General features: G+C 41.3%; 2 protein-coding genes and 1 long non-coding RNA gene across 4 annotated transcripts; 1 reads left to right on the top strand and 2 right to left on the bottom strand.

The window, feature by feature from the left end:
• Positions 1-89588: 89588 nt before the first annotated feature.
• On the bottom strand, positions 89589-105159 carry LOC144617070 (uncharacterized). The gene is made up of 2 exons (XR_013557087.2): positions 104925-105159; positions 89589-89952 (listed from the first exon to the last, which is right to left on the bottom strand). It is a non-coding gene; the product is annotated as an uncharacterized LOC144617070 (long non-coding RNA).
• Positions 105160-105283: 124 nt separating this feature from the next.
• On the top strand, positions 105284-282369 carry CTNNA1 (catenin alpha 1). 2 transcript variants are annotated; one of them, XM_078450571.2, is made up of 18 exons: positions 105284-105367; positions 135742-135848; positions 137782-137977; positions 162502-162668; positions 163421-163540; positions 171696-171965; positions 174875-175078; positions 236165-236245; positions 237590-237742; positions 251076-251168; positions 263386-263542; positions 271133-271333; positions 271910-272061; positions 276492-276602; positions 277707-277888; positions 278008-278113; positions 280116-280250; positions 281128-282369. In XM_078450571.2, the coding sequence occupies exons 2-18, from the start codon at positions 135744-135746 to the stop codon at positions 281413-281415; spliced, it is 2721 nt and encodes a 906-aa protein (XP_078306697.1). In that variant the 5' UTR covers positions 105284-105367; positions 135742-135743; the 3' UTR covers positions 281416-282369. The 2 variants fall into 2 exon arrangements, with proteins under 2 accessions (XP_078306697.1, XP_078306698.1); XM_078450572.2 differs by lacking the exon at positions 105284-105367 and adding an exon at positions 105614-105748.
• LRRTM2 (leucine rich repeat transmembrane neuronal 2) lies at positions 222121-225264 on the bottom strand. Its single transcript, XM_060637828.3, has 2 exons — positions 224580-225264; positions 222121-224233 (listed from the first exon to the last, which is right to left on the bottom strand). The coding sequence occupies exons 1-2, from the start codon at positions 224581-224583 to the stop codon at positions 222687-222689; spliced, it is 1551 nt and encodes a 516-aa protein (XP_060493811.1). The 5' UTR covers positions 224584-225264; the 3' UTR covers positions 222121-222686.
• Positions 282370-283171: the final 802 nt, after the last annotated feature.

Genomic DNA, 283171 nt, shown 5'->3' with positions numbered 1-283171 from the left:
GGTGAGAGGGCTCCCCAGTGGAATGGTCTGGAGAAGCAGTAGAAAGGGCAAAGGTTTTGGAGTTAGCCAGGCATGGGGGTGAATACTGGCTCTTTCACTTGCTAGCTGCTTAATTTGGAGCATGAAAAATCCCTCAAGCTTGAGCCTTAAACTTTCTCACCTTTCTCTACAATAGCACCTTGTGGAGTTATTTGAAGTAAAATAGAATAATGGGGTACCTGGCTGGCTCTTCTGGAGAGCATGTGACTCTTGATCTCAGGATTGTGAGTTCAGGCTCCGTGATGGACATAGAGATTACTTAAAAAAAAAAAAAAAAAAAAAAAGCATAAAGTACAAGGAATAGTGTAGATGCATAATAAAGAGAAGGATTTAGGGAGGCAGGAAGGTAGTACACTTGCCTAGCAGCGGCTAGGAAGGAAGATTGGGTCCATCTTAGACTGACTCCTAGCAGTAGAACTTGTATAGACTCATTGCAAACAGTTGAGAATGTCCTTTTGATTTTCCTGATTAGGATCTTAGCCTGGCAATGTTGGGTCCTCTTTACTTCAGCCTAGATTTCAGATGCATCCCCTGTATTTCATAGGCTGGTTCTTCTGTTTTTTTTTTTTTTTTTTTTAATTTTTTTTTTTAACGTTTATTTATTTTTGAGACAGAGACAGAGCATGAGCAGGGGAGGGTCAGAGAGAGAGGGAGACACAGAATCTGAAATGGGCTCCAGGCTCTGAGCTGTCAGCACAGAGCCCGATGTGGGGCTCAAACTCACGGACCGTGAGATCATGACCTGAGCCGAAGTCGGCCGCTTAACCGACTGAGCCACCCAGGCACCCCCATAGGCTGGTTCTTCTGGAGCTTTGAGAGAGCTTTGATAGGAACTCGAATCCTTTCTCTTTTGTTCATATAGAGGGGCCTTTCCCTCAGACAAGCCCTGGACATTAGCTGAGCCTGAGGGGAGCAAGGAGGCCCAGCACACTTCCCAGGGCTTATGTCTATGTGCTTCTGGAGCCCTGGAAAGGATCCCTTGGGTGCCCTGAGTGGAGACTCTTGAGGAGAGGGTTGAGTAAGTGTAATTGAATGCATGGCCTTGCAGGCTGAGTTCCAGTTCTGGGCGAGGGGCTGGTGATTTGGGGGTGTGCACAGCTCTGTGTGTATACAGATGCTCTAGGTATGTTTGAGGTTCAGCCCTAGAGGGCGTCTAGGATTTGTCTGTAGCTCAATCCCCCGTACCCTATTCCTGGAGGGGGAGCTGTAACTCAGCCCTCAGGCTACCTAGCTTCATTCCCCTTCCCCCAACCCACCAGCCTCTCATTCTGTCACAACAAGGAGGTTTGGCAGAAAGGGAGGGAGCGTGGGTGCTGCAGAGAGAAAAACACCCAAAGTTTCAGTAAAATGGCAAGAGAGATGCCAGCACACAGGGAGAAGGAGCCTTCTGTTTCTCACAGCCTGCACTGCTGGGCTGGGGTACATATACCATGATTTCCTTTCCTTCCTTCCTCCTGCTTTCTCTTCCTTCCCTGCGTGGTATTCAGGAAAGGGAGACCTGGAGCTAGGTGGGGGAAAGGAATAAAGATACTTTTCCCAGGGATTAACATCTTCTTCTATAGCTACCAGAATAGGCAGTTCTGGGCTCCTTTTGCTTTGGGGTGTGTGTGTGTGTGTGTGTGTGTGTATGCGCGTGTGCGTGCTTGAGGAACACTAAAGATAAAGGGCAGATAAAACAGAAACAAGCAAACACAAGGTGGTTAGGTATCTGCCTTGGATAACTCACACATGAACAACTTAAAATTGACAGCTTTTGTGTAATAGTCTGGCCATTGCCCCAATTTTGCAAGATTAAAATAAAGATATATAAAAGGAAAAATCTCAAGATTGTCATTTTTTCTTGTACTTTTGAAATTAGGGCATTTCAGTGAACAATGGCTCCTTTTTTGATAGGGTAAGACCCTCATTTAATCAAGAGTTTAGGAATATAATTTTGTGATCATTTCACCTAAATAAGAGCTGGAGTTCATCTTAGTGCTATTTACTTACAAAATAGTTGAGTTTGTAAACAAGATCCTAAGGGGAATGTTTATCCCCGCTCAAGAAAACAAGTTACTTTTCACTTCTTTGAAGTATTGATTTGCATTGCAACAATATGGTACTTATAAATCACTCCTTTCTAGCAATTCATTAAAGCAACTCCTGAAGGCAATACTGAAAGAAAAAAGTGAGGCTGTATTTAAGAGTCTATAATGTGTTTGAACAGTTTATCTGACTTCTTCATGTTTATTAATGATCATAATAATTTCTAACATTTATTGCGTGGCCGTCACGTCCCAGGCACTGCATTAGATGCTTTACACACATACATATTCTTATATAGTCCTTACAATCAGGGAGGTATTACTCTTACAACTAAGGCATAGAGAAGTTAAATAGCTTAACCAAGTTCATGCAGGTAATAAGTGTCAGGGAAGAACTTAAATACGGGTTTTGACTCCAAGCGCTATGCCTTACCCCACATGCTGAATTCCATCTCTTTATATTTACTGCCCAAGGATGTCAAGGCTTGCTGACAAGAGGAATGATTACATAGGTACCTACAGAAGGTCTCTCCTCACAAAATTCTTGGCTTCTGATATAGACTCAGTCTATAGGGTGAATGCTTTGGCATTTGGGGTTAGCCCAGCTCAGAAATGATAATTCCTATTGTTGGAATGGGGGAGGATAAACCCAACTGGGTTATGGCTCATGAATGCCCTTGGGATTTTTCAGTCCACCCTGGGACAGCAGGTTTTGTAGGGCTGATAGATATATAGCCTGAGACATTGGCATGAGGAAATCAGTAAATGCAAAGCATATCATAAAGGGTGTATTTAGCATTGTGATCGCCAATGTTAAGAGTGTAGGACTTTGAGGAAGGGCAATAACCGTGAATTCCCTCTGGAAGGAGTGAGGGAGAGGAGGCAAAGGGAAAAAAGGAAGGTGATGGGAAGAGGCGAAGAGAGGGCATGAAGGCATGTGTGATGGGGAGGAAGCGTGCAACCTGATGAATGATGGAGAATAGTTTTATTACTCTGATTGTTTGGAATAAGAATTGGCCTATGAAGGTAGGGAGGGAGCAGCCTGGGAATAAATGAAATGAGAAAGGAAATTGAAGCCATCATTTCTGGCTTGCTGACGAGCAGATGTCAGCATGCTCGTAGCCTCTTGCTATATTCAGTGCTTTTCCAGAGATAGATGGCAGAGCTCAAAGAGGTTACAATGGGGCCTATACTGAAAACTCAGAGGCTCTAGGATATTTTAGTTAGGAGAAAAGAGGGCTGGAAGTTGGGGACTAGTCATCTAGACTATGAAGGATTTTTTTTACATGTCTTATTTCACTATTAGCCCTGGATTTCACTACAGAACTGAAAGGAGAGCAAATAAGAATTTATTAAAAAGGAGATCTCTACCAACATAACACAAGGGGTAGGTAGGTGTGGAGAACTACAAGGGAAAGAGTTGGAAACTTCACCAAGCCACTGAGAAGCCTAGCAGAGCAGATAATATCTGGAGCATTCCTAATTTCCCTTAGAAGAAGCCAAGCCAGAGAGCAGGGAAGAGACAGTGAAGCCACTAGCTACCTGAAGGGGACAGAGAGAGAGAGAGGCTGGATCAAGGACATAGCCTGGGGTAGTAGCCCCTTGTGTTGAAATTGATGTGGAGTTCTAGTGAAGACGCCCTCTCTGCAAGGGGAGACAAAGTGGAGACCAGGCATCCTTGTGAACAATTCTTCATTTCAATCTCCTCTGCATCCAGCCAAAGGGAATTATTTATTTTGAGTTGGGAGAAGTGGGGGAATATCATAACTCGATGAATTAGCCATTGTCTGTGGCCTCCTTTGTGGTGCATGGGCCCAGCACAGAAAACAGTTTTGCTCCTTTGTAGACCCTGCTGACTCCAAATCTACCACAGCCTGAAATCCTGCCTCTAACAGACACATTTGAGAGCCTAGGATGGAAAGAAAAATGAGACAGTGCTATGAAGGCCAGAACCAGGCCCAGGATTATGACCAACCAGACACTTGGATTCTTGAAAGCTTTGTCCATTAACAATGCTGGAATTAATAAGTATTTATTGAGCACTTTGAAGGGGGGCTATATGAGGAGTAAAAAAGTATGAGAATGCCCCTCCTCTCAAGCAAATTAGCATGTGGACAGATAGGATTGGCCCTTCTCCTCCAGCCCTTCAGCCCTTCCCCTCTTCACTGTTTTCACCTGTGTGATCCTTCCTATCTATATGTTCTCCCTCCTCTTTTTCTTGTCCTCTTTATTTTCTGGCCCTTTTGTCCCTGTCTTTGGTCATTTTCCTCTCTGAATATCTTTATTCTCAAAAGACCCACTTGGTCTTCCCTAACCCTTGTGTATTTTACCTCCTGGTGTTGTCAACTTCCTTCTTGCCCTGGGATGCTGATAAGCAGGCTTCTCTGTTGGCTTCAGCATGCTCCAGGGCTCCAGGGGAGGTTAAAATTCTGTCATCCTGCAAGTGTACCTGCACCTGGACGGCAGAGGTATCCCTGATTTCCCCAAATTTAGAAATTGTTTGAATGAACTAATCTGTTAGAGGCAGGTAGAGCCTGGGTCAGAGGAGTCTTAGCTCTGCCCAAGTTATACTAAACATATGAGTGAAGAAGTACATCCTGCCCCCACTTCTTAAGTACAATGGCTAAAAGACATGGAACAGGTTATTGTGAAATTGATGGGAGTGTGAATCACTAAAATTAAAATCATAATTAGGAACAAGCAAGAAAGACCATATAGGAAAGGGTAGTTTTGGGGGGGGGGGGTGTATTTGAGCATAATCAGCATACCCAGACTTCATTCACTCTTCAGCTACACCTTCAGTTTCAAAAAAACCTAAATTTGAAGCCCTCAACCCAGACTCACTTTTCCTTTATGGAGCATCAAGTTCCCTTAATGGGGTTTTGGGGTGATGGGGGCTATGAGGCAATGGCCAAGAAACAATTCTTGAAGACATCTTTGGTGCAAAAAAGTGATTTTATTTTATTTATTTAAAAATTTTTAAAAATATTTAATCATTTTTGTGAGACAGAGAGAGAGAGACAGAGCATGAGTAGGGAAGAGCAGAGAGAGAGGGAGACGCAGAATCTGAAGCAGGCTCCAGGCTTTGAGCTGTCAGCACAGAGCCCGACGTGGAGCTCAAACCACTGACTGCGAGATCATGACCTGAGCTGAAGTTGGACACTTAACCAACTGAGCCACCCAGGCACCCCCCAAAAAGTGACTTTATTAAAGCACAGGGACAGGACCTGTGGTCAGAAAGAGCCACCCTAGGGTTGTAAAGAGTGACTGATTGTAGACCTTCAGGTTAGGAACAGCATGAGTCTCTAAGGAATTTGGAAGCAAGGTTTCCAGGACCTTGAGGGGCTAGCTGTTGTTAGGAAAATATAATTTTCCTGTTTACTGTTTAGTAAAACCTCAGTCATGAGACTCTTCAGATGTATATCAGGGGCCATATGCTTGGAGTGTAATTGCCAACATATATTAGGGAGTTAAAGATAAAGGAGGTTTGCAAAGGAGTTTTTATGTGTTTAAGGAGATTCACAAGATCCTGGGAGGTCAGGATAATGTTAAGCCAAGATTCCCTTTTGCTCCTAGCAAAGTGTCATCATCGAGGTGGCTGAGCTCCTAGAGGAAGGTCATTTTGCCGATTTCAAGGACTTGTCAGTGGGCTGTAGGCAGTTAGGGAATTTGATTTTTCATTTGCCTTTGTTGCCCATATCACCATGGCAAGCACTTAAACCCCCTTACATCTTGATTAGGGTGAAATTAGGGCTCCAGGAAACAGAGTCTATGGGTTTCTGGAGATTAGGCTATGGATAAGATTGACTTTTTCTTGCAGTTTACTAAGTTATCTATAAACTGAAGGAGACTCCTGTCCTGCATGACTGTGATCTCTATCAGTCAACCATTTGCTTTCTTTCCTTTCCCCTGTTCTTGGGCAGCCAGGATTGTCTGGGTATTATCATATATATCCCACCTGGGCAGACGGGTGCTGTTATCCTGTACTTTGCCCTCTGCTTGCCTTATGCTCCCTTATCAACCTAATGGTTGCTCTTGGCATTAGTAACTTCAAGGGAGAGTTGAATGGGTTTGTGTAAGTGACTTTGTGGGACTTTGCTTAGCCTTAGCAATTCCTCAGGTACTAAAGGTAATGAAGGATGCATTGGGGTTTGGGTCAGGGACTGGGAATGTCTCAGATGGCTTTTCATACTCTATGAGAGAAGGAACTTGAATTTACTACCCTGATCCACAGTTGACTCTAACTCTAGACCGCCCAGCAAGAAAGGGAGGTTAGCTGGTTAGTTCATTGTTTTTTCCCCATTCATTCATTTTTTCACAAACAGTGCCAGACACTGGAGATGTGAGAATGGAAATTCATGGTCCCTGTCCTCCAAGAGGCATTCTTGTAGAGGATATAGGCATAGGAATAGAAATAATCATAATCCAGGTTGCTAATTGCTACTGTACAGGTAACATGGGATCTGGGAGGAGGGAACAGCTAACATGAAAGAGGGAGGGAAAGAAGCACTTAAACTTCATATTTTTAAAGGATGAGATGGGAGTTGGCCAATCTGAAAGGAGGGAGAAAACAGATTCCAGGCAGAGGGTACAGGAATTACAAAAGTACAAAGGAGCACAGTGAAGGGGAAGGGGGAGAATGGTGAGTTTCGTATGAGTAGAGGTAAGGGATGTTCCATGAGAGTGTCTGAAAAGAGGACTAGAATGAGAAGTTGGAGACCAACTATGAGGTGACTGGTGTACTCTCCTAAGGATGGACTGGACTTTATCACATATCAGTGGGGAGCTAGTGAAGACTTAAACAAGGGAGTGGGATAATCAGCTATTCACTCTATAAAGAGGTCACAGAGCAGAGTTGGGGTGGAGACCATTTGTTCCAGAGTCCCATGTACAATAGGTCTTAACATCTCTCTCCTGTCGTGGTGCACCAACTGGGGAATTCTTTCCTTCCTCTGTTCCTCTCTTCTTTATTCCACAGAAATGCGGTAAGCACCTATCAGAAGCCAGGCTCTGAGTTAGGTCCTGGGAAAACACAAATGAAGAAAAACCACTCTCTGCTCAGAGGAGCTCACAGTCTGGCTTAGTTTTCCCAAACACCATACTAGAGTATTCCTGAGTTCATTTCACTACCATGGTGAATTGAGGAAAAAACGAGGCCAATGTAGTGAGTCTTTAAATAAAGCTAAATATATTCCATATGATACCTTTCCTTTCTAATGGGAGGTTATATTCATATGTGCATATTTCCTTGAAAAGATGAAAAAGGGTTCCGTTTTGCTTTGTTTTATGTTTACTTGGCAAAATGGAAAGTCAGCAGTATTTTGTCGTATCTCAAAAATTGTGTACGTGAGGGAAATTTACTGGTTAAGGGTTTAGTTCCTCATTACCATGGTAGGACTAAGAGAAGGCCTTTTTCATCCAAAGGAGTAAACCTATGAAGGGAACATAGATTTACCAGAAATGACTGAGGCAAAAGTGGACTCTCCTGCCATTTCCCACCCACTGTAGAGTCAGGAATGGGGGTGGGGGTGGGGAGGGAGAGTCCCTGGTTGCAAGAGAGTCAGGATTCAGGAATTTCCTCTCTTGAGAGCAGTTGCTTTTCCTGACAGAAGAAAGAGGGTATGTCTGATGTTCCAGGAGCCTATAGGCTCAGGAGTTCCGAGTTCATCTCATCTGGCTGAGAAAAGGACAGCAATTCTATAGACAGATCCAGCAAGTTTAACAGGAAAAGCTGGTGAACTAGAAATGGGATGCCTCAGAGTAGGGGGCCTCTGGCCCTGTCTCTTATGGTATAATGGAATGGTCAAGTTTTTGTCACAATTAGCCAGGCGTTCGAGGTTTTCATGACCCAGATGTAAATAACTCATACATCAATCCCTGCAGTCATATCACCTAGCCAATCACACTGGCTAGCAATGAAGCATTAGCACCTAAGCTCAACCCACCATGCTGTAGCAAAGCCACATCATCCTGTTTATAAAACGTAAGGCTTGTCGGTTTAAACTAATTTAGGAATCAGCATAGAAAGTCTTATTTTGAGGTGGAGGGTGGTTCAGTGAATAGGATGCAATGCTTGCTTGACATCCAGAGGTTGGAGAGGCACTGCTCTCATGGGAGACTCAGACATGTGAGCAATTATTTCAGTGCAGTGTAATAAATGCATGTCCAAAGGCACAAAGAACCATGTTGTAGGAGGAGAGTGATGAGTTTAGTAGGAGTAGTAGGAAGGTGTATCTGGTGGGAGTGTCTGAAAAGGGTGTTAGAGAGGAAGGTTGGGGCCCGGTTAAGAGGAGCCAGGCCAGGAGTAGCTTCTCAGGAAGCACAGCTAAGGAAAGAGCTGCTGATCCAGGGACTAGAGAGGTGGGGGGAGGCTTTCTTAAGAAGCTGGCTCTTGGGATGGGTCTCTTGCATAGCCCTCTGCTTTAAGGCCCTCTTCTCTCTTTCCTTTCTCTCTGCCCCACATTTCCTGTGTGTGCCAGGCCCAGAACATCCTTGCAGTCTGCTGCTCTAATTACTTCATTCCATTTTAATTCTGCTGAGTTAGGAGCCTGTGAACTCAAGAGGAAATTCACGCAAAATACCCAACAAATTGAATGTGCTGGCATTTCAGAAACACATCTGACCCTATCTGCCCCTTGATGTTCCCTTCCTCTTAGCACCTGCCTCCACCAGCCTTAGATTGAAAAATCAAGGATTAGATGTGCTGGTGGGAAGAGGTGGTGGCACTATAGAGTAAGATATTAAATTTGACTTACCACTTGAGCTGTTACCTTTCCAGGGAAGAGAGAGGGACAGGGTGGGGGGTTTCTGATGGGGGGCTTTTCCTGGTCCCTTTCGAAACCTGGCAAGGCCCATCTCTGCAGCTCCAAAACATTGTGCCTATGTACGAATTGTGGTGTTTCTTCTTCCCTAGAGATATTTACGAATTAGGAGATACACCTTATTCCAAGCAGTTTGTTCATGGAGTTGTATAAAATGACCTCTTAAAATGAGGGGATTGCAGTTTGTAAGTCAGCAGTTCTCAAATTTTTTGGTCTTAAGATTCCTTCACACTCTTAAAAATTACTGAGGGTCTCCCAGAGCTTTTGTTGATGTGGGTTATATCCACTGACATTTGCTGTATTAAAAATCAAAACCCCAGGGGGGCCTGGGTGGCTCAGTTGGTTAGGTTTCCAACTCTTGATTTGGCTCAGATTATGATCTTATGGTTCATGGGGTTGATCCCCACATCTGGCTCCATGCTGACAGCATGGAGCCTGCTTGGGATTTTCTCTCTCCCTCTTTCTCTGCCCCTCCCCTGCTCACATGTGCACTCCCTCCCTCTCTCTCTGTCTCTGTCTCTGTCTCTCTCTCTGTCTCTCTGTCTCTCTCTCTCTCCAAAACAAGTAAACTTAATGGGGAGCCTGGGTGGCTCAGTTGGTTGAGTGTCCCACTTTGGCTCAGGTCATGATCTCACAGTTCGTTAGTTTGAGCCCCATATCCGGTTCGCTGCTGTCTATAAAGCCCGCTTTGGATCCTCTGTCCCCCTGTCTCTGCCCCTTTCCTACTTGCATTCTCCCCAAAATACATAAATATTAAAAAAATAATAAAGAAATAAACTTTTAAAAAGTTAAAAAAAATTAAAACCCAGAAATTAAAAGAATATTAATCCATTTAAAAATAACAATAACCCATTATATGTTAAAATAAATAACACATTTTGTTGAAAAGAACTATATTTTAAAAAAATTATTTTATTTATTTATTTTTTTTGCATTTATTTATTTTTGAGAGACAGAGAGAGACAGAGCTCAAGTGGGGGAGGGGCAGAGAGAGAAGGAAACACAGAATCTGAAGCAGGCTCCAGGATGTGAGCACAGAACCTGATGCAGGGCTCAATCTCACAAACCATGAGATCATGACCTGAGCCAAAGTCGGACACTTAACTGACTGAGCCACTTAGGTGCCCCAGAACTATAATTTTTAAAACCAAAAACATTAGTGGTAAGATTGGCATGTTTTGCATTTTTGCAAATCTTTTTAATACCTGGATTCTTATTTCTGCTTCTGCATTCTTTCAGTTTCAGTCTGTTGTTTTGGTTGAAGTATATGAAGAGTTGAAAACAGGAATATTTTAGCTTTCACATAATGGTGGATCGTTTTCTTTGATACTACACCAAAACTCAACACGTGGCAGTTTCTTAAGGGTTACTTGTGATGTGGAACCGAACCATATCAAATAATTCCTACTCTATTACAGTAAAATCCATTGGCTTATGCTTTGAGTAGATTTTTCAACATCACACATTGGTCATTTGGAAAATATAGATCCTTTGAGTTACACAGATCTTCCAAATGTCAATACATTTCATTATATAATATTTTAAAAATCATATTCATTCTACCACCATCATCTCATCAGAGAAACCTTTAAGCATTGGGAACTCTCAAGCTCCTTGTGGCAGATACAAGTGTTCCAAAATTCTAATTTTTGCTTGAAAGCCTACATTTTATCATTGGCAACAAATACTGTTGGTTGTTTTCCTTGAAGTGACAGGCTTACTTTGTTCATTTTGGGGAAACTGTCTGCCATACACTCCTATCTGAATAATCTTAGTTTGTCTTTCAGTCATTCTTTCTTTTTTTTTTTTTTTTTTTTTTTTTTTTTTTAATTTTTTTCAACGTTTTTTATTTATTTTTGGGACAGAGAGAGACAGACAGAGCATGAACGGGGGAGGGGCAGAGAGAGGGAGACACAGAATCGGAAACAGGCTCCAGGCTCTGAGCCATCAGCCCAGAGCCCGACGCGGGGCTCGAACTCACGGACCGCGAGATCGTGACCTGGCTGAAGTCGGACGCTTAACCGACTGCGCCACCCAGGCGCCCCTCAGTCATTCTTTCAAGTAAAAATGATGTTCCATGAGAAAAGAGGCTAGTTGAGCTTGAAACTGAAACAGTTGCAGAAGTGATTTCCCTGGAGACAGCCACTGTACTTGGGTTACAGCAGAAGTGGTTTATGTGTACTTGGTATTTCTGCAGCCAGAATGTTAGAAAGATATACTCAAGAGTTGAGATCTAGGGGGCACCTGGATGGCTCAGTTGGTTTAGTGTCCAACTCTTGATTTTGGCTCAGGTCATGATCTCACAGTTACTGGGTTCAAGCCCCACATTGGGCTCTGCACTCACTGACAGCTGAGCCTACTTGAGATTCTCTCTCTCTCTCCCTCTCTCTCTGCCCTTTCCCTGCTCAGGTGTGTTCATGTGCATATTCTCTCTCTCTCTCACAAAATAAATAAATAAACTTAAAAAAAAAAAAAAAGATTTGAGATTTAGGGGCCCCTGGCTAGCTTAGTCTGGAGAGCATGTAACTCTTGATCTCAGGGTTATGAAGTCAAGCCCTATGTTGAGCATAGAGCCTGCTAAGAAAAAAATGAGTTCAGATTTAGTAAAAATTAATATTTACTGTTTTATCAAGGACATTCCTAAGTGATAGTAAATTTATTTTTATTATTTTTATTTTTATTTATTTTTTTACTGCATGTGCATGGCAGTGAAGAATACAAGGACTGTTAGTACTTGTGCCATGCTTTGATTTCTGCTAAGGTATAAACTATTTTACCCCCTATTGTTTGTGTACTATCAGTGCAAATGTCAACACAGTGAAAAAGGCAAATAATGTCTTAATGGTGTTATGAAAATAGCTCTGACCTTGTGGATGCTTAGGGTCTTGAGAACCACCAAAGGGTCCATGGATTATATTTTGAGAACCACAGCTCTAAATGACATGTCTGACTTTCTTAGGATTTGCCCCTGGATCTTCTTTTCTTCTCACTCTTTACTCTCCTTGGGTGAATTCCTCTACTGTCTTTGAACTACCTCTATGCAAATGACCCACACATTTATTTTTCTAGCCCTGACTTCTCCTTAGGCTCCAGACCCATGTATCCAGCTGCCAATTTAACATTGGTATTGGACATCACAAAAGTTCCCCAAGGGCACCCTGTCTAAGAACTTGTGGTGTTCTTCCATGTTGTCTTCTATACAGTTATACAAGCTGGAATTCTCATCCTGACCACATTCGCTCTACCCCCATATCCAGTCTATCATCAAGTTCTGCTAATTTTACCTCCTAAATATCTTTTTAGTCCATAACTTCTCTCTATAGCCATCATTACCACCACTACCAAAGTCAAAGACATCATTATCTCTTGCTGGAATTACCACAATGGTCCCCCTTTATTGTAGTGAGTGATCTTTTTAAAACACAAATCTAATCATGCAAAACCCTGCTTAAACCCTTCAGTGACCTCCCATTGCTCTCAAGACAAAGATCAAGATCTTTAATATGTCTAACTCCCCAAACTAGGTCAGGTTCTTTGGTATATGCTCTACTGAAAAGATTCTTATCCTTAATAATGCTCATCATAGTTTGGTTTGTACTTATATATTCATGCAGGATTGTTTGATTAGTGTCTCTCCCTGATGAGATTGTAAGTTCGATGAGAGCAGACGTTCTGTAAATATTTGCTGAGTCCAAGATGGAATGAGGCCTAGGACAATTCCTCTGAACATAGATTAACCCCTGAAAAATTAAATCTTTTGCCCCAGGCCCCTGAGTTGGGGGAAGACCCATTTTTATTTTCATTGTCTCCTAGCATTTCAAAGAAAAATGCTGTCTTGTCCAATGCTTTCCATCAAAATGTCCTCCTAATCACAGGGGCACATTCATCTTCCTTTTGACATAGGAGCCCTTTTTGTTCTCCATCACTCATGCTGCCCATGGTTCTTGGAGAGGGTTAGCTAGCAATACTGGCCCTTCAGGAATAGAAAAGAGGATTCCTCATCTCTTCCCCAACTAGATGATTGGCTAGGAGGCCCACTTCAGCAAGAGAGAATAAAATATATCAAGTGGAGGTGCCAAGAGGAAAATAAAAAGAGAATGAGTCATGATGTTTGTCCTCAGGGAGAATTCAATCTGCTGCAGGAGACAGGACCACTTCTTGGAGTCCTTTTCAGCTGAGGTCAATATAGCACTGGAAGTGGCCTTTCCTGAAAGAAGAAAGGGAAACAAGCATTTATTGACCCATGTCAGGCACTTTGAGATTTGTTCTCTACTTTAGTCTTCGCAACAGCAATATGAGGTAAGAATTATTGTCCCATTTGTATAAATGAGGAAACAACAGAGACCCAGAGAGGTTAAGTAACTTACACACTTAATATAGTATATTAGACCTGCTTACTTACCATTCCACAGTCCTCTTTAAGAGCTTCTGTACTGGCCAAAACTTGGCTGCAGGCCATATTATATACTACATGACACCTCCCCCCAACCCCTGCTTAAACCTCCATTTACCCACCTCTACCCTCTTCTGCCCTAGGTGATTGGACCAGAGGAGGTTCTGATCCAAGGTCAGTCATTTTATGGGCTGGCCAATTGCCTCTAATTTATGGCCTGATATAAAAAAGACAATCTAGGCCAATCAGATTCAGAGTCTAAAGCATAGAGTAACCCAGGAGCATCCAGAGGCTGGAAGAGAAGCCGACCTGCCCAGTGTAGCTGAATCACATTAAGGGTGGGTAGGGTCTGACAAGGAAGAGCCAGGATCTCCAGCCAACGAGGAGTCTTGAATCTAGATTCTTTCCCAACTTCAGCATCTGCCCCTGGAGTGTTCAGAGAGGCCCCATTAGTTCCTCATACACACTGACATGAACCTTATATGCTTGAGTTAACTTGAGGGGGTCTCTTTGTCCATAAGAGTTAGACTCAAATGGTTATAGAGTAACAGAGTCAGAATCCCAATTGAAGCCCATCTGACTACACACCCTGAGCTCCTTTCATTATTTCACACTGCAGCGGGGAAGGCCCTAAAGAGTGTCAGGGGCCCAACACCCTGGAAATGAACAAAGTCAACTTTGGAGGGAGCTACCAGTTTAAAGAAGGATATGTCAGAGACCCTCTCCTGCTGGGTGCTGTGAAGTCATCAAAAGACTGATGAATAGTGCCTGGCCTTGCTTTGAGAATCCTTCTGAGAAGTACAAACCACACGGGCTAGAAGCCCTCGCACTGCCAGCCATAGTTTGGTGTGCGACATCATGTATGAAGTCACTAGTCATCAGTGACGTCATTCAGTGATGCCATTCCCATCCTGGGCAGCTCAGGTTGGGAAGCACAGAAGGCACACATTCGGACTGAGCAGACTGGGATTCAAGTCTTCTCCTTGCCTGTCTGTGCTTGGGAAAAGCAGCACTACTTTTCCTCAGTGTCCTCATGGGTAAAAATGGAGATAATTCTTATTCCACAATAAGGATTACCAGAGATAAATATGTAAGACCCTACATCAAGGGGAGTTAGTGTTTAATGGACACAGAATTTCAGTTGGGGAAGACAAAAAAGTTCTAGAGAGGAAAGGTGGTGATGGTTGCACAACATGAATGCACTTAATGCCTCAGAACTGCATGCTTAAAAATGGCAAATTTTATGTTATATGTTTTTTACATGAAAGAATAAAGACTTTATGTTGATCTCCCATGTAGCAGGGCCTTATAAATGCTAGTTTCTGTCTTTATCCTCTGTAGCAGAAGCCAAGGTCCAATTAATCCCAGTGCCCTTAATCCAAGGCAACTCATTAGCTCTCTACCAAGGCCCTGAGGCATGCTCCCCTCTGCCTGCCCAGCTCCCTGCCCTAGAGAGCCTGACGCCCTGAAATAAAGTGTCCAGACCTGGGAGATAGGACTGTTTTGAGCTGAGCACTTCCCAGGGCAAGAGGCCAGTTCTTGAGGCTGCTGGGGCAGAGCGGAGCTGGGTTGGAGATTTGAGCAGGCCCCGCCTGGGGATGCTGGGCCATGGGGCAGTGTCCAGAGCTCTGACTGCTGAGGCTCTCTCTCTAGATAGAGGAGCACTGGGGAGGGAGTCTCCTTGCCAGGAAAGAGTGAATCTCTGCTGGAAATTCCAGAGCTCTTCTGGGAGGCCTTCTTTCTCCTAGCCATCAGTTTTCTGATCACATCACTAGCGATACTCATTGTGTGCTCTGTGGAGCTGCCCCCACCCCTTCCTCACAGAAACCCCCACCCCTACCTCCCCCAAAGTCGGTGCCTGTGTTAATATGATGATGCTGTGATAATGGCCAGGAGATGGCTTCAGCTATCTGATTAAGCCCTCTGGAATGGCATCCAGGGCACTGTCTTAACTCTCCCTGATGAGCAGGCAGCCAGGGCCCAGGGCTGGAGCACAGGCTCTGGCTGGGAAATTGTATCCGGGGAAGCACTGAGGGGGAAAATTGGAAGTATCAGAATTTCCCAGGTTGCTATTCCACAGGGGCCAAACATCCTCAGCAGCAGCATTAATTATGATCCAGGAGAGTCAGGCCTGGCTGCCTAGCTTGCCCAGGCAGTCCTTGAGAGCAGCCTTGGGAGCCGGCAGGGCAGAGGCAGAGCTGAGGAAGGCCTAGGCTCCAGAACCTGGGGACTCTGGGAGATGAGAGACAGGAGGGTCATTCAGACATGTGGGGAGGGAGGGCTGGGTAGGGTTGCTAGGGGTCCTCATGTACTTCAGAATGTTTGCAACTGTGATAGGAAGCGTGGAAGTTAGGTTGCTGGGATGATTTCTACCTGCCAGGAATTCAGAGTTGTCTCACTTCCGTTCTTCCTCTCTCTCTTGTCCTCTGTGCTCCTCTGAAAATTTTCTTGTCAGTGTGACCCATGACTTCCCTGTTGCCAATTTCAGCAGTCATGGTCATCTCTTAGTCTTTCTGGCAGCCACCTTGACATGGATGGTTGCTCGTTCCTTCCTAAAACACCCTCTTCATTTGGCTTCCACGACACCTCTCCTACCTCCGTTCTCCTACCTCCATGGTCTCCTGTGCTGGCTCCATAGCATCTTCCACATCTCCACGATGACCTGGGACTGTCATCACCACCACCACCCCCTCTCCACCCTGGCACTCTCCCTTATCCACTCTCACTCCCTAAGTAATTACATCTATCTCAGGGCATTAAAGCCAGCTGTATGTTGATGAATCCCAAATGACTATCTTCAGCCCCTACTTCTCCCCTGAACTGTAGACTCATATCCAGCTGCTACTTGAAATTTCCATGTAAATGTCACTCATGGACCTCTCAGACTCACTGGTCCCCCAGTCTTCTGCCTTGTGATAAATGCAACTCTATTCTACCAGGCCCCAAACTTCAAAGTCATTCCTGGTTCTTCTCTTCCTTTAGTGCCCCCTTATCCAATTCCTCAGAAAATGGTATAAGTTCTGCCCTTTAAATTACTCCACAATCCTGTCACTAATCTCTAGATACACCACTCTTACCCTCATCAGAGCCACCATCATTACTTGCCTAGACAATTGCAATCGCTTCTGAATTGGTTTCAGTATAGATTAGGCTGTTTCAGGGTCTCTGAAACACAGGGTTTTATACAAGATAGAAGATTTCTTCTTTCTCCAGTGTGAACCTGTGCATAATAGCCAGGTTGATACAGTCCTTCCACACTCTCAGGGACCGTAGCTTCTCAGGGCTTGAGGCTCTGTCATCTTCATCATGTGACTTCTATCTTGTGGCACAAGATAGCTGGTCCACCTGGCACTATTGTGCCCATGAGGTTTCAGCCTGTGGAGAGGGGAGAGGGAAGAAGTGGAGGGCAGCCCTCTTCCTTTAAGAACATGACCCAAAAGTTGCACCTATCCCTCTGCTCACATTCCATCAACCAGCATTTTGTCATATGGCCACACTTAGCTGCATAAGGGGTTGGGAAATGTAGTTCTCTTTGTGAGAAGCCTTGTGCTCAGCTAAAATGTGGAAAGAGAATGAATTTGGGGCAAAAATGTATAGGCTCTGCCATAGCTTCCTAAGTAGTTTCCCTGCTTTTGCTCTACCCCCTGTAGGTTGTCCTCAAAACAACCAAAATAGTCCTGTACCATGAGAACAGGTCACTCCTCTGTGCAGGACTTTCTAATGACTTTTTTTCTCATAATGAAATCTAAAATCCTTATTATTATCTGCAAGGCCCTATGAAATTTGAACACCAATTTCTTTTTTTTTTTTTTATTTTTAATGTTTATTTTTGAGAGAAAGAGACAGTGCGAGCAGGGGAGGGGCAGAGAGAGAGGGAGACACAGAATCCTAAGCAGGCTCCAGGCTCTGAGCTGTCAGCACAGAGCCCGACGCGGGACTCTAACTCAGACTGCAAAATCATGACCTGAGCCGAATTTGGACGCTTAACCGCTTTACTGACTGAGCCACCCAGGTGCCCCTAGGCACCAATTTCTTTCTGATCTTATCTCCTGCCTCTCTCCCCCTTGCTCACTCCACTCCTGCCAGGCTGACTCCTTGCAAAATGCCCCCACCTCAGAGCTTTGGCAGTTGCTGTTCCCTTTGCCTGGAGCACTCTTCTCCCAGATAGCTGCCAGTGTAGCTGCTTCACTCGCTTCTGGTATCTGCTCAAATGCCGCCTCTCACAGCAGCTTTTCTTGACTCCAATTCCCACTGCCCATAGCCCCCTCACACTACTTTGTTTTTACCAAGGCAATTGACACCACCTGAAATATTATATGTTTACCTACTTTACATTTGTTTCTCCCCACTAGAACACAAGATCTAGGGTCCACATAGAGCAGGTGTGCTATACGTGCTTGTTGAATGAGTGAATGGATGAAGATAGCAGTGCCTGGGCAGAAAGGTGGCAGGACAGGGTTTCCTTCCTAATCATTTCAGAGAGGACCCATTTCTTTTTTTTTTTTTTTTTTAAATTTTTTTTTTTTTCAACGTTTTTAATTTATTTTTGGGACAGAGAGAGACAGAGCATGAATGGGGGAGGGGCAGAGAGAGAGGGAAACACAGAATCGGAAACAGGCTCCAGGCTCCGAGCCATCAGCCCAGAGCCTGACGCGGGGCTCGAACTCACGGACCGCGAGATCGTGACCTGGCTGAAGTCGGACGCTTAACCGACTGCGCCACCCAGGCGCCCCAGAGAGGACCCATTTCTTGATCTTTCTTGTATTTCTAGTGTGGCAGCAGAGACTCATTAGTGTCTTACTTCTGGGCACTTCCTTCAGTTCAATTTATCAAATATTCATTAGGCATCTCGTGTGTTAGGGTATCTAGTATGGTAGATATAAAAGGAGAATAAGCTATAGACCAGATCTGGCCCTCAGGAAACTTACAGACTGGTTAGGAGCCTAAGTTTTGTCCTTTTTTTTTTTTTTTTTTTCTTTGCAAGGTCTAAAGGTACCTATTCAGGTATGGTATAAAAAGTCATGGAAAAAGTGGCTCCTCTCTTTTTTTATGGCAGCACCATGAACTGGTGTGACCTGAATGGGGAAAGAGGAGAGGGTATGAAGAAAGGCTGCCCCCTTATAGGTTATAGTTGTAGGTTATGGTGGGCTTTTTCCTCTTACTCCCTGTGGAATAGGGCCTCACTACTCACATGCTTAAGAAACTGTTTGAACCAGTTATCATTCATTGGATGAGGAAAGAGACATGAGATGAATGGGGTGGCCAGAAGGGTAGGGAGATGGAGGGGAGGGATGAGAGTCTTGAGGAGGCCCAGCTGGATGAAAAGGTAGCTCAGAGAAGTTGAGTAGGAGATATATTACATGAGATGATTGTCCATTATCCTTTCCTGCCCTTGGCAAAATGCAAAGGATCAGGGTTAGTTATTTTCCCCAGACTCCTTCGTGCAGGGCCGCTTAGACATTGCTATGACATTTATAGCCCAAGAAGATCAGAGGAAGGTGGCCTAGGTTTGGCTTTCCACACTGGGAATTGATTTTTTTTTTCCTTTTAATGAGGCTGCTTGTTGCATCCTCTCCTAATTTTTCTTTCTCTTGACATTCCCCTTCCATTGAACTAGAGCCAAAAGCAGTGGTTCTCAAACTTAAACACACATTGCAACTACTTGGAGGGCTTGTTAAAACAATGTTGTTTTAACACAATCTTGTCGGGGTGCCTGGGTGGCTCAGTCAGTTAAGTGTCCAGCTTTGGCTCAGGTCATGATCTCGCGGTTTGTGAGTTCGAGCCCTGTGTCGGGCTCTGTGCTGACAGCTCGGAGCCTGGAGCCTGCTTTGGATTCTGTGTCTCCCTCTCTCTCTGCCCCTCCCCTGCTCATGCTCTGTCTCTCTCTGTCTCAAAAATAAATAAAACCTTAAAAAAAATTTTTTTTAACACAATCTTGTCACATCCAGAGTTTACTCATTCAGTAGATCTGGGATAGAGACTGAAAATTTATATTTATAGCAAGTTCTCAGATGATATTGATGTTGCTGGTCCCAACCATGTTGGGAGAACCACTGGACTAGAGCAACTAATTTGGGTCTCAAGGTACCTCATCCCTGATGGTCTGTTCCAGTCATTTCCCCCCATTCTCCAGCCACAGAGAGATTGGCCTTGAGTTATCACAAGATTAACTCAAGGATTTCCTGACCAATAGGGTTGTGGCCAAGTCAGACCCAGGAATCTCCCTCCCTGTAAATCTTTGAGAATTTCTTCCATTGCCATGTGTCGGGGTGAGTGAATGTCTGTTCCCCTCCTGCCATAAATTCACCCTCCTCAGACAGGGAATCCCAAGACCTGAGAATAGCAGAAACTGTTACAGGTGAAGGCTGGGAGAACAACTGATGTGGAGTAAGCAGAGGGAACTCCCCTCCCACACTTCTGTTTCTTTCAGATTAAAATATTTGTTTCTTCCTGGGCTCTGGCTCATGCCAATGTCTGGGAAACCATTTATGCTTAATGTCTCCAACCCATTAGCTGCCCGGCATGGGGTTCTGCTAATCAGGCTCCTTAATGGCAGGGCTCTGAAGAGTGACACTGTGAGTGTCTTCACCAACTTCCCAGCCTCAGCTGGAGAGGAAGTGTCTAGACAAAGATTAAGGCCCAGATAGACTCAGAGGTGTCCTGAGAATGATTCATGCCAATGTTGGGAGCCCATGTAATAGTAATCCAACCTCCTGCCTCCATTTTGGTACACATGCCATAGTATGCCCTCTGATAACGTTGGCTGAAATAGCAAGACCCCTCAGTCCTACTCCAGCCTTCTCTGTCTTCACATTCGAGGATAATAGGCTCCTTTGGAAACATATTCCTGCACCAGGGGCCTTCATTCAGCATTCATTGAGTACTCCTATGAATGAAAGTCTCTCTTCTGCATTACCCACTTCCCCCTTCAAAATCCAAAAACCCTTATTTTGTTCTGTCACCGTGTAGGTGATGAGGGCCTTTGGCCTAGAATCTAGGAGATCCCTGAGAATCATTTAACTCTAAGACTCTGTGGTTCTATATTGCTGCTTCTTCTACAGCCACTCTTGAAGAGTTTGGGTTCTGTGGCTTTGATCTACAGAGGGAATATTTGGAGTACCTTCATTTAAGGGTGACCAGATCCCAGCCAGGAGGCCATGACTTGAATCCATTCTCAAAGTATTTTTCTCTTGCTCCTCTTTGACATCTCATGATGTTTTTGGTCCTACTAGATAACTCAAACTACTGGCAGCTCCATAAAATGCTAGGAGGCAAAGATACCATCCCTGGCCCATCAACACACACCCCTTCAATGAAGCACTTGAAACAGGAGGTGGGTCTCTGTTATTTTTTTTATGTTTTATTTATTTTTGAGAGAGCACAAGTGGGAGAGGGGCAGAGAGAGAGGGGTGGAGAATCTGAAGCCGGCTCTGCCCTGACAGCAGTGAGCCTAATGTGGGGCTCAAACTCACGAACCGCGAGATCATGATCTGAGCTGAAGTTGGGCGCTCAACCTACTGGGCCGCCCAGCTGCCCCATGAGTCTCCGTTATTAAGAGGCATGAAGGGAGCCAGCAAGTGCCATTGACTACTTCATGTTCACCCTCTCCTCATTTCTCCGAACTTCAGGGGCTAAAACAGATTAAACATTTTTTTTCTTTCTTTCTTTTTTTTTTTAATGTTTATTTATTTGTGAGAGAGAGAGGGAGAGGGAGAGAGAGAGAGAGAGAGAGACAGAGTGCAAGTGGGGGAGGGGCAGAGAGAGACTGTGGCACAGAATCTGAAGCAGGCTCCAGGCTCTGAGCTGTTAGCACAGAGCCAGATGTGAGGCCTGAACTCAGAAGTTATGAGATCATGACCTGAGACCCAGTCAGACGCTTAACAGACTCAGCCACCCAGGTACCCCTGAACATTTTTAATGGGAACCCCAACACTGAGCCCCAATAGCCATCAGAATCACAGGGATAGATAATGCTGACTTTTCTCCTTCTAGGCACGGAGAGCTCATACAGGCGCCTGTATTTCAGGCCACCAGTTAACTAGCTGGTTGGCCAAGAGCTTGGGAGCCTCCTCTTTTTCGCTATTTCCATCCTGGCTCCTCAGCCTCAGGTCTGAGCCATGGGGAACCCTCTCCAATCTGCTGGAACAGAACATCACAAGCTGCTCCTGTTGTGGTCTGGGCCGCCAGCTCTCCAGCCTGCTGCTGCTGGAAGAAGACTATGATGTTAGAATCAGTCCACAGCATCCCCCTACATGCCAGTCCCTTCATCGGGGGAGGGGGGGCCCATTTGGAAAGAATCACATCTGAAGCAGGCAGTTTGGAAAGCAATGGGGAGAATGGATGAAAGAACAAGTGCTCAAGTCACCAATTGGGCAGAGCCATGTTTCTGCCAGGCCACTTGTACGTACGCTTTTCCCACAGCCCAGCCTTCCCACATGGCCTGCCCGGGCCAGTCTGCCCAGCTCTCATCCTTTCTCCTGCTCCTGGGACATGGAGAAATGCCAGCATTTCTCTTTTCTGACCCTCTGCCTTTGGGGCCCCACCTGGCCCATTCCCAAGATATGAACCTCCCAGCTGGAGGCTGGCTTGCACAAGGCAGGCATTATAAGCAGGGCAGGGGCTAGAATCGTAGGTCTGAGCCGATGATCCTGTGTTCTAGAGCCAAGGGTAGGGTAGGCACACTTAGCAACTGAAATGTCATCTGCTTCCTGGCTCCCTTTTCTACCAGGACATAATCTGCCTGAAGCTGTCTGTAGACTTGGAAGACTTGTGCTTAACTCGGATCTGTCCCTTTTTTAGCTGCTAGTTTTGGCAAATTGACCCCTCTGGGTCTCCACTTCCTTTTCTGTAAAATAAAGGCATTAAGTAGGGTAATTTGAGAATGAGTGATAAACTGGAAACTGCAGCACAGATCTTAGTTATCCTTCTCATGCCCTGTCCCTTTGGATCCCCCAGGATACTGGTCACACAGGAGATGCTCTCTTGTCTGCCTGAGGGGTCAGGATGCTCCTAGGAGGCAGCCGCATCCTGCCTAGGAGCAGCCAGAGCCCTGAAACTTCCAGGAAGGATTACTGTGAGCCCCTATCTGTTTTGTTTTTCTAAGGATGCAAGGTAGAGAGGATGGTTGGGAAGAATTTAGGTCAGGGAAGGCCTTGGGGGGGGCGGGGGTAGGGTGGGGAGCTGAGGTCTCATTTCCATTGTTTTGCCCTGGAGGCCCCAGAGTGTGTGTGTGCTAGGTTTTTCTCCTGCCTGGCTCTGGCTGGGTTTGAAGGAGGAATCCCCACTGAAGATTGATGTCACAGACTTGCCTTCCCCTACCCCAGCCTCATCCTTGGTGATTTAAAGAAATTATTTGGACATAAGAGTTAATGGAAGTAGGTTGCTAGTGTGTGGGTGAATTCATCACTGTCTCCCTGCATTCCAAGAGCAGATCTGTCTTTCTGGGCGAGGTATCCTAGAGTGACTTTCCAAGGTCTGGAGAATAAAGGCTACCTTGGGAGGGCAGGGTTGTAGCAGGCTGAGTAGGGATTTGGGGCCACAGGGATGACCACAAAGTGCAAAGTGTCTGAGGGATTGACTGGGAGTGCTTTCTTTCCCTTTTGTTCTTTAATTTATGGGGGGAAGGGAGGCAGAGAGTATTGGCATTGTGGAGAATGCTGCTACTCCAGACCCCCCCACCCCAGCCCCCAGCTGTCTCCTGCCCTGGGAAGTAGACAAACCCCTGCAGCCCACTGCTCAGGGTGAGGAGGGCTGTTTTTGCAGCTGTTGTTGGCAGTTATGAAAGAGGTGGAGAGGAGGGGAGGTAGAGGGGGAATGTTTGATGGGGTGATGCTCTGGAAGGAAGAGAACTAGCTCTCCTCCCTTCCATTCCCATCCTCCCCCTCAGCACTTCCTGGAGGTGGCATTCAGGCAGGGAGCTCTTTTGAAAGCACAAAGACCTAGTGCTGTAAAGCTTGGAGGCTGGGAGGCAGGGGGGATGAGAAGAGGTGAAGATAATTATGCAGGTGGGGCAAGAGAGGACTGCTACCCCCTCTGACCCCACACCCAGCCAGGCCTTCCTCACAATGTAAGGGTGAGTGAGTACATGAGTGAGTGTGTGTGTGAGTGTTCACATGAGTATACTTACACCTACATTTCGCATGTGCACAGAGATGCAGCTATGAAATGTTAGAGGGAGAATGACTGGACATAATGTTGAGGCTTGTTCCCCACCTCGCCAGCCTGTCACTGGTTTCTTTCAAATATTTGCTGGGTCTTACTTGGTCATCTCTCCACTCCTTAATCTTGCTTCTGCCTCTTTCGTCAGTTTCTCCAAGTCCTGTCTCTTTCCCCCATCTTTCCATCTCTGATCTTGAAAATGGGAAGTGTTGGAAGAAGCCCCTGTCTCCTGGCTGCCACTATTTAGGATGCAGCAAGATGGGTTTAAATCCGATTAAAAAAAGAACTGGGAGCAGGGAGTAGTGTGTGGTTGGGACAGAAGACAACCACTAGGGATTGGCTGTAGAATCCTATAGGCTCATAGAATGTTGGAGCTCCACAGAGACCTGAAGAATCTTCAAGTCTCTCCTGAGCTTACAGACATAGAGCCAGAGGTCTTTTGGGAAACAGCTATTGATCTGTATAATCAATAGTAAATTTGGATGTGTCACACTGGCACCTGGGGGAGTTGTTGGGGAGAACTCTCCTGTCTTCCCCAAGGCTGGCAGAGACACCCCCCCCCCCCCCCCGCCCCAGTCCAACCATACACTGACTGAGATGATTCTCTGAGTGTGGCACAGCCTTTTCTCTCTTGAGGCTCAGATGAGGCAACTGATTTTGCTCCAGAACATGAATTGTCTCTTGAAGCCAGAAACATCTGCAAACTAGACACCTTCCTCAGAGCACTGTGCATGTGCCCAGAGGCCCTAGCCTAGGCCACAGCCGGGGGGGACCCTACAGGGTCCCATTGTGTCTTTCCCCCAGGTCAACAACTCTCTGCTCATTCCTCTCCTCAGTGGCCCCTAGGGAATTCTAGCTCTGATTCAGGCTCTGGCATTGTATAGGGGAGGCAACATAAAGCATGGCCCCTTCTGTTGGGACAAGTATAATCTGCTTTAACACTCCTTCCTTCCTCTAGCCCTGAACTGGCTTCAGCCAAGTCAGACAGCAGGGGTCGCTGCTGGGTCATCCCAAGGAGAGGATTCTGGGCTGCTGTCTTTAGCCTGGACTCTGAGAACACTGGAAATTTTGTCTGTCCACTTGTCAATCTGAGGGTGAGCAGGGCAGGCCCTTTGGGAACTGGAAGCAATCTTTTTTTGGCAGACAGAGAGAGAGGCTTGAGAAAGAGGCCTTTCTAGCTTGTCCCTGAGACTCCTTGGGCTGGAAGGAAACTGCCCCTAGGTCAGCTTGTAGGGCAAATCTCCATCTAGGAACCATGGCCAAGCCCAGGTGGGTCCCAGTTTGGGAACAGTGTAATTCCTGGCCTCTTGGTAGTCCCTAGCAGTCAGTCCCTAGCAGTCCCAAGCCAGATAGTCCCTGGTTTGGCCATCTTTGGGGGGCTGAATTTTCTTCTCAATGACTTCAAGATTAATCTGTGTTGCCATTTTTTTTTTAATTAAAAAAAAATTTTTTTTAATGTTTATTTTTGAGCGAAAGAGAGAGAGAGACAGAGCACGAGTGGGAGAGGGGCAGAGAGAGAGGGAGACACAGAATCTGAAGCTGGCTCCAGGCTTTGAGCTGTGTTGGCACAGAGCCAGACGTGGGACTTGAGTTCACCAACTGCAAGACCGTGACCTGAGCCGAAGTCAGACGCTTAACCAACTGAGCCACCCAGGCACCCCTAATCTGTGTTGCTCTTGCCCATGCCCTGCCTACTAGGTTCTTCATCAAGGAAAAAAAAAAAACAGAAACAAAACAAACAACCTTTTTCTCTTTCAGATCTGTCCTCTTGGACATATCTAGGAGTCAGAGGTGGGGTGAAGCAGGGAGTGCTGAGCAGGGGTGTGGTACATTCCTGACCTGAAGGTGACATACCAGGGGCTTTCTGGGCAACCACTTTTCTCAGGGAAACCTTGGAAGGGGGCAGCTTCCCAAGGCCAAGCTCCTGCTTCTTTTCCATGTGTCCCTCAGTCTTCCTTATCCCTACTTAGTTATCCCAAAGCCACTGGCCCTGAAGAGTTCGTCCTGTCCAGTAACAGGGCCTGTGTGGGCACTGATGTATGGGCACAGGGAGGGTGACACCTGTATCATGTTACACAGCCCCAGAAGAAAAGCCTGGCCTTTAGCTTCTAGCACCTCCAAGTTTTCTCTGTTCAAATAATGAGGGGAGAGTCCAGGGCATGGTGGCTGGTGTGGAAGATAGGATCTCTGGGCTGGAAACAAAGGCTTTGTTGCCAGCAGAGCTGAGGACACAGGCCCAAATCTGTGAATTTATTCTGGGGAAGGACATGACTGAGTCATCCTCAGACCTGGTTTCTAACATCAGAACCCAGAATCACTGGTTCTCTCTAGAGTCTGGCTCTGCAGGAGCCCCACCTCATCCCACAAGGCCTCAGGGGTGCTGTGAACATTAAAGCAATAGGTCTTCCAGGATACGGAGGAAGGGGATAAGAGGAAGGGAAAGACAAAGACAGTTTTGGGGGCCCTGGCTGGGTCCAGCATGAGAAGTACTTCACTTTCCTTAATATCTTAGGGGTCCTGAGCAGCTCCACCCCACAGCTCCACCCCACCCCCATGGAGTCATTCACTCTCAAGCTCTCCAGGGCAGTTGAGATTAGGGATGGGATCTTCTTTGATTGGAAATCTGCAGAGAAGCAAAATCTGTAGTTTGCATGTAGCCTTTTCCCTATGTCTCCCAACTCTGTCAACTAGGACACTCTCTGAGATTTCACGTGAAGTTCTTCCATTTGCAGTCTTAGCCCACCCTTTAGCTTGTGGCACACCTTGGAGACCCCTGGGACACCCACCTGTGCAATTCACACTGTTGGACAAGTGAGGCACAGATGTGTGAAGCAGGCTGACAGGAAGAAGACTGCATCACAAATTATCCTTATTCATTGGTCTCAAAGGTCAGAAGTGTGACTGGCCCCCGAAGGCCATTGATATTGGTCAGGGAGGAAGATCTGAGAGTTTGGTTATCAGTCTGCAGTTGACTCAGCCATATCCAAGAACTCACGGAAGTGAGATCTCAGATGGATCAATGGACAAAAGACAGATGCCTTTAAGAGGGATTGTAGCCCCACCCACATGGTCCTCTCATCCATTCTCTGGTGTCCCCTCCCCTAGCCTGGCATCTGACCCTCTGTATGGAGATAAAACCTTTTTCCATTCTAAATGACCCTTTACCCCTTTTCTGCAGGATGCTAGGCATTAGCCGGACATCAGCCTGCTCACAGAAGCTCAGGCTCCTGAGATGGAAATGAAGGAGTGCAGAAGTCAAAGTCATTCCTGGTCCAGAAGCAAGTTGAGCATTCACTGGCATGGCCACTGGGAAGGACCACTCCAACCCTTGTGATTCCAGAAGCCTCATTTTCAAGGCCCCTACTGCTTAAGGAACTAGGAGTTTGGGCCATCTCAGTAATGGCTCCTTGATATATAATCTGAGGCTTTAGGGGAAGAGGGATACAGGAATCAAAAATAACAACTCCTGTTCATTGAGCACTTTCTATAGATAAAGTGTTGGTCTAAGCATTTCACATGCTTTGCCTTGTGTAATCTTCAAACGACTCACTGAATTGTGATCCCTCTTTTATAGATGAGTAAACTAGGCACCCAGTTAATCATAATAAAAATTAAAATAGTAATATTAATGAGAAAAATTTAACAGCTTTAATGTTTTTTACACTGATCCAGTGCCAGGCCCTGTGCAAGCATATTATATATGTATGATATCAAGTCCTGACAGTTCATCATAGTACCCCCATTTTCAGCTAAGGAAACAGACTGAGGGAAGTGACTTGCCTGAGGTCACTGGATTTCAGAAAGTGACCGAGCCAAGAGCCAAACTCGCTTCTGTTTGATTCCAAAGCAGCCTGAAGCCACAATTCCTTAGCAACCTCCCAAGGGGGCCATCATGGCAAGGACAGAAGGTTATGGAAGAGAATCCCATTGGCCTTTAAAAGCAGAGGTACCCTGGCTTATGAGCTGGGCCAGGAGCTACAAAATCTGCCATTATGGGAAGCTGTGGGAGAGACACCGCCCCTTCCCACTGGGCAGTGAGGGAAGCTTTAATGCCGTCTTCTCACCCACCTGGTAATGGGCCGTGTAAACTCACAAACTGCAGGAAAACAGTTCCTTGAACAGGGATGCAGAGGATGTTTGCTCTGGTCCAAAGCCTCTGCCTCCCTGCTCACCCTGAGATGTGGGGCTGTTGTCAGTCTCTGCTTTCTCTCCATTGTCACTGTGAATCCTGCTGGGCTGTAGTTGCCTTGGTAACTTGCTGGGAAGCTCTTGAGGCTTTCTAAAACCAGAGAGGGCTGTGGAGGGAGGAACGAGGCTCTGCTGGGCTGCCAATCATAAAAGGGAAGAAACTAGCCCCGTGTTTGCTGCCCCTACCAGCCACACAGACAGTCCTTCCTTGGGTTTTACCTCAGCCTCTTCTGTTGCCTCCACAGGAGCTTTGTAGCTTTTGAGGCCGGGCCTGAGTGGGGGGCAGGGCGGAGGGGAGCATTCACTGGCATGGCCCTGTGCTACTCTGCCCTTGGAGTTGGTTCCCACTGTTGTCAGACAGAGCTGCTTGGACTTCTGGTTGCACCCGTACCCTGGCCCTGAAATGTTAATTGGTTTATGAAGTTCACTGCCTATTTTTTATGAAACAGATAATTATGGTAAGGGGAGGTCAGGCCCTCCTCTGCTGGACTTTGCAGGGCCTCCAGTACTCCTGACTCCCCAGTCAGCACCCAGGCAGACTGATGGGATCTGGGTGGGCAGGAGCAGGCCTAGGCATTGGGGAGGGGCCTGGATATACTCACCATGGGACAAGGAGCCAAGCCTTCAGGCTTGTAGTCCCTGTGATGGGATCAAGGAGGCGAATGCACACCTGGCACATAGTTGAGGTGGGTACCTGCAGATGCTGTCCTTGGGTGAGAGAGACAGAGAGGTGTGGCTCTCCTTCCAGGGGCCTCTGGCAGCTCTCTTAGGCTTCCTAAGGGATTCCTACATGGGGCTGCCCCTGGCTGTGCCAAGAAATCCTTAATCTTGACACCATTGTCACCTGTGGAACTGTTTCTCCCCCCGCCCCCCTCTCTGTTTTGGGCTTCTTCCTTTCTTTTCTCCTATAGTCTGAGTCTGAAATATGGCCTCTTTCTTTATTTGGCCAGTCTCTATAACTGATCTCTCTTTCTCTCTTGGTCTTTCTCCCTCTGTCCTAGTCCAGGATCAATATCTCTATCTCTATCTCTGTGTGTCTCTTTATCTCTCTCTCTCTCTCTCTCTATCTCTCTCTCCCCTTCTCTCCTTCCCAGGTGGGAATAGACTTGCTGTCCACTGGAAGGCAGCTCCCTCATGGGTTTTACTTCTGGCACAGGTAGGGTCTGCGATGGGGAGTAGACAGTGCAAGAAATTCCACTGAAACTGGGATGGCTCCCCTCCAACCCTCAGGGAAAGCAAGAGCAGGGAATGAGGGGGCAGAGGTTTATGGGCTTCTCTCCAGGGTACGATCTGATGTACAGTTTTGTGACTCCCAGGTCGTCTGAGTGGCCTGGCCTGTCCCTAGACCAGGCCGAACATCTGTGTGCCCTGCATCCCTTAGCCCTCTGGGAAGGATCTCTGACAATCTACTCTGGCTCTAAGTACTGTCTGTCTGTCCTCATGCCCTGCTCCAAAGGGGGAGAAAGTGGCTGACCCATTCATGGCAGATGTATAACTGCACTTTCAGACCCAGCCGGTTGCTGGATCTGGCTGGCAGTGGGACACGATGACCTCAGGAAGACACCAACCTACTCAGTATATTGCCAAACTCCCTCCAACCTTGCTTTCTTCCTCAGTGGCCAGCTCCCCAGGAGTTGCTTCCCCTTTAAACTAAGTCCAACCTTGAAGGGAAAGAAGGAGGGAGGATGAGACTGGAGCTGCTCAGGTCAGGAGGGCCTAGAGTCCCAACTACAGAGGCCAGGCCCTCCTCCTTCTGTTCCTCCTCCATTTAATTAGCTAATGTCTGTAAAGGGCTGGGCGGCAGAAAAGCCCCATACAAATGTTGAGCACAATTTCATTTCCAAGACTCGCCAAGAATGTATTTGTAGACTTGAGTGAGAGGTCACTGGGCCTGCCTGGGACACAGGGAGGACTCCCGCAGGGGAGGACAGAGGTCCTGGGAGGCCAGGGCAGGGGAATGAGAGGCCATGATGGAGGCCAGGGTCCCAGACTCCTTGGTCTTCCAGCTGAGCATCTTGGCACCAAACCTGCTTTCCACTGGCTTCCACCCTTCCTGACTCCCAGGGTCCTAGAGGTTCAGCCTTCTCTGTAGGGACCAGCCTCAGAGACTTGCTATCTGGAAATTATGTGGCTATTCACAACGGCTAATATTTATTGAACACTTACTATGTGTCAGGCTGTGCTAAGGGGGCTCTATCTGTCCAGCTTGGGGAGAAATGGCTGCTCTTGGTGGCAGTAGAGTGTAGGATAGGAACTTTCCAGTGAAGCGGCCCCCTTTGCTCCACTTGAAACCTTTAGAAGGGGGGGGTGTCACTTTTCTGACCAATGAGAAGAGATTCTGCTTTGTAATCCAGGTCCCTCCAGTGTCGATGCTCTGCAAGTTTCTGAACTCTCCTTTCCTTTCCCCAGTGACAACTCTCCTGGTCCTAAATCCATTATTAAAGATCCTTGGGGCCAGTTAGCCTTGACAGGTTCCATGTCCAAAGGGACAGCTTTCCAGTTTTTGGTGCTCCAAGGCCTGCTTATGTGAACCTGTCCATCTCAGAATTCTGTGCATCTGATACTGAGGAGTGGCCACATTCCTCCATTTCTGGGCAGGACTTGGCTTTGCATGGGGGTCAGAGAGGCTGAGCCTGGGAGAATGGAATAGCCAGCCTCCTCTTTCACAGTTCCATTGCCAAGGTGAGTGCTTTGGGAAGGTGAGAGAGAGAGAGAGAGAGAGAGAGAGAGAGAGAGATTGAGCTTGAGCGCAAAGCAGAGAATGGAAGAAAGCAGGGTTCAGGAAGAGACATGCAGGCCAGACTGGGAATATTGATGTTTCTAACATGTCCTGGGCCTCCTTTGTCTCCAGCCCCTCATTCTCTAAAATCTGAACAGAGCTGGAGTGGGCTTTCTGAGAGACAAGATCCTTGAGCCCCCAAACCTGGCCAACCTCTCCTGTTTCCCTAGTTGTTCTTCTCTGGCTTCCCTCCAGAGCCCAGAGGCCTCCATGTGTCATCAGTTCATTATCATTCAGGTAAAAGTCATTAGTCCTTGAAAAAGTATGACTCCCCAGCTGAGGCCAGCCCCCCATCTCCACCTGAGGAGAGGAGTACACATGTTTGGAGACCTCCTTCGGAACTGTGTAGGGAGAGATATACACAGTTGCACAGACACAGACACACTGATGCTTATTCCCAAGGGTGTGTGCACACACCCTTTTATGTCCTTTTATGTACCCCCTTTACTCACAGGCACATTTTATGTGCTCAGGGGTAGTTACACCAGAGAGCCCACAGAGCTGTAGCTGCTCTCTTGCTTACCATCCCTGAGATTCACTCCTCATCTTGCAGCATCCAGCAGCCTCAGCCTCCTGCACACCCAGAAGCCAGGCTTCCCAGACTGGTGGGGGAGGGGAACAGAATGTGGAAGCTGAGGTTAGAGATCTGCAAGTTCCATTAGCCACAAGAAGCATGTCTGGAATCTAAAAGCACAGGGACAAGGGCGCTGCGGAGCAATTCCTGACAGCGTGTTCACATTTCCCACCCCCTCCCCTGCTAGGAAGCTCCTCTCGGTCAATAAAGCCATTTAGGGATTAGAGCAGCTCCCTCAATAAAAGCTGCTTATTCAAAAGGTGCTTTCAGTTAATTTGCATTTACTTTATGGATATTATAATGCGTGGAAGAGCTGCCTCCTCAGAATCCCTTCGCTGTCCCCATTTTGAGTCCCAAGCCACATACTCTCTCTTCATTCCATGCCCCTCTCCCCTGCCCCAACCAGTAGGCACTGTTGGGGCTGAGCCATGCTTCGAAGCAACCCAGGGACCCTGATGAAGAGTGGGAGGTGGTGAACGCTGGCCACTGACTCATGGTTCCTGGAGGGGCAGCCCTAGGGACAGCCAGAGGGGGCCCAGCCGAAAGAGTTTTCCCAAAAGAGAGGAAAGACCCAGGCCCTGGGGGAACTGTCCTAGTTCCTGAACTCCTGGGGAAAAACTGATCTGACTGCTGTTTGTAAGTGGAGACGCCATGGGGCTAAGCAGAATCAGCTTTAACTCCTAACACTTCCTCTGGCAGCACCTCCCGTACATTCAGTTTATTCAGAGAATATTTAATTAATGCCTATTATGTACCAGGCTTTATGCTAAGCACCTGGAATAAAGTGGTGAATATGACAATATGGCCCCTGCCCTCCAGAAATTCTGGTCTAGTGGGGAAAACCCACGAAAAATGAGCCAGTGAATATACAATTTCAAATTATATAAAATATAATCGGTACTATAAAGTGAACAAACGGTGCTGATGGGAAGAGGGACCTACTTAAGATGGGTGGTGGGAAGGGTGGTGACAAGAAACAGAGCTGGAAGAATAGGAACCGTGGGAGAAGCATTTCAGATTGTAGGAACTGCCATCTCAAAGGCCCTGTGGCAGGAGTGTTGGTGAAACAGAATGCAGTGAGGGGAGGAGTGGTATCCAGTGAGGGTACTATGGTTTAAGATGGGCAAGGTCAAGTCTCGTGAGCCATGGTAAGGAATTGGGTATTATCCTAAGGGTGGGGGCACCTGAGTGGCTCAATTAAGTGGCCGACTCTTGATCTTGGCTCGGGTCATGACCTCATGGTTCGTGAGCACAGAGCCTGCTTGGAATTCTGTCTCTCCATGCCTCTGCCCCTTCCCAGCTTGTACTTTGTCTCTCTCTCTCTCTCAAAATAAATAACTAAACTTAAAAGAAAAACAAAAAAACTATATCCTAAGGGTGGAGGGAAGCTGACAAAGAAGTTTAATCAGGGACAAAAGGCATGACTTGATGTCCATTCAGCAGGAATGTGTGTTAGAAGGGTAGTAGTGGATGCAGATCAATGAGGAAGCTCTTGCCATCATCCTAGCAAAGAGGAGCAGGAAGGGGGAAGGGACACATCCAACTTCTTTTTTTTTTTTTAATTTTTTTTAATGTTTTATTTATTTTTGAGAGAGAGAGTGGGCACAAGCAGGTGAGGGGTAGAGAGAGAGGGAGACACAGAATCCGAAGCAGGCTCCAGGCTCCGAGCTGTCAGGACAGAGCCCTATGTGGGGCTCAAATCCACCAACTGTGAGATCATGACCTGAGCCAAAGTCGGACGTTTAACCGACTGAGCCACCCAGGCGCCCCTGATTTCTTTCTTTTTTTTTCCTTTTTTTTTTTTTATGAAATTTACTGTCAAATTGGTTTCCATACAACACCCAGTGCTCATCCCAAAAGGTGCCCTTCTCAATACCCATCTCCCACTCCCCCCCACCTCCCACCCCTGATTTCTTCTAGCTTATTGATATATTCTAAATTCTCTGCAATCTCCACTATTTTTTTTAAGTTTATTTATTTGTGAGAGAGAGAGAGAGAGAGAGAACGAGAGAGAGAGAGAGCATGCACAAGCAGGGGAGGGGCAGAGACACAGACTCCCAAGCAGGCTCCAGGCTCTGAACCCACAACACAGAGCGCAACGTGGGGCTCGAACTCACAAACTGTGAGCTCATGACCTGAGCCGAAGTCGGACACTTAACCAACTGAGCCACCCAGGCACCCTAACATCGAAGTTCTTTTTAAAGGGAGAATCAAAGTCCTCAAGGTACCTGCTAGATAGAAATCAAGAAGTCCTCACTTGATATGTCCTTTTATCACCCCCAAGGTCCTTTTATGTCCTCATGTACACCATGAGATTTCCCATCCCAGGTCAGGGCAAAGTCACGGCTGGTGCCTCCTCAGCCCCACATCAGTCCATGGTAAGGGCACTGTGTTTTTGAGACTCTCCAGGAAAGGGGCCTACCTGCCTCCTTCTGGCACATCCTGCGAGACTGGGAGAAAGTTGCCATTCTGGGAGGAGGGATCAGTTTCAGTGCCTTCTTGCCCAGGTGATCTTAAGCTTTACAGTGCTACACACTGGGCATCGTCCAGCTCAGGCCTGGCTGAATCAGGACTCAGAGCCACCCACCTCCATTCCCCACGCACCCTAGAGTCAAAATCAGCTCTCCCAGTGCCTTTTCTACCATCATTTAGGGGATGGGAAGGATGTCAGAATCAGGACTGGGGGAAGGGGACTGCTCAGAACCTGAATCACCCCCCAAGGATGCAGGAATATGAGACGAGGATCCTGTGCTTGAACATTTACAGGTAGCACTCAGGATTGAAAACTGATTTATAGTCTGAAGGCAGGCAGGCAGGAGCGGGAGGAAGGTGGGGAGCTCTGTGTACAGTGCAGCCTTGTTGGGCAGCAGTAATTATATATTACATTGAACTGTCCTTGCAGCACAGTGAAGGGCAGTGGGAATGAGACTCTAAATCACACTTCTCTGATGCTCCCCATAGCTCACCTCCCTGTGATGTGGCCCCAGAGCCCAGGGCTAACGCTTCTCAACAGACACACATACACACACACACACACACAGGTATACACACACAGCCTGGAGGGACTCAGAGAAGTGGGGGGAGATCGGATGTTATCACCTCTGGCAGCTTCTGGGGGGTTGCTCATGCTACATGCCTCATTGTATATTGCACTCCATACCTCCCACATTCTTTATTCCTCTTCTTCCACTGGGGCCTGAATGTGGGCTATGTCATTTGAAGAAGACATCCCTGTCCACCCTTCATTTGTTTGCTCCTGCAGCATCTCCCTTCTCCACACCACAGTTACTACCTTAGTTCATTTGGGACCTCATCACTTCTCTCCTGGATTTCTGCAAGTGACTCCTAACTCACTCTTTACTAATCCATCATCCTTTACTTTGTTGCCATGGTGATCTTCCTCAACATACTCTGACCATAATCTTGATCTCATTTGTCAGGGAATTGCAGGAGTGGGGAGAGATGGTCAAAGACTTTGGGTTCTTGAGAGCCCAGTAAGGAAGAATTTTCCCCAGGCTCTCCTGAGGTTGGTAATTGCTGGCTTACCTCCCATCCTGACCTATCAAGTCTCTGACCTAGACTTTCCACCAGTCCCCTCATCTGTCTTTCCAGGCCCCTGGCTATAGGTGGCCGGCACTTGCTGGTTCATTAGGGTGGTGGTGGTGCTTAAGTGGTGATAAGAACAAGCTCTGGGGTCAGACAGATCTAGATTTGAATTCTGGTCTCTGACCATGCCCAAGTTATTCTAAGTAGTGAACTGATGAAGATCATGAACTCTGCAGCCAGATTCCCTGAGTCTGAATCTTGGCTTTGCTACTCTTTTTTAGTTTGGCTAGGGCAAATGATTCAACCTTCCTATGCAGTTTTCCCATTTCTAAAATGAGGATGATAATAGTACCTATCTCATGGGGTTGTGATGCAGATTAAATGAATACAATAATAGGGCGCCTGGGTGGCTCAGTCAGTTGAGTGTCCAGTTGAGTGTCTGACTTTGGCTCACGTCATGATCTCACGGTTGGTTAGATGAAGCTCCACATCGTGCTCTCTGCTGTCAGCACAGAGTCTGCTTTGGATCCTCTATCCCCCTCTCTCTCTCTGCACCTTCCCCACTTGTGCTATTTCTCTCTCTCTCAAAAATAAATAAATGTTTTTTTAAAAAATAAAAAAATAAATGAAGACAATAATATCTTGCTGGTACAATAGTGTTGTGAGTGTAAGCTATTATTATTTGTAACTTCACCTCTCTGAGCTTCAATTTCCTTGTCTATAACAATTCTTCATAATATGACTCCTCCTTGCCCCAAGGTTGTTGTGAAGATCAAGGCACATTCCCTTTAGAAACTCTCAAAGGCTCTACAAACGTATGGTATTATTATTTATTATCAGATACTTGCTCCCTGGCAGTTCTACAAATGTATGGTATTATTATTTATTATCAGGTACGTGCTCCCTAACAGTTCTCAGGGTTTGGGCAAGAGGGCCACGTTCCCTTTAATAACTAAGCAGCTACCTTCGTCCTCCTCCTGTCAGCCTCAAGGCAGACAATGGAGGAGTCCTGGAACCAGAAGCAGTCTTAGAGGTCATCCGTCCTCTTCCAACCTGAGGAAGGGGCATACAAGGTCCTGTGGACAGACTGGCATCTCTGATAGAGATGCTTTCCAAGGAGGCTGCCAATTAAGAATATAGTCTATTCTCTTCATTGCAGAGGTGGACCCAGATATTGTGGGTCCCACAGTTTATATAATTTGGGGATGCTTTCTTTAAGAAAAACGATACAAAATTACAAACATAAAATTAAGTACAGACTTTGGAAGGGGCCTGTGCAAATGAGGAGCTTAAGCTTCATTAGCTTCATGGAAAATCCACCTCTGCCACAGTGTCAGTGGGGCATTTGACAAATACTTGTCAGTTGGTTGCTTGTGGTCAAAACAAACCATTGCCACATGTCGCAAGCCAGGATCTGAGGACTGCAGTAGGCTCATCCTCCACCCAGACCCTGAAAGTTACCCCATTACATGGGCTGCGGATACTCCTGTGCCTTTACTTTGAGCTAATTGTTCATTTTCAAGACCTGCAAGCTATTTATTTTTGCTTTCAGTGCATTTGCATGTGATTACATCACATTAATATTCACATTCATACAAGGAATGCTTCCTCTGCCCCAGCTTAGCTTAATTCTTGGGAACTTAGGTAACAAGTGAGATTCAACTCTCTCTCTTCCCAGGATGTAGAGGGAAAGATACATTCAATTTAGGGGTGGATGGGAGAGAGGGATGATGATATTTGTCTTGGAGTCAGTTTCTAAAGTCTCTGGTCCTACTCAAATTGTCTTCCTCCACATATCCCCATCCCCTGCTAATCTCATCCCTTCCCAATTTCCCAGCAAGTATGATGTTAAAAATGCATATGTTCAAAGACACACATGCCGGTCCACATGCTGGGCTGACTTTGGCTCGATTTTGTGGCCCCTGAAGTCAAGAGGCACATGGCATTGAGATACCTGGAGATAAAAACACACAGGAGTTCTTCCTCAGGTCACTCGCAGAGAGAATCAGCCCCCCTAGAGTACCCTAGCACTGTTTGGAAGCCCAGTTTATTCCCCCCACTGGCAGAAGCAGATGGCAAGTGGGAGTGTGTGTGAGTATGTGAGTGTATGTGCGCACACATGCACGTAAGCTGTACACACATGTGTGAGACAGTGAATACTCATATGCACATTAGTACATCTACTAAGACAAACAGAGGAAGTGGAGGTGAGGATGTGGGAAGAAAACTCTCAGTCTAAGAAAACCACATTCTAAATGTATTTAATGTGTGGTTCTAAATGTGTTAAAGGTGAAATCTGCTTCCCCAGCCCTACCCTGTGATAGGCAAAGAGAAGCTAGAAAGTCAGGAAAAGGTCTCAGGGCAGGGATGGGGGTGCAGCTGTCAGTGTCACCACCAGCTCCAACAATGACGTCACTCTCTCAGATCCCTCCTCTGAGGTGGTGAGTCACCCAGAGCCCAATCAATACTGCATTCCGTTTGTCTATGCCATCTTTATGCTCTTGTGAGTCAATGCATGCTTTCCTCTTCCACACAGGCCAGTCCCTGTCCCCTGTGTGCCCAGAAGACCCTGAGCTACCCCAGCCCTGGGGCTTATTTCTCCTTTAAGCCTCTGTCAGAGAAGGCAGGGAACCCTGCTTGTGGGTGAGGCAATCTGAGGAGGAGAGGGAACTAGAGAAACAGAGAGACTCATAGTGTATGGAGGGAGTCTGGGAACAGAAGTTGAAAACTTGCAGGGTGCCTGGGTGGCTCATTAGGTTGAGAGTCTCTTGGTTTCGGCTCAAGTTATGATCTCACAGTTCGTGGGTTCAAGCCTCATGTCGGGCTCTGTGCTGATAGTGTGAAGCTGTTTGGGATTCTTTCTCTCTCTGCCCCTCCCCTACTCATGTGCTCTTTCTCAAAATAAATAAATAAACTTTAAAAAGTTGAAAACTTGCAAAGCCAGCCTCTGGATAAGGAGAGGAGAAAGAAGAGGCAGAGAAAAGAGAATGGAAAGGAGAGAGTCAAAAGAGAAAAAAGGAACAGGACACTGGGATTGGGGAAGAGAGATGGGGTGAGGTGAAGTTGCCAACTATGGACTTTCCCTTCTCAGGATTTTAGGATTGTGACCCATTTCTCTGGCCTTTCAATCTTAATTGGGTTCCTAGACCTAGTGGTGTATGGGAAATCCCAACACTCCAAACCACCTCCCCCAGGAGAGGAACCCCAATGTCTATCGTATCACCTACCTATCCAGTAAGGTCTCAGCTTGGTCCTACCCTCCATGTCAGAGATGGGGGCTGGGAAGCACTAGAAACCAGGGGTATGAGGGAACAGTGAGTGGCACAAAGGGGAAGAGGCGCTGGGGCAGCTCTGGTTTCTCTCTTGGGACCTCAGTTTTTTCCCAAGGCCTTGGCGCCTGACCAACCATTGTTACTTATAGCCTTACCCTTGTACTCAGCGGTGGCCTGAGCGTCATCCTTTGCCACTGACGGGAATCAGAACAGGGGCCCCTTTATCTGACAGTGAGAAGGACTGGGTTGCCCAGTTTCTGTAACTCTAAGTTCCCAAGATGCAGTTTGTTCTTGGTGTAAAGTGAGCTGCTACAAGGAAACAGAAGCCTGTGTGTGAGTCAACAAGATGGCACCAGAGGGTAAGGAGACCCTCAACTTGTTGTGGCCAAGTGTCTCTACAAACAAGAAAAGCTGTCTCCAATCCCCATTTATAATTCTCCATCAGCTACAACAATAACACAGATACTAGTAATGATAATAATAACAACAACCATTTACTGAGTGCCTAATTTATGCCAAAGGCCTTGGTAAGTGTCTTATGTACATTATTTCATTAAATCTGGCAACACCACTCTGAGATAATCACCAATGTGGAAAGCAAAAGAGGACACTTAGGATTCCAGAGGTTGCCTAAGTGTTCACAGCTTAAGGTAGAGCTGAAATTTGATCCTAGATCTGATTTTTCCTGACTCAGCTGTACAGCCTCCTTTTTGGTTTTGACTTGCAATCCAAAGCCTTTATCTCCAAAAAGCACTCATTCTCTCCTCCCTCCCTTGGTTCTCCTTCCTGCACCAGCCTCAGAAAGCCCCTGGTTTGCCCGGGCTGTCCCTCCTGCTCGTTCAGGTTAGGTTTGGAGTTCCCTCTGTGGCCCTTGGGGTTGAGGTGGTGACAAGAGAGCAGACCTGCCCTCGGCTTGCACTCCGCAGGCAGGAGGAGAGGCGGGTGAGAGTGGCTGTCATTTCAAACCAGGAACAAAAACGTGAGGTTATTGGAGAGTTTAGGGTCATGTGGTGTTTTGGGTTGCTGGTTCTCTTGAGTCCCACAAAAAAGAACAGAAGAACGTGGAAAATTACCAGGTCCTTGAGGGAGGTGGGGATGGGGGCAAAGGTGAAATGAAAAACTCTTTTCTCCACCAGAGCATGTGCCTCTAGAAGGCTGGTGCTGCTGTTTGCAGATGGGGCAGTCACAACCTCTAATGCTGTGTGAGAGGCAGCCCGCCTGCATTCCTGAGTCTGGTGTCCTCTAGTGAAAGGAACCTGTTCCAGACCTTGGAAAGCCCCAGGCGCCTCCCCATATGCTCAGTAAAAACTGAGCTGCTATAGCTTTGAGGTGGTCCTGGAGCCACCTCCAACCACACTGCCTTCTCCAGGCCTGTCTCAGAGGGGATGTTCTGGACACCGTGTGGACCAAATATTCCTATGGGAGTCTGTGAGCACATCAAGGAGAGATCTGAGGAGAGAAAAGAAGAACAGGGCAAAGACAGCGGTGGTGTTGTCACACAGGGAGGAGCAGTCACCACCTGAGGACAGAGAGACAATGGAGCAAAGTAACAGAGAACACCCATCTTTTTTCCCCCCTGGAGTCTGGGCACATGGATTGCAAGTGACTCTAGGCATGATTTAGGGCAACCCCTTTTTTTTTTTTTTTTTTTTTTTTTTTTTTTTTTTTTATTTATTTTTGGGACAGAGAGAGACAGAGCATGAACGGGGGAGGGGCAGAGAGAGAGGGAGACACAGAATCGGAAACAGGCTCCAGGCTCCGAGCCATCAGCCCAGAGCCCGACGCGGGGCTCGAACTCACGGACCGCGAGATCGTGACCTGGCTGAAGTCGGACGCTCAACCGACTGCGCCACCCAGGCGCCCCTGGCAACCCCTTTTTAAAACAATTTTTTTTAATGTTTATTTTTGAGAGAGAGAGAGAGAGAGAGAAAGAGAGTGAGTGCGAGCAGGGGAGGGCAGAGAGAGAGAGAGAGAGAGAGAGAGAGAGAAAGACACAGAATCCAAAGCAGGCTCCAGTCTCCAAGCTCTGAGCTGTCTCACCAAGCCCTACACAGGGCTCCAACCCACAAACTAGGAGTTCATGACCTAACCTGAAGTTAGACGCTTAACCGACTAAGCCACCCAGGTGCCCCAGGGCAACGCTCCCCCCGACTTTTTAAATCTAACATCCAAGTTAGTTAGCACTATATATTATATTATTATATTATTTATATTAATTTATATTAATATATATTATATTATTTTTATAATATATATAAATATATATTATTTTATTTTTATACATAAATATATAATATATAATATATAATATATAATATATAATATATAATATATAAGATATATGATATATGGTATATGATATATATTTAATATATAATATATAATATATATAATATATATTATATATAATATATAATATATTATTTTTATAATATATATTTTATAATATATATAAATTAATATATATTAATTTATATTAATTTATATTATTATTATATATCATAATATATAATATATTATTATATTATTATACAATATATATTATATATATATATAGTATTGCACTATATAGTGCAATAATGATTTCAGGAGTAGAATCCAACGATTCATCCCCTATATATAACACCCAGTGCTCATCCCAAGTGTCTTCCTACTTCCAAACGGTTCAGGAGCTGCCCTGGATCACACCACTCCTGAGTGGATCTCTCATTCAGTGTTCTGGTGGCAATGGGAAGAGGCAGCCCTGTCCCAGCTGTCTTCTCAGAGGCAAGGAGACCCGAAGGGGAAGGGATCCAACTTTGACCACCCTCACCCTGCGTGCCCTCCCCAAGGACTGCAGGGGCTTTGTCTCATCTGTAAAACACACTGGGCCCTCAGTTAAATCATTAATAAAAACAAGGACAAGAACACCTGCTTTTCTTCCTTGCAGGGCTGTTGTGAGGATCAGCTGGAAATAATGCATGGCCAAGAGCTTCACAAGCGCAGGGTGTTATTAAGTTTGTGATTAGGCCAGGTCATTGAGGGCTACAGGAATAATGGGAGAATTAATGCCGGAGCTGTGGGAAGGAAGGAGGTCTACAGTCTGCCCTGTCCTCTTCTCTCGGTCACCTGCCCTGAGAGAAAGCAGTCGGTGTTTCCAAATTGACTTAAATAAGAAATGTGCGGTGGTGGCAGCCATCCCTCACTCAGCCTTTACTTGCCCAAGGCAGAGAGATTTTAATTTTTGAGCCATAATGAGAAAAAGAAACTCAGAATTCAAGAATATTTCAGTGAAGCAGTCAAAATAGCTGTCCAGACTCTGAATGGAGGGGAGAAATGTAAATTAAAATTTCTCTTTCCCTCCCTAGCACTAAGTGGGCTTGAAGAAACAGGGCTGGGCTAGGATGAAGCTGGTCCTGATTCCCATGACCCTGCCCTGAGGTCAGATGGGCAGGCAGGCCCTGCCTCCACTGTGGGGCACTGACAGGACAAAAAGGAACAGAGACCTTCCACCTACTCCCAGGAGAGATTTACCTCCATCAGGTTTGTGGTCCTCTGGGCCATAACCCTGCTGAAAGAGGTGAGGCCCTGAATGTTGAGCTGGTGGGGAGGGTGTTGGGGGGTGGTAGGGGATGACTCCACGGCTCCCAAGTCTAGCCCTCTGAGGTACAGAGATGCTATGGCCTGCTTTTGTTTCCTTTTCTCCCAGGTGCTGGCTCACTCACACACCAAAAACCTCTCTGTGTCCCCAACAACTCAGGCCAGGCATCCTGGGGATGGCGATGGGCCGCCTGGGAAGTGGGGAGCACGTGAGCCACAGTTCACAGTCTTGTGAGCTTCAGTCTATTCTCAGGGGAACATCCTTTCAAACACAGTTGGAAATGGGGATGGTAGGAATGACGAGGGCCCCGGGAAAGGTGTGTGAATCTCAGAGCCAAAACACATCTGGCCTCATCTGCCCTGGACTTTCTCCTTTCTCCCTCTCCTTTTCTCATCTACTTATCTGAGAGACATTGACTAGGAGGCTTGCTTTGTGCCAGGATCAGGGTTCAAAGGATACATAAAGAAACCACATCTACTTCCTGTTGTCAGGTGGACAGGATTGTGATGCAGTATAGAGCATGCCTGGCAGTCAAGTATGGAGTTGCTCCAAAACTTGGGAGCAGACTTACCTTGTTCAAAAACTGCCTCCATCTCTCACTCCTTACAGTGTGACTTGAGCCAAATAGTCCTATCCTGGTAAACTTCAATTTATTCATCTGTGAAATGGGGATAACACCACATAGGGTTGTTGTGAAGATTAAATGAGATAATCCTGGTAAATTGCTTGGAACAGTGCCTGGCACATGGCAAACCTTTACCAAAGGCCACTTAGTATTATTTTAAGTATCCTAGTGATAATGCTGACATTTATTACCCTTTGTTGAGCGCTTACTGTGAGTCAGCCATGGTGCTATGAATACAGCAATGACTTAACTGTGGCCCTTGTCCTTAAGAGGTCCACAGTCTATTAGAGGTGACAGATGTGTAAACAGACCCCTGAAAAAGTGTGATCACTGCCATCATCACTCAAGAGGTGTCATTTTCTTTCTTTTCTTTTTTTTTCTGTTTCTTTTTGAGAAAGAAACAGAGCGAATGGGGAAAGGAGAGAGAAAGAGAGAGAGAGAATCCCAAACCAGCTCCACACTGTCAGTACAGACCCTGATGCAGGGCTTGAACCCATGAACTGTGAGATCATGACCTGAGCCAAAACCAAGAATCAGATAGATGCTTAACCAACTGAACCACCCAGGCACCCCAAGAGGTGGCATTTTCTGAGCCATGACCATGTGGCAAGCACAATACTAGGTTTTAAAGATACATTATCTCTAATTCCTCCCTAATCATGTAAGGGCAATATTACTCCCATTTTATAGAGGTTATGTAATAATTAGTAACTTACTCATGATCAGGCTGTTTGCAGAGTGAAGCACTGAGTTGAAGGACAGTGTTCAGATCTGCCTCAAAAGGGTTCAGGGAAGCTTCTGGAAAGAGATACTCTTCAATCAGGATTTTGAAGAATCGGTAGGGGTTTTCTAGGAGCCCAGATGGGGAAGGCATTAAATGCCACAGCACCTCTGTGAGTCTGCTGCAGGATTGGAACTGTAAGCAGGAGTTCCCTAGGCCCCAGGGGTCTTTATGCCCCACACCGGGGAATGCTAAACAGGACCATGGTTCCCTGCACCCACCCGGGTCACCATCACCTTCTGTCCCCTAAGACCATATTAGATCCTACATGAAGGGTGATTATTCATTTTTTTTAGGTTTATTTACTTATTTTGAGAGAGAAAACATGCGAACAAGCGGGGGGGGGGGGGGGGCGGGGAGAGAGAGAGAGAGAGAGAGAGAGAGAGAGAGAGAATGAGAGAGAGAATCCCAAGCAGGCTTTGCACTGTCAGCACAGAGCCTAACGCGCAGCTTGAACAAGAGTCAGACACTCAACCGGCTGAGCCACCCAGGTGCCCCAAGGGTGATTATTTTAGAGAGAATACAGTCAGCAGGCCTATAATCTCAAAGGATTTCCACTGAGGCCCAGAACTGAAATAATTATATGGAGGTGGAGTCCCTCACCCCATGTCTGTTGACCTAGCCAAGGGCACATCAAGTGAGGGGTGTGGGTTGGGATCTCCAGGGGGGCTGAGAAGCACTGACTGGACTGGAGTCAGGGAGATAGCCTCAATGACCTTGAGAAGACCCTACCAGATTTGGGGCAGATAAATGAAACCTCTTCTTTCATTACAGTAATTTCCCGTGCACTCTTTCCCTCTGCCTGTTCACTCCTCTCACACCCAACAGCAGCTGCAGAGGAGGCAGCCATCTTGGTGCAGTCACAGGTCTGGCGGACTGAGTCAGGATGTGGCATTAGGATCCATCTGGCTGGTTCCACACCCGGGGAAATCTGGACTCATCATCATTAACATTCTGTTTCTCTACGCAGATCAAGGAGAAGCAGGCATCCCGCACTAAGGACAGTGGCAAGGGGGAGACTCCTGGAGTAAAGCAGCCTTCAGAGCCCAGATCCCAAGTGTCAGGGCCACCCACACTCAGCACAGGGAGGGACTTCCAGAGAGGTGGGAGTTTTGAGGCAGATGGTGGGGAAAACTGTAGGACTGCAAGGTGGTGAGGCTTTGGTGTATGTGACACACAGGATTTCAGGTGTTCTTCAAACTCCTGCTTGAATAATGTGACTTTGGAGGAAGGAGGATGGACAAGGTACAGCCTTGAGCCCCACCAGCCTTCCACCCTCTCCTTGAAGCAGCCCCCACCAACCTCACAGGCCTAGTTCAACCCTCACATCAAGAAGCAGCCCTGGGCGAGAATGGCCCCCACAAGAAGCAAGAAGCATGTGCACATTCCAATAGAACACTCAAAGAGGCAATTATTTCTGGGCTGCCTATCCCAGCCCACAGTATCAGCAGCCAGGTTTCCAGAGCTGCTGTCATTGCCCCTGGCTGTTGGCAAAATTAAACTTACTGAGAAAAGAGACTGAGCTGGCCGGCAGCTCAAAGGGGTTGGAATCATTTGCTCGCCTGAGGCTGTCGGTGTGGGACTAGAGGCATAGGGAGTGGGGGTGGGGACATGGAGGAAATTATGGAGCAGGCCAAGTAGCATGGTAGACCCCCACCAGGGAGCACTCATCTGTACCATATATACATTGAAGTGTGCACGGAACATGTGTCAAGGCTGCATGTCATCGGCCAAGATGTGCCCTCGGTATGGGCAGAGGCCCTGGTGCTCTTGATTGCCTCTGCAGCCCCAGTGCCTGGCACATAGTAGATGCTCAATAAATAGATGCTGAGGGGCGCCTGGGTGGCTCAGTTGGTTAAGCGTCCGACTTCGGCTCAGGTCACAATCTCGCGGTCCGCGGGTTCGAGCCCCACGTCGGGCTCTGGGCTGATGGCTCAGAGCCTGGAGCCTGCTTCCGATTCTGTGTTTCCCTCTCTCTCTGCCCCTCCCCCGTTCATGCTGTGTCTCTCTCTGTCTGAAAAATAAATAAACGTTAAAAAAAAATTAAAAAAAAAAAATAGATGCTGAGTCCTGAATGAATGTGCACACTTAGACACCAGGCTGGAGTCTTGTCCTAAACACTGTGAGAATCTTCCCAGCCTTTCATCCAACACAGGTCACATGGAGGTACCTTGAGGAGTGCATCAGTGCCCTGCCTCCTTACTCTTTTCATGGAATGCTGCTGCAGGAAACTTAGTAAGTTCCCAAAAAAGTGACACGAAGGAGGGGGCAGTGGCCTGGTTGGACACCTTCCATAGAAGAGGTGCCTTCTGGGCCCTGAGACCACCGAAGTTCCCTCTTCCGTTTGCATCAGGAATATTTGCCACCCAGACCAGCTTCCACCTGTCCCTTCTGATGTGAGCAGCTCATCCCTCCTGTCTTAAGCCTCCCTCTCCAGCCTTACTTGTGTCCATTTTAATCTATGGGATTAAATGATATGGGATTAAAAATGGGCACACATCTTTAATCTATGGGATTAAATGATATGGGATTAAATATGGGCACACATCTTGTGCCCCACTTCAAATTCACTCAATCTCACCTCTTACTCTGGCCACTGGTGTGCCAAACAGCTCTACACTGGCTTCATCAGTTCATGGGGTGTGATCTGACAGCACCTCACCCTCAGACCCCTGACCTTGTCCTCTGGCTGCCCCAGGACTTCTTTGTGGCCAGCCAACTTCTTAGGGCAACTCTTGACAGAGCAGGTGGGAACCCCTGAAGAAATGTTTCCCTTTTACTTGCCCCAGGTGATGGTTCAAGATCCTTCATAAATCTTCGCAGAATGTACCTGGTTGCTTGAAGCTGTGACCAACTCAGTAATACTTTCAGACATTTTCTCCTGAGGTCTTCTTGGCTCTGTCCTCTGACCCTCACCCCTGCTTTCCAGATCAGAGCCTTTGTCCCCATGGTTGGCTTTCAGGGGAATTCTGACCTCATCACTTCCCTTTGCCTGCTGCCCTCTCTGCCCCAGCCACCCTGGTTTCCTTTCTGTTCTTCGACTCTTTGCCACCTCAGAACTTTCAAACAAGCTTTTCCCACTACTTGGAGTGCTTTTTCTCTCTGCTTGACCCCTTGGCTAAGACCTGCAGTAGGCAGCCATGAGAAGGAAGATCCAGGAAGAGAACGTACCAGGCCAAAAGAATAGGAGTCCCAAGGCAAGAATGAAGTTGGCATGTTCAGGGTATGGCAAGGTTTTTGTGGCTAGAGGAGAGTTAAAGAGAAGAGGGTCAAAATGTCCCAAATGCGTTTTGGACAGGACAGGTTCCAGACCAAGGGTGGTTTTGTGGACCATAGTAGAGAGTACACATTTTTTTAAATTAATTAATTAAGTAATTAATTAATTTTGTTTTGTTTATTTTGAGAGAGAGAGAATGAGCAGGGGAGGGGCAGAGAGAGAGGGAGAGAGAGAATCCCAAGCAGGCTCACGCTGTCAGCACAAGCCTGACATGGGTCCTGAACCCATGAACCGTGAGATTACAACCCAAACCAAAACCAAGAGTCAGACACTCAACCAACTAAGCCACCCAGACGTCCTGAGAGTGTGCATTATAAAAAAAAATTTTTAACGTTTATTTATTATTGATAGACAGAAACAAAGCATGAGCATGGGAGGGGCCGAGAGAGAGAGACACAGAATCCAAAGCAGGCTCCAGGCTCTGAGCTGTCAGCACAGAGCCAAATGCGGGGCTCGAACTCACAAACCGAGAGATCATGACCTGAGCCGAAGTCGGATGCTTAACTGACTGAGCCACCCAGGTGCCCCGAGAGTGTGCATTTTAAATGCATCAGGAGGCAAGCTCCGTGAGAACAGGGATTATGTTTTTTGATTCACTGCTGGGCCCCAGTATGAGGTAGGCATTCAACACATGTATGTGAAATGAATGCATACAATCTTTGCCTATATCCATGTCCTAACCACTCCTTGCCCCACACAGGTGACCGAGTAGTCCTCTCTTTTAAGATGACAGCTCTGGGGAGGGAGAGGGTCAGGCTGGATTTGTTTTATCCTGAGAGAATCATCTGGAAGTTCTTGCTCTGGGCACTGATTCTCCTTTCCCCCCCTCCCCTCTCTCACCTTCCCCTCTCCCTCTCTTCTCTTTTCCTACACTCAGTCCTAATGCTATTGCTCACTTATCTGCTCACACTGGGCTCTGCTCCTGACACCATTACTCACCTTCGTTGGTTCTTAGCTTCCTTAATGAGCAGCTATCTTATCTTCAGTCTGTGACAGGTCTCTTCCTGCCTGCCGCTTCCTGGGGAAGCTAAGGTCTGGGGTGGGAGGGTAAGGCTCAGAGAAGGGCCCCAGTCTTCCTCCCTGCTCCTCTCCATGGTCTGAGGTAGATGAGAGAACAGAAAAAATGATTATCTCTGGGCAAAGGGGGAGGCAAGTGGAAGACAGCTGAAGTTTAGGGGTAGATTATAAAGGGAGGACCTGGCGTTCCTGCTAGAAAGAGTCCAAGGTAATAGGCTAAGATACCAACAGGAGGAATGGAGGCAGGACTGAAGGGGATTGAACCTGTTCTGTCAGGCGACTGAGGCCAGAGAGCCTCTGCTTGGCTAATGGTGTTTCCTGGCGTGGAAGACTCTGCCCTGTTACTGTTCTCCATGTGTGAAGGCAGGGAGATGACAGCATAACCTCTCAGAGGCCCTGCCAAATACCAGAGAACACTTGATTGAGATTCCTTGGTTACCATTGGTTGATCTGAGGCACCCTGGGTAGTCACCTCCACCAAGGGGCCAGGGTGACAGGGTTTCCATGCTGCTGTGCCACTGTAAGATACTGTACCTGGCAGGGGCCCTTCAGAAAATAGATGGCACACTCAGATGGTACATTGGACAGGGGGAAATGAAAGGAATATTTCCTGAGTGGGGTTACAGGAAACAACAAAGGACCCAGAGGTACCCAGGGCCTAGCCACAGAAGAAAGAGTTTGTAAGTTCTCAGCTAGAAGAGGAATGGATAGAGGAGGGAGTGGTATTGCCAGAACCTGGTGAGAGCTATATGTGGGAGAGCCATTGCCCCACAGGAGCTGTGGCCTTTTTTTTTTTTTTTTCTTTAATATCATGAGCCAAAACCAAGAGTCAGATACTTAACCAACTGAGCCACCCAGGTGCCTTGTAGGAGGTATGGCCTTCTGTAAAGGAATTCAGCTGCTGATGGGGCGCCTGGGTGGCTCAGTCAGTTGAACATCCACTTTGGCTCACGTCATGATCTCACAGTTTGTGAGTTCGAGCCCCACATCATACTCTGTGCTGACGGCTCAGAGCCTGGAGCCTGCTTCAGATTCTGTGTCTCCCTCTCTCTCTGCCCCTTCCCCGGTCTGTCTCTGTCTCTCTGTCTCTCTCCACCCCCCTCTCTCAAAAGTAAATAAACATTAAAAAAAAAAAAACAGAAATACAGCTGCTGCCAACACCGAGGCCCAGCAGTGGGGTGGAGGGGAGGGAATAAATACCCCTACCTCTCTCTCCTTTCATCAACTTATCTCCTGCCAGGCCTCCCATTGACCAAACCCAACAAGGAGATGAGGGCAAGGAGCCAGGGAACAGAAGAGAAAAGAATGGTGAGTAAATAAAAAACCTTTTATCTTCTCCTGATACTACCCACTCATAAGCTTGCTTGGTTGCTAAAAGGCTTCCAAGTCTCTGTACCACCTATGCCCAGAACTCATTCCATCTCTTAAGCTGAGGTGGACCAAGACTGGGCCAGGTTCAGGAGAGGCTCCAACCATGTGGAGGTGGAGTTCATTTGCCACGAATCTACCTCTATTCCAGCTGTTCAACATCAGGACTCCCAGATGGCCCCATTTTCTTCATGTCAGGCTTTAGGAACAGCCAGGCTGTGTAATTATACTTTGCTAAAAAACCACTGCTGCTATTAGACTTTGTTTCAACTAGATGAAGCAGAAGGTTGCTCCCTGCTTTCCCCTGCATGGGCACTGGCCCCTTATCCTCTACAATTACTTTTTTCTTAAAAGATTTTATTTTATTTTAAATGTTTATTTTTTTATTTAGAGAGTGAGAGAGAGTGTGTGCACATGTGTGGGAGGTGGAGAGAGTGAATCCCAAGTGGGGATTCTTGATGTCTGTAAATGTAGATTTTGACACATGGCTTGATCCCACAAACCATGGGATCCTGACCTAAGCTAAAATCAAAAGTTGAACCCTTAACCAACTGAGCCACCCAGGTGCCCCATAAGATTTTTTTTTTAAGTAATCTAGGGGCACCTGGGTGGCTCATTCAGTCAAGCATCTGACTTTGGCTCAGGTCATGATCAACAGTTCGTGAGTTTGAGCCCCACATTGGCCTCTGTGCTGACAGCTCAGAGCCTGGAGCCTGTTTCAGATTCTGTGTGCCTCTCTCACTCTGCCCCTCACCTGTCTCTCTCTCTCAAGAATAAACATTAAAAAAATTTTTGTTAAAGTAATCTCTACACCTAGTGTGGGGCTCTCACTCACAACTCTGAGATCAAGAGTCGCATGCTCCACCAACTGAGCCAGCCATGTGCCCCTGAAATTCCATTTTGGTATGAGGAGACTAGGGAAAGTTGGGGAGCACCCTGACCCTCTTAGCATTTCAGAGACTGAGAAAGGGCCTGTTCCTGATTGACTTATCATTGAAATGGCAAATCCTGCCTTCCTCCCCCTTAGAACAATTAAATTATTAAATTGAATAAGTTTGTTTTTCAACACTGTCTGAGTTCCCACCCTGACCCTCAATTTGTCCCCTCCTCCACATGAGCGCATTTCTTACCTGGTCACTCTGAAGACCTCTAAGGGAGGGACTTGAGGAACTAAGCTGTGGAGTCTATGGGTCCAGTCATAAATGTATACTGTATTATTCAGGGTTCTCCGGAGAAACAGAATCAATAAGAACTACAGCCATAGATGTAAAATAGGAAATGAGATTTATTATAAGGAATTGGCTCACACAATTATGGAGACTGAGAAGTCCCAGGATCTGCCATCTACAAGATGGAGACCTAGAGAAGAAGGGGTATAATTCTCAGGCCTGAGAGCCTGAGAATTAATGGTGTAGATTCTAGTCTGGATCTAAAGGCTTCAGAAGCAGGAACTTGGAGGGAAGCAGAAGACCAATGTTCCAGATCATGCAGTCAGGCAGAGAGGGAATTCAACCTTCTTCCACCTTTTTGTTCCGTTTGGGCCTTCAACAGATTGGTTAATTCTTTTTTTTTTTTAATGTTTATTTATTTTGAGAGAGAGAGAGAGCAAGCAGGGTAGGGGGCAGAGAGAGAGGGCGAGGATCCCAAGCAGGCTCTGTGCTGTTAGAGAAGAGCCCAATGTGGGGCTCGAACCCATGAATCGTGAGTTCATGACCTGAGCCTAAATCAGGAATTGTGTACTTAACCAACTGAGCCACCCAAGTGCCCCCAGATTGGTTAATTCTATGTGACAACTTAACTGGGACACAGGACGCCCTGATACGTGGTTAAGCATTATTACCTACCTGCACTGGCCAGGGAGGAGGGTGTTAGTCAATCCACTTCACTCCATGCACCAATTCTAGTGCCAATCTACTCCATAAACACCCTCACAGACATATCCAGGTATAACATTTAACCAGATATCTGGACACCCTCTGTGCCAGTCAAGTTGACACCTAAAATTAATCATCACAAATACCTACAAGCTCAGGTAATTGCTCCATCTTCCCTCTCTCTTCACCCTCCAAGGCCAAATAGGCCCTAGGTTTTCCCAATGTTCACACCTCATAGAAAATTACTGTTATGGCCTTTCCACTATCCATTTCCCCTAGCACCAGCTTTGGGGATTTGTCTTGGGGCACTGCTTCAGCATTTATAATCTTGGTGGATTGTTAATGAAGACCCCCTCCATTGCTTAGCCAAGGGCTTGACATGTGACCCAAGCTAGGCCAATTAGATGGTCTTTTTCTTAAATCTTGCATGGGATGACATGAAAAAAGAATTCATCGATCCCCAAGGTGGTACCCTGAAGGGATTATCCCTTAGCCCCAGCTCCCTTGATTTCACTGTCTTGGTTCCTCATCTTTCTGGGATAGCCTCTTCAGTATTTTCTTTGGTTCTTTGAGCCATCCTCTTTTCTTTCTAATATAATCATTTTTTGCTTAAGTTAGCTAGCATTTTTCTGTTGCTTACAACTAAACAGTCTTACCTTAAAATTCTTTCTTAGAGGAGCTGAGTGGTCTGCTCCTCTAGTGGGCTCATATCTGGAATCTCTGGATTGGATTAAAATCTTTTTTAGTCCTGGAATGAGACAAATGTTTGTCATGTCTCCTCTCAAGAACCCATTCTTTATTGCCTGACTCATCAGGACCCACTCCCAGCCTGACTTCTAGGTCTCTACACTCAGGTCACAGCCTGAAATAGCCACAATTATCTCTCTTGACTCCATATCACAAGTCCTACAGCCAGGTCAGGCTGATCTCCTTGTTATTTCCCCAAAATAGCAAACTCATTCCTATGCTGTGCCTTTGCTCGTGATGTTCTCGGACACCCGATAAGCCATTGGCCCTCTGTTGAGTGTCTGAGCCCCTCTCAGACTTTCAAACCTTAGGCCACATCTTGCCTCTTCCTTTCCCAAGGCTGTGCACTATCAGGCCCACAGTAGCTTCTGGATCAAGCACTTCAATGGGCTCTTTTTGATGTGGGACAGAACAAGTGATTTCTCTGGTCGAGCCTTATTTCTTTGGTAGGCTTAATTCTTTGAGGACTGAGTACAGGCTCCAGGTGTTTTGGTACTTTTCTTGTATGGGCCTCAGCATTGAGCACAAGGCTGGATGTACTGTGGGTAACTCATGCTTATTTCTCCAACAGCCCTCATTTGGAAATTGCCTTGGTCCTATAACCTACATTCTTCACTCATTTATCCAACATTTATTAAGCAGCTACTAAGTGTGGGTACTAAGCTACGCTCTGGAGGTTCACAATGAATAAAACATGGTGAAGGAATTCACAGTCTATGGCCAAGATTTATTGAGAATTAGGTGTAGCAGAATGACATATTGAAAAAATAACTGTCTAGTTTTTTTCAGCTGTAGGCTCACCCCAGAGGAATGAAAGGCATTCCACCACTCCTGGGGGAGAGTCAGAAGTTGTGTCCTTGACTTTCTTGACCCCCAGCAGGATTTGTGTGTTTCTACATAGAAAGGAAAATCTGCAAGCAGTGAGTTGCCCAGAAGACAACTTCCACACAGGCTTTCTTAACAGTTTAGGATCGGAGGTTTAATGCTTCCTGGACTGAAAATGGATGAGCCCAACTCAGGTGGGTGAGTTGGAGTTCTCAAGACTAGAAAGGGGAGGAAGGTATGAATTCCATCAGAGCAGGAACCTGAGCTCACATGAATGCAGGTTCTCTGATGTGGGAGGACCTAGAGGGAAGAATATTTAGGTGAACAAATACATGATAGTAACAGTTTCTATTTTTTGCACATTTACTCTATGCCAGGCACTGTGTTAAGCACTTTATATATATTCATTTATCTCTCCCAAGAACTCTATCAAGTAAGTACTATTATTTTTTCCATTTTACAGATGAGGCAAAGAAAAATTAAATGAGTTTCCCAGGTTATGGGTCTGAGGATCAAACCCAGGCAATCATTGAGTGCCATACATGACTGTGAGGACTGAGCACAGGGACACAGTTTGGGGAGGCTTGGTTAAACTTGTCACAGACAAGATAGAGCTGCCTCAGAACCCCCACCTTCAGGAGAACCTCCACATTCCAGGAAGAAGGCATAGCTGTGGCAACTGGAACAAACCGAGGTCGAGATAATCTTGGAAAGAAGGGGCATTTATCGATCAGCTATGGCCAAAGTAATGCTGCATAACAATCACGAAATTTCAGTACACACAGCAATGAACATTTGTTTAGTGTATGTGTTTAGCAACCAGTTGGGAGCTAATTGCTTATAGGGTGGCTTTGGCTGGGATAGTTTTGCTCTGCCCCATGTGTCTTTCATCTTCCTTCCAGGATCAGTCGGCTAGTAGGGGGATGTTCATCTCACGGAGATGGAAGAAGCACAAGAATAACAGCCCCAGTGCACAAGCCTATTTTAAATCTTTGTTTATGTCAAGTCTGCTAAAATACTCCTGGTCAAAACAAGTCATGTGGCCAAGCCTAGAGTCGAGGGTTGGAGAAACACACTGCCCAAAGGAGCAACCTGCATAGTTACCTGGCAAAGAACGTAGTTGTATAATCCTGTTACCTAGGAGGCAGTGAAGAGATGGAACAATAATCTAGTGTTCCAACAGAACTTAACCTGGACTTAATTTTGATTTAGAGAGACAATGAAATCTTACATTATATCGTGGAGCAGTTCATGCCTGTTACAAAGATAAATTCTATCCTCAGGGACCACAAAACTTGCTATGTGAATATTTAAAGGTTTAGTTTTTATTTTAGTGAAAACTTTTTTTTTTTTAATGTTTATTTATTTTGAGAGAGAGAGAGCACATGCACAAGAGTGAGAGCAGAGGAAGGGCAGAGAAAGGGGGAGAGAATCGTATGCAGGCTCCATCCCACCAACCAACAAGACCATGACCTGAGCCGAAACCAAGAGTTGGACACTCAACCTACTGGGCCACTCAGGCACCCCTATTTTAGTGAAAATTGTAAAAATACCTCTTCACAAAAACATTCTTTGGATGGCCTCGTTGCCTTACAATTTTCAGAGCTCCATTGATCACCAAGAGTATCAGCATTTAACTTTTTAAATTTTTTTTTAACCTTTATGTATTTTTGAGACAGAGACAGAGCATGAACGGGGGAGGGGCAGAGAGAGAGGGAGACACAGAATCCGAAGCAGGCTCCAGGCTCCAAGCCATCAGCCCAGAGCCCGACGTGGGGCTCGAACTCACGGACCACGAGATAGTGACCTGAGTTGAAGTCGGATGCTTAACCGACTGAGCCACCCAGGCGCCCCTCAGCATTTAACTTTTTAATATAGGTTTTTCAAACTAGGGTCTGTATTCTTAGGAAGCCATGCATTTTCAAGGTTGGGAAACATTAGTGAGAATGATACAAAACAGAGAATGTATACAGGAGGCCCAGGTACTGTGCTATAGGGCAGGTCTGGGGCTCAGGACAGGATTTATGGTGCCTTGCAGGGAAGCAGTGGTGGCACTTAAATAGGTCTTGAAAAATGGCAGGGTGGCGTCCTAGGGATAATTTCCATGTTCCTTCTCTGTATGGAAATAACCAGATTCCTCATTTCTGGGACTTTTCTAGGTAGGGAGCTCTACCTTCCATATCTGCAAACGTGGAATTTGTTCTTGCATGTTTTTGCATCAGGGCTTTGTCCTTCACCTTCACAGATATGCTGCTAATTATAGCATTTGAAGAGGAGGCTGGGGAGTATAATGGCTAAGCTCCCTGGCTTTGAAGCCAGGTCAACCAGGGTTCAAATCATGAGTTTGACTATTGCTAGCTCTGCGCCCTTAGGCAAGTTGCTTGAACTCCAGGAGCTAGTTTCCTCCACTGAAGAAGCGAATCCTCATTCTCTAATGGGGTGTTTAAAGATTTACTACTCATCAATGAAGACTGGGCTTTCTTCATGGGAATATTTTTGACTTCTGATTAAATTTTGTTAATGGTTGTAGGATGATCTGGGTTTCCTATTTTAGGTTGAATCAGTATTAGTAAGTTATATGTGTCAAGCAATTTGTCTATTTCACATATATCTTCAATTTTATTGGTACAAAATTATTCATAATATTCTCTTCATTTCTTTCTAATACCTGAAGCGTCCATAACAATATCCCTCTTTTTACTTCTTTTTTTAAATTAAAAAAAAATTTAATGTTTATTTATTTTTGAGAGAAAGAGATAGAGAGAGAGACACACACACAGAGCATGCGCAGGGGAGGGGCAGTGAGAGATAGAGACAGAATCTGAAGTAGGCTCCAGGCTCTGAGTTATCAGCACAGAGCCCAACGCGGGGCTCAAACTCACAAGCTGTGAGATCATGACCTGAACTGAAATTGGACACTGAACTGATTGAGCCACTCAGGTGCCCCCATCTTTAAAAAAAAAAAAAAAAAAAAAAAAAAAATTTAAATCCCTCTTTTTCATTCTGAAATTGTTTATTTTTTTTTTCTTTCAAGTTTTTCTTGGTCACTATCATGAGAAATTCATCGGTTTTCACAGAATTGGCTTTTGGCTTGGCTGATCTTCTCTATTGCATATTTGGTTTCTGTTTCTTCAATTTCTATTTTTTATCTTGCTATTTCCTTCTTCATTATTTGAGTTTATTTTGCTGTATTTTTTTTCTAACTTATTAAGATATATCCTTAGCTCATTAATTTTCAATCATCTTGCTTTCTGACATGTGCATTTAAGGCTCTACATTTCCTTTGGAAGCTTAAATGGAAAAGATATACTCAAGTGCCTGGTCCCAAATAGGCACTCAGTAAACATCTTATCATCTCTATCATCATCACTGTCCAGGGTCAATTGTTATGAGACTCCCTAGCACAGTTTCTAGCTCTCTAAGGTGACATATGTCCCCTGAGTTTTCAACAGCAGACTCTATGAAGACTTATTTTGGGCCACAGATCTCCTCCCTTTTTGGGTTTTGGGGAGACTTCCTCTGGAGGAGAAGGTAGGGCATAGAGAGGGGCATGTGCCTTTGGCCCCATCTTTCTCAGGGAGCTCAGAAGTTCTCTTCCTAAGATGGCTGGCAAGGGCCCAGGCCCATGGAAAGTGTGAACTCTAGCCTGCAGGCCTGTGGCAGATTATATTTTCCAGAATTGGTCCAATACTATCTCCCACCCCACATGCTTTTTTAGACTTTGCTGTTCCCCCGTCAAGAGGCAGAGTATACTTCCCCTCCCTTTGAGTCCTGAGGGCTCCCTTATACATTCTAGATTACAGTGGAAGTAGTGCTGAGAAACTTCCTTGGCTTTGTGATGAGAGGAGATGAAGCTGCCACCTTGTTAGCTGAAAAACTCATGTTTAGAGCCCTGAGTCACCACATAGGAAGTCCATCTACCATGCAATCACCTTGTTGTGAGGAAGCCAGAGCACTTAGAGAGGTCATGTGTAGGCACTCTGGTCTCTAGTCCTAATCTTCAGGTCAGGGTGCCTGGGTGGCTCAGTCGGTTAAGCATCTGACTTGAGCTCAGGTCATAATCTCATGGTTCATGAATTCAAGCCCCACAGCGGACTCTTGGATCCTCTGTCTCCCTCTTTCTGCCTCTCTCTCCCTCTTTCTCTCTCTCTCTCTTTCTCTATCTCTCCCCCAAATAAATAAATAAATAAATAAATAAATAAATAAATAATAAAAATCTTAAAAAAAACCAAAACTGTACTGATCTTCAAGTCAATCCAGCCCAAGCACCAGATATGTGAGTAAATGAGCCTTTGGGGATTCTAGCCCCGAACTGTTGAGAGACCCATATCCTTTTAATCTTATCAGCTGAGGCCTCAGACATTGAGAAACAGAAACAACCATCCCCACACCGTGCCCCATCCAAATTCTTGATCCGGAGAATGATAAACGTAAAAAAAAAAAATGATTGTTTTGAGCTCTAAGCTTTTTGCTACACAGCAATAGATAACTGGAACAAGTGCTCATTATCCCTTCTGGCACCTCACTGCTCCACCACACGCCTTCAACCTCCATCATGCTCTGTTGAATGCTTTGGATTTCCCACTTCGGTCCGAGCAGAGCCTGCAGAAACAGCATAGCAGAGGTCTTTTGCGTGAGTCCTGTGGGAGAATACTGGAAATGGAGATTCTGTGATTCTATCAATTTGTCTAAACTGAGCTCTCCTAAAACCTTTGGTTCCCAACTTTTCCATGTGCTAAGATCTCCTATATCTCATTTAAAAAGCTGGGCATCTCCCATGTAATGTTGGTTGTACTTGGAGTGTGGCTTCATAACATAGCTCACGTCTATGGAGACCTTACTAAGTGCTGAGCACTATGCTGAGTATTTTACATACATTATCCTCCTGAACCTAATAACAAAGCTTGTGCTCAGGTTCTAGCTCACAGGGTTCCTAATAGCCGCCTCAGTGGTAGAGCAGTTTTATATTTGAGAGAGACAGAGACAGAGACAGAGAGAGAGAGCTAGGGAGAGGCAGAGAGAGCAGGAGACACAGAATCCGAAGCTGACTCCAGGCTCTGAGCTGTCAGTACAGAACCTGATGCGGGGCTTGAACTTAGGGATCGTGAGATCATGACCTGAGTGGAAGTCAGACGCTTAACTGACTGAGCCACCCAGGCGCCCAATTGTCCTCATTTCTGATCTTGCTCTTCTAACCTCAGGGCTGATAGTGTGATTTCCTGCAATCACTAATCTTTGGATAACCTCGTCTCCCTCTTTTTGCTCCTCTAGCCCTTCCCACATGTTTGTTACCAATTCCTCAAACTAAATTCTTCCTACTGGAAAAATCTAGAGTGATTTCTGATTTTTCCTGAGTGTCTTTTGACTGATATACTTGGCTTTACAAAACTTCGTATAACCTAAGCTTTATTCAACTCTCCAACCTCATCTCCAGTCATTCTCCATCCTGCTCATCAAGCTTCAGCCACGCCTATCTCCTTTCTCTTCCTCAAATAACTGCAGCCTTTCCTTGCCTTGGGGCCTTTGCACCTGTCATTCCTAATGCTTGGAAGGCTTTTCCTCCAGCACTTTGCAAAGCTGGCTCCTTCCCATGCCTCGAGTCTCAGCATAAATGTCAGCTTTGCCGAGCATCCCTCTCTGACTAGAACTTAGTGTGAGCTTACCCCTCACCTAAGTACTCTTATCACATCCCTCTTTTATTGTCTCCACAGCACTTATTACTAGCTGACCTTATCATGCTGATCTATTCCTTAACTTGTTTATTGTCTGCTGATTTATGCCTTAACTTGTTTATTATCTTTTTTGCAGACTAAAATGAAACTCTGAAGGGGCAGAGAGCTTGTCTGTCTTGTTTGTTACTGTATCCAGGGGCTGGCACGGAGTTGATACTTAATATATATTTTTGAGTGAATGAATGATGGAGTGAGTGATGTGCAAGCCTCTACTCAGGCCTGAGATATGCCTGGCCCCTGCTGATATGTTTAACATTGGAGGTTACCCAAGGGAGAGGTCTCCCTGCCTCCCTTGAGGCAGGACCACCAAGGTTTCTGCCCAGCAACAGGGCCCTGAGCTCCACTTGTGCCTTCATGCAGGCACCTCCTGGGCAGTGGGAGGCTTCCCTGTGGCTTTGCCTCTGTCTTCTGGCATGTTCTAGTCAGCCTGTTTCTTTCCATGCTTCCAGCAGGCTGCAGGGCATTAATGATTAAAAGTGCAAACCTGCCCAGGGCCAGTATCAATTAGACCACATGCCCACAATGTAGGCAGCTCATTAATTCCAATAAGCTAGGACCCCCTCTCAGAAAGCTTTTGCATCCGTGTACCACAGGTGATAACTATAAAGAAAAAACAAGATTGTTGAAAATTAATTTCACTGATCATCACATTCTTATCAAACAATAAGAAGCAGAAAGTTTCTGTTACATAAACATGTAACTGAAACCACTGCTATAATAACAAGCTGAATCCAAAAAAATACAATGGAATTCACACTGTAATACAACTCTAAAGAGCCATTATATTTTTCTTTGAAGAAATTATGACCAAATAAATTATGGTATCTTACTCTGTACAAAACAAAACAAAAACTCATTTTACTGCTATTGTGGAATAGAGTAGCCAGCAGGATGAAGCTTTCTTTGCAAGGTTGGATTTTCCACCAGGTCATCTTGTCCATCTCCCTGCCTCTGGGGAGACCTCTTTTTTTGTTTTAAAATCTTTAGTTTGGGGGTATCCTCTGGATACCAGGCTAGCTGATGCAGGCAGAGGAAACACACAGAAGTGACATAGAAACCTTTATAAGAACATTGGGAGTACAATTTCCAACAAAGTTTGAAAAAGGCATTGGGAGAAGCTGAGTCTGGGATAGGACCTGGGTTTGACCAAGCCAAGAAGGGCAGAAGAGTCTAGCCAAAGGCTGGCCTGCCCTGGACTCATTTACCAGCAATTGCATGCCCTTCCCCAGTCCAGGAACCCCTGGCTGGGCAGGTGGATGGGGTGGGGATGAGAGCCTCTGAACGCTCCCGGAGGCCGGCAGGCATAGTCACTTTGCCATCTTTCTATTATTTGTTCCCAATTCCTCTACATTAGGTTAACTAAACCATTCACCATTCCTTGTCTAAGTTTCCCACTTTCCCTCTTCTGTGGCTTTCTCATGCTGTTCCTCTGCTAGAATGCCCTCTCTTCTTCTATACCCATCTAGATCCTCTGGTATTGTTCAAGACTCAGCCGTAAAGCCACTTCCTCCAAGATGCCTTCTCTGATCTCTCCCCTTTGAACTCCTAATGCCTTCATCAAGGACTCTGATCACTTTCTCTTGTATAATGAGCATTTATGTGCTTGTACCCCTTTGTAATGATTATATTATCTTCCCCAATTGTTCACTTCTCTCTATAAAAGTACTGTGAATCACCATGCATAGCGATGTTAGTTTCAAGTCCTCCCCATGGAAGCAGGATACTTACCTTGTTGCAATCAGATTTGGTCATGTGACTTGCTGGCCAATCAAATGGCAATAGAAGTGATCAGAGCAGAAGCTTTAGGAGCCATCACAGTATCCTCTTTATCCTGTGCCACAGAATGGCATGTCCTATCCTAGAGTGAAAAAGACTCTTGGAGCTGAGCCAAAGCTCACCTGAAGCTGAGGAGCAAGAACTAAAGCACTGCTGTTTATAAACCACAAAGATTTTGTATTGTTTGTTACCACAACAAAGCTAACCTGAACTAACAAAGCTTTCCTGAACTTCAAGCTCCTTGGGGCAGATCACATCTTATTCATGATTTGTCTCCTCTCCTTCGTAAACCTGGCACAGAGCTAGGGTCACTTAGAGGCTTAAGTAACTGTTTACTGAGTGAGCAAATAAGTAAACAAACCTATCATTTACTGAGCGCCCCTGTAAGAATCCCTGACCTGGTATAGTGCTCTGCAGTTCACAATGTGGTTTTACAGACACTGTTTCAGTGGGTCTCAGAACAGCCCTGTGAGAGCAGTGAGGGAGAGTGGACATCTGCTACTTTTTGTCTGCCTCATATCCCAGTTAGTGTCTGTCCAATATCTCCTATTCCGCTTGACTCTGCTGGGACTTCTAGGGGTATAAGAGTAGTCCCTCTAGTCCCAGGGGTAGGCATGTGACCCAGGTCTGCCCAATCCCAGGATCTCATCCTCTGGATACAGTGACTGGACCAGAGATAGGCATATGCCCTGAATAGGGCCAATCAGAACCCTTTCCTGAGAGGAGGTGCAGACCCAGAAGAAAGGTGTCTAGAGAGAGTTCCATGGGAAATCTCAAGAGGACACTCACTGTTCTGTAATCTTCCCATATTTATTCGACATGATCAAAGCTTCTACCTCATAACTTCTGTCTCTTCAAACATCTTTCACTCTCTTCATCCCTCACTTTCAGCTGATGACCTTGCCTCATCCCTCATGGAGAAAAGAAAAGCAATTTGAAGTGCCTCCTCATTTTCCTGGCACCAGCTCTACTTCCCTACCTGTATGTGTCCTCCATGATTTGCCTTCCCTCTTTATACAGTGGATTGAGTGTCTCTGCTTCCATCACTAGAAGAACATGTTCAATATCATACAAACATTCTCTAATATATTCCAGCTTTACAACATAAACAACTCTCCCATTACCCACATTTCCCTCTGTTGTCACCCAGTTTTTCTATGTGTCATGGCAAAACTTTTTGAATTTGAAAGAGTTGTGTATAGCTGCTGTCTGACTTTCTCCCTCAACATCCTCTCTTCAGCCCCTCCGGGTGAGCTTCCATCCCCACTGCTCCACTGAAATTAATCATGTTGGCATCACCACTGGTCTGCATGCTGCTGGGTCTGAGAGCCACGTCTCAGCAAGGTTGACCGCTACTTCCATCTTGAAACTTCTCTCCTCTTGGTTTCTTGGACACCACATTCTCCTGGTTTTCTACCTCACTGACCACTTCTTCTCATTCTTCTATGCCGGCTCCTTCTCTTCCACAAACCACTAAATATTGGACAGCCCCAGAGCTCAACCTAGTACCCTTTCTATTCTCTATCTACATCTAGTCCCTAGGCTGGTTTTCTATGACTGCCAAATTAATATCTCCAAAGCAGACCTCTCCTCTGAACGTCATCCTTATATATCTATCAGCCCACTTAACATCCCCTTTCATGAGACTTTATAGGTTGAATTGTCTCCCCAAAATATATGTTGAAGTCCTAACCTCTTGTACCTATGAATATGGCCTTTTTTGGAAATAAGGTCTTTGCAGATATAATCAAGTTAAGATTAGGTCATAAGGGGTTAGGGTGGCCCTACGGTCAGTATGACTGGTATCCTTATAAGAAGAGGAGAAGACATAAAGACAAGAGACACACAGGGAGAATGCTTTGTGAATACAGAGGCAGATATTGGAATTATGTATCCATAGGCCATGGATTGCTGGCAATGCCAAGATCTAGGAGGGAGACATGGAACAGATTCTTCCTCAGAGCAGCCAGAAGGAACCAACCTTACTGACGCCTTGGTTTCAGACTTCAGACCTCCAGAACTGTGAGAGGATACATTTCTGTTGTTTTAAACCACCCAATTTGTGGTCATTTATTACAGCAACCCTAAGAAACTGCTACTACATCTAATCAGCATCTCAAATTTAATGTGATCAGAATAGAACTCTTATCCCCACCCCTGCCCTAATCCATTCCTCCCCTAGCCTTTCCCCTAAACCCTCCTTCCACCCTGACCCCTGGCCTCCTTTCCATATAGTAACCAGAGTTTTCTTGTTTTTTTGTTTCAAGTTTTTATCTAAATTCTAGTTAGTTAGCATATAGTGTAATAATGATTTCAGGAATAGAATGTGATTCATCATTTTCATATAACACCCCAGTACTCATCCCAACAAGTGTCCTCCTTAATGCCCATCATAAATCTAGCCCTTCCCCCCACCCACCTCCCGCCATCAACCCTGTTTATTCTCTATAGTTGAGAGTCTCTTATGATTTGCTTCCCTTTCTTTTTCCCCTTCCCCTATGTTCATCTGGTTTGTTTCTTAAATTCTTCATATGAGTAAAATCATATGGTGTTTGTATTTCTCTGACTGATTTGTTTTGCTTAGCATAATACACTCTAGCTCCATCCACGCCGTTACAAATGGCAAGATTTCATTCATTTTTTTACATTTTTTTTTAAACTTTAGAGACCACATCCACATGAATAGGGGAAAGGGGCAGAGAGAGAGAGAGAGAGAGAGAGAGAGAGAGAGAAACTTAAGCAAGCTCTGTGCTCAGTGTAAAGCCAGACACAGGGCTTGATCCCATGACCCTGGGATCCTGACCTGAGCCAAAATTAAGAGTTGGCTGCTCAATCGACTGAGCCACTCAGGTGCCCCAAGATTTCATTCTTTTTGATCCCTGAGTAATATTCTACTGTCTATATGAACCACATCTTCTTTATCCATTCATCAGTCAATGGACATTTGGGCTCTTTCCTTACTTTGGCTTTGTTGACAATGCTACTATAAACATCGGGGTGCATGTGTCCCCTCAAATCAGTATTTTTGTATCCTTTGGGTAAATACCTAGTAGTACAGCTACTGGGTTATAGGATAGTTTTGTTTTTAACTTTTTGAGGAACCTCCACACTGTTCTCCAAAGTAGCTGCACCTGTTGGTGTGCATTCCCAGCAACAGTGTAAGAGGTTCCCCTTTCTCTACATCCTGGCCAACAGCTGTTGTTTCCTGTGTTGTTAATTTTAGCTATTCTGACTGGTTCGACGTGGTACTTTTGATTTGTATTTCCCTAATGATGAGTAATGTTGAGCATTTTTCGTGTGTCCGTCAGCCACCTGGATGTTCTCTTTGGAAAAAAGTCTATTCATGTCTTCTGCCCATTTCTTCACTGTATTATTTGTTTTTTGGGTGTTGAGTTTTGTTAAGTTCTTTATAGATTTTGGATACTAACCCTTCATCAGGTATGTCATTTGCAAATATCTTCTCCCATTTTGTAGATTGCCTTTTAGTTTTGTTGATTGTTTCCTTTGCTGTGCAGAAGCTTTTTATCTTGATGAAGTCCCAATAGTTCATTTTTGCTTTTGTTTTCCTTGTCTCCAGAGGCGACCAGTGTTCTTTTTAAAACATAAGTTAGATGATCTCTGTTGTTTCAAACCCTTCAAAGGCTTCCCACAGTCCTTTGAAAGTAATAAAAGTTCCATATCTTGGCCTACAAGATCCTTTGTGATCTGGCCCCTGCATCCTCTTGGTTGTCATCTCTTATTGTTCTTTTCTTGGCTCACTGCTCTCCACCCACACTGGCTCCCTTCTGTTTCTTGAACAAACTCATTCCTCACTTGGGACCTTTGCACTGAGTATTTGCTCTGTCTGGAGCATAGATGTGTCCAAAATGACCTTTCCTGACCACCTAACATAAAGAGGACCCAGTCTCTAAGTGTTAGTTCCTTCATGGGAGAGCATGTTCCTGTGTGTTGAGTCCATGGCTCCAGTCCCTGTAACCTTGGTTCTGGGCTTCCTTTGACCCTCTGATTAGAATTCTCCCAAGTCTGTGAATCAGTGCATTCAGTTTTTGTTTAAGAATTTGAGAGAGGGGCACCTGGATGGCTCAGTCGGTTGAGCGTCCGACTTCGGCTCAGGTCATGATCTCGTGGTTTGTGAGTTTGAGTCCCGTGTTGAGCTCTGTGCTGTGACAGTTCGGAGCCTGGAGCCCAATTCGGATTTTGTGTCTCCCTCTCTCTCTCTGCCCCTTCCCTGCTCGTGCTCTCTCAAAAATGAATAAGCGTTAAAAAAATTAAAAAAAAAAGAATTTGAGAGAGATTTCTGACACTTTCAGTAGAAAGTCCTACCTAATCAAAAGCTAAGCCTAGTCTCTACAAAGGACCCCATCCCGAAGAATGTTGTTTGTTTGTCCAGGCCCTTCCTGTGCAAGAAGCCCTGCTGGCTTTAGATTAGCATCTTCAAACTTTCTTTTTTCTCTTTTTTAAAAAACATTGTTTTTGCCATCTTCCAACTTTCTATCCTGTGATAGGAAAAGGCCGTTTCCAGCTTCTACCAAGAGAAGAGGGAAGCTGAGCTCACAGTTATCTACTAAATGTCTTCACCCCACCAACCAGCTGTCAGAGTTTCCCTGACCCTTGTCTCCTTGCAGACTGAGGAGGAAGCAGAGCAAGATGGAAGAATGTAGAGAGAAAGGAGCCTCGGGGATGTGTCCGTGTGATCTGCAGTTTGCTACCAACCCCAAAGTGTTGAAAAGAGCTCTGTAGCACCTTGTGATGATGATCACAATTGCATTTACTGGGCACATTCTGGATGCCAAGCACCATGTTAGGACTTTAATAATAATAGCTCATCAACTGCTACCGTTAGGGGAGTGCAGTCTCTGGACCAGGCACAGTGCTAGGCGCTCTAGAAACTGTAGAACACCTATTTCTCACAACATTTTTCTGAGGTAGATATTGCTATCCCCACCCAACAGATGTAGAAACAGATACAGTGAGCAGAAGGGACTTGCCAGGTAGTTTCTACTGCAAAGCTGTGATCTTCCTTCTGCATGGCATTGCCTCTTTGCTAAACCTCCTGCCACCTGATTCCCAGAGTAAGAACAACCTGTGACTCAATGCAGGTACTAGGACCTGCAACTCTCCTGTTTCAGCCAGTGAGTCACCAGAATGAGGACCTGCACCCCAGGAATCTGACCCCAAGGAAGCTGTCTCCAGCCCTTTTTCGGCAGTGCTTTGGAGGAAGATATTAAAGCCTGAGTCACTTCCCTGGGAACTTCCTTGCAGAGACGGTCCCCAGAGGAAGATATTGCAGGATTCTGAGCTGGACTGTGCAGGGGGCTGATTCCTGCCAACTGCCAAAGGTGATTTGCCTCTGCCTGTTCACGTCACTGCAGCAAGGGTAGGCTTGGAGCAGTGTCCCAGCAGGAGCTTCTCCAGATGCGGACAGGCCTGGTCAGGAGCTGCCGGGGTGAGACAAGTACTATGTATAGTAGGCCCCTGGGGGTGGAGGTCTGGGAAGGGGATGGAGTGGGCATATGACACCAAGAAAATGATTCTTAAGGCCTCCTCCTAGGGGCCTACACAGAATGGCAACCTGAGATTCTGTGGGTCAGGGTTGAGGCCATATTAGTGAAAGGCCTTCAGCCTGACCCCCCTGTAGAGGACAGTGAGGCCACTGGTGTGAGCACATGCCGTGGCCAAGAACTCAGCAGGGATTTGGCAGGCAAGTATCAGGAGCCACAGGCTGGATATTGGCACAGACCTGAGGGTCCAGAGAGAGCCCTACATGGCATGTTGGTGATGGAAGACTTTTAGGGACCTGGATTCCAGCCTCCTTATTGAACAGATGTAGAAACCACAGCCCTGGTAGGGGAGGTGAGCTGCTTCAGGTCCCATAGCAAATGAGTAATAGAGCTGGCACCTCCCACATCCTGTACCTCCAGGTGAGAAAGTCCCCATCTCTTCCTTGCTCTAACACTAAAAATAGGACAGGAAATACAGGAGGGGAGCAGTATTTAGCATGGCTGCTTTGGGAGGGCCCCTGTGTTTGAGCCCATGTGATGTCCCCTGAGTATCCCTGGAAAGCCAAGTTGGCATTCCGAGTTGTGTGGGTGTGGTTCACTCTTGTGCCAGTCACACACCAGCCCACCTCTAAACACAGAAGGGTGTTCCCCAAACCCTCTGGGCACAGCGTCTTTGCCTGTGATTTTCCTCTGATGATATCTTGTTTTGCCAACTAAATTAAGACTATGACAGAGAACAGAGACTACCTCTAGCAGTTTAGTTCAATTAAGATTTCACATCAACAAATTAAAATGCATTCTCACCGTCTGCAAAGTAAATCTGCCTGCATTTAGAAGGAGGCTCTGACATTTGCTGTTCAGACACCTTAGCCAATGTGAGCTGCATGTCAAAGAGGACCACCCACTCCTTCTGGGACTGGTTTGGGGGTGTAGGGCCAGGGCTTGTCTCCAGGGACCTACTGCTCTGGGCCAGGGCTTCCCAGTCATGAGTGTGAGGACTAGGCTAAAACTCCAGTAAACTTTTCACTGGTTCTCTGTAAAATGATAAAAACGAGAAGAATGTAGTCACATTTACCATAAATCTAAACCAGTGCCAACTAAAGGACTATCAACAAATACTTCTTTTTTTTTTAATGTTTTAATTTTATTTTTGAGAGAGAGACAGAGAGATAGAATGTGAGCAGGGGAGGGGCAGAGAGAGAGGGAGACACAGAATCTGAAGCATGATCCAGGCTGTGAGCCATCAGCACAGAGCCCGATGTGGGGCTTGAACTCTCAAACTGCAAGATCATGACCTGAGCCAAAGTTGTCACTTAACTGACTGAGCCACCCAGGCATCCCAACAAATACTTCTTGAGTGTGTAATTCATTGGTAACTCTTCAAGGGACCGAGGATACACCAATGAACAAAACAGACCAAAATCCTGGCTCTTCTAGAGCTTTCTTCTGTGGGGGAAAGACAGACAATAGACAATACAAATGGATGAAATGCACAATCAGTTTGAGAGTGAGAAGAGCTATGGGGAAAAAATAAAAGTAGGACAGAGGATAGAGAGTACAGAGGGCAAAAGGATTTGTAATTTTATTTTATTTTTTAAATATTTTATTTTTTTTAATGTTTAATTATTTTTGAGAAAGTGAGAGAGTGAGCAGAGGAATGAGGTGGGAGGTGGGGTGCAGAAGATTTGAAGCGGGCTCTGTGCCGACAGCAGAAAGACCGATGTGGGGCTTGAACTCATGAATTATGATATCATGACCTGAGCTGAAGTCAGATGCTTAACCAACTAAGCCATCCACATGCCCCAGGATTTATAATTTTATTTTATTTTATTTTCAGGATTTATAATTTTAAATAGGGAATTTGGGAAGGTCTCTATGAGAAGGTGACAATTGAGTCAAGTCCTGGAAATGTGGGGAGTGATTGATGTAGATTTGGGAGGTGTGGGAGGCAGCACTCGGGGCAGGGAGTGCAAAGGCTACTGGGGGATTGGTGGGTGTGTGTATGGCGAATGCTGAATGAGCAGGAGCCAGGAAGAGGAGAGGATGTTGGAGCAACAGGGCTGGAGGCCTGGAGGCCATTGTACAGCCTTCAGATGATTCTCTTACTGAACAGGAAGCCAGCACAGGGTTGGAGCAGAGAAGAGGCTTTGTTTTCAAAATGAACAGGATGGCTGTGGCTGCTCTGTGGAGCACAGACAGAAGGAAGGCAAGGCTGGGACCAGGGAGAAGACCCAACAGGAGACTATTGTGTTACCTGAAGTGAGTTATGGTGATGGCCAGAGTGACAGCTGAGGAACTGAGGGGCACATCGGCTCAAAATACTTGATACCAGTAAGCATTTAAGGGCAGCAGCCCCTTGAGATCTTTGCCAAGTGCCGAATCTGTGCCACTATTAAAGCTCTCAAGTCCTTAGTAGTGGCACATAGACTGTCCACAATGTGGTCTCCAAAAAGTGGATGTTTTCCTCTGTAAAATTAGATGGATGATATTTTCTTTCTATACAAGGCAGGTAAAGAGTGTTTTCTCCATGAATATTGGAACAGAATTAGAATGGAAGTCCCATGAGGGCAGGTACTGTGCCCACATCCTGTTCTCAGATCTTCCCCAGCACCTATTTCAAGGGCCAGGACATGAGTACCCCCCAAATACTTGTTGAATGAGTGAATAAGCACCCTTTCTCCCACATTTTAGGTAGGAATTAAAACAGATTAAATAAACTCGGAAAATGTTACCTTAAAAAAAATAACTCAGAGGGCTTTTTAAAAATGTTTATGTATTTATTTTGAGAAAGAGAGAGGAAGAGAGAGAGACAGACAGACAGAGACAGCGTGAGTGGGGGATGGGCAATGAGAGAGGGAGAGAGAGAATCCCAAGCAGGCTCTGAGCTGTCAGTGCAGAGCCGGTTGTGGGGCTTGATCCCACAAACCATAAGATCATGACCTGAGCAAAAATCAAGAGTCAGACACTTAATGCCCAGGTACCCCCAGAGGGCTATTTGTAGGTAGAGTTTTTCATTTTTGTTTTGTTTTCTCTAAATATAAAGAGTTGTGGGGGCACCTGGTTGGCTCAGTTGGTGGAGCATGCAACTCTTGATCTCAGGGTTGTGAGTTCGAGTCCCACATTGGGTACAGAGATTACTTAAAAAAAAAAAATCTTAAAAAAAAAAAAAGAATTGTCATTACATAGGTTAGGTTTTTGCTTCTAAAGGATTTGGGTAACTTAGGGGTTGTTTCTTGGTTTATCCCTTCCTCTTCTTTTCTGTTTCCGTTCTCCCACTTCCTCTGTAATCTGAATTGGCCGTCATGTAAAACCAAGTAGAGTTTTATGCTTCCTGTTTCTACTATTTAAAGTGGGTAAGTGGAATGTTTTTGATTTCTATCTCTTAGAAAAACCCAAGAAGTAAATTAAATTCTTTTTTACTTGTGTAACTTTCAATTGATTTTTCTCTCACTGTGTGTCAGCATTTCCACTTTCTGAGGCTCAGAAGTTGATACCACTTCCTGGTGAGAAGGAAAACACACCCAACATGCTACTCTGAACTGCCTACCACTTCAGACTTCTCCCCTATTTAACTTGCATCGTAATTTGCATAGATCTACATATGTTATGCAATCATCCTACTCTCTTACATTTATGCCTAAAATAATTTTTGCTTTTATGGTGTTTTTCTTCTCTGCTGCCTTCTTCATTTCTTACTGGTCTTGAGATTGAGATTTTTGTGAGAGGAATCAATGAAAGGTCAAAGAGACAGATATACTACCCAAACAGCCATAGAGGAGAGAAAGACTAGGGAGCAGCATGGTGAAATTGTCTCTTATTAATTCCCAAAATGTTCACTGTGCACCTACTATGTACTAGGCTATGTGCCAGGTGCTAGGAATACAGCAGTGAGCAAGCCAGGCACAGTTCTTACTCACATGGAGCTCATGTTCTATTGAGGAAAAGAGACAATAAACAAGTAAACACATAAATAAACACATAATCTTTAATACTAATACGTGCTGAAATGAAAACATAGTGACTGGAAAACTAGATTGGGTAGTTCATAGAAAGTCATTCTGGAAGTGACATTTGAGCTGAGGCCTGAAGTAATAAGGAGGGTGGAACAGTTTCCCAGACAGTGGGAACAGCCTTGAAATGAGAATGAGCTTGGAGAGCGTGAGGAGCAGAAAGGAATTTTATCATTTAGCATTCTTTTAATGGGAATAAAGAGAAGTAGCCACAATTCAAAATGGCACAATAAGAAGAAATTTTATTACCTCACGTAAAGAAGCCTGGGAGCAGGATGGGTAGGGTTCCTAAGGATGTTTTTTTTTTTTCTTTTAATGTTGATTTTTGAGAGAGAGAGAATACCTATGCACAAGTGGGGGAAGGACAGAAAGAGGGAGACAGAGGATCCAAAGCAGGCTCCATGTTGACAGCAAAGAGCACTCTGTGGGTGGGGCTCGAACCCATGGAACTGCGAGATCATGACCTGAGCCAAAGTCAGATTCTTAATGGACTGAGCCACCCAGGCACCCCTAAGGGTGGTTAATTTAGGAAATGAACATCACTTAGGGCCAAAATACTGCCTTCTTTCTGCTCAGCCATCCTCTTGTGCTGACTTTTTCTAGATGCCAAGATGGCTGCCAAAATTCCAACTCTGTACAACTTCCTCATCCTCAGTGAACAGAGGCAGAGAGAAGAGGGCTAACCTTTCCCTTTTCAGAACAGGGAAGCTCTTCCCCTGTCTCTATGCAGATTTCCCTTCACATGTCATAACAGCAAAATTTCACCACATGGCCATTCCCAAACTGGTCATTTTAGGGGATGAATGACTCAGATTTGTTGAGAGTTGGGCAGGAGAACAACATACCTTCTAATGAACTTCATTGAAGGACCAATGCTCCCAATTTCTGACAAAAACCAGGCTTCTGAGAGTGAAACTAGGCTTATGTGAGCAAGGAAGAAGTGGGGAATGGTTGACTGTAAGTTGGTGCTCAAGAATATACGCCTCAGGAGGCCGGTGTGGCCAGAGCGCTCGTATAGAGGTGATGTAGATGGGATTGAGGAAATGCAGAGTCTGTTTTAGGTTCTTCAAATGTAATTTTTCAGAACCATGTTAGTCTCTATAGGCCTTACCCCATTTTGCACCAATTACCCCCTCCAGCATGGTCCCTACCCCTGGCCCTCAGGTATCAGACACTGACTCTAATGCTAGTTGATGATACTGGGTAAGTCAGTTCTTTTTCTTAAGTCTTAGTTTCATTATCTACAGACATGACACGACAATATTTGTCCTGCTGGTGTGTCAGGGAGGTTGTAAAGATCAAATGGCAGAATATCTGCATGTCCTTTGACATGTGCCATAGTTATTATTATTGCTATTAGTGTCATTCATCTTCCAAGAGAAACAAAGGGGTTTTAAATTCTGAACAGTCACATCCTCCAGCTTCCTGGGAAGGGACAGCTGTCATTTTGGAAAGCTGTGCACTCTAAGAAGGTATGGGGGACAGCCTTGGGCACCCTTTTGCTCTTTGTTCCCCTTGATCTTTCCTCTACATCACCAACACCCTCTTCCCCACCAACAGCTTTTTGTGCTTCACCTCAGAGATGTCCTTAGAAATAAGCTGGGCTGATGTCTGATGTCCAATACAATGCAAGCTAAAGCTGGCTGAGTTATTATCTTTTTTCCTTGATAAAAAGAGTGAATGTATTTTCATTACTGGCAGAGTGCTTTTAGCCGGTGCGGACAATTAAGCCTTGGAAATGTAGCAATCCATTTCACACTGAGAAGAGATTTGAGGGATGACTTTCAGCAAACACCCAGGCCCTGGAGGGACCAAAAATGTGGCCACTGTGCCCAACAATAAAAAGCTATAGAGTCTTTGTGGTAATAAAGTAAAGCAACTCCCCACTGTCCCCAGGCAATTTGCCCCATAGAGATATGCTGCTGTTGGTCGTGCTGTGGGCATGAGAGCTGTGAACCTGACACTTTCCACACATACCTCCAGACCCTTCTCAGCCATCCTCCTCCTGGTTCTTCCTGGGGGAAGGAAGGAAGGAGTTCCATATTATGGGCAGTGGCTTCTACCAAATGTTACCTTTTAGGTTCAGACATTCCGCATGACTTTTCTTCATGATCTTTTGATCATCTCCCTCACCTCTCAAGTTAGAACCAATGTCCAAAGCACCAGATCTCTGAGACCAACAGGTTGTCCATTCCAAAGCTACTGGATCAGTGGAGCTGCTCTCCTCCAGGGCATGACAACTCTCCTCCCTCCTTCCCACACTTCTTTCTTTTTTCTGCTGTTTGGTTCCTTCTTTCTTAAATGATCAATTAGCAACTCTCATTTCCAACCCCTAGAAGCAGAGGTGAGATGACCACTTCCCATCTTCCCTGTCCCAACCCAAAGTGAAGGAAAGGGTCTTAAGCTGCAGATTCTTGGAAGCAACAAATTTGCTTGTAGTATGGCTTATCTGGCTACACATCTGTCTCCTCACTTATACTTAGATCAACTGGGGCCACCTCCATCTCTGCCTCTTCTGCAACCAGCCCAGTGCCTGGGATAGGCAGCTCTCCTGATGTTTGACAAATGAGTCAATGAATGAACAAAACCACCTATGGGTTTGTTTATTTCTCATGGCTTTATCTTTTTGTTCTGTCCAACACCCACAGCTCCCCCCATTATAACTTTATAATTAGAAATTACTTCTGAGATGCAGGGACTGAGTATCAGTGGAATGATAGCAATCTGGTCTATTATTACAATTTTTTTCTTAAACCACTTAAGCTCTAGTTTCCCTCCTGTTTACCGTTAGAAGGGAGATCCCTAATCAGTTGTGAACTTTTGCCTGCCTGGAGGAAGTAAGAGGAGAGGGATGAGGTGGTTGTCCAAGCTTATTATCTTCTCCATTACTCAGGCGTGTTCCCCGGAGCTTTTGCATGATTTTATTTTAATGCTGTTATTTGTATTAGGCGGGTCTCCAGCTCAGCCAGGCCAAAAAAGGAGGTGGGGAAACCAGGGAGTTGCTGATGGAAAAATAAATACCCTGAAGGTTCATGATGATCTGACCATGGCTTTAATATGAAGCAAATTTTCTCTAACCTACTTTCCTACACTCAGCATTTCTGCTAGAAATAATTTGTAATTATCAAACTCCAGTTAGGCTAGAAGGCTCCTTGCAAAAGACTTTGATGTGATTAGGGAAAGGCTTGGAAATATAATTTGCATGCTTCTGTCCTTTCTGCATATGACATTCCTGGAGAAGGCACCTTGTCCATCCTGGCAGGAGAAATTCCAAGGGGAGATAGGAGCTGGGAACCAGAATTCAGGGTCAGAACACCTGCTGCTCCAAGACTGGCCAAAGAATAAGATGCTTTCCTGGAATATAATGAGCCTGAGAGATTTCACATCTCAGTATTTGAGAATTGAGAGTTAATGAGTGGCCCAAAGTGAGACAATGGTATGTGCATGGTGACCAACAGCTGTGCCTAGCACTTCAGCATGAAGGCACTTTGGTAATTGCCCAGCACCCAGCATGGGTCATTCTAGAGGAGTCCTGGTCTTGCTCCTGGTTGAGAAATAGTGATAATTCCCACTATCCCCTCTCACATCTTAATCCTTCAGCAATGCAACAACTGAGTCAAGGAAGGACACAAGTTAAGCAAGATATGGTGAAAAATACAAAATATTGTTGAAAGAAATTAAAGAAAACCCAAATAAGTGGAAAGACATCCCATGTTCATGGAAGACTCAACATTGTTAAGATGACAGTACTCTCCAAAATAATCTACAGATTCAACTCAATTCCTAGCAAAATCCTAACTGCCTCACACCAAGATAAAACTTGAACAAACTGAAAATCAACAATTTTTCTTAGATACCACAGAAACTGAAGTCACAGGACAAACCATCACCCTGAAAATTGGAGAGACAGATGAATACAAATACAGTTTACCTGAAGCAGAAGATATTGGAGCCAGGAACCAAGAAGAATGAAGTACTGATGCATGCTACAGTATCAATGAACCTTGGAAATAATATGCTATGTGAAAGAAGCCAGTCACAAGACCACACATTATATGATTCCCTTGATATGAAATATCCAGAGAATGCAAATCCACAGAGACAGAAACTAGATTAATGGTGACCAGGGCTATGGTGAGTGGGAAATGAGAAGTGACTGCTAATGGATACAGGTTTCTTTTTGGGGTGATGAAAATGTTCTAGTGTTAGATTGTGATGATGGTTGCACTGTTTTGTGACTATATTAAAAATTATTGAATTGTACATTTTAAAATAATAGTATGCCGTGTTGAATTAAGCTAAGCAAAGATGATTTGAGATAGGAAGCCCAAATTTCCCATCAGATTCAACTTGTAGACCATCTTTGAGAACCAGAGCCTTTGTAGATCCCATCCTTTTACCTGCTGTCACTTCTCCACAAGGCACTCCCTGTGTTTTGCTGATTTGATAGGAAGAAGTCTGGAGAATGGAAAAAGAGTGAGGAAGGGGGCTGAAGCGAGGTATCTGGGGTGCCTGTCTGGCTCAGCAGGTAGAGCATGTGACTCATGATTTCAGGGTTGTGAGTTCAAGCCCCAAGTTCGGTGTAGAGATTACTTAAAAAATAAAATCTTTGAAAGAAAGAGAAGGAAGGAAGGAAGGAAGGAAGGAAGGAAGGAAGGAAGGAAGGAAAGGAAAGGAAAGGAAAGGAAAGGAAGAAGGGAGGGAAGAAGAAAGGGGTCTAAGACTGGGAAATGCTTAAAACAAGGCTCCAGACCCTTGTGATCCCAGCCTGCACAAAGCCATCTCCTCTGTGAAGTCTCCCTGTTTTTTCCCCCTAAAGCTTTTTATCCAACAACATGTTTTTGACCCAAAGATCTCACACTGGATCCTTTACTGCCTTATATAGAATCTCTGACTGTTCCATAAAGAGCTGTTTTACTTTTTCCAGACATGTGTCCCCTCCATAGTGACACCACAACCACCTGCACGGAAGGATCCCTGTTTTAGTCTCACAGATCCTTTTTTTTTTTTTTTTGAATAATTTCTATGCTCAGGGCACCTGGGTGGCTCAGTCACTTGGGCATCTGACTTTGGCTCAAGTCATGATCTCACAGTTCATGGGTTTGAACCCCTCATTGGGCCCTGTGCTGACAGCTCAGAGCTTGGAGCCTGCTTTCAATTCTGTGTCTCCCTCTCTCTCTGTCCTTCACCTACTCACACTCTGTCTTTCTCTCTCAAAAATAAGTAAAACATTAAAAAAAAAAAAAGTAATCTCTATGCCCAATGTGGGGCTTGAACTCACGACCCTGAGATCTAGAGTTGCATGCTCTACCAACTGAAGACAGCCAGGTACCCCTCTCACAGACCCTTAATGCAGGAAAGAACTTTGGTCAATTCCTGGCTTTCCTTGCCTAATTTAAATGTAGCCCAACTGTCAGACCCTTGGGTTTATCCAAGTCTCCCAGCCTCCTGGAGTTATCCTTCCCTCCATGTTCAGTCACGCTGCCCTCCACCCTTATGTAAAATCTTATGTAAAATAGGAAACCTCATGCTCTCAACTGTAGGTCTTTGAGAATTCTTGAGGGCTGGTTGTGGGTAGCGTTTAAGAAAACGGCTTTGGAGTATGGGTTCACATTCCAGCTCTGCCACTTAGTTTTGGTAGACCTTGGAAAACTCATTTAGCTTCTCTGTGCCTCAATTTTCTTATATATGAAATGGGGACAGTCAGAGCTCCTCCTTCATAGAGTTGATATGTACATTAAATGAGTTACTAGTAATATATGGATATAAAGCACTGAGAATTATAGGGGTGCTTGGGTGGTTCAGTCGGTTAAGCGTCCGACTTCGGCTCAGTTCATGATTACATGGCTCATGAGTTCAAGCCCCACGTCAGTCTTCTGCTGACAGCTCATAGCCTGGAGTTTCTGATTCTATGTCTCCCTCTCTCTCTCTGCCCCTCCCCCTCTCACACTCTGTCTGTCTCTCTCTCTCTCTCTCAAAAATAATAAATAAACCTTAAAAAAAAGAACTATATCTGCCACTCCACAAGTGCTGGAAGTGTATTTGCTCTTGCTATCTGTATCTGTTGAATTCTTGACCTACTCTGCACTCCATCCCTTTCTCCTCTCATGCTGCCAATATCTCTTCACTCTCCAAAGTATCCCTAATTAAAGACTAAGTGTGGTAATCCTACTAAAAGCTTGAGCAAAACAAAAGGGGCCACATACCACACAGCCATCAACTTACAAACGTGTCTTTGGCATCATTGTTATTTAAAGTCCCTGGTTATTCCTGCCACTAGATATCTCTCAACCACTGTCTAACCCTTCTTCTCTAATGCTAGCCTCCTGTCTTTTTGTGTACACCCACTTTCCATCAACACTTTCTCACATGTCCTCCCTCTTTCCCTCAGCCCCTTGCCCGGAAACTCAATTTCATAAGGGAGAAATTCACCTGTCTTGCTAAGCCTCACTGCATGAGGTGGGCAGAGGGGTGTGGGGACTGGCAGGGATATGTATCTTTTATATCCAAAGAGTCCTTTCTACTAAACATGGCTCTCTTATTACCAAGACTTAAAGAGGCCCAGCCCCAGTGTTCACCTAGGCAGGAAGAAGTTACCATCTCCCTAAGGAAAGCACTGCACATGCAGTAGAAGCTACGTAAAGCCCACACTGCACAAAGCACTAGCCAAAATACAGCATAAATAAAAGCAGCTTCTTTGTGCCACTTGGCTGACATAATTTGTTAGTAGGCCCAGATGATTGGGGAGTTATTGTTTTCAAGGCAGGGTCGGAGGTGATATTTCAGCCTATTAAGGCTTCTGCTTCCCAAGGCCTGATTTTCCTCTGGCACAGCATTGAACTTTTTCTTGAGCTGCCAAGGAAGGCAGGATTTCAGCCGAAGGTAATTTATGTTAATTTTTTCCCTTTCTGGTCCATTAAATTTTGTGATGTTAATATATATTACCTGGGGCCTCCTTGCTGCTTGAGCTGCAGTATCCATTGGGTGCTGCAGGGTCCCCGCAGGGGGCTGCCTGCCCGCACAACTTCCAGGGCCCCGTGCCTGCCCTTCCTGTACTGCGGGTGGCAGGGGGAGGGGACTTTCCACTGTTGGAGGCTTTCCTGAAGGGAGGTTGGCTCCCCTCTGCTTAGATGAAAGTTAATGATCCCCTGTAGTGGGACTACTGGAAACTCTGGGAGGGTAATGCTGCTGATGAAGACCTTCTCTGGGCGTTTGTTTGGAGTTCCTTTTGGCCACCCTCGTTCTAAGCTCAGTTTGATAGAATGCTAATGGAGGATCTCCTGAAAGAGGCTAGGGAGGAATAAATTGAGCAACACACATTTTTTTTAAAGTTTATTTATTTTGAGAGAGAGAGAGAGAGAGGGACTGTGAGCAGGGGAGGGGCAGAGAGAGGAGAGAGAGAATCCCAAGCAGGCTCCAAGCTGTCAGCACAGAGCCCCACGAGAGGCTGCATCCCATAAACCATGATCTCACGATCATGACCTGAGCTAAAATCAAGAGTCAGACGCTTAACCAACTGAGCCACCCAGGTTCCCTCCCCGCCCACACACACTTTTTAAGTGAGCAACACACATTTCATGAGCATCTATTACATGTGCTTTCTTGAGGGGTTTGGCTTGGAGGATTACAACAGGAATTAAAAAATAAATAAAATAGTAATAAAAAAACACTCCCCGTCCTGCAGGTGTTTTCTTTCTTGATCGTTGGAGGATGAGGAAAAGGAAAGATGTACACAAGTACAGTCAGTTCTGTTACAAGGTGATGTGGAGTTGTGCAAAATCCCTTAGGGCTTAAGGGAAAAAAGGGGTTGGGGGCACAACAGTGACAAGTCCACCAATGACACATTAAAAAAAAATAGGAACTTAATAAAAATGGTAGCACAGCTTTATGGGTGTTAAGTGGTTAAGAAAAACATAAATACTTTGGTAGATATGGCACTTTGAAGTGAAAAAGTGAAGTCGGCCTGTGGAAGTGGATGTTGGGAAAGTTGCAGCTTGGGACTGGTTGTGAAGTGGTGGAGCAAGGGTTCTCTGAAATTTGACAGACTGTTGTGACAGTAGGTGTGGATGGCTCCCCACATGCTCTGTGTGTGCCATTTGAGTGTGTTTTGTAATTTCTATGTGGGTTGGTTCAGGTGGGGGCATTTGTTACGTGGTCACCTAGTATTTCCTGTGGATGAAGTGGCCCCAGAGCAAATGAGAAATTTCCATTTTTACTCCGATGAACAGCAAGTTTCCATGTTGGGTTGTGTTGTTTTTTTCCCCCCAAGCCTGGTCTCACTAATGGGACTATTCTGGAGTGGGTGGGAGACAGGAGGGTGTCCTGGAGGGCAGCCAGATTGGCAAGAAATCTAGAGTCAGGGATCGTCTGAACCGTGTAGACCTGAATCCCGCTTGTTGGCTGTACTCCTGAGGGAGTGCACTGGAGAGGCTGGACCCCCAACAGCCCCCTGCCTCAAGTCTGGCCTCCACATAGCAGTACTTCCTGATCCAAAGGGACCAGTGGGCTGGGATTATAGATGTGTCTGTCAGGGGTGTCCTATGTGGCTGACATGTGGAAGAACCTCCCTGATCCTGCCTGAGACACTGAGCTCTGTGGGGATGGGCAGAATGGCTGGGCTTCAGTGTTCCACCACCCTCAAGAGATGAGTATTTGCAGTCATCTGTAAGTGAGTTTGAGGAAGAGAAAGAAATGTAGTTACTTGAGAAGCATTGTGGATGGGCTGGTGTTTGGACTTGAATATGAGGGAGACTAGAAAGATTAGGAGGTGGGGTTGGGAATGGTGAGTGCTTCTACGACATAGATTCCACATTCTGAGTCCAATAGCCAACTTCAGAGTATCTTCTGGGACCTTATCAAGGGGTGTAAAGGATCCTCTCAGGGACGCCTGGGTGGCTCAGTCTGTTGAGCATCCCAGTCTTGATTTCAGCACCGGTCATGATCCCAGAGTCATGGGAACAAGCCCCGTGCTGAGCCTTGAGCCTGCTTAAGATTCTCTCTCTCTCTCTCTCTCTCTCTCTCTCTCTCTCTCTTTCTGTCTCTCTTTCTCTAAAATACATACATAAATAAAGAGATACTTTCATTCAGGTAATTCAATAAACATTGGTAAAGAACAACTTTTAATCTTTTTTCATTTTGAGGAGGGTGGGTATTACATACTCGGATATCTGTGCCAAGACAAAGATAATAAATACCTCTCTCCAGCAGGTGAAATAAAGGATGCAGGGCAAAAAAATCTGGGTTTGAATCCCAGGTTCCTGTCAGGCTAGCTGTGTGAAGCTCAGTTAATTAACTACTTTCTTCAGAGCCTCAGTTTACCCATAAAATGGGGCCCTCATAGATTTGAAATGAGGAATACATAATATATATAAAATTATCTTGAAAGAGCCCAGTAAATGCTAATTCCCCTTTTCCATAGAACTAGCCAAAGCTGCTGCTAGTAGCTTTGGCCCCAGAATCTTCTTGCGGTATGCTGCCTGATGTCTCCACTGTTTGACCTGGATTCTCCATGGCTTGCTCAGATCCCTTCATGGCTTTTTCTCGCCTGCATTAATTCTAAGCACCTGCTTGTTATTAAAGCAAAATTCTCTCCTTGCCTGGTGCCTTATGATCTGAAAGAGCAGCTGTAAATAGAAAGTGTGCTCCCTATGATGCAGCACTATTGGCATTTTGCTCTTTAAAGGTTAATGGCCAGGGCTGTACCTTTAGAAAACTCGGGCTACAGTACTCACCAGAAATTATTGCACAGGGAGGCAGGGCTGAGAGGGGGAGGGTGTTGGAGTTCTGCGGAGTGGCATGGTGATTTCTGTAGGAAGAAGGGTACATTCTGGAAGAAAAGATGGGTCATTGGAAGCCCCCAGCCATGAGAGGTAGCAGGACTGTGGCTTCCTTCTCGCCTCTTTCCTGGACTGACTTATTGCCTGTCCCTTGCTGGAGAGAGAGACAGCGAGCGAGCGCTCCTGGGAGGATTTGTGGTGATAATTCAGAGCCTGATCATGCTTCAGTTGCAATTTATTTAAAGTTGACAATAGGGTTCCTGCCTTTTATAAGCAGATTCCCAGCACTTGAATCTCTGAGCCTGGATTTTTTTTTGTCATGATGAGAAAGTAGTTAAATTTCACACTTATTATAGCACCTGGCACTTGACACCCTCCAGAGACTTTAAAAACAAATGAAATAAAACCCTCAGCACCACTGTAAACAGGGAAGAGGGAAGAGAGACCAGATCCCATATCCCCTCTCCACAGGAGACAAACTCGCCTCACCTCCACCTCATTTTTTTTAGGCCAGTCTTCAAAGGGCTTTTGATTGGTCATCAGACAGGTGCTAGCTCAGAGCATCTCCTGGAGGTCAGGATCTGCCTGAAAAGTGGGTCAATCTGGCACCAGCATACAAGCCTAACCTACTGGAGATAAGACTTCCAGACCCAGGAATCCTGCTCCAGCTTCCTGATCTCAGTATCAGATAATAATAACCAGTTAGAGAAGCTAGATGAATCTTTGTCAAATGTGTCCAGTTGTTGAAGTAGGTGGGCATATCTGCCCAGGGATGAAAAGGTGAATGCAGGATGGGCAGTGTGATTCAGCTGAGGGAAAAAAAAAGTACAACCATATGATTTCTCCCCAACCCTACAATCCAGTGAGTCCTGATATCCCATCCCTGATTGGGTCCCTATTGAAAAAACAGTGGCCTTTAGAGTCAGAAACCTGAGTTGACATTGTCCTTCTGCTGCTTAATAGCCTTAAAACTTAATTTCTCCAAGTCTCAGTTTCCACATCTGTGCAACAGGAATACAATACTGTTATGGTTTTCTATTGCTGTGTATCTAACAATCCCAAACTTAGTGGTATAAAAAAAACAACCCATTTGTCATGCTCACAGAATCTGTGGGTCACTAATTTGGACAAGGCACGATGAGAATGGGTTGTTTCTGCTGCATGATATCTGGGGTTCATCTGGGATGACCCGAAACTGGGGTCACTTGGGACTCTTGACCTTAGTATATATTCATGGCCTCTCCACGTGGTTTGGGCTTCCTCTCAGCACCAAGCATAGTGCCCCTGGGCTCTGGGACTTCTTACATGATGACTCATGGTTCTGACAATGAGTATCCCAGCCAATGGGGCAGGAACTTCATGGCCTTTGATGATAATGGCAGTGAAAGCATAGCACTATTTCTATCTTACTCTGCAGTCAAAGAAGTCACCAGTCTGGCCAGATTCAAGGGAAGAGTACATAGAGTTGACACCATCTCTCAGAAACGGGGGATCAAAGAGTTTGAAGCCATGTTCTAAACCTACCACCAAAACCTCTCTCTCTCTTGGATCCTGTTACTAATGAAATAATAATACTATACATAGTAGAGCTTCAATAAATACTATCCTGTATCTCCCTATCTCCTTTATGCCTTCCAGAACAATTTGCCCTCACTCCAAAGGAGAAGATCACAACCATATTGCCAAAATAACTAAAATTGCTTTGGTCTTTTCTGTCTTATGTCCCTTTCTAGACTATTACAAAGCCTGGGGAAATGGTCCCTCCCTGCCAAATCTTAGGGTGATGACCTGGGCCAGGCAGATGGTTTAATGACCCTTGGGTATTTTCAGATCTACTTGTCACAGCAAATTAAAAGAGGGAAAACTAAGTCCAGAGCTTGAACCCTCTGCTGATAGGGAAGCCAGCCATGTGATTCAGTTCTAAGCGTGTCCACACCTTGTGCTACAGCTTTAAGATAATTCTTTATTTGAGTGTGTACTTCCTTCATGCCCTCTAAGGAAACAATCCAGGGAGGTGTTTACATCTTGGAAAGAGCAGTCCAATGAGGCAAATAGACTGAATCAGAGGAGGGCTTCCAGGTTTGGAGCCCACACAGAGAACACAAATTCCAGTTATAAAATCCATCTCCAACCTTTCTTGAGGTCCAAGTTTTGTTTACTCTTGCAAGTTCGCTTCTTTTGTTCACAGAGAGAGTAGAAGCTTTGAGGGGCTTAGAGAAAGACCTCTTACACCAAATCATTCTCACAAGACCACAAGGAAGAGGTGAGTGTAAAGGAATCAGGAACATAAGGCTTCTTTCCCTCCTGAGATTGTATAAAGGAGCGTAAATTAAGGGAATAAACTACTATGGGAAAGAAAAGTGTGAAGTGTTCTAGCCAACTTTGAGGTTTTTTTTTTTTTTTAAGTTTTTTTAAATGTTTATTTTTGAGAGGGAGAGAGACAGAGCTTGAGCAGGGTAGGGTCAGAGAGAGGGTGACAGAGAATCCAAAGTAGGCTCCAGGCTCCAAGCTTTCAGCACAGAGCCTGACGTGGGGCTCAAACCCATGAACTGTGAGATCATGACCTGAGCCAAAGTTGGACGCTGAACAAACTGTGCCACCCAGGTGCCCCTGAGGCTTGGCAAGCACCTTTGGAATCGGGTTGTACTGCTTTCTGTTGGGGCTACCAAGTGATGCTGGTGAGCAGATAGACAATGGGAACCATATGGGACAAGCAGAAAGGCTCTGGTTATCAAGGGTAACGTTAAAGCATGAAAGGTGGTATATTATTTATTGCTCTGTAACAAATTACCCCCAAAATATAGTGGCTTAAAAAGATGTATTATATCACACAGTTTCTGAGGGTCAGAAATCAGGGAGCAGCTTAGCGAGGTGGTTCTCTCTCAGGAGGTTGCATCACCTGGGGCTCAACTGGAGCTGGAGGATCTGCTTCTCAGATGAGTCACCCACGTAGCTGTCTGCTGGAAGTCTCAGTTTCTCCGCAGAGATATTTGTGATATGGCAGCTGAATTTCAGAGCAAATGATCTGAGAGAGAGCCCAAGACAGAAGCTGGGGGCGCCTGGGTGACTCAGTGGGTTAAGTGTCTGACTCTTGATTTCAGCTCAGGTCATGATCTCATGGTTCTTAAGATGGAGCCCCATGTCGGGCTCCACGCCGACAGCACAGATCCTGCTTGGGATTCTGACTCCCCCAACGCCCCTTTCTGCCCCTTCCCCTGCTTGCGCGCACACATGTGTGTTCTCTTTCTCTCAAAATAAATAAATAAACTTAAAAAAAAAAATCTGCAGTGTCTTTTATACCCTAATCTCAGAAATTACAATTACGTTATGTCTGCAGGGTTTTTTTTTTTTTTTTTTTAGATTTTATTTTTTATTTTTAAGTAATCTCTACACCTGACGCAGGGCTTGAACTAACAACCCCAAGATCAAGAGTTGCATGCTCTACTAAGGCGCCCCACTTCTGCTGTTTTATTTTGGTCATATACACTGACTCTGTCACAGTGTTGGAAGGAATTAGGCCAGCTGTATGTATCAGGAGGTAAGGATTACTGGAGGCTGGATACAGATGGGTGGGGGCCCAGAGCCCAGGAGGGCAAGCGGTCTGGGCTCTTCCCCTGAGGCTTTTTGGTTCAGAGAAGGGCAACCTTTCTATGATCTCCACCCCATTTCTGTCTTCTCCACCCCTAATGAGCTGTAAACTCTGAGGACAGGGACTGTGTAACTGTGTCTATCTTATTCATTGCTCCTCCTAGTGCCTGGCACATCTGGTACATAGTAAAGACCTTGATAAATGTTTGTTGATTAACGAGACACATAGGAAAAGACCAAAGTAGATTAGGCTAAAAACAAAAAAAACCCATGGTAAATTGGATTAAGGTATTGAATTCCAGGCTCAGGAATGTGGACTTTGTATCATGGGTGATGGGAAGCTACTGGGCCAGGCACCTTTAGGCCCAGTTTGTATGCAGGCTCTGGCTGCTTCTGCTGCCTAGAACACTCGTCACAACTCCTGCCCAGCATTAAAGAAGGGTAACTAATAACAGAACAAAGTGTTGGAGAAAACAGGGTGTGTGTGTGTGTGTGTGTGTGTGTGTGTGTGTGTGTGTGTGTGTACAAAAGCTCCAGTAGAAGAAAAATATTCCAAGCCCAAAGCAAAGGAAAAAGGAATGGATGGAGATTCAAAGACATTTTGAGGTGGGGAAGAGAGACCTTTCCAGGCCACAGGGATCAGAGAAAGGAGGCAGAGTGAGGGACTTTGCACTGCCTTGCCTGGCTACTGGGAGTGATGAGGGAAAGGGAGGGGCTGTTTAGTTTCAAGGGATAGAAACCCCAAACTGGCTCAAGGTCAGGGCTGTTGATTAGAAGGCTCCTGCGGCTGCTGTTGCCCTGTCCGAGTCCTCTCGGTGCTCATCTCTGTACCAGAGCCTGCTTACAGCAGCACCTGGGACCCTGCCTGAGGGCTTCATTCTGGCCAAGGGAACACTTGGCCTCTGCACAGGATAAATGGGAAGTGCCAGGGAGTTCATGGGTCACCTCCAGAAGCAGCTCTCAGCTCTCAACCAATGACAGAAGTGTGTGTGTAGCCCAGCTTCCTCATTCCTAAGCAGGGCCCGCCCTGAGGCACCTCCCACATTGTCCGGTAGAGTTCCCGCAGTTCTGAGCTCCAGTTGTCCGAGTAGTAATTTAACACCTTACAGCACACCCTCTTATGGCTTCCTTCCCTTCTTTGTCTCACTTTCTCACTCCCTACCAGTGCTTCCTGGAGTCACCTCCTAAATAGAGTATTTGTGCTTGAACCCCTGTTTCAGGGTTTGTTTTGGAGGAACCCAAACCAAGACAGACATCTCACAAAACACAAGCATAGATGTCAGTCTTTAGGTCTAACTTGGAGGACATGAAAGGCAGGGCCTGCTTTTCCAAAGCCCAGTGTCAAGATCAAGTGCTTACAAGATGCTTCTCCCTCTTATAGTCTAGCTCAGGTGGTTATTACGCTAACAAGAGTCCCTGTCTTTTGTCTCCATCTTTTCAAAACCTGCCTTCTAATTGCCTCGTTTGGTATGTGCCACTGAGCTCATCTTATGTCTGATGTATCTGAAAGAGCTTCATAAATGGAAAAGCCTTGAGCAAACGGAACAGGTGGAGAAGGGGGGAGAAGAAGAAAGAGGAGGAGGAAGAAGAACAAGAGGCAGGAAGATGGAGGGGCTAGAAAGTAGCACACATAATGCATAATGCAGCGTCAGACACAGGAGGCAAGGGCAGGGCAAGGGGAGGCAGGTCACAGAAAGCGGCCAGAGCTGGGGGCTGAGCTTTTGTAAGAAGCTGAAATAAAGCCTGTGAATAGCATACATGGGCCTCTGCTTGCAGCTAGTTTTTCAACTCTCCTTGGCTTCTTTTTAAGTTCCAGCAGGCTGACATGTGGTAGACTGGAGCTGCATTGGCGATGCTGGGCTGCTCACAGCTGTGCGGCATTTCTTTGTTTTCCTCTCTCGTGTCTGTCTGTATCCACTGGCAACTAGCAGGGTGGGTCCCGGGAGGGGTGCCTCAGAGGACCTGCAGAACTGAGGCATAGGCTCTCCTGGGCTGTGTGGTACTCCGAGCACAAGGATCCCTCCCTGGAGCTGACCTGCAGACCACCGGGCACACAGTATGGGCTTTCTTCAAAGCTGAAATCCCGGGGTGGGGCAAGGGTGAGAGTGGACCCTGAGGAGCGGGGGAGGAGGGGCTTGGGTCAAATGTCAGCTAGGCCAACCCAGACCTCTGGGCTTTCTGGGGGAGATCAGGCAAGGACTGCAAATGTGATGGACAAAGAATGTGGGGGTGGCTGGGATGAAAGCTCCCTTTGCCCTTTTCCCCAGAGGAGACTCTGCTTGTTGCCTTCCTGGAATCCTCCTGCCAGGAGAGCTGGAGTGAGGAAAAAGGCTGGGTTTGCTACTCCTGGGGCTGGGAGGTGGAGAATTGTTGAGAGCTGAGGCAACAGGCCTGGGGAGGGTGAGGTAATGGCTCAAACCGGGGTGAGGCCGATTTGGGGTGGGTAAAGTCTTTGTTGTGTTCATTCATTCATGCATGCATTCATTCACACATTCATCTACTTGCAGACTTTTATTAGATTCCTGCTGAGCGCTGAAGCTGCTCAGGTGCACAAAGCTTCCTGATTTGCGTGTCAGGTTGCTGCCCTGGGGATGGCTCACCTGCTGTGGTGGAACCGATGTTTTTCTGTTCTCTGAGGAGCAAATTACAATCGTTCAGGCACAGGGGGTAGGTATGACTTTCAGACTGCTGCCTGTGGAGGGGATGAGCTTACAGGGGTAGGAGGTCTGGCAGGATTGGTGTGTCTCACTTTCCTGCCCTTCCCCCACATTCCTCTGGGCTCTGAGGGTAGGTACACTCCTGTCTTTCGAAGCATGTCCTTTTTACTTGGGCAATCTGCCCTTTTGCTTCTGCAGTTTTCCACTCCAGTCCACAGATTGGAAGGAACTTGCAAGATGATATATTTTCCCTTCCTTCCATCCCTTCTCTTTCCTTTCCTTCTAGTATTTACTGGCCATCTACCAAGAGCCTGGCACTGTACCAGGTACCTTCCTTAAGGCTGTTGAGAAGAAATGGTGCTTTCCCTGACAAGAAGTATTCTGTTGTCATTCCTCTCTCTCTGGCCACAGGGAACTACATAGAGGGGGCTTTTCTCCCTCTCTCTTTTTCTCTGCCTCAGTTCATTTCTCTGAAGTCCCAAAAGCTAGCCCTTGGCTCCCTTCTTGTGGACAGTCCATTACAGCCTCCCTTCCTTTCCCCATTTTCTGTGACATCTAGGGGCCAGATGAGGCCAAGGTACCCTGGGTCCTGTTCTCTCTGCCTGTGTCCATCTGTGAGCACTGTGGCCACATTAGGGCCTCTGGGATCAAGCTCTTGGGAGCCAGGACATTTTCTCACAAACCCTGAGGAGACCTAAACTACTACAGCTTTCTGGATGCCAAAGGTTCCTTCCCATGTGGCTCTTGCCTCAATAACCTATTCGCATTTGTGTGTGTGTGTGTGTGTGTGTGTGTGTGTTTTGGGGTTGGGTGGTTTTTTTTGGGATTTGTTTCTGCCTCAGGCACATTTTCTCTGTAATTTTTGGAACCCAAATATAAGGGAAATCTCATTTGCTCTGTTCTGACTCATTTACAATTAAATACACTTGTTCCCATCTGTGTCTGTATACATCTGCATACATTTGCTATAGCATCGCCCTTAATTTTGGAAAATGATGCGGCTAGTGTTATTTTTACCCTGATTCCCAAACTGGCTGAGAAGACCAGTGGGTGTTCACCCACCCAGTGACAACCCCCACCCAGGCCTGTCCCTGAGGGAGGTAGTGACATTTCTTCCATGGGCAGGGCATGCAGACCCCTGGTGGGTACTGCTTTTTGTGCTTGCCTGTCTTAGGGCTCCAGCTACAAGGACTGAGGGTGTTCCTGTCCATTTCAGTGCCAAGGCCTCATTGACCACAGACACTGGCCTTGACTCCCTAGGCCACTGCTGGCAGCTGCTTCACCATGCACTGAACTTGGATGTGGGAGTGGAAGGCTTTCTGACTTTCAAGGAAGATAACATTAAGGAAGTACTGCCAGGTCATCTTAGCCCATCCCTCCCAGCCTGGGAGAAGTGAGGAGCTGTCTTCACTGTTCAGAGGGATGTGGTGGCATGTGTGGGTGCTGCCTCACCTACATACCTAAAAATACCACACTGTGGTTTTCTACTGCTTTTTTCCCCCAAAAAACCTAAGTTACTTCATAAAGATATTCACATTTAATGAGATGGTGGTGCCTGTCAGCACACTTCGAGCCTTTTTGATATTTTCTCATTAAATACTTTTATTTATACTCATATGCTAAAATAGAACATGGCTGGGTGCCTGGGTGGCATAGTCCGTTAAACATCTAACTTTGGCTCGGGTCATGATCTCATGATTGGTGAGGTTCGAGCCCCACGTAGGATGAGCTAGGGTCCTGATTTGGACTCCACACTCTGTCTCCATCTCTGTCTCTCTTCTCTTTCTGCCCCTCGTGGGATTCTCTCTTTGGCCCTCTCTCTCTGCCCCTCACTCACGCTATCTCTCTCTCTCTCTCAGGAAAATAATAAATAAAATAAAATAAAATAGAAGGTGGCCAAGAAAAATTATAGGATGCAGAAAATAAGATGTCAATTGCTGTTAATCAAAAGAAAAATGACTCTTGATTTTGACTCAGGTCATGATCTCAAAGTGCATGAGTTCGAGTCCTACGATGGGCTCTGTGCTGACAGTGCAGAGCCTGCTCGGGATTCTCTCTCTCCCTCTCTCTCTGCCCCTCCCACCCTCACGTTCTCTCTCTCTCAAAATAAATAAAACTTTTATTAAAAATATCAAAACGATACTTGAAACAATACTTACTATCTCCTTATCTCTAACCTATGATGGAAATTCTGTGATGGGCAGTGCTGCTGCTGTTGTTGATTAATAATTGAGATCTACTCAGGGAAAGGCCAAGCTTTCATATTTTTTCTACATCACTTCCAAGACCCTAGACTCCTTTCTTCATGTTGAACCAACTGCACTCTTAAGAGGTGTCATGAGATGATGTAGCATCATCCAGGGTGTCTTCCTCTTGCCTAACGCAGCTTTAGGCTGAGAAACACCGATCCATGGGCACCAGTTATAACCGAGGGTCCTCTTTGTGTCTGGCTTTACCTTGGTCCTATAACTCCACGGAGATGGAGACGCTGTCATCTCTGTCCTCAGAGAGCTGAATGGTTGGCCAATATTTCTAGTCTGAGGCTAGGGATCAGTTAGCTTCACTCCTCCGGTAGGTTCCTGAGTATCTACTTTTTGAAAGCCTTTACCCAGCCAAGACCTCGACTGGGTGAGGTCTTATCGCCTGCACAGTCTGAGTTGCTGCTGCTACACACACACGCACACCCACATGTACACATATACACACACGCACATCTTCCTTCATCATTTTTGACAGTTGTGGGCAGAGTCAGCTGCTCCTTAGACAATCAAGCCTATTATAGGTATCCCCCTTTGCCTAGGTTCTAGTCCTATAATGCCTCTTAAAATGTCTTCTCTTTTGCCTGGTTAACTTCTTACCATTCCTCGGGTCTTGACTTAGATACTCCTTTCTCCAAGAAGCCAGGTTGGTCTTGGAGGCCCCACACTGACCCACACAGCAGTGTATTGTAATTGCTTGGTGATGTGTCTGGTTCCACTAGCCTGTATACTTTCTGGAGTCAAGTGCTGTGTCTGTCTTATACCCCTTGTGCCTGGACAGGGCCTGGTATTTGGTAGCTGTTTAATAAATATGTATTAAATGAACGGATGAATGAATGCATTCCTGAACTAAGTCACTTTATAGAAACCAAGCTCCTTAAAGTTATTTCCATCCAATTCATCCTGTGGGAGAAACCAGTTTCTTTAAAGAGAAACTAATATGCAGAGATAAACATCTAGAGAGATCTACCTCATAATGAAACTAAGATGGCAATAGTTGAAAACGATCTGGGGTAGTAGAATAACAGGGGAATTTATTTATTTTTATTAAAAAATTTTTTTTAATGTTTGTTTCTTTTAGAGAGAGAGAGAGACAGAGCACGAGCAGGGGAGGGGCAGACAGAGAGGGAGATACAGAATCTGAAGCAGGCTCCAGGCTCTGAGCTGTCAGCACAGAGCCCGATGCAGGTCTCAAACTCATGAACTTGACCCAAGTGAGATCATGACTTGACCCAAAGTGGGACACAACCGACTGAGCCACCCAGGCACCCTGAATAACAGGTGAATTTAATTTTCTTCTTTTTACTGGCATGTGATTCTATAATGAGATATATAACAAAAGAAGTTTTGAAAAGAATATACTATGTAAACTGAGGAGTTAATTTTTTTAAAAAAATTTTAATGTTTGTTTGAGAGAGAGAGAGAGAGAGAGAGCTGGGGAGGGGCAGAGAGAGAGGGAGACACAGAATCTGAAGCAGGCTCCAGGCTCTGAGCTGTCAGCACAGAGTCCAATGTGGGGCTTGAACTCATGAACTGTGAGATCATGACCTGAGCCAAAGTCAGCTGCTTGATCAACTGAGCCACCCAGGTGCCCCAATTTTTTTTTAAGAGAGAGAGAGTACGGGAGAGGGGCAGAAAGAAAGGGAGAGAGAGAATCTTAAACAGGCTTCATGTCCAGTGCTAAGCCTGATGTGGGCTTGATCTCATGAAGGTGAGATCATGACCTGAGCCAAAATCAAGAGTTGGATACTCAGCCGACTGGCACCCAGGCACCCTGAGGAGTTAATGTTTAATGGGTATGAGGTTTCAGTTTGGGAAGATGAAAAGGTTCTGAAGATGAATGACAATGATGGTTGCACAACAATGTGAATGTACGTAATGCCACTGATCTGTATATTTAAAAATAGCTAAAATGATAAACTTGGAAAATTTCATGTTATGTATATTTTACCACATGCACACAAAAGTTGCCCATCAGAGGAGTCTCATGTTGGGCAGGAATGGCCCGGCTCTGGCACCCCTGCTGTGGGTCAGAGGCTGAGAGTGGCCCAGAACAAGCAAGGCCTTGGTGTGGATGCTGTGATGAGTCTCAAGGTGGCCCAACTCTGTCCACCGCAACAGTTCTTTCAAAGGGAGATCTGAGCAGTGCGTCTCCATGGTCACCACGGCTGTGTGATGCCTCTGGACTCACACCTGGTCCAACACGCAGGTCTGGCACTTTCTGGCTCTGTGATCATCATCAAATTATTCTACTTCCCGGTGTATGCCTTAGTTTCTCTATTAAACAGAGGTGATGATGTTCATTCCTACCTTATAGTGTGTTACATAAATGAGCTAATATATATAAAGTGCTTAGAACATTACCTGTCCTAAAGTATGCTGTTTGTAAGAATTTGCTAGTATAACCACAAAGCATTTACTGTGATAAAGGCTCGGTGATAATAAGCCTGTTTGATTACTTCCAAAGAGCCTCCCGACAACCATGAGAGTCAGGTAATCTTTCCATTTAGAGGTGAGGAAATTGACACTTGGTGAGGCCACACAAACAATTAGAATGGAGCCCTGAGGAGGTCACAGGTGGCCTAACTCCAGTTCAGATCACATGCTAGGCAGTGCTGCATCCTGATCAGCCCTTTGCCCGTGGTGCTGGCTCTGGCTCCATTCTGAGAGAAGGGCTCCCTCCTGGTACTTGTCTTCAAGGATAGCATCTTCATCGTCATCATTATCAAAAATTGCCATCATCTTCAGCTTCATCAGCATCAGCATCTGCATCATCCAAAAGGGCTTTATTAAAAGCACCTAATTACACATTCTGCTGTTCTGTATTTTAGACAACAATAATTACACACACGTTCTAGGAGCTTAGCAACTAAATCTTGGATGAGCACGTTAAGAGCTCCCAAATAGCAGAATAAAGGCACTGCTAATAGAGCAACTCACTCCTTGGGCAGGCTGCTGGACCTCTGTGAGTCTCACTGATAGGATAAAAATTACTTCCCTTCCCCATAGACCATAGTGAGATAAAGTTTGAGGACATGCTTGGAGGGGTGGGAAGCACTGTGCAAACTTTAGCTGTCACTTTTCTGGGCCTCTTTGTTTAATCCTGCAAGAGTTGATAGTGAGCATTCTCCTGTACTCCTATCCATGGCAGTCCATGAATGACGAGAGGCAGGGTCTTTTGGGATATACCCACCCCCTTTTGCTCTGCATTATCACAATTTAATGTGGTATTATTCTCCTGGTTTGGTCCATAGGGAAGAGGGTGCCTCTCTGCTGGAGGTCTAGATTTGTGACAACCCCTCCTACCATGGCTTCCTTATCCATGTTTCTCTGAACCACATTTTCCTACGTAGTCAGTCAACAAACATTCGTGAAGTGCCTACTGTGTGCTGATTACTGTCTTGTGTACTAGAGAGAAGGAGGTAAATGAATGCCTGCCTTTAGGAGTTCACAAACGTGGGCACGTGGGGCAAATAGAGGTAAATGTCTCATTGCAATACAGTAACAGTGCCTTGACAAAGGTGTGTACCAGGCTTGAATATCTAGGAGGATTTCAGCATTTGGAAGAAAAGAGAAAATGAGTGTGGAAGTGAGGAGGTTGGTGGCCAGGAAGGGAGGAAAGTCGTTCCAGGTTGTAGGCATTAGGGGCTATCATTAGCAAGGTAGGTCTGAAGACCTCCACCCACCTCCATCCCTCCAAAGCTTAGGGAACATTGCAGGGATGGAGTAGGATGAAGATAGGCCAGGACTGTTCATTCATTCAGCACCACCATGTGCCAGACATTGTTCTAGATACTGGGGATGAAACAGTGAACAAGAACCAAGCAGCAGACAAGAGCCAAGCTGTCAGGCCACATCCTAGAGGGAGAAGACCAACAATCAGCAAGTAGATAAACAACTAATTTTAGATGGTGACATATGCTATGAAGAAAATACAGTGGGATGATGAGATAGAGAGTGACTCTCCAGCTATCTTAGAGTGGGTTGTCAGGGAGGCCAAATTGAGAAAGTACCATTTAATTTGAGACTCGAATGATAAGAAGGTACCACCACAGGGATATCTGGGGAAAGGGCCCTCTAGGCAGGGGGACAGCTGGTGGAAGGGGGTGTTCCCAAGGGCCCTGTAGGCTGGGCTAAATTGTTTAGATTTTATCCTGTAACAATGGGAAGCCATCTGAGGCAGGAAGGATGCACCTAGGCAACATTTTGGAAATCTCACCCTGGTGTCCTGGGCCTTAGTCTCAAGGAGACACAGGACACCTTCTCCCCACCCCTGAATCTAAAGACCCCTTGGAGGGCAGACCAATCAGAAGACATTGCCCACTACCAGGCTAAAATGGCTTTGGTCTAGAGAGCTAGATGTTTGGCTGGAAGTTCAAGATGAAAGCAAAATGCTGAGTGCAAATGATACTAGTCTGGGTGTGTGTGTGGCGGGGAGAGGGTTGTCCATAACCTCACCTTAAGCAAATTAATGAAAGGAATAAACCATTGATATCTGAAGGGCCCTTGCTCTGTCCACCACATTATGGCCCATGAGGCTAGAGGAAACTGGGTTCCCTGGTGTGCCCAGTTATGGAGACCCAGATAAGTTGTTGCTCAGCACAACCAGCAGATGTCTTTTGAATTAATTAATCCTGCTGGTCCTGTGCTGGGCTGTGGACAGTGGGAAGAGGCAGTAATAGAGTGGCCAAATAGGGTGGCCAAACTCATTTGCTAAACTAGCCCTCCCTCAGCTCAGAAAGCCTGAAGAGGGATTTCCATGAAAGCCTAACACCTATTTTCAGTAAGATCTCTTCTAGATAAAGTATGGCAGGTTGTGAGGGCACAGCCAGTTTTCTCTGTGTGTCCAGAGAAGTTCCTAATACTTCAATCGGCCTGGTCTTTCTCCTGCGTAAAGTCCTTCAGCAGTTTCCTGCTGCCCTCAGAATGAAGTTCAAAAGATTCTAATCCTGCTTTACCTCTCCATTCTCTTTAATCTTGCTGTGCCTTGCTACTATACAGCCCAGCCATATTGAACACTTGGCTTTTTTCCAGAATCCGGTGTGTTTTCTGTTGCCTCCATGTCTTTGCATAGGCCGTTCTATCATCCTGGAATGCCTTCTCTTCCCCCCTGTAACTCACCTCACCTGGCTAACTTCTACTTATCCTTCAGGACTCAGCTTAGATGTCAGACAGTGTTTCCCAGTCCACCTAGCTGGGGCTGGCCCACAGTACTCTCTCCCTACTCTTTCCCCAGCTTTATTGAGGTATAATTGACAATCTTCCTCTCCTTTTCTACCTAAAATTTCTACTTAAAATACATAGCTGCAGCTCATGCTTCAGGGCTCCTGAGCCCTCCCGGACTATACCAGGCTCCCCTCCTATCCAGTCACATCATTTGTCTTCCATAGGTCATATCACAATGGGTAATGATAGGTCTGTGTGTTTAATTGATGTATCTCCTCCACTAATCTGTAAACACCATGGGGATACGTGCCTTGTCTGTTTAGTTCACCATTGTATCTTAAGACCTGGGCACATAAGTATTTACTAAATGAATGAATGAATGAATTCTTCTGGGTTCCCATGTCACATGGAGATTATTCCCAGCACAGCACTTAGCTCATTATAAGAGACTATGTACTCCTGTGTCTCTCCAATGGTCTTGTAAGCTCCTTGAGGGGAGGAATAATGCTTTTGTCACCATGATTTCCAGTGCTTGGCACATTGCCTGGCAATTAGGCACCCAAAAAATATTCTGAATAGATGAATAGATGAATGAATGATGATAGGCATTCACTTATGTTCTCTTACACTCCATTCTTAATACAACAAAGTGACTATTTACTTATTTATTTACTATTTATTTAAAAAAAATTTTTTGTTTAACGTTTTTATTTATTTTTGAGAGAGAGAGAGAGAGACAGAGCATGAACGGGGGAGGGTCAGAGAGAGAGGGAGACACAGAATCTGAAACAGGCTCCAGGCTCTGAGCAGTCAGCACAGAGCCCGACGCGGGGGTCGAACCCACATACCGTGAGATCGTGACCTGAGCCGAAGTCGGACGCTTAACCGACTGAGCCACCCAGGTGGCCCTATTTACTATTTATTTTTAATGATATAGGCTCCACTCCCAATGTGGGGCTTGAACTCATGATCCTAGATCAAGAGTTGTAGTCTCTATTGGCTGAGCCAGCCAGGCACCTCAAAGTGACCTTTTAAAAATGCAAATCAGGGGCACCTGGGTGGCTCACTTGGTTGAGCTTCTGACTCTTGGGCTCAGGTCATGATTTCACATTTTGTGGGATCAAGCTCCCCACTGGTGCGGAGTCTGCGTGGGATTCTCTCTCTCCCTCTGTATCTTCCCCTTCTCTCTCTCTCTCTTGCTCTCGCTCTCTCTCGCACTCTCTCTCACTCAAAATAAATAAATAAACTTAAAAAAATAATTAAAAATACAAATCAGATCATTTTCACTCCAATTCTTAATCCCCTGGGAGCCTCCTGCTGCTTTTAAAGGATAATCCAAACTCCTTATTGTCACCTACAGAGCCTTCCACTGATTTGGCTCCTGCCTACTTTTGTGGCCTTATCTAGTGCTACTCTTTTCCTCATTTACTACCCCTCAGTACAATGGCCTTCTTTTTCTTCCTTGAATATGCCATGCTTATTCCCATCCTGGGGCTTTTGCACATGCAGTTTCCTCCTCTGGGACATTTGGCTCCATCACCATGCTCTTCTGGTCATTCAAGTCTCAGCTCAAACACCATCTTTTTAGTGAGGCCTTTCCTGACCTATCTAAATGAGCATGCTTCTTCCACATCACTCTTAATATTTACTGTATTTGAAATCATATTGTCCATTTAATTGTTACCTTACTGTCTTTCTCCTTTTCTAGAATGTAAATTTCATGAGGGCTGCTCACTACTGTATCTCCAGGGTCTAGTACAATGTGTGTCATATAATAGGTGCTCTGAAATATTTGTTGATTGAACAAATGAATGGACAAATGAATATGATAATTGTCTTCAGTGATAGAGGGGCAGGTTTCTGCCAGGCTCCTAGGCAGATGGAAGAGTGATTTATTGTGATTAAAGAAATAAAGAAGCCAGACCGGTAAGAACCAGTCCAGATTGTAGGTTTGCCATGCTCCACTGGGAGCTCCTGTAGTCCGGGAATCCCAGGGCCTACTCAGCCCAGTAGAGTCCAGTCAACCCAGAATCAGATTCATTCTGGGTAAACAAAAAGCAAAGGCTGACTTGGCTTCCATTTTAAGTTCTCTTGTATGCAGAATGCTTGTATGCAGACCTACAGGAGCATGTAAAGATTCCTGGCAGATGTATCTCTCTGCTTTGTTCCAGTGGATTTTATTTTCCTCAAAGTTTCTTAGAATCTAGAAAAATTGTTGTCAGGCAACAGAAGCAATGAATGGAGACACATGACTCATTCACCAATACATCTGAGATCTAAAGTGTAATAGTTTAATTCCATTTATGCTACAGTGCAACAATTCTTATTTTGATCACACTTTTCATACTCCTATGAAAATCTAAAAATGCCAGACAAAAAAAGAATTTTTAGAATAGTGAATACAAAGAACCAGGTTTTCATAATAAAGCCCACTGATACTCTTCAAGAGAAGAATAAAGCCCATCCCCACTCCTCCATTCCCTCCCCTTTTTAAAAGACTTATTTTTAGATAAAATTTTGCTTCGTTGTCACAGTCTTTAACTTTTTTCCTTTCAAGTTCCCTTTTCCATTGTCATCAACAAAAATATGAGCACGAAAGGGGAGGGAAGTGTTTGTTTTTGTGTACACATCTTTGATCATATCAGAGAGGAGAGAATCATGAACACCCGCTGCTGACTGATTTTAAGAACTAAATCTTGATTTTGCTTTCTGCAGGGAAGATGAATAGTATGAATAAAGAGAACCTTACACATGTGTTATAAGTGTCAAGGGCCTTAGTTTGATGTTTTTATTTTATTTATTAAAATTTTTTTTCATGTTTACTTTTTAGAGAGAGAGAGAGAGAGAGACAGAGCATGCGTGGGAGGGGTAGAGAGAGAGTGAGACACAGAATCCAAAGCAGGCTTCAAGCCGTCAGCACAGAGCCCGAACTCGTGGGGCTCAAACTCATGAACCGTTAGATCATGGCCTGAGCTGAAGTTGGACACTTAACCAACTGAGCCACCCAGGCGCCCTGATTTTTTTATTTAAAACCTAACCCAGTGGAGGCACCTGGATGGCTCAGATGGTTGAGAGTGTGACTTTGGCTCAGGTCACGATCTCCTAGTTTGTGGGTTCAAGCCTCACATCAGCCTCTCTCCTGTCGGCACAGAGCCCGCTTCTGATCCTCTGCCCCCTCTGTCTGTCCCTTCTCCACCTGTCTTCATATGCATGCGTGCGGTGCTCTCTCTCTCTCTCTCTCAAAAATAAGAACATTAAAAAAAAATAAACCTAAGAGAGACAAGTGAGCCCTTGGCCTCCCCCCACCCCCAAGACCCCAGCCAGCCCCATTTGTCAAATTGGAGCTATGCAAAAAGACAAAATGCATACAGCTTAAGAATCTGGAATTTAAATTATTTCCATCATGATGTAGTCTTGACATGAAAACTGTTTGAATTTGGGTTTTCAACAAAAAGTTTTTACAAGGCATTGATATTCAGAGGCTAAGTGGGGGTCGTTAAGAGTCTGATTCTGGATTCTGGGGGATTTGGGTCCTAGCACTGCCACATATTCCCAGTGTGACCTGAATCTATGTTTTCTCATCCATAGAATGAGGAAAACAGTAGTAACTGTTTCAGGATTGTTGAGAGGCTTGGGTGACACATGAAGTTCTTAGTACAAAGCTTGGCATATACCAAAGACTTGTTAGCTATGAGCTATTATTATTTTCAGTTATGGAGTCTTAAAATAATTTTTTTACGTTTTATTTATTTAAGTAATCTCTATGCTCCATGTGGGGCTTGAACTGACGACCCTGAGATCAAGAGTTGCATGCTCTACTAACCGAGCCAGTCAGGTGCCCCTAAAGTAATTATTATTGTATGAGCAAATGAATTAATGAGTGAGTTGTAAGTATACTTGACTTGACTTTGTTTTCTGTCTGGGCTTAGAATAGTTATCAGTGTTTTCTCAACTCTGGCTGCATATTAGAATCAATTTGGGAGATTTAAAAATTGCTTAGTCCCTACCTAGGAAGAGTTGAATCCCTGCTTCTGGTGGTGGTGCCTGGGTATGATATATTTTCTTTAATAACGCTTTTTTTTAGTTTATTTTAATTTTTAAAAGAAAGTTTTATTTATTTATTTTGAGACAGAGAATGCAAGCAGGGTAGGGGCAGAGAGAGGAGAGAGAGAATCTCAAGCAGGCTCCACGGTGTCAGCATAAAGCCTGATGCGGGGCTTGAACTCATGAACTGTGACACCATGACCTAAGCCAAAGACAGACACTTAACCGACTGAGCCACCCAGGTACCCTATTTGAGAGAGAGAGAGAAAGAAAGAGAGAGAGAGAGATTGTGTGAACACTAGTGGGGCAAGGGCAGAGAGAACGAGAGAGAATCCCAAGCAGGCTTCACGCCGTCACCCAGAGCCTGACGTAGGGCTCAATCTCAGGAACTGTGAGCTCACGAGCTGAAATCAAGAGTCAGATGCTCAACTGACTGAGCCACCCAGGCACCCCCTAGGTATCATATTTTAAAAAGATTTCCAGGGGCGTCTGGGTGGCTCAGTGGGTTAAGCGGCCGACTTCAGCTCAGGTCATGATCTCGGGGTCCATGGGTTCAAGCCTCGCGTCGGGCTCTGTGCTGACAGCTCAGAGACTGGAGCCTGTTTCAGATTCTGTGTCTCCCTCTCTCTGACCCTCCCCCGTTCATGCTCTGTCTCTCTCTGTCTCAAAAATAAATAAACATTAAAAAAAAAATTAAAAAAAAAAAAAAGATTTCCAGTGGCGCCTGGGTGGCTCAGTTGGTTAAGTGTCCAACCCTTAGTTTCAACTCAGGTCATGATCCCAGGGCCATGGGATTGAGTCCTGTGTCAGGCTCCGCGCGGAGCTTAGGATTCTCTCCCTCTGCCCCTCTCCCCAACTTGGTGCTTGTGCTCTCTTAAAAAAACAAACAAAAACTCTCCAGGTGATTCTGATGTGCAGCCTGAGTTGTGAATTACTGAGCTATACAGAATGAGGACAAACCTTCCAGGGTGGCAGGGCTTTACTGCTTTCCCCCCACCTGTCTGGAGAGAAATAGGCAATCAGGGCCATCAGGCATTCATTTGTCTTTGACCCTCACGTGGTCCTACACAGTGGTTTTACCTTTAGTTTTTATTGACTCTTGTCCAAATCTGACCCTCTTTGTTAGCTTTCTTCAGGTTAAGCTAAGAGTCACTTTGATCTCTTCTATGGGACTTAATATTGGTGGTGGTCGTGTGTGTGTGTGTGTGTGTGTGTGTGTGTGTTCATTATTTCATGGCCACAACAAGGTAAAGATTTTCCAACTTTTCATTCCAAGGCTGCCAAGCCAGTTCTCATCTTCATCAGTTTTGGAACTTCACTCATTTGGTTTTACCTTCCTTAAGGGTTGTGAAGTGCCTCCCATGAGATAATATCCTGGAAAAGTGCTTTGCAAACTGTGAAGATATTTAACCAGTCCAATGTAGATAAATAATAACAAAACTGTCATAATGTAGAGTCTCCAAAATGATCTCTGATAGTTCATCTTTATTGACATGTTGACATTATTTTGTGTAACTTTTTAGAACATTCCATAAAGCCTTGCTGATTCTTTTCATTGTTTTTCTATTACATTCTTAGTGTAGTTTAACCCTCATGATTATGTGCTCTATGTTCAGCAACCTGAAGTAAGTTGAAACCTTAATGCAAGGTTAACTAAATGCAAGCCTCAACCCAAATGTCATCAATTGACATTAGTGAACAATTTCTTGGCTTCACTGCCACTTGGTTTTCCTCCCATATCTATGGCCACTCATTCTTTCTGCCAATATATTTTATAAAGTTTTATTTATTTAAATAATCTCTGTATCCAACAAGGGGCTCAAACTCATGACCATGAGATCAAGAGTTACATGCTTTATTGACTGAGCCAGCCAGGCGACCCTGCAAATATTTTTAAAGTGCATTTTATGTTCCAGGTACTATGCAGAAGCAGAGAAGTGGAAAAAGTCAGAAAGATTCCTGTCCTCATGAAACTTAGAATCTAATGGAGGATACAGAAAATAAACCAGTAGACAAACAAGGCAATTCTAGAGAGGGATGAGTGCTATAGAGAGTAGAAATAAGGTAATGTGGTAGAGAGTGGCTGGGGTGTGGGGGTGTGGTCAGGGAAGGCCTCTCTGACCAGGCGATGTCAAAATTGGTCCTTAAGAATGAGAAGCAGAGGCAGGGATGGATAGGCAAAGCGTAGCAGATTTTCAGGACAGTGAAAATACTTTGTACAGTATTATAATGACAGATGCATGTTACTACACGTTTGTCCAAACCTGTAGAATATACACCAAGAGTCAAATGTAATGTAAACTGTGGCTTTGGGTGAATATGATGGGTCAATATAGGCTCATCAGTTTTAACAAATGTACTACTCTGGTGGGGAACACTGATAATGGGGGAGGCTATGAATGTGTGGATACAAGGTCTATATTGGGGCGCCTGGGTGGCGCAGTCGGTTAAGCGTCCGACTTCAGCCAGGTCACGATCTCGCGGTCCGTGAGTTCGAGCCCCGCGTCAGGCTCTGGGCTGATGGCTCGGAGCCTGGAGCCTGTTTCCGATTCTGTGTCTCCCTCTCTCTCTGCCCCTCCCCCGTTCATGCTCTGTCTCTCTCTCTGTCCCAAAAATAAATAAAAAACGTTGAAAAAAAAAAATTAAAAAAAAAAAAACAAGGTCTATATGGGAAATCACTACCTCTCTCAATTTTGTCATGAACCTAAAACTGTTCCAAAAAGAATAAAATACTTTAAAAATGGCTGAAAAGATTGGGGAAAAAACAGTGTAAGTGATCTAAAAAATCCAGCATACAGACAGACACTAAATAAAATATTTAATTAAAAAATAAAAGAAAAAGAAGGAGGCAAGATGAAGAGTTAGGGCAAAGAGATTTCCAAGTAGAGGGCGCAGGAAATTGACAAGATCATGATGTAGGAAAGGAAAAGGAGGGCTCTGGGGCTGCAGAAGGGAACTCGGTCTCCCGTTCTAGCTCTTCTTTCTCTTAAAAGTTGATCTTGGGCCTCCATCTTTTCTTTCTGCACGTTCTCCAGGTGCAGATGAGTCCCATACCTCTATCTCCACTCGGCCTTTCCTGAGTTCAAGATTTGGATATACTGCCGTCTACAGGATATCTCTTCTTAGATGTCTGGTAGGTACTAAAACTAAGCATGACAGAAAACAGCTCTTTGTCTGCATTGTTTTCCACGCTATCTGTACCTCCTTTACCTCCAGAGCTCTCCATCTGGGTCAGTGGCACCATAATTTCTTCAGCTGATCAAGTCAGAAAGCTCCATATCCAATCTATTGGCAAGACTAAGGATCTTCTGTCCTTTTGCATAGGTCCCAAATCTATCCACTTTTTTCCATGCACCACCCTTATATACTATTCTATATACAGAAAACCTAAAAGTGCTCTTAACTCCTCTCCCAGCATGTAATCACAAAACTTTGCTGTGTATTGTTACACACTTGTAACCATTCATTCAACTGAGTACCTCTTATCTGCCAGGCACAGTTCTAGGTGCTGGAACCACAACAATGAACAGAAAAATTTACCTGCTTTAACAACACTTATATTCTAATGGAGAAGACAGATAGTAAGTAAATAAGTGCTCATATAATGTATTAGGTGGTGACTAGTGCTATGAAGTACAGTAGGATAAAGAAATAAAATGGAAGGACACATGGCTGGTTCAGTGGTGGGGTGTCCAAATCTCAATTTCAGTTCAGGTCATGATCCCAGGGTCACGGAACTGAGCCCCTCATCTGGCTCCACACTGATCAAGGAGCCTGCTTAAGATTCTCTCTTTTTCTCCCTTTGCCCCTCTCCCCCACTCATGTGCTCTCTCTCTCTCTCTCAAAAAAAAAAAAATAAATTAAAATTTAAAAATATCTTTAAAAAATACGAAATATAATGGAGAGGGTAGGGGAGGGAAGTGGGTGCTAGTGGTATTTTATGAAGGGCAGTTAGTGAATGCCGCTTGAACAAGGAGACCTTTGAGATCTGAATGAAGCCATGGGGTGAAATAAAATGCTATGGGGGGAAGACCATTCCAAGCATAAGGAACTGGAAATGCAAAGGCCATGAGGCAGGAAAGTGCCTGATGTGTTATGGAAAAGTACAGGGCAGTAGGGAAAGATGTAGGGGAAAAGCCAAAGATGGGTCTGAGGTTGCTAGGCAAGATCTTGTAGATTTTATTCTGAGTGAGATAGGACAAACTGGAGGGTTCTGAACAGATGATATGTTTTAAATGGCTTAGCAGCTATGAGAAAAGAGCATTAAAATGGATATGTATATGTTGTTCAAACATAAATAGGGTATTATGTGCACTGCTTTACAATCTGCTTTCTTCCAAAGTAAAATTTTTAAAAACAAAATATGATCATATTATCTCTTTGTGTAAAATCCTTTGTAGTGTCCCCTTCCCCTCGTAGTAAAGTGTGAAGCCTTAAAAAGCCCTCTCCAGTCTGGCCTCTGCTTACCTCACCAGCTCCTAAATCAGAGAACTTCTTTTCCTGTAATGGGACTCAGGGCCTTCAAAGTTCCTTGTCCCTTGGTCTAGAATCAAACTCTTTCCTTCCCTCCCTATCCATTTTGTCATTGTCTTTTTTTAAGGTCCCACTTATTCATTCTTTCATTCATTCAACAAATATTTATTGAGGGATCTGCTATGTACCAGGCACTATTCTAGGCATCAAAGACATAGCACTGAATAAAATAGACAACCATTCTCACTCTCATGAGGCTTAAATTCTGGTGGAAAACAGGAGAAAACAATAAGTTAAAAAATAAATATATAAATATAAATATAAGTATGACTTTATATGTCAGATGGTGATATACTCTAAGGAGAAATAAAAAGCAAGGAAAGAGGGATGGGGATGTTGGAGGAAATGGTTGCAATTTTAAATAGGGTGGCCAAGAGTCCCTCAAAAAGTGTCAGCTGAGCCTAGACCTGGGGGAGGTGAGAGAGTGGGAGTCAGGCAGTTATTTGAAGGAGAGCATTCCAGGCAGAAAGCAAAGGCCCTAAGGGGAGAGCCTGCCTGATGGGTTCCAGGAATAGTAAAGAGGCCAGTGTGTCAGAGAAATGTGTAGGAGCAGGTAAGGTCTGCAGGCCCTTATAAGGACCTTGCCTTTTCCTCTGGGTGGGATAGGAGCCATTGGAGGATTCTGGGCAGAGTAGGAGTGACATGTATGGACTTATATTTTAACAGAATCACTCCAGCTGCTGAAATAAGAGTAGACTGTGGGAGGCAAGGGCAAAAGTAAGGAGACCAGTTAGGAGGCTTCTGTGAAATTCAAGTAAGTGATAATGATGGCTTGATTCAGGATGTTAACAGTGGAAATGGTATAAAATACACACACACACACACACACACACACACACACACACACACACACACACTACATTTTGAAGGTAGAGGCACAGGATTGGTTGAGTAATCAGATATAAAATGTGTGAGGAAAAGATCATGGTCAAGGATGAATCCAAGGTTTTTGGCCTAAACAACTAGAAGAACGGAGTTGCCATTTAATGAAAGGAAGAAAACTGTGGGATCAGCAGGTTTGGACAGTTGTCAGGAAATCAGTTTTAGACATATAGACATATAAAGTGAAATGTCTAGATGCCTACTAGGTATCCAAATGGAGGTATCAAGTAGGGAAATGAATATGGGAGTTAGAATTCAAGGGAAAGGTTCAGGTTGCAACATAAACCTGGAATTGTCAGCATATTTAATGCCAAAAGATTGGATGAGGTCGCCAATGGGTTTATGGCAGACAAAGGGGTCTGAGGATGGATCCTGGGACACTGTAACATCAGTTCTTAAACTTTTGGATCTCAAGAATCTTCTACACTCTTAAAACTTTTTGAGGATCTCAAAGAGCTTTTGTTTATGTGAGTTTTGTCTGTCAATGTTTACTGTATTATTACATTATCATCAAAACATCTTTTAAAGCAAAATGACAATGTTGTCCAAAACAAAAGGAAATTTAGGGAGAAGTGTCATTATTATTTGCATTTTTGCAAATCTCTTTAACTGTCCGGTTTAATAAAAGGTAACTGGATTCTCCATCTGCTTCTGCGTTCTGTGTGATGCCATATGATACATCATGTCGTCTGGAACACTATAGTGTACACCATGAGAGACTGGGAGTGAAAAAGGCAAATGATATTCTAATATTATTATGAAAATAGTTTTCACCTTACTACCCGCCCCCCCCCCCCCCCCAAAAAAAAAAAGGGACTCAGGAGTCCTTGGAGTGCACTTTGAGAACTGCTGCTCTAACATTTAAAGGTTGGGAGGATTTAGAAGGAATCTCCAAAGGAGAATAAGAAGTTGCAGCTAGGGATGCTGAAGAAACTCAGAAGAACCTAGTGTCCTGGAGGCCCAATGAAGATCGTGTGTCAAGAAGGAGAGTGATCAAGCACTGATGATGGTAAAAGTCATCTGTGCACGAGACTGACCACTGGATTTGGCATCATGGAGGTTATCAGAGACCTTGATGAAAGCAATTTTGGTAGAGAGGCGAGTGCTAAAGTATGACCGGCGTGAGTCATAACATAAAGGTCACTTCCTCAGGTCGCTGAACCCAGCCTAGGTTAATTTCCCCCTCATATCTACTTCTATCTCTCTTCTATCTTCACACTTGACTTTCTTTTTATAGTTTTACCTGTTTTAATAGCTGTCTCTTCCATTATATTTTAAGTTGTGTGAGAAGAGCATCAGGGTAGTTTTATTCTCTATCGTGTCATGGTTCCCCCACCACCTGGCACAAAGGAAGTGCCTGGGACATGGTGAAAGCTCAAGTCTTCCTGGTAAGCTTTTCAAGGTTTCTCAGAGGTAGAAAGCTGACTCCCCTAGTTTACAGGGCATACTGCAAGTCCCTTAGCATATCCTTTTTGTCACCTGACCCTTCTCTTCTCAAAACAACCCTTGCGCTTTCATCTTTAAGGCCTTTGCACTGCTATAACAAAATACCACAGACTGAGAAATTTATTTCTCATAGTTCTGGGGACTGGAAAGTCCAAGATCAAGGTATCAGCATGGTAACATTCTGGTGAGAGTTCTCTTCCTCTCTTTGTGGTTCATAGAGCCTTCTTGCTGTGTCCTCACATGGCAGAAGGGGCAAGGGATGTCTCTGGGGCCTCTTTTATAAGGGCACTAATCCCATTCCAGAGGGCTCCACCCTTATGACCTAGTCATCTCCCCAAAGTCCCTCTCCTAATACCATGAGTTTTGGCACTAGGTTTTCAAAATATGAACTTTTGGGGACATAAATATTAAACCTATAGTAGGGCCTTATGCTTAGAATGGCTTCATGAATACTCTGCTGTCTTGAAATTGTTAATAATTTTTGAACAAGGGGCCTCACAAGTTAAGTAGCTGCTCCTGAGTGAAGTGATGGATATACAAAGGTATGGAGTATAATCCCTTAACTGTCTCTTGTTGGTTCAAACAGATATTTATTGATTAATTACTATGTTCTGAGGTAGCCAAGTGTGGTAGTGGGGGGAAGCCATGGCATTCCAGGCAAGGGAGACTACAGGAGCAAAGACTCTGAAGACAGAAAGAGAATGGGGTGTATTGGGGCAAGAATGGCTTGTTAAGGTCTCTCTCTTTGAAGTTTGTTCTCTCCCTTCATGGTCCTCTATTGTGCCTTGTCCACATCTCTTACCTAGCAGAAACCCAGAGTGCTTTGAATTACCGTGGGCACATTCACCTGTAGATGTTAACTTCGCACTGTCTAGGGGATGAGCATTGAGCTGGGGTGTTGGAGGAAATACAGGTTTTGTTTTCCAGGAGTTTGTATTCCCTGGGGGAGAAGGAGATGTGAGTAGTAAAGGGTAAACATGTTGTGGGCAGTCTCCCTAGTACCCTACTCAGTGCTCAGCACCAAGATTGCAGTGGGTACTGGGTCTTGCATTATTTTGGATTTCTAGGCCAATACTGAAATCAACCTTGTTCATCACCTCAGGATGAAGGAGTTGAAACTTTTAGGTTTTTTTTTTTTTTTAAATCAGGCTGACAGTGAATATGTAATTGTTTTGTTTGTTTTTTGTTTTGTTTGTTTTTAAGTTATTTTAGAGCATTCACCAGGAAGATAAGGAAGGGTGGGGATAAACATTCCCTAAATGGCTTGAGGGGTAGGGATAAAAGCCAGGTCCATCAAGTGTGTGTCTGTGTGGGCAGGGGGCAATCACAAGAGGGGTTCCTGCTGTGACATGTTCCTTGTCCTTCAACCGGAGGTATCTTGGCTTCCGGATCTGTCAAGTGAGGGGATGAGTTAGGTGATTTCAAGGAGGCCTTCCACCTCACATTGTAAGGTCCCTGGATTCTAGTTCCACTCCGCCTCAAGCTGTGAGGCCAGTTTCCTTCCGTAAAATCAGTGTGTGGGCCTAGACTACTTTTCTGGAAGACTGTTACTCGGGAGCACCTGTGGCACTCCTCAGAGGAGCGTCCACAGGACTGCGTCGCCGCGCCCAGTCCCTGAGCCACCGGCTGGGGGGTGGGGCCAGCGCAGGCAGCGCCGGGAGACTCACCTGTGCGCGGAGCGGTGACTCACCTGCCCTCCCCCGCTCGCGGGCTGTTCCAGGAGTCACCGCTCCTCCTACTTCTCGGAGCGGGGATGGGTGTCACTCCCGGCCCGAAAGCCCACTGGGGCCTTGGGATGAAGTAACTCAGGGGTGAAGGGCGGAGAGCAAGAGGTCCTCCTGGGGGTCCCGCCTCGGCGTCGCCAACGTCTCTCCGTCGGGACCTCACCCCCAAGGCGAGGGCCTGGAAAGCGGGGCGACGGCGGGAGGCGCCGGGAAGAGCGCGCCGGAGGGAGGTGCCGGGAAGGGCGGGCGGGGCCGGGGCCGCGGGCGGGGGGCGGGGGCGCCGCGCTGCCCATTTCCTCTTCGGAGCCGGACTGGAGGGAGACAAAGCGGCGACCGTCGGCTTCGGGCCTCGGGAATTCTTCCTGCGCTCGCCCCACTCGCCGCAGGTAACTCTTCAGGCGGACGCGGGCTCCGCACCCGGGCTGAGGGGCTCCTCTTGTGGGCGGGCCGGCCACGGTCTTCTCCGCGACGCCGCCCTGAATCGGGCTTCTGAAAGGCTGCGGTGCGGCGCCCGACCGGTTTCTCTTGCGGGGCCCTCGGCCTGCGCCCTGGAGGGGCGAGCGGGCGGGGCCGCCTCTTCCTGGCGTTGGGGAAGTTGAGGGGCCGCAGTGGCTGGAGCGGAGCGAGCTGCAGCCCCCGCGCGGACGCGCCATTTCCTCTCGGGAAAGTTTCTCCCGGTTTCTAAACTTTGTCGCGGCCGACTCGGCGCGCGCGCCCGACCCCCTCGGCCGCCTTCCTTGTGGAGCGGAGGCTGCGCGCTGTTTCCGGTACGGGAGTGGCGGAGAGTTGAGCTTTCCTGTGAAGTGATTGTGGTTTGTGGTTTCCGTGGTCGCACCCTCCTCCCCCGCCTCCGAAACTTGGCTGGCGGGTGGACGTGAGGATTGCGGAGCCCCAGCTCCCGCACGCGCGGCCGGGGCGAATGTGAGGGTGCAGTGCTGTCTTCCTCGGACCGGGTCTGGCTGGGAAGGTGCGCCACACCCGAGTGGACTTTTGGCGTGTACCAAGTTAACCTTTGTTGTGCAATTACTCAGTCTATTCGTGCTGGTTAATAGGACGTACTTCCCTCTGGTTAGTTCTGGTATTCACGGGTGGCGTTGGAGTCTTTCTTGTGGACTTTTAAAGGAGTGTGCGTGTGTGAAGCACTTGTTGGAACAAATGTGGACCGAATGCCTGACCCTGGCTTGAAGGCAGGAATGGCTTCCCAACAATGCAGGCGGCAGTTGGCTCAAACCAGGATTGGCAGACACCCTCATGTCCTCCTGCCTCTCTAACATTTTTTTGGTGTTTGTTTTGTACAGAATCTACAGTTTAGAAGATTATGTTAAGATATGGTAAGTCTCCAAATAAATTTAGGGCATATCGTATATATGTTGAAGGAAACGGTTACATCATTGTATTGTTGCCACAGGACAAGCATTTCCATGAGACGATATTTTTTTTTTTTTTTGGCACTGACTTTTTAAAGGACACTACAGGTATATGTTACTTTAAGAAAATGTAAGTTAAATTACTGTTATTAATTAAATAAATTAAAATAATTTATACAAATTTAATTGTTATTTTGTTTCATAAGATGTTAAAAGTGGAGAAATTACCGATAGCCTCTCGCCAGTTATTTATCCTTCTTAACTTTTAAAAAATAACTGTTTTATCCACTTTTCTTTCAGACCCACAGATGATTTAAGATGTCGTCTGTGCCCCCCCAAGAGTTGACAGTGTAATGTAGGGAAGGTATATAGCCTAGATGTCTTGCAGGGCAGACCCTAACAGTACTTGTGGATGGGTCAAATTTTATACACTACTAACGATAAAAGAAACTTGAGGACGCATGGAGAGGGGGCTAATAAGTTTTGTTTGGAGAAGTCCAGAAAGGCTTCTGGAAGAGAATGGCATTTGAACTGGATGAAACATAAGTAGGGTTTTGTCAGTGGAGGAAACATAAAAGAGAAGAGGAGTTTGTGGAATTGTGACATAACTCTTCTGGTTTTCCTTAAATTTTTGGCTCTTTTCAGTTGGGGTTTTTTTTTTTTTTTTTTTTTTTTTTTTTTTTTTTTTTTTTCAGTCTACTCATGCCCGACATTATTCTATCCAACATGTCTCAGTTTTTCACACCATTGACGTGGCATCACCTTCATTCCCATCATCAACATTTCATTCCAGACAGTGATTGAGAGATCAGGGGTGCCTTTTCCACGGTGAGAATCTCTTCTCACAGTCTCCCTGTCTTCAAACTTAGATACTAAAGTCCAAGCTTCTCTTCTTGTCGTGGATGTCTCACCTGACCTACATGGTCACCTGTACACCAGAGAGCTGAGTGTCCTAGGGGCTTCTCAGCCTCAGCATGCCCAGAATGAGACACTTTTCTGGAAACCTAAACCACATGTGGAGATCAGCAGTAACTGGTAGGGTCCTGGAATTTTTTTTGAGAAAGTAATAGCCTGAGACATGATGGACAGACTGGTTGTTGCAGGTGGTGGTGTGTAGTGCTAGTGAAGATCTGGACAAGGGAACACTGTCCTCTGCTTGTGTTGAAGGTCCTGAGATAGGAATGAACTTCATGTGGTTTGAGACCTAAGAGAAGACCTGTATATCTTGAAAACTTTTGGGGTGGGGAGAAGGCCTCACATGAGATTGCAGAATGCCAGGTCACATGTTTGAATTTTATGCTAAGAGCTGTAAGCAGCTATTGTGGGGAGTTTCATGATCTGGTTTTTTTGTTTTTTTGGTTTTTTTTTAAAGTTTATTTATTTACTTAAAAAATTTTTTTAATGTTTATTTTTGAGGGAGAGGCAGAGTACGAGTAGGGAGGGGCTGAGCGAGAGGGAGACACAGGATCCAAAGCAAGCTCTAGGCTCTGTCCGTGATGTCAGCATGGAGCCCTGTCAGCATGGAGCCTGACGCGGGGCTTAAACTCATGAACTGTGAGATCATGATCTGAGCCAAAGTAGGACGCCCAACCGACTGAGCCACCCAAGCGCCCGAGGTTCACTTATTTATTTTTGAGAGAGAGAGGGAAGTGTGAGTGGGGGAGGGGCAGAGAGCAGGAAGGAGAGAGAATCCCAAGCAGGCTCCACACTGTCAGTGCGGAGCCCAGCACAGGCCGAAGCCATGAATGGCGAGATTGTGATGCGAGCGGAAGTCCAAGGCTCAACCCACTGAGCCACCCAGGCGCCTTTCATGACCTGATTTTTTAAAGGAAGAGCACTCCTGCTTGTGCTTCGAAGCCTTGTGTACAAATGAAAATAGGGAGTTAAGCAAGGAAGATGGTGGGAATGCAGTGGTGGGGATAAAGGGAGCTGTATTTTGGGGAAATGAGACAGGACTTAAATATGGATTGGATGTAGGGGTGTAGGCTTATCTGTAACTATTTCCTCAATGATACCCCTGCTCCCATTGTATTTTGTCCCTTTCACGATGAGCTTTTAGTCATATCTCATGACTCAAGTTAGCCCTTTCCTTTCTGGTAGCAAACCTTCTCACCAGGAGGTGTCCTGCATTGTATTGTACCTTATTACTGATGTCCCTGCTTGCTTTTTCCTCCAGGAAGTGGGCTTCTGAGCCCCTTGATAACCTTAGCATTTGACTTGGTACCTTGCCTGGAGGGCAAATTAGATACTTGTTGAATGAATGAGGAAAAAGTGGCTTCTCAGCTTGGAGTCTAGCTTGTGGGTGGAACTGTGATGGATGAGGCAGTAGTCTGATTATGGCAAACTGAAAACCATCTCCATTCCATTCTTCTTCCTTTTCTACCCGTATCTAATCAGAGATGAAATCTTCTCCATCCAGTGTTCATCTTACATTAATTACTTTTTTCTGTTTTCTCTACTTCCACCGTAGTTTAGATTATCTTATCTTTGAACTATCAAAACTACTTGTTCTCGGGATAAATTGTTCTATTATTGTTTGCTTTGGTGCCTTTTTCATATTTTTTCCTTTGCCTGGAGCACTGTTCTCTTTTTCATCCATCTGACAAACTCATTTACTCTTTAAAACCCACCTTAGATGTCACTGCCTCTGGTTTTCTCTTAGAACTCAGTGCTTCTTGGGTCGTTTGTACATATTCTGTGGTTGCATCTTTTATACTGTTTGGTAAATATTTTTATGTATGCCTTCCTCCCAGCTGGGGGTTTCTTAGAAGTGAGGTCTAGGCTTTTATTTTTGACAAAACTTAAAGTATGATATACATGTAGAAGAGCGCTCAAATCATAAGAGTACCTGCTTATTGAAGTAGTTGAGCGAAGACCATCACATCCACTATCCAGACCAAGAAACAGTAAATTACCAGCCAGTACTCTGGAAATCCCTTCTTATCAGTTTGAAGTCACTACCTGTCTGTGCTCATTTCAGTTTTTAATCTGATATTTGGGAACATTATAGTTGCCATAGTTAGTTGAGTGTCATAGTGTTAATTAGTGTTTGCCATAGTTAGTTGAGTGTCTTCCTGTCTTCCCCTCCAGCTTTTCAGTCTTTATACCTAAGCAGAACTCACATTCATTTGAGAAACTTATTACTATCGCCTTGCTGAACTGGTCAGACTCTGGTTGGCATTCAAGGGCTTCTGAATTCTGGCCCTAACTTAACTTGTTCAAGTTTATTTTCTACTGTAAATTCAAATTAATTTTCTACTTACAGTAGACGTATGTGTTCTCTGCACCTGCCAGCCATTCATACTAGAGTGCCTCATCCTTCTCTGACACAAATGCCATCCATTTATGAAGGCTTATTAACATGTTTTACCATTGAGACATTTTTCATCATTGCTGAAATGATCTTTAATTGATGAGAAATCTAAAATTTGCCCCTGATTATGACATTCTCACTATCCTGTTTTTTGGTATTTTTTTTTTTTGTGTTTTTTGGTGGTTAAATATATGTAACAAAATGTACCGTTTAATTATTTTTATGTATACTGGTGGCATTGAGTATATTCACGTTTTTGTGAACTTACCACTGCGATCCATATCTGGAATTTTTTTCATTTTCCCAAACTGAGACTTCATATTCGTTAAACAGTAACTCCCCATTTTGCCTCTCTTCAGTCCCCTGACAACCACCATTGTACTTTTCTTCTCTTAAATTTGATTACTGTAGGCACCTTACGTAGGTGGAATACTACAGTCTTTGTTCTTTTGTGACTGGTTTATTTTACTTAGCATAATACCTTCAGGGTTCACCTGTGTTGTAGCATGTGTCAGAATTTCCTTTCTTTTTTAGGCAGAATGATACTCCATTATCTCTTCATCTGTTGATGGATACTTCGGTTGCTAGCACTTTTTGGCTGTTAATAACACATCTTCACCAACACTTGTTATTTTCTTTCTTTTTAAAAATTTTATTATTAATGAGAGAGAGACAGAGTGAGTGCATGTGCACGCGAGCTGGGGAGCAACAGAGAGCAGAGGAGGGAGAGAGAACTCCAAGCAGGCTCTGCCCTGTCAGCGGGGAGCCTGTCGCAGGGCTTCATCTCAAGAACTATGAGATAATGACATGAGCCAAAATCAAGAGTCAGTGCTTCAAAACCACAGTGAGATACCACCTTACACCTGTCAGGCTGGCTAACATTAACAACTCAGGCAACAACAGACGTTGGTGAGGATGCGGAGACAGAGGATGTCTTTTGCATTGCTGGTGGGAATGCAAGCTGAAGAAGCCACTCTGGAGGAGGTTCCTCAAAACATTAAAAATAGAACTACCCTACGACCCAGCTAATTGCACTACTAGGTATTTATTGAAGCGATACAGGTGTTCTGTTTTGAAGGGATACATGCACCCCAATTTTATAGCAGCACTGTCAACAACAGCCAAAGTATGGAAAGAGCCCAATGTCCATGAATGGATGAATGAATAAGGAAGATATGGTGTGTGTGTACACAGACACACCCCCCCCCCCACAGTGGAGTATTACTCGGCAATCAAAAAGAATGACATCTTGCCATTTGCAACTAAGTGGATGGAACTAGAGGGTATTACGCTAAGTGAAATTAATCAGAGAAAGGCAAATATCATAGGACTTCACACATATGACGACTTTAAGGGATAAAACAAATGAACATAAGGGAAGGGAAACAAAAATAATATAAAAACGGAGAGGGACGAAACATAAGAGACTCTTAAATATGGAGAACAAACAGAGGGTTACTGGAGGGGTTTTGGGGGTGTGGGCTAAATGGGTAAGGGGCATTAGGGAATCTACTCCTGAAATCATTGTTGCACTATATGCTAACTAATTTGGATGTAAATTAAAAAAAATAAATTAAAAAATGTCAATAACCCATTGAGCCACCCAGGCGCCTTTCTTTTCTTTCTTTCTTTCTTTCTTTCTTTCTTTCTTTCTTTCTTTCTTTCTTTCTTTCTTCCTTTCTTCCTTTCTTCCTTTCTTCCTTAATAGCCATCCTAATGGAAGTGAGGTGGTATTTCTTTGCAGTTTTGATTTGCATTTCTCTGATAAGTGATGTTGAGTATCTTTTCATGTGCTTATGATCCATTTGTATATTTTCTTTGAGGAAATCTCTGTGCAAGAGTTTTAATTGGGTTGTTAGCTCCCTACCCCCCTTTTGAGTTATAGGAGTTTTTTATGTGTTCTGGATTTTAAAAAAATTCCAGCATAGTTAACATACAGTGTTACAGTTTCAGGTATATGGTGTAGTGATTCAACAATTCTGTGCATTACTTAATGCTCATCATAATAAGTGTATCCTTAATTCACCTATTTCACTCACCCCCACCCACCTCCCCTCTGGTAGCCATCATTTATAGTTAAGTGTCTGTTTTTTGGTTGTCTTTTTTTTCTTTGTTTTGTTAAATTGTACATATGAGTCAAATCATATGGTATTTGTCTTTCTCTGATTCATTTCACTTAGCATTATATTTTCTGGATCCATCCATGTAGCAAATGGCAAGATTTCATTCTTTTTTTATGGCCGAGTAATATTCCAGTGTGTGTGTGTGTGTGTGTGTGTGTGTGTGTGTGTGTGTGTGTGTGTGTGTTTTGTAACACACACCCCACATCTACTCCATCCATTCATCAATCGATGGGCACTTGGGCTGCTTCCATAATTTGGCTATTGTAAATAATATTGCAATAAACATAAGGATGCATGTATCTTTTTGAATTAGTGTTTTCATATTCTCTGGGTAAATATCCAATAGTGGGTGTACATTCTGGATATTTATTACTTTTCAGTATATGATTTGTAAATATTTTTTCTAAGTTTATGGGCTGATAATGTCCTTTGATTCATGAAACTTTTACATTTTGATCAAGGTCAGCTTACCTGGTTTTTCTTTTGTTGTTTGTGCTTTTGGTGTCATGTATAAATCATTGCCAAATCCCATAGCATGGAGCTTTTTATGCTTTTTTTCTCCCCTCAACTACACTGTGGACATCTTGAGGGAAGGAACTAAGTTACTATTGTAGCTGCTTTACCCTTCAGCACAGTGAGCACATGGTGAACAAGGAGAAAGTAGGGAAACATTTTTTTTAATGTAATTTTTAAATGGTCATAACGAACACTCAAGATTTATGTGTAGGGTGGGGTGTTTCCTGCTCTTGGTGATTTGTCATTGATTATGTCTGTCTCATGAATTAGGATGATGACGTGTTTTTAAGCGTTAGACAGTGTGTGAGCACAGGAGGGGCAGAGAGAGAGGGAGACAGAATCCAAAAGCAGGCTCCAGGCTCTGAGCTGTGAACAGTGAGATCATGACCTGAGCCACCCAGGTGCCCCAGGGAGGAGTTTTGGGTTTTTTTTAATGTTTATTTATTTATTTTTTTATTTTGAGAGAGAAAGGACGGGAGGGGCAGAGAGAAAGGAAGAGAGAATCACAATTAGGCTGTGTGCTGCCAGTGCAGAGCTGGATGCAGGGCTTTGAAGTCAGGAACCATGAGATCAGGACCTGAGAAATCAGGAGTTGGACACTCAACCAGCTGAGCTACCTAGCCTGCCTTAGGAGTTTTTAATCTTTTAAGTCCCAGCTGGAGAGCTTAGAGTTTGAACTTTGCTATCTGTGTAATGAATAAGAGAATTTATGAAGTATATTTATTTAAACTTCTAATGTGATAAAATGATAAAATTTAATTCCTGAACAGGAAATTTTTTTATTCATATTAAGTGGGTTGTCTTGCAAGTAAAACTAGTGAGCTAGTTCAGTACTTAAATAGCATTAAATTGCAGGTTTACCTTCCTTAAGACTCTTCTAGACCTTAAAATCTTTTGGTAGATGCCGAGCTCCTTCAGGGTAATTACATCCTTCTGAATCTTTGACTCCTATGATACCTGACTCATTTTTTTTAATTAAAAATTTTTTTAAATGTTTATTTACTTTTGAGAGAGAGAGACAATGAGACAGTATGAGCGGGGGAGGGGCAGAGAAAGGGAGATGCAGAATGCAAAGGAGGCTCCAGGCTCTGAGCTGTCAGCATAGAATCAAGCTCATGACCTGAGCCGAAGATGGTTGAAGATGGATGCTTAACCGACTGAGCCACCCAGGTGGCCCAATTCATTTATAAAGCCATATCAGATACTCTTCAGTAAATACTGAATTAGTTATAGTAGGTATACATATGCTATATATAGGATTGTGCCAAGGGGTGGAGGCATGGTTTTACATCCAGTTTATTAAAGTTAAAAAAAATTTTTTTTTTAATGTTTATTCATTTTTGAGAAACAGAGACAGAGCATGAGTGAGGGAGGGGCAGAGAGAGAGGGAGACAGCCAGTCAAAGCAGGCTCCAGGCTCTGAGCTGTCAGCACAGAGCCCGAAGCTGGGCTTGAACTCATGGACCACGAGATCATGACCTAAGTTGAAGTCGGACGCTTAACTGGCTGAGCCACCCAGGCGCCCCTTATTAAAAAAGTTTTTTGTAATAAAACTCATAGCACCTAAAGATAGACACTGGTAATGTTTTGGTGTACATCCTCTAATCTTTGTTTTTGGGTATGTATATTGACAATAACTTTTATAAAAATTAGTTTTTACTTTGTCTTCTTTTGTAATCTACTGTTCATTTGTCATAATTTGAACATTTCCCCTATTAGTAGGATAAGATTAACCTTTATTTTATGTATCCCTTTGAAAAAGGAAACACCACCAAATATACTAGACAATAACATCAATTGTAAGACCCATCCAGATGTTAGAGGCTTAAAAATGTGAAATATGTATGCTTTAGAACTGATGATATATGATTAATTGCACAGTACTGATATAGCATATTAATGATCGCCGACTATTCCATTTTGTAGGTTCTTTTTGATCAGCCCTTTTAGACATTTAGTTTGCTTGTAGAGCCGTGTTAGTGTAGCTCAATCTTCTCCCCATCTTTGATTATTTCTTGAGGTTAACTTGGAAAAGGTTTCCTACTCTTAAAGTATTTTTTAAATTATAGTTAAACATACATAAGATAAAACTTCCCATTTTAATAGTTGTTAAGTGTACACTTCAGTGGCCTTAAATACATTTATGATGTTGTGCAACCATCATCACTATCTATTTTTGGAACTTTTTTTGTCATCCGAAACAGAAACTTTGTATGTATTTGACAGTGACTTCCCATCCTCCCCTCTACCCAGCCTCTGATAACCTCTCTTCTACTTACTGTCTTTATGAATTTGCCTATTTTAGGTACTTCATATAAGTGGAACCATACAATATTTGTCCTTTTGTGTCTGGCTTATTTCACTTATTGATACAATGTTTTTAAGGTTCATTCATGTTGTAGCATGTGTCAGAATTTCCTTTTTTTTTCCCTTAAAATTTTTATTGTGGCGAAATAAACATAAAATGTACTATCAATGGGGTGCCTGGTTGGCTCAGTCGATTAAGCATCTGACCTTGGCTCAGGTCTTGATGTCGCAGTGAGTTAGAGCCCTGTGTTGGGCTCTGTGCTGACAGCTCAGAGCCTGGAGCTTGCTTCGGATTTTGTGTCTTCTTCCTCTCTCTCTACCCCTCCCCTGGCTCTCACTCTCTCTCAAAAGTAAACATTAAAAAATTCAATAAAATTTGCTACCATTGATTAATGATATAGTTTAAATATTTATTTTGAGAGTGAGAATCCCAGGCAGGCTGTGTGCTGACAGGGGAGAGAGAGACTGATGTGGGCTCATTTGTGACCTGAGCTGAAATCAAGAGTTGGTCGCTCAACGGATTGAGCCACCCAGGTGCCCTTTTGTGTTTTTTTTGAGAGATAAAGAGAGATTGTGTGCACGTGTGTGTAAGAGAGCGAGCGTGGGGGAGGGCCAAGGGAGAGACAAAATCTCAAGCAGGCTCCATGCCAAGTGGGGAGCCCCATGCAGGACTCAATCTCAGAACCCTGAGCTAAAATCAAGAGTTGGGATGCTTAACTGACTGAGCCACCCATTTGTCCCTAAAATTTACTCTTACTTGTTTTAAGCCTACAGTTCTGTGATATTAATTACATTTATGTTGCAGTGCAACCTTACCACCATACATTTCTAGAAATCTTTTTATCTTGTAAAAGTAAAACAACTCCCCATTTTTATTAAACAACATTATGAACTCCCCATTTCTTTCTTACTCCAGTTCTGGCAGCCACTATTCTACTTTGTCTCTTTGACTGCTCTTGGTACTTCATAAAAGAATCATGTAGCATTTGTCTTTATGTCTTGTTTTACTTATTAACTATTTACTTATTAACTAATTCACTTATTAACATATACTATGTCTGTATGTCTTGTTTTACTTATTAACATAATATCCTCAAGATTCATTCATGTGGTAGCATATGAAAATTTCCTTCCTTTTTAAGGCTGAATAATGTTTTATCATATGTATGTATATATACACACACCACATTATGCTTATTCATTCATTTCTTGATGAATGATTACTTCCATATTTTAGCTACTGTGAATGCTGCTATGAACATGAATGTACAAATATCTCTTGGAGACCCTGCTTTCACTTTTGGATATACCCAGAAGTGGAATTGCTGGATTATAGGGTACATTTATTTTTAATTTTTTGAGGAACTGTCAAACTTACTACTTTACATTCCTACCAGCAGTGCCCAAGGGCTCTAATTTCTCTATATCTTTGCCAATACTTGATATTTTCTTTTTTTCTTTTTTTTTTATGGTAGCCATCCTAATGTATTTGAGGTGGTATTACATTGTAGTTTGTTTTTTTTTTTAATTTTTTAACGTTTATTTATTTTTGAGAGACAGAACATCAGCAAGGGAGGGGCAGAGAGAGAGGGAGACACAGAATCCAAACCAGGCTCCAGGCTCTGAGCTGTCAGCACAGAGCCTGAAGCAGGGCTCGAACTTAACAAACTGTGAGATCATGACTTGAGCCGAGGTCGGATGCTTAACCAAGCGACCCACACGCCCTCATTGTAGTTTTGATTTGCGTTTCCTAATGATTGGTGATGTTGAATATCTTTCATGTGTTTTTTAGACATCCCTATATCTCTGGAGAAATGTCTATTCAAATCCTTTGCACATCATTGGGTTGTTGTTTGGTTTTTAGTTTTAGGAGTTTTCTCTATTTTCTGAGTATTAATCCCTTATCACATATGACTTGAAAATACTTTCTTCCATTCTCTGGGTTGCCTTTTGATTCTGGTAATAGTATCCGTTGATACACAAAAGTTTTCATTTTGATGAAGTTCAATTTATCTATTTTTTTCTTTTGTTACCTGTGTCTTTGGTGCCATATACAGGAAGTCATTGCCAAATCCAGTGTCATGAAACTTTTACCCTGTGTTTTCTTGTAAGTTTTATGGTTTTAGCTCCTACATTTAGGTCTTTGATTCATTTTGAGTTTATTTTTCTTTATGATGTTAGGTAATGGTTCAACATCATTCATTTGCAGGTGGTTACGCAAGTTTACTCAAGACCATTTGTTGAAAAGACTGTCTTTTTCTCATTGACTGATTTTGACACCTTTGTCAAAAATCATTTGACAGTAAATGTCAAATTTGACTGTAAATGTCATTTCTTTCTGGACTGTCTGTTCTGTTCTGTTGGTCTATATGTCTGTCTTTATGCCAGTACCACACTGTTTTGATTACTGTAGCTTTGTGTTAAGCTGATGTCAAAATAGCTCTTGAAGCTAACAATATTTTGTATTATTCTGTGGTTTAGTTGTATGTATATGCTGTTGTGAAAATCAAATGAATCCATTTAACTTTCCTGTGTTTTGATTGTTGAAGTGTTTACACAATTGTTTGAGTTTGTTAAAACTCAAGGAATAGTATAACAGAGTGAATTTTAGTGCATATGAAAAGTGATACAATAGGTAAAAATAGGTTTTTTTCAAGTTTGATTACTTCCTCAGCCCAAATCATTTTTTCCTCATGAGTGACTGTGAAGCCACACCATTAAAAGTAAAAGTATTCTGGGGCGCCTGGGTGGCTTAGTCGGTTAAGCGTCCAACTTCGGCTCAGGTCATGATCTCACGGTCCGTGAGTTCGAGCCCTGCGTCGGGCTCTCTGCTGACAGCTCAGAGCCTGGAGCCTGTTTCCGATTCTGTGTCTCCCTCTCTCTCTGACCCTCCCCCGTTCATGCTCTGTCTCAAAAATAAATAAACATTAAAAAAAAAAAAAGTAAAAGTATTCAAGGGATTTTCATTATAATGTCCATGTTAGCAGATTTAAGTCTTTTTTTTTTTTTTTTTTTTAATGTTTACTAACTTTGAGAGAAAGAGAGAGCATGTGTGTGAGTATGAGTGGGGGAGGGACAGAGAGTGAGGGAGAGAGAGAATCCCAAGCAGGCTCCCCACAATTCTGTCAGTGCAGAGACAGGACTTGACATGCTCAATCTCAGGAACTGTGAGAGATCATGACCTGAGCCGAAATTATGAGTCAGAAACTCATGAGTCAGATGCTCCAGGTGCCCCTGGAGGATTTAAGTCATATTAGTACCTTCTATTTTCTTTTAAGAAAAAAAGTTAAATACATCAGGCATCTGTGAGCACTTCATGGAACAACAGTTCCTAAAATTTGCCCAGATCGTGAGTGTGCTAGCTTCCAGACCTTAAGGGTGTTTGTACAGTGTGTTGATCAGCTCAGCCCCTCACATGGTGGGCTGGCTTGAACGTGCTGAACAGTGTGGGGAAGTGGACAGTCTGGCTTGACTTGCCCTGTCTCATGCTGTTTGCTCACTTGCAAGAGCACTATACTAAATTTATGTGTTATTGAAAGTTCAAAATGTGCAGAAATAACCATGCTTCAAAATAAAACTTCAACATTGCTCTTTCTCTGTTGGAGCTGCTAAATGTTCATTATTTTCTTCTTTAGTTTTTTTCATAGCTATCAAACTTCTCTATGTGACAGTGTGCCCCTAGCCCCATTTCTAATGGAGCTTGAAATTAACATGATTTCTGTTTACTTGTTGATGGACTGTCATCTATCAACCCCAGTTTTTGATAGTGATTTAATTTGTGCTTTTTCAGTGGCTCAAGTTTGGAGTAATGCATATAATGTAAATATGATTTGAAAGGCAACTTTGAGTGTTCCTTAAAAAAAATTTTTTTTTTAATGTTTATTTATTTTTGAGAGAGACAGAGACAGAATGCGAGTTGGTTAGGGGCAGAGAGAGAGGGAGACACAATCCGAAGCAGACTCCAGGCTCCAAGCCGTCAGCACAGAGCCTGACCTGGGGCTCGAACTCACGTGCTGTGAAATCATGACCTGAGCAGCAGTCGGCTGCTGAACTGACTGAGCCACCCAGGCGCCCCTTGAGTGTTATTTTAAATGTTTGTAATATAGATTGGTCATTTGGAACAAGTATTACATGAATAGTGTGATTTGCTTTAAAAACATTTTTTTTTAATTTGAATTTGTTTTTTTAATGTTTATTTATGTATTTTGAGAGGAAGAAGAGAGAGAGCGGGCTCACAAGCAGGGGAAGGGCAGAGAGGGAGAGGTGGAATACCAAACAGGCTCTGTCAGCACAGAGCCTGATGTGCTGTCACAAACTGAGATCATGACCTGAGCCAGGACCCAGAGTTGGATGCTTGGTGCGCCTGGGTGGCTCAGTTGGTTAAGAGTCTGACTCTTGATCTTGGCCCAGGTCATGATCTCATGGTTCTTCGTGGGTTTGAGCCCTGTGTCTTTGCTGACAAGTGCAGAGCCCACTTGGAATTTTCTCTCCTTCTCTCCGCCTCTATCCTACTCGTGCTTGTTCTCTCTCTCTCTCTCTAAAATAAATAAATAAACTTGGAAAAATTAAAAAAAAAAAAAAAAAAAAAAGATGCTTAACCGGCTGAGCTGCCCAGGTGCCCTGGGTTTTAAAATTTGTTGTCAGCTGGGGGCGCCTGGGTGGCTCACTGGGTTAAGCATTGGACTCTTGATTTGGGTTCAGGTCATGATCTCATGGTACTTGGAATACAGCCCCAAGTCAGGCTCCATGCTGACAGAGCAGAGCCTGCTTGGAATTCTCTCTGCCTCTTTATCTCTGTCTTTCTTTCTCTCTGTCCCTCCCCCTCCCCCTTGCACTCTCACTCTGTCTCAAAAATAAAGTAAATATACTTAAAAATTTTTGTCGTCTGTCCCATGTTCCAATTATAGTAGAAGAGCAGGAATTACACTGTGGAAGTTGTTATAATTTTAAGCTGTAAAGTTTTTTTAAAAGAGACTTCCAGGGCTTTAGAGAAGAAACAAACTATCATTTGCCTTAAAATATTGTAATGAATAATTTATTATTATTTTTAAAAAATATTTATTTTGAGAGAGCGTGTGTGGGTGCATGCAAGCAGGGGAGGAGCAGAGAGAGGAAAGAGAATCCCAAGCACGCTCCTCCATTTACTGACTGAGCCACCCAGGTGCCCCTGTAATGAATAATTTGATCCAGTTTAATCTCAGTGTTAAATAACTGGTCTTATTCCTTAATTGCTGATTTAAAGACTAGTTCTATCCTGGATTGCTTAATTTTGGCTATTGCATTTAATTGTATTGAGCTGTGGATTTCCCTCATTTTCTTATTCTGAGATTTCATTATTAAATATTGTCATAAATAAGTGGACCATCATTTACATTTTCAAAATGTTTTATTGTATCATTTTTGTTTTGTTTTGTTTTTGTTAATATTTGACATGAATTGAAGATGTGAATTGGAAGCCTGTTTAATTATTAGGTTACATAATCCTCTACTGGTTTATTAACCAGGTATAACTGCAGACTGTTCTGAAAACTGAAAGTGCTATCATAACTCAGGAAATGCATTCAGTGTGGCCCATTTCAAGTGACATGAAGGATAGGAGCCTTTGCTAATAGTCTGTTTACCCTGTGCAGCTCTGATACATGCTTTTCTTTGCAAGCAAAGATGCATTGTTAACTATTCTCTCATGGTATGATGAATATTTCATTATGTTAAATATTTCAATATTAATCTAGACTCTTAATCATGGTTTGTGAAAAATGATAGTGCAGTGAATAAGGCAGAAGCTGAAAGGGTAAGTCAGTGTTCATGGGGTTTTCTGTTTGTGGGGATCTCTGAATTGGTAAAGGTTTCTTACAGTCATCTTTTATCATTTTCTTGCTTCCTTGGACCTAAGGGTCATCATATTCTTAGAAAAGCTGTAGTCTGACTTTGAAGTGTATCTTTAGAAACCTGTCATTTTGCAGAGAAGTGGCTAAGTGAAATGTGAGCTTGATCTCTTGGGAGGAGGAGGGAAAACCAGGGAAATGGCAATACTTGAGAGAAATTTAAGCTTCTTTGGGGTCATTAAGACCAGTGAAAGACATAATGTTTTCTAGGTATCTTTATTGAGTCAGGGTCAGAGGCAGCATTTAGTTTGCTTTATCTCTACTTCAGTGGGAAGGGTTCAGTTAAATACAATAAGTCTGCCTTTCAAAGCACATGCTGGGAGATGTTAAGAATGTGTAAGTCACCTTTGCTAACCTCAAGAAGTTTACAAACTAATGGGATTATTAGTCTTGCTATATCAGTCTATACTTACTTTTGCTAATCTTAAGAAGAGACATTTCTTATTTCTTTCCACAAGTGCTAATGTTGCTAAATGAAACCTAAAACAGTCAAGGCTGGTATTAATCATTTATAGATTGTTACTAGGTGAAAGTTATCATGCTCAAAAAAGCCATGGTCCCTGTGTTCAAAGGGGAGTTCCCAGTTTCCTGGGAGACAAATGCACTGACAGTGCTGTGTGGCAAGTACTATAATAGAGATACTTGTGAAGTGCTGGGGGAACCCAGAAAAGAGGCAACAGCTCTTTCTGTGGGAGCAGAGGATATTTGTGTGAGTCTTGAAGGAAGATGGAAAAGTCTGGAAAGTTGCTTTGGGCAGAGGAAAGGGCTTTTATAAAGGCCTGAAGACATGAATGTGCATTGGAGAAGAATTTCATGGAGTGGATGTAGGTGACTAGTCTGTTAGGCTAGTTGCAGTCAGGTTTGTAGACAGGAGTTTGGGTTTCACCCTGTTTGTGGTGGGGAAGTAGTCCCTTAGCCTTTGAGGAGTGGATTCTATGATAATGATAAATTAGGCTGTCTGGATAATGATTGGAAATGAGAAGACTTCTAGATATTTTAAACCAGAATGTAGGCCAGAGCCCAGAGATAGGAAGGGTTAGTAGAGTCAGGTATTTACTGATGTACAGAGGAGGGGTAGGGAAGAGGATGAGAGGCCTAGAGTCTCCTTCTAGGGTAGCTGGTTGGGTGCATCTTTGGTCAGCAGAAATGGAGAAAGCCAAAGAGGGAGAAGATTTGGAGGAAAAAGCTTGGCTTATGGCCTATGGAGTTTGAATAACTTAGCTCTTCAGTTGCTTGTTGGGAAAAGTCCTTTAGATTGGGGAAATGCTGCTCTGGCCACTTCTGACATTCACTGTGGTAGCTGTGAAAAGGTGGAGTTTGCTTCTTTGTTTTTTGGAGGGTGGATGGGTAGAGGGGTTGGTTTTAGGGTTTCTTAAGTAGTATTATAAACTATAAGAATAGAATGGGTCCAGTGTATTTAAAAAATATATATGTGTATATATTAAATATATATAATTAAAAAATATATATTTTAAATATGTTTAAGTAATCTCTACACCCAGTGTGGGGCTTGAACTCAAAACCCTGAGATCAAGAATCAACGTGCTCTTCTGACTGAGCCAGCCAGGTGCCCAGGGCCCAAAGTATTTTTAAATTGGGAAAGATAAAGACCAAACCTCTAATGCCTTTGATTTCTTTGCTTATCTTCAAACCTTATTTTTTGTCATTTAAATATTTATCTTCTATTTTTCACTCATGTTTGTTCTTGGAAGTCATCAAGGTTCTTTGTTGCCACTGTCTCCTCTTATAGCCTGAAACAGTATCCTTCCCCTCCTCTCCTTCAAGAGATCCTCAGTGAGGACTCCCTGACCTTTTGGGGACTCCCTCCTGGATATTCCTCTTGTATACTGATGTATTATAACTATTTTCTGTTGTATTGTAACTGTTTTCCTGTCTAGACTGAGCGCTTTCCCCCACTTTTTTTTTTTTTTTTTTTTGAAAATCTTCAAATGTATAGAAAAGTTGAAAGTAATAGAGTGAGCACTTGATTCATCAATTCACTTAGATTCACCAGTTGTTAACATTTTTCATGTTTGCTCAGTTGCTTTATATAAGCTTTTTTTGAGGCATTTGATAGTGAACTGTTGATACCAGGGAACTTCACCCTTAAATTCTTCAGCATATAATTCCTAAGAATAAGACACTGCCTTTACCTAACTACAGTATCACATGAGAAATTCTATGTCACAGGAGAAATTTTACATTGATATAGTAACATAATTCCATTTAAAGAGAGGTCCAAAAATCTTGTTGGTTCTCCCTGGGAACTTAGGAACTTGGGAGAAATGCAGACTCTTACATCCTACCCTAGACCTACTAAATCACAATTTGCCTTTTAGTAAGATTCCCAGAAGTACTTACTGATCTCATGGTATAGTCCATAGTCCTATTAAATTCAAACCGTTGTCCCAGTGATGTTTTTTATAGTTTTTTTTTTTTTTTTTTTTTTTTAATGCAGGAATCAATAAAAGATCACATAGTGCATTTAGTTGTCATGTCTCTGTAAAGTATTTCTGTCTCCCTCGTCAAATTGGCACTTTGGAAGAGTTTAGGCCCGTTTTGTAGATGCTGTACGGTTTGGATTGGTCTGATTGTTTTAATTTTTGGCAGTACTATGTATATGATGATGTATCTTTCTGAGGGCATCACAACAATTGTCACATTGTTCTGGTGGTGATGCCAAGTTTAAACACGTGATTAATTAGCATCTGCCAGATTTCTCCCTTGTAAAGATACCTATTTCCTTTTGTACTGTTGGGGAGGAAGAATTTCCTTTACCCTTAAGATCCTTCTAGCTGGACTAAGAACCAAATAGACATTAGAGTGATTAATAGGAGAAAATCGAATTTAATAATGCACGTAAGGTGGGGCACCTGGGTGGCTCAGTTGGAAGACCATGCAACTCTTGATACCGGGTTTGTGAGTTCAAGCCCCATGTTGGGTGTAGAGATTACTTAAAAATAAAATAATAAAAAAAAAAAAGTGTATGCAAGGGGAATCTAAGCAAACATGGAAATTCCAGACAGGCAACAAAATGCTTATATGAGCTAAGGAGAAAGATAGGGGCCTAAGGATATGAAGGAGAGAAAGACCATTAGAAGGAAGGTGAAAGGAGACATTTGGAAAACAAAGGTTGCCCTATTAGTAGATAATTTTCTTAGGTAAAGATAATTTGTTAATAGCTGTCTTCCTAATACAAGCAGGCAGTTGAGGGGGAGGTAGAGAGCTTTTACTGAATCTGCTGGGTTTTGATTGCTTTTAATTCAAAATGTTCATGCCAAAGCGGCCCATTTGGAGGAGGCCTGCCCCTGGTCCTCACAGTACTTAATAATTAATTGCCGTGATGATCTGATAGGGAATTCTTTAAGAAAAAAAAAATTTTAATGTTTATTTATTTTTGAGAGGGAGAGAGAACAAGCAGGGGAGGGGCAGAGAGAAAGGAAGACATAGGATCCGAAGCGGGTTCTGTGCTGACAGCAGAGAGCCTGATGTGGGGCTCAGACTCACAAACCTTGAGATCATGACCTGAGCTGAGTTGGCCACTTAACCGACTGAGCCACCCAGGTACCCCTTTTTTATTGTTTTTTTTTTTTTAATGTTTATTTATTTTTGAGAGAGAGGGAGACACATGGAACGTGAGCAGGGGAGGGGCAGAGAGAGAGGGAGACAGAATTTGAAGCAGGCTCAAGGCTCTGAGCTAGCAGCACAGAGCTGAACATGGGGCCCAAACTCAAAAACCCTGAGATCATGACCTGAACCAAAGTCAGAAGCTTAACCAACTGAGCCACCCAGGTGCCCCTAAGAGGGATTTCTAATTAGTCTTTTTGTCCCTTGCATGTAGCAGGATCCTAGGATGTGGTAGATGGTCAGTGAATGGCAAAATAGATTATCACTAATGACAAAATTAGTTTCACCAGTATTAGAGACAATTCTTATTTTCACATTCAGTCTGGGTAACTTCCTAGACTCATTCCAAGTTCAGGCATCTTTTCTCCTGGCTCTCCAAGAGTACAGTCCTCTTCCTGTGGGCTTCTCCTCAGCTGTGTGAAAAATTTCTCTGCCTTTTAGTCTCATTGTTCTAAAACAAAAACCTCTTTTCCCTTTTGTCTCTCATTTCTTTTGTGTGAGTCCAGATGCTGGTTTCATCTTACTTGCTTTTTTGACCAGAGTCATTCCAGTTTCTTATGGAAACAGGGACTTCCTGTGCGTCTATAATCAGTTGTCTGTTACAGTGACTTAGTGCAGCTTTCTGAGGAACACTCTTCTGTTGTTCATGGTCTCAGCCATATGGGGTAGAAGGTGAATACAGGAATAGAGATATTCAGTTCATACTGTATAAACACTCACTTCAGCAGCTTTGGAGCTTTTTGTTTTTTCCTTCCCTTGATCTTATGTGTTTTCTTGTTGTGTGTTCCAGACACATAGGCCTTCTCTTTCTCTAAGTCCCGGGAGATGTACTTTGTTACCTCAGCCTGAACGCTTTTCCCCCAGAAACTTACTTGCTTGACTCTTCCCTTGACTTTCAAATTTAATTTAAAAAGTTATCAAGATAGAAAGGTCCTTGAAGGACCCCATCTAATTCCATTACCATTGTCCTGGTTAATTTTCTTCCTAACGCTAATATAGTCTAGTTTACTTATTTATCCTATTACTATACTGTTGTTTCATGAAGGCAGGGTTTTTTGGTTTTGTACCATGCTGTTAGGAATAGTGCATACATGGAGAAAGCACTCAAATATGTGCTGTTGGAGTTGCTGAATGGTTGACTGAATATTGTTTCTTTAGTTTTACCTTTTGTCCTTTGCTTAGTGCTTTTGCTAATCATTGTGTCTCCTGATGATTGTGGAATGACAGTGTTTTCATTCAGCTGTTCTTGTGTTTCCTTACTGTTTTTGGTGCTCTCAAGAAAACAAGAAAAGGAACATAATAAGTGATTAAAAGTTTTATTACAAAAATAATTATAATTTTTATAAAATAATCATTATCATCACAATCGTTAAAAATTAATAAATATCTAGCCAAGTGTCCTTTTTCTCATAGATTTGTATACCTGAAAGGAAAGGGACAGCTTCTACTATGTGCCATATAAGTGCCTGATATAAAATGTATTTGGGTATGATGATCACATAGAAGTCATTGTTTAATGTAATGCAGTAGATGGGAGACTTTTTACTCTTTTTTTTTTTAATTAAAAAAAATTTTTTTTTAACTTTTATTTTTGAGAGAGCGAGTGAGCATGCACGCAGGTGAGGGGCAGAGAGAGAGACACACACACACACAGAATCCGAAGCAGACTCTAGGCTCTGAGCTGTCAGCACAGAGCCCCCCACCTGGGGCTTGACCTCACAGACCATGAGATCATGACCTGAGCTGAAGTCGGATGTCCCACCGACTGAGCCACCCAGGCACCCTGGGAGACTTTTTACTCTGATGATGTTTTGGCTCTTATTTATTTATTTATTTAGCTATTTAGTCATTAATTTATTCATTTATGAGAGAGAGACAAAGTGAGCAGGGGAGAGGCAGAGAGAGAGAGAGGATCCCAAAGCAGGCTCTGCACCATCAGCAGTGCAGAGCCCCTTGAGGGGCTTGAACTCACCATGAAATCTTGACCTGAGCTGAAATCAAGAGTTGCTTGCTTAACTGACTGAGCCAGGCAGTTATTTGTTTATTTTATTTATTTATTTATCTATTTATTTATTTATTTAATAAAGTTTATTTACTTAGCTGAAACCAAGACTTGGGATGCTTAACCCACTGAGCCACTAAGGCACCCCTGTGTTTTCATACCTTTTATTTTCTTATCCCTTCTTCTTCCTTCTGCCTCTATTCCCAACCTGTTTACATTTTAGAAGAAAGTGACAGGCTTGGTGGGAGGGAATTTAGTAAAATTGGCATATGTCAGAGTGAGTCTTAATTATAAGGGTTACCTTGTAGGGTTTTTTGTGTTTTTTTTTTTTTGACAGTTACTGGAAGATTGGAGAGTTGAGATTCCAACATCGTGTTAACTCTGTTTAATGCAGATGCAACTTGGCTTCCCTGTTACTGCATTGAGGAATCCACAATCCTATATCTTGTGCAATGTGACAGTTAACCATTACTGTGGGTACTTTTAATTTTAAAATTTCCTGATTTGCATTTAAATGAATCATCCTAACATTGCATCAACTTAACCTTGCTGGTAAAAAAAAAATGGCATGGAGTAGCATGGTAAGGATATTCTAAAGCCTTGGATTGGACAGGTTTTAAGAATGATGTGGCCATTCTGTTGTAAATGAACATTTAATGTATTTAGAGAAGGTATGTAAGCTCTTCTCACCAGTGAGGCAGTTTGCCAACAATCAGCCTCCTTGGTTCTGATGGAACTATCCTTTTATTTTCTGCTTATTGCTTCTCCATTCCTCTTTCTATCGTAAAGATTGCTAGTCATACGCCTACATCTCTACCCCTTTCTGAATTTATAGTGAACTTTTGTGTAATAGCCAGGATTGCTATTTATAAGGTAATGAAGACTGAATAACTACAGTTTAACTTTTTATTTAGTTCCACTAAGCATGATCCCTCCTGGAAAAACCTAAAGTTGCTGTAATTCATTAAGGTTGGCTAGCTCTAGTAGGTTTTGTAATAGATCTTGTGAAGGAGTGCTCTGTAAGCTAATTGGAAAACTAGAAACTGCCAACAGTTTAAAAGTTATTTGTTTAGCTACTCTAAATAATACCATTAGTTGTAGAGAAGCAGAAGATATGACAAAGATTAAGGCAGGAGCTTTGTCTTGGTAGGCTTGTAAATATTTTAAAATCAGTTTGCATAAATTCATTTCAACTAATACTGTGTCTGCTCTGCATAAAGCAGCTTGCCAGCAACTTAGGAGATATAAAGAAGCATAAGCATAGTTATCATCCTTAAACTTAAAATATAGCTAGGAAAGCCATAGGTTAAACTTGGGAAAAATTAATTACATTTAATAAAATAATTCACAAGCTGTTGAGAGAATGCAAATGAAACAAATACTAGAATTTCAGTGCTGGAAGGACTTGGAGCCTGGGATTCAACCCCCTTTATTTTATAGGTGAGAAAACTGAGGAGCCAGTAAGGTAACTGGACTTGCCCAAGTCAGAGAGTAAGTTAGTGACAAAGCTAGTACCAGAAGCCATGTTCTTTCCAGAGAACATAGTCTCATTAGATTTAAATGCTCTACTTGTACTTTCTGAAATCCTTTTTGGGTTGGGGTCACCAGAAGCATAACTTGGCTCTGTAGTATAGTTTAATAATGTTCGGCATCACTTTTGGCAGGGTCTTTGATTAAAGGTGCTGCACAAGGCACTCTGCTTCCATCACGGTTATTGAAAGACTTGAAAACACCCTGAATGGATTCTCAATTTTCTTTTTTTTCTTTTTTTAATTTTTTTTTTAACGTTTATTTATTTTTGAGACAGAGAGAGACAGAGCATGAACGGGGGAGGGTCAGAGAGAGGGGGACACAGAATCTGAAACAGGCTCCAGGCTCTGAGCTGTCAACACAGAGCCTGACGCGGGGCTCGAACCCACGGACCGCGAGATCGTGACCTGAGCCGAAGTCGGCCGCTTAACCGACTGAGCTACCCAGGCACCCCTGGATTCTCAATTTTCAAGTGTCAGTATATTTCAAGTTTTTCAACGTGAGTGAGTGATTGAGTCCTTTACGTTAACACTTTTAGCAGCCAGAGTCTGGTGAATTTTTATTGGGAGGTTGGAGACCTCCTCAGAGACATTACTTAATAGAAAGTGGAGTTCTGGAATATAGAACTGGAAGGGACTTCAGGGGAGAATCTTGTTCACTGTTTGCAAAGTCTGGACCAACAGAGCAAGCATACTACTAAGACATGTTTGTCTCACACTGTGGCAAAATATTTTTGAGTGAGTTGCTGACACTAGTGAGACTTCACATAAATATGTGCATCTCTGGGTCTTTTGAAAAAATTCGTATGATCTGCCAACCCTACATCTGCGTGATAAAGAGTGCCTGGATTTACCTCTCCTGGCTTCTGTCTCCTGGAGAGGTCAGGTATCTTTTGCAATTTATTATTGTGCTTATACTCTACCTTTTTTTCAAGTTAAGAAGAAAGTGGAATTATTTTGTATCCCAAAGTATCAAAATTAGAAACAGAAAAGACCAAGAGGACTTTTTTTTTTTTTTTTTTTTGAGAATGTTTTTATTACTAACGAGTGTGCAGATTTTTGGGGTACTCTTGTTTTTTCTCTAAGCTAAAGCTAGCTCTTTTCATGTGTCAGAGAAGCCTTTGTGTGTGTGTGTGTGTGTGTGTGTGTGTGTTTTGTCCTGACTTGGTCGGTCTGAACTTCACAGGCTTACCTTGGGCAGCTTCCTCTTTGTGGTTTCTCTGGAACAGCCTTCCTTCTCTTTGGCAACTTCCTGGTGGCCTGAGACCCTCTTTCTCAGCTCAGGGCTCTCATCTTCGTCCCCTCTTTTGCTCATGAAGGCCCGAGTTGTGGATTCTAAAGCTTTAGGAGTGCATTTGTGCTGTTTGGACCTTGATTTGCTGGTTTTCAAAAGTTACCAAGTCCTCAGGCCTAGTGGCTTTCCCCAGTAGGGGTTTGACTAATTGCCCTTCCCTGGGTGCCTTCTTTTCAAGACTTTTTATTTCAAGAAAAAATGGAGGGGGTGCCTGGGTGACTCAGTCAGTTAAGTGTCCAACTTTGGCTCAGGTCATGATCTTGAGGTTCACCAGTTCAAGCCCCGCGCTGGGCTCTCTGCTGACAGCTCAGAAGCTCAGAGCCTGGAGCCTACTTTGGATTCTGTTTCTCCCTTTCTCTCTCCTTCTCCCCTGCTCTCTCTCAAAAATAAATAAACATTAAACAATTAAAATATATATATAACGTTAAAAACAAAAAAATGGGGCTGTTATTTCTTTGGGAAAGTGAATTGTTATATTGTTGTACTTGTTTAATAATTAAAACACAAATGTGACCACCTGTCTACTTGAAAACTAGCTTCACTTAACTTACTTCTTGGCACCTTCCCTGTACTACCCTTACCCTTGAAAGGTTTTCTGTTTCATTTGTGTTGTTGCAGTGGCTGTGGAATGCTAGGATACAGGAATGCAGAGTCTACGGGGCAAATCATTCTTTCTGAAATGTCTTATCTGTGACATTTGATGACATTTGCTTTAGCTGTTGTCAGCCCTTTAGCAATCTAGAGCACTCCATCTCCTAAGGTTTACTGACTTGGGCTGATCAGTTTTGTGGGCAGATAACCTTTAAAAACCAAAGTGTAGGCCTGACATAAGTGTGTAGAGCAAATTTGCCCACTTGCATTGAAACAAATTTCCTGGAAACTGGCGTTCTGTGTTACCAGATTAAACAAATCCAGATTCCTTCTGGCATCCAATCTCCAGTGATTCTAGGATGTTTTGATGCTTATATAAATCTGTGAAATGTTAGATGATGCTTGCATTAATGTTTTCAAAAATTTCTAAAATGTCTACCTGTTGTGCCTCAAGCATGCATTTATGGGAGAGGACACAAACATTTTTATATTAAAGTTGTCAAGAGTGGGCTTGTCACAGACAGGTGCAGTTCTGTCATGTCCTGGTCATCATTTTAATGTATAGAATTTAGGTGTTGATGTTGCTTTCCATAGAGTCTAGAACTGTGCTGTTTGATGAGGTAGTCACTAGTGGTTGTTTGAATTAATTAAAATGAAATAAAATTAAATCAATTCCTCAGCCATAGTAGCCACATTTCAAGAGATCCTTCTCCCTCTTCTCTCTGTCTTCCTCTCTTATCCTCTCCTACTTCTCTCCTCTCCTCTTACCTCACCTTCTTCCCCTTCCCTTCCTCTCTACTCCTCCCTTCTCCCCTCTATTCCTACCCCTCCCTCTGTTTCCATCTCTTCTCCCTTCATTTCTCTCTTCCTTGTGTCTCCTCTTTCTTCTTTCTTCCTTCTTCCCATTCTCCCACTTTCCATTCCTCTCTATGTATGTAACTTACATTTAGTGTATTATATTTTTCTGAACCAAGTGAGATGAGAGTAAGTTGTAGACATCATGCCCATTATATGTGACAAGGACATAACTACAGTATAATTGATGAAAATATGAAAATTTGACACTGATACACTATTACCTAATTTAGAACTTACTCAGATTTTATCATTTGTCTCAATTTTTTTTTCCTTCAAGTACAGTTTCATTCCAGAGTTACTACATTTAGTTGTCATGTCTCTTTAGCCGCCTTTAACCTGGAAGAATTTCTCAGTCTATCTTTGTTTTTTTCTGACCATGACATTTTTGAAGACTGTAGCCAATTAATTTGTAGAGTATCCCTCACTTTGAGTTTGATGTTTCCTCATGACAAGATTGGGGCTAGTTTTGCTAGGAAGGAAATAGCAAAGTAATGTGTCCTTCTTTAGTGCATTCTGTCAGGAGGTATGTGTTGTCAATTTGTCCTATTGGAGATGTTGATTTTGATCACTTGGTTAGGTGGTATCTGCCAGGTTTTTCCATTTTATTTATTTATTTATTTTAAAAATTTTTTTTTTCAACGTTTTTTATTTATTTTTGGGACAGAGAGAGACAGAGCATGAACGGGGGAGGGGCAGAGAGAGAGGGAGACACAGAATCGGAAACAGGCTCCAGGCTCCGAGCCATCAGCCCAGAGCCTGACGCGGGGCTCGAACTCACGGACCGCGAGATCGTGACCTGGCTGAAGTCGGACGCTTAACCGACTGCGCCACCCAGGCGCCCCGGTTTTTCCATTTTAAAGTTATTCTGTCCCTCTCCCCCTTTGTGATCAGTAAATAATCTGTTGGGAATTAGCATGAGACTATGTAAATATTCAATTTCTTAGAAAACTTTCAGCCACTTGGTTTAGCATTCTCTGATGATTCTTCCCTGAATCAATTATTATTATGATGGTTTGTAAATGGTGATTTTTTTTCTGAATACATTATTTCTTCTACATTTATTAGTTTCTTATTGTATGGAAGAACTTTTCCTTCTCCTTTATTCATATTAACCTGGTCTCTCAGATCATAATCTGTTTAATCTTCACAAAAAATCCTCTGAAGGTAATGATTGTCTTATTTTACAAATGAGGAAGGAAGTTCAAAGTGGTTAAGTGATGAGTAAATATACCTCTTGATGGTATTGTCCTTACATAAAGATGTAAAGATTACAAAATAAAGATCCTGCTTTTTTTTATTATAAAAGTAGCTTTTTTAAATGCCTGTATAATTTTATAGTATCAGAAAATACAGTTAAGCACAGAGAATGTTAAAACTACCCATTATCTCCAACTCTTAGAGATAACACCATTGTTAATATTTTGGTTTATATATCTAGATATTTTTATTCCTTTCTGCAGTTATACATTACATAGTTTTGAAATCTCTTTATCATCTTCAATCATATATATTTTGAACATTTTCTCATAAACTTCTGTAACATTTCCCCCATTTTTTTAGATGAGAAATTTCAGGTGTACAAAGATACATATATCTTATAAAATAATAATAAATAAAATAATAAATCTGAAAACACCTATCCTCTACCTAGGTTTAATAGTTATGAGTGTCTTTTCATAATTCCTTGATCTCTCTATGTATATATTTTAACTTTTGCTGAACTATTTGAAAGTTGCAGACATCTTTATATTTCACCCCCTAAATATTGTAGCATGCATCTCCTAGAAAGTCAGTTTTCTACAGAGCTACAGTTTCATTATCATACCTGTGAAATTGAGGAGTAATTCTGTAATAACATCTAATATTTAATAAGTGTTAAACATTTACCACTTTCCTTACAAATGTCTTAATAGCTGTTTGTTTCAAACTGTTGTCCAGACAGGATACATGTATTGCATGAGATTCTTATGTCTCTTGAATCTATTTGTCTAGAATAGTCTTCTCACCTTCTCCCTCCAAGTACTGACTTTCTGAAGAATTAAGGGCCTTTTATCTTATAAAATATGCTACATTCTGAATTCATTTGTTTTCTTATGGTGTTGCTTAATATGCTTCTGTATCCTCTAGAAACTTGTTTCTTATGAACTTGAAATAGGATAGATTAGGGTTTTTTAACCTGCAGTGCATTTGGATTGGAAAAATTTTGTCTTTGTTTTCACTATTAACAGGAATTTAACATTTCCTTCTGTTATTAATGTAGATAACAAACTACTTTTCATTTGAACCTGTAACTTTATCACCAGTAGGAATCTCAGTGCTTTTCATATCTGTAGTAATTATAACATGATACCATGAAAACAAGTGCATGTTCATTATTACTTTGAAGTAGTCATCAGACTTCTTGCCAGGTTTTATTTAATGTTAATAGAGAAGCACATATATTACTGTTTCATTCATTTGTTTGTAAAGTATCTTGATAACCAAATTTCAGTACGTATGTTTCCTTTGTAATCCTTTGAATTGTGTTTTAGGCATTTGAAAAAACATTCTAAGAAAGGGCCTTATAGTTGAACTACCTAATACAGAATCCAATACTAGCTACAGGTGGGTCTTGAACAGGTGAAGTGTGTCTTGTTTGACTTTAAGTGTGCCCTGACTGTAAAACACATCCCATATTTGGCCACTTAGTACTTATGTAAAATATAACTTAAAAAATACTGAATATATGCTGAAATATTTTTTGGATATGTTGTGTATAGTCACACATTTCTTTTTAGGCCCCCCCCCTTTTTTTTTTTTATTTTAGAGAGCGAGAGTGGGGGAGAGGGGCAGAGGGAGAGAGGGAGGAGAAGAGAGAGAGAAAATCCCAAGCAGGCTTCACATTCAGCACGGAGCCTGATGCGGGGCTCCATCCCACAACCCTGGGATCATGACTTGAGCTGAAATCAAGACTCGGCTGCTCAACTGACTGAGCCATCCAGGCACCCCTCTTTTTAGTCTTTTAATATTGTTACTAAAAAATTGAATATTACCAGGTGGCTTACATTGTTTTTCTATTGGATAACGTTGGTCTTTAGGTTTTACTAGACTGCCAGAAGGATTGATGGCATTGAAAAAGGTTTTGAGTTCCTACATAGAGGCTTCATTAGACTCTGGTTAAACATTTTTGCAGTAACACTGCAGCTCAGTCACACTGAGGCTCTTGAGAAACATTTAAAGCTTTTTTTTTTTTTTTTCCATCAAGAGTACTTAATAGGAAATACAGAGTACTTTAAACATCTTCATATTGGGAAGCATATAATATTAAGTGTTTCATTATCAACGATGCTAAGTTTAGTTATTTGTTTAAGAGGGTGCCCATTAGATCTCAAATTTGTAAAGGTATGTCTTGGCCCCTTGTAATTGGTAACCTGTTAAGTTATACTTTGGCACCTTACAAGTATCCTGTTCCCCCAGTAGCCTTTCACTTAATGGTGTTAATATCCATTGATAATCTTTGCCTGAATCAGTTACTACATTGGGGTTTGCAAAATGGTCATTTTCTAATTCTATTCTACCTTCATGGTAAAGAAATTCCCTTGCCACTGTCTTTTTCTTAAGAGGATCTTTATGGTCATAGGATATCTTTTTATGTACCTTCCTGCCTGCCTGCCTATCAGTCAGGCAGTTGTAGTCATTATATTTTTTGATACTCAACTTGTCAGAAATTTGCCAATGGAACCTTTGTTTCCTCTGTGTTTTGATAGGTGAGTCTTTGTACCCTTCTTTGCTTTCTGCAGAATAGGATAACTCAGAGCTGGAATAACTTCCCTCCCTGCTTTTTTTTGGAGGAGTCTTGGTTCCCTTTAATGGAAAGTGGCATTTAATAGAAATAAAGACCTGAGCAGCGAGAACAGTGTTTTTGTTTTTTTCCCTCTAAATTTTGTAAACATTGTTTTTAAGAGTGGGACAGTATTGTGTGATCGGTTGTGTGCTTTATTCAGGGATCTCTTTGAAATTTGTACTTTATTATGATTGTATGCAGTGCTGTTGTGAACATCATTGTATCCAGCTTTTTCCATGCACCTTAATTTTTTCTTTAGAATAAAATTCGGGAAATGGAATTTCTGGATCATAAAACACCCTCTTCTAGGGTTTTAAATATCTATCAAGTTGGTTGTCTGAAAGTTTGTATTTGTGTTTACCTCAGTTATGTACCTCACCTTTTTTCCTTTTGTCTTTAAGGCACTACTTAAAAAAAATTTTTTTAACATTTATTCATTTTTTGAGAGACAGACAGAACGTGAGGGGAGGGGCAGAGAGAGGAAGTCACAGAATCCAAAGCAAGCTCCAGGCTCTGAACTGACATCACAGAGCCTGACGTGAGGCTCAAACCCACAGACCACAAGATCATGACATGAGCTGAAGTCGGACGCTCAACTGACTGAGCCACCCAGGCGTCCTTTTTTTTTTTTTTTTTTTTTTTTTTCAACTTTTTTTTTTTTTTTTTTTATTTTTTATTTTTGGGACAGAGAGAGACAGAGCATGAACGGGGGAGGGGCAGAGAGAGAGGGAGACACAGAATCGGAAACAGGCTCCAGGCTCCGAGCCATCAGCCCAGAGCCTGACGCGGGGCTCGAACTCACGGACCGCGAGATCGTGACCTGGCTGAAGTCGGACGCTTAACCGACTGCGCCACCCAGGCGCCCCCACCCAGGCGTCCTTTAAGTCACTACTTATACAGGCAGTCACTAACTGTTGGGTGTTTTCATTGAAGTCTTCCCCTAGACTTAAAGCCTCTAATGGAAGTTTACCTTGACACTGATACATTGATATTTGACTAAGTGCGACTCGAAATTTCTTCTGGCTATGAGTGATAATAGCTGTAGGTGCAGAGGGCAGCAGACTTAAGCATTATGTTTTAATAGAGTAAGACAAGATGTTCTTTAAGAATCCATCAAAAAATGAAGGAGTTATACCTTTTAGGTAATACTGCACTAGAAGTGTTATGGAGTATGAAAAATCAGAATCAGGCCTTCATTCACTTTAGCTTTTCATCCTGCTTCTAAGTTGTTATGGAAAGACTAGAAATAGACCTGGCTTGGTGCCAGAGAAGCCCAAAAGGAAAAGCTCTATGTGTTTGGAAGTGCTTCTTGTGGTACCTCTACTGTTTATAAACTTGGCATCTGAAAGTGTAAGAGGTCAAGAGTTACTGGGCCCTCTTGTACAGGCTAATAAGAATTTTTCCCCCTCTTGTGGTGAATGTAGCTTTGTTGTTATAAAACTCCTTTATAAAAGTAGAAGATTTGTTATATATTTCATGTTTGTGTTTGATGTTTGCCTCACTTTGGCCTTTTGTTTCTTTTTCAGAAATGACTGCTGTCCATGCAGGCAACATAAACTTCAAATGGGACCCCAAAAGTCTAGAGATCAGGACTCTGGCAGTTGAGAGACTGTTGGAGCCTCTTGTTACACAGGTAAAAATCTGCAAACAAATACATAGGTGTAACATGGTTCCATAGTAGTAGTCCTGGGAAACAAACACAGAGCGTGGTTACTTAATTCAAAGCCTTATTTTGAGTGGTTGAGTTTAAGTTGGTAGTATTTAGATGATTTGGCACCACTAATTATTTAAATATTGATGCATGGATTCTTTTAACCCTATAGGAGCATAGTTACTGCCATTTTATTGAGGCTTATTGGCATTAATCGGGGATTAGTGGTATGTAATGTAACTTACCAAATGTTTGTATTTTGTAGACATTTTCTTGGCATCACTCTTTCCTTGTAAAGTTACAGGTTATATTCAAGAAAGATGGCCTATAGACCCTTGACTGTGAAGTCTCTTCCCCATGCTTAGGGTGCCTGGGTGGCTCAATTGGTTAAGTGTATGACTCTTGGTTTTGGCTCAGGTCATGATCTCATGGCTCATGAGTTTGAGCCTCAAGTCGGGCTCTGTGCTAACAGTGCAGAGCCTTCTTGGGATACTCTCTTCCTCTCTTTCTGTTTCTGTCCCCCCCCCCCCCCCGCCCCCCAAATAAATAAATAACAAACTTCTCTTTGTCTAGGATCAATTAGTTGGTAATTTGAGGGTGTAGGTTTGGTTATGTTCTGTTAGAAATACGAATATCACTGTGTGATGATCTTTCATTAATTGTTAGCAATTAGTATAAAAAATACATATACACACACGTATATATACATATGTATTTATGTATTTTAATATACATGTAGGAGAAGTGTATGGTAAGACTCAGGAATAGGTACTTTCTTGGAGCCCATCCACTGTAGCTCTCAGCAGTTCTTTTGTGTGGCAATCTACACTAATAACAAATGTTTAGTCATCTTCAACCTACAGATCAGCTGGTATTTTATATATATATATGTATGTATATATTTATTTATTTATTAACATTTATTTATTTTTGAGACAGAGAGAGACAGAGCATGAACAGGGGAGGGTCAGAGAGAGAGGGGGACACAGAATCTGAAACAGGCTCCAGGCTCTGAGCTGTCAGCACGGAGCCCGATGCGGGGCTCAAAACCACAGACTGTGAGATCATGACCTGAGCCAAAGTCAGACGCTCAACTGACTGAGCCACCCAGGCGCCCCTGGTATTATATATATTAATGATGGTTAATATTCTGGGACTTAAACCATCATCGCAGTAGGCTACTTTGGACAGTCCTTCCTTTCTTTCTTAAGAGCTTTTACTAATTAATTGCTGAGAGTTTTATGAATAAAATGTGAAACAATTCAGAAGCAAGTTACCTTAAAACATTTTGCACAGGTTGAAAACTGGAAAATGTGACTTCCATGTAAAGCTAGTAAGTTCATTGTTAATCTCTTTCTGGAACTACTACTAGTACTTCTTTTTTAAATGTTTATTTTATTTTTGAGAGAGAGAATGTGCATGCCCTGGGGGAAGGTAGAAGAGCGAGAATCCCAAGCAGGCTCTGCACAGATAGTGAGGCTTGCTCCCATGAACCCTGAGATCATGATCTGAGCCAAAATCAAGAGTTGGACCCTCAACTTACTGAGCCACCTAGGCACGCCTCTTCCTGGAGCTTCTTGATGACATGTAGAGATGTCTAACATGTTTCTAATCAGTTTTTAATTTGTAAAATGAAAGTAAAAACCTAGTTGTCATGTTTGAAAAATTAAAATATTATTTTTTATCTTGCACATTGAGGTAGCTAAATTATTTTAGGACCTAAATTTAGTGTCATTTCAGTATTTCTTAAATACGGAGAGAGTATGTGTTATTTGTTAATGCTTAGTGGAATTCATAAATGTGATGTTTCATTTTGTAATGAATAATTTATTTTCCCTGTCTTTAAAGATGGTAGTCTTTCTGTTGTTTTCATTTTAAATGACTGCAGTTTAATTTGTAAAAATGAAACTTTTAGGTTACAACTCTGGTAAACACCAATAGTAAAGGGCCCTCAAATAAGAAGAGAGGCCGTTCTAAGAAGGCCCATGTTTTGGCTGCATCTGTTGAACAAGCAACTGAGAATTTTTTGGAGAAGGGGGATAAAATTGCAAAGGAGAGTCAATTTCTCAAGGAGGAGCTTGTGGCTGCTGTAGAAGATGTTCGAAAACAAGGTAGGTCAATATTGCTTTTAATATAGAGAGAGGCAGACTTTTTTAGGAAATTAATCCTTGAAAGTGACCTTTTGTGGTCAGTATTCTCATTGTTATGCTTGTGAATTCCTCAGTAACTTATAATATTAAATTATTGGAGATGTATTAAGTTGTACTGCCTTTATTTTTAATCAGGAAAGATGCTAACAGAGGAACAGTTTATTTGGAGTATCTGAATTGACTTCTCTTGGGTTTCCCAAGTAATTGTTGAGTCTTAAGAAATGTTCTAACAACAGTTTAATAGGAAATAAATGGGGTAGAAGCTTACCTTTAATCCTATGTAATACCTGTTTTTAGTTCATGCTGAAGATACAAAGGTGCTAAAATGGAAAAATGTGCAACCATTCTGAAAATACCCTAGAAGTTGCCTCATTCTTTCAGGCTGGTGTGTTAAATTAGCCATGCGTACTGGAAGTGGTTTGAGTTTGAAATAAAAACAAATCTTGGCTTAAAGGAATCCTCTTTTGGGAAACTTAGAATTAATAAAAAGTGAAATTTGTAACCCACAGCTTACCAGTAGTGCCTACTAGAAAAACTTGTCTTTATGACAAGTATGACTTGTCTTTATGCTGTAAGTATGATAAGACTTCATATCTGGAGCCTTAAATTCTTGAACCTTGTAGTTGTGTGATAAACTGCTGGTCCAGCAGGAGGACTTAAACAAAGACAGTTTTTTGTAGAGCAATTGTATATCATCTAAGGTGACTTGAGACCCTACTCTGTGCAGTTGTTTTACTGGCCTTTGGGAGAACCTTACTGGATCTCACTGGTGGCTGACAGTGGACACATTCATCCCTGTGACAGTACCCAGAAAAGGGCAGTGCATTAAAAGAAGATGCTATCTCCAATTGTTCTGAAATTGTAAACTAAAAACCTTGGATGTTAAATGTTTTTTTAATTTTCAGGCTGAAGATAAATGTTTCTAATATTGCCAATGATGAGATTATTTAAATTCCATATTACTAACTGGGTGGATGTATTAGTTATCTACAGCTGTCATAACATAAATTACTATAAACTTGGTGGCCGAGAACAACAGAAATTTACTCGTTCACAGTTCTGGAGGCCAGGTACCTGAAATCAAGGTGTCAGCAGGGGTGACTCTTTCTTGGGGGCTCAGTGGAAGGCTCTTTTGCATGTTTTCTCCTAGCTTCTTGGAGAAGCAGCAATGCTTGGCATTCCTTGGCTTGTTGGCTTGTCACTCCAACCTCTTCCTTCCATGTCACATGGCATTCTCCCTGTGTGTTTCTGGGTGTAAGTTTTCCTCTTTATAAGGATATCAAACACTGAATTAGGATCCCCCCTAAATCTGTTTTGCTCTCATCTTAACTTGGTTATATCTGCAAATATCCTATTTGCAAATAAGGCCACATTCATATGTTATGGGTGAACATGAGTTTTGGGGGGACACTATTCAATCCATTAGAGTGGGCTTTGAATGAATTTATTTTAAAGCAGTTGAATTGTCTAGTTCAGGATGATTTTTGAGCTTCTTGTTCAGGAAATCAGGATGGCTGTTACTTCATTGTCCTCTGTGAGAAGGTTTTGTTCTTCAGTCCTTTTTGCCTCAAAATAATATTATCAGATGAATTTTACCAAATATTGATTGAGTCTAGTAACTAAGACATTTATTTTCAAAATACATTTAATTGTTACAGATGACTTGTAATTTCGTTCTATATGTGTTCCTTGTTTCAGAAGTTTCTCTGATGTAAATTTGTAGCAATCATGGTATAATACATGCCCCCTGCCCCCCAAATACCCCACAGTTTTGAATGTATATCTAAATTTCTGTTTTCTTGTTTTTATTTATACCTGAGAAAAATTTTTATGTTGTTCTGAATTATAAGTACTTGTCTTTTCTAGTCCAACTTTGCAATTATTTATCATCATGATCTATTCACCACAATTTGCCTTCTCTCCTTGCCTTTTCTCCTTGCCAAAAAAAAAAAAAAAGCTAAAACTAAAACAAAAATATAACTGTCTCCCATCATCATTACTGCATCAGTTATGAAAAGCTGAAGTGCCTTGCTTTTATCTGTTGACTTACTTTTTTTTTTTAATTTTTTTTAAGAATCTTAAGTAGTATGAAACCTCTCTCCTGTCATAAATAGAACAAAGTACATGTTATGACAATGGTTAAGTGCAGATTTTTAATCAACCAAACCTTTCTGGTTATGTTGTCGAAGCTGTTTGCTCATCATTTGAAACCATGTAGTGGCATTAATATGTTTGCACATTCTTTGACAGCCCTCCCTTAAGTAAGTGGAGCCTGACTTTGATACTCTTGAATGTATGTTGGATTTAAATACTTTCACCTCTGTAAAGGATAGAATATGGTAGAAGTGATACTGTATACTTTCAAAACTAAGTCATAAAGAGAGTATAGTATCTGTGTGGCTCTTCCTCATGGATTATTCAGTCTAGGGGGAAATTGTTAGTATCAGTTTGCCAAGCATGTGAGTAAGCAGCCTTGGGAGCAGATCCTCCAGCATTAGTCAGGTTTTAAAAGATGGCAGCCCTGACCAACTCCAAATTCTTGACCCTCAGAAGACTCAGCATAATAAATATTTATTTTAAGCTATCAAATTTTGGGGGTATTTGTTAGACAGCAAAAGATAATACAAACACCTTTCCCAGGTGGTCCTGAGCACTTACACAAAACTCTAACCTAACTACTCTTTTACTGCTAATAGAAAACACAGTAATTATGATTTATCTAGAACTTCATAGCAGATTGACTAACAGTTAGAATATAATTCTTTGCATTTTGAGTTTGTTGCTTATCCACTGGAACACTTGATTGTGAAAGGTTGTATAAGAAGATTTCTTTGTTGTGAATCAATGTGAATTACATTAGTTTAGTACAAGTTGGCAAATTTTTTTTGTAAAGAGCTAAGGTAGTAAATATTTTAGACTTTACTGGCTATAAGGTCTCTGTTAACACAATCACTTCTACATTTGTGTTGGGAAAGTGGCTGTTGGTAATATATAAACAAATGGGCATGGCTGTGTTCCAATAAAACTTACTTAGAAAAAGAGAGGGTGAGCTAGATTTAACCCATAGGCTCTGGTTAGCTGACCTCATATCTAAGGTTTTCACAGACTGTTAAAGATAGGACCTTACTGTTTTTAAATTACTTACGTATTTATTTATAACACTTTGGAGCCCAAAGCTAAACTTACTATAGTTTTGAGTTTATATAAGCCCTTTGCTTTCTCTGCAATCATCATTAATAACTAGAGGCTTGAATGTATACAGTTTTTCAGCATAACCTAATTTTCTTCTTGTATTTGCCCCTGATTACATGAATAATAAACACAAACATTTGTGAGTACATGAAAACCTTACCATAATAACACTGTCAGTAGGTAAAATATTCACATACATACCCAGGGCCACTTTACCTCAAGGCTAATGCAGTGGACATGTGAGCCTCCTGTGGTAGATGGGAGCCAATTATCAATTGCATACCATACAAATTCTTGTGATCTAGGGGTTTCATTTTACTGCCAGTCACCTTGAGCTAGTTGTTGAGTAACTAACTACCTTATGTGGGCTGAGGCATGTGTACCTCTTCAATGTGCTCTTTTCTTTTTTTGGGACCCTTTCCACCCCTACATGCACCATGCTGATTATATCATTCTTATCTTATACTTTTTCTTCCTAGCTCTTATCACAGTGGTAATTAGATAATTGGTTGTCTTCCCTCTCCAGGTTCCAGTAGGACAGATAATTGACTATATTCTCCAAGAAGTGTGTGAGAAAAGGCTCTTGTCTCAAAAATTACAGTGCCAAATGCTTCCTAGTGCCAAATGTAAACACAGGGTTAGGGTTGGAGAATCTTACCTTTGAAAAAATTGAGATATGATTCACATAACATAAAATTCATCCTTTTAAAGTACATGCATCTGTGGTTTTAGGATATTCACAGACTTGTACAGCCATTACCATTATCTAATTACAGAATATTTTCAGCTCCCCAAAAGGAAATCTCATATTAGCAGTCAGTCTTCATACATACGTATACATATATATTTAACAATACCTAAAAAAGAGTATCTAAATGTATTTTATGAATCCTTGAATAGTGCTCTGACAAGAAAAAGAGGGCTCTTATCTGGGTAGGTGATATCCAAGGGACAGAGATGGAAAGGCCTAAATGCAACTTGTTTGAAAAGGGCAGACAGGGGCGCCTGGGTGGCTTGGCCAGTTAAGCATCCGACTTCAGCTCATGTCATGATCTCGCAGTTCATAAGTTTGAGCCCTGCTTCAGGCTCTATGCTGACAGCTGGGAGCCTGGAGCTTCAGATTCTGTGTCTCCTTCTCTCTCTCTGACCCTCCCCTGCTCAAGATCTATCTCTCTCAAAAATAAACATAAAAAAAAAAAAAAGGACAGACATTTAAAAAAAGGACAAGTGATGGTAGGTTGGAAGTAGAGTGATGAGGAATAGCTTCTACTAGAAGAGTTTTTAAAAATCCTTTAGTTACAATTCACGGTTGGATCTCAAAGGCCAAGATCAGAGACTTACTGTTGCATCTTGGACGTTTCTTTGTGGTCAAAGGAGAAGGCTCAAAGAAGCTGAGGTACTGCTTCTGATGATAATGTGCTCAGGAAAGGGGCCAAATAGATAAATGATTAGTGTACTGGGCATTAGTGTATTTCCTGAGAAAAATCTTGTACAGCCAATCAGAGAAACCAGAGTGGGGTAAGGGCTGGGTGGTTTCTGATGAAGAGAGAGTGTCTGCTAGCACACGGGAGACTGGTTTTCCTGTTTTGTCCCAGAGCTTATAATCAGGACACTTGGACATAAAAAGTAAATTAATAGCATTAGTGGTATGCAAGGAATGGAGTGGAATTGGTAGGGTAAGCATGGGATTAGAAAATCTTGCTGAAGGTGCACTGGATCTTGAAAGGTGAAAGGAGGAAGGGGAAAAAGTCATCTAGTTAAGAAAACCAGTAGACTAAGCAAGATGTGCATGGGGGAACAGTTAGAGCCCTGACTGGAGAGGGGTGCTTCTAGGAAAGATTAGAAGAAAAGAGCCTGCAGCTAGATTTTAGAGGGTGGTTTAGAATGCCAGGTGAAGGAGGGAGAATTCTCAGGGAAATGATATGGAATCAAACTCTAGGGTTGGAATAGGGCTCACAGGTTCAGGTTCCAGTTCCAGTATACTTGAATATATCTAATGATATGGGACTTGCTACCTCTGGAAGTAGCTTTTTCCAGCATTGCTTTGTGTTTATTTTTATAGCTCTTTTTCTTCTTAAATTAAACTAAAATATGTCTCTTTAGCTTTCTTCCTGTTATAAGAAGTTCTGCCATCTGGGCAACACAGAATATGAGGAAAAGTGGTGTTTTCGGGAGATGAGTCTCTCAGCTATGTTCAAGAAGAGTTAAATGGTTGAGAGAGAGCCTGGAGGCAGGACCAATAATCAGGAGATCATCACAGTGGTGAGGGGTGAGATGGAACTGTTAAAGAAGGGACTGCTATTGCATACAGTCCAAAGGAAGAATGGGCCAGTTGTTAACTGCCAGGTTGGCCTGAGCAGATGGCTGGTCTTCTTTATAGATAAAAATGAGGGACCTAGTATGTGAAAAATTGTTATACTTTATTTTCCTGTAGCTTGAATCATTTAAGGCACTGTATGCTTCTAAAAACTCCACGGGAATTACCTAATATTAGTATATTCTCTTAGAGCCATTAAGATTTTGCTACACCAGTTTTCAGTCAAATTAAAAAGATCTGTTACACCGTTTGCTTTATTTACGCTAATAAAAAGTCAATTAACAGGTTAATTTTATTTTTCTTAACTTTTAATTTTGAATCACAGGAATTTTCGAAGATAGTACAGTGGTTCAGTGGATCCTTTTTTGAGTTCCCCCAGTGGTTGTATCTTATGGAACTATGGTACAATATCAACATAAGGAAATTAACAATGGCATAATATATGTGTGTAACTCTCTGATTTTATCACGTGTACATTTGTGCAGTCACCACTGCAATCATACAGAACTATTCCATCACCATCACCATGATAAAGTTCTCCCTCATGCTTACCCCCATATAGTCACACCCATTTTGTTTACACTACCCACCACCTCTGATCCTTGGTAACTTGCCTGTCTCCATTTCTAATTCTGTCATTTCAAGAATATGGTGTGAATGGAATCAGACAGTATATGACCTTTTGAGATTGGCTTCTTTTAGTCAACATGATGGCCTTGAGAGCCATCCAAGTTGGTATATCAGTTTGTAACTTTCTGTTGTTAGGTAGTATTCTATGAATACTCCATGGTGTATATATAGTTTGTTGCATAGTAAAAGCTTTTAATTTGAGGAAGTCCACATTTTTTTTACCCCCCCCCCCCCCCCCACCTTGTGAGTCAAGTTTTTGGTGTCTAAGAATTCTTCACCAGGGTTTAGCTTATGAATATTTTCCCTGTTTTCTTTTAAAAGTTATTTTTAGTTTTATGTTTTACATTTAAATCTTTGACCCCTTTTGGGTTAATTTTTGTATAATATGTGAAGTTTAGGGTGAGTTCATTTTTGCCCCCTATGGACTTCCCCAACCAGTATCATTTGTTGAAAAGATTCTCTTGCTTTTGCACCCTTGTCAAAAATTGGTCAACTGTGCTTGTATGGGATTATTTCTGAGTTCTCTATTTTGTTCCATTGATGTCTGTGTCTTTTCCTCCACCAGTACCCACACAGTCTTTATTGCTATTGCTGTATGAGTCTTAGAGTTGGGTAAAATGTTTCTTCCCACCTAGTTTTTTCCTGAATCGTTTTAGTTATTCTCTTTTGTTTTTCCGTATAAATATTAGATAAGCTTATCTGTATCTACAAAAAATCTGGGACTTTGATAGAATTACGTTAAACTTGTAATTAATTTGGAGAATATCGACATTCTTACTCTATTGACCAGTATAGTTATGATCAAACTATATTTCCATCTATTTAGATTTTAATTTCTTTCATCAGTGTTTACATATAAGCCTTCTACATGTTATTTTAGATTTACATTACTTCATTTTTTAAAATGTTTATAAATAGTATTTTATGTATATGTGGTTTTGTGTTTCCTTTCAAGTCCATGGCTAAATGCATATGCATTTTACCCTAGTATTAATTGTAACTTTGATACCATTTTATTTTTTTTTAAAGAATGTAACAGTCATTATAGGCATTTTGTTTGTTAGTATAACCTTGGAATTTGTAATGTTTAAAACTGTATTTTTTATTCCATAATTTCCCTATTGGACTTAAAAGTTTTTATGTTTTTGATATAAATAATGCTCGAGTGAGTAAGCACGTACATATAGTGTCTCCCCCCTTTATTTTATTTATTTATTTATTTAACGTATATTTATTTTTGAGACAGAGAGAGACAGAGCATGAATGGGGGAGGGGCAGAGAGAGAGGGAGACACAGAATCGGAAGCAGGCTCCAGGCTCTGAGCCATCAGCCCAGAGACTGACGCGGGGCTTGAACTCACGGACCGCGACATCATGACCTGAGCCGAAGTCAGACGCTTAACCGACTGAGCCACCCAGGCGCCCCTCTCCCCCTCCCCTTTTAAAAATTACATCATTAAGATACATTTCCAGGAGTAGAAATAATAGGGACACAGATCTTTTTTATAAACAGAATAATTATATACAACAAAATACACAAATCTGTGTACAGTTTGATGAAGTTTTACACACACAGGGGCATACATTGGTTATAGGGCTTTTAAAATGTATTCCTAGGGGTGCCTGGGTGGCTCAGTTGGTTGAGTGTTTAACTCTTCATTTCCACTCAGGTCATGATCTCATGGTTCCTGGGTTTGAACCCTGCTTTGGGCTCTGCGTTGACAGTGTGGAGCCTGCTTGTAATCCTCTCTCTTCGTCTCTGCTCCTCCTCTGCTCACATATTCTCTCTCTCTCTCTCTCTCTCTCTCTCTCTCTCCCCCTCTCAAAAATAAATAAACTTAAAAAAAAATGTATTCCTAACTGGTTATCCAGTATGGTTATATCATCAGTTTTCTAATATTCTTACAGCCTCACCAGTTACAAGGGACAGTAATTCAGTTCAGAGCTGTTGAAGCAAAAGGGAGTTTATGGGCCTTTGTAATTGAGAATTCTAGAAGTAGATTGTGATTTCAGGGATAGATGTGACTGACTCGAAGGGTGTGAGGCTTTTTTCATCACTTGGCTCCACGTATTTCATTTTACCCTATTTCCTTCGTTCGTTAGTTCCTTCCTTCCTTATTTGAATGTAGTTGACACACAATGTTACATTAGTTTTAGATGTACTACATAGTGATTGGACAGGTTTATACATTATGCTATGTTCACCACAGATATAGCTACCATCTGTCACCATCCATTGCTATTACAGTATCATTGACTATATTCCTTATGCTGTGCCTTTTATTCTCGTGACTTTTTTATTCCATAACTGGTAGCCTGTATCTCCCATTCCCCTTCACCTATTTTGCTTGTCCTCCTTCCCCTCTGACCATCAGTTTGCTCTCTGTAGGTCTTATTCTCTTTTTTGTTTGTTTATTTTTTTATTTTTTTATTTTTTAAGATTCCACCTTTAGTTTGAGGTGGTCATCTTAGCCAAAAAAGAACTTTTCTTCCTCTGTGTCTATATTTTAGTCATAGAAGGGACTGGGTAGCTTTGCTTGGGTCATGCTCAGCACTGAACCAGTTTCTAGTCAGCCTAGATCACATGTTTGCCCTAGAACAGGAGAAATGGGGGAGAGTTCTCCAAAGGAATACAGGATATAATAAATTGGCATTGAGTGGAAACAAATAATCCTTTTTGACAAATATTGGGATAGTCTTAAAATTTTTTGCTCTCTTTATAGGTGTAAAATGCTACTTCCTTATTTTTTTTTTTCTTGTTTTTCCTTTTTATTTTTGAGAGTGAGCAATAGAGCACTAGTGGGGCAGAGGGAGAGGGAGAGAGAGAGAGAGAGAGAGAGAAAGAAAGAAAGAATGAATGTTCAGCAGGCCCATGCCCAATGTGGAGCCCGTTGGGCTCTATCCTATGACCTTGGGATCATGACCTGAACCCAAAATCAAGAGTTGGATGCCCAACGAGCTGAGCCACGTAGGTGCCCCGCAACTTCATTTAAAAAAATGTGCATTATTTGGGGGCAGGGAGGATTGATGTTGACATGCATGTGTTTATTTATGCATATATTTGGAACATAAGGGTGTTTTTGGGAGTTCCTACGGCATTGGTAGGTATCTGTAAACATTCATTCTTTGTAGTTGATTGGTTGAATCCTGTTACTTTTCTTATCAGTTGGAATTTTACAAGATTCTGGAAGATTGAGACATGTCTTACTGGGCTAGAGGTGCTAATCTTTTAGATATCCCATCACTAATGTATTGCAGAGGTAGAATTAACTTAGAGTTGAAAGTCAATACGTAAATTTGTGTGTGTCTATAATTTTTTTAAATGTTTATTTATTTTGAGAGAGATAGATCGATAATGAGCAGGGGAGGGGCAGAGAGAGAGGGAGACAGAATCCCAAGCTGGCTCCACTTTGCCAACGTGGAGCCCAATGCGTGGCTCGAACTCAAAAACTGTGAGATCATGACCTGACCCAAAATCAAGAGTTGGATGCTTAACCCACTGAGTTACTCAAGTGCCCCTATGTCTCTAATCTTTTTAATGATGAGACAAAATCTGGTAGTCCTGGAAAAGGTGGTTGAGTTCTGTTGAATAGAGCAAGGATTGTAGCTAAAGTCATGACTTTTACTGCATACCAAACAATTTGGTTTGAATTTCGTTCCATGACTGCCATACCATTTATAACAACTTCTCATATATATGCTGTTGTTCACATGGTGGACAACATGAAAATATCAAGATAATTCACTGTACCCACTTCTCCAATACTGAGAAAACACTTAATAGTGAAACCAGATGGCCCTTCTCCCCACATGGCAGGAAAGTGAAAACAGAGTAAATTCTTTTACTGAATATTCTTGTCCAATAAATAGGAAGTACACACTTTAATGTTTGGCTTATGGTTTCCTCCCTTTCATGTTCATTTGTATTTAGGCAGTATTTGTTTTAAAATTTCTTTGGAGTCTTTTTAAGTTCTGGCTTTTGGATCGGTATTCCATTTCAGGTAAGCTTTGATTATAGTGCAAGCGCATCGTCTTTGAGTGGAAGTACAACTTCAATTTACTGAGAGCAATAATGTTGTTCAGTACTAAGTCTCAATCACTACAAGAGCCATCTTTTCTGTAGAAAATGTCTTGTCAGTTTTAGAGCCAAAAAGCAGTATGTATTGGTCTACTGAAACAGTAGAGTGAAAAGTTGTCTAGTACCTACGTGATCTTAGTAGCTGTAGTTGATTGGTGAGCATTCTCTAATGGTCTTGTTGGATAGATAACTTCTTAGCTTTTTTTTTTTTTTTAATATTTATTTAGTTTTGAAGGAGAGAGAGAGAGAGCATGAGGTGGGGAGGAACAGAGAGAGAGGGAGACACAGAATCTGAAACAGTCTCCAGGCTCTGAGCTGTCACAACAGAGTCTGAGGCGGGGCTTGAACTCTGGTTATGTGAGATCATAACCAGAGCTGAAGTTGGATGGTTAACCCAGGTACCCCCATTCTCAGCTTTTTTAAATTTTGAAAGCACTGAATTACCCAGATAAAACATATGGTCTCTTAGGACATTGTCTTAAAGAAGGGATGGGTAATGAGGGTTTTTAATTGATGTTAATTAAGAGACTTTTATTTTTATTTTATTTTATTTTATTATTTTATTTTATTTTTATTTTCTTAAGAGATACTCTTCTGTTTACCTCAGTAATTGTGTAGTAAAATTGAGGATATAGATGCCATTTTCCTTGGTGCAGCTTGAATGATTTGTATATAGGGAGAAAAATAAATATACACACATGGAGAGTATTTATGTACATATATATGTGTATGTGTGTATATATATATGTATGCATGTGCATACACATTTATCATATATATATATTTAACATTGTGAATCTCAGCAAGGCAATTTTAAGGAAAATAATGATTTATTTTGTTCTTGACAAAAGGATATTGAGCACAAGCTGTCAGGCTCTTGAGGCACAATTTTCTCCCTGGCAATGCCTAGAGTCAGATTGAAGGAGGTGAAAATTGGTCTCCTGTCCAGTGCAGATGTTGACAGCCTCAGACTGATATACCCACATTTGATATAGGCAGCCTGGAAGATAGATGTTAAAAGGCAGATATGATCAAGACAGAGCAACTGTCAGTGACTTTTTTGAGTAGGGTTTGAGAGGTAGACGGGAGACAGTGGAATCTGGGTTTGCAAAGTTCATGATGTGAAGACTTGAAACATAGCTTTGTGTGGGTATGTGAGAGATTGCATTTTGATTTGGTCTTGTTAGTGTGGTTTTAATCAGGTTGGGATCATGAGCTTGATCTTCTAAATGGGCTCTTTGATTTTTCACAGGAGAAATTTGACAAGTATTCCTACCCTGCAATGTTGAGTGGGTTTCAAAAAGTGTTAATAATGATACTGTGGAAGAGCAATAGCAGAGAAACATTTAACATTTTGAAAAAGATAAAAGTTAAGTTAATTAGGTTTTCAGATTAGTGTAATGACTTTCTTCATCAAAGCTGCTAAAAAATCAGCTGATTTTTCTCATACTCTTCTTTGAGTTCTTGCTTCCTATTGTTACCTTGACTTTTACCTTTGTCACCTTCGTATATTTTTCATCCTGTTTTCTCCTCTTATTGTGGATGTCTCTTTTCATGTGATCCCCTGATGGCTGGGTCTGTTGTTGGAAGTGCTCTCACTCCAGTTCCTACCCTTCCTATGTTCCTGAAGACTGTGATTAATTTAAAACTTGTTCATTATTGACCTCCATTCCTCCACTCCCACCATTTAATTCATTTTCTGTTGCTATGCATTTAACTTGAGCAGGAAAAGCAAAATGTAAAGTCCAAAAAAAATCATTAACTAGTTGTCATCTGGGTGTTTTATGTCTTAAAGTTGTCTTTCTGACTTAAACTCTAAGTCTCTAGGGTGGAGGCTATATTTTCTTTACTTGGGATGTGTCAAGCATGCTGTCTGCTTCTGGATCATTACCCTTATGTGAGCATATGCTGCTTTGCAGAGACTTGGTTTCTGGCTGGCTATGGAAGTGAGGAAAGGAGAAAGAAGTTATTAAATTCTAATGTTTCCTTTCATTTTGAAATTGCTCCTCTTTTTTTTTTTTAAGTCTGTTTCATTAAACGTTTAATAAATAACACTAACAGCACAATAATACTTTTAAGTTACAGTGGGTAATAGTATTGCCTGAATATATTTGTACAGCGTAGCTGAGGAAGTTATCTTAGGTATTAAAATTTTGACTTTGGCATGACTTCAACCATGATGTTGCAATAACGTGGTTTCTACTAGTTAATTTCTTAAGAAAGTGATTCCAAGTTGAAATGCATGTTATGCATTTATTTGAATGTGTAATCAGGAAGTAAGTGCCTCTCTTTGAAGTGTTTCTGAATAGCAGCAGGGCACACTTGAATTAGTAAGGAAAATGAGAACATGAATATGTGTGGTACTCTATTTTAACTTTTTTAAAAAATCCATTTTGTCAACTGGAAAAAGAAATTTCAAAGCTTCCTTTACTTACATCCCCAGGGGATGAGAAAGGGCGTAGGTTGGAAGTTTTTCTGGGCACTCTCTGAGCTGATTCAGATGGCTTATAGTAGTTAAATAACATATTAAATGTTTATTTCCTGGGTTGATTTTCAAAAGATGAACAGTTTTGTGGATTAAAAATGGCACACCAGGAAAGTTCTCTTAAAGCCTCTGTTAGGAATTGAGTCATTGTCCGCTTTCCTCTAATTATGGAGGTACTATCTGGAGATCTGTGGTTGTTGCCAGATATCCCCACAGATGAATGGAAAGGTGAAAGTAGGGAGGATTAATTGTTCATCCCCATGTCACAGGCCATGAACGTTATGTCCGATATATACCATCATTTGGTTCATTCCTGCAAGGACTATGTAATGGAATCTATTACCCTTTGCCAATAGTATTGCATTTATCTTCATTTACAAGTGAGGAAAAGGTCTTATTTTATTACCAGATCATGGAAAATGAATTTAAAAATTTGGGGGTGAGGAGTGGGGCAGATTGAGAAATGGGTGTTAATTCTTGATTACCTTGAATCTAGCAAATAATTTTATGAAGACTTGGTCCTGTCTATTATTTAGTAAAAATGAAGTTGATAGAATAACAAAGAAGTAAGAAAAGTTATATCCGTTTTTGGTGAGATCTATTAATCAGATGTATTTAAGAGAATTTGGTATGAAGTAGGCTTGTCACTGAACCTAAAGTATTAAAATGTAACTTTGAAGAATTAGGAATCCCATGGTAGGGAAGTTTTAAGTGTTCAAATTCAGGGTTGGATTTTTTTTTTTTACTTTTCTGTGTAAAAAGATGCCATTGTTAAGTACATGGTGATTTATAACAGATTTACTTGTGATACTGGTTGCTTGCTGTTTTGTTGTTGTTGGTGGTTTGTTGTTTTCTTTTCTCCTCCTCTGGCTATTCCTTGGGTAGAATTAACTTTTTAAAAATAAAAGCTAATTTTCTGCAGTGAGTGTTTTTGATAGTAAGAACAAAAAAAAAAAAAAAAGAAAGAAAGAAAATAAAAATCAGCTCTAATTTTGTTACCCAGAGATAAAACCAATGGTTAACATTTTGTTTCTAGATCCTTAAAGTTTGTTTTCTATGAATATACTCACATGTGTAGAAATAGGTTTTGCTTGATGTGTCATTTACTTTTTTTACTTAACGGATCTTGAACATTGTTCAGTATCACTAAGTACTTTCCTATAACATAATATTTAGTGACAGTATTATTCTCTCTATATAAAGTAATATGATTTAAGGGGGTCATTTTGAGTCAGAGATCTAAATACTTGTCTTTAATATTTTTATGGCCAGAGTTTTATTTTCTTTTCACAAGTTTAAATAGGACAGTTTTTTATTTTGAAGACTGAAGTCTACCATTATTGACTAGTATGAGATAGTTGACTGAAAAGAAAACAAATTGAGGTATTTAAAATCATTTTTAAGATAAAGAGATCAAAATGAATTGAGCAAGACCATTTGGGAAATCACTGTGAGAGGAGGGATCAGAATTTGACATATGGCCCTGAAATTGATCCTGAAATGAATAAGGAATTTGAACATGTTTATGATGGTAAATGATTTTTAGCTATTCTCCTGAAAGCTTCTGTCATTTTGACACAGGGATGTGTTTGCAGTCCTCAAAAGCATATTCAGGTGGATGTCTTAAAATCTTTCTCTTTAAGATTTGGCAGTTGCTAACAGTGTGCTCTCATAAAAAGTTGTCTATAAGAAATACCTACTTAAGGTCTGTATAATAATTGAACTTCTCCTGCAGCAACTAAACAAAAAATGATGATAATGAGATTGGGGCTGCAGATGGCTCCTTATTTTACCACTTCGTTTACCCATATTTGGATAAGCTTCTCGAGACAGCTGATTTCACAAAGCTTTTATATTTCCTACTGTATGCTAATTTTATTTTTTCCTTATGTAGCAACACTAGTAGTCACGGGGTTTTTTATACCTTAGGAAAAGAAATTTTGTATATAGACTTTTTTGAGTGCTTTAGGTTATTCTTTTCTTGGAAACCCTGAGTTTTATGTATCACAGACATGAATTAAAGATACTTTCAATTTTTTTTTTTTTTTTATCATTTAAAACCTTTTTTTTTTTCAAAGTATGTATGTTCAGGGTGCCTGGCTGCCTTAGTCAGAAGAGCATGAGACTCTTGATCTTGGGGTCATGGGTTTAAGACCCACATTGGGTGTAGAGATTACTTAAAAAACAAAAACAAAAACAAACAAAAACCTTAAAAAATAAAAGTACATATGTTCATTATAGAAAGTTTAAAAAAAAACACAAATCGAAAATAATCTACCATCATGCTGTACCATCTTGTGATATGCCACCTCTGTTAATATTTTCGTATATGTTGATGTACTCTGTCCTATCCTGTCTCTGTGATGTAAGCACATTGTGATTTCCATTTTCATTAAAAAATTTTTTTCCATTAGTAAAGGAACCTGAAGCCACTGGTTTATGTAATTGTTTATTTTTTAAAATGTTTATATATTTGAAATAGAAAGAGTGGAGGAGGGGCAGAGAGGGAGAGAGAGAATCCCAGGCAGGCTTCATGCTGGCAGAGTCTGTTGTGGCACAGAGTCCGATGAGCTCCATCCCAGGAACTGGGAGATCACCACCTGAGTCGAAATCAAGACACTTAATTGACTGAGACACCCAGGCGCCCCTAGTGGTTTATGTAATTTATAGGAGGTAAGCTTTACTCGTCCGGTGGGCTGGCAGAGTTCTTATCTTTTTCTGGACTTAAAGGTAGAAAAGGTTCTGGCTGAGGAGCATATTAGAATTATCTCCATTGCTATTTTAGAGAAGGTACAACTTGGCTCCTTATCTGTTAGGTGTCTTGTAGGACTATTAAAGGCTGTTGACATGTTTATATACCTGTATTTTTGAGGACCTGAGACCTTCTGCTATGGCGTTGTGGTTGGGAGTCGTTCTTGTAGTATGGCGTGGGCTTTGTGGGATGTGAAGTCATAAATGGGATAGGTAAGGGAGATTACCAGTTCCTAAAAACTGGAAGAAACCTCATATTGGCTTAATTCCTTTTTTTTTTTTTTTTAACAGATGGAAAAACTCCCAATAAGGGGAACAGAGGCAAACTTCGTAGCTGTTACCACAAAAGGACAGTTTATTTTTTATTTTTATTTGAACAAATTTTACTTTATTTATTTTGAGAGAGACAGAGACAGTGCAAGTGGTGGAGGGGCAGAGAGTGAGAGAGAGAGAGACAGAGAGAGAGAGAGGCAAGCAGACTCCATGCTGCCAGTGCAGAGCCTTATGCAGGGCTCAAACCCATGAAACCGTGAGATCATGACCCAAGCCAAAACCAAGAGTCAGACGCTTAACCGACTGAGCTGCCCAGATGCTTTGATGTGTTTTTTTTTAAAGTTTATTTATTTATTTTGAGAGAGAGAGAGGGTGCATGCAGGGGAGGGGCAGAGAGAGAGAATTTCAAGCAGACTCTGTGCTATCAGCACAGAGCCTGATGCAGCATAGAACCTGATGTGGGGCTTGAACTCAGGAACCATGAGGTCATGACCTGAGCCACAGTTGGATGCTTAACTGACTGAGCCAACCAGATACCCCCACATTCTTAGTTTTAAAGAAGAGCAGCATAACAGAATGTCTCATTTCCTAGGCTCCAGAGAAGAAAAACCAATCCTTTTTTCTATTTTTTATCTTTCTCATATATCCCTGACCCCATACTCTTTTCAAGCCTTTTCTTTTCCTGTAGTTTTATTTAAAAATTGAATTGCATTGAAGGGAGTTTACTTAAGATATTTGATGCTTCAGAACAGCTTTGATCTTGTCCTGTTCTAATGTAGAACTGGGTTTTTGGTTTATATCTTTTACAGTTGCCCTTTGTCCTTGTTTTGAACTCCATAGTAACTTAATTTTTATCCTCAGCTTAGTTGGGGGAAAAACATCAGGGGATGGGCATGTTGACAGTTCTGATTTCATGGCAGATAGAACAGTAATAGGGGTTCTCTTAAATTTCATCTCCTTTGTATCATAGTGAATACCAGATGCAGTGTGTAGTTAACTGGAGACAACTTGAACAAGGCCAGAAGACCCAGTTATATTTTCAGCCTTTACTGCTGACCGTGTGACTTCGGACAGATTGCCTTTCTGCTGCAGTTTTCCCAGTTTGCCTTTTTGTGTTTGGGAAGAGTGCTTTTGATAACTTTTCAAAGTAAACTAATTGAGAGTTCTATTTTTTTTTTTTTTAATGTTTTAAAAAATTTTTTTGAGAGAGAGAGAGCAGGGTCATGGGGAGGGACAGAGAGTGAAGCAGATAGAATCCCAAGCAGACTCCATGCTGTTACCACAGAGGCTGGCTTGGGGCTCAAACCCACAAACCACTAGATCATGACCTGAGCCAAAGTCAGCTGCTTAACTGACTGAGCCACCCAGGCACCCTTACCCTGCTCAGTTTTTAGGATAGCCTCACTTACTGCTTCTGAGAAAATGAGATTCTCTAACAACGCTGAGCTTCATACTGCCTGGAAGCCAACCTCTTGCTATCTCTGCTTTCTATTCTCATCTGAGGGTCCAAGAACCTCCTTTTCACACTCTCATGGCTCTCACTTCCTCCTGTGGTCCTGATTATATGTGTTCCTGTCTGTGATCTAGAGTCTTGCTTCCTCACTTAGGTGTCATTAGTGTCTTTTTGCCTTCCTGTCCCCCTCCATCTATCTATAACTAAATTCCAGTAGTGATAATAGATAGTATGGGAGTGCAGGCACCGTTCTAAGCACTTTACTGAACGTTTGGTTTCATCTCTGCGGCAGCCGTAGGAGGTAGATACAGGCAATCCTCACTTTGCATGGGTCCAGTATACACAAATTTCATGAGCCACAGTTTAGTGAAATAAAACTTGTCCCTAACCAACATGGTTCAAGTTTCAGTTAACATGATAGATTGTGGGTAAATTCATGAAGTACAGACTTCATTGCTAGCTCTTACATGTACATATCACTACATGAATAACAGATGTGCATTAGGATTATTGACCTATCATGTTCCTTCTCTCTGGGTGACTGGTCACTGTGCAACTGTTCAGTTCATTCTGTGTGTGGTTGTGTTGCCTCCTTGTCTCCTGGTGATAAACTCAATATGAACCCTTTTACAAAATGGGGTCATTGTGGGGTTCCTAGGTGGCTTAGTTTGGTTGAGTATCCGACTTTGGCTCAGGTCATGATTTCCTGTTTTGTGGGTTCATGCCACATGTCAGGCTCTGTGCTGGCAGTGTGGAGTCTGCTTTGGATTCTCTGTCCCCTCCTCTCTCTGCCCCTTTGCTGTTTGCTTGCTCTCTCTCTCAAAAGTAAACTTTAAAAGAATTTTAAAAAAGTGTTGAAAGAATGAATTTACTAACAAAGATGGAAGTGCAGCAAAGAAACAAAAAGTGATAAACCTGGAATTTAAATTTGAATAGAATATAAATTAAGTTATAGGATAAATAGCTGCCCGGGAATGTTGACACTGCTGCTGTTAAAGAGACTCTAGGTAAGCAGTCAGAAGAACTTAGTGAAGGCAAAGTTATTGACATAAATGAGGAAAATGATTGTGCAGAAAAGGATGATGATGTCCCAGAGGAAGTGATGTCATCAAAACCTTTACACTAAAAGAACTTTTGGAGATATTTCATGACATTGAAAGTGCAAAGGATAAAATGTTGGAAGCTGATCCAAATTTAGAAGGAAATAGGACAGTTTGCCAAGGGATAGAAGAGATGCATTGTCTGTATCCTAAGTTAAATGTTGAAGAAGGCAAGTGTTGTTCAAAAACTACTTTTGAGTATTCTCTTACAAAGAAAACACTAATTTTCACTGTACATAATGTTTTAAGTTACAGTGTACTAAATCTACAATTTTTTTCATTTCCCTGTGCATTTATAATTAGTAGTAAAGGAGCTTTTAATCTTTTGTCAAAAAATGTTAAAGGTCACACAGGATAATCATAATTTTTCGCATTGATTAAAGATTACTTTGCACTGTTACAACTTGCATGGTTATTTTCATGGACCTGGACTACTGTGCAAAGTGAGGATTATCTATATTATTATCTCTGTTGTACATTTGTGGAAACAGAGACCTGTTTAGTGGTGACGCTGCAGTTTCTATGTGACTTCCAATTTTATCCTTTTCTCTCCCATAATACTGCTACCTGTCTACACACACACACATCCACACACACACGCGCGCGCGCGCGCACACACGTGGAAAAATTTTCTTTAGTAGCCCTTGACTTTTCCTCTTGGTAGCAGCTCAGATTCTTGAAAGAGCAGTCTTGTTCTGTTACCCTTGAATTGAAATCTGCCTTTTGCACCTCCCACAAAGCTGCTCCTCCTCATTGCCTCCTTACCAGCTGCACTGGCTTCCTTGGTTTTCCAGGATCATTTTAGTGTGCATCTGCCCTAGGTCCTTTGAGTTGGTGTTCCCTCTGCTTGAAATGTTTTCTCAAGATAGCCACATTGCTCCTGTGCTTCCTTTTTTAAGGCTCTCCTCAAGTGGTGCTTTTTCACTGAGGCCTGCCTTGATCTCTCTGTGTTAAACTTTTTTTTTTTTTTAACGTTTATTTATTTTTGAGACAGAGAGAGAACATGAACGGGGGAGGGTCAGAGAGAGGGAGACACAGAATCTGAAACAGGCTCCAGGCTCCGAGCTGTCAGCACAGAGCCTGACTCGGGGCTCGAACTCACGAACCGCGAGATCATGACCTGAGCTGAAGTCGGCCACTCAACCGACTGAGCCACCCAGGCGCCCCTTGATCTCTCTGTTTTAAATTGTATCTTTTATCCCCTCTTTGTCATTTCTGCCACTGCCCCTCCCTCTCATAAGTACTTTTGTTTAACAACTATATAATTGACTTTATTACGTTTATCATCTTCCCCTCACATTAGAATATAAACTCTCAGGAGCCAGGGATTTTTGTCTGGTTTGTTAATTTTTATCTGAGTGTTAGATTGCTGCCTGGCTCATAGAAGGTGTTCGGTAAACATTTGTTGAAAGAAGGCATGTATTAATGCTCTTAAAAGTGGTTGTTGAATAGATGAATGCTCATGAAACACCATACAGACCCTTTCTGCTGTCTTCTCATTTTGTTTTACTTAATAATTTCTACCAACCCTGTATTGTCTCCAAGTGCAAGGCAATGAACTAGACATACATATGTTATCTTAGTTGTCCCGCCCAGCGAAGTATTCTCTGTATTTTACAGAAGAGGAAACAGGCGGTGGAGTCCAGTCACATAGCTGGTAAGAGAGAAAGCTAAAACTCAGGCTTATCTGTAACTCCAAGGCCTGTGCTCTTTCAGGTCACTGCCTTTGATATTCTTTGTCTCTTTATTGAGCCATAATTCACATACCATAATATTCACTCTTTTAAAGTGTACAGTTCAGTGGTTTTCAGTGTATTTACAAGGTTGTACAGCCATCACTACTTTGTAATTCTAGAACACTTTGATTACTCCAGAAGGAAACCCCATACCTATTAGCAGTTAGTCCTCACTCTTTCTGCGCCAGCTGCTGGCAGCCACTAATCTGGCTTCTGTGTCTGGATTTATCTGTTGTGGACATTTCACATAAATGGAACAATACAATATATGGCCTTTTATGACTGGCTTCTTTCACATGGCATATGCTTAGATGATTCATTCATATTGCAGCATGTATCCATTCATTGTAGCATGTATGAGGGTTCCAGTTTCTCCACATTCCTCACCAACATTTATTATTTTCTGTCTTTTTGATTATAGCCATCCTAGTAGATATGAAGTGGTATCTCATGATTTTGTTATGCATTGCCTTTATAGCTAATGAGGCTGAATGTCTTTTCCTGTGCTTATTAGCTGTTTATTTTGTTTTAATTGGAGAATGTATATGTAATTTCATTGCCTATTTTTGAATTTGTTGTCTTTTTATTAAGTCATAAGAGTTCTTTTTATATTGTGTTTACTAGATCCTTCTTACATATATGGTTTTCAGAAATTTTCTCCTGTTCTGTGGATCTTTTCACTTTCTTGATAGTATCCTTTGACCAAAGCACTAAAATTTCAAATTTGATGATGCCATTTAATCTATGTTTTCTTCTTATTTGTTCTTTTGGTGTCATAGCTAAGAAACCATTGGCTGATCAGAGGCCATGAAGACTTATGGTAGTGTTTTCTTCTAAGTTCTGTTTTGAAAGTATATGGTAAGAGGTAGAGGTTCATGTTCCTTCTTTCTGCATGTGGATATCCCGTCCCAGTACTGTTTGTTGAAAAGACTATTTTTCCCCATTGAATGATCTTGGCAGCCTTGTTGAAAATTAATTGACTCTATTTCTGGATTCTTAATTCATTTCCATTGATCCTGTATGTATGCATTTGAGTTTTCATCACTTTGGTTCTCATTGTTTCTCTTGTCAGAAAGTTGTCTTCCTCCCTACTCCTAAATACACAGTCTCAGGGGCCACCTTTTTTTTTTTTTTTTTTTCTTTTAAATCATCATACAGTGCTGTGGCCCCAGCTTGAAACCTTTAAGTCAGAGTGAGGAAATTTCTTTTTCCTCACTGTTTATAATCAAAGGTTATTATATCATTTAACCCTTGCCTTTATCATTTATTAAGATTCTTTTCTTGGGCTCTCACTGTGCCTTTCTGACCCATCTCTGGGGTCAGGTTTATTTTATATACTTTTGTTAGGTTAATTCTGTGGATCTATGACTTTGACTTCCTGCTTTGGCTCAGGAATTCTTTGTACTATGTCTGTGGACTTTCCATCCCTATCTTCTGCTTCTTCTGTACACATCCTTCAATTCCCAGTTAAACTGGAGGACTCAGCCTCTAAATACACCTTCTTACTGTGTGTCTCAACTTAAAAAATTTTTTTTTTCACGTTTATTTATTTTTACAAGAGATAAGAGAGGGAGACAGAGCACGAGCTGGGGAGGGGCAGAGAGAGAGAGGGAGAGAGAGAGAGAGGGAGAGAGAGAGAGAGGGAGAGAGAGAGAGAGAGAGAGGATCCCATGCAGGCATTGCACTGTCAGCATGGGGCCTGACGTGGGGCTCCAACTGAAGAACTGCAATATCATGACCTGAGCCAAAATCAAGTGTCAGGCGCTTAACTGACTGAGCCACCCAGGCACCACAAATGTTGCTGTTCCTTTTGCTTGAGATGCTGACTCCCTCAATTTTAACATCAAAAATCCTTCCAGTCCTTTGAGAGAAGAGTCCATTTCACAGTACCATGTTTCCCATAAAACTGTTGCTGGCATTTTACTTCTTCCTCAACACTGGTTGTTAGTGCTTTTTCCGTTGAAACTGTGTGTACTTTTATGTTTTTCTTAAAGCTTGTATGTTAAAATGCCACATAATTTATGTCCATGGCCATGATCACATTCTTTTTTTTCTGGATTGTAAACCACTTGAAAGCAGAGATAGTCTTGTTCAGCTTTGTATCCCTAGTGGTTGATTTGTTTTAGTGTTAGCAAGTTCTCAATAAATAAGTGAAGTTCTACTTATTGTATAAGCCAATATCTCTTGTTTAATATTAATATTGTTTAAGGTAAATACCTTTTTCTGCAAGGCTTTTGAGATAGCTTCTTCATGAATAAATAGCTTTTCCTACCATCTCTCCATAGCACCTTGTCCACGGGGCTATTGTAATTCTGATTGTATTGTATTACTCCCTGATTTGTGAGCCCGTTGCATCTAGGTATATTGTCTTAATCTACCTTTAATTGTTTGCTTGTCTGTCTTCCTCCCTCTTTAGAGTTCCATGAGGACATGGGCTGTTTCTTGGGTGCTGTATCACTGGCACTTAAGTCAGACTTTGATGTATAGTGGGTGCTCATATTTGTTGAATAAATGAATGAATGAATGAGCTCACTAGTTTTAGTTATCATAAGGTAACAGTTTTAATGTTACGTATCCACATCATTGCCATATGTCACTATCTTTCTGTGTCTGTGTCTTAGGTTCAGGAAAGTTTTTTTACTATGAAATTCTTCATTGTGATTATTTCTTACCTGACATATTTGCAGAGCTTGTCTTTACTCTTAATACTATACTGTGCTCTAAGCCCAATTACTATATGAATCTGACGGTGAATTTAACTTTTTCCCCTCTAAGGTCCTATTCTACAGCTAAATTTGATAGGAGAAATTTGGTAAGACTCTTTAGATAGAACTAGGCTTCTTGAGAATGCACTTTTTTATATTACTGGAAGAGATGTGAGAATGAATGGCCTTTAGGCTTTAATCTGGAGTGGACACATTCAGCCAAGGGAGGAAGTAATTGCTTTCTCAGGAATCCACAGATAGTCCCCATACAGGCACTGTCCGAATAACTGATGGAACAGACACAGTCCTGGCCCTCCATTTGCTTAGAGCTGTAAGAAAAGAGGGACAATAGACACTTTAAATGATTATTAATAGAAACATGATGAAAATGTAAGTTATTTTACAAGTTTCTAGGAAACATTATAAATAAATTATTAGTATTGTTGAATTTAGGATTGGATACTATAACCAACCATGGGTAGTCCTAGAAACTCTGGTAAAATATATTGCATATATTTTTAGCTCAATTTTTTAATTATGGATATTAATACCTGTTCGTTATAGAAAATGTTTTTATAAGTACAGCATAATGTAAAGAGCCAGATTGTAACCTAGTATAACTATTATTTGCCTTTTGATTCCTGTCTTTTCTCTCATTTTTTTTAAACAGGCTACATATATCTATCATTTTCTTTTCTTTATGCTTATGGTTTCATTATATACATTAACATTTTTTCATATATATGTTAATATTTGCATAATAGTCAATTGTAGAATGTACCATAATTGACTTAACTAGATGCTTATTGTTGAGTATTTGAGTTGTTGTCAAGGTTTTAGTATGAGGAAAATGAATAAGTCATTGACTCCGCTCTGACTTTTCATATACCGGTGAGATGGTTAATGAAGTGTGGTGGTCATACATAATAGTTGCTGTATTTCTGTACCATTCTGTAGACGTGAGGGTGGATCACATTAGATCCTTTTTTTTTTTTCTCACATCTTTTTTATTTTTTCTCCTTAGGATACTTATAATGCTCCTTTCTGAAAAGGAGCTGTTTTGTTTTTTAAAGATCCCCCCCCCTTTTAATGTTTATTCATTTTGAGGGAGAGAGAGAGAGAGAGAGTGAGCGCCCGTGCGAGAGCCCATGTGCATGTAGGGGAGGGACAGAGATAGGAGACTGAGAAACCCAAGCAGACTGTGCTGTCGGCGTATAGCCTAATGTGGGGCTCTATCCCACAAACTGTGAGATCATGACCTGAGCTGAAATCTATAGTTGGATGCTTAACTGAGTCACTCAGATGACCTGGAAAGGAGTGTTTTTAAGGCTTTTTTTTTTTTAAATTTTTTTTTAATGTTTATTTATTTTTGAGACAGAGAGAGACAGAGCATGAACGGGGGAGGGTCAGAGAGAGGGAGACACAGAATCTGAAACAGGCTCCAGGCTCTGAGCTGTCAGCACAGAGCCCGACGCGGGGCTCGAACTCACGGACCACGAGATCATGACCTGAGCCGAAGTCGGCCGCTTAACCGACTGAGCCACCCAGGCGCCCCCAGAGAGTGTGTTTTTACCAACAGTATGCAAGGGTGTTTTTCTTAGTGACTGCTGTAAAACAAACAAAAGAAAACAAAACAATAAAAACGGGAGCCCTTAAACTCTGTGCATGGACTGTGTAAGGTTTGAACTATTTTTATTGTAATTTTTTTAAATATAGACCAGTTATTTGGTTCATTTCTGATGAGTTTTTTTCATGATGTAAAACAGGTGATTTGATGAAGACTGCTGCGGGAGAGTTTGCAGATGATCCTTGTTCTTCTGTGAAGCGTGGCAACATGGTTCGGGCAGCTCGAGCTTTGCTCTCTGCTGTTACCCGGCTGCTTATTTTGGCTGACATGGCAGATGTCTACAAATTACTTGTTCAGCTGAAAGTTGTAAGTACAGGCCTGTGCCTGTAATTTGTTCTCTCCATCACAGTGAGGCTGCTGCTGGCCATGCTTAATTCAGCATTCCTTAGAATTTGGTTTGGTTTTGACCTTCGTTTACCCAAGTGCACCAGGAATGTTTTCCTTTCGTTTCCATTTCCTTCTCTACTCTAGGTGTATCTCATACCGATAGTGCTGTGATTCTGTTTAGTCTTCATTCTGATGCAGAACATGTAGCAAAGATAATGTTTTGACTCCTTCTCTCTGCAGTAGTGATTAAGCATTTCCTTGTACCAGTAGAGTTCCAGAGTTGAGAAACCAAGATAGTTTAAATTGTATTGTTTTATTTTTATTTATTTATTTGTTTATTTATTTATTTATTTATTTATGTTTATTTTTGAGAGAGAGAGCGCAGACAGAATCCAAAGCAGTCTCCAGGTTCTGAGCTGTCAGCACAGAGCCTGATGTGGGGCTCGAACTCACAAACCATGAGATCATGACTTGAGCTGAAGTGAGATGCCTTGAGCGCCACCCACATGCCCCTAAATTGTATTGTTTTAGATAGCACGGTATATTGCTCCTCTTCCCACTTCCCATAAAATTCCCATGTAATAACTGCTCAAATGTTTGAGGGTCATGTAAACTGAAGAGGGAGTTTGGATTGCTGAGGAACTGTTAAAAGGAATAAAATGTTATAGATCTTTTTTATATACATATTTGTATTGTTTAGAATTTTTCTTATTTAGGAGTGTGTTTTGTAGGTGGAAGATGGTATCTTGAAACTGAGGAATGCTGGCACTGAACAAGACTTAGGAATACAGTATAAAGCCCTGAAACCTGAAGTGGATAAGCTGAACATTATGGCAGCCAAAAGGCAACAGGTATAGTCATGATTTGGGTGCATATTAAAATTGTTTATATTATTATCTTGTGGGAAAAAGTGATTTTAACCTGAGTTTTCTGAAGGTACAATTACCACCCTCTGACAGTATAGTTCCATTAAAACATTTAATTTGTGAAGTGTCCTGTCACTATTGTGTTGTTAAGTTGCATTCATGTTAGGCTTCTATTTTAATTCTTGTGAAAATTGTGCTTTAAACTTTTTTAAAGTTTATTTGAGAGAGAGAGTGGGGGAGGATCTGAGAGAGAAGGGGAGAGAGAGAGAGAGAGAGAAGGGGAGAGAGAGAGAGAGAGAGAGAGAGAAAGAAACCCATTGCAGGGCTTGAACCCACAAACTGTGAGATCATGAGTTGAGCTGAAACCAAGAGTTGGATGCTTAACTGACTGAGCCACCCAAGGGCCCCTTAAAATTGTGCTTTAAATAACTTGGTGTCTGGACAGATGATAAGGGCTTTGTTATGTGCCTTCAAGGATTAACTTCAGTTGGCATTGGAGTGTAATTCAGATTTTTAAAAACCATAAGCCAGTTGAAACGTATTGGAATTACTGGCATATCAGAAACTATCACTGCTCTCCCCCCATGTTTGGTCACTTTTCAAGTTATTTCTTATAAATCGTTCTTAATAGTTTCCTTAGTGTTATGAATTTGTGTTGTGTGGCATGTGGATCAGTGTTCTTCTTCTTCTTCTTCTTTTTTTTAAGTTTATTTCTTTTTGAGGTGCAGAAGAGGAAGGTTCAGAGAGAGAGAGGGAGAGAGAGAATCCCATGCAGTCTATGCTCTCAGTTCAGAGCCCATCATGATCTCACCAACTGTGAGATCATATCCTGAGCCAAAATCACAAGTCGGACGCTTAACTGACTCAGCCACCTGTGTGCTCCTGGATCATTGTTCTTATTTTTCCAAGCTTTGCTATCCTTTTGGTGTTTTGGCTTTTAGGGTGCTTTAAGTCTTCTCTGTGGTCTTCCTGTCGGATGCAGTATGTGCTCTAGGGGAGATGCACATGTCACCATTCAGTTTCTTAAAATTTCCATAGTTCTGATCAGGCTTGTGCTTTTTCATAAAGCCCTGAAAAGATAAATTCTTGTTATCATTTGCTAATACTTGTATCAGTTAGGATATTTCATGCTGCAGTTCAGAAAACCCAGCTCCAAAACTGCTTGAACAATGGGGGATTTATTTTCTTACTAATCAGAAGTCCCAAATTAGGTGTGATTTTCAGGTAGCTAAGATAAAAGGTTTTGCAAGTATCATCATGGATCCAGGTTCTTGACCTTTTCCAGCACTGCAGTGTTCACTGTCCCTGGTACTGGATGGCTGTAGAAGCTCTGGGCATGATATTTGTACAGATCACTATGTCCAGCAAGCAAAAAAAAAAAAAAAAACCCAAAAAAACAACAACAACAAAAAAAACTGTTTCTTCCATAGGTCTTTTTTAGAAGCAAATGATGTAGAAGCTCCTAACAGATTTGCCCTAAATCTGAATTTTGTAACATACCCATTCTTCACTGATTATGAGTGAGAAGAAATCAGTTGTTATGTCTGACTCTGTGACGAAGATCTCCCCTCTGGTCTGGGATGAGAGTATCTTTCTTCAGGACAGGGACACCCAAAAAGGGCTCTGACACGCGTGAGGAAAATGGAGTCAGTACTGTAAATGTCCAATATATGCCAGTCTCAGCTTTGCATACTTCTTAGTAACTTTCAGTAGTATAATAGTATAAAATCTGTACCCCATAGGATTGAAAAGATTAAATTAAGTAATGTATGTAAAGTATTTAATATGATTATGGACCATATTTCAAGCTTAGATTATGATCAGACTGAATTTGCACATATGAGATCCTGGTTTTACATTTCCATTACTTAATATTAGACATTATAATATACCTAGATTTGGTGTATTGCCTAAGTAATTTAGTTTATGTAGACATAGTTTGTTTTTATCATTTATTCCTGTGTTGGCTTATGTCTCCATCAAATAAATCACAAATAAGTTTTTTTGTTTTTGTTGGGCCTCATCGATTATAAAAACTTGTTTTGTGGTATGGTAATTCCATAAATATTCATGCTGGACCAATTATGTTTACAATTTATTTAATGTTTTTGATGTAAATTCTCATTTGTTTTTTTGTTTTTTGTTTCGTTTTATTTAAAAAAATGTTTGAACATTTTAAATTTATTATGTATTTTGAGAGAGAGAAAGAGAAAGAGAAGGAAGTGGGGAGAGGATTAAGGAGAGAGAGAATCCTAAGCAGGCTCTGCACTGTCAGCACAGAGCCTGACGTGGGGCTCGATCTCATGAACCATGAAATCATGACTTGGGCTGAAATGAAAAGTTGGATGCTCAACCGACTGAGCCACCCAGGTGCCCCTAAATTCTCATTTAAATACATGAAATAAATGTTAGCTATACTTAAAAAATAAAGTTTGGTGAATAGTCCCACAGTCATAATGCCTAGTCTGATTTTAGTTTATGAAGGCTTATTATTTGAGGAAAGTGAGAAAATTTAGACTGACACTATATTGCCTATCTTTGCAAAATGGTAGAATAGGTAAATTGATGTTGTTCTTGAGATAGAGCACACTGATAGTCCAGACCTTTGTATGCTATTGGAAAAACTTACTGAAGAGTAATGCTGCCTGACTTTTTTTCTTTTTAATGGTTATTTATTTTGAGAGAGAGAGAATACATGCTCATGAGCAGGGGAGGGGCAGAGAGAGAGAGAGAATCCCAAGCAGGCTATGCGCTGCCAGCACAGAGCCCAACACAGGGCTTGATCCCACAACCATGGGATCATGACCTGAGCTGAAATCCAGAGTTGGACGCTCAACCTACCCAGCCACCCAGGTGTCCCAATGCTGCTTGACTTTTTAATTCTCTGTGCCATGAATACATGAAGAGTTCCTTAAACATAATCCCTGATGTATTAAAAAAAAAAAAAAAGTAGTAAATTTCAAATACTTCTGAAATAAGATGTAATTAAAATCTTGAAGTTATTATTTAACATGCTGAATGGTTTTCTGTTTGCCTCTCCATATCTGTTTTCTACCCTTGTTCATCCTGTTCTTTGCCCCAGGATCTGACCTGTCTGGACAGCCTCCAGGCTGGGTTTGACCAGTGGTAGCATCAGTAGGAGATCAGAGGAGATAGGAGATAGAGGCTGGGGTTTTATTCCCCTGGCTCCCACCCTGCTTGTTGCTCTGGGTGGCTAAAGTCATAGCCCCTGTTGGGTGGTATTCTCTACACACCTTGCTCCCTGGATTCTGGTAACTGTTGCCTCCTTGTTTCTTCAGGCCTAAGTGACCTAACAGCCTTGTGGTTTCCCTGTACTTTCCTTATACCTTTGTAGCAGAGACCCTAAAACGTCTTTGAGTTAGTTAGTTTGATTATACCAGCTGTTTTCTGTTGTACCTTGATTGATACATGTTTCCATTTTAAAGTTTGTCTTGGGTTTTGTAGTATGTCCTGGTCATTTGTAGTTTTAATTGGGCCTAATTCTTAAACCTTCACCTGTGGCTTTCTGCAGTAGAATCCATTGAGTAAGTTGGCCATGGGCTTCTTTGTGCCTCCTGTTGATAAAATAGTCTTTTGTAGGACCTGGGTCTTGGTGGTGTATATTCCTATAAACTAGTGCTTTTCTTGGGAATTAAATTGCTACTCATTTTATCCTAAGGTCCCAGCCTGGTAGAAACTTCATTCTTCCTTTTGGATGTTGCCCAGTGTTCTCCTTCGGTAACTGGTAACAGTTTTTCACACTGTGTGTTTTCTGGCAGAATTCCTCTCCTGCTATATGCGTAGCCCCTAGACTATTTTCACCTTTAACGTCTTCTCTGCTCAGGCAAGATATGTAATAATTAAGCTTCTCATTGAACCTCTTATCTTTGCAGACAGCCTGAGTCCAGAAAAGGGGTATTTCCTCAAGAGCAATATTTGGGTGTGATGTATATACTAGCTCCTTTAGTGTCCCTTATATCATTTAAGCAGCAACCCCCCACCAAGGAAATGCTAAACCTCGTAAGGTCTGGAGGCTCTTTGGAGTTTACCTTTTTCTCCTTAATGTTTTTCTGGAGCATGGTGTGGTGGTGGTAAGGATGTTGCTGAAAATAATAATGAGTAACTCTAAAAAGGTGTTTACTATGTGCTACACACTGTTACAAACCCTTTATAAACACACATTCATTTAATCTTCACAGAATAGTATAAGGTAGATGCTGTAATTGATAGATACTCATTTAAAAAGATGTCCATTCACTTATTTTTGAGAGAGAGCACACAAGCATGAGTGTGTGGGAGGCAGTGAGAGAGGTAGAGAGAGAATCCACAGCAGGTTCCGCTATCACTCAGAGCCAGATGAGTGGCTTGATCTCTTGACATGAGATCGTGACCTGAGCCAAAATCAAGAGTTGAACACTTAACCAACTATACTCATCTTTATAGATCAAAGAGCTGGAGTACAGGGAGGTTAAATAATGTGGCAAGGTCATTCATCTAGTCAGAATTGGAGCCAGGTTTTTAATCCAGGCTGTCTGCCTCCAGGGGCAGAGATTTTGTCTGTTCAAATGGCTTTTACAATCCCTGGTGCTCAGAATATTGCTTGGATATGGTAGTGTTTACTAAATATTTAATGAACAAGTGAATAAGCCACTTTGCTGTACTGCACATCCATCCTGGAATGGGATTCTAAATGTGGTGCTAATCTGTTATTTTCTTGGGCTGGAATATAATTTGCTCACTATAAGTGTTGAATTTCCTTTAGACTGCAGGCTCTTCTTTTACTGTAAAATAGATGGCAGAGGTGGGGATGGGCCAGCACTGACCTTAGTCCCTGTGAGGAGAATTGCATGTGCCTCCTGTGGTCAGTTCTGTCTCTTAGTCTGATAGAGATGGAGTACCTGTATGGTTACCAAGTACTGGGTGGTGGATGTTCCACCCACCCAGGTACTAGAGCTTATTGAGGCATTTGGTAAAAACATAATGCTTCTTACCTAGTCTCTGAACTCTGACTTTAATGATTTTTTTCCTGAAAACTTGAACAGACACAGTGGTAATGGATAGTAATGAATTTTTTGTGTAAATGAATATGGACTAGCTGGGTTTGCCTATGGACCTTTTCTTTAAGTGTAGTTGTTTGAATTCAAGAGAAGATGTCTGATCACATGTGTCTATGGGTACAATTTTATATTAACAGTATAAAGAGGGAAATGAGAGGAAACTTTCACTTGAATTTCCAGCTCTTGGGTAGAAGGAGTGCTATAGATTACTTAGAAGTAAGCTTTTATTTTTTGGTCACTGCATGTGATGCATGTGATGCATGTGATGGTTAGTTGAAATCACATTGAAAGCCGTTATTTCTTCTTCATGTTTTCTGTTTGCTCCTGAGTGTGCTTGAAACACAATTGGATTGATAAAGTTTGGGAAAAATTGGCTAAAGTAGACCAAGGGACTCTGATTTCATAGGTAATCTATTATTTTCCTTAATAGCTCATTTTTTTTCACCAATCCAGATTACTTATCACTGTTACATATTTTGAAAATAATACTTAAGATTGATTATTATTCTTATAATAGTAAATAGTGCTGCCTTGTGGTAGTGCCCATTTTCCTATGTTTACTTAACAAAATCTAGTTTCTTTGTACTAAGACAAAAGTAGTTCTTGAGAGAAAGCTGAACACTTTAGCAGTTAGGACAAATGATGATATATAGTTGTCATTTTCATCATAGGTTAAAATATATCCCCCTTACTTGGTAAATAGAAACCTCTCAGGCATAAACTGTGATGAGGACAAGATGTGTAGAAAATGCCACACACAACATGTGCATCAGCTGCTTAAGCATAATGGTTAGCCCTTGCCCCTTGTCATAGCTTGAATCTTGAGGTGATCATCAGTTCTCTAAATCCATGGGGTCCTGTTTCTGAATATTGTACCTACTCTAGTCTTTAGAAAGGTAGAAGTTCTCATACCAGGCCAGGCAGGGGCTTTAGGAAAGTCAAGTGTTGAATAGTAATTCTGGCATCTATTAACTTTGGTCACCACAAGTGTCTTTGGTAACCTTTGTAAGAGACTGTACTGATCTAGGTTATAGATACTTAGGGAAGAATTCCAAAGCTAATTGCAAAGCATTTTATGAAACAGAGGACGATATAAGTACTTAGATGCAAATGCCTCCCTAGAAGACTTCACAGTCTCTGAGGTTGTGGTGATGGCCAGGCATTTAGAAAATGCCACACAGAATGTACCCACCATCTGTTTTAACTTAATGGTTAGCCTTAGCCCCCTGTCATTGCTTGAATCTTGAAATGATCACTGATTCTCTAATAAATCCATAGGGTCCTGTTTCTGAGTATGTAGCCTAATGTACTATGCTACAGGGCATTTGGAGTGCTGTGAGCTATTACTTGCAATTCAGATTCCAAATGAGAAAAGAACTCTAGGAAGAAAAGTAAGCTGTCATATTATACAAGGTTTGAGTAAAGATGCAAACCTAAAATATATAGTGAAATGAAGTTATCAGAAAAAAGAAACCACTTAGATGTCTCTAATGCTTAATTAGGAACTCATCTAAAAAGATGAGCCATTAAATGGCTAAGTCAGACTTCAAATTGAGTTATTGACTTTGGCATTTCTTAGTTAATTTTCTCTTACTGTTTACACATGTAATACTCTTTTAAAACATTTAAATTTGTACTGTAGGGTTTAGTTGGTGTAATTAACATTAGAATTCTATTCACAGGTAAAATAGAACAGATCAGGTGGTCAGTTAGTGTTATCACTTCTAATTCTCTTTTGTGGTGGTAATACATACTTACTAAAGACTTAAGTCTCTCCCTCTCCTCCTGAGCACTTTGAGTAATAATGGGATACCAGAAATATCCTCTTCCTATCTTGGTTATTTGTCACTTATTTGGTATCACTTATTTGTCACTTAGTATATCCACTCAGTCTAATAGATGTCAGTAGTAAGATCCATGCTAGGAATCTCAAGTTTTTTTAAACTGTGGATTATAATTATGGTGTAGAGGAAATTGAAAAGGACAGTTTCACTTAAGACTGCATGTATATAAAGTATTACAATAAAATGGAAACCTTTTGAGAAAAAGAGTGTGTGAGTAGAGGAGAGGGGCAGAGTGAGAAAGAGAATCTCAAGCAAGTTGCACACTCAGTACAGAATCTGATGCGGGTCTGAATCCCAGGACTCTGGGATCATGACCTGAGCTGAAATCAAGAGTAGAATGTTCTCAAATGACTGAGCCACCCAGATGCCCCAGACAATCAAATAAAAACCTTTCGGATTAAAGTCATGGAGCACATGAATCTCAACTTTATGCCTTAATGACCTATGTCCTAAGGCCATCTTTGGGATGGGGAGTGGGGTGGGGGAGTTGTGTACTTAAGAGAACAGCTTGGCGCATCCTCACCTAGTTGGTTTGCATAGTTCATGTACATCTGTGGTGTCCCAGCCCAAATTAACAAAACTCTTATAATGAACTTTTGTGACTTAATGACAAGTACTCAAACTAAATCTTACCCTATTTAAATGTGTATTTGAATGATTTTTCTAATTTGGTTGGAATAGGTACATACAACTTTATGTAGTTGTGATGAAAGTGCCTAGTCAATTTTGTGCTTTGATTTTTAGTTAGTGCTATGCTAGGTGGCTTACATGCATTATCCCATTTGATCCTCAGGACAGTTAGAAGACAAATATATTATGTTCCTGTTTTACAGAAGGTGAAACTGAGTATGGGGATTTTATTTTATTCTATTTTTAAAGATTTTTATTTTTAAGTAATCTCTACACCCACCATGGGGCTTGAACTTAGAACCTAGAGATCAAGAGAGTCTCATGTTCTAATGACAGAGCCAGGCAGGTGCCCTGAGGATGGGAGTTTTAAATAAGATCACAATAGCCAGGTAAAAGAGCTGGAGATTCAAATTCAGAAGTGTCTGGTTTGGAAAAGTTTGAACTCTATGTACTGACCCAGGCTGCCTCCTTTGTTATGAAGCTAAACTGTTAATGAAAGTATTGTGTCTAATTAGTAGAAATTCTTAACTTTTCAGCATTTACTGACAAGTTTTTTTATGATTACAACCCATATAAAGACTGCTCCAATTTCTTGTTTTCCTCTTATAGGAACTGAAAGATGTGGGCCATCGTGATCAGATGGCTGCAGCCAGAGGAATCCTGCAGAAAAATGTTCCGATCCTTTATACTGCGTCCCAGGCATGCCTCCAGCACCCTGATGTTGCAGCCTATAAGGCTAACAGAGACCTGATATATAAGCAGCTGCAGCAGGCGGTCACAGGCATTTCCAATGCAGCCCAGGCCACTGCATCAGACGATGCTTCCCAGCACCAGGGTGGAGGAGGAGGAGAACTGGCTTATGCGCTCAATAACTTTGATGTAAGTTACACTTGGGAAGAAACATCAGGTTCTCGACCATCCACCCAAAGTTAAGAGACTTCTAGGGAAATGTGATCAAGGTTTCTGATGAAAGTTCAATTTCTACTTAGATTTGTAATCTGTGTCAAAAGAAATTTTAGAAATCTTCAGTCAGTTTGATCTGACTTGGCCTACAACGTTTTTCTTGTTCTTTTTCTTTTGTGTTAAACTTATGAATTCTTTTATGTAACTTATGTGTCCTATCCGATCATTCTCTGTTGAAGATATGAGTTTGGTTGATTTCACCCAAGATTTTAACCTTTTGGTAGATGAAAGCTCTCTGAGATATAGAGGCAAAGTGTATGTAGACTCTCCTGCCTGGAGCCCACAGACACATCATAAGTGATTACCACAGAGTATCTTCAATGTTGTCCTTACTTGTGTGCCTAGATGATATACTTCTCAATAATCACAAAATTTAATCAAGTGGAAGGAAATTTGGGCCTAAAATACTTTCTTAGCATAATTCCATATAATTATCTTTTATGGTTGATGCCATGGGTCTGTTCTTTATATGCATTCTGTGTGCACACTGTTCTGTGTATCAACTCTAACCTTAATTCTTTTGGTGGTTTTTGTGTTTTTTTCAAAAACTTCTACCCACAATGCCTCATGGCTTCCAGTAGATGGCAGCAGTTTAAGATTTCTTTTTAAGGTTTTTTTTTTTTTTTTAAGCCAACTGGTTGGGTTACATTAAAAAAATTTGTTTTTTTAAACATCTATTTTTTTATTTTTGAGAGAGACTGAGCACAAGCAAGGGAGGGACAGAGAATGAGGGAGACACAGAATCCGAAGCAGGCTCCAGGCTCTGAGCTGTCAGCACAGATTATGACGTGGGGCTTGAAGTCACCAACCATGACATCATGACCTGAGCCAAAGTTGGACACTTAACCGGCTGAACCACCCAAGCACCCCTACATTTTTATAAACAAACAAATAAGTTTAATAAATATTTAATAATTACAAATATTTAACAAATATAATAAAAATTAATTAATTAATTGATTGATTTAGGGAGATTATGAGTGGGAGAGGGGCAGAGAGAGAGGAGAGAGAGAGAATCCCAAGCAGGCTCCACACTGTCAATGCAGAGACCGATGCAGGGCTTGAACTCACAACTGACATCATGATCTTGAGCCGTAATTAAGAGTCAGGATGCTTGACTGACCTAGCCACCCAGGTGCCTCTATTTTTTTAATTAACATAGAAAATTGACTAGCCTGTGGCTAGCATCTTTTCATAAGTAGGAATACTTTGAAATATAGAGTCTATATAATGGAGTGCATTTTGTTTTAAAGTTTTTCCTTGCCTTTAACTTTTCTTACTTTGTCTCACCTTTTACTTTGGCTTGGGCAACTGATCCTTGCTGATGTACATGGCTGATTTAAGACTTCATAAATCGTAAAGACAGTGTTAATTCTACAGATCATGGTGTTAGAACTGACTTTTTACTCTGGAGCCTTAAACATTAAATGACATTATAGCAAACATTTACCATGCATCTTATAATTTATTGGCACTTTTTTCCATCCCCCTCAAATTTGGCAGTTTTAGGTATTGGCCTCTTTGAAGGCACTAAGGATTACATTTTGCCCTAACTTGAGTAGTAACTGCCAGAGCCCACTTAACCTCTTAGGGCTAGAGTGAAACTTCATATAATGAGGGGGTTGGACGAAATGATCATAAGCCTGTTGCAGCTCAGTGACTCTATTAAAATTCAATCACGATTCATTCTTCATTCCTGTTGGTCAGAAGGCATTGTGTATTCAGTTTTGAATACACAGTAAAAAAGAAAAATATCCGTTAAAACGTAGGTTAATAATGAACTTGAGGTATTGCATTTTCAGTTTTGAAACTGATGATTCTTGGGAAGGGAAAGAAGAAATAGATGTATACTTACTGGCAAAGGGCAAGCTTTTTTAAAGAAAAAACTTGGCATTTAACTTGAAATGAGTGCGTAAGAATAGTCCCTATAAAAAAAAGTTAAATGCAAAATATTTGCACAGACATTTACCAGTGTCAGAATAAATTGTATCAAGTGGAAAAGTTGGAGGGAGGCCAGTAGCTGCTGTCCTTGGGGTATTGATGTTTGACCTTGTACTTAAAGCTTGCTTGTGACCTCACCTCATGCATCACTGGTAAAGTTGGATTTAAGTGGAGTTGGGGGGGAGTGAAGAGGAGACAGTGAGGATTTCTTCTTACTGGGGCAGTTATACTTCACAGGGTGGCTTTGTCGGGATGGATTGTTATCATCTCTCACAGATAGCTGGAAGCCTTTAGGTAAAGAAAGCCTCTAATTTAGACATAACAGGGTAAATTTGACTGCATTATTTATACAGTTAGATGAGATGTGTAAGATGAGGAAAATAGATTGGAATTGATTGTAAATGCATCTTTCTCAAACTTTGAGGATAGAGTCGTTCTGTTTTTATTGTTTTTTTGCTGTGAAATAGTTTGGCTAATGTCATGGAGCAGTTTTATACTCTACGTAGAAAAGGAAAAGAGAGCTAACTTATTTTCCTTGCAGTTCTCATTTGGTAACTTCACTAATAATGTGTAAGCTGACATGTAGATGTTCAGATTCAGTAGCATGAACATGATTTTTATGCTGGCATAATTTATATTTGCATTTGTGGTAGATCTTACCTAGGCCCCATTCAGTTGGAAGTATTGCTTCCAGTTCCTTTGAGAACAGTATCTACCATAGGGCAACTTGTATGTCTCTCATCTACCAAGAAGTATAACTTGCTTTTAGGCATTGGAGTTTTTGTATTAAATCTTGATGTTTCTGATCAATACTTTCCTCACCTTCTTGAATAATGGAGGGAACAGAAATGAGCACTAAGATTCAATAACACTTTTCTCTGCAGAAACAAATCATTGTGGATCCCTTGAGCTTCAGTGAGGAGCGCTTTAGGCCTTCCCTGGAGGAGCGCCTAGAGAGCATCATCAGTGGGGCTGCCCTGATGGCTGACTCGTCTTGCACGCGTGATGACCGGCGTGAGAGAATTGTGGCAGAGTGTAATGCTGTCCGCCAGGCCCTGCAAGACTTGCTCTCAGAGTACATGGGTAATGTGAGTATTCGAATTTTTCTTTGAAGTAAGAGGTGTTTTTCATAACAGATGCTGGATCTCAGATGTTTAAAAAAATTTTTTTTTTTAATGTCTATTTTTGAGAGACAGAGAGGGGTGGGAGCAGAGAGAGAAAGAGGAAGACACAGAATATGAAGGAAGCTCCAGGCTCTGACCTGTCAGCACAGAGCCCGATGTGGGGCTTGAACTGTGAGATCATGACCAGAGCCAAAGTCAGATGCTTGACCAACTGAGCCAACCAGGCACCCCTGGATCTGAGATGTTTTAACTAAAAATGACAAGTATGTTCTTGGCTCTGTGACCCTTTACAGTGGGGCAGAATTTTCAAGGAATGCATAAATAAACGGGGTTCTATGTTCCCCATCTTTTTAAAAAAATATTTATTTTTGAGAGAGAGACACACACACACACACACACACGCACGCACGCACGCACACAGAATCTCAGGCAGCCTCCAGACTCCGATCTGTCAGCACAGAGCCTGACGTGGGGCTTGAACCCATGAACTGTGAGGTCAGGACCTGAGCTGAAGTCAGACACCCAACTGACTGAGCCATCCAGGCGCCTCTCCCAACTTTTCATATTGAAAAATTTTTAACTTGTGAAAATCATAGAGTGAACACCTATTTTTTATCTAGATTCATTAGTTATTATTTAGATACATGTGTATGTTTGTGTATATAAATGTATGGTGTATTTCTATAGATATATACATACATATAACATTTTTTTCTATTAAACATTTGGAAGTAAATTGCTGACATTGTGTTGCTTAAACACTAAATATTTCAGCCCCCATGTCCTAAGGATAATGGCCTTCAGTATCCTCAAAATTTCCATCATCACATCTAGGTGGCCATCTAATTTTGGGCAAAAAAGAATGGTGAAAATATTTATAGTTGGGAATTTTTTTCATGAACCGTATAGAATGTCATAAGACTAGGTAATTACCAACTAGAGCTGTATTAGGCAAACTGAGTAGTAATTTTGAATTTTTAAGGTTTGTGTTTAAAAACTGGTGCTGATGGGGCGCCTGGGTGGCTCAGTCGGTTAAGCGTCCGACTTCAGCTCAGGTCACGATCTCGCGGTCCGTGAGTTCGAGCCCCGCGTCGGGCTCTGGGCTGATGGCTCAGAGCCTAGAGCCTGCTTCCAATTCTGTGTCTCCCTCTCTCTCTGCCCCTCCCCCGTTCATGCTCTGTCTGTCTCTCTCTGTCTCAAAAATAAATAAACGTTAAAAAAATAAAATAAAAACTGGTGCTGTTAAAAAATAGAAAAAGAAAAGCAGTGCTATAAAAAATTTTTTCCTTTAGGTAACACTGTATCTACTAATTTTTATTTCTGTTGTCATTATCTTCCTATTTCCTTTAATACTTCAATTCCAGTTGTTTAACGCTTGGAGTTATTGTAATTTATACCTTGTACCCAATATTTACTGTTGCAGGAAAGGAATAAATTAAATAAAATTTATATAAAATCATTTTAAAGGGAAAAGGAACAATACAAACTGGTTCTTACTAGTGATTTTTGCCTGTTTAATGCTTTTCAGGGAAAGGTCTTGATACTTTCTCATTTATTCATTTGCTGTACATCTTATTTGTTCACTTATATGCCTATTTAAGTGAACGTATAATAGTGGGTCATGATGGAGTTCCTAGGGGGAGGATGAATGCCTTAGTGTGTTTATCTTGTTTCTACCATATTGTGAAATTAGTGAAGCATATTGAATTTTTTAAGCCATTGCCATGTTTTGATCATATGCAGTCTACCTCAGAAAAATGAGATTAGAGGCTTAGTTAAATCAAATGGAAAAAGCAGCTGATAAGTCATAGTGAAAATGTGGTGCACATTTAAAAAACCTTATCTAAGTTTGAAAATCAGAAAATATAAAAAAATGGATAATTTGAAGAATGGTTCGTGATAGTAAGAGTTTTAAACGGGGGCGCCTGGGTGGCTCAGTCGGTCAAGTGTCCCACTGTTGATTTCAGCTCAGGTCATGATCTCACGGTATGTCAGTTCCAGCCTGCATTGGGCTCTGTGCTGACAGTATGACTTGGGATTCTGTCTCTCTCTCTATCTGTGCCCCTCCACCTCCCCTGTTTGCTCGCTCTCTCTCTCTCTCTCTCTCAAAATAAACAAATAAACTTAAAAAAAATTTAAAAAAAGTTTTAAACAGGGAAACAACGGACTCCGGGTATGTGTGTGGATCAGTTATCTGCTATCACATGTAGTACAGTAGTGGTAAAAAAAAAAAAAAAAAAATCTAATGCAGTTATGATTAGGAAAACGCTTTGAAAACAGTCTTTGGGGGGGGAAGAATATGTGGTAAGTTTGTTCTTATTGCTCCATATGAGAGCTTCCTAACCATTCTGCATATGAGAGCTTCCTAATGATCCCTTGAGTCTTGGGTTTGGTTGGATCTTGGGCTAGTTGTCTCTGGTCGTGAGTAACCTTCTAGTTTCTCTCCAGAGTGTCATACAAGGAATATTTTCAGTTTGTGCTGTGGATGTAAGTAAACGTAGGAAACGCTCATTTATACTTGAAGACCTGAAGACTATAACATCACTCTTACATAATAACATTTTATTATGTACGGAAAACTAGATCTTTGTACGGATCTATGTACGGAAGAATGATCTTTGTTTGGCTTAAATTTAAAGATCATGGTGGATATTTAGAAAGATATTATCTTGAGATTCAGATTATACTTTATTTTTTATTTTTTAAATTTTTTAAATGTTTATTTATTTTTGAGAGACAGAGAATGAGCAAGGGAGGGGCAGAGAGAAAGACACAGAATTTGAAGCAGGCTTCAGGCTCTGAGCTGTCAGCACCAAGACTCAAGCAGGGCTGAAACTCACAAGCTGTGAGATCATGACCTGAGCCAAAGTCAGATGCCCAACAAACTGAGCCACTCAGTCACCCTGAGATTCAGATTATATTTTAGAAGATTGTCTCTGGGCATATTTTTCTTAAAGATAAAATATTTAGTTCCTTTGTATTGACTCATGTAACCTTGAGCAGGCTAGGTGCTGTCAAAAGTGATGGAGTGAAGATAAAGTGGAGGTGGGGGGCTTAGGGGAGAGGGCAGTGAAGCACATTTGAAAGCTTAGTAAGTAATAGGGTCTGCAAGAAGCAGAAGCAACTGGGATTATAATTTTGCTTATTTATGAAGCTTTCAAAAACATATAGAACCTTTGGTAACAATCAACTGGCAGTGTCTGCCTATCACTCTGTTCATACTGAGTATGTGTCACATGCAAAGTCGAGTGCTGGGCACTGTGTAAAAGGAGGAATGATGCACTGATCGTTTCCTTTTGAGAGGGTCTCTGTAGAGCATGTATAATAATGACAATTTTTACTAGTCACTATTTTTATAGATAAAATAAAATCTTGCTATAGTCTCTAGTCTTGCTTCTTCATCCTGTGTTGCCACTTAGTAAGTTCCATTGGTTTTCCAAACTCTGTGGCAGTGATTCTGAATTTTAGATGCACATTAGAATCCCTGAGGAACTCTAAAAGAAATCTTGATGTGTAGGTTATACCCCATTTAAATCAGAGTCACTGAATTGAGGTCCAGGTGACAGTATTTTTAAAAGTTCCTCAGGTGGTTCCAATGGCAGAGAAACTCCTCTGGTGGTTTATTGCATGTGTCCTTTACTGTCTTCACTGCCTTTGCTTTATTCTAGGCTTTACTCAGTTTCTCTGTTTTCTAGTCTGTTCTACTTGCTCAGGCCAGCCTGAGCTTATGCCTTCAGTAGGACATAGTTCATTATGTGTTTGAAATTCTTTTCCCACTTCTTTAAAACCTAACCTGCTCTTGGTTCAGGGCCCACATTTCCCCCATCCCTTTGCTGAAGGCTATTTCAAACTGCACTATTCTGCATTATTTCTTTGTTGGTTGAAGTTTTGTACCCAATTGTTGACTTCCCTGAATTGTTGCTTAGTTGTATTTTCTTTATCCATGTAATTTCTGTAACTGTGTTTTAAGCTTTTAAAAGACAGGAAATATTTTTAAAATACTCTTTCAGGAACTAGTGTAATACTAGAGGAGGTACTTAGTAAGTGATTGCTTTATAAACTCATGCTGACTTGGGAGAATGAATAAAACGAACAATTTTGGATATTCATGGTGCTAGGGATACATTAGTGACTAAAATAAAAAAAGATCCTTCCCCTTATGGGCCTTACATTCTAGAAAGTTACAGGAAAGGAGGCCATGGGTGGTTTACCTCTACTTCCTGTAGATCTGTCAGTATACAGATGACATTAGTAGAAAAAATTAAACCGTGTGCTCTGAAACAAGCAGTGAGGCAAAGTGGTATCCTGGGTCATAGTAGAGTTAAATTTAATTCATCAGGTGAGAGCCAGACTCCCTCTTAAAGGCTCCAAGGGCCAGGAGGCCAACAGCCTTAATGTTCCTACATGCATTGTGGTTTAAAGTGTTGGAAGTTACTTTTGCCTGTATTGCTAACTTAACTGTAGAGAGCTAAGAGATATTGATGTTAAAAGTAATGCATTTGACCCTTACTTACTTAACATTATGGAAATGCCTCAGATGGATGACAGTAGAGGTCTTTTGACATTGAATGGATCTTGGTGGTTCCACAAATGATTTCCAGGTTTCCTTGAAATGAAATGTGGTTATTGTGGTTAAGTTTAATTTGTTCCTGCTCTGTCAGCTTAAGGTTACTCCTGGGAGGGTTCTAGAGAAAGAAAAACAGCTTGGATGGGTGTTATAACCTTAAAAGGTTTAAAAGTAAATGGATTGAAATAAAATGAAATATAATTGAATTTAAAAAATTATCACTCTATTTTTTCATAATTGAAAGTTATGCATATGCAGTAAATTACTGAACCACCACTACCATATGTAGGAATATGCATTCTAATTTTTTCTCCTTTTTTGTATGGAGGTTTAAAAAATTTTTTTTTTAAATTTTAAAATAGTTTTAACCCTCTTTTTTTTTTTCCATGTTTTATTTAATTTGAGAGAGAGAGAGAGAGCGAGAGCACACGTGTGTTCCCGTGCGCTTGGGGTTCAGAGAGAGAGGGAAGGAGAATCCCAAGCAGGCTCTGTTGTCAGCTCAGACATGGGCTCTGTTGAGGGATATGCTGGTTGTCAATATGTTGCTTTCACCCTTTATTAGGGCATCTGCTTTGAGTTGTTTTCCCAGTAGTAGAATTTACTGTAACCACGCTTATTTGTCTTTGTTACCACACCCATCTTCAAACCCCCAGACCTTTTCAAAAAATAAACAAAACTCTTCTTCCCCACTCCCTCACCCCCAGCTGCTAGAAAATTTAAAATTGTGTAAGTAGTTTTTATTACTTGTTCACATTATATCTCTCTTGGGTAGTTGTAACTACTGGGTAACCAGCCAGTTAAGGTGAGTAGATAAGAGTTTAGCATCACCCTCCTCATTGAATGTCCAAAATGGTACAGTATCCATATACAGTAGCTATCATAGCTTGTATTTTTCATACCTAAAACTTTAGTTTTAGACAAAAAAAATGGGTAGAACTTAGGACCTGGTGAGGATGATGTTGCTTAAGGATAAGTTTTATCTTTGTTCTTGCCCAAAAACATTGGCTACAGTGGTATTAGGATCCTAAAAGGGGAATTCAGTAACTGGGCATTTTTTGGTATTGTACTGGGCGTATATTTGAGAGCTTTGACTATGTTAATACAGCAGGTATAAAATTTTTATTTGATTTGGATAATAATTTGATAAGGAATGTATGAAGAGGATGCAGTTAATAGTCACTTTCAAAGATATATTGTTACTGTAGTGAAGGGAAGCACTTAATTTAGATGCTAATCTCTTCTCAGTTTTGCAAATGCCTTCCTGGAATCATATTAGCAAAGCCAGAGCTTCCCAGCCTTTGAAGGAGTCTTCGAAGAGCTTGTTACTATATCATTTTGTGCTGCATTTCTTATTTTCAAAATTAGAGTAGCTTACTTTTTTTCTGATTATAATTCTATGTTCGTTATATATCACGTGTACTCCTACCACCTATTTTTGGTGTCCAGCATTCCAGCCTCCATTGTGCATAATGTGTAGATGTACATACATATCTGTTCTTACCATGTCTTCTTTTTTTCTTTAAAAATAAAAAGTAAGGATTATCTGCATACCATATGCCACTGTGCTAAAACACATACATTATTACCTATTTTACTGCCATAATAACCCTTGGTGGTTATTTGCTTAAAAATGAATATACATACAGCTGAGATCTCTGACCTGAAAGTCTGAACTCTTAATACTTTTATCATTGTGCATCTTCACAGCAGCAAATACGATTTTACATCATCATCTTTAATGGCTGTGGAGTTTTCCACTGTTACCGCTTTATAGATGACTGTTATGAAATTAGATACTCCACCCTAAATAAGGTAAACCCAGGTGTGGTATAGCTGCTTGAAGTGAGTGGAACACAAAGATTTTTATAGTGTCCTCTCAAGCTAGGCTAGGCTGTCTGGTGTTACTTGAGTGTTACAGATGTTTCAGTTGGCTCCCGTGTGCAGCCACCCAGGCTGAGTTTTGTTATACATTATGCTATGATTTCCATCTTTGTTTGAACCTTTGGGTTTCCTGCAGTAAACTCTCACCTGCATTGCTAGTTCATAGTTCTATAGCTGTGCTTTCATATGATTTTATTGATTTGTTAGTGTAAGCTTTTCTGTGAGCTGCCTGGCATATTTGGGAGAATTTAGGCATAAATAGATGCTGCATTGAATGCAAAATTTGAGCATGTGTCGGACTTGTTTCTATTGATGGAGCAGCATTTATTTAATTTGGAAATCTTAGTTGTCAAAAATTGTGTGATTTTTCTCATGGTGGGAGTTGAGAGTGAACATTTTGTGTTGCTTTCTAAGAGGTTCAAGGTACTTGCTATGGGTGCTACTCTGGAGTTATGAATTGCAGTATTTATTAATGGCAAGTTTTTAACCTTTTATGTTCAGAAAGATGCATGTTTATGTGTTAAATGAAATGGTACTGGCCTAACGGAGCAGTAGTGGAATGGTCTCTTGAGATTAGGAAGATGGAGTAGACATGGAAGCCTGCCCAGTGTCAGGCTGCAGATGGATTAGGTTTTAGGCTCTGTGAGATTGCTGTTAGACTATCCTTGATATTACCTTATGCTCTTAGGATATCGACAGACTTGAAAAGATTTTATATAAAAAAAATGTTTGGGATTAAAGGGTTAAGCCTCTAAACACATCAATATTAGTAAATTTTGCTATGTGGTGGGATAATAGGCAGTATAAATTTTCTTTTGTGTTTTTCTCCACATTTTTTGATGTTGTTTGTTATGGTCATAATGACAGAAGTAAACTTAGACCCTTATTTTATTATGCATCTTGAATTTTTAGGTGTGTGTGTGTGTGTGTGTGTGTGTGTGTGTGTGTGTGTGTGTTTAAAGATTCCATGTTTACATAATCTGTGAAACTAGCATGGGGCTTTTACCCATAGCCCCAAGACCAAGAGTCACAAGTGCCATTGACTGAGCCAGCCAGGTACCCCTTAGGCTTTGTTGATAATCCTGTACTGTGTTTATTTTCAAGGGATTATTAACATGGGAAAATTGAGGATTTTTCACTTTAATAAGGCCTTGATTCATCTTTTTAAGATAATAATTCATTCATGACTAGTTTGAAGTGATCCGTTACGTGGTTTTTTGTTTTACTATAATATACATTTCTGACAGGTGTTGGTCAAAATATAGTCTGTTATCAATGTGTGATAGTGATTGCTTCATCCTTTTCTTGAACTATTTATCCAAATGATTTTTATTATTATTTTTTTATGTTTATTTATTTTTGAGAGAGAGAGCGTGGGTGAGAGTTGGGGAGGGGCAGAGAGAGACACACATACATAGAATCTGAAACAGGCTCCAGGCTCTGAGCTGTTAGCATAGGGCCCGATGCGGTGCATGAACTCAGGAATGACGAGATCATGACCTAGGCCGAAGTCAGATGCTTAACCAGCTGAGCCATCCAGGCACCCCTATCCATGTGATTTTTGACCATGGAAGTATAGAATTGTAAAGTTTAGAATTTGAAAGTGCCATTAGTTATCCAGGGCAAGAGTTGACAAATTATAGTTCTCAGGTCATGTCTGTCTTGCTTCCTATTTTTGTAAATAAGATTTTATTGGAACACAGCTCTGTCCATTTGTGTACTTATCATCTATGGCTGCTTTTCCACTACAGTGGCATAGTTGAGTAGTTGTGATCTAGAATGTCTATATGTGACATACATCTAAAACTAAAAGTAAATGGCCTCTAAAGCCTAAAATATTTGCTCTCTGGCCATTTATAAAAGTTTGCTGAGACTTAATTTAGTCCAGACAACTAAGTCTTTTGAAGGTTCTAAATTACAAAATCAGTTTCTTTAATAGATATAAGACTATTTAGGTTATCTGTTTCTTCTTGGATAAATTTTTGAAGTTTGTGAGTTTAAAGGAATTGGTCCATTTTATCCAATTAGTGAGAAATTTTATATGCAAGGAGTTGTTTGTAGCATTCTCATAGTATGTTTTTAGTGTTTATGGGGAGCCTGTAGCCATATTCACTAATTCTTTTTATAAATTTTTTTTTATGTTTATTTTTAAGAGCTAGAGACAGTGTGAGCAGGGAAGGGGCAGAGAGAGGGAGACACAAAATGTGAAGCAGGCTCCATGCTCTGAGCTGTCAGCACAGAGCCTGATGCAGGGCTCAAACTCACAAGCCAAGAGTACTTTTCACATGTGATGCTATAGACCGTGTGCAGTAAGCTTATGCTTCCATAGAATAGGACTTACTAAAGCTTGATCAAGTAACTTCTCCAGAGCTGCTTTCTCAACTATAAAACAGGGCCATTAATGTCTGCTCTTCCATGTGATCTTATTAAAAGGCACAGAGAACCAATCAAACACGGCTAGGTAAAATGATGAAGGTGGGATAATGGGTAGTAGTATTACAAAACATATCAAAGTGCTTTGAAACAAAAGAGCAATAAATGAAGTATAGCTAAGAACAAGGTAAACAGGGATCTGCATAGACTGAGACTGAAGGTGTTGTCTCTTTTTTATTTTAGTTTTTTTAATGTTTATTTATTTTTGAGAGATAGAGATAGAGATAGAGCACCAGCGGGGAAGGGGACAGAGAGAGGGAGATAGAGAATCCGAAGCAGGCTCCAGGCTCTGAGCTGTCAGCATAGAGTCTGATGCAGGGCTTGAACCCACAGACCGTGAGATCATGACCTGAGGTGAAGTCGAATGCTCAACTGACTGAGCCACCCAGGCTCCCCAGGGCTGTTCCCTCTTAAAGAGTGGCACGTCCTTCCTGGCTTTGGGTGACAACTCCTATTCCTTGGTGCTCTCTTCGTGGAGCAAAGAGCCAAAGTGGTAGTCCACACCCCCAGTCCGCATGATCTTCAGTTCAAGCATTTAAATCACAACTGACAAGAAGTGTCTTTTTCCCTCCTCCCTTGGTGGGGGGGAGTGGTAGAGAATAGATAACTTACTTGATATGAACATAAAACTATAAAGTGCTATACAGTTGAAAATTGGCATTGTTTTAGAAAGTTGTAATATATTTCCTTTTTCCTCATTTATTCTCTTTGGCCCAAAGAGTAGGCTTTACTTTGGGCAAAGTTGTCATCTGTTGATAATAAGAAATTAATTCATTTAGAATATTGTAATTGTTTAAATGGGCAAACTAGGTGTTTTGGGAGGCTACCTGTTTATTTTATCTAGAATGTCCATATGTGACATACATGTAAAATTAAAGTTTATCAGTCATAACTTTCTTCATTAATATTTTCTGTCCATTGATCTTTGTGTTTTAATGTTTATTTATTTTAAGAGCAAACAAGCAAGTGGGGGAGGGGCAGGGAGAGAGAGGGGGAGAGAGAGTCCCAAGCAGGTTCTGTGTGGCCACCACAGAGCCCCATGCCAGGCTTAATTCCCTGAACTATGAGATCGTGACCTGAGCCGAAATTGAGTTGGATGCTCAACCAATTGACCCACCCAGGCGCCTCTGTCCATTGATCTCAAATTTTTTTGTAATTACGTGTTCTAGAAGACTCATGGTAGTTAATAAAAACTCTTGAGTTTCCAAACTGTCCTTGCCAGAGACAGGTATAGTCTGCTGTGCTAGGAAATTTCTTTTTCTCTCATTTCAGTCCTGCTTTCTTGAAAGTTAGTTTGGTTTTCATATTTCTTAGTCATAATATAAAATTAGAAGGGTGAAAGTCTGTGGAATGTGATGTTTTCTTCTCTAAGTGAATGTCCTTATTCTTTCTGTTTATTTTGGGTTGAATCTGTGTTCAACATCTGATGACTGCTAAGTAAGTGCTTGACAGTCACTAAATAGCTTATTTATTTTAAAGTGGAATATGGATATTTAGAACCAAAATCAGTTCTGAGACTGCTGAGAACTGATTTTGTTTGGTCATTCTCTGGAAATGGCACCGGGACCTTTTCATAATGGCATGATTTGGAGACATAGTATAAGAAAAATACTTTCTTGCAGTGATTTATGCTAAAACATCTGGACAGTAAATTGTCTTACAAGTGTTATTTTCAGATGTGTTGAAATGATTGGCCTCCTGTTCTGGTTTTATTCCAGTTGCAGATTGTCTGACTTTCGGTTTAGTAAAAAATTTGCATTTTGTAATTGTCTACCAAATAGAATGCAGTGTAGCATCTTATTTCAAGGCTTCCTTGCTAATTGTCCTTTAAATTTAATGTCAGAGCTTACTTGTCCTGAATTACTTCTTTCTACTTTGAGGCAGAATTATTGGTTTTGTAGATTTAAATACGAAACTCCTCTTCTAGGAATGAAAAGATTTATGTTTTGGCTTGCCTTTGTTTTGTGTCTGTATGAACATTGATTATTATTCCTTAGTATAAAGAACTTTGAAATACGGTGTAAGAAAAGTTGTAAATATTTGACCAGTGATATCCAGTTATCATCTTTAAAGCTCATAATCATAAGTATACTTGTTGCCGGGAAGCAGAACTTACTTCTCTTGCTGCTGCTTTTTTTTTTTTTTTTTTGATGATTATGTACTGTGAAAAATATATAAAATCATTATATGTGGGAAAATTGGTTTTTAAAAGTTGGTTGTTCATATAAATACCCTTAGTGACTTCTCTTGTGATAAAGGATCCCCTTGCCCCTTGACTTTTTCGAAGTGACTATTAAAATTTCTTAATTGAGGAAATGGACTCAAAAGTGTTAGGAGGACATTTGTTGGTTTCTCTTTCTCTTTCTCTTTCTTTCAAGTTTGTTTACGCAGAGAGAGAGAGCGAGAGAGAGAGAGAGAGCGCACACATGTGTGGTCTGGTGAGAAGCAGAGAGGCGGGTAGAGAGAATCCGAAGCAGGCTCCATGCTGTCAGTGCAGAGCCTGACTTGGGGCTCCATCTCAGGAACTGTGAGATCATGACCTGAGCCAAAATCACGAGTCCAGATGCTTAACTGACTGAGCCACCCAGGTGCCCCTGGTTTTTCTTTTTTAAAGCAGTGTTAAATTTTATAGCATTCAGAAAAAAAAAAAAATCCAGTTTTAAATACTGGAAATTTCTAATCAGTGTTTTTTAATTTTTATTTTATTTTTAATGTTTTTATTTATTTTTGAGAGAGAGAGAGAGAGAGAGAGAGAGATATTGATTGAGTGCAAGCAGGGGAGGGGCAGAGAGAGAGAGGGAGACACGGAATCTGAAGCAGGCTCCTGGGTCTGAGCGGTTAGCACAGAGCCCGACGTGGGGCTTGAGCTTGTGAACTACAAGATCATGATCTGAGCCGGAGTTGCACGCTCGACCGACTGAGCCACCCAGGCACCCTGTCTAATCATTGTTTTTTTAAAGCTGACTCTATTGGCTAGCTCTTCTTTGCTATATCCACAGCTCTTTCATTTTCGCAAACTCTAGAAGCTAAAATCAAAAATTTTTTTCTCTTGACTAGGGTTTCCTAGCAAGTACAAAATTAGCTGTTAATTTAAAGCTACCCTGAATCAAGAATTACATTAATTTTAGGTTATAATGATGAATGTCAGTAACTGTATGGTTGTTTGTTTATTTATTATTTGAGGCTTTGGTCAAGTGCTGGTTCTTTCAACTCTCAAGAGTTGACATGATTTTAATATTTAAATATGAACATAGATTTATGGAGAATGGTACATATAGGAGGACCCCTTATTAAATGACACAGTGTTGTGGATGTGTTTAAAAATATTCCAGCAACAAAATAATATCACAAATGAAACAGGAAAGCAGAAGGTTGATGGTGGTTAAAGCTTGGTGACATTGCATAAGGAATTTGATTTACTGTTCCTAATTCTTTTGGACATGTTTGGAAAATCCCATAGTAAGTTTAAAAAAAAAGATATCTCATCATCACTATGGTTATTTGAGTAGTAGGATATTAGATGTCTAAGGACATAGTTCTTGCCATCTTTACTGCCTTTCTGAGGGCATTTGTCTGTCTTGCAACCTCTGGAAGACCATCCAGCCCCCTTCTCCATACCCCAGTTCATAGGCTGGCCTGTGTTGTCTCTTAGGCCAATTAGATTCTCTTGAGGATTTGTAAGGGAAAATAATGAGAAAATGATACAATTAGTAAATGGGAACTAAAGCAGGAAATTATGACATTAGTTAGAGTCATGAGGGGTCATGGTAGAGTGAATTTGTGATTGAGCAGCAGCTATGAATTAGATGGGCAGCATAGAGGGTAAGAATGGGTCGGGTATTTGAGACTGGAGAAGGATGCAACCAGCTAAGAGGATCTGAGGCTGCCTGTATTGGTACTTGTAAGGCTACTTGCTGAGCTATGCTTGGGTTCTTGTATACTTGTGTCCTTTATCACTAGATTTGGTCTCTTTTTTCTCCAAAAAGAAGCAAAACTAGTGTATTTATTGGATAATACCGTTTTTTTTGGCTAAATTCTTAGTAAGCACTTTTTTAGAAGGTAGAAAATGGTTATTGCTTAATCATTTAGGCATTCCATGATCTAGTTCCTCAAGCATTAGCAGAGCCATTGCCCTCCCCTGAGTAATTTCTTTCCTTTTTTTTTTTTTTTTTTAAAGTTTATTTAGTTGTTTTTGAGAAAGAGACAGAGAGAGAGTGAGCAGGACAGGGCTAGAGAGAGAGGGAGATACAGAATCTGAAGCAGGCTCCAGGCTCTGAGCTATCAGCACAGTGCCTTACGTGGGGCTCAAACTCATGAACCGCAAGATCATGACCTGAGCTGAAGTTGGACACTCAACCGACTGAGCCACCCAGGCTCAGAGCCACCAGGCTCTGAAAGTTAATTTATTTATTTTGAGAGAAATAGTGTGAGCGGGGGAGAGGGAGAGACTCCCAAGCAGGCTCCATGCTGTCAGCTATCAGTGTGGAGCCCCACATGGGGACCCCACCAAGCTTGAGACCATGACCTGAGTTGAAATCAAGCCACTGAGCCACCCAAGTGCCCCTTCCCTGAGTCATTTCTTAAAGCTCTATTATGTATAGTGCGAAACTTTTAGTTTGTTTTCAACTTGACTGTTACATAGTTTAGTAGTAATGTTTACCTTGTTATTCACTAGACTTTGATTGAATAGAATTGAATAAATGGTCGTAGTCAGGGCTTAATGCGGGGAGAATAATTTGTGTTCGTGAGATTTCCTACTAATTGAGAAGATGCCTCAGTAGTTATTGGTGGCTTAAACACTATTTTGTTGTTCAAATGATTTTTGAGTCCTTGCTTTTGCTGTTGATTATGAAGGCATGGCCTATAGCTAGAGAAAGCCTTGCTTGAATATGAACATCCTGTCTACTGTTAACTATCTTGTTTTTCCTTTTTCCTTTTTTTTTGTGTGTGTGTGGGGAGAGGGGTGGGGGGACAGCGAAAGAGACAATCTTAAGCAGGTCCTATCCCCAGCACAGAGCTTGATGTAGAGCTCCATCTCATGACTGTGAGGTCATCACCTGAGCCAAAATCAAGAGTCAGCCACTTAACTGACTCAGCCACTCAGGTGCCCCATGTTTTTCCTTTTTTAGTATTCTTTCTTTGGGCAAAAACAAGAATGAAGAGATCTGGCACAGAAGAGATAATACTGATACAATGGAGTTTAAAAAAAAAGTACAAATGAAATTCTTTTATTATTGTAAAGCACTGGAGCAAGCATGAAACTATATTAAATAGGATATACAGAGACAAAACGACAAGGTTGACATTGATTGGCATTGAGGAGTGGGTGAAGGGAGAAACAACAATAGATTTAGAATTAGATATAAATTAGTAGGCAGGGGATGGTAAACCTCTTGGCTTGGTGGGAATGAAGACACATTAAAGAACTGTTTTATAAGCAAAGCTGGCTGGAAACAGTCCTCCTTCCCCCTGTTAGTGGGTGGCTCACTGACATTATCAGAGGTCTTGGGAAATATTTGCCTTTTCCCCTTTAATTTGATCCTGTGTATAAAGTTCCTGCTCAGACTCTAGATTAGGGACTTGTGGAGAGAGGTGTTTTGATCATATTGTTATTTTCATATTATAATATCTTCATTTGGCAGCTTTTTTTGTAGGGTGGATTTAGTCTTTGATATGTTTCCTCAGGCCCAAGAAAATTATCTGCTAAAGTAGAAAGGAAACTATTCCATTTAGCCTCTAGACAGTGACACATTAAGGACTAATGACTGCCAAAAGGAAATGTCAAACACTAAGCTAGTCTACTTTCTTTGGCAGCTGAGAATCCGGTGAATCAACAGTTTTAGGGGGTGTATATTTGATGTGGGTGGAAGAAGAGAGTGTCTAACATTCTTTAAGGCCCTGTTAAGTTCAGCGCTCTTGGACTTGGTGCCAGCTTCTACTTTTGTAAACTCAAGCAAGAAAGACACATGCTATAGAATACTTTTCATGTAGGTAATACTAGATAGAAACATTGTGAAATTTGTTTATGGGCTTTGTTTTTATGTATTTTTACTTAATTGTTGATAGCTGGCTTAAATGTGTTGCATTTGTATGCAGGAGCATACTTTAGAGTTTCGATTGCTTTTTGTACCCTTTACCCCAAATAGGAGTTATCTGAAGAGTCTTTTTTTAATTTTTTTAAATTTTTTATTTTTGAAATGTGTATTTAGGTTTGAGAGAGAGAAAGAGAGAGAGAATCCAAAGCAGGCTCCAGGCTCTGAGCTGTCAGCACAGAGCCCAATGTGGGGCTCGAACCCACAAACCGCAAGATCATGACCTGAGCCAAAGTCAGATGCTCAACCGACTGAGCCACTCAGGCATTCTTCTGAAGAGTCTTTTGAAAGAGAATGGATTGTGATTCTGGAGGTTTAAGGAGCAAATTTAGACTGAATACTAAAAATTACTTTTAAGGGAAGGACAACACATTTATAACTTGAAACTTAAAATCAAGTGTGGTCACCATGTCATGGATATTGAAAATTTAGTCCTTAAAAATTCACATGCAAGAATGTGGGTGGATAGCTAAAGGATACAAGTGATGAAAATGTTCTAATGGTAATGGTTGCACATATCAATATACTAAAAAACATGGAATTGTACACTTAAAAATTTTTTTTAATGTTTATTTCTGAGAGAGAGAGAGAAAGAGAGAGTGAGAGTGCACACAAGCAGGGGTGGCGCAGAGAGAGGAGACAGGATCTAAAGCCGGCTCTGTGCTGACAGCAGACAGCCCCATGTGGGGCTCGAACTAACCGACTGAGCCACCCAGGTGCCCCTGGAATTGTACTTTTTTTTTTAATGTTTACTTTTTTATTTTTGAGAGAGAGAGAGAGAGAGAGAGAGAGAGAGCAAGCAGGGCAGGGGCAGAGAGAGAGGGAGACACAGAATCCAAAGCAGGCCCCAGGCTCGTGAGCACAGGGCCCGACGTGGGGCTTGAACCCACAAACTATGAGATCATGACCTGAGCCAAAGTCGGATGCTCAACCAGCTGAGCCACCCAGGTGCCCCTGGAATTGTACATTTTAATTGAGTGATTTATATATTAATTATATCTTAATATACATTCTAATCAGTATACATCGTAAAGCTGTTTAAAAACATTCACATCTTTTTCCATACATGTCTATATGCGTTTATACACATATATCTGTGCTAATGATGTGATGAGTGTTTTATATTTCTTATAGGAGATAGGAGCCAAGGCAATTGTTGTATCCTATTTGAAGTAAAGAATGTTTTTCCCAGTTTGAAATGGGGTCCATGTTTGCTATTGCCCTCAGAATGATACTGGTTACATTAAAAGCCTACATTGTCTCAAAGTTGGCCTCTTTAATCTGGCTTTGTATTGAACAGACTAATGGCCTCCAGTTTTGTGTGGCTATTTCATTTAAATTATGAATATGTTGAGTTAAAGGTTTTTGAACCAAAAGTAGTTTAAAAACTCAGAAATCAGATTGAACATGTATCATTTCAATTCTTCATTTTTATTTTGTCTCTGTGAAAAGTGATACATCTGTGCAATGTGCATCTTGTTGGTCCTTAAATCATCACGTTTTAAAGATTTTGGATTTTTCTCTTGACAGTTTTGCATATAATCACCTAGAATTTGATTATACAACTCTAAGTACTATGGAAATGAATCAGCCTTTTTTATTAATGACATAATCTTTTGAGATTTAAAAAGAATTTTTTTACTGTTTATTTTTGAGAGAGAGAATGAGAGAGTGTGTACGAGCGAGCACAAGATGGGGAGAGAGAGAGGGAGACACAGAATCTGAAGCAGGCTCAGGCTCTGAGCTGTCAGCACAGAACCTGATGTAGGGCTTCAACCCACAAACTGTGAGATCATGATCTGAGACAAAGTCTGATGCTTAAACTGACTGAGCCACCCAGGCACCCCTTTTTAGATTTTTTTGTGTGATGAGAGGAATACAATGGATTTGGGGAAGGATTTTGGTTGAAACAGTGGTGCTCATAAATATATAGTAGTATCTCATAGCTATAGTCTAGAATCACATGAACTTGAAGGAATAGCAAAAAAGTTGTAGCAGAGGTTGTCAGTGAAGTGGCCTGTTTGAACCAATATTCGTTAATTTGTTTATCTATAATAGATGTTTGCTCTTACTGCTTTTTGGGGTAGTGCTTGTAGCTGAACAGGATGTGTTTTCAGTTTACTTGATGCAGACTTTTCCTGACTTTTGTGGTGTACCTACCAAACCTGTAGGTGCTTATCCTATAGGGTTGCTGCTTCCCAGTATAGGCCAAAATTAGCAGTCTCCTTACGGGTTTCAGTGATCCTAAGGCTTAATCACAGAAGTTTGCTGAGGTTTTTTTTTTTTTTTTAGTGTTTGTTTATTTTGAGAGAAAGAGTATGCATGCAAGAATGGGGGAGGAGCAGAGGGGGAGAAGAAGAGAGAGAATCCCAAGCAGGCTATGCACTATCAGCGCAGAGCCCAATGCAGGGTTTGATCCCATGAACCGTGAGATCATGTCCTGGGCTGAAATCAAGAGTGGGATGCTTAACCAACTGAACTACCCACATGCCCCATAAGTTTGTTGAGTTTTATCATAGAAATTGCCAGCAGCAATTTTACAAGCAGAAAGTAGGTCTTACTTCACTCTGTGTACATAGTACAAAATTATAGCAACTAACAAGAGGTCAAATTAACCATAATGAACTCTTTCCAGGGTTTTTCCATTCACGTTAATTTGCTGTGTACTTCATTTCTTTTATCTACTGGTGCTTGCTACCAGACCAGGCTGAAACAGGCAACAAAAACAAATTAATATGATGGAAAGAATTTAATTCTTCTTAAGCATTTTCTACAACTAGGGAAAAAACTGAAGACATTTACTTTTTAGCTGTCATAATTTCTTAATTAAAATGTTAGTTGAAAAAAAAACCAAATATGACACCCTTTCCTCAATTTTCACTATTGCTTTATTTGAGGATGTTTGCATTCTCCTCCTTGCTTCCTTCTTTTCCTTACTCTTCTCTCCTCTCCCCTCCCCTCTTCTCACCTTCTCATTTTTCCTTTCCTTTTTTCTTTCCTTCCCTCCCTCCCTTCCTTCTGTCCTTCCTTTTATTTAAGTAACCTCTATACCCAACCTGGGCTTGAACTCACAACCCCTAGATCAAGAGTTACACGCTCCACTTACTGAGCCAGCCAGGTGTCCCCCCTTTCTTTCTTTCTTAGTAAATTCTCAAAGCAAAACCTGATGGTGGAATTTCAGGCACTGAAATGAAAAAAAAAAAATGTAAGTAGCCAAATTACAACGACAAAAAAAAAAAAAAGTTAAGAAGCACAAAAGCAGTAAAAGTAAGTATATCTGTAAAAATCAGTGATGGGACTCACAGAATAAAAGGATATAAAGTATGACACCATATATCTGGGCAGGAGAGGAGTAAAGAATTATTTCAAACTTAAGAGACCATCAACTTAAGATAGACTGGTGTATGCATAAGATGTTACAGACAAACCTAAGGTAACTAAAAATCAAAAACTGGAAATATATATGCAAAAATTAAAGAGAAAGGAATCCAAGTATATCACTAAAGAAAGCCAACAAACTGTGAGGGAAGAGAGAAAGAGAAGAAAGGATTAGAGAAGTCTCCAAAAACAACCACATAACAAGTAGCAAATTGGCAATAAAGAAATAAACTTATCAGTAATTGCTGTGAATGTAAATGGATTAAGCACTCCAATCAAAAGACATAGTGTGACAGAATGGATAAAATACAAAAATAAGACCCATCTGAATGCTCCCTGTAAGAGACTCACTTCACACCTTAAGACACATGCAGATTGAAAGTGAGGGGATGGAGAAACATTTATCATACAAATGGGTGTTAAAAGAAAGGCGGGGTAACAATACTTACACTGGTCAAAATAGACTTTTTTTTTTAAGTTTTTATTTATTTTGAGAGAGAGAGAAAGCACAAGCAGGGGAGGGACAGAGAGGAGAGAGTGAGAATCATGAGCAGGCTCTGCACTGTTAGTGTGGACCGTGACATGGGGCTCCAACTCACAGACTGTGATATCATGACCTGAGCCAGAGTTGGACGCTTAATCGACCAAACCACCTAGGTGCCCCTGGTCAAAATAGGCTTTAAGACAAAGACTGTAATATAAAAGACAATGATACTACATAATAATAAAGGGGAGAATCCAACAAGAAGATAAAGCAGTTGTAAATATTTATGCACCCAACTTGGGAGCACCCAAATACATAAGAGAGTTAAGAACAAAAATTATGGAACTAATTGATAGTAATGAAATAATAGTAGGGAACTTTAACACTCCACTTCCATCACTGGACCGATTATCAAAACAGAAAAATAAGGAAACAGTGACGTTGAGTGACACACTAGACCAGATCAGTTTAACAGATATATTTAAAACATTCCATCCTAAGACAGCAAAATATACATATTTTCAAGTGCACAGGGAACATTCTTCAGAATAGATCACATATTAGGCCACAAAACAAATCTCAACAAATTAAAAAAGATCCAAGTCATATCACGCATCTTTTCTGACTACAATGCTATGAAACTGGAAATCAACCACATGAAAAAAAACTGGCGAGAAAGGACGAATATATGTGGAGGTTAAATAACATGCTACTATGCAATGAATGGGTCAACCAAAAAGTCAAAGAAGTCCTAAAAATACATAGAGAAAAAAGGAAACGAAAACAACAGTGGTACAGAATCTTTGAGTCACAGCAAAAACAGTTCTTAGAGAGAAGTTTATAGCAATACAGGCCTACCTCAAGAAGCGAGAAAGATTTGAAATAAACAATCTAACCTTACACCTAAAGGAGCCAGAAGAAGAAAAAACCCAAAACCAGCCGAAGGAAGGAAATAATAAAGATTATTATTAGCAGAAATAAATGATATAGAAACCCCCAAAAAAGCCAATAAAACAGATCAGTGAAACCAGGAGCTGGTTCTTTGAAAAAAATCAACAAAATTGATAAACCTGTTGCCAGACTCATCAAAAAATAAAACAAAAAAGAGAGGACTCAAATAACATCACAAATGAAAGAGTAAATATAGCATTTGACACCACAGAAATACAAAAGAGTATGAGAGTATTATGAAAAATTCTATGCTAACAAATTGGACAACCTAAAAGAAATGGATAAATTCCTAAAAACATATAAGCTTCCAAAACTGAATCAAGAAGAAATAGGAAATATGAACAGACTGATTACCAGCAATGAAATTGAATCAGTAATAAAAAACTCCCAACAAACAAAAAGTCCAGTATCAGATGGCTTCATACGTAAATTCTACCAAACATTTAAGGAAGAGTTCATACCCATTCCACTCAAACTTTTCTGCAAAATAGAAGAGGAAGAAAAACTTCCAAATTCATTCTATGAGGTTGGTATCACCTGGTAACCAAAACCAGGTAAAAATAGAAGAACTATAGGCCAGTATCTCTCATCAATACAGATGCAAAAATGCTCAACAAAATCTTAGCAAACTGAATCCAGCAATACATTAGAAAGTCATACACCACCATCAAGTGGAATTTATTCCCAGGATGCAAAAGTGGAATAGTATTTGCAAAACAGCATGATATGTCACATCAGTAAAAGAAAGGATAAAAACCATATGACCATTTCAATAGATGCAAGAAAAGCATTCAACAAAGTACAACATCCATTCATGATAAAAACTCTCTGCAAAGTAGGTCTGCAGTGAACATAACATAAAAGCCTTATGAAAACCCACAGCCAGCACCATACCCAATGGTGAAAAACTGTGAGCTTTTCCCATAAGGTCAGGGAAAACACAAGGATGTCCATTCTCACCACTTTTATTCAACATAGTACTGGAAGTCCTAACCACAGCATCAGATAGCCAAAAGAAATAAAAGACACCCAAATTGGGAAGAAGGAAGTAAAACTATTACTGTTTGCAGATGACATGACACTAAATGTAGAAAATCCTAGACTACCCCAGAAAACTACTAGAACTGATAAATGAATTCAGTAAAGTTGCAGGATACAAAATCAGTATAATAGCTGAGAAAGAGAAATTAAGAAAACGATCCTGTTTACAGTGGCACAAAAAATAATAAAATGCCCAGGAGTAAACTTAACCAAAGAGATAAAAGACCTGTACTCTGAAAACTATAGAACTTTGATGAAAGAAATTGAAGATGACACAAAGAAAGGGAAAGACGTTCCATGCTCAAGGATTGGAAGAACAAATATTGTTAAAATGCCTATATTACCCAAAGCAATCTACATATCTCCATCAAGATACCAACAGCATTTTGCACAGAACTAGAACAAATAATTCTAAAATTTGTTTAGAACCACAAAAGACCCCATGTAGCCACAGCAGCCTTCAAAAAGAAAAGCAAAGCTGGAGGTATCACAATTCCGGACTTTAGGTTATATTACAAATCTGTAATAATCAAAATAGTATGGTATGGGCACAAAAATAGGCAACATTGATCAATGAAACAGAATAGAAAGGCCAGAAGTAAACCCACAATTATATGGTCAATTAATCTTTGACAGAGGAGGCAAGAATATCCAATGAGAAAAAGTCTCTTCAACAAATGGTGCTGGGAAAACTGGACAGCTACATGCAAAAGAATGAAACATGACTACTTTCTTGTATCACACACAAAAATAAACTTAAAATGGGGCACCTGGGTTGCTTAGTTGGTTAAGTGTCTGATTTCAGCTCAGGTCATGATTTCAGCTCAGGTCATGATTTCATCATGGTCCATGGGTTCAAGCCCTGCATTGGACTCTGTGCTGACAGCTCAGAGCCTGGAGCTTGCTTCAGATTCTTTATCTCCCTCTTTCTGCCCCTCCCCCACTTGCATTCTCTCTCTCTCTCTCTCTCTCTCTCTCTCTCTCTCTCTCTCTGTCTGTTTGTTTCTCTCTGTCCCTCCCCCCCTCCAAATAAACATAAAAAAAAAAAAACCCTCAAAATGCATTAAGGATCTAAATTTGAGACCTGAAACCATCAATATCTCAGGAGAGAGGACAGACAGTAATTTCTCTGTCTGTAGCAACATCTTCCTAGATCTGTCTCCTGAAGCAAGGGAAACAAAAGCCAAAATACTATTGGGACTAACCTCAAATTAAAAAGCTTCTGCACAGCAAAGGAAACCACTAGCAAAACTAAAGGACAGCTTTATGTAAGATATTTGCAAATGAAATATCTGCTAAACAGTATCCAAAATACATAAAAAACTTAGACAACACACCAAAAATGATTAATCCAATTTAAAAATGGGCAGAAGACACCAAATAGATATTTCTCCAAAGAAGACAATACAGATGACCAAGAGACACATGAAAAGATGCTCAACATTACTCATCAGGGAAATGCAAATCAAAACCACAGTGAAATAGTGCCTCACACCTGTTAGAATGGCTAAGATTAACAACACAAGAAACAACAGGTGTTGGTGAGGATGTGGAGAAGAAGAAACTCTTGGTGCCCTGTTGGTGGGAATGCAGACTGGTGCAGTCACTGTAGAAGACAGTATGGAAGTCCCTCAAGAAGGTAAAAATAGAACTACTTACCCCACCATCCAACAGTCACACTATTGGGTATTTACCCAAAGAAGAGAGAAATATTAATTCGAAGGGGGTACATGCACCCCTATGTACATAGCAGTATTATTTATAATAGCCAAATTTTGGTAACAGCTCAAGTGTCCATTAATTGATGAATGGATATAGAAGTGGCATGTATATGCAGTGAAATATTATTCAGTCACAAAAAAACATCTTGCCATTTGCAAAACATGGATGGATCTAGAGAGTACAGTGCTAAGCAACATAAGTCAGAGAAAGGCAAATACCTTATAATTTTACTCATGTATAATTTAAGGAACTAGTGAACGAAGAAAAGAAAAAAAAGCCTCAAACCAAAAATCTTAGAGAACAATCTTAGAGAGCAATCACTTGGTTACCAGAGGGAAGATGGGTGGGGGCATGGTTGAAATAGATGAAGGGATTAATAGTACACTTATCTTGACGAGCACTGAGTACTATATGGAACTGTCGAATCAGTGTATTGTACACCTGAAATAATAGAACACTATATGTTAACTACACTGCAGTTAAAATCAAATGGTTCCTCTGTATCTTTAAAAATTCTTTTAGTTGAGGTTTAGTGGTCCTGCTACTGGTTTGATGAAATCTACCTAATGTGAACGTTTATTTTTCCTCTAGAGATGTTTGTATTACTTGTTTACTAATATGTATTAGTTATGGCATGAGGACGTTTTTTATTGAAGGGATTTTCTGTAGAGTGACACTGTTGTAGTTCTTGACAGCTGCAGTGAGTGAAGAGTTACCTAAATTCTTCAAGTGTTTGTGGCCTCAACCCTGAGTTGGGGATGATGATCGTGCCTACACACAGCATGGTTGAGAAGGGTGTAAAATAGTCTCTGCTGTTAATACTATCGCTACTGTTAACACTGTTATTACTAATAGATTTTAGTATTTTGAGTAGTTTAAAACTTCAGGTTCTTTATTTTTTACTTTTACCTGTTCTGCTTTACTCCTTTATGGTGATTTCTTAGAGTAGTTGTATTTCTCTTTCTGCTGAGTGAAAGAGCTAATTCCTTTCTTCCCTCTCTCTGCCTTCTCCCCTCTTCTCTTTCAGCAGTGGTCAAACACGTTTGGAGAATTATCCCTTTTTTATGTGCATTCTGGTAATATCTAAAGACTGCATTAATTTTTCGCCAAATGTGTTCCTGCTGATTGTGTTGCAGAGGTCATTTTATTGCTCTCAGTTTGTCTTAGCTGTCTTGCCTGAAGTTGGTGGCCTTATTCCCAGATTCATAATATGTTCTCTGTGCTATTAAAATGTATATTTTGCTTGGGTCTGGCATACTTCTTTATAGTTAATTCTGAGTTATCTGGCATGGGGAAGCGAGGCTCTGATCATCAGTGTTCATTCTGTGAATTGAGTTTTGTATAGGCTTTTCTGTATAAAATCTCTTCATTATTCTTTCCCACTCAATTTTGGATTTATTTGGTGATTGCATTTGAAATAGATTTTTATTTGAATACTATAACTATTCATATGGTTTCTTGTTCATTTTCTATAAGTTGTGTTTGTATTTCCGCTGTACTTTATTAAACCAACTTTCTAGCACTAGAGAAAAATGGTGTTATGAATAAGACTTTCTCTGGTTTTATTAGTAAATCCAGTAGCTAATTGTTTCAGAAAATTTACATACTGTAGAGCTGGTTAAATAATTAACCAGAAACAATAATTTTGGGCCTTCCCTGTATAGTATAAAAAGACACTGGAACAGGTAGTGTGAGGTCTAGAAGGTTCCTTTTCCTTTATGTTATATCTTTCTCTAGAGCTCTAAAATGGCTGAACAGAAAAATCGTATTAGGAAAAATCTTTGTGTTTAAACTGGGCTGACTTAGAAGTGAAGCATGTGGGCTGGTTGACATCATCACCCTTCACTTAAGATATGAATGGTTGCCTTCAGATGTTATTTGTGAACTTGTTCCTTAGATTAATGGTTAGTTGCTTTAGAACTGATGCTAAAACTAGGAGCGATGGGAAGATGATGGTTCATTTGCTAGCTCTCCTAGGTTCCTTTTGAAAAAGGTAGATCTTTTGTTAGAGCTGACATTCTTATGGCTGCATTATGTCTTCATAGCCAATAAAAAGTTGTTTTTCTAATTCTTTTTTTTTAATTTTATTTTTTTTAATTTACATCCAAATTAGCATATAGTGCAACAATGATTATAGGAGTAGATTCCTTCCTTTAATGCCCCTTACCCATTTAGCCCATCCCCCCCCACACACCCCTTCCAGTAACCCTCTGTTTGTTCTCCATATTTACGAGTCTTTTATGCTTTGTTTTCTCCCTGTTTTTATTTTATTTTTGTTTCCCTTCCATTATGTTCATCTGTTTTGTCTCTTAAAGTCCTCATATGACTGAAGTCATAGGATTTTTGTCTTTCTCTGACTGACCAATTTCACTTAGCATAATACCCTCCAGTTCCATCCACGTAGTTGCAAATGGCAAGATTTCATTCCTTTTGATTGCCGAGTAATACTCCATTGTATATGTATACCATATCTTCTTTATCCATTCATCCATTGATGGGACATTTGGGCTCTTTCCATACTTTGGCTATTGTTGGTGCTGCTATAAACATTGGGGTGCATGTGTCCCTTCGAAACAGCACATCTGCATCCCTTAGATAAATACCTAGTAGTGCAATTGCTGGGTTGTAGGGTAGTTTTATTTTTAGTTTTTTGAGGAACCTCCATACTGTTTTCCAGAGTGGCTGCACCAGCTTGCATTTCCATAATTCTTTTTTTTTTTTTTATGTTTAGTTAGTTTTTGCGGGTGAGAGAGTGTGGGGGAGGAGCAGAGAGAGAGAGAGGGAAACAGAGGATCCAAAGCAGGCTCCCCGCTGGCAGCAGAGAGCCTGATGCAAGGCTTGAACTCACGAACCGTGAGGTCATGACCTGAGCCCAAGTCAGACACTTAACCGACTAAGCCACACAGGTGCCCCTATTTTTCTAATTCTTTTTTTTTTAATTTTTTTTTAATGTTTGTTTATTTCTGTGACAGAGAGGGACAGACCATGAGTGGGGGAGGAACAGAGAGAGAGGGAGACACAAAATCAGAAGCAGGCTCCAGGCTCCAAGCTGTCAGCACAGAGCCCGACGCAGGGCTTGAACTCACAGACTGTGAGATCATGACCTGAGCCGAAGTCAGGCGCTCAACCAACTGAGCCATCCAGGCGCCCCTTTTCTAATTCTTAAAATAGGTCAGATATGTACATGGTTCAAAACTGAAAGGGCGTAAGAGTGTCAGATATGTACATGGTTCAAAACTGAAAGGGCGTAAGAGTGTTGAGTGAGTGTGTGTGTATAAAGTCCCCTCTCATTCCTCCACCAACTACTTTTTCTTACAGTTTCTTTGCTCTCCTTCCAGGAATCTTTTATGTAATGCAGTAAAATACACAAATAAGGAAACACATATACACGTGAGCTAAGGATTGTAGATGTGTCAGTATTGAGAGTTATATTATTTGATTATAAAATAGGCTTTCCTATAATAATTTGCTGATATCTACTTATTTTGTTTTTCCTTTTAAAAATATTTTCCTAGGAGTGCATGGGTGGCTCAGTCGGTTGGGCGTCCGACTTCAGCTCAGGTCATGATCTCACAGTCCGTGGATTTGAGCCCCGTGTCGGTCTCTGTGCTGACAGCTCAAAGCCTGGAGCCTGCTTCGGATTCTGTGACGCCTTCTCTCTCTGCCCTTCTGCCTCTCACGCTCTGTCTCTCTCAAAAATAAACATTAATTTCATATATTGCAAAAAAAAATTAAACATTAGAAAAACATTAAAAAAATAAAATAAAAATATTTTCCTAAGTATTATATATTTTGCTGTTACAGCCACTGAATTTTATTCCACATCCCTCCCTTTTGGCCCAAACCTTCTGTATTCTTTTTTTAATTCTAAATAAGCTATTTCCTGTTTGTTTGTCCCCCCCCCCCCCCGTGTCTTTCTTAGATCTTTAAACTTAGAGGCCTCTGTTCCTGTTCTTTCTACTGTGGCATCAGCTCACACTCCCTTATTGGAGTGAAGTCTATAAACCTTAACTGCCTGGAATGTATTCATTGTGTCTTGTTTCATGTCTGAATTGTTTTTTACTCAAGTCAGATTGAGTGGCTTTAGGCTATATGTTCTGTTATTGACTGTTCTGTGTAATATTGAGGATACTTTTATTTAACAAAGAATCACTGCTAAAGATAGCATATTTTAGCTTATTATCTATATAGTCAATAGGTGTTTGCTGTCTTCTTTGAAATGTTTATTCCAAAATGTCAGTTCTTTTTACACTTTATAATTCATTACCTTTTCTCATCATAGATGGTTTAAAGTAGTCTTCATTCACTATAAAAACTTTGGAGGTTTTGTCATTCCACTATAGTCCCTTTCAGTTTTGCATATTTGACAGTTCCTTTGGTTTGTAACTACTACCCTGGCTTTTGTCCAGAAAACCTTCATTTGTTTTTTTCCTAACTTTGAGTGATGGTTTTGGAGCCTAAAATATGCGTATTAATGCTACAAAAAATTAAAAACAAAACACACCCTGTCTAATAAATACCTTTTGGCTGACTGATAGTAGTTTCTCCTTACTAATATTGGCCCTTAAACTTTAGCCATGCACAGAGTTTTCACATTCATTTTAGGGATATTGAATGTTTCCTAAAGCCATATGGTAAAAATTGGTATGCTGTGCTCTGGGATGAAAGAAGACTGTTCAATAAATAAACAAACAGGGGTGCCTGGGAGTCTTGATCTCTGCTCAGGGTCATGCTCTCAGGGTTGTGAGTTCAAGCTCTGCTTTGGACTCTGCCCTGGGTGTAGAGCCTGGTTAAGATACTGTCTCTCCCTCTGCCCTTCTTTCCTGCTTGTGCTTTCTCTCTCTTTCTCTCTCTCTCTCTCTAAATAAACAAACACAGAAAGTACTCTTTCTCTTATGCCAGTAGAAAACGTGTAATGTTACCATTGATACATGCTTAGAAAGTTCAGATTCCAGAAGGTTCACAGAATGTTCTGTCCAGAGCATGTGATGGATAATCAGCAGAGGAGAGCCCATAATCCCTTTTTTGTTTTCTTTATTGGGCTTCTATCTCTTTGAGCCTCTTTTCCTGCTCTGCTGTTCACTATTGTGCCTGATCTCTGACCCCAGAGCTTCTGGGGCCCTTGGCCATACATCATCCAGAGGTTATCCAGTTGATTATGGCAGCTGGTCATCATGGGAGGTGATGCTATATTTCTTGTGGGTAGAGATGGACCATGATCACATTATTGAGGAGATGGATGATTTCTTCTTCTAAACAGGACAGATATTCAGTATATGTATATCTGTTTAACATGGGTGCTCCCCAATCATTAGTGCTCCAGTGCTGGAACAGGATTCTAGAGAACACTTCTGGGCCATTAACCTTTTGAGTAATGGAGTGTGTGTGTGTGTGTGTGTGTGTGTGTGTGTGTGTGTGTGTGTAAAGGTTTCTAATATTTCGGTAGTTTTACATTTTTTTTTTTTTTACATTTATTGATTTTTGAGAGACCGAGTGAGACAGAGCACAAGCCAGGGAGGGCAGAGAGAGAAGGAGACACAGAATCTAAAGCAGGCTCCAGGCTCTGAGCGAGCTGTCGGCACAGAGCCTGACTTGGGGCTCAAACCCACGAACCTCAAGATCATGACCTGAGCTGAAGTCAGATGCTCAGCTGACTGAGCCACCCAGGTGCCCCATTATTTCAGTAATTTTAATAGTGCCTCAGTGTATTCCCGTGAATATGCACCTTGCCTGTGAGGTTGTGGGTCAGTAGCCAAATCCCCTCAGCCCAGATCAACATTTCCTGCTTCCATGCTCAGCCTAGCTCAGGTAGGTACTTTCTTTCACCTTTTTCTCAGGTGGTGTTCCAGGACAATGATTCTATCCTCTTCTTCACTGTATATCTTTTTTTTTCTATTAGCTTCATTCTTTCATTTTCTGCTGTTTTTCTTTTTTGCATGGTTGTCATTTACTTTCTAAGATCCAGTGAATCTGATGATTACTATAGTTCACTTATAGTTCCTTGTTAAAGTGTATATTGCCTTTTAAAATATTATAATCGTAAGAAATCAGACTTCGCTTTTAACAGTGAAACTACATGATACAAAAATGTATAAATGCAGAGGTAATCTTTTTAAATATTTTATACACACTCATTTTCTCTCTTTTTTTAATTATTCTGAGAGAGAGAGAGAGAAAGAACCAGCAGGGAAGGGGCAGAGAGAGAGGGGGACAGAGGATCCGAAGCAGGCTCCATGTTGACAGCAGAGAGCCCGATGTGGGGCTCGAACCCATGAACCATGAGATCATGATCTGAATCAAAGTCAGATGCTTAACCTACTGATCCACCCAGGCGCTCCTCTTTTTAATGTTTGTTTATTTTTGAGAGAGAGAGCGTGAGTGCGCGCAAGTGGGGTCAGGGGCAGAAAGGGGGACAGAGGATCCCAAGTGGACTCTGTGCTGATAGCGGAGAGCCTGATGTGGGGCTCAAACTCATGAACCAGGAGATATGACCTGAGCTGAAATTGGACACTCAACCAACGGAGACACTCAGGTGTCTCCCCTACTCCCCCCACAGAGCTTTTCCTTAAATGGGAACTATATACCTGTGGTGGCTCCTCTTAACTCCCCTTTTTCCTCTCACATCCTTCCTTCCACTCAGATTTCTCCCCCATCCTACATCTTTCTCTCACACAGAACCAGTGTTAGCAATCTGGTGTGATTATCTCCATACCTTTCTTTGCTTATGTAATAGATGTCCATTTTCCACACCCCCAACCCCCAGTCTAGATTTTTTTTTTTTTTTTTTTTTTGGCATAGGTATTTACTTGTTCAAAGTTGAGATCATTGTTTATAAACTGCTGTGTTACTGTTCAGTAATACCTCATGGAAATCCTTTCAGTTCTTCTGGTTTACCTCTAATTTATTCTTTTAATTGCTGAGTAATATTTCATGGTATGGATAGACCATAAATCATTTGACAACATCCCTCTTCTTGTGAGCATTTGGTTAAATTTTTTAAAGCACCATGAACAGTGTTGCAGTGCTTTGTGTTTGCTGCTTTACTTCTATGAAATAAATTGATTTGCTGGGTTTCATGGTGTATATATATATATATATATATATATATATATATATATATATTTTTTTTTTTTTTTAATGAATGCTGGTGGATTATTTTTTTTCTTGTTTTTTTTTTTTTTTTTTTTTTTTTTTTTTTTTTTTAATGTTTATTTATTTTTGAGACAGAGAGAGAGAGCGTGAACAGGGGAGGGTCAGAGAAAGAGGGAGACACAGAATCTGAAACAGGCTCCAGGCTCTGAGCTTGTCAGCACAGAGCCCGATGCGGGGCTCGAACCCATGGACCGCGAGATCATGACCTGAGCCGAAGTCAGACGCCTAACCGACTGAGCCACCCAGGAAGCCCTGGTGGATTATTTTCTAAAACCTAAACTATTTGCAGGTCTACCACCAATGTATGAAAATAGCCTTTTCTTCACATCCTTTAATAGTAGGTGTTGTTTTAACATTTCTAATTTCATGAAGTCAAAGCTCACTATTACTTTAATTTACATTTCCCTGACCACTTTTGGATTGAAATAGTCTTTTTATATACTTTTAGGTCATTAGATTTGCTTTTCTCTGAATTGCCTGTTGGTATCCTGTGCTCATTTTTCAAATGACTTCTGTGTCTTTTTCTTTGCTAAAGTTATTTGTATATTATGGGTATTAACTTAATTTCTCCCCATCTGCATTGTGTGTATTTTTAAAAATCTGTCATTTGTCTTTTGCTGTTGCATATGGCTTTCTTCTCTTTTTTTTTCTTTTCACCATATCAGAGTTTTGTTTTTATTTTCATTTATGGGTGTTTATTTTTTGTTTTATGTCTAGATGAGTTTGTAGGGTACAGATGCCTTCCCTACCTTATATTATTTAAACACACACACACACACACACACACACACACACACACACACACACCCCTTTGTGTCACTTAGGGTTCAGTCACAGAAGTAGAGCGACTATGAGAGGAATATATTATAGGGATTTGACATTATGCAATCATTGGAGCAGATTAAATAGTCTGTGTAAGGCTTTGCTTGTGTATCTGGTGCTGGAGCCAGAAGTGAGCAGGCATGCTGTCAGTAAGAAAAGGTGGTACATGTGAAACAGGGTCACTGGAACACGAGCTAGGCTCCATGAAGGACAGCCTGGAATTAATATTGGCTTCTTGCTACATCTTTGCTTCCAACTCTTGATGATAGAGCTTTCTTGAATAAGATGGTTCCCTTTATCACAGATCTAGAAGTCAAAAAAAGCTGAAGGAGAAAATCCTGTAGAAGTTGTGGTTTTGATTGTTGCCCCATGCTAACAAAATGAGTCAGCAGAAAAGCTGTAATGTATAGGACCCACATTAGTGCCTTGTACCTGCACCAATCTTACCAGCATTAAACAAATGGTTGCTGTTTCATTTCTGCCTTCCAAATCTCATGCAAGGATGTCTTATGTGGTCCAGGCTAAGGCAGCATTATGTAAGGAAGGGACTTCTGGGAAATGTAGTTCCAGATTAGCTAAATTGGCACAGTACAAATAATGTCATAATCTTTCATATGCCTGGTATGAATTAAGTACTTCAACTTAATACTCCAATTGGATAGTGACTTATGTTTTATGCTATTTATTAAATAAACTGTCTTTTTTCCCCTAGTGAATTGGAATACTACTTTGTCACATACTCAGTTACACTAACAAATAGGTACTTTAGTTTAAATTGAGAAATTGGTCTAAACTTAGTTGTGTTTCAGCATTAAAAGATTTTATTTTTCGGTCTTTGAAATACTTACAGGTAAATGATCAAACTTTTCCTCCATTTACTAACTGTGTGCTCAATTAGTTTTTTTAGGTGAGAAATTACAGTAATAGCTACTGCTTGAGATTTAAAGCCTTCATTAATGGTTACTCTTCTTTTTTTGTTGGTTTTAAGTAGACTTTATGCCCAACTTGGAGCCCAGCACAGTGCTTGAACTCATGACCCTGAGATCAAGGCCTGACCTGAGACCAAGAGTCAGATGCTCAACCAACTGAGCCACGCAGGCACCCCCAGAAGAGAAATCTTCATTCCATATTTGTGTAACACACCTTTATAGCAAAGGCATATTTCCAGTTCTTGCTTAAGAATGGAACAAAAATATCCAAAAGGAATATGCTGTGGCTATGCGTATATATGAAACACATGCAGAAATAGTACAAAAAAAGGAGAAAGGGCTGTTTCACCCTGGTTCTGGGAAATAATTTTCACATTTGAAATAGAGTTTCATATAAACTGACATACCATAAATACAAACCCCTTTGTAAAAGTTTCATGGTTGAGTATAGGCTAGTAATTAATTGTCTGCCTTTGTGTTTTTAGGCTTTATAAAAATTCTTTTCACACAGGCCATTTTAATTGTTTACGATCAAAATTCATTTGACCTGGATGTATAGTGCCAGACTCCCAGTCAGGGGGCTAATTTAGTGATGGTTTTCAGAGCCTTTCCTTCTATACCAAAATATGGTAAACCTGCCTTTCATTTCTCACTGACATCACATCTGCAGGATTTTTATACTTGTAAATAGTTTTAAGAATATTTATTTTGTTTTTATTTTTACCCACATATGCAAAATTTGTGTGGATATCTGCAGTTTATTTATAGATAGACAAGTTTCCGAATGCAAGCATTGAATGTGACTCTGCACATATTCAAGTGAGAGGTTCTTTTTCTAATCAAGTAAAAATGGCTGGTATAAGACTCGAATTTAGGGGGAGGAGCCAAAGTTAAAAAAGAAAATCTTTGACAAGAAATGAGCTAAATAATGACTTTGTAAAATAAATAGAGGCTGTTTTGTCTTGACGTAGAGTCTTTTTGCTTCCATTTTCCCTCCAACTGAACACATGTGCTTGTGTCTATACACACACTCTCGTACATAGACATAAGTGAGAAATGTAATTGCTTGAGAGCTCCCAAGTAAGGAAAGACAATGAAAGGATGAGTGAGTGGGCTGCTGAGCACCACTGGAGAGAAGCCTAAGTGGAAGAGAAGAGAAAGAAAGAACGTTTTGACAAACCCCTCCTACTGCAGTAGTGTGAAATGTAGATATTTCGGGGGTACAGTGAAAATAGAGTAAATGATTTTAATGGAAGAATTGATTTGACCCACTACATCCCTCTATTAGGAAAAAAGAACCCTCTGAACCTTTCTGTAGAATTTTTTCCAGTTTTCTTGTTTGTTTTTGTCTAATTTATTGCATGTCATCTTACTCTTCCTTATACTGTATAGACACTAATCATTAAAAGAAGTAGTGACTTTTTAATAATGTCTTCCTATATGGAACGGGATTTCTTACCCTGTGGGACATAAACTGAGTGATTTCTCCACAGGACTGGCATTACATTTTCACTGATCCTCAGAGAGTTTTGAGTACCAGTTGTAACCCTTGACATACTTTCATTTTCGTAGAGAAAAAACATTGGGGTTTAGAATATGAAGACCAAAACTGGTCCCTACAAAGAACATACCTAGGCCTAGTTTTTTCACCTTTATTTTTAATCAAGCAGGCTAACAGGGCAGCTCCTATATATATATATATAGTTCTCGTATATAAGTATTATTGTGGATACAGGAAATTGCAGATCTACCAGTGGATACCTTTTTAATACCAGCGACAGATCTAACATTTACTGGGTAAAACATTTTTTTCTGTCTCCTAAATTATGTACATTGTTGAGTTTTTTTCTTTCTTTCTTTCTTTCTTTCTTTCTTTCTTTCTTCTCTCTCTCTCTCTCTCTCTCTCTCTCTCTCTCTCTCAGCTTAGAATGCTGTTTTACCAGTGGTTATTAGTTGTGGATACTTCCCTAGAGGTATGTGGAGGACCCACACTTCATACAGTGTTTGGTGGATGAGACAGGGTCTCCACTCTGTCACTCTTAGCAGAGAGGACAGCATGTCCCTTTTCTTATAAGAAGGAAGAGTTGGGGAAAAAGCAACAAGAGTTGATTTTCGGTAGGTTCTCCCCATTTGGGTTTTCCTCTACTTCCATTAATTCAAAATTAATCTAGAATTGTTAAGTTTTGGAAAAAGTCTGGATATCTGATAATTTTCATGGTTTGACTAAGTGGCGAAATTTATTAGCTAGTCTTGATTGTAATGAAAATGGAGAAAAAAGAAATGTCTGTTCTTATTTGAGACATTGAAGAGTTTTCATAGTTGTGATTTGTGAAAGGGTATTTCTAAAGAAGGAGAAAGTATTTGATTATGGGGAGGGAACTAAAGATTACGATAGAGTTAAATTTGAGTAGGGAATGAAGGGATTCTGAAATACTGAAACTTGTTTATTGTGAAGTGTAACCCTTAAAGATGTCATGTTTCATCTTCAATTTCTGTTATTAAGATGGGAGGTAGATGATGGTTTGGGCTTTTATTAAGATTGTATTGGCAGCCATGCCACATGGTTTTTAACAAAAACAGCAGTTCCACTGAGGTTTCTAACAGTGAAGCCATTAACGAACTTCTTATATATGAAAGTAACAAATTAAACCTTATAATAAGATTCTATTGTAGTATGTGAGGGAGTAAAATTAACAGGTTGTCACTACACTGTGCTCCTGCATTTCTTTTTAATATTTGCACCACATTGGGGAGTCAGAAATTATTGTTCTAAAAGTTTAAAACTTTATCTTGTAAAAATGTTATCATTATATGATTAAGAGTGGAGAAAGGGGTAGGTTTTACTAGACTGAATGGGACCCTAGTAAGAGCTTTGCTTCATATTTTTCAAGGTGGGAACCAGTCCTGCCTTTTCTGTGCCTAATTCATAAGAGGAAGTTGTTATTGACCCTGGCCGGCGGGGGGTGGGGGGAAAGCTGCAAAATGAAAACATGGAGCAACTATGTATGTTTTTAGAAAATTGTTGTAGATTGGAGATGTATAGTGAGATTTAACATGGCAACTTGGACACTCTTTTTTATTGCATCCTGGTGAATGAATGATTTCTTACATATTTTTCCCTTATACCCTAATCTTCTACCCATTTCTCTTGAACAGGGCTCTTGTAGAGAGCCATTTGTTCTTTCTTTCTCAGCTGACTGCTGGTTCTTACCTTTGCCTGTCCTTTAAATAAATCTCTTTCCCTTATCCTTCTTCCTTAGCAGCCATTTCTGATAGTCGAAATTCTGGGTTTTGTCTTTCTCAGCAAAGCAAGAAAAATTGCCAGAATATGTTTTTTTTCTAAATCATTGCTTTGATCATCATATCACAGCCATCTCCAGAGATCTGGAATGGCTGCTCTTGCTGACCACGTTAAATCTACACACCCTTTCTGGTCCCAGAGTCCCTTTGTCACTTGGCTCATTTTAGCTGCACTTACTGGTAGCATCTGTCACATGGGTGGTTCTGGCTGCCCTTATACCCAGTGTATTGAAATCTTGCTGGTACTTTTTGAAGCAAGGTTAAAGCTCTTTCTCTTTAACATTCTTGAGTGCCTCCCTGTTCTCTGAGTATTAGTAATCTAAGTAGGACTGTCCAATTCACATTTTTGGGCTGATTTCTCTTTTATTAGTTTTTAATGAGTATTGTTTTATCTCATATAGTAGGAGTTGAAGTAGTACTTGTTGAATAATTTAAAAATGTTTAGTCGTCATCATAGTCATCATCATAACACACTTTAGCACTTACCGTGTGCCAGAAAGTGTTCCAAGTGTTTTACGTGTAGTCCCATTTAATCTTCAGAGCATGAGTTTTGTACTGTTAAGGCTTAAATGGCTCAGGGTGTCACAGGTACTAAAGTGGATGTACTATATTTTGAACCTAGTCTGGCTCCATAGTCTAAGCTCTTAACCACTGTGTAACACTGTAGGTCTCATTGAAAGGAATAGTACATTAGATTGTCAATACTATAAACTACAATTGTAGTTATATTTTTCCTTTCCCCCTAACATTTTATTAAGGAGATTTTCATACATACAGAGAAGCTGGAAGAAATATACAATGAACACCCAGATATATATATACATACCTATTTCCTAGATTTTGTGGTTAACATTTTGTTAGATGCTTTATCACATATTTATATCCCTGTATCATCTTATTGTTTGGATGCATTTAAAAGTCAGTTGCAGACACTTGTATACTTCACCTCTAAACAGTGCAGCATGCATACATATCATTAACTGGAGTTTGGTTTTTTTATGAAAATGTACACAGTGAAATGTACAGATTTTAAGTGTACTGTTTGATGAGTTTTGATCAACACACACACTTTGTAATCCATACCACTGTCAAAGATAGATAAGACTAGACTGTTAACCTTTTTGCCGAATATTTGACTATTCCAAGTACATGAGCTGTACATATGCCCCCCAAATTGAACCTGCTTTTCTGATTGTCCCATGATCTTTCATTGGTCCTTTAGTTGATTACACTGACCTCATTGAGGGCAGGTCCATCTCTAGTACCTGCTTGGTATAGAGAATATACTCAGATGTTCTGTGAGTGATGGACTTGTTATATAGTAATCATTTTTCCTAAAGCAGTGTATGTGCAGACCTTTAATTGGCAACAGTTTATTTGATAGGTAATGTTTTAAGATCATTTTCCTGAATTAATCTGACCTTATTCTCATTAATTTTCCAATAGAACATGCTTTGTTCAAGTGGCTTTGATGTTGAGGGGCTCTTGCCCTTGAAACTCATCCTTTTGTTGTTGTAGTTGTTGTTGACTGCCATTTGGTAGATACTGTGTAAATTCCACAGACTCGTGTAGGAAGAAAGTGTGTTTCTGTAGGTCTCTTCTCCACCTACACTCATTCCCTTGGTAATCTCATTGAGTCTTGTGACTTTAAATACCTGTGTTTACTGATGATGACTTCAAAATTTACATTTCTAGATCTCTACCCTGAACTTGTTGTCTCTACTTGAATGGCTAATAAACATTTCGATTTTAACATGTCAAAAAATTAATAAATCTTTCCCAGGTTTCCCCTTCCCAAATTGTGTCATACATAATGGTCTCAATTCCATTTGATATCAAGACTTGGAATTCAATTAGCGTAAATGCTAGTTGATATCGTAATAAAGCGGGTAGCCTTTCATAGTTTTTATTTCATTCCGAGGCCATACCTCCTTTAATTTAAACCCAGTGGTGTGTATGTTTAAAAATTGACATAAAATATTTAAAAGGTGAGCTCCTCAAAATATTGTTTATATGTTTTGGGAGACTAGTAGATTTGTGTTTTTTACAGAAATATGTTTAATAGTTTTTGTAATTTATGATGATGCATTTGGTGGGGATGTCAACTAGCTAGACTTCACGTAAAGTCTTTATGGTTGTTCAGTTCTTCCCATTTGATCTGTAATTCATATCACATCTAATTCTAAGCACAAAACGGGTGATATCACTTATGCACTGTGGTATTTTTTGACACTTCAGGAATGCTGCTTTAAATTTTTTTTTTTTTTCAACATTTTTTATTTATTTTTGGGACAGAGAGAGACAGAGCATGAACGGGGGAGGGGCAGAGAGAGAGGGAGACACAGAATCGGAAACAGGCTCCAGGCTCCGAGCCATCAGCCCAGAGCCTGACGCGGGGCTCGAACTCACGGACCGCGAGATCGTGACCTGGCTGAAGTCGGACGCTTAACCGACTGCGCCACCCAGGCGCCCCAAGGAATGCTGCTTTAAAACAGAGAGAATTCCTGACCACCTGCTGTTAGGTTTTCATGGAGAGTAATAGATAAATGTTAGACTGGCAGTTTTAACACAATAGCAAAATGGGGTCTCATTGTTGGAAGTTGACGGCAAGTGTCAGAGAGCAGTTTTTCACATATTGGCCTGAAGGGATTGTCAGGATAGAAGAGGGAGATGGTGATGTAGCGCTGTTTGAGATGCCTAGAAGAGTGTGCCTAAGATTGGTAAATTCTTTTCCCTTTCTTTTTCACTGCCATTATTTTTTTTTTCCTGGTAAATTTCCAGGGAAAATTAGGGAGGTTGATCAGAGAGAAATAGCACTTCATGGTCACTTCTCAACAGAGTTCTTAGTGTCTGCCATATGCAGCAGTCCTGCCTAGTAGTGTTAATCAGGGCCTGGTGGTCATGTTTTCTTTCCTCTTGGGAACAAAACCTGTCAGAAAATACTTTCACATGAAAGATCAATGTTTTTGTGTCCAGTTCTATGGAATCCTGACAAAACTGGTATAAAATTTTAGAGGATAGATGAGGGAAGTAAGGATTACAGTCTGTCATTACCCCAAGAATTGTATATTTCCAGGGGCGCCTGGGTGGCTCAGTCGGTTAAGCGGCCGACTTCGGCTCAGGTCATGATTTCATGGTCCGTGAGTTCAAGTCCCGCGTCGGGCTCTGTGCTGACGGCTCAGAGCCTGGAGCCTGTTTCAGATTCTGTGTCTCCCTCTCTCTGACCCTCCCCCGTTCATGCTCTGTCTCTCTCTGTCTCAAAAATAAACGTTAAAGAAAAAAATTAAAAAAAAAAAAAAAAGAATTGTATATTTCTGAAATTTTCACAACCATGTCCTCCCGTATACCCATGTCCTCTTTGCCTCAAGGCACATTCCTCACTCTAAAATAAAAAACCAGGAGAATAACTATTCATATTAATGATGTGAAAGGTCTTGGGGATTTTATTTGATCAGAGAGCTTGAGTGAATGCTAATTATTAAAGCAAAAAGGGTACTGTTCTTAAATGGCTGGTGTTTCTGACCTTTTGAAAGTAAAAACAAAGTGAATAAACTATTTGATATTTGAATTTGTACAAAGGGAAAGGTAGACTGTGAAGACAATGTGGATGAGGGATTGTGTTTCTAATGGTGTCTCCCAAATTATGTGGATCATTTTGCATCTGATAGTTACTTAGTTTTGTGGAGTCAAGGAGCATCTTTAAAATTACAGATATTTTTTAGAACGTTGGTGCTCAGCATTGGATATACTATAACTGAATGGTCTCTGCTCAGTAAGGTGGTTTTCCTTGGAATTTTGGGAGCTGTGAGGAGAAGCAGGTATCTGAAAAGCTTGTATATGTGGTGGTAAGTGAGGATCTAAGAGCAAGCCCAGTATCAAGAGATGTGAGAAAATGGAGAAAAGTTGTGGAGGATGGAGGAGATAAAGTGATCTTCCTTGTTGGATAAACTGGATCATGATCTTAGAAAGACAATCCATGAAAAAAGTTCTTTGTCTTAAAAAATTGGAGCCATAAGGTCTGCAGTTTCTGAAAAAGACTGAATGTATTCATTCAGACGGGTTAATTCTGAGCAAGCTTTATATTTAATATTTTGGTAATATGGGGGATCAGCAGTAATCACGAAACATACCTTTCTGTGTGCATTGAACTCAGGTTATCTTTGTGTTTAAAAAAAAAATTTTTAATGTTCTATATTTTTGAGAGAGAGACAGAGTATGAGGAGGGGAGGGGCAAAGAGAAAGAGAGACACATAATGTGAAGCAGGCTCCAGGGTCTGAGCTGTCAGCACAGAGCCCAACACCGGGGCTCAAACTCCCAAACCACAAGATCATGACTTGAACTGAAGTTGTACACTTAACTGACTGAGCCACCCAGGCACCCCTCTTTGTGTTTTTAAATTCTCATACCTCTCCTCATATCAGTAATTCTGGCAAATCTGCCTAGGAACCAAATCTGCCATAATTGGTTGGGCTACTTCCTAGATCAGATGTGGTAGACTTGAAGTACATTTTCTTCTAAGCAAAAGAAATAAACATAATAGTGATCCTTCATTCTTAGCTGTGTATTTTGTCCTAAAATAAAATAGAAGCTGAGATATCATTGGGATTATTTCTTATTTCTTTTGAAAAATCGTATCTGTTTATAATAATGAATAAATAGTAGAGTTGTCTTATATAGTTTTATTGAACAAGGGAAAGAGATTATCACTGGATTTTGAGTGACTACCTTAGACAGAAGGAATTTTGGAATTAGGGAATCTATCTTTTGAAATTTAGCCTTGATTCATAAAGCCAAACCAGAGTATTGTCATACATGATATTACAATACATTTTATAAAGCACATTACTTGACTGTGGGATAATGTGGTCAATTTTTATATCAATTCTAGATATGAAATGTGTATGTAGGCTATTGACTTATTAAAAGTTGTCGCTAATCTTCATTTTAGATACGATATATTAATTTAGTGAGTTAAGTAAGACTAGAAAGTAAGGAGTTTCTTGGAGTAACACAGAAGTCGGATATGTTTTTATATGATTATATTCTCTGCTTGATGGATCTGTGGCATCGAGTTCTCCACATATGACTATTAAAATAGGAAGCATTTATTTAACTTTTATTCTGTTCCAGCCTGTTCTCAGTACTTTACATGGATTAAATTCCCCTTTGGTTGTTACTACTATTAATTCCATGGTAGGGATGAGAGGCCTAAGGCATAGTGAGGTTAAAGGACTTGTCCAGGGTCACAGGCCCAAGTGTGGAGGCTCTTAATCAGTGTGCTCTTTACTCCTGTTGAAATCTAGGTAGTTCTAATAATGTACAGACTGAGTTAAATTTTAAAGGGACAGTTAATTTTCTGACAGCTATCAGACCAGTGAATGGTTTATCTTTTTAAATCTGTTCTTTCTTAGAAAATTTTAGTTAACATCTTAGAGACATCTTATCCAAGTAGAACATTTATGATTATCATTGGCACAACTAGAGATGATGCATGAAATGTATTTCTTTCATGATGTGGTAGAAGAATTTTAAATTTTACATTGTACTCCTCATCTATAAGTCTTATAATGGAGCATATACTTACTGGGTGTCCCTTAGGTGATGGAACACTGTAGTTTGGATCCTAGGGATTTGATAAGGAGGAAACGTGAACTATTCTCCCAAGTAGGTGCATGTTCGATCTTGCTGACTTTATAGGCACCATGCTTATGTAGACTTCCTTACCCTTAGCTTTTTCAAGGGTTGACAAGCTTGCCTGTTCTTCAGAACCTCTTTGGAGATACTGTCTGACATTTTTCCTTATTGATACTACAGCTGGTTCTATTTTATAAGTAATTAACAGGGTTTTGCATGTAAGTGTCTCTCCCCTCAAATAAAGTAGTGTGCTCCTTTTATCAGATGAAAGCTTTTGGTTTTGCTCTTTGCCTTAGCCACCAGGAGGATCAAGGCCAAAGTAGTGTAACTCAGGGGCACCTGGGTGGCTCAGTGGGTTGAGTGTCTCACTTTGGCTCAGGTCATGATCTCACTGTTTGTGAGTTCTAGCCCCACATCAGGCTCTGTGCTGACAGCCTGGAGCCTGCTTCGGATTCTGTGTTTCCCTCTCTTTCTGTTCCTCCCCACCTTGCACTCTCTCTCTCAAAACTAAATAAAGATTAAAACAAAATTATATATAAAAAAACAACAAAGTAGTGTAACTCAAAAGAACTATTTCATTGCTCTACTAGGGCTTTTTTGTAAGTTACCAACACCCTTTAGAATCTGGGGAGATATTTAGACATACATACAATATTTGCATTATAATTACATTATATAATATATATATAATTATATATATATTATATATAATTATAATATATATTGTATAATATATAATAATAATATATAATATATTATAATTACATTATAATTACAAGAGGTTCTTGCATTCCGTGAAACATATCCTGGGCCCTTAGAATTAAGAATCCCTGCTTCTGATGTTTTCGCATCCTTATTTCAACCGTTTTGTACATAGGAGTGTATTTTCCTAAGTTTCCTTGACTTCATAGAATTAAGTTATATGTAAGTGATAAATAAATAGTTGTCAAAGGTTTAAAGTGCTGAGCAGTTTGCCTCTATGTGTTTGGCAGCTAGGCTATGGGAAATGTTTTAGTCTATCTCAAGAGGAGCTTTTTGCTTCTCATGATGATGAACATGTAGGCTAATATAAATGGCTGTAGAGTTTTTGTCTGATTTTTCAAAGAAGTAACCTAGAGGTTATTTAAATATATGTATATATAATACTATATATTTAAGTTATACACATATGTATGTATGTGTGCACGTATATGTATATATATGTGCGTGCGTGCGTGTGTGTGTATTTTTTTTTTTTAATACAAATATGGAGCCTAACGATGGAGTTCTTGTTCTCTGGACACAATTTTGAAAGGATATTCAGTGAAGTTATGACATTTTTACATCTTTTTACCATGGTTCTTGGTAAAGGGGCTTGATGAAAGTTGTAAAAAGACTTTGGGTATTGTCTCTGAGACTACAGTTTTAAAATCTAGTTCTCAGGTGAGAGGAGAGTCTTCTCTCTTAGGGTGGTGGTAGAGTCATTGGCCCTGCCTTCAGGGTGATTGTTCGCAGATGCTCCTTTATGTTGGGTTTCTGGTGGGAGGTCCTGAGTTGGAGGCCATGTGCTAGGCTTTACTCTTAGGCCTCCATGTATAAAGGGATGGTGTATGTTAAGTTTCCAAACTTTGCATGATAGGATGCCTCATGGTACTTTCCTTTGGAAATTTCTTCCTCTTTAGTGTGTCCTCTTTGGATAGAGGAAAGGAGGCTCAACATCTGTCTCTAAAGAGTGTTTCCAAAACTTTGGCTAGTGTGGAGGAACTCATGCTAAGGAGGAGAAATGTTAGGAATAGCTGTGATTTTTCACCTCTCTTTCCCTTGGCTCTTTGTGAAAGACAATTTGTAGTACATTCTGTCTAAGGGAGATTTGAGTACCCAGCTGGTTAGATATATTTAAAGAAAGGAAAAAAATCACTTGAAACAGACCTTGAAGAAATCTATTATAAATTTGAGTGGGAACCTGAGAATGCTGTGGCATACAGGCAAAACTAATTAAAATAACTGATAAAGAAATGAGATGTAGCTTTACAAGGGATTTTCAAGATTTAAATGTATGACAATTAGGTTAATAAGCTTTTTTAACTCCATAAAGTATAGGAATTCAGTCCTTTGTGCAGTTTGAAACCACTATCACCTGTGCCCTCTAGTGCATAGTGGATGAGTTTGACAATAAAATTTTGTGCTGTGGTTCCTTCCTGCCTCTGCCCTCATTGCTGCTGAGATTCCTGGTGTGATCACTGTCCTAGCTTCTCTGATTCTCTGATCCCCTCATCTCTGGATGAAAGGGGTGGCCTTATTTCTTCTTGCCTGTCTGATCCTACTGCACTGCTCTGGACCTGGAGAAGTAATAAGTGTATCCTGACAAGTATGGCAGCTCCTGGCAGTCAGTTCCTTGAGACCAGGGCCCTTTCTGCCCCCAGTGCTGCCCAGGCATAGCATCCTGTTCTGGGGGGTATTTATGCCAAGCAAGGGACACTAGTTGAAAATCTTGCCTTCCTTTTCCATATCCATATTTACTGAGCTGGTGTCTGGGATAGAATGGGTCATGTAGGGATCCTAGAGATCCCAGCATGGTCAACTCCTGTGGACATCCCTCCCGGGAGTGGTGTGCAAGGTGCTGCTGGGATCTGTCTCCCACCAGTGGACCCCCAAGGTAAAGGCCAAGTTGCCATTTGCTGGGTAGAGGCAACCTTTTTGAAGCTGCCCAGGCTGTGGTGTGGTAGCAGTCTACTTTTGGGGAGAATGGGAGATGGCAGCCAACCTTAGGCCCTGTGATTCTCAAGGATAGCTGTTTGTCTATTTGCTAAGGCTTGTGACAGAGTACTTTGTTAATGTGTAACTGTTAGGTATTGTCACGGTAGCTTTTTAACTAGGCCTCCCACTCTCCACCCCCCGACAATTCCCCACCTGCCCACACCCCACACCCGTTACTTTCTTCTTAGCTTAGTTTAACCTGTCTCTTAACGAAGACAGTCAATTAGCTGCCCTTTACTCAACTGGCACATTTGGCATTGTAGAGAACATGGTACAAAACAGATGTTCATTTAAGGTTTCTGTGTCTGTCACAAATGGCTTTTTCAAGTTTCACGTGTCAAAATTACTTGCCTACCAAGGGAAAGCTTAAAAAAAAAGACATTCACTTTGTACAGTATACACAATTTTAATAACAAAACTTTCCTGTACACTGCACTTTGTTACCACCCCCACCCCAGCCCCCAATATAATAGTATTTTCTTCCCAACCCAGTTGCCCACCTCCCAGCCAAAAAAAAAACAAAAAAAAAAAACAAAAAAGGTTCTTAAGGTAATTGAACACAATGTGTTTGGACTTTTAGTGTCCAGTCTCAGTGTTGATAAGAAGGTTCATCAAACATTCCATATATCAGACTTGTTTTTAGTTTATCAAGGAAGAAGAATAGGTTAGTTGAAGGAGTAGCAGATGTTTCTAAATGTTTGTAATAGCTGGATGAAAGCTTAACAGCCATTTTCTATTTGTTTTTGGCCATATTCAAGCACTATGAGTTTGCCCTAGGTTAAGAACAGAAATATTTAATTATCTATGAATGACTTTATCATCCTTAGTTTTTTTCTAGTTGAAGCTCTTTAGCCAATAAGATCGGAAAATCATGGCCTAAAACAGACTTTTGAGACAGGTCTGTCACTGTATATCTCTGTTAGGAGCTAAGCTTCTAAAAATATTCTTTTAAAATTTCATATAGATATCCACATTTTAGGGAGAGAATGGGGCATTATACAGCCTTTTATTCCCTGATAACCTGTGTAGGAAGTATGCATTAAGAAAATGATATGCCTGTTTTGAATTTTAGGTTTTGGACCTAGCGATACAGAGGGCTCATTTTTATTGGAAAGATGGAGTCTAGCTCTTGGTGACTAGCATTAGAATAAGCAGATGGATTTTAATAATTAGTGGAGTTGGAAAGTTCAATCAATTCCATTCATTGAATCGGTATAGAAATTAACTTAGGCACATTAAGAAATTACATGTGTTAGTGCAGATTTTTGGCTTAAAAAATTAGTATCTTTGCTATTTGATGTTGGCAGTGGGTATTCTCTGAGTTGTGTGTGGATTTGCAAATTTATCGGCCCACTCTCATTTCAGAAGAGTGATTGAAATCGCTGGCAAGCTACAGAAATGAATATAAACGATTCCAAACAAGCTCTGGGGTACTAGGTGGGTACAGTATCATAGCCTTCTTAGCTTTTCTTTGTCCAGAGAGATTTAATTATTTTTCTGGTTCTTGATTAAATGATCATTTTCCTCTAACCTTGAAAGTGAAAAAAGGCCGGGGTTGGTGGGGGAGGAGGAGGTGCTGAAGAAGATAAGACTACACTGAAAAACAAAAGCCCTAACACTGTATTACCAGGATCTGCAGTGTAGCTGTGATGCTCTTCTGCCCTAGCCAGTTGGTAAAGAGAGCACAGATGACTAACAGTCTCATCTTCAAACCTGTGCTGATACTGAAACACAAATAGGCCAAAATTAAATGGAATCCTGCCTTCTACAGGCAATTGAAAAGGGAAGTTTGCACTTTAAATGGAAAAAGGAAAATGCTATCTGGCACTGTTACTTTTCTCTGAGAGCATTACCAAAAAAATGGAGGGCAAGAAATTTTACAGTTTTCAACTGGAAAATATTCCTTTGTGGCTTTGCTATGCTGTTCGCCAGAATTAATGAATGGCTTGCTTTTCCAATTTACTTTTCTATATACATTAAGGATTTTGTCAATTGGTGGTCCATTTTACTAAGTATAATCTTTAAGATTACTGTGGGAATTCTCAGCCAGTATTTTTCATTCTTCATAATTTCAATTAATATTGGTTGTGGATGCAATGATGGAAAATACTCCATTGCTATCCTTCAGGGCTGGTGGAGTCTGTGTTCCGGGCCCAGTTGTATTGTGACAAAGCTGTGCCGAGACAAATGGCCATGGTTACCCTGATAAATGGGTTGGTAAATTTTAGCTCGTGGAGCTCTCATTTGTAATGGGGCTTCTGATCCAGCCCCTCCATGGGGAAGTAGTGAGTTGTGCTCTATGTTGTAAAATCAGCTTCTGTGTCTGCCCAGGCAGGCCCAGGCTGGTTTAACAAGAAATGAAATGCTCACCGCTCAAGATCAGCTGAACACAGCTGGGCTGAGACTTTGCCAAACTAATCTATCCACCTTAAAAAATAGAGCACATTTTTACCTTAATAATTTGTGATCTCATCTGCTTTTTTACAAGACATGTTTTCTTTGAAATGTATTAAAGAAGACCCCTTTCTCTTAGTATTAAAGAAGAAAAAAATTATAATTAAATCTTGTGGGTTAAACTGTAGTCTTAGCATGTTTTCATTTCAATCCTGAGAGAAAAATATGCTCTGAATGATGGATATCATGTTAATGGTCATCTTAAGGAAAAGATAACCTGTTGTTTTTTTTTAATGGTTGTGGTTTTCTCTAAGGATACATGCCTTTTTTCACATACATTAAATGTCAGTTGTAGAAATGCTCATTTTTTCACAATTAAGTCAGTGGTCTAATTTAATGGGTTTTGCTACTGCATACATGGAGCCTCGTTTATGGAAAAATTATGTATGGATTGGTGACTTTCATCTAAATCCCAAATATGTCATAGTTTCTTTGTAGAAATCATAATCAAAGAAACAAAATACTTACGGCAGTTTTCTGCATGAAAAGTGTGGCATCGTTATCATTTGTTAATTATGGAATGTATCTATTAACACTTTCTTTTTCAGCTGCAGGACCCAGGGCCTTGCCCTGTTTGATGCAGATTGTGTAGTTAACCTTTGCCTCTCTCTTGGTTGCCTTTTTAACTTAAGCTAAACTGTTTCTGTGGGTCACATTTCAAAATGCTGCCTTTCTGTTTCATCCCTTCACATCCTTGCCACCTTCAGGTTACCACTGTGTGGCTGCACAGGCATGTAGGGTATTCTCCCACGAGAAAGCTTGCCTCAGTAATGTTATTCCCTTCACTTAGAAGGAACTGCTCTTACAGTATGGATATGTATCTTTATTAAACAGTCAAATTTTAGCATATCATATTTAGAAAGTGATTTTTTTCTTGGTTCCATTGTACTGTATTCTAGTATATTCTGTTGCTAGCCGATTATTTTTAATTTGGCTTTTTGAGGTTTGAAGATTAGGAAAAGGCAGAAGAAAGAGGTTTAAACCCCTTTGTCAAGGCATCTTTGATCGTAGAGGGAGGGAGAGAATTGGTGTGTGTGCTTTCATACTACAGGGAACAGGTCACAGGATTGTTAAATGGACTCAGTTTATCTCTTTTCTCTCCGAAATAATTTCTAAATCTTTTTTCACATATAAATGTAAATATAGGATTTAGTAAACTAATTAGTAAAATGATGATTTTTAGATTAGTTTAAAAATTGTCTAAGTGCCACAAAAATCAACATTTCCATTATAAGTCAAATTAGAGTTGTATAATGTGAAGTCAGTGTGATTATTTACTATTGATTTCATTGTAATGAGACCTTTTCACAATCACTTGGATTCATTGTTTAAATATATTAAAGAGAGTCACTCAGCTTATTAGAATTACATAAAGGGTTCTGATTTCATAATGTGGACTTCGATAGTATCTACTAACCCAGGCAAAAACTCTGGAAGAAGAGTGTTTAATATTTACCAGTCTTCAGCATACATGAAATTCTACTTCCCACACTGGCAATAAATTGTAGATTTGAGTAAATACCAAATTGTCATAGACGAAAACTTTGCTAAGCCTCCTTTTAAGCAGCAAGCCAGTTGTGGTTCTTGGGATGGAGAGCAGTGATCTAACAAGTATTGATCCATATCTTTTTCTGCTCAGTAGCTTCTTTCCAAACTGTTTTCAGTAGAAAAAAATAGCATATGGAGACCTTAGTGTAAATGTTTACACATGATAGTATATAATAATTACATACATGAAATGTCTTATTTTGAAATAAGCATTTTTAGACTTTGCAACAAGAGTGCAAATTAATATGAGCTTTGCTTCATATAACACTTAAAATATGGGTTCATTAAAAAAAATTAAAAATACTTCAACACTTCAAAAACTTAAGTCTCCACTTGGTTTGGAAAATTAGGCTTAATGTCACCATTGGTAAAAATTAGGTATGTATTTATCCCCTACTATGTAAAATAGGTTACTTATCTGATGTAATTTTTGATGACGGGTAGATATTATACTTCACATTCTTTGTATGGCAGCTGCTGACACTTGCACTGTCCATAACCATTAATGATGATGAAGGGTCCTTCATGGGTGGGTTCATATTCATTATACGGTCCTTGGTCTGACATGTTTGACATATGGAGTCGTGTTTGGGATCGGAGCTGCCTGTGGTTCTGAATCATTGAGCACTGCCTAATTCTTCTTAAAGTGGGAGGGCAGCACTTCCTGGAGATGAACACTATAAAAATAATAAAAAAGAAAGAAAACAATAAAGCCATTGTTCCTGTAATTACCCGCTGAGTGAAGATGGCATTGTCTGGTTCGGGAAAGTGTTCCTCAGTAGTAACTGCTATGCCTGCAGTAGTTGGGATTTCTTTGTCTCCCACATGGTAACTTGATGAGCTTATTCTTTTTGTATATTCAGTGGTTGGATCCCTATAAGTTGTAGCCATGGCAGTGACAGTGGTTGATAAATTCCAGCAGAGCTGAAATCCATGGACTGCATCTAGTATATCCTCTCCTTGGGTGTGGTCAGGACTGTGACATAGGATGGAATGTTCCCACCGACCTTGGAAACTGCCCAGCCAGGAGGCCAAAGCACATATTCGAGGGCTGCATTCCCACAGATTGCCAGAGAGGCCAACAGTTGTGAGGGATCTCAGGGAGTTTAAGATCTTGGAATCAAGGCTATTTAACTTGTTGTTATCCATGAGGAGAATTTTAAGATTAGGCATCGTGTCAAACACTGTCAGGTCGATGGCTTTGATTTCATTTCCAGTCAGGTCTAGCTTTTCTAAAGTGCCCCAGGTCCACTCCATCCCACATGTCAAGTTGCTAATTTTGTTCCATTGTAAGAAGAGTGTGTGCAGACTGCTTAGCCGTAGGAAATGAGCAAAATTAATCTTCGTCAGCTGGTTGTGCTCTAGGTGAAGCTCTCTCAGTTTGATTAATCCTGCAAATCCATTGCGAGCCAAACTTCGCAAACGGTTTGTGCTCAAATCCAGAAACTCCAGACTACGACAGTCCCAGAATAGGCGTACTGGGATAGTCCGCAGGGAGTTGGACCGTAAATGCAAGGTCTGCAGTTTCCGAAGGCCATAGAAGAGCTCTGGGTGCAGAGATGACAGCTGATTAAAAGACAGGTCCAAATTTTGCAGGTTAATCAGTTGAGTAAAAGTTGTGTTTGGTAAATAAAATATTTTGTTGGAACTTAAGATTAATTCCTTAAGTTTATATAGTCCTTGAAAAGCATCTTCTTTTACTGTTGAAATTTGATTGTGGTCTAAGTGGAGCCAGGTAAGTTGACTGAAGCTGGCAAATTGATCCCTTTCGAGCTCTGTGATGTGATTGTGCCTCAGGGACAGGCCCAGAGAGCCCTTGTCTGTGGCGTTTGGCACTGAGCGGAAGCCCTGAGAGTCGCAGTAGAAGAGCAGCTTCTCGCAGCGGCATTTGGGTGGACACGCCATACCCAGGGCAGGCAGCATTTTTAAAACCATACTCATTGCATATATTGCTGCCAGCATAGGGGCCCCTAATGGCCACTTGAAATGTAAGCCTGCAGAATATAATTTAAGGAAAACAAGAAGATAGGATATTTTTCAGCAGAATGTATGAGCTCTTAAAAAAAACAACATAACATTATGGCGAAAGATATCACTGCATATAACTTATTTTTCATTTGCTGCAGAAAAACTAACCTTGTTAGTATGACTAGAACACAACTTAAACCATTAAGAAAAAAGATAAAGAATATTCTGTCATTAGCAGTATAGGCTTTTACCTAAACCTCAAAACCCAGAAATTTGACAGTGATCTCCCTCATAAAATGTGAATTTGGTGGCTTATTTTAAAAAGCATGATACCTTGCTGACTGTATAAGACACATAAATGCATGGACTTACCCATTCTTCTGAGCACATTGGAGGCTGCATTCAGTCGCGGTTGTTAGACTCAACGCAGTGAGTCTGTAAAAGGCTCTAACATGCAGGAGCCTTTGACCAGTTTCCTGTTTTCTGTGTCCCAGGCTTTCTGAGTAAAATCATCCAGCAGGGTGAGTTATTTTTTCCTTAGGATATTCCTCTCGAAAGCATTGGTTTCATTTTCTCTGTCTTCTCTGATTCCTCAATCAGTTTTGAATGTAAGTTATTAAATTTCGTCCTCCTTTAACTGCTCAGCTGGTTAATCAAAGCTTCAGTCTCTCCTTTCCGCAGCCGTTAGTTCTCTCGGTCTTAACTTGTTGATGGCAGATGGGCGGCTTGTTGCAGAGAAGAGCTCCTGGAGCAGCATGAGTGCATTTACTGAAAAGCTTTTCCGAGAAACGGCACAAGAATGGAATTGCTTATGTGCTGCGACCACACAGAACTGTATATAGGCTGACGTCACCGGGTGACGTGTCTTTTGTTTGGGTTTTCCAGAAGCTTTACTGTTATAAAGCACTGTGCTTTTTAACAGTATCAGGGTCGTTGTAAGACCCCTTGATTATAATAAAGCGAGAAAGAGAGCTCCTGACTTAAAAACATGGTATTCCTGCAGTGTATGAAGCAGCAGTGAGGTTGTAATAAAGGCTGCATTCAGGAAGACCCATCTGAACAGTGAGTTGGGATAGCAGAGTGATGATTTTTAATGCTTGGAAGAACCAGTGTTAGACTGCCGATTCTGCAGAGAAGAGATCATCTAAATGGGCAGGAGCCTGCACGATTTATGAAGTGCAGATTTAACGCCAGCCTATGCAAGGTAGTGCCTGCTGCTCTGGTAGTTTGGAAAGCTACTCAGTCACCTTGTTGTCATGCTTGGTTAAAATGGAAGTATGACTGTGATTTGCTTTACGTGTGTTGGAAAACTACCCAGGTGGGCTTGGCTTCTTTGTCATTAAGAGCTTAACATCATAAACTAAGAATAAAGGGGGAAGGGAAGAGAAAAAGCTTATAAAACTAAGTATTTGGTTAGTTTGCTGGTTGAGAATTTAAGGGGAACTTGAATTAAAAAGATGGTCCTTCTCTGTCTCGTGTTACAACGTTTTAATCACAGTGCTGATTGAAAAATAATGCTGATTTGATCCTTACATGTCTTACTAGGAGAAAAGGTTAGGGTGATACTGTCATTTAATACTGTGTGCCCTAAACATTAACAATGGAACAGAAGTGATTTAGGACAAGTGATAGAGCCTGGTTGGATTCTGGTACAATCCAATCTCAGAATCTCACCTACTCCTTCACCTGAAAGCCTCAGCTAATGCTGAGCATGATTGGGGCATTGTGGCACCCAGATAACAGAGCATTTGCATACTTAAGAGCTTCTGCTGGCACACCTAAGAACTGACTTTGAGTTGCACACTAACTGTTGGAATCTCTGGTGAATACAGAAGGTCACTCATACTTTGGACTAGGGTTTTTGCTTTGGCTGTTATTACTTGACCTGATGGTGTCTTCTCCCCGTTGAATAGTGTCATCACTGTTCAGAACTTGGTTTTGAAAATTAAAGAACCATGATTAGTATAAATGTGAAGGATTTTTCTAGCATTAGTGAGAGTCCTATATTCAGGCCTGACAAACGTAATGCCTTTTACACATCGGACCTTATTAATTTGGCCTTCCATGGCAATTTCTGTCATAACCATTGGTGCTTAACCTTCGTGGGTCTTGTCTTAGAACTGGAGGCAAAAATCTCAAAACTACCCTTGGTGTCTGTGAAACCAGAACATCACTGACCTGTGGGCTTCCAGGGGCTTCATCCCATTGGGCAAGAAGTCATTGTCTTAAGAGGCATAGTTTCTATGTAGAAGGGTGCTACTGGAGTGAGGATTGGAAGAATCCAAGGTCCTTTATTCTGAGCGCTGTGTAAAGGTGCTGTGAAAACAGCAGCACATGCTGGTGGATAGTCTGAATTCTCCTAGAAGCAGACCCCAAGAAGGATTAGAATTATTAGAGTTTTGGGATGCCTGGGTGGCTCAGTTGGTTGAGCCTCCGACTCTTGGTTTCAGCTCAGGTCATGATTTCATGGTTCATGGGTTCAAGTTTTGTGTTGGGCTTTGCGCTGACAGTGTGGAGTCTGTTTAGGATTCTCTTTCTACCCCCCACGCTCTCTCTCTCAAAAACAAAAAAACTCTTAAAACCTTAATATTTCTTCGTCTCCATCTCCTTTTTTTTTTTTTTTTTTTTTAATTTGTAAAGTTCCTGGGAAGTACAAAAGGAAAGAGAAGACCATATGAATACTCTGAAGGCCAGTGGCGTCTTCAGACCACAGGGCAAGTCTGACACCTCTGAAAGGAGAGAGGAAGGAAAGATTTGACAGATAGTCTTAGACTGCAGTGCATCCCTAGGCCAGAGAGAAGCTTCCAAGCCAAAGTTGCCCATGAATGGAACCCCACATTCCTTGGAACAGGCCTGCACTAGTACTCCCACCTTTTTCCTACATGCTGGTTAAGGAATGAAGGGAGGGAGAGGTCCTCAAGGATGCCACTTGCCACATTGACCATCTTTTCCATAGTCTTGTCTGTCTATAGGCTACTAATTCTTTACCTGGTTCTGTAGACTGATTTGCAGAATTCTGTTGCTTGTGCATTTTTCTGTGAATAAGATTTAGCCAGACTCTTAAAGGGTCTGTGATCCTAGGTTACAGAATTTCTGTTCCATAGGAACTTTGTTCCAAAACACCTAAGGAGGGGAGTCTGATAAGAGTAGTCTCTTAATTTCTTTTTAAAGGAAAACAAGCCCTTGGATATTATAAATGCCTTACTGAAGTCAGCTACTCTCTGATGGAAAACAAAAACAAAAACCTTTGCCAGGCCGGAGGAACTGGATTAAATTCTTCCGTGGAGCAACCACAATTGGGATTGAGTTGCATATGATAATTTAGAAGGAAAAGCATGTCCTTCCCCTTAGACTCTTGGTTCCTTTCTCCTCTCTAGTCTGCTTGCCTACCTCTTATATGTTAACAAATGGAAAATGCTTAAATTACATTATCCCAGCACTATTATACCAGATTTGTGGGCAAGGAAAATTGCTCAGAGAAGGACCTGTGCAATCAAGAGTAATTATTTTTTGATGCATCTGGAGAAGTGCGCAGTATTGCACCGCAGAAGTAAGCAGTAATACAGTATCACAGGACCCAGAGAATTTGTTCTGGGTTACAGGTCATCTTGCTCACTTGCCTTCTCTTTGGATTCAGAAGGTTCAGTCTTTGGAACCAAAGAAGATAGTGTGTTTGTCTTAAAAGTTGGTGGAGTACATAGTTCCCATTGGTGGAATTTTGTATCATTTTTTAAAATCTTTATCTTTCTTTAGCTAAAAGGACTAAACAGAGACCCATGTTCTTTCTGAATTAAACGTTGTTTGTTTGTTTTTGGTTTCATTTTAGAACAGTTTTACTCTCTACACATAGGCCTTTGACTTAATTAAAGTGGCAGTACAACCTCTGCAAAGTACTAACCATAGCTGTTTAAATTTTCACTGCTTTAGTTATTGTTCATGACAAGGCAAAGGAGAAGTAAAATCTAACTTGTCTCTTCTCTTTGTGAATGGTTTTAAGCAAATTGAATGAGTCAAGTGGTAGGGCTTAGGTGCTGTAGTTACATGCATGAAAGCTACTCTACATGAAAGTTTGTTTTTAATATGAATTACTGATTAGATAGAATTATTTCTCAGCTTGGAGAGGCAGATGTACAGATATATACATGGAGTTTTCTGTTCTTTTGTAGGAGAGTGGAAGCTTAATTTTACATTATGCTAGAAAGTGAAATGTTTTTTAAATCATGCCCAAATCCAAAAATTGTAATAACTCTAGCACACGTGGTGTTGCACAAAAGGTGCCCTGGAGAAGTAATGTTAAAATAAATCTTCTTGCTACCAGTCTTGATTGATAACTTGGAGAAACTCTTCATGTTTATCAAAAAGTAATAGTCATTTTTAGGGTGGAGGTCCTGGATTTTGTGGGTCTCAGTATGTCCCCTTGTAAGAACCTTTCAGGGTTCTTATTTGGCTGCCTCATATTTGGGCCTACCTTAGAGTAAGTGGGTTTTACTAGCCTTCTTTTGGAGGGAGGGAGGAAGGAAGATGAGAGAAGACTATGGTAAATCCTAGAGTTTTTCACTGCTTTCAAACCATGTATATTTGAAGGCAAATATGTGACTGTTGATTCGCTGTTTAAAAAAGAAAAGAAAAGAAAAAGAAAAATCATTGAGGTTGATGCTGAACATTAGCTTGTTATCTTCCCAAGAAACAAAGCATACCTGACAGAGGCAGATAGAGTTTGTAATGTAAGAATTGATGGCTTTACCAATCTATTGTATTGGATATTGTCTAAAGAGTAGTTGATAGTCACAGGTGGAGCCAGAGGATCTGAGAGCATTCAGAACACTAGGCTCCTACAGTGTTGGCGCTCACTAGACCACTGTTGCATGTAAATAAACATGTGGGTGGTTGGGCATCTTCCTTTAAAAAAAAAAAAAAAAAAAAAAAAGGCATTTTTAAAAATAAGTTGTCCACATAAGGCCTCCAGAATCCCCCCCCCCTTTTTTTTTTACTAGATCTTTGTCCCTATCCCTGCCCTCCATTGATTTTGATTTTTAAAAGTCCTTTTGTTCTCTTAGTAAACATGATTGAGAAAGTAGTAAGAAGTAGTGGTGGCTTTGCTAGGGATGGTGAACTGTGTTCCTTTTGATGCTATAACTTAAAAAGTTCAGGATTTCTTCTAGCTTTGGAGGCATGTACTTTTTGGTAGTTGTTGCTGTTGGGGGTGGCAGGGCTAGGATCATGTGACAGCCTAATTTTGTTGTGCTAGAGTTATGTTCTGTGCCCAGGGCTAGGTAATTCAGCTATAGATCTTTGGGTGATACACCTATGTTGGACGTTAGGTGAGGGAAAATCTTCCGTAGAAGTTTGGGCACAGGTACATTTCAGCCATGAAGATCTTTTATTTTCTCTACCATAGACCTCAGACCAAATAGAGCTGATCTTAAAATCTTTTTTTCTAAAGTTTACTTATTCATTTTGTGTGTGTGTGTGTGTGTGTGTGAGAGAGAGAGAGAGAGAGGGAGAGGGAGAGGGAGAGGGAGGAAGGGGCAGAAAAAGAGGGAGAATCTTAGTCAGGCTCTGTGCTGTTTGCACAGAGTCCATGCGGGCCTAGAACTCACAAAACCATGAGATCATTACCGGAGCCAAAATCAAGAGTTGGATGCTTAACCAACTGAGCCACCCACGTGCCCCTTAAAGTCTTGGTTAATGCACAGACTGATTGAAATTTGTATTGCCAAACCCTTTTCTTATTCTTGTTCTGCCAGTGGCTACCTCGTGTTCATGTTTCCCCCTCCCTCTGTACGTGGCAGGCTTCATTTTTAAATTCTGAAATATGGCTAAGTTTGGATTTGTTCTTCCTGCTTCTCCCTCTGCATTTACAAGTAGTTTTCTGTTTAGATATGTTTCTCATCCTACCCACATAGGTGGCCCACAGGTATACAAAAAGCCATTTGCATAGAGTAGAATTAAGAGTTAAGATATCCATTCATATTTTCTTGAAGAATCCCTTCCAATTTTAGAGGCTTTTTGACCCCATTGGGTAAATTTAAAAGGGTGAATTTGCATGTATATTGACTAGATGTTGGCAGTCTTCATTGCTGAACCTGGGAAATGTCATTCCCTTTAGAAGTCTGGAGTAGAAGGACAGCAACATGTGCTGAGACCAGCAAAAAATAAAAATAAAAAAAATAAAAAATTGAACATATGATGTCATCAATGCAAAGAAAATCAGTAACAAAAATTTGGTCCGAAGAGAACAAGATGATTTCTTACTCTGAAAGTCTTACAGTATGGCAACATTATAGCTGCGGTTGAGATTAACCCATATTACTGAAATGGTTCTGCTAAGGCTTGACATCCTGTGGGAGTTGATTCTCTACTGCTGCTTCTTTGTATGTGTGTGTGTGTGAGAGAGAGAGAGACAGAGAGGGAGAGTGTGAGATATGGGGTGTCTAATGGCTTCATAGTTTCCCCTTGTATGGCTCTTCTATAATATATGGACATGTAGTTTGTTTTGAGCCTTTTGGCTTTTGCAGACAGTGTAAAATGAATACCCTTTTAATATCTTTGCATCCTTAGGCAAGATTTTATATAAATTCTGAACCAAAAAATCACTAGGTTATAGAGTGTGTCTATTTAAAATTGATAGTAGTGCCTGGGTGGCTCAGTTGGTTGAGCGTCTGACTTCGGCTCAGGTCATGATCTCACAGTTAGTGGGTTCGTGCCCCGCATCAGGCTCTGTGCTGACAGCTCAGAGCCTGGAGCCTGCTTCAGATTCTGTGTCTCCCTCTCTCTGTGCCCGTCCCTGCTCATGCTCTGTCTCTCTGTCAAAAATAAATAAACATTAAAAAAATTTTTTTAAATAAATAAACATTAAAAAAATTGTTTTTAATTTGATAGACATTACCACATTGCCTTCCGAAAAGTTTTAAACCATTTCATACTTCCCCTAGAAGTCTGTAAGTGTTCAGTAACCACCCCACCAACTCCTTCCCCACCCCCACAACATATTGTAAAATACCTGTGAATCTAATAGGTAAAAAAAGCTTTCTTTTCTTTGTTTCTCTTATGAGTAACATTGGGTACCATGTTGTATATAGGTGTATTGTCATTTTGTTCCTTCATGTGGACTGTGTATTTCATTTGCTCATTCCCACTTGAAATTGGTCATTTTCTTAAAGATTTGTAAACTGTTCTTTTATTAAAGAAATTATTTTTTTCCCAGATATTTTATAAGTATTTCTTCCACTTATTGCCTTTTAAAGGTCTTTGCTTTATATAGGTAATTTTATTTTTATGTATGTATGTATGTATGTATGTTTTATTTATTTTTGAGACAGAGAGAGACAGAGCATGAACGGGGGAGGATCAGAGAGAGAGGGAGACACAGAATCTGAAGCAGGCTCCAAGCTCTGAGCTGTCAGCACAGAGCCCGATGAGGGGATCGAACTCACGGACTGTGAGATCATGACCTGAGCCCAAGTCGGACGCTTAACCGACTGATCCACCCAGGCGCCCCTATAGGTAATTTTAATGAATGGCAAAACTGATGAGAATCTTCCTTATATTAAATAAAGCAAACATACCCTTGACATATTATGTTCAAGATCCAGTACCTGTTGGATGAGCATGAGATGTTGTAAAATTTTCAGTAAACAAAGATTCCCTGTTAACACATTATCTTAATTAAGTAGAGCAAAGAAGATCAGAGCCGTTTAGAAAGTTTTTTAATTGTTGTTAATCAACATAGAAATCAGAAGAGTTCCATGATTTATCAACAGTTCTTAGCCTGATATTCCCAGATAATGAGCATTTTAAAATCCTTCTGAAATATCCACACAGTTGGGTCATCTTATTCTTTTTTCTGGGTTATTAATAGTTTCAAAATTAAGGCCTTATTTTACGACTTTCATATACTTACTTTTTGTATCTGTTTACTTTAAATACTTGTTTGTACTTCTGTTAACTTTCTAACTTACAGCAGCTATTTAATGTGTAAGTATTAGCATCTGTTTTAAGAAAAAGATTAGAATATCTCAGCTACATGCATCAGTTTGTGCCGGGACTGTTTTCGTATTGGCTCTCTAACTTTTCCCCATCCTGGATTTTGTCATATTTTTCTCCAGAAAGATAAAGGAATAGTTCACATTTGGTTCTGATCTCCCAGGATTTGGTGGAATGGTGCCATAGATTGATTCACTGGAAGCACTGTAAAAGTTTTCACTCTGTTTTTCCCTGGAAGTGCTGTTTATTTTGTACTGTTACTTTTTAGGTCGAGTAGGCTTTTGTAGGCTCACCTGGGAACATTTGTCACATTATTTCTAGGGATTAAAATGTACCTTGAGATGCCGCCAGCTGTGCCAGGGACACATTTCATGCCTTCCCGAATGGGAAGAGTTGGGCTAGAGCCCAACTAGAACTAGAGTTGAGAGGTTGTAGGGTATGGGTGAGTAATTGTCGACATATGCACCAGTCACAACAGTGCGACAGTGTCATCTTTGACAAAGGTAGGAGTGGTTTGGGGGGAGTTGTAAATTTGTTATAGGAGAAAAGATTACTCTTTGTGAAGCAAGGGTCTGGTCTTTGGAAGAAAAAAAAATGCTTGTTTTTTCACAGGTTACCACCAAAAATGGGGTAAAATCCTCCTGAAAAGTTCAGTTATTAATAATTAAAAAAAAAAAAATTCAGTGCCTGACTCAAATGTAATCTTGTGCATAACTTCCCCTTATTACTCTGACCCACTGTTAATTCATTTAGAAGTCCTATCAGGCCCAGCACAATACAGAGTATTGCTGAATTATATGTTGTTCTGAATTATTTTAGCTCAGATTGTAAACTCTCTGAAAGAAGGATTGTGGCTAGTCCTGCCTACTCCAGTGGATGCAAAGTAGGTGCTCTGTAAAAAGTGTGTCTAAATAAATAGAATTTATTATTTGGCCACGCAAAAGGCAGGTGGAGTGGCTTCTTTATGCTTCTGTTGAAGATGGATTTTGAAAGCCCTTTTGCTGTCCCAGCTAGAACTATGTTGCTAGAAGCCATCTAGCTAAGAAGTTTCCCTCCTCATTTCAGCTGCTATTAACTTGCTGAGGAGAACCTATATGTTGAAACCCCAAATATGCCTAATATTTTTTTCAGAAAGCCCTTTTGTCACTGGTTAGCAGGACAAATATGTCAAATATGAATGAACCTAGGTAGCCTCTCTGTTTAGATGGAATAGAGTCTCTCAATTAGGTAGGAGTTGAGAATCATTTACTTTAAAGGTTAAATGAGCACCTTTACTTTGACATAGCTAAAACTAGAATTAAAAGATCCTAAGACTTTTAATTTCAAAGAGAAGTAAAATCTTGTTTTACAAATAAGCAACGTTTCCAATTTCATCAAGCTCATTTTTAAGGTTGTAAGTGTGTAGATGCATGTGTACTTACCCCTATTTTAAATGATTGGAATTCTAAAGTTGCGCGCGCGTACAAGTGTGTGTGTTAGAGGGGTTTTGATTTAAAAGGTGGTCTGTCTAGTATAAGCTAAAAGCTTCAGTAAATAACTGCTTCTGAACTGTCCCTTCCTGATCAATGAGGCATAAACTTTTATTTCCTACAGTAACAAGAAAGACAAATTGATTTTTAAGGTAGTTTGACAAGTACAGATTTAACAGATTCATAGTCTGGGTTGCATCTTAAAGTAAATTTTGCTGTTGGCTGTAATTCCCCTCAAATCAAGTTTGAGGATTTGCTTTATGTAACTTGCAGAGTAAATCCTTCTGCACAAATTGAGGAAATTTCTGGGGATTCGAGGTTACAAGGGGTTGGAGTTTTCATGAGGTCATTTAGCCCATCCTTTGGGTTTTAGATAGCCAATGTTTTCTGGAATAAATGATCTACTAGAAACATCCTAAAATGTGGCTAGGAAAAACGACAAACATGACTTGGAGAAGTTTTCTTGAAGTGTGCACTTGTGTGTCTAAGGAATGTACTGAGACTTTCCTCATTAAGGCATTAGTTATGAGGTCAATTTGATTTTTAAAAAATTCAGTTTTAGTCACCTTTGCCTTAGATCCTGCTCTTTTGATCTTTGAGATTGTAACTAACTATATTTGTCAAGTTATTTTCTGACTGAAGGCTGTGAGTAAATCACAGTTTATTCCTGCAGGTAGAAATTCTCATACTTCAATCAGTTTTGTTGAGATTCCCCCCCCCCTTTTTTTTTTTACTTATTAATATTACTGAACTACTTAACTTTATTGGCAATACAGAACTATTGGGGGAAAAGATAATGGATATGACCCTAACCAGATTTGATAGTGAACGTACTAATTTAGCACTTGTATTTCAACTCTCTGTATTCCTAAAATCCCGTCTTGTCATCTTTTTGTCCTCTGCTAAATAGCCTATATTTCTTAACATTTCTTCTGTTTTCTCTTCTTACAACCAATGGAGATAGGGGCAGAGGGACAAGTGTCATTGTCCCCATTTAATAGATGTGGGATAAGAGAGAAAATGAGTTAGAAATGTACATAAAAGGCACTGAGAAAATATGAAACCACATCTCTCCATCCCAACTATTCACCTGCTGTGCTGGCTTGTGTACTGATGGCATATCTATACCAGAATGCCTTGAGGACACCCAAAAGTAGAACGTTGGGTTAGATTCCTTTGTCCATTTGTATCTATCTTGTGATTACTACATGTTTTATTTCACATTTGTTGGCTGGGTATTTAGTAAGGAAAAACTTTTAATATACTTTATAGTCTGACTCACCTGATGTCTTACCAAGATATTTCCAAGCACGTGGCTAGTCCTCCCTGGGGTAACTTAACTTTATTTCCTTTTCTTCCAGCTACTATCTATTTTGGTACTGCTTAAAATGTTCCCGGATGCAAATCTCAACCTCCTGAACCCTGGAGCAATGCCCATTTACATAACTGTCTCAGAGTGACTAATACATTCTTTCTGTGCAATACAATTGGATTAAGCTTAGCCTAGAACTTAAAAATACATGGCTGAAGAAATCTTACAAAGCATTCTTATTCGAGCTACATAATATACATTATTTACTCTGACCCATCATGGTACATCTTAACTTTAAAATTCATTGTTTCACATTGTTTTGGTCCCAGGTGCCATTTTTCACATTTTAACATTGTTCAAATCTCAGAGTTCATCAAAATCAGGTGTAATCTCTTCTTGCTTGCAGTTCAAGGAGAGCTGGTTCTTTAATGAAATTGATGTATGCTGAACCTTGAATTAAAATATTAAGTTTAATTTTTCAAGCAGAAGCATTTAAGTGAAAGTCATATCTCCTGGATTATTTTATTTTGGTTAAAACTCCATCAATTCTCACCATCAGATAATGTGGAGCCTAAGAATTGTAAGGTTAGGTTTTTATGAACAAAGTCACATGGTTCTCCCCTGCCCTGCCCACGTTTATTTCCCAACTTTGGGCTAAAAGAAATTGCCTTTTTATTTACTTTTTATTGTATTTCTAAAAAAAATTTTTTTAGTGTTTATTTTTGAGAGAGAGAGAGAGCATGAGTGGGAGAGGAGCAGAGAGAGAGGGAGACACAGAATCTGAAGCAGGCTCCAGGCTCCGAGCTATCAGCACAGAGCCCGACGTGGGGCTTGAACTCACGGACCACGAGATCATGACCCCAGCCGAAGTCAGATGCTCAACCGAAGAACCACCCAGGCGCCCCAAGAAATTGCCTTTAAAAAAAAAGTTGGTTTGGGGCACCTGGGTGCCTCAGTCGGTTGAGCGTCTGACTTCGGGTCAGGTCGTGATCTCATGGTTTGTGGGTTTGAGCCCCGCGTCGGGCTCTGTGCTGACAGCTCAGAGCCTGGAGCCTGCTTAGGATTCTGTGTCTCCCTCTCTCTCTCCCCCTCCCCTGCTCGCGCTGTCTCTCAAAAATAAATAAATGTTAAACAAAAAAATGTTGATTTGAGCAAGAATAGCTATCAGCTGTAATTTTCTCATTTTGCAGGCTGGACGTAAAGAAAGAAGTGATGCACTCAATTCTGCCATAGATAAAATGACCAAGAAGACTAGAGACTTGCGTAGACAGGTAAGCTGGGAAAAAATGTGTCAATTGCTTTCCTAAGTTCTCAGTTTTGTAGTTTTGGTTAAAATTCTAGGAAGTATTTGGCCCATATATTTTACTGGGGTAAAAGGATGGTTTGTCACAGGAAACTGCCTATCTCTATTTGGTAGCTAATAAGGTTCTAACTAGCTAATAAAATCTCTTGGGGACCTGGAATAATGGAGTCCCACTGGGATGGACTGAATCAGTTAGCTTTAGTGTGAAAAGGATGTACAGGTAAGAAAATGAATTTCAAACGACTTGGGGACCTGTGAAAATACCCTGAAGGATCTTGTGGTACTAGATTACATACAGGAGAGACAGAAATTGCTGTTATTTGACTTGCCCCGCTCTGATTACACACTTGAAGTTCCCTTAGATCCTTGGTGAAGATGTGCTTCCAGTATGAATAGGTGGTGATAAAGATGTTTGGGTTGCTCAATTTTCCAAGTTAGTAAATACAGAGGAAAGAATCTCTTCGTTTGTTAAATCAAATGTATTATGTATGTGATAAATGTATTATTTGTATGCATAATGTAGTGTGATAAAATTAGTAATTTTATTACTAATGTGATCAAATTAGTATTAAGACTTAAAAAGAAGTTGCAATGGGGTGCCTAGGTGGCTTAGTCGGTTAAGTGTTCGACTCTTGATCTCATCTCAGGTCTTGATCTCAGGGTCATGAATTCAACTCCCTCATTGGGATCCACGCTGGGCATGAAGCCTACTTTAAAAAAAAAAAAGAAAAAAAAATTGTAGTAATAATAGTTTCCAGACTTAATAGACATTTTATTGTTCATGTCTGATAAAAAGCAAAGATGGAATGTGTCTTTATTTGTTTTTCTTCTAATGAAGTCATATCTTAAACGGTTATAAAGAAAACCGTTAATAGGTTTAAGGTTCATAGTGTGCTAACCCTGTTCAGATAAGCCAGAAAGTACTTAATCCTCTCTTTTCACTTTTAGTTAGGAATATAATTGCATATTCCAAGGCTATATGTATCAATTCAATCCAGAGCTGTTTTCTGTTCAGCTTTTTACTATTCCTTTAAGAAAAAAGTTTTAGTTTTGTAATTCTCCCCAAAAGGGGGATATTATCTTGAAACTTAAGATTTTGTTGTTAAAATACTATAACTATAGTATAAGCATTATCTTTAGGATCATGTTTCCTCTGTCCCATATTATATAACTTCATGGCTTACGTGAGGGATCCTCATATAAGTGCAGCCAGGCTATCATGAGCTTCCTCTAAGATTTAAAAGTACCAGAGAAAAAAGCAGTCTAGTTTCTTAGTAGAAATAAAATCAAATTTTTACAATTTAATTATTAGCTACGCAAAGCCGTCATGGACCATGTTTCAGATTCATTCCTGGAAACCAACGTTCCACTTTTAGTATTGATTGAAGCTGCAAAGAATGGAAATGAGAAAGAAGTTAAGGAATATGCTCAAGTTTTCCGTGAACATGCCAACAAATTGATTGAGGTAAGTGTATTATCAGTTTCATTAACTGTGTAACTTGGTGAAGTGTAGTGATTTTTAATCACATTATTTACTCAGCTAAAAATTTTAGGAAGCTCATGTAATATACAATCTGTATAAAATGAAAGTCTTTTATTACTACTTAACATCCATCCCAAACTACCATTTTGGTCAGTTTACATTAATTCTGTACATTGTTAAATATAGATAGTCCCTATCCTAGAAACTTAACATCTCCACTTAATGTTAATGCAAATAAAGATAATTACCTACCTGAACTCAAAAGACCCTATAAGAAGGACGTCGTGTCTAGAAGTTGGAGAAATTTCATGGCTTACATCCTAGGCTGCATCCTGGCAAATTACCTAACCTTTTTCAGTTCCCATTTCTTTTCTGTAAGATGAGGTTACTATTGATAACTCTCTTGGGATTATTTTGAGGTCTAAATCTAATAGAGATGATGTATGTCAAGTGCTTAATTTTTTGCCTGAGACATGGACTCAGTCCATTCATCTTATTTTAAAATTGAAGAAACATGCTGTTAATTAGATATGGTTGAACAGTAAAAATCTTCATATAAGTGCTTGTTTTGTAAGGTGACAAGAAAAAAGAGAGGTGAATTGCTATTTAATTTCCAGGTAAGTTAGACTTGTTCCTGCCTTTTAATAAGTGAAATTATATTATTGTTCAACTTATTCATTATTACTTTATCTTTAAAAATTGACATATATAGTAAACACACACTGAAGTTATTTGATTTTGTAACCTTAACGTAAAATATCTAATATTTGGAAAAGATATTCCGTAGACCATTTGGTAATTTGGTTACTACGTAAGAACAGAAAATGGGCCTTTTATGTAAAATGTGTTTCTTGTGCATTTGGATTTATAGTGACATTAGGCCAGGTTAATACCGTAAAAACGTTCCAAGGAAAACATCAGTAATAACATTAAATGCATTACGAATTTTACATCTAGTTTTCTTTGACTATTAAATGTTATTTTGACCTGAATTAATTATGTACAGAACACATAGGTCAGTCTTCTATTCAAGTTAATGATTCTCTCATTTGGAGTTAAGAGCAGAAGAATATCATTTTGTGTCTCCATTAAGCATTATCTTTTTCACAAGAGTCACATGATAGCATGGGGTGTACCTCCAAATACACAAAGATTGTCTTTAGGAAGCCAACCTCCTATAAGTAGCCTACATGTTAGAAAATGTGCCTGCAAGAGCAAATGCAGGGACACTGGCAGCCCAAGGCATGGGGTAACAAGTACCAGTACTGGAATGGGAAAGGGCTCAGTGTGGTCCCGAACCTCAGAGGGCAGCCTTTGTCAGTACTGCAGCTGGAGGACTCTTTATTTGGGCCTGCATTATCATCCTCATCCAACACAACTGATGCTTGCTGAGCACCTACTGTGCACCAGGTATATGCAAATACAATGTATTTTCCATAATACCTTTCTCAGGTAAGGAAATTGAGGCTTAGAGAGGTTAAGTAACTTGCTTTAGGTCCTCCAGCAGTGAGGACTGTGCCTTTTGAGCTTGCTGATTTAGTGAACACTGAGAAGCATTTGGTGGACCTGATGGCCCTGGAGACCTTGCTTCAGGAGCTTTGTCCATGCTTCTACTTTTTATTTAATTCCAAACATCTCTAACCAAGGGCCCCTTAGAGTTTAGAGTTTGGTGTTCCCTATCACGACTCAGTTCTGACCACTTTCTCACCTCTTTCCTCTCTGTGCCCTCCCCCCCACATCACCCTCCATACTTCTTATATATGTATTAAATGACACAGCCTTTTTATTGCTTGAGGCACAAGTAAAGGCTTTGTAGTACCACTCTCCAAACAGTTAAATTACATTTATGGTAATAGAGATACTAGGATATATAATTGCATATGTGCTTGAAAAGGAAATGAGTTTTTAAAGTGTCGTAGAAGGCTCCAATACTTGACTCATGGCAGAACTTTATTCTTCAGTGACACGGCTTCTCTTCCCCACATGACTTTTGTGATTTAAGTATTACTATGAACACTGAAAAGGTGAGGGACTTTTTTTGAACAAAAGTGAGGCGCTTCATTGTGATTGTTTTGTTACTTCCTTTCTCTTCATTCCTGTTCCCTCTTAAATTGGAATAAATGTCAGCTGACGTTGATTTTTGTGGTCATTTATAGTTTTTCCTGGGGTTTAGGAGAAGAGTTTGTGGGAAAGTTGAGTAGAGCTAGTGGTGTTAGGCCACTAGCAGAAAAGGAGGGGGCTCTGATTCTGCAGCCATTAAGAGTTCTGCCAGGTATGTTTGTCTTTCTAAAATACTGCATTAAAATTCTTTGCTAACCATCTGCAGTTAGCACAGGCCCCACAGCAAAAGGGCATGATCCCCAACAAGATTGCCCTCACTGTAGATGTCAGCTGCCTCCTGTACTAATGACTCAAAACACTATAAATTCGGGAGTTTCCATGATCCCCCTACAAGACTGCCCTCACTTCAAATGCTGGCCACAAGTTTGGAGGGTCCCCAGGCTACCCATACTCTGACCCACTGGCTACAAATATGGGGCTTCCCATGGCCCACTTCAGGTGTGATAATGTGCTAGAACAACTCCTAGAACTCAATAGAATGCTTAGCATTACTTATCTAGGGGCCCACCAGGAGTTACTTCATTAACATAAACCATCAGGGCCAATGATGAATAACAGAGACACTCCTATCATGATTGAAATCTCATGGATATGGAAGAAGTTTCCTCCCAGGAAACCAGGACAAAAACCAGACATTCTTTATTATAGGACACCTCCCCATCTTGAAGGAATGTGAAATGCCTGGTTTTTAGGTCAATTGCTATACAGTCATAAAGCTACATGGAAGAGGTAAGCCCATGCTGGTATTTGTTTCCTGTAGCTTTATGTTTGGCCATTTACCCGGTGACTTACCATTTCTCTTACCTGGTTCTTCTTCCATTGTTCTTTTCCTTGGAGGTTCTCCCCCTTGGGAGCTAGGTTTTCTGCTCTCTCTCAGGAAATTGGGTCCATCTCTTCACACCCCAGTGAGTGTTTTTTCCTCATAGAATCATAGATTCTCATTCTGGTACGTAAAACCGCTTCTGTGTAACATCCATGAATCGTTACTTCTCTTTTCTTGGACTGCTTCTGTAGGGGGAAACTCCCAGGCCTCACATTGCATTGGTGGGTTCTCTGGTTGTTAGCAACAGGGAGCCACACTCTCCTTCTCTGCAGCTACTTCTGTTCATCTTTTTACTGGTGTACACAGTGAATTGAGAGGAACCATAAGTGTAAATACACACCTGATTTCGAAGATATGGTATGGATAAAAAAAGAATATACAAAACTCATTAGCTTTTTATATTGATTACATGTTGATATGTAATATCTTGGGATTAGAAACACCAAATTATTTTTGCTAATTTCACCCTTTTTAATGTGGCTACTGAAAAAATTTTAAATACCTAGAACCTTTCAGCCTGCCACTAGAAATCATTCTCGACTGAACATTTCTTAGTATATAGTTGGCCGTTTAGCCCATTTAGAATCCCTTTATTTTTATCTTACTCTAAATTACCTAGGTAAAACATATCTATATTATTTCCAATATCCCTTTTGGTAACTTCCATCATTACTCTATTAATATCTGGATAACCGTAGGAAGCATAGTTTATATTCTAGCAGGTTCTTTGTGGATTCCAGCTGCCTTTCACCTTCCCACAGATTTCTTTTTTTCTTTTTCTTTTTTCGCCCCAGTTTTCCCGTGAGTATTTGAGTGGTCCCATGTATCAGATAGCTGCTCTGTGGGGTTAGATGCACTCCTCTCATGTCTGATCCCTCAACTGGGTAGTCTGATTTATTGCGTGTTAGAAAATGTGTTCTTTAGCATTGAAGTGAAGCCAAACATGTCACCACCTTATGTCCTCTGCACTGCTTGGGCCCTCTGCCTGGAATGTTCTGTCCACTTCTCACCCCTCATCCCACAGGCTTTTGCTCAGATGTACCCCTGCAGAGAGGCTCTCCTGGATCCCTCATCCCCTCCATTCTACCTTCCACCATTTTTTTTAACCCTGTCATCTGTTTTATAGCCACCATAACATTTTTCACTATCTAAAATTACTGGGATTGTTTTGTTTTCTTATGTTTTCTGTTTCCCACCCCATACTCTAACAGAATGTAAATTCTTTGGGAACATGGGCCTAGAACAGTGCCTGGAACAAGTATGTGCTCAGTAACTACCAGATGAGTGAGTGTACTAGTTCTCAGGTAATAAACATTTAAGTCACTGAGGTGCTCAACCTTCAGATCCCTGGACTACCATCCCTGAGGATTCACACTTACTGGTCTCAGAACCACACTTTGAGAAATTCAGAATTCTGTGTTATGACTGAACACCATTGTTATTAAACTTGATATTCTTCTCATTCTGTATCATGTGTATATGAGGGAATGAAATGTACAGTCTTTTGGGATGTGAAGATGAATGGGGAAATTTGGAAACTTTTTAAAAATTCGGTGACGTTGATTTGAGCAGTATTTTCATTTGCTAGCACCAAGCTTTCAACAACCAATAGCAGATTTTCTAGAGTTGTGGGAGAAAAAAAATTATGATGGAGTCTCACAACAAATATTTACAGTGTTCCTGATATGTCCCAGTCACTGTTCTAGGCACTAGGGAGATGGTAGCGAATGAAACAAAAATCTCTACCCCCATGAAGGTGATGTTCTACTAGAGAGAGGGAAGCAATTAAAATACATTTATATAGTATGTGTATTTTGTACAGTGTGGTATAAATGGTGCTGAGATGATATGTGAAAAAAGTTAACCGTTTTATCAATGTTTTAAATGGAAGCAGAACTAAAACTGTTATTTAAGTAGCATTTTAATACATGACCAAAATAAAATTGGAGCAGATGTGTTGGCACTTGCTAACTTGGTTTTTGGAAGTCTTATTTATTGCGTTAATAGAAATACTTTCTTCCCAGACCAAGTAAAATAGTATAAAAGGGTTATGCTTTAATTTGGGGTGTCATGTAAAGTTGCTTCAAATATATTCATAGTTTCTGAGTGGTATTAGGGAATAACACCCACTTAGAAATGGAAACCTTTTATGGTACCTTCCTTGTATATCACATGATGAAAATACAAGATGAATTTCAAGACTAAAAACCACATACTGACTCTTAAGTTTTTAGAACAGAAGCAAATTCCTCCAGTCCCTCTGTGTGCACAGTTAGTGTCAGGAAGGCTGTGTGAGGCTGGCTGCCGATTCAATCCTTAGTAAATGACTTTTGTGATTTTATTTGAAAAGGCAATTAACAGTATTTGCCATGAAGTTGTTCTTATTTTCTTGGGTTCTGGCTGGGACCTCTGCGTGTCTCATACCACATTTGTCAGTGCAATCCATTCCCACATCATACTGAAGCCCATATTCTTGTGTGAAGGGTGCATATAGGTTGTGTGTCCCCAAGGCCCGTGAGTAAGGGAGCAAGAGCTGAGGGTCATTACTGGTGAGCGGCATGACGCTTCTTTTCACCATTTTCTTTTGTTCTGGAGTATAGCACTGAGGGCTTTTCTTTCATCTTTTTATGAAAGATCATGGCTGTGCTTCAGGGTAACTGTAATACCTTTTATACTTGACTCTTTCTCCCATATCAAGTTAATGATTTCTTTATGTTGCTCTTCATTTTTAAGCATATTGAGGTAAAATATTTATTTTGTCAGAAAGAAGCAATACCCATGTGTCCTTTTTAATTGCTTCATTCTTAGCCTACCTCCTTTGGCTGTGAGCAGCTTAATAGCTAAAGAGCAGTCAGTTTTTCCTTTTAATTTTGCTTTCTTCTGAGTCCTTTTTCACGAATTGAGAGTGAAATAGGAAAAATGCCATTCATGAAATCTTGCCTCTAAAAACATATATCATTTAGTATTCCTTTCCTCTCAGACCCAGACATTGCATTAAAATAGGCCTTTTATCATTATGAACTTGCTACAATAAGATAGTATCTCATTCATTGCTTTGTGTATTAAGAATCAGAAGGTAAATGTAACTGGTATGCCTTTATTTTTTAAAGTTTTTATTTATTTATTTTGAGAGAGAACGCAAGCGGAGTAGGGGCAGAGAGATAGGGAGAGAGAATATCCCGAGCAGGCTCCCAGCTGATGCGGGGTTCCAACTCACAAACCATGAGATCATGACCTGAGCGGAAACCAAACATTGGATGCTCGACACCCGAGCCACCCAGGTACCCCTAACTGGTATGCTTTGGAGTTGGATTATCATTGTTGAGTTGCCACATGCCCACCCCTCACTCCAAAGTATTTCCCATTATCCAGGACTTCATACGGTATGACATTATTGGCTTAAAGTGTGTATTTTTACTGCAAATTGAACGATCTGCATTATAACTTATATTCTGTGGTTTGCCCATAATGTACAGGAAAGTGGCCTTGAAGAAGGCTCTGTAAGGAGCATTTGAATTGAACACTGACCTTATGTGATCCACCTGTGACAGCTTCAGTATTTTTCTCAGTGCCTCTGTATAATACTATAGGCTGAAATTCCTGCAAATAGCAAATTAAATGAACCTTCCATTTTCTATGACTGTAGTATGTTTAAAGCAGTCAGTATCATTGGGGGGGATGCTGACCTTGGATTCCAAAAGAATTTATTAAACCTATTGAGCTTGGTCTTTCCACATTTTTTAAAGGTCTGTAAGTTCACATGCTTGAGTCTCCGCCAAACAAAAGTGTCTTGTGTGTACTATTTTAACATCTCATACCCAAACAAGTGTTTTTGGTCGAACTTAACTACCTACTCAGATTTTGGGATGGTCTAGTGAAGGCAGTAGATGAACCTTGTTCTCAGGGAACATCAAGATTCTTTTCTCTTGGAGCATTGGTAAGAGTAATCAGAGAAACCCTGCCCAGTCTTTACCCTGCTCCAGAAGAGCCCTCCTGTTACCTCATCAGTAGAGCTGATGAACTGATGTTTAGATAGGCACACTTTCTAGGTGTACTGACATTATTCAGGCAGTTAGATAGAAATAGAGAACTTTTGAAATGGTCTATGCGATACCAAGTAAATAGAAATGATTCCTTGGGTGATGATTTACAATGAAAGCCTTTTAAAAAGCCTTTAAAAAATACCAAATATCAAAGCCATTTAAAATAATTTATGATGTTTTAATAAAGTCACAGTTTCCAAATCTGTTACTAGAGATGCTTATATTTGTATCCCGCCTCTTCCTAAAATTAGATTTGATATAGTTTATTTCAAATAAAGAGAGACATGATAACATAAGGTAGATGTAGAAAATCAGGAACTAGGAAAAGAATAATAGACAATCTTGAACTATAATTGCCATGCCTGAGTTTGGATTTGGCACTGAACTTCCTGGTAGCAAGAAGGAAAGGATGAAACACAGTTGTGTAGTTCTTGTCCTTAGAATGGAGGGAGAATGCCCCCCCCCCCCTTTTCTTTCATGGGAAATAAGCCTATGCTAAAGATGTGAAAAGAATCCTTACATGGGGTTTTTATGTATTTATACTTAAGGGTCAGTGAATGATTAAATATATAGGGTTGCTCAACATTTTAATACAGTATACTGACAGATACCACATTATTTTCCTTTTAAAAAATTTGTTTTTAATTTTTGTGGTTTGTCTCTTAAAAGACAAGGTCATATCATTCTTCAGGTGCGAACAGCTGTGATCTGGTGAGGAGCCTACCTGGCATGTGGCCTTCAGCCTCCCAGTGACATAATTGGGGAGGACAGAGGGCTGTGAGTCAAGTGCTTCCTTCCGATCATCCAGTATAGCTTTATCCTTTCTTTTTAAAGACAGTGTACAACTTTTGTTTATGTTTTAAATGTATTTTATAAAGAGTAATGTTTACTTATTTTTACTCACTTTAGTAAAGTTTTTTTTCCTGTTAGAGAATTTTGTTCATATACATTCATTATGGTTGTGACATGTGGATTCATTTTAACTGCTGCATTTTGTTCTCTTTCTCCTTAACCCTCTGCTTCCATCCCTCCTCTGTTTTTAACTGTCTTGACTCCTTTGCATGGGATTGAGTCCTCTCGCCTCCTCTTCTCCACCCCCCACTCCCCCCCACCTCTCCCTCCACCCCCCTTGTTTGGAAGTGGTAAACTCTGTTTTATTAGTAGTGGTTCTGGATATTTTAGCATGCATGTTTAACTGAGTGGTTGAGGGTTAATCAGTATCTTTTCCTCCTTCTGAAACTATGTCAGAATCTTAAAATGCTTTGACTTCAGTCATTCTCCAACTTAAATGTTACTGTTGTCCAGTACTTTGGTTCTTGTAAGTTTTAGTCCCATGAGTTAGGTACTATTGGTATTGCTGAATTCATTTTTTCCACTTTGCTTAAATTGTACTTGATACATTATTTTCACTGCTTCTCATTTCTTCTTTCATGTTGTTAAGCCTTCTGTCTGGAATTATCTCTTCTTCCTAAAGCATCTTTGTTACAAACTTAGTAGGGGGAGGGAAGATCTGTCTGGAGTAAATGATCTTGGGTTGTTTTTAGTCTTTATTGTGCCCCAAATCTTAGAGAAACAGTTTTGTTGAATATATAGTCCTAGGATTATCCCCCTGCCAGGTCCCCAACTCCAGTGATTTGAAGATACTATTTCCCTATCTCTGGCATCCGTCATTGCTGTTAAGTCATCAGTCAGTCTTACTGAGCTTACTTTGTGGATAATTTGTATTTACTTTCTGTTTTTAAGACCTTGTTTTAAAACTAGAGTATTTGTTGTTGTAAAGATTCACTGCAGTATGTCTGGTTATGGATTTCTTTTTATTCCCCTATTTAGACTTTGTGTTCCCAAATATGAAATTTATATTTCATCCACTCTGAAAATTTTTCAGTCATTCTCTCTTTCACTATTGCCACTCCCTCTTTCTCTGTCTTTGCTTCTGAATCCCTCATGGTTGAATAATAGATACTTTCAGTGTAATTGCATGTCTCTTAATTTTGTGCATTGTCTCCATATTGTGAAAATTTCTTAGTTTTCCTGAATAAGTTCTTAAGTTTGATTTTACAGGTTAGTACGTCTCTTTTTAACAGTACGTGATATATACTAAATTTCTAGGAGGTATAGAAGTTACAGATTTTCTCTGGAAGTTCTACTTTGATCCTTCTTAAATATGGCTAGTCATTTTTTACTGTATTTTAACTTTGTATGCTTGCTTTTCTTTCATTTCTGTTAACATAATATATTTTTTAATACTCTAGTTTTGATCATTTGAGTATCTGTAGTCATTATGAATCTGATTACACAATTGTTTTGCTTACTCCTGCCCAAGATAGCTTATTTCCTTGTATACTTCCTGCATTTTTTATTGTAAATTTACCTTCCTGGAATTTTGTATATGAGAATTCTTTGAGGCCTGGGTTTGGATGACCTTCTATCAGAGAAAATTTCCATTTATATTTGCTTCTGCCAGTTGCTTAGGGACACCTCCCCTTGTGAGGGCCAAGGTGTATTGGTCCATTAAAAACCCAGATTCTAATCACAGAATGGAACATACCCATTTCTCTATTCCCACCCCTGTGCAAGCACTGTTTTCAGTGGTTTCTTTTATAAAACTCTTTGAATTTCTGCTTTCTTATGTCTAGCCTCTGATAATTTCCCTCAATTACCTGGTTAGCCCTGCATCAAGAAACAAAAAAGAGTTGGAAGGTATAAATTGCAGAGTATAAAATTCACATCTACCCCTTTTAAGTATACAACTCTGATTTTTACTAAATTTGTAGAAGTATGCATCCATTACCACATTTCATTTTTTGGTAAGATATTTTGTTACTCCTAATAAGGTAGCCAACACCCTTTCCTCAAATTGGAAAGTTGGAGGCTTATCCTCTGTTCCATCATCATTTCTCTTGTGGATTTGGGAATAACTGGTAGAAGTTTCTTGAGTGGTTGTGAAATTTATATGATGTGTAGTTGGGACTTCTCACTTGATGCATGTCAAGTTTACAAAGTTGAGTTACTGTAATTTTGGACTTGTTGAGAGCTCAGACTCAACCATTTTAAAGAGGAAAACTTAAGTGGTAGCATGACCCAGAGCCACAATGGCAAGTAATGCAGGTTTTGAGCTTCAACCTCTTGAGCTTTATGGTTATGGTTGTGGACTTGAGCTCCCTTTTCCAAAGTTCTTTTCACTTGTTTTACTCCCCACAATGGGCATAGGCTGTTAGGTTATTAATTTACCACCAAGAACAAAAAGAAATCTCACTTCCTGCAGAGGTTCCAGAGTAAGGGGCAGTGGAGCCCCTCAGCCAAATATGAAGGAGAAGCAGTTACTGAGGGCCGTGGGAAGAAACTTGTGCTGACCTTACACAAATTTAACCTTCATTTAAAAGTCATCAACACATGTATAATAGAGGAGAAATTGTCATAATGGGGTTTTTTTCCCATTATGGAACTTCATAAATTTTATTTAAGAAGAGAAAATCTAGTATAAAGGTAGAGTTTTCCTAAATGTCTGAAAAGTTGTCTTTTTTGTAGTGTGCAGATGTCATATTTGTTGATATGACACAGCCTGGCTGTGACATTTCTTTTTTCCTCCACAGCATAAATTGTTACTGTGCTACTCCTAAAACCAGCAAAAATCCAGGGCTTTTTTTTTTTTTTTTTTTTTTTTTTTAAATCAGGGAGTTGCTGGTTTTCTGAAATGTTCTCCTCTTCTCTAAGGTCCAAACTTCCACAGTGTAGGCATAGATAGTGCAAGAGGCCTTAATGATTTCAAAGCTTATGATTTCATAGGTCATAGTGTCAGTCTTAGGCCACCTCTTGAATTAGCAAGAATCAAAGACATTTAAACTGTTAATACACAAGTTACCATGATAGCAGAGATACAATTATTTATTCCCAGAGAAAATCTAGAGGTAACTGCACAGTGTTCTGCCAGGTTCTCTGGAAGTTTGGTCTATGTATTTTTAATTTAAACTTGAGTCTCTTCTTCAGTCTCAGTATGAACTGCTCTCCCAAATTTCTAGAGCCCCAGAAGGAGACATTTAGGAAACCCCTCCTCTCAGCCTCCCCTTTCACTGTTGTCAAACGTGGCACTAGTATATGAGGTTAGCATCTCAGAGAGCTACGGTTGAGATGTTGCATTTGCACATTTGTCATTGTTGGAAGTGAGTAGCCCTGTCCCTGGAGGGTGAATAGAAGCTCATTCATCTGAAGAAGACTGTCAGTGACAGGCGCTCTCTCCCTCCTCCCAGGCCAGGCAGGGCGGCCTCCTGAAACAGGCAGTGTACTCTTGTGGAACATTACTGCTTCAGCAATACATCAGAAACCATTTAAGTAACGTTTTAAAATAAAGAACAAGTCTTGCATAGCCTTTATTTTGTTAGGAATTGTATCAGGAAACAGAAAAGATGGTTTACAGAGGTCAGCCATTTCAGCCTTAGCCACCCACACTCTCATGTATCTGATCTATAATATATAATAGTTTACATAATCTTTGCTTCTTACTTTTCTGGATCTTACAGATTCATAAAATTGGGTGAGTGTAAATTGAAATAAAATGATGCTAGTAGTGACTAGAGAGTAAGGATAGAAACAGAGTGACAGACCTTCCTGAATTTTACACTTGGCTGGCCTCCCAAATAGTGGGAGTGGGGCGGGAGTGCTGGGTATTAGTATGCTCACCTCACCAGGAATCTTTGTTAGTCTCAAATTACTAATGTAGTGATGAGCCCCAAATTTTATATTTGTTTTTCAAAATGCCTTCTTAAGGAATTGAAACAGTGGGAGTTGCAGATTCATGAACATATCTAAGTTAAGCTTTCTCCTGCACTGTAGCATCATTGAGGGATAATGTTTTTTAAACATTTTATATTTTACAAAATAGAGTTTTGGTTATGTTTTGCAGTAATTTTTAAACAAAAAAAATCTGCATAATCAACTGTATTATCGTGAAGACTAGTGCCTGTTTGCTCAGGTCCAGTTGATACTAGAAAGTGGAATTGTAATCTTTAGGGGAAATATGTTACTTCTGTATATGATTTTGAAGACCCCTAAACATTAAAGATCTGACTTAATTTTTTATTTCTTTACATTTTATATTTAAATTGCATGTTAGTTCTGTTGTTTCTCCTTATGATTAGGCATTGCAGGATTCTGATAGTTAGCAGTCTTCCAGAAAGCTGATAATCCCTAACCATAATACTGCAAACAACAGTCATAATAGTACGTAATTTTTCTTTTGCCTGTATGTGCTTAAGTTGGGTGGAGGAGTGAAAATCAAAGGTTATCACCATTGCCCTTGTTTACTCTGGCATTTAAATTCCCAGAAAGTGCCTTTGATATTAAACTGCCTACGCATCTGTCATTCATAACTCAATTTGCAACCGGGGGGGGGGGGGGGCGGGGGAAGATGTGTCTTAGCACAATGTATTCATTTGGTCCTTGGTATTACCATTGGGGTTGGCAAGCCTGTTTATGTAGAAACATGGGTAAGTGATCACAGTGCTCACAGTTGCTACAGAGCAAGGTTCTCACCACGGCCAGGGCTTCAGCTGAGGAAGTCTGACACAACTTGGAAAGATTGTTTCTGGCTACTGGAGCAGTGTCGTTAAGATACTTTGGACAGAAAGGTAAAGAGTTCAGTTCAAATAAAGCAGTACCATTCAGAAAGGAGTTCAGCTTTCAGTGCTTTTGAGAACCTAGTTGAAGGATAGTTTTCTTCTAACTGTGGGACATCATCCCTGTTTATTTTTCCATTTCTGATGAAGATGGCCTTGGGTATATGTTGATGTTATCTTAATACTATTTTTTTTTTAATTTGAAAAATATCTTTGTGTTTAAATAAACCTCTTGGCTTAGTAAGCAGCCATTCACCTGTAAAATGAGAATAGCATCTTAGAATTTCTATTTCTTTTCTTCAAGAACCAGCTACATGGTATATTTGTAATTGAGGACACCAGCTTTTCTTTCTGAATGCCCTTGATTCCTTAGCTTTTCTCATGTTGTTGTCCACACCATGAGAACTGCCTTTCTACTGTTCAGGCAGGTAAGAGAGCATGGTAAAGCCTATGAGTTACATGCCCTGGAATCTCATTCTGCCAACAGTGTGACCTGTGTTACAAGTCGACATAGTCTCCTTAGCACAGAGATTTAAAAAAAAAAAAAAAAAAAATTGTCCTCCTAGGTAGGTAATTAATTTGAGAAATAAAATACCATTTGTGCTCTTGGCATGTGTTCTATAAAAGATCAGAGGTGGGAGTGGGTATACATTTGTTTTCCTTAGGGATCAAAAGAAAAATCTTCTAAGAACTTTTTATGGTGTTCCTTCTTCTAGGTTGCCAACTTGGCCTGTTCCATCTCAAACAATGAAGAAGGTGTAAAGCTTGTTCGAATGTCAGCAAGTCAGCTAGAAGCTCTCTGTCCTCAGGTAAGGTATGACCAAAAATGTTTATGGTACCACTGAATTGGAGTTTGGTTACATTGGAGATCAGGTTTATTTTTTTAATTTTGTTTTTAGAATTTTACATAGAAGTCTTGAGGACAAAACACTGATCCAGAGTTCACAAAGCTTGTAGAAATTTATGTTCAGCTTCAAGTGACATTTCCTTGGGGCATCACATATTACTATCCTTTGCCTTTCATTAAAAATGGATAGTGTCTTTCATTGCTGGCAAGTGGAGGGTGTGTAGTGACCTCACTACTCAGTCTGTAACCTCCTTGAGAGAGGGCCATCTGCAACATTTGACAGTCCTGGATTTAGGGTAGTTATCTGACAAACCTGAAGGAGTAACAGTTACCCACCTATGCTCCTTAATGCCTGGGATTTGGATCTTTGTGATGGAGGGAACAAGATCCAAGAGCTAGAACCATTACTCTGTAATGTCCTGAAGTAGCATTTTGGTACATATGTTAGCAACGTAATCCAGCTAGCTACTGAATTAAAAGCTTGAGAACTTTTCTCCATTTATGATGGCATATTGGAAGACTAGTGATTATGGCAGTCTGGGACTCTCGAAAGACTCTGAAGTACATAGAAGAACAGTTGCTTTGTTAAATGACCAACGTGTTGGCCTGCCTCCTATGAGGGGAACTGACCCTGTCTGTGGGGTCCCCTGCTCCTTGACAGTCACAGGTGTTTTTAAGCGGTATAAGTGCTGTTTTCAGTGGAAGAGGCTGCCCTTCTGATTTCCCAAGCAGAGACTGCTCATGGGCCTACTCTGAGGGTTTACATTTACTTTCTCTAAATGTCCTGTCAGATGGCAGTGGCCACAGATAAAGGGAAATAAAGCAGAGGAACGGGAGTAACAGAAGAGAGGTCATAGGAATGAAATTTCTATGTTGTGTGTGCAACCAGCTTTAAAATATATTGAGACCAATACTTTGGCCCTTTCATATAAATAATTCCTGACCCTCAAGATAGGCAACCAAAAGAAGTAAAGCCTGATTATTAATCTGGGATCTTAACTGGTGCACAGGTTAGTTAAGGCATTTGTTCTAATCGTCATTCATGTGTATCTCGCTTGCCAGTGAGAGTTGGTTTGTGTAAACACTACTATGATAGGCCATTGTGAATCCACATTATATGATGAACATCTTTTCAGCTTTCATACAGTCATGAAATCCAGTAGAAATTAGTAGCGGTAAAGATAATAAGCACAATGGATTGAATGACTTGTAGAAAGTTCATGGATGACTAAGTTGTAAGAAGTAAATTCAGAGTAAATTTCTAAAGATGGGGCATTCTTTCCCCAAGTTTATCATTTTTACCCTATCAGCACTTTGTTTTTAATGTCTTTGGTTCTCCGTTTGATTTTGAAATGCTTGAAAAGCCACAATGCTTTCACATATCAGCTGAAACAGATGGTAACATACGCTGATCACACCTACCAAGAGTATTTATATAAATGATCTTAAGCCTAGGAGAAAAAATCACATGGAGAGTCTAGTAGATCCTAATGAAATGGTGGTGTGCACAAATCATGTGTGGCTGGGCCATGTTGTGCCGGTTTGAGTTTGCCCTCAGCATTGTTTCTCTCTTGGGTATTTGATTTCTTCTAGTAGAACAGACCTTCAGGAGGAGTGGGTTTAGACCGTGCCTAGACCACCCTTAGTATTAGGTGTGTGTCCTGGATAAAAAGGTGTTTTCCCAAGTGTGCTTCTTGTCTTCCAGACTCTTGCCTAGGTTCATTTTTGCCCCTGCTCAAAGCAGGGCTGGGCAGACTCAGTGATGGCAAATACAGCAGACATTTGCAGCCATGATAGTGACAAACTTGAGTAGTATGTGCCGTTTCTACATGAGGAAGCTGCGATTCCACTCCAGGCCAGTATTGCCAGGTCCTTTCATTATTTTTAAAGAGAAGTCAGCAATTCAGGTTTTTCTGTCAAGTCTCAATTTTAAACGATAGGTAACTAATCAAAAGTTTAGAAAGTCTTTGAAGAGGGTAAACCAAACTCCTCTGAGACTGCATCTGGCTTACCCTGGCCCGTGCACTGCATTCTCAAAGCGCTTCTTCTTCAAACTGGCTGGTGGCCATCCCTGTGAGGAAGAGGGCTTTCCCTGGAGCTCTCTCTCTCCTTACTCTTCATTCTGATGTGGGCAGTGACCTCTACCACCAGGGCCCTGAACTAGAGGTGTTCCCTTCCACAGACACTGGCTTGTGTGATAAACAGACTAGGCTGGTTAGTTCCCCAGGAGTTTAGGAAGGGGTTTAATATGCTGCAGCCTATATGGCACAAAAACAGACACTCAGATCCATGGAATAGAATAGAGAACCCAGAAATGGATCCACAAATGTATGGCCAACTAAACTTCGACAAAGCAGGAAAGAATATCCAATGGAATAAAGACTGTCTCTTCAGCAAGTGGTGCTGGGAAAACTGGACAGTGACATGCAGAAAAATGAACCTGGACTACTTTCTTACACCATACACAAAAATAAACTCAAAATGGATGAAAGACCTAAATGTAAGACATTTGTAATGATGTAAGACATCAAAATTCTCAGGGAGAAAGCAGGCAAAAACCTCTTTGACCTTGGCCACAGCAACTTCTTACTCAACACGTCTCTGGAGGCAAGGGAAACAAAAGTACCAATGAACTATAGGGACCTCATCAAAATGAAAAGCTTCTGCACAGCGAAGGAAACAATCACCAAAACTAAAAGGCAACCAACAGAATGGAAGAAGAGATTTGCAAATGACATATCAGATAAAGGGTTAGTATCCAAAATCTATAAAGAACTTCTCAAACTCAACACCCAAAAAACAAATAATCCAGTGAAGAAATGGGCAGAAGACATGAATAGACACTTCTCCAAAGAAGACATCCAGATGGCCAACTGACACATGAAAAAATGCTCAACCTCACTCATCAGGGAAATACAGATCAAAACCACAATGAGATAGCACCTGTCAGAATGGCTAACATTAACAACTCAGGTAACAATGGATGTTGGAGAGGATGCGGAGAAAGAGGATCTCTTTTGCACTGCTGGTGGGAAAGCAAACTGGCACAGCCTCTCTGGAAAATAGTACGGAGGTTCCTCAAAAAATTAAAAATAGAACTACTGTGCAACCCAGCAATTGCACTACTAGGGTATTTATCCAGGGGATACAGGGATGCTGTTTTGAAGGGCCACATGCACCCCAAGTTTATAGTAGCACTATCAACAACAGCCAAAGTATGGAAAGAGCTCAAATGTCCATCAATGGAGAAGGAAGATGTGGCATGTGTACACACACACACACACACACACACTGGAGTATTACTTGGCAATCAAAAAGAATGAAATCTTGCCATTTGCAAGTATGTGGATGGAACTAGAGGGTATTATGCTAAGCAAAATTAGAGAAAGATATCATATGACTCACTTATGAAGACTTTAAGATACGAACAGATGAACAAAAGGAAGGGAAGCAAAAATAATATAAAAACAGGAAGGAGGACAAAACGTAAGAGACTTAAATACGGAGAACAGAGGGTTACTGGAGGGGTTGTGGGATGGGGGATGGGCTAAAGGGTAAGGGGCACTAAGGAATCTACTCCTGAAATCATTGTTGCACTATATGCTAACTAATTTGGATGTAAATTTAAAAATATAAAAATTAATTTATTAACAAAAATGCTGTAGCCTATAGACAGTTATTAGAGTGCATCTTTATTGTGAGGCTGCTGGCAATATCTGACCACAGGATGAAGTACGTGTTCGATTTTTCCATGCTGGTTTTTGTGCCTCACACCCACACTCTTGCATGTAGGAAGCCCGGGCCCCTGTGTTGGAGATGTTCTCCTTATGTAACTCTTCTGTGGCCCCACCTACATTTTGGAGTTGGCTCCTAGACCTTATTGTTGAAGGGGAGAGATGACAGATGGAACCTCCAGAGGAGCTTTTCCCCCATTTTGTCAGTTCACTCAGTAGCAAATTAACTTTGGAAATGAGAACTGTTGTGAAGTACTAACTTTGTAGCAGTTAAGTGACTTTAACTTCAAATATTTGAGATTAATTAAAGTTGAGGAGGAAGTAACCTGAAAGTGGCTTTGTTTTGTTGCTTGGGGGAACAAAAGCACCCACATTTTTTTGTGATTTGCTGTTGCAAGAAAGGAAGTAGGTCAGCTGTCTCTGCCTGCATTGCCTGCTACTCTGTGGCTGCACTGTCTCTGTTCATCTGGAGGGGGACCTGCTTCCATTTGAGCAGAGAGCCCTAGTCTCACATGCCTTTATAAGGGAAAAACCCAACTGTTATGGGGATAAATATGAATCTGTACCCCACATATCCCTGACATGCCTTGTTTGTAGATGTGCCCAAGTCTTAGTCTGTGGTAGCTGCTTAAAATATTTCACTTTTTTAGTTCATTTGGTGCTGGGCAGCGAAAAAAAGGAAAAAGAAGGTTTCTGACAATTGAATCTTTAAAATTGTGGGAGGGCATTTTGGAGATGATCTCACTTAATATTTTATTTTTCTTAGTTCATTTGTGAGAATGAGCATTGTACATTTAGGTTAATACAGATCTGGCACTTTAATAATTCATATAGCCTGGTTTAATGCATGGCCTTTCTTGGAAATCTACACAAAGGTGAATTAAGTATTTGAAGCCACAGCTTATCTGCATTTCTTTCTTTCTTTCTTTTTTTTTTTTTTTTTGTCCTTCTCACTAACTAGAGAAACAACTTACGAAATTGCCCATTCTTCTTGTGCCTCCTTAGATTTATCTTCCATATTGCTTCTTTTCCCTTTGTGCTTTTGGGAACACTGATCATTTTTGTGGCTGACAGGCTTAACAAGCATCAAATAAACACAAACCCAGACAGGCCTGGACTATAGGTGGTGAGAAAATATGTAGCTCTTATTGGAGCATCTAAGGCATACAGGCCAGGGTACCCTGTGACCTCAGCTCTCACGCATCTATTATTTCACAATCATAGGACCATCTAACTTTGAACCACCTCACTTTTCCACTTCGGATATTCTCTAATCTTTTATTTCAAAGCAGCTTAACAGAAGAGCTCGAAGGAGATGCTTCTGACTAAAGGTTTCAGTACCTTGCCCCCTGCCCCTTCCACTCCTTCTGACAGAGATCTGCTGGTAACATGCTGCCAGAGACATTGCAGTCTCCCTGTAAGGCTTGCATATTGATACCGGTCAGTTGTTTTCTTTTCTGGTACAGTCTGATTTCCATAGCCTAACAGTTGGAAAGTGTTTACTTCTCTTCTGTTTTCTTGAAAAATCTGTATAATTGATATTAGTCCTTTAAATGTTTGGGATAATTTACCACTGAAGACATTTGGCCTGGAGTTTCCTTTGTGGGAAGGTTTTTAACAATTCAGTTTCTTTAATCGATAAAAGGATATTCACATTAGCTGTTTATTCTTGAGTGTCTTTGGTAATTTATATTTCATCAGTTACTACTATGTTACTTTATTCCTTCTGCCAGATTTGGTGTTTAATTTGTCCTTTTTCTAGTTCTAAAGTTAGAAGTTTTTAGATCATTGATTTGAGACTTTCTTTTCTGATGTCACAGTTAAACATTTAATGGTATAAATTTCTCTTAAAGCACTGCTTTAGCTACATCCTACAAATTGTAATGTGTGTGTTAAATAGTATGGGAATGTCAGCAAAGATGCCATTGGGAAAATGATTTAGAAGCAAAGACCCAGAGGAGATGATAGAACAAGCCATGGAGGTATGGCACTCCAGGCAGAGAGAACAGCAAATGCAGAGGCTTTCAAAAAGAGGGTCAAATTTCTAACAGATGTTTGGGTGGTTTGGGGCTTTTTAGGGCCATGGTAAGGCCTTTGGCTTTTTACTCTGAGTGACATGGGAAGCCAATGAAGGATTTTGAATAGAGGATTGACATGATTTAATTTAGGTTTGAACAAGGCCTCCCTGACTTCTGTCAGGAGGGATGGAAGCAGAGATATCTCTTAGGAGGCTGTGCTAATAAGCAGGAAAACACCCCTCACCCCCCACAAAGATGTTCATTTCCTAATTCCGAAACCTATAAATGCATTACTTTAAGTAGCAAAAGGGCTTTGTAAAGGTTAAAAAAAAAAGAGAGAGAGAGAGAACTAAGGGTAGATTATCAGGTAGGGACCCCAGTATAATCAAAGTATCGTAACAGGGAGACATAGGTGTCAGAGTCTGAGAAGACACTGTGATCGCAGAAGCAGGCATTGGAGCCATATGGCCACAAGCCGAGGAATGTGGGCAGCCTCTAGGAGTCAGACTGGATTCTCCTCTAGAGCCTCTAGAATGAATAGGTCTGCTGACACTTTGACTTCTGATGTCCAGAACTATAAGATAATACATTTGTGTTGTTTTAAGTAAAATTACTTCAGTAATAATATGTTACAGCAGCATTAGGAAACCAAAACAGAGGCTTTGGTACTAATCCAGGAAAGAGTACAGTGGATGTGGTAAGCACTGATTAGACTCTGGATATATGATGATAGAATTTACTGAAGGATTAAATATGAGGTGGAGGGGAAAGAGAGGAGTGAAGGAGAATTCCAGGGTTTTGAATATAAGTAGCTGGAAGGATGGAGGTGTCATTTATTTTGATAGGGAAGCGTGGTTTGGGGGAACAGCTAAGGAGCTCTGTTTTAGACACGGTAATTAGATATGCAAGATGCTAAGTGAAATTCAAGGAACAGATCTAGACAGGTTGTATAAATGTGAGACTCATCAGCACACATAGGATACCATGAGCCTGGATGTGCTCACCAATAGAATGAGTATACCTAGAGTAAAAAAGTCTAGGTACTAAAACTGGGGTTCTCTAACATTTAAAGTTTGGGGAGATGAGCAAAGAAGACTGTGGAAGGGTTAGTAAGACCAGAAGAACACGAGAAGCTGGCTCTACCTTGGAAACCAAGTGAAAAAGAGTGTTTCTAGGAATGATGTTTATTCCTGTCAATTGGTTGTTGAACGTGAACTGAGAATTAGTCCTTGGATTCAACAATATGTAGAGATGACAAATGACCTTGGACAAAGGAGTTTAGGTAGAGTTTAGGAGACATAAGCTTGACTAGAATGGGTTCAAGAGAGGAGAGAGGGATTGGGTATAACAAGTTGGCAGCTCTTTCAGATTTTATGTAAGGTTTATAGAGACATGGGGTGGTAGTATGAGCTAGATACGGGATTGAGACTGTTACTTGTTTTTTATTTTTAGTTGGGACCCATACTAGCATGTTTTTTATGTTTACCTGTTGAAAATAATCCAGTAGATGAGAAATATTTACAGTATAGAAAGAGGGGAAATATCGATAATACATAATTAGGAAATAGTCCAGTAAAGGGGAAATATTGATAATATAGAATAATATCAGTATAAATATTGATAATACAGAATAGATAATCTATATAACCAATAGAATTTATAATAGACAATATCGATATAGATACTATAGAATGGATGAAGAATTGCTAGAGCAATGTCCTGGAGTAGGGGAGAGGAAATAAGATGCAGTGGACAGGTAGAAAGGTTGGTCTGAGATGGGAACATAGATTGAACACCTATATTTTTAAAAAGGTAAGACAGTACCTGGTACAGATGCAGGTAAGTGGGTAGATGTGGTGATAGGAACTATGGACATTGTCTTTTGATCGCATTCATCTCACTCAAGTAGGAAGCAGCAGGCTTTGAAGCTGAGACTGAGGATGCTGGCTGAGGTAGGTGAGAAAAGAAGGTGTGAAACAAATACTCATTATACTCATTTAGAGTCCAGGCTTGAGAGGAGGAGATTTACTAGACTAAGGAAGTATAGTTCCCTTGCTGTCTCCAACATTATGTGTCTTGAGTGATCAAGAATTTTAAAGCAAGACCACTCCGCATTCTTGGGACAGGAAATTGTGAGACATCTGAGTGGAGCTGTTTCGTATAGAGCAAGCGATATGAGTTGGGAGCTAGAATAAATGGTCTGGATAGGAGATGTGGGAGTAGTTGGCACCTAAGTGGTATGTAAAATCATGAAACTAGATGAAATTGCTCACTGTGAGGAGAGGAGTGTAGAAAGGAGAAAGGGCAGCATAGAAATAAACCTTGAGGAACTCTGAAATTCTTTGATGTCGAAGAAGACAAGGCAGCAAAGAAGACAGAAGAAATAGCCAGAGCAGTAGAAATTAAACAAAAAGTCTTCGAGAAAATCTAACCTCTAGGCCTGACAAAAAACACTTTGTAAACCAGGAACATAAGAGAATTTGCTCAGCCTGGTAACATCATACCAGGTGAAACGTAATATTAACGGGAACAGGCTGAGTCCTTTCACCAGACAATCAAAAACAAGACAAGGATGTCCTATTCAACGTTGTTCTAGAGGTTTTCAACATGGTGATAGTGCCTCATGTGGGGCTTTTTGCTAATTTAATGAGAAAAAATATTAACTCCCATTAATTTTTATTTCTTTTGATTTGTGAGAGTAAATTTTTTCCCCTAGAACATAATTTTCCCCCTAAAAACATAAATAGATGTTTTTAAATGTTTTAGATGTTTATTCATTTTTGAGAGAAAGAGAGCGTGAGCGGGGGCGGGGCAGAGAGAAAGGGAGACACAGAATCCAAGCAGGCTCCAGGCTCTGAGCTGTCAGCACAGAGCCCGATGTGGGGCTTGAACTCGCAAACCATGAGATCATGACCTCAGCCGAAGTCAGAGGCTTAACTGACTGAGCCACCCAGGTGCCCCCATAAATAGATTCTTTAGCTTTGTTAGCTTTTAAATATAAGCATGAAGTGAGGGTTTAACTTTATTTTTCTCCAGATAGACCATCAAATACAAAACCAATGTACTGTTAATCCCTCCTTGTATGTGATGTTAACTTTTTTCATTCACTATGACAGCGTCTATTTTTAGATGATTCTATTGTAATTACTTTAGCTTTGTATTACATTTTAATTACCTCTCTTCCATTACTCTTGCTCTCTTTCTCCAAGGTTTTTTAGCTATTCCTAGCTGTTTATTGTTCCAGATTAATTTGTGAGTAAGTAGGTCAGTCTTCCTATGCCTAAACATGGAATATGTTTGTTTATTTAAGTTTTTGTAATATTCCTCAGAAAAGTTAAATCACTTACTGTTACTTTAATACTGTGGGTTTCTTCAGAGATCTAGTCCCCTTTATTTCCCGTTAATTGCTTTCATAAAGATTTGACATTCCTTTCATTTTACTTTCTTTTTTCTAGTATATAAAAAATTGATTTTTTAATATATATTTATATTGTCTGTAGCTTCCTTAATGAACTCTTTATAATACTAAATTTTTTGGGGGTGACTCTCTTCAGTTTCCTAGATAAACAGATCATCTGTATTGAAAAGTCATTTGGTGGTCTCCTTTCTAACAGCTTTTTCTTTTATTTCTATTTCCCATTTGATTTCATTGGCTAGAAAGATCATTATATTATTGTTTAACTAATGGTAACAGTAAGTATAACATTAATAACATCTATTTTTTAAGGTAAATGATTCTAGTTTTCACCACAAAGTATAATGTTTGATGATTATTTAAAGTAGTATGTTCAGAATCTTTCTAATTTACTCAGAGTCAGAGTCATCAGAAATGAGTATTTAATTTATCAAGTGTCCTTTGTAAATAGTTTGTAATGAAAATGAGAAAGTTAACCTTAGGTAAGGTGCTTTTTCTCCATTATACTGTATGAGATAAGATATATTATAGAACAAAGAGAGCAATTTTCTTTTTGTAATAGAGGAATTATCTTCGTATTTAAAACATATAATTAATTCCCTGCCCGTGTTTACTTGGCTATCTTAGGAAACATTTTTTTCAGCCAAGTATTCTTATACAGTCTAGCTCTGCTCTGATTCATTGGTGCATTGGTGAATCAGTGAGTTAAGTAGTGAAGAGAGTAGTCCACAGTGGTGAATCACCTGGTGGGAAGTGAATGGCAAGAAGGAAGAGAGGCAAAGAACAAGTCTTGAAATGATGAAAATATGGAAGACCACAGTATAACACATGGAAAGATGGTGGGATAGCTCTTCTTACAATAATTGATTGTCCAAACCCATATGCTTTTATAAACGGGCTGTTAATAATAAGCTGGCCCAGTCCCTTATGCCTATGAGTCTGTAGTTTATAATCTTGTTGGTCTGTCAGTTCGAGTTGTTTAGGAGGGAAGAGGAACAGCTGCGTCAGTCTAGTAGGTGTGATTCTTCAGTTTGTTTACAAGTCTTTGTTGACTGCATTGAATAAAATTCTTGAATACTGCTGCAGTATATTGGGAATTAAGACCTATAGGCATGTGGTCCCTGTGTCACCTAAAAAAAATGTGTCCCAAATCCTGTCTTCAGCTTTGCATGCCAAATGCTTCTGTGGTAAGTATTTTTCTGCTTCATCCAGACCTCGATTCCATCACCACCAGTTTTCTCTTGTCGTTGCTTCCCTTCCAAGTTGCATTATCATAAGTATATTTATTTTTGATAACCCATAAGGATGGTGGACCTAGAAATGTTAGTAATTATCCTCTCAGTTCGATTTCATTATTTACTCATTGAGTGAAAACAGCAAAGGATTGAGTAGGTATTTCTCCAAAGAATCTGTGCTAATGGTCAATAAGCATAGGAAAAGATGTGTAATATCATGCACCATCAGAGAAAAGCAAATTAAACCACAATGAGATAGCACTTCGCACCCACTAGGATGGCTATCATTAAAAAGAAAAGAGAGAAAAAAAAAGAAAAGAACAAGTGTTAGTGAAGATTGGAACCTTCATACATTCTGGTGAAAATGTAAAATTGTGCAACTGCTTTGGAAAACAAGTCTGGCAGTTTGTCTAAAGTTAAACATACGACCCAGCTATTCCACTCCTGCTGATGGACCCAAAAATAATGAAAACACAGAAACATGTATGTGAATGTTCATAACAGCTTTTTTCATAATGGTCAAACAAGTGGAAATGGTTCATTGATGTATGGATAAATAAACTGATCACCTGATGTATGGATAAATAAAATCTTGTGTATCTGTATAATAGCATATTATTTATCAGTAGAAAGGAATGAAATACTGACTGACATATTTTCCAGCGTGGAAGAACCTCCAAAACATCAAGTGAAAGAAGCTAGTTACAAAACCCACATATTAATATGATTCCATTTATGTGAATTACCCAGGATAGACAAATCTACAGAAAAAGAAAGTAAAGTTAGTGGTTGCCAGTAGGTAGTTTTTTTTAAAAAAAATTTTTTTTCAACGTTTTTTATTTATTTTTGGGACAGAGAGAGACAGAGCATGAACGGGGGAGGGGCAGAGAGAGAGGGAGACACAGAATCGGAAACAGGCTCCAGGCTCCGAGCCATCAGCCCAGAGCCTGACGCGGGGCTCGAACTCACGGACCACGAGATCGTGACCTGGCTGAAGTCGGACGCTTAACCGACTGCGCCACCCAGGCGCCCCCCCAGTAGGTAGTTTTAAGGAATGAGCAAAATGGGGAATGGCTGCTGATGTATATGGGGTTTGTTTTGGAGTGATGAAAGTGGTCTTGTGGTAATGGTTGCACAACTGTGAATATACTAAAAATTACTGAATTGTAAGGTTTAAATTGGTGAATTTTTTGGTATGTGAATTATATCTCAAGCCAGGTGCTTTTTGTACAGATTACTTTTTAAACTTCAGAACCTGAAATAGCAAACATTCGTCATCAAATTATTAAGAATAGTGGGTAACTCTATGAAACCTAGAAATCGTGTAATAGGAAAATAACAGTGTAAATCCAGAAGATGGGATAAGAAACAGTTAATGTTGAAGAAGAAACAAGATAGTCTTATGTAGCATGGAATTTTATATTTTTGTCATGGGATGTACTTGTGTATGGGTATTGTGTATAGCATAAAGGCTGGAATATAATGTCAAAAATTTTCAAAAGTTGCTGTCACAGAGTGGAGAGGTTGGAGATATTTTCATTTGTTTGTCTTACTGTGTATCTGCATTTCCAATGTATTTTCTTTTACCCTCACATCTGCTACTTATTGTTTAACACTTCTTCATCTTCGTAAGTGTTGTGGTGGAACACGTGGTATCATGGATCCTTGTGAAATGTCTATGAGACAAAGCCATCACCAGTGTATTGACCAGAGTGTCCCACCTATCTTCTTTTCATGCCTCTGGAAGAGTAAAAAATGAACTTCAATATCTTTGCAGGTTATCAATGCTGCATTGGCTTTAGCAGCAAAACCACAGAGTAAACTGGCCCAAGAGAACATGGATCTTTTTAAAGAACAGTGGGAAAAACAAGTCCGTGTTCTCACAGATGCTGTCGATGACATTACTTCCATTGATGACTTCTTGGCTGTCTCAGGTAATGAGCTGGTTCCCCAGAGAAGCCTGTGAGAATGTGCATAATAACTTCTAAGTCACAGTAATGGACAATCAAAACACCCCCAAGTCTGGGCAAGTAAATTATTCTAGCAATAATATTGTGCTGGTTTTGATTTTAATTAAAAAAAACAACAACAAACTACCACTGGCTCCTAAATAGTGGGAGGTGGGTTGCAGTTGTTTCCCTTGTGGTGGGGCTGGTCTAGATCTTAGAAGCATGAATTTGAAATCTGGCTGGCAGTTTTCTCCCATTTGTATAGAGTAATATTTTGCATCTGTTGACCTGTACAGCACCGTGACCATCCACCTCTCTTGAAGCTATTGTATTTAGAAAAAACATTGACCTGTGTCCTGTGAGAGGCTGTGGTTATTTATTGTAAGCCTGTGAAACTTTAGAGGAGAGGTTTCCAGCACCATCATCTTTAGTTCATTTTTTAAAATAAATTTTCCCCCTTCCTGGAAAGCTTCTTCCTCTCTCCCTCGGAAATGATCATAGTTTAACTGCCTACTTTTTAAAGGACTCTGTCTGCATGGTGCACGGATAGAAAACAGAGAGGAAATATTTAAGTGCCATTTAATTATGAACTTGCAAAAAGTAAATCTGGGTAATTCACCTCACAAAAACAGTTGATTTCATTATATAAACATAAACTGGTAATGACATAGTAAATTGCATTCATATAGAAAATGTCTGTCAACTGCAATTCACTGTTTATCACACAGATAAATTTCAATCCATCTCCTTCACATTGAGCAAGTATAAATGCATTCTTCATTTAACAGGGCTTCTGCTGCCCTTAGCTACATGCTTGCTCTCTGGAGGTGCCAGGCCTCCTGAGGCCAGTGGCTGTGGGCAGACTCAGCGGCTGGGTACTTGTAGGGCTAAAACTACCTGTCACCCTAGGGAACCACAGGCTGGAATGTGGGAGATGTGTCTGTCAATGGAGCTTGAAAGAGAAGTGGGGCTTAAGTACATGCACAGCGCAGTCCTCCAGCAATGACCTATACATATAAGGTTACAGTGTGTTCTGCATACCAATGTCCTCCTGTCTCTGCCTGTTCTCCTTGGGGTTGGTAGCTTTGGATGTAGTTGAGAGAGTGGGGAACAGGCAATCCATAAACTGCAAAAAGAGGGGATAAACCATGCTGCTGCAGGACTGCCAAATTGCAGGTGCCGGTACTTTAAAATGAAAACCCCATTTGCAAGCACATCTTTGCTGGTGCCAAAAATGCAGCAATGGCTTTTTTGGGAAATCTTGGCCTTCTGTTGTTTTTCCCAATGAAGTACTGAGTTATTCTTTTTCATAGGTTTAGAGAAAAACATTCCACCTTCACAGCACACTTTTAAGCAAACAAATTCTGAAACCTAAATGTAAAGCCCCCCTCCGGAGATAGATACTACATTCCTAAACTTGCTTCTTGTGATGAGGTTGGGTATATATCTCACGCTTGGTCTCAAGGGATTTTCAGTCCTTACAGCAAAATAAAATGTAATAGAATCAAATGTCCCTCATGCAACATTTTTCAAATTGGAGAACAAAGAGGCTTCTGCAGTAGCATTTAGTGGCATCCAGGCAGTATCTTTAGGGTATATGACATAAAATAGAAGAATGGTAAAGAGAAATTAAATTCTTTAACAGATACACTCTTATCTGGTGAGCATGTTCAATTTTTATGCAAATGTGGGAAAGTATAAGGGCTGACTTGATGGAAAGGAGTCTAGACTGTTGCTATTTAGGAAATAAAAATACAGAACAGTTCTCTGAGTCAGGAAGTGTTGGTGTTTTCAGAGTGTGTGAATTCAGAGGTCTACAGGTTTTGTCACAGGTTTGCTTAGTATCAAATGATTAATATTCATAATTCTTCTGTGCTTTATAGGGGCATGGGATGAAGGGGAGGATACAAGCAGATTTCTGTGCAGAGTTCTCCTCAACTGACTAGTTAGTTGTTGGCATTCACACTCTTTTATACCTTCACACACCCACCTCACCCATGGAAATTTGAGCATCTTTTCATGGTAGGATGGGGAACTAGAGATGTCTAACCATCTCACCTGACACAGTCTTGCTAGGGAAGTGACTGGCTGTCATCACAAGGAATGCCACTTTGAACTAGGCAGGCCCCTACTGGTCTCCAGTCCTTAGCCCTTGTACAGTTCACAGCATCTCTAATTGTGCACCGTGGATTGGAGAGGAGGTGTCAGTCTGCAGCATTCATGGATAGTCTTTAGACAGTAAGTCGTGTCTTGTCCTCATCCTGATCTTCCCCCTCTGCGGGTTTCTCCTTGCCCTCTGGCATGCCGGTGCTTCAGTAGTCCTGTCTGTGAAGTAGGCATGGCTTTGAGTAGACGAGCTGCCAGGCAAGTGCCCAGCACAGAGTCTAGCTTTGGGTGGTGGGTTTCATAAATCTATACTAAATGCAAAGTAAGGATTGTGCTTGACTCCTTGGAGTGGTTGTTTTCTACTGTATTCTGATACCTCTGGCAGTGTGATAGTTTTTAAGGAATATTTCCAATAAGGATTTTCTACCATGAAATCCTTCTTGGAACTCATGGGGCCTAGAAATTTGCTGAAGCCTGCCCACTAGCCAAGAACCCCCTCTAAGGGAAAGTTATTTAGGGAATAGGACTGAGAGGACTTTTTGTTGCTTTATCTCTATTGTTGCTGGATATTCTGTCCTGTTGGTTCCAGAAGTTCCCTCATACCTGCCACAAGCCCTGTCTAAATTTGTGACTCAAAAACTAATGGTAACTTTGTGTATAATTTGGTGAAGCCCCCAAACATTTCATGAGGCTGCAGGGCAAGGGAAACTTGACAAAACTCTGTGTTACGATCAAATCGGAGACAATGGCATTTGAAAGTAGGGGGACATGCCTGCCATCCCAGGGAAGAGGGAGTGGAGCTCCTTTTCACCAAGCTTTTTTCACAATGTGCCTTGTAAATATTGGAGATGTTAAGATGCTAGAGCGCATTCAGCAGACCACAAGTATATTTATATTGACTGATCCCTTAAGGACAGGAGTTTGAAATTTATCAAAGTGATAAAGACTGTTTGAATTTCATTTGAATTGTATTTGATAAACGTTTTCCATGGAAGTGCAATTTACTTTCTTGTGCATTTATTCTGCTTACATGTGGAAGCTTTAGTGTCTTCTTTTTTTTCTTTTAATTCAAGTGTTTGGTTAGAGTGGTTCCAATTGGGTTTATTACATTTTTTACCACGTGCTCTTGGAAACAAATAGTATATTGCATTAGATACATTAGGGCAACACGTAAGAGTGGTAATTTGTACTTTTTCTTCTTCATTAAGGGTCGCCATGCCCAATTTGGTCTTATTGGAAGGCCATTAAATAAAAGGATTACAATATCTAATTTTTTGTTTTTGTGTTGAAGAGCAAAAAAAACTTTGAAGATAAGGTAGTGAAGATAGGTTTGATTTCTGACTCCCCTGCCCACTAGCTGTGTGACCTTGGAGAAGTCCCTGCCCTGGCTTGCTCATTATTTAATGGTGATTTTTTTTTTTTTTTTAATGGCTACTATGTAAAGAGTTAAATGTCAAGCCCTCAGTATTTCCTGTTATAGATTAAGTCCTCTATATAAAGTATTAAAATATTATCATTTCATATGTGTGCATAAGGTTAATACCAATAAAGATATCCAGAACAAAGGGTACACAGAATGGGCCCTGTTACATATCATGAATTGAAGTATGAGTTGATGCAGCATTCTGGAGAATTCCAGTTGGCTTGGTTCCTGGAGGCCAATTAGGCACTGCATATCTACTTTAAACATATATATGCCTTTTGAGTTAGTAATCCTATTGCTAGAAATTTTTTTCAGGGATATGTACACAAATGTTTGCCAAAATACCTGTACAAAGTTGTTCATGTCAACCAAAATGTTGAAGAGAAGACTGGATAAGTAAATTATGGCCCCTCCATCTATTCAGTAAGGTACTTTGCAGCCATTAACATGAATGAGGCAAATGGGTGGATGCAGGCCTAGAAAGGTTTTCAAATGAAAAACATAATAGTGTCCATAATATGGTCCCTTGTTAGATAGACTGTTGTATATGTGACTTTTTTTCCTGTTAGAGGCATCTCCCAGTGATGACTGTTTAACAATTGAGAGTCTTTAACGGGGTATAGATTGGTGTGTCTAACCATAAGGGACCCATGCTGAGGTTCCTTGGAAATTCAATTAAAGCTGAAGTAACTTAAGATTTTAGTTAGCCTGGGTACCTCCAACCCTCTCGTGTTTGTGCACATTCACTGGAACCTCGCTTCTCCCTTAAGGCTCAAGTGCAGAGAACAGGATTGATGTTGTGTCCTGGGTATGTGGTAGCCTCAGCTGGATGGGGCTTTCCTAGAGACAGCTGTTCAGTGACGGTAGACACTATTACTTTAGTCAGCTTCCTGAAATAGAAGGCTTCCTTTGTTGCTAAAGAATAGCAAGCCCTTCCCTGGTTTAGGTTCACTGGAAGAAAGCCAGTGTGAATTCAAGAAAGTCTAAATTGATTTTTAAAAACATAGGTGTCTAGATGAAGGTTAACAAATCACTGGTGAAAGTTTGGGCTATTTTGCTTAATGAACAAAAAAGAACGTCATGCTTCATTGATTCTAAGATGGGCTTCCTCCCCCATACTAACAATCCTGAAACAAGGATGAGTTTTAAAATCAGTGATACAAGAAAACATTGGTTCATAGTTTAGTTAGTGATACTTTTTCTTTCCCTTCCTGCTGCTTTCCTTTCCTTAAACAAAATACAGTGTAAAATGTTTTAGGTTCAGCAAAAGCAGCAGTTCTTTTTTTTTTTTTTTTAAATGTTTGTTTATATTTGACACAGAGAGAGAGACAGAGCATGAGTTGGGGAGGGGCAGAGAGAGAGGGAGACACAGAATCCGAAGCAGGTCCAGGCTCTGAGCTGTCAGCACAGAGCCTGACGTGGGGCTCGAACTCACGGACTGCGAGATCATGACCTGGGCCAAAGTCGGACACTCAACCGACTGAGCCACCCAGGCACCCCTAAAAGCAGCAGTTCGTAACCCACAGGTTGGTATGGTGTGCAGGCCCAGTACCACTGTGTTTAGTTTAATTATATAGAAAGTTTGTATATAAAAGATGCTTCCAATGGGCTCCCCATCCATTCATTCTTATGAATGGTTCAAATAAATATCCTTCCTAAAATTTGTTTATGTAAAAAGTTTAATAGGTTTTCTCTGTTGATAGTACAATGATAGAAACCCTACAGGTCCCCACTTCTTTTTGAATTAGTAGACACAAAATTAGGGTTTTCTTTGCTTTACCGTGGTAATTCATTTTTCTTTTCTGTAATAGGAATTCACACTGTATTCTGGCTTTCACTGAAAATAATTTATTTAAAGAAAAGAAAGAAAAACTTTTAGAGCAATTTTAAGTTCACAGCATAATTTAAGAGAAGCGTACAGAGATTTTCCATCAGTCTGTAAACCCACACGTGCACAGCCTCATCAGCATGTCCCATCGTAGTGGCACATTTGTTACAACTAATGATGTATCCATCATAATAGTGTCATGTAAAGTATTCACTGCTCTAAAAATCCTCTATGTTCTGTCTGTTCTTCCTACCCCCTCTGACTCCTGATATTTTTACTACCTCCATAGTTTTGCCTTTTCCAGAATGTCCTATAGTTGGAATAATACAGTATGTAGCCTTTTCAGATTGTCTTCTTTCATTTAGTAATATGTATACCATGTCTTTTCATGGTTTGATAGCTCATTGCTTTTTAGTGCTGAATAAAATTCCATGGTCTGGATTTACCTCATTTTATCCATTCACCTACTGAAGGACACCTTGGTGGTTTCCAAGTTTTGGCAGTTATGAACAAAGCTGTTGTAAACATCTGTGTGCATGTTTTTATGTGGACTTAGGTTTTCAACTCCTTTGGATAAATACCAAGGAGTGTGATTGCTGGATCATATGGTAAGGGTGCATTTAGTTTTATAGGAAACATGTTTTCACCAACTGTCTTTTTAATTCTTTCACATGGTTATTTCTTTCGCATTGTGATTGTTTTCATTTTATGCCACTGTACCTTTAGTCTCGGAACAGAGACCCTTACAGAGTTCCTGTCTCTGGTCTCTTGGGAATTACAAAGGCAGTGCATTGTGGTATACTGTTCTTTGATAGATCTACTAAGTACCACTTGCCTCTGCCTCCATTTGACATGAGAGGAAATAGCACCATGACCACTATCTTAGTTTTGAGTATCTTAAGAGGTCAAGCTTATTGTTCCCTCCCTTCCAGACATTGTCATATATAACTTGACTGAGTATGTTAGCAGAGGCTGTGAGGGAAGGGTAATGGCTTTTGGAAGTGGATTAAATCAGGAAGCAGTCCAGAATAATGACATGTCGATGCATAAGGTGGCCAGGACTGGCAAAGAAATGACCAGATATGTTTCTTAGATTACTTTTGCCCTAATTGTTCTAGCTCTGCCAGAAGAACTAGGGCCATTAGTCTTTCACCTATTGTACCTCGTACTCTCTTGGCTTAATTAAGTGAGCATATCCTCTATGAGTTCTTGCATGTCTTGAAGAAAGCTCCTTTCTGAGCTGGGAGGCAATGGCTAGATGATGACGTGGTGGCTTTCCTTTATGTCACTCTCCAACCAACTTCACGGAGTCTGAGGAGCCCTGTCATTTGGGCCATATCCTCGTGGTCCCTTCAGTTCTGGGTGAGAACATCCCCTTTTACCATTCTGGGTTAGCCCTTACACATTGACCTCATCCATTTTAATGGCTGTATAGTACCCATAATATATTACCTACTGTCCTTAGACATTTTGGTTGCTTCCACTTTGCTTTTATTATAGATGAAGCTAAAGCTAACTCAGAGGTTCCCAGTATCCAGTGTCAAGCATTTTGCTTTGAGGAAAAGTAGGTTTGGTGGGTCCTCAAAATGTCAGCTTAACAGGATTCAAGGGTTTTTGTAAATACCACAGCAAGGTACCCCCTGCACCCATGAGAGGGTTACTAAATGTTTTGCTTTAGATGGGCTTCCTCTATGCCCTCCAGAGGAGGCTTCAGTCTCCTTTCCAGCGCCTTCTATCCCAGGGCTGTCCTGGCTTCTTGGGAGATGGTCTGAATACATTGGCATCTACTGAGGGAGGGGCAAGAGAATGGAAGGAATGAGACTTATCGTGAACCCCTCCCTCTGTTTTAGACTTTGTTTTGGGACATTAGGTCAGTGAAATTATTTAAAGAGAAGTTAGTAGATTTCTATAATCTGAATTTTCTGCCTGGTTTGCAAAACACCTGTGCCTTAAAAATCTCATTTGACCTCTGTCTCTCCCTCTTTCTATAAACCTGGAATGCAGATTGTTATTCTTGGAGGTGATTACAGTTTGAGTTTCTGTGGGACAGTTTTAATCCAGTGGTTAGTCTGGTCTGTTCAGTGAAATGATACATGAAACGCTTTGGCACTGCAGCTGGCACAAAATGAGCACTCAGTGAACGATAGGTGCCAACTTAAAATTTTCCCCTTCTAGTGGAATGCCTTCTCCCTCATTCAGCCTTTTGTTTGTTCTTCAGAAAATCACATTTTGGAAGATGTGAACAAATGTGTCATTGCTCTCCAAGAGAAAGATGTGGATGGGCTGGACCGCACAGCTGGTGCGATTCGAGGCCGGGCTGCTAGGGTCATCCATGTAGTCACCTCAGAGATGGACAACTATGAGCCAGGGGTCTACACAGAGAAAGTCCTGGAAGCCACCAAGCTGCTCTCCAACACAGGTTCGGGGACTTCCTCCCTTCCAGTGCTCCCCACACACAGATGGGTGGGCCGGGCCATCCTGGGAGTTCAGGCCCTGTGGTTAGGAAGGATGAGATCAGGATGTAGATCAGGTCTTCACACAACATGTCTGGGTTGGACATCAGACCTTGAGAAGTTGATCAACCAAATTAAGGCCTTGAAAACCCCTTTCCTTCATGTGTCCCACAGCTAATGATGGGAATAATTCTGAACACACTATTTAAGGTGAATTTTTGAGTAAAGTCTCTTGTTAGTGGATAAATACCAAATTAAGGAGAGTCTTAGTTTTAAGCGAGGCCTCCTGTTTATCTCACTTCAGTTGCTCACCCATCCAAATCCTGTATTGCAAAATCTGGTTAGAGACAAAGATGATTTGAGTCTTGGTAAAATATAGCATTTAATTTATTTCAACTGTAAATACTCCTCACATAGGTAGAGGCAGATGCTCTTCATCATATACCTCATCTCCTCCTGTCTGACTGAGGGATTGAGGGAGGGCTGGTAGAATGATCATGTCTGCTGGCCTAGCAGGATCTGCCCTGCCTCTTTCTCCACAGTCATGCCACGTTTTACTGAGCAAGTAGAGGCAGCTGTGGAAGCCCTCAGCTCGGACCCTGCCCAGCCCATGGATGAGAATGAGTTTATTGATGCCTCCCGCCTAGTGTACGATGGCATCCGGGACATCAGGAAAGCGGTGTTGATGATAAGGGTGAGTAACTGCATTTCAGACATTTTAACAGCTTCTTTCTTATCATTTGCTAAACTTGAGCAATGCATCATTCTGGAACTCAGCAGATGCGGTGGCAGTATATTAAAACCATGAATCTAAAAGCTGTTAGAATGAGATATATTTAATTATGTTGTCTAAAATGACTTTTACTCGCAAGTTAGAGCCCAAACTTGGGCCAAGAAGGGGAGCTAGTGTGAACTGGCTTTGATGATTTAGTTTCAGGCAAACAGCTACCACACATAGGAGGCTTCTGGTAAGTTAGAGGGATACTACACAGAATAAAGGCTTTTCGGTTATTTGCAGAGAACGGAGTATTTCTTTAATGCAAGTTGAAGTTACTGTTCACATAGAATACGTTCTCTCTCCTCGAAGGGGTGGCAGGGAGGCAGGAGGCTCCTGGGGCCCCAGTGTGTTGAGGCTAAGGAGGAGTGCCTATGGCAGACCCTTGAGAAACTACTAACCCCTCTGTAATACAGCCCAGGGGCTGGTGCCAGGTCTCACAGCTATCTTTCCCTCGCAATTTCCCTAGCGATTGATCCCTCACATGCTGTTAGGAGTATGAACATATTGCTCTGGAAGCTGAGAGCAGGGATAATTCTCACCAGGCCACCTGGGGGTCCCCCAGGCCTGGGCCGGGCCCTCCTCTAGCTGCCCAGCCTGCCTGCTGCATACATGGCTATTGTGCCGTGTTGTCAGTGTAGTGGGGTCAGGGGAGTGTCATTTACATGGTTTGCTCGTCCAGCCCTTCAAGCTAGGCAGGGATTCTGTCCCATTTTTTTTTTTTTTATCCTCTCAGTTTGGCATCCTGTAGAACCTAGTCAGACCGTCAGCTGGAAACAGAGGCCATTTCTAAGGCAGTTGCATCAGGCTGGACCCAGTTCGTATGCAGTGTAGAAATACTTGGGCAAGACTGTACCTCTGGGTAAGGAGGAAAGATAAATGTTCTTGGATTTCCTGGTTGGCTGCTGGCTGTTCCTACAGGTCCCAGGTCCCCTGGATGTGTTGGAGGTTGGGGGCAGGGAATTGGTTCTTCTTGCTTTCTCCATCCCTTCATCCCTGTGCTCAAGAAGAATCCTGGCCTGGTTGAATAACAGGTTAAACCCAGCAGCTCTGTCTCAGTGCTGTGAAGGGATCCCAGGTCACATAAACCACTAGTAATGAACATAGCCCTATTATTCCAGAGCTCTTTTCCACACTGACAGACAGCTAGAAATAAAAAGAACATTAATGATAAAAAGGAGTCATTGGGTGTCTGAGGTTAATGCTTTTGGGGCTTAAAGTGTGACAAAAACTGCGTACATGCCAGGAAATGCATGCAGATCCTAGAGTCCTGTTGGGGGAGAGCAGGTCCTTAGAGCAGGCAGGCCTCCTAAGACTCCTCTTCTAGAGCTGTGTCTGTGAACAGGTGCCTCCTCTCTTATCTTCTCTTAAAACAGAGGTGCTAGTGGTTGATGGTTTTAATTAGCTATAATGTAGATAGTGTGCCCAGCACAGGGCCTGGCAGTGGGGTAGCTGTGCTGGGCACCAGGATGGCCACAGCCCTGGCAGAGGCGTACACAGCCGCGTGTGCTAGAGCCAGGGCACAACTGAGGCCTGCGAGGCAGCTACACTGCAGGCCCTGGCTTACTGCTGTGCACTTGGACTCCATTCCTATTTGAATTCAAGAATCATCCTTCCATCCCCCAAGCCTCTCAGTCTTGTGTCTTGTCCTCCTCCTACCTCAGCTTGCCTTCCATAGTCACACCTGGTCTTTGTCATTTCCAGCGTCCAGTGTCCTTCTCTGCAGCCCCCACTGTCCAGAATGTGACAGTCCTCTGAGTCTTCCTCACCTGTCACCCTTACCCAACCACGCCTGTCTTTGCTTTGTTCCTTTTCTAGCTTTTTGCATCTCTGGTTAGTTAGTAGACTCTCTTTTGCCCCATTCACTTCCTTATATGGCTTTGCACAATCCTCTTCTCTTGAAATCCGCCATCTGCTAAGCCTGATTGTAGAATAGGGCAGCTGCCCCTACTGTGGTCCCAGAACCAGGCAGCATTGCCCCACAACCCTAGCATCCGAGAATGTTTCAGACCTTCCTGCTCGCCTCCCCCCCTCCCATGGGGCCTGGGGCTGTTTCTTTAGGGTGTGGAGGTGGTCTGGACGTCCCGCCTGCCCTCTGCCAAGTCTCTGCCCATGTACAGCATACAGCACACTGGCATTTCTCCCATCCGTCCTCCTCCTCCTTAGTCTGCTTTGTCCTCGTCTCTTCAGCTCCTTACCAGTGGCATGTCTGGTAGCAAAGCTGTCGGCTTCTTCTCTTCTCACACAGTCCTCATTCCCTTGGGAAAAACATCCAGGGTGACTGTCCTGAGCTCCACACACAACCTTCCACTTTGCCTGCTCTCTCTGGCCACTTGATTACCTAACAGGCATCTGCTAATCTTTTACCCTGACCCTCCTCCACCCAGTCTTCATGGGTTAGTAGATGGCAACCTACCTTCCACTTGCTGAGGCCCAAACCTCAGATTTGCCCTTGATTCCTCTTTTTGTCTCAATTCCCACATCTCATCTACCTTCACAATCAATAGAGCATCTGAGCACTGCTCCCACTCTGGTCCTGGCCACTAGCATCTCTTACCTGGATTCATGTACCTGCCTCCCTATTCTCATCCCTTGAAGCCTAGTTTCACTCTCCACAGAGCAGCCGAAGTGATCCTTTCAAGTTTCAGTTAGGTCATGTTATCCACTGCTCAGCACCCTCCACGGGCTGGCTTTGGCTGGCATTGGCTGGCATCAGCCCTTACACTAGCCCACAAGGCCTTCTAGAATTTCATCTGCTGCTGTTCTTCTGGGGCTGTAGTTGATCCTATAACCTGAGGGCAGTGAGCCCAGTTCTTCTGCCATGACCTCCTTGCTCATCTGATTCCCCAGGTGAGCTCCTGCCTCTGGGCCTTGGTTGTGGTGACTCCCTCCTGCCAGGACACTCCTCCCCCAGGTACCTCCCATGCTCCCTGTTCACATGTCACCTTCTTAGGAAACCTTTCCTGACCACCCATATGAAATTACAATCCTCACTGCTTTATTGATTTGTATCACTGATCGCTTTCTGATGTCTCATAAAATTCACCTTCTCATTTTGTTTATTGTCATTTCTCCCCTTAGAATATATGCAAGAGCAGGGATCTTTGTGTTAGTCATTTTGTATCTCCAAGGCCCAGAACAGTACTTGGCACACACATACTCAGAGTGAAAGAATAGAATGTATTTGGTTTTCTTGGCAAGAATAGTTCTTTGGTCTGTGATGGACTAGCCAGGGTGGAACAGAAGCAGAGATCTTATCAGGAGGCCTTCCTTGGAGAACGCTCCTTCACAGGCCATTCTAAATAGCCCAGGGTGGTGTACTGTTTCACACTGCCAAGTCAGAGAAACTCTAGGATCTTGCATTCATGTGTTCCTTCCAGCTTGCTGGTGCCTGGGGTGACCGCCGCTGTCCTTACCTCATCCCATTGAGGGAAAGGCTCAGCCTCTGCATGTGTACAAACCCAAGATAGTTTTGGCCGGGCCAGATGCTTCCTCACCCATCCTCTCTTTTAAGCCTCACAGCGAGTCCTTGGGCTGGGCTTGGATTAGGTCCTGGTGCAGATGAGGGACTCCCCTCAGTGCCCTCCTGTCACAGGCCGGCCAGCTGGGCCAAGAGCCAACCCCAGCTGTTATGCCTGCTGCCCTGTTACTGATAACTTCCAGAAGACAACATTATGTTTCAAGTCAGCTAATCATCAGAGGCTGGAGGTTGTGCAAAATAAGAATTTTATTCCATAATTAAAGCAAAGAGCTGGGACTGGTATTCAGGACCTTTGGTGTATACTCAGACCTCACCTGCCATATTCTTTTTGCTTTGATCAAAGTCAAACAAAAAAACCATAAAAATACATTGCCTATTTGTACTCCTCAAAGCAGTATCCTAAGAGAAAGCCTAGCATGAGTTAATTCATTAATTTTCTTTTTGTCATAAAATGAGGTTAGAAGAATCTGCTAATGTTTGGTACTTCTCTTTTCACTACGGTACCTTTTCTACCCAAGATAATTCTCACCTTTGTGTTAGGATACAAGTGTTAGAGGAGTACATTATGTCAAAGAGAGTCCTGACTCTGGTGAAAGTTGAAGCCCTAACCTCCCATAAAGAAAGCCCTAGACTCTTTGGGAATTGTGGATGTGGTACCTTCACCTGATGATTGTTGGACCAGACACCCCACATGTGCATTAGTGAGGCCAGGGTCTTGGACAAAGAATGATTTTAACTACATCACTGGAACATGGCACATGAAAATCCAGAATTCTGGGTGTTCATACATTGGGCCCAGAGGCTTGGAATAGCTGAAGGCCAAAGGCCCAGGGTTGTGTCTGACTTGTACTTTCTGTGTTGATGGTAGACCCCTGAGGAACTGGATGACTCTGACTTCGAGACAGAAGACTTTGATGTCAGAAGTAGGACAAGTGTCCAGACAGAAGATGATCAACTGATTGCTGGCCAGAGTGCCCGGGTAAGGGACAAGTTTGACTTGCTTTCCCTGTCCCTCTGGGAACTCGGCTTTTTCTCTTCCAGGAAAACACTCGATTTTGAGAACACCATTTTCCCACTCTTTCTCTGGCAGCAGGACTCAAGTTAACCTAAGTTGTGGCACATGCTAGTCAGATATAGGTTCCTCCAGAATGTCTTCTCAGCTGGGAGCAGAGAGGAACATGGCACTGTGCCTCAGCTGTGCCCTGGGGCTTTGGTTTATGACAGAGCCCTGCATCAGGAAAGCCCTAGATCCAGTCAATGTAATGTTTGTTAAAAAGGATTGTGAAATTCGAAAAAGGTTGCTGTCTTTGCCCATATCAATGCTACCATGGGTATAAACGATTTAATTATTCATGGGTTAAAAAAAAACAACAGTGGTACATTCAAGAAAATCATTCAGAGCCATTGCATTCATTTGAGTCATTAAATCTTCACTCAATAGCATTTATGTTTTTGGGAGGATGCCAAGAAATATTTCTATGGAGTCTTTTTCCCCTCCTTAGAAATTATTTTGAACAGCGAATGCATCCTTGCTTTGGGCCCCACTCCATCATGAGCACTTGGGGAAGCTGAGTGGGGAGAAGCCCAAGGCTTAGGAGTCTGTGGACCTTGAGGTGGGCACCAGGCCTCCAGGTGCTGCTTTGATAAAGTTTAAATGCCATGTCAAGTAACTAAAAGTAGCAGCACCGGAAATGCCCAGTCAGGACCCACAAGGCAAAGGGCTCCATGCATCAGCCCCTTCTCTTAAGTCCTCTCCCCATGGCAGCAGGCAGAGGATAAAATTCTAAAGAATTAAGTTAAGCAGGTTCTGTTCCTATACAGGTGTGATCTTCAACCTTCCCTATTAGCCTTCTAATCCCTCACACTGTGTTTTCCTCCACACAAAAACTTAAAAGTGGGTCGGAAATTCAGGCTGCTGTAAACTTCTCAAAATAAGAAGAAATGGACCTTTAGGCAAAATGAAACCTATTAAAGTATTATCCTACCTGTGTCATAGATTGCTTGGTAGAAATATTTGTGGCTAATGCACTGTGAGAACTTCATATTCTCTTTATGTAAGAGCTTTCTGTGCTTCTGATTTCAGGCGATCATGGCTCAGCTTCCCCAGGAGCAAAAAGCAAAGATTGCAGAACAGGTGGCCAGCTTCCAGGAAGAAAAGAGCAAGCTGGATGCTGAAGTGTCCAAATGGGACGACAGTGGTAATGACATCATCGTGCTGGCCAAGCAGATGTGCATGATCATGATGGAGATGACGGACTTCACCCGGTGAGCCGTGCCCGCCTCCCACCAATTGCACGGAGGGGAGCACTAGGCTACTTGCAGAAAATCTTAACTTTTCTGTTCATCTTCAGCTACATACAATGATCCTTATGCTTTTTTGTCAGAGGTAAAGGACCGCTCAAAAATACATCAGATGTGATCAGTGCCGCCAAGAAAATTGCTGAGGCGGGATCCAGGATGGATAAGCTCGGCAGAACCATTGCAGACCATGTGAGTGACAGGCTTGCTTCTTGGGTTCCTGAATTCATCACGGGACTGAGGGAGCCCAGCCAGGTCCATCCCAAGGTGGTGACGACAAGATTTTTCTTGGAACACAGCACTCTGCTCCTCTCTAAAACTGTTCTTAACTCGTCAACCTGCTTGGTTAATACCAACATAGATTTTTAAGGATATCTGAATTCCTCTTTCTTCTTTGCTATGTCTTAGCAGGCAGGCAGGACCAACTTGCATTAGAGCACCTCTTTGGAGCAGATGTGTGTGTCCTGCCAGTCATTACTGTGCAATGCTATTGCTTCTCTCTTTTCCTGCAGACCTTCAGCTCGGGGCAAGAGCTGCTTCTGTGGATCCTCACACACTGAATGAGCCTAGATAGACTTCTGCACTGCTTGTTCGTTCGTTCTTTCTTTCTTTCTTTCTTTCTTTTAAATTTACATCCAAATTAGCATATAGTGCAACAGTGATTTCAGGAGTAGATTCCTTAATGCCCCTTACCCATTTAGCCCATCCCCCCTCCCACAACTCCTCTAGTAACCCCCAGTTTGCTCTCCATATTTATGAGTCTCCTCTGTTTTGCTCCCCTCCCTATTTGTATATTATTTTTGTTTCCTTTCCCTTATGTTCATGTTTTGTCTCTTAAAGTTCTCATTTGAGTGAAGTTATAGGAATTTTGTCTTTCTCTAATTTCACTTAGCATAATAATACCCTCCAGTTCCATCCACGTAGTTGCAAATGGTAAGATTTCTTTCTTTTTGATTGCCGAGTCATACTCCATTGTATATATATACCACATCTTCTTTATCCATTCACCCATTGATGGACATTTAGGCTCTTTCCATACTTTGGCTGTTGTTGAAAATGCTGCTGTAAACATTGGGTGCACTGCTTGTTCTTAACCACTGAGCCTTCGTCTCTTTTCCTTTGTCAGAAAATGTGGTTCCTATTTCCTCATTTACAGCACATTTCCCTGGATGCTCTAAGTTTACCATTGGGGACCGTGTTTGCACATTATAGTTTTTCTCCACAGATCCAGATCCGCCTCCCCACCCCTCATCAGCCACTTTCCTTGAAGCATCTAGGCTATAGGATGAATGGTAGTGGTTCCTCACCACCCAAGCCAAAGATTTAGAAGCCATTTTTGACTCACCTCTTTCATGAAATCCAGGACTAAGCCCTGGTGCTTCTCCTGGCCACACTTAATTGTGACAACATCCAGTGTTTTCCTTTCTGCAACCACCAGTTCAGCCCAAACCTCCACGGCCTATATCTGGACTGCCGTGGCCTGTCCCCACCGATGCTGCCATCCACTCCCTTCTGCACACAGCCACCAACACCATCTTTTTGTAGCATCATCTTAACGTGCAGATCAGATATGGCTCTGTGCTTCCTCAGTAGCTTCTTAGAAGAAAATGCAGAAGCTCCAGCATGGTCCGTAGGCCTATTTTATACCACCTGCTGACTGCACTCCAGCCTCACAGGAGGGAAGCATTTGCCATAAACACTTGAGAGAGGTGCTCTATTTCAATGTTGGGATGAAACCTCCTAAAGTCACCCTGAGCTTAGGCAGCAAGACAGGAATTGGGCTGCCCTTGAGTTTCTCTGTGACTGGTCAAGACATCACCATCCCCAGGTATTCTTTTTCTCACTTTGGTTTACTCATCCTCCATCTTTGCCTCAAGTGAACATTTCCTTTTATCAGATGTTTATAGTTTTCATCACAGTTTTGACCACATAAAGTGCACCTAGCAGAAGAGCTATTCAGATGGTTATTATGTAGCTCCAAGCACTCTTGTCTCCAGAACCAGGCTTTTGCTTGCTGAGGTTTTTTTCTCACCTTGAGGGGCATGGACCCTGCAGAGAGCAGTTTAGGGCTGGATAACTCATGTCTCTTGCCCTTTACTCCAGCAAGGAGAGAGGCGTCATGTCGGTGGCACCTGGGGGTGGGATGTGTTAGGGCCTGGAACTCTCAGGGCTGAACCTGTTGCTCTTCCTTCAGTGCCCCGACTCAGCCTGCAAGCAGGACTTGCTGGCCTACCTGCAGCGTATCGCCCTCTACTGCCACCAGCTCAACATCTGCAGCAAAGTCAAGGCTGAGGTGCAGAATCTCGGTGGGGAACTCGTTGTCTCTGGGGTAAGTTTTATCCATGGAACGAAGTGATTGTTGGTAATATGCTGGCCTTTTTCCAAAATGAAAGTAGCCTCCTGTCCACACACACTCCTTAGCTGCCCAGCAACTGGGAAAGTGTGTTGTGGTGGAGCCCATGGTGGCAGTGCCCTGCTGAACTGCAGTGCTGTTAGGCATGGCGCAGTTGGTGACGGCTGGGAGCCATTACAGGGCTGGCCTCTTGCTGGGATAAAGTATTTTTACCTTCCTTGCTGTTCTTCCCCCAGAGAGGAATTGAACCTGTTCAAAAATGCCAAGATTATATAGATATGCTTTCTTAGACTTCCTCCACCCTTCTCACTTGAGTATTATCTCTTCCCCTTGTCTGTTCCCCTGCCACAGTTCTGGACCCCTTGTCACATTGGGCAGGGCAAAGAGGATGTCTTGCTTGACATGCTGGGCTCCATAGATTCCCTGTAGCTTCTGCTAATCTGCTGGGATTTCATTTTCAAAGAACTACTTTGTATGTGGGGCATATTGGTGCCCCCGCGTGTGGGGAGCTTATATCCATATTGAGAGAGGAAATGCCCCGGATCATGACTGAAAAAGCATCCTCGTCAGTGCTGGTGGTTACAGCTCTGCAGTCAGTTAGAAAGAGACCATCTTCCTCCAGCTTCCTAGAGTGAATAAAGATTTGTTGAAAGGGGAGGATGGTGCCTTATGTTTTTTGATTCTACTCCCTTTACTTCTAAATGGCTGAAACCTATGTATTTTCAGGTTTTTTGGGTAAGGTCAGTAGCCACTGGGAGAGCTAATCAGGAACACGGCTATTGCCTAGGCCCCTGGTGCACACGGGGCTGAAGGTCACACTTGTGTTCCTCACCGCCCCGTCTGTGCCTCTTAGGTGGACAGCGCCATGTCCCTGATCCAGGCTGCCAAGAACTTGATGAACGCGGTAGTGCAGACGGTGAAGGCATCCTATGTGGCCTCCACCAAATACCAGAAGTCTCAGGGTATGGCTTCCCTCAACCTTCCAGCTGTTTCGTGGAAGATGAAGGCACCTGAGAAAAAACCCTTGGTGAAGAGAGAGAAACAGGATGAGACACAAACCAAGATTAAACGGGCATCTCAGAAGAAGCATGTGAACCCTGTACAGGCCCTCAGCGAGTTCAAAGCCATGGACAGCATCTAGGGCCACCCTGCCCAGCTGCCCCCACTCTTTGGGGCTTCTAAAGATCAGTCACAGCTCTTCACTCAAATGTATTTGCTAAATAGAACACTGATGTTAGATTCCACAGAGAAATAGGCAGATTTTAAACCTGGCCAGGTGGTGAATTTTTGGCAAGGACATACTTGTGTTTAAATTGGTTAAAAATACTTTTGGAATTCAGGAGCTTATTTCTAGCTATATTTTTATAAGGTTAAATAAAAATAAAAATTCCATAACCAAAGAGAAACTCACATTAACTTGTTAGTGATATTCTTGACTGAGTTCTCAGTGTGGCATTGGGGTTTGAGATGCCGTATTGGAGTCAACCTGGGTTCAGTGAGGGGGCCTCCACCAAGTCCTGGGTTCCGGGGGGGCGCAAGGAGTGGGGTTGGCTGGTAGCACATGACCAGACATGTTCCAGTGTAAACTACCCTGGGCATCTTAGGAAGGTGTGCCAGGAGAAGGAACGTTCCCAGAAAGGTCTTGGAGGGACAAGCCACATGAAGCTCAGTAAAACGTAATGTATCATGAAGAAAACTGATTACTCTCTTTATGACATGAAATGAGAATTTTAATGCCTGGTTACAATTACTAATGTACTCTGCTGCAGGACATTAATAAAGTTGCTTTTTTTCAGACTAGAATGTTGTGATGCCCTAATCAGAACATGCTTTTTTTTTCCCCTTTCCTCAGCTTCAAATGCAAATTCATCATTGGGCTCACTTCTAGTAATTGCAGTGTTTCCTGCCTTGGGCTTTGCAACAGAAGCCTGACAAAATAGTGTTTGCTTAGGCAATAATTTAGACTTTACCTTATTTGTGATTACTACAGCGATTACTATAGCTACGAGGTATAATTTTACTGTCTTATTTAAATTTTATTAATCTGAATGTTTTTTACACGAACTTTTCCCAATAAAGTCCACTATGAAACCAAGTCTGAGAGGCCAAAGTTGTTTTCTTTGCCTTCCAGAGGAGTTGGGTTTTACATTAAACATCTCTTGGATTTGCCCACAGTATCTGTGGTGCTCCCAGCCCTCCTGGTATCCCTGTGCTCAGGGCAGAGTGTTACCCAACACGGGAAACTACCTGTGGCTCCGGGCTGTGAGGTGCGTGGGCGTGGCCTTGTAGTTTCTGTGCCAGCCCACTAGGGAAGGACTCACCCTCCTTAGGAACTCCCTTGTTCAAGCTTCAGGTGAAGGTCAAAACCTTGGAGCCATCCATGTCTGTTCTGAAATGTCCTACCAGCTTATAACTGTGGTAACAGCTGCCCTGTCCCTTCCCAGCACACAGTCCCCGAGTCCTCTTCCTCACTTCCATTCCAGTCAGCTATGTCCCCACCACTCTGGTACCGTCTGTTCCACCACCAGATGCAGTGGCTCTTTGTCTCATCAATGTCACCATATAAGTGGGCCAGGTGGACACTTCCGCCCACCCGCCCCTCACTTGACTTCTAGAACACCTGACTTTGGTCTTGTCCTCCTTACCGGCTCCTCCTCCTCCTCGTTGTTCAAAGTTGTGCAGTCCCAGGGCTCAGGAGCTGGGCTGCTTCTCTCTCTGGCTCTGCTTTTTCTGATCTTAACCATGCTCCTGGCTTTAAATACCAAATGCTAACTTCTCTCAGAACTTGACTCTTGAACTCTCCACTTGGATGTCTTCATCAGTATCTGAAACTTGAGCTGTCCGAATTCTTTAAAATGTAGGCGGGTCCAACGGATACTGCTTCTGTTACTATCACC

The sequence above is a fragment of the Panthera onca genome, chromosome A1 (assembly GCF_046562875.1).
Source record: "Panthera onca isolate mPanOnc1 chromosome A1, mPanOnc1 haplotype 2, whole genome shotgun sequence".
Taxonomy (NCBI): Eukaryota; Metazoa; Chordata; class Mammalia; order Carnivora; family Felidae; genus Panthera; species Panthera onca.
Note: the sequence above shows the minus strand (reverse complement) of the source record. Positions and strands in the feature narration are given on the sequence as shown.

Coding starts and splice junctions, on each gene's coding strand:
- CTNNA1 (XM_078450571.2), top strand. CDS start 135,744: ATGACTGCTGTCCATGCAGGCAACATAAACTTCAAATGGGACCCCAAA. Junction 237,743..251,075: donor ATGCCAACAAATTGATTGAG/GTAAGTGTATTA, acceptor TCCTTCTTCTAG/GTTGCCAACTTGGCCTGTTC. Junction 263,543..271,132: donor TGACTTCTTGGCTGTCTCAG/GTAATGAGCTGG, acceptor TTTGTTCTTCAG/AAAATCACATTTTGGAAGAT.